Source organism: Schistocerca serialis, chromosome 5, assembly GCF_023864345.2.
Source record: "Schistocerca serialis cubense isolate TAMUIC-IGC-003099 chromosome 5, iqSchSeri2.2, whole genome shotgun sequence".
Taxonomy (NCBI): Eukaryota; Metazoa; Arthropoda; class Insecta; order Orthoptera; family Acrididae; genus Schistocerca; species Schistocerca serialis.
The window spans coordinates 474,938,886-475,212,011 of NC_064642.1; the positions used below are offsets into that span (position 1 = coordinate 474,938,886).

Here is a 273,126-nt window from a genome sequence, read left to right on the forward strand (position 1 = left end):
TTGCTCCAGTAAGATAGACCGAAAACAGCTTTTTCAACACTGTCAGCGTATAATGATGCCTTTTGGCCCTTTCCAAGGGCTGCTGGGCAGAGTTCTGAAGGGACTGAAAGTGTGTCAATGCCTCATGTATCTTGATGATACAATCACCTTTTCAAGGGATATGCAACAGCATAGGCAACGTCTGATGGAAGTTTTCAGAAGGTTACAAGCTGCCCATTTGACACTCAGAATGCTAAAATGTAGTTTTACGCTGGAAGATGCTTACTATCTGGTCCATATCATTGGTAAGGTTGGTGTGAGGACCAATCCGAGGTTAATACAGATACCGCAAGACTTTTCAGTACCACAAACAACGAAGGAATTACAAGCTTCTGTCAGTCTCACAAATTATTATAGAAAATTCATGAAGGGATTTGCAGTCATTGCCAGGCCACTTACGCAGTTGCTGAAGAAGGGAATTAAATTTTTATGGTTGGAAGAATGCCAGAAAGCATTTGCCGATGTGAAGAGAATATAAACATAGAGTCCGGTGTTAGTGTTTAAAGACTTCAGGAGTTCGTATTATCATATGATGCATCGAATCATGCTCTGGGGTGTAGCTTGAGCCAGGAGACTGATGGGCAAGAATATCCTGTTCCTTATGCATTAAATAAAATGTCATGTGGCTAGGGCCTCCTGTCAGGTAGACCGTTCACCGGGTGCAAGTCTTTCGAGCTGATGCCACTTTGGTGACTTGCGCGTCAATGGGGATGAAATAATGATGATTAGGACAACTCAACACCCAGTCCCTAAGGAGAGAAAATCTCTGGCCCAGCTGGGAACTGAACCCGGGCCCTTAGGATTGACATTCTGTTGTGCTGACCACTCGGCTACAGGGGACGGACATCAAAGCAGTTGAACACAGCAAAGAATAATTATTCTACAAGAAAAAAGGAAATGCCTAGCTTGATATATGGGGAACGTACTACTGGTGTTACTTGTATAGGAGGGAGTTCTACGTAGTGATGGATCATGCTGCTTTGAAGCAGTTACTTGGTTCGAAGGACCCACCCAGTAGATTGACAAGGTGAACATTGAAATTCAGTGAATTTTAGTATCAAGTAATCCACAAACCAGGAAAGAAACATGCCTATGCAGACAGGCTTAGTATAAAAAAGTAGGTGTAATACAGGCACAGGCGCTGACTCCACTGGGCCTGAGGGGCCTCAAAAATCCGTTTGGCAGGGCAGAGCCCCACAATAATTTAAGAAAATTATTAGTTATATTATGCTTTGAAAATCACAAAATTATGTTGGAATTTTTTTTTCCTTGTTTGACAATAGTTACCGTTTAAAATATATTCAGTAATAAGTTAAAACAAATAATTATTTCAGTAGTAAGAAGGTTAACTGAAAATGAGTGGTGTGAGTCATGATAGTGTTACGGTGCTGCAGGCACACTTAGAATTTGTCACGGTGCGTGAACCTTTGGGTAAAGTCTGGCGCTGGCGGGCCAGTGCTGAGGTCACGGTGACATCTAAAGGGCTGGAGCAGAAGTGCCTGGAACCCTCCGCCTCGCATCGCCTTGATGCTTCGAGACATTATGATGCCGCAGCTATATAAATCCCACCCTGCTGCTGCAGTCATTCAGCGTGGATATTTTCGTTGAGTGCATGCCACAGACATGTTTAGTGTTCCAACTTTAGTGTCTAGTGGACTATTTTATATGACTATATTTTACTCATTTATTTTAGTCTCTTAGTGTATTGTGAATTAAGTTTACAATGGATAAATTTGTTACCAAAAATGCGCGCTTGGAAGTTGACGATACTGCAAGTCAACCTCCAACAATTATTGTGTCGTCAATTGCTTTGTTGTCTTCAGATGAGAACCATTCACAGCCAAAACCTGGAAAACCTGGTAAGGGAAGATCATATCAAAAATGGTTCAAATGAAATGGTTCAAATGGCTCTGAGCACTATGGGACTCAACTGCTGAGGTCATTAGTCCCCTAGAACTTAGAACTAGTTAAACCTGACTAACCTAAGGACATCACGAACATCCATGCCCGAGGCAGGATTCGAACCTGCGACCATAGCGGTAGCGTGGTTCCAGACTGTAGCGCCTAGAACCGCTCGGCCACTCTGGCCAGCGAAGATCATTTCAGAAGTCTTGGTTGATCAAATATACATAGCTAGAATATGAAGCACCTACCAAAAAAGTTTTTTGTATAACCTGTAAAGAGGCAGATGCTACAAATCTATTACAATTTTCTTCAAAAAAAGAAAATGCATTTTCTTCCGTAAGGTTTTCTAACTGGACAAAGGCTATGGAAAAATTCCGTCTTCATGAAAATACATTTACGCATAAAGGAGGTTTTCTGAAACTAAATTCTATCACTAACCGAAGTGTGGCCTCCCAATTGAATGAACAGTTAGATGGTGATATGAAGAAAGGCCGTTTAGCTCTTGAGGCAATTTTTACTACCATGCAATTTTTATGCCATCAAGGACTAGCAATTAGAGGACATGAAGACGTAAACTCAAATTTTTTTCAATTGTTGAAACTCCAAAAGAATGACATACCTGAGTTTAAAGATTGGTTAGGGTTTCGGGGTATAAGCAGACGTCTCACAATATTCAAAATGAGATCATTGATCTACTAGGAAAGTCTGTGTTGAGAAAGGTACTGGCTTCAATAAAGAAGACTGAACATTTTTCTATTATGGTTGACGAAACAAGTGATTCTTTGATTCATGGACAAGTGTAATTTTGTATTCATATTGTCAATGATTCCTTAATTGTTAACAAAGACTTTATTGGCTTATATGAGACCCACAACACCAAATCACAAACTCTGTTTAGTATTTTAAAAGACAATTTTGTTCATCTTGATAATCAATGGATAACTTCAGAGGACAGTGCTATGATGGTGCCTCGAATATGAGAGGCAAGTTCAAAGGACTAAGAAAGTTAGTTTTGGATATACAACCAAAAGTGCACGTTATGTGCACTGCACTGCTCACAGTTTAGACTAGGCAGTTGTAGACAGTCTCTGCCATCTTACGTCTATGAGGGATATTATGGCTTTAGCCAAGGACTTAATAAACACCGTAAGGATGGGACTTTTCAGATGCATACATTGTGAGAGTGCCAATGACCAAGCTGGTTTACGACCCCTTTGCTCAACTCGATGGACTATGTGAGCTTCTTGTATCTTGAGAATATTGAAAAACTTTGAAGAACTTCTAGAGTTTTTTGAAACATTTTCTGCATAGGACAAAACAGAGGCAGGTTACAAATGTGCAGGCTACCTTGAGCCAATGTTACGATTCAAGACTTATTTATTTTTATGTCTTTATTCCCATGCAATGAATCCAGTAGAGGATGTCAATGAAAAAATTCAATGCCCTCATCTAAGTGTCGCTGATCTGGAAAAAATATATGAGGGCTTGATTTTGATATTGAATGGAAGGCGTGATAATTTTGAACACTTTTGGGAATTGTGTTTAAAAGAAAAACCTTCACAAGTTGATGATCCTTCACTTCCTCGGAATCTAAGTATACCAAAGAAGTATGAAAACAATGAAGCCAGTTCACTGCATACTTTAAAAACCCCAAAGGAATACTACAAAGCTATTTACTTAGAAATTTGTGAAATGGTGCAATCTTGCATTACTGAGTGGTTTGCTTCAACTGGACTCACACAGGTCATTGCAATTGAGCTTTTAGTAAACAAAAGTGAAACAAATTTGGAAAAATCAACAGAGTTTTTAAAAAATGACCTAAACAATGAGAGACTGCGCTTACACTTCAATATGTTAGATGATATCGCCAACGAAAACTACTGGTCTTAAAAAATATGCGTGATGTAAGAAAGTACATTACACAAGAGCCTGCAGTTGGAGAAATGTTATGTGAAGTATTGAAGTGCATTAAGCTTCTCAAGTAGTTCCTATCACGATAGCAGCAGCAGAATGGTCATTTAGTGCCCTTAGACATCTGAAGTCATACCTCCGATCAACAATGGGACAGAAGCGATTGAACAACTTCGCTGTTCTTCATTCCCACCGAGATGTTTTGGATGAATTGGATATCCAAGCAGTCATCAACGACTTCATATTCAGTATTCCAGTCAGATGGTCAACATTTGCACCTTCCTAAAGACACTCTAGCCCTAATAGACCATTTTTCTCATTACATCAAGTTGGTACTGGTGCTGGACCTACAGGTGATCACAGTCACACTCCAAGTGTTGGTGAAAAGGTGGGTATTGAAGTTCGGGATGGCAGAGACTACGTTACTGATCAGGGGACAAACTTCATGTCCGAACTGGTGAAAGAATTCTGTTGGTTACTGAAGGTGAAAAAATTGAGAACCAGTCCACTTACCCCACAAGTTAACAGTAAAATAGAATGAGTGCATTAGACAATTGGGAAGATGCTAAGTTATTACATGAACTGACACTGTTCATATTGGAATGTGTATCTGCATTTTGTGGTGAGAGCATACAACTACAAAGTACACACAAGTACAGGGTTGTCATCATTCAAGGTGGTTTGTGGGAAGATGATGCCACAGGTATTTGATGTATCCATAATTAACCAGTAGATGGCAAGGAAGGAGAGGGAGTTAAAGAGATTGCTAGAATGGTAAGACAAGATGAAGGAAGGTGCATCAAGGGAATCCTAAGGCGTTAGAGAAGCAGGAAAAGGCAATGAGATGAATTGGGTCATTACCTCAGTATAAAGTGTGCCAGTGGGTGAGGTTGTTAAGCCCTTATACCCCAAATGGAAAAATGAAGAAGTTATTAACTCAGTCCCAGGCCCCATACCAAGTAACTGAAACTACATAACCAGGAAATGTGAAACTACAGCTGCCGATAGAACAACAATTGTGCATATCAGGCTTCTAGGGCATGCTGGAGGCAATTCCATGAGAGGTATTGGTGAAAGCAAGGGGAGAGAGACAAAAGAAGTAGTAGAAAGATGCAAGACAAGAGAGAGAGGTCCAGAAATCTTAGGTCTGTTATGCATTAAGAAAAAGGAAGTAATTGATATGTGGTGTGACTTTTGCGATTACTGAATATTTTTCTTTTGTGCGTACACTGATGAGCCAAAACACTATGAAAACTGTGACCACTGTCCATCACAAGGTTGTGAGCTCCCTAGTGGCACTGGGAGCATGTGACACATTAAAAGAAGTATGTGAGTGGAGCAGAGACGATTGAGTAATCATTCTAGTGACAATATGTGGCACAAATGTGGAAATCCACCAACTTTGACAAAAAACAGATTGTTGTGGCCCATTGCCTGGGAGCAAGCATATAGGAAACAGTGAAGCTGGTCTGTTGTTCATGTGCTACTGTCATGAGAATGTATGGAAAGTGCTTGAATGCTGAAACCATGAGTGGTTGACAAGAAGTTGGACATCCATACCTCATCACAGAACATAGCGATCAGAGGCTTGGCCTCTTTATAAAGCAGGATAGGCAGTCATCTGTGGCAGATCTGATGACAGAGTACAGTGCTGGCCAGGCAAAGTTGTTCTGGAGCACACCAGTCAGTGCACAGTGTTGAATATTCTGCAGCAAATGACCCCTACAGGTTCCCATGTAGACCCAGCAATGTCAGTTATGATTACACTGAGCACAGGATCATTGAGATTGGACCTAAGATCAATGGAATCATGTCACCTGGTCAGATGAATCACATTTCTTGTTAAACCAGGTCGACAGTCATACTCAGATACATTGTAATCTAGGTGAACAGCTGCTCGAAACATGCCCCGCACCACAGATGCAGGTCGGTGAGAACAGTATAATGTTCTGAGAAACATTTATTGTGGTTCCATGGGATCTGCAGTAGTAATCAAAGGTACACTGACAGCTGTGGACTATGTGAATATTATTAGGAACCACCTGCAACTCCTTATGCTTGGTGTCTTCCTCGACATCAATGGCATCTTCCAGCATGATAACTGCCTGTCTGACAAGGTCAGAATCGTGCTGCAGTGGTTTGAGGAGCATGATAGTGAACTCAACATGATGTCTTGGCTATCGAATTCAGATTATCTTAATCCGATGAAACACAACTGGGATACTATTGGATGCCAGCCCCGTGTCCACAAACCACCCACCCATAAATTACAGGAACCATGTGATATGTGTGCACACACCGGGTGCCACAATCCTCTGGAAGCTTACCAAGTACATGTCGAAACCATGGTATGTAGAATCACTGCTGTATTGGTTCCAATGATTGACCAACACTTCTAAGCACATGGTCTTAATGTTTGGCTCATCAGTGTACTATAGAGTGTTACTTTGGTTTCTGATAAAATTATGTTTTGTGTAGGACAGGTGTTATCATAAGCATATTGAGATGTAGTTGTTGAGACACAGCAGGCTCCTGGGGGAGGGGAGGTGACATTAGACCCCGTCCTCAGGGTTCTGTATGGTAGAAAGGCTGAAGAAAAAGGTTGCTAGTTTTGGCGGTGCTGTACCCCTTCACCAGAGGTGGAATGGAGGTGCTGCGAGATCATCAACTGGACAGAGGAGTTGTGTTTTCCAGACAACTAGGTGTGGTGCTATCCAGTGACAAGTTATCATTAGGTTTACAGCTTAATGTGTGGGAGCTGCAAAATGAAATTAGGAGGCTGGAAGAAGTCTTCACTAGGATACAATAATTAGTGGTTAGTAGCAGGAAATTGAGAGAAGTCTCAAAGGAGCATGAAGCAAATGGAATATTAAAGGAGCAGGTGCACGAGGTGACTGGAGTGGTTCCTCATGAATGTAGGAGAGTAAAAAGGGGATGGACACACAGTGGAGGTACAATTTTAGGGCCATCTTCAGGACAGCATACTTGAATGACGTAAGTAAGTTAAACGAAATGGCAGAGACTGCAAGGAGATTAGCAGAGGAAAATGAAGTAACTGTGGAGTGGCATTCTACACAGGTCATAAACTTGCACGAACGCAAGCTAAACAACACATGCATGAACTGAAACTGACTAAGGAAGTTATGAATTATGCTAGGACCTGAGCTAGGAATCTGAACTGGGATTTGGAAGCAATAAAATCTCGAATGTGGATACGGGATACAAGACTAATGTTAACAAGGCTTCTGCATTCCCTGGAAGATAGGATCTAGGATGCCAGGGTGGAGTTAGTGAATCTGCAGGAAGCCATCCATCATGTGTTACATGGGAAGTTAAGTTCTGTCTTGCTGTCACCTGTACACTGAGCAGTGTTTGAGAGGACTGAAGAAAGTGCAAAGAGAATTGTACTGGAATTACAGCTAGTAGTGGGGCTGAGCAGCCATAGCTTGCCATTCTACCACCACAGTGCAACAGTGAGTGTAACACCAGATAGTGTATGACTGTATGTATCAGTGAAGGTACCATTAGTGGGCAAGCATGCAGTGTTCATGTGTTACACAATATATACTTATCCAGTGAAGTTAAGATGGGGATCAACAAGCAGTATGACCGAGGGTGCAGCTCCAGCAATGGCAGAGTGGGGTAGTCATCATATGCATGACTCGTGAAATTGTGACAAGTAGGAGTACATTTATCAAGGAGTTCCTCAGTGATAAAACATAGGGATGTCCTTGCCAGAAAGATGTGATGGAACTAGAACTGCATTATTGGAAGGCAGGTTTGTGTTGGATATACTAGTTGCTATGATTTGGGGAAACTAATGGAGTGAGATGTTTGGGATCACGAGGCAGTGGATTGTTGATGAATGACACTATGTGGATATTTTCGGACCCATGTTTCTTTGGCAGCTACTACGATGGGAGTTGCTGTACTAAATGTTAAACAGCCACAGCTGTACTGGTCAGATGTACCTTTAGAGGTGCTTTAAAAACAAACTCTTACCTTCCTTGGTAATACCTGGGAACCTATTCTCAACCAATCACTAAGCAGCCCAAGAGGAGTGGATCATTGAAAAGTTCTGTGGAACAGTATCAGGATAGTAGAAGTGAAGTAAATGTGACTTCAAGCGTAGTAATCATAGTGCTGGGGTTACTCTCATTTTGCCCTGCCTAGCTGTCACACATTTGAAACGATGAACCATGCATAAGGCCAACCAATGGCTAATCCAAGTTCCTGTAGACTGGATAAAAGGCGAGGGATGGAATATAATTTTATGGAGTCAGGGATGAACACAGTAATTTGCGTAGTGGTTAAGAACAGCAAATTCAGTGTTAGGTACTAGTTTTACACATTACGGACAGTAGTAATTACACTAAAGCTCCAGGGTGCAGTAAGACCCAAGGGATCAGGCTTTCTCCTTAGGGCAGGGCAATGTAGTATCACGACCCAGTATTTGGTCAGAAAATTATGAGTCTTTAACAAAATTACTATGGAAGCACCACAGAGTTTCATTAATAGTGGCAGGCCAGAAGCTGCAAGTGTGGTGACATGTGAGTTACAATAACAGAGATGCCAGTGGACTGCACAATGAGGACAGCACAGCTCAACATAAACAGTGTTGCACAGCTGTAACTGCGAAGCAAGTGGGGCGGTGTCATCACACTAGGGTCAGTCTCGTTTTGGCAACAAGACTAGGCACTGTGTTTTAACAAAACAAATTGGCGCCAGATGCATATAAATCAGTCTGAATTTTATGGAAGGAATCACCTGTCATTGCTGGAAGCCAGTACTACCACCACAATGCCTGATCAACGTCAGACAGTGAAATAACTGGGCTTCACCAGCTGCACCCATGGGTTCTAGACTATGCTATGCCTGCCATCTGCACTAAGTCCTTCACCCGACTTAATGTCACAGCCCTCCCAATCTGCCATCTGCACCTGCTGACTCTGAGCTGTGTTCCTAATGGGACTTAGTGCCACACCAGCTGCCAGGCAACTGCTGTCCCTGTGCAGTGATTCATTTCCTGCGTACAGCCACCTTTGTGTCCCATTGCAGTGATATGAGTATGATGAAAGGTCACCATGCCTACATGACGCCAAGGGAAGTAGTGCACATGCTGCCACTACGATCACATGTGGAGCTATCATCACAACCACAACTTGAAGCACCACTGACATGGTCTACAGAGGCTGCTGGCCTCAGCAACGAGAGGCAGCACCACATGGAAACTGCCGCCTGTTCATCAACCTAACTTGGGGTCAGCGAGGAGGGGCATTCCTAGAAGAGTCAACCAATATATTGCTTCCTCCCACTTATGTCTTGTGAAAAGAACACAAAGGTATAATCAGAGAGATTCATGCCCACACATAGGCTTACCAACAATCGTTCTTTCCATGAACCAGAGGCAACTCAAACGGGAAAATGGGTAAGTGACACTGGTACCTGAAGTACCCTCTGCCCCGCCCCACAAATTGGCTTACAGTGTGTAGATGTAGACACAGATAATATTCGGGAACTCCTTTATTTCATGATAATAAAGAACAGTTGTATTTGCCTTTTCCGTTTACATCAAGAACTCTACAGCATTGGAAGAGTGCCAGTAATCCTGTTACCCAAAATAATAATTAAAAAAAATCCTACATGCCACCACTACTTTGGGACATGAAGTTAAACAATTCAAGCAAAATTAAGCCTCCTCTGGGATTGGCAAATTGTGCCCCACTACCATTTTTTAATTTAATTAATGGTCACTTACCACTTCAAATCAGAAAGTAATAATAATAGCGTGACATGCTTGCATAATTGGCTCCAATAGATTACTGTGTACCATTACAGGAAGTATCTTGACTGTTTATGGACAATCCATACTGTATGACCAGTATTTGAGTTTAAATCCAAGAATGAATCAACAAATGCTTGGTCTCAGTACAGTCCTCTCAATGAAATATGTATTTTTATCATTCCACAAATTATTTAAGTCCACTCTTTGCACCAATACTTAGCCAGATCTCCCTCACTAGCAATTAAGTGATTAACCATGGGAACTGCTTAACAGTAATTCAGATGTAGAGACTCACAGAGCTAAACAAATCAACTATTTTGGGCCAGCACTTGCTCTGACCTATTAGTACCAAAACTCTATTACCACTGCAAGTTACACTATGACTATTCGACCCACAGCTTACTATAACTGTCAGCATGATACTTACACTGAGAACTCCCCAGTGTGAATTTGGCTGTCCAGTACGACTCCTTCACCGTAACTAATGACAAGACCCATGTTAAACCTTTATGGAACTACTTAACACAAATAAATGTATAGCAATAGCATTACTTGTAACTATTTAATAATTTTTTCAGATGGCCTTTGTAACCTCTCGTGGCCATCTTCCACTGTTTGTAGTATCTGTACCACTCAAACTGTCACTGCTATCACCCACTGATGCAGGTACTATCTTCGCTGCTCAAATCATTAACACAAGTCATCACTTTTGCATTGGTACTCTACAATGTTTTTTAAACAATCACATACAAGCAAAACTATAATAATAAACAATGAATGCTCAAGCCATATCATTATAAACCCAGCTGCTGCACCAGTAAGTTAAGATGATAAAACTACCATGATGGCAACTGGAATATATCAAATCTTTCTTCGGACCACCACAAGCTTTCGATGCTAGTTGTGCTTGTTGTGTTATGCTTCTGTTCTGAAGAGGTTGGCTTTTTGTTAATCACTTTGATTGTACTTGGATTCCATTAACCAGAAAGTAAGCCACATCAAATCTGTATTTGTGGAATATTTCTTTGATTCTTCTAATAGTTACAATTTGATGATAATCATAAGATGATGTATTTTGGTAACATTTGTACTCAGATTCAATTGTCTCAGACTGTGTTAGCAATCTCAAATTACGTGAAAAGCTGCAAAAATCTTATGCTGTACAAATAGAAATACATGTACATACAGAATTTGAACTGTTATATAATTTTCCTCTAAAAATAGACAAAGATGATGTGACTTACCAAATGAAAGTGCTGGCAGGTCGACAGACACACAAACATACACACAAAATTCAAGCTTTCGCAACAAACTGTTGCCTCATCAGGAAAGATGAGGCAACAGTTTGTTGCGAAAGCTTGAATTTTGTGTGTATGTTTGTGTTCGTTTGTGTGTCTGTCGACCTGCCAGCACTTTCATTTGGTAAGTCACATCATCTTTGTTGACTTTATTTGCAGGCAACAGCACATTTTGAGTCTCTCTATCTATTTTTATTTTTTAAACATAATAGGTTCAATTAATGCAAACTGAAAACCAGAGTTTTGTCACAACACCAGCAGGATATCCCTATCGCTGGCCATCACTTCAATTGTGGCAGTGAGTACAGCATACTGTATCACCCTTGGTTTGACAGGAAGCAAACGAAAAACATTCATGCAATAAAAAGTTGGAATAGGACACAAAGTATATAAGTTTAATTCAGTTGTTCTTGACGTGCATTAATTCTCACCTGTATTTTATAGGGTGGTAAGAACAGCAGTGTGACAGCTTCCAGTATTTTGTTACACATCTTGCACAAATCTACCTACCTACCTACCTAACTAACTACAGTAAATTTCTTTTCTCCCCAGTTTGACTGAGTATCTTCTCATAGTGATTATTCTGTAACACCACATTTCAAAAACTTCTATTCTCTTCTTGTTTGAATTGTTTATTGTCCATGTTTTACTTCCATTCAAAGGTACACTACAGACAAATGCCTCAAAAAGTTTTCAACAATTAAATTTATAGTCGATGTTAACTTTGTTTTTGAGAAACGATTTCTTGCTATTGTCAGTCTGCATTTCACATCCTCTCTGTCAACCATCATCAGTTACTTTGCTGCTCGAAGAGGAAAACTCATTTATTACTTTTAGTCTCATTTTTTAATCTAAGTCCTTCAGCATCTCCTGGTGAAATTCGACTGCATCTCATTACCTTTGTTTTCCAGTCGTCAATGTTTATCTTACCTTTTCAGGACTCTGTCCATTCTGTTCAGTTGATGTTCAGAGTGCTTTGCCATCTCTACCAGCATGACAATGTCATCAGCAAACCTCAAACTTTTCACTCTGTTTCCCTGAACCTTAATTCCAAATTTCACTTTGGTTCCTCCACAGCTTGCTCAATGCACAGACTAAATTACATAGAGGACAGGCTACACCCCTGTGTCAATCCCTTTCCAACTAACTTCTGTTTCATGTCCTTCGATTCCTATAACTGCTGTCTCGATTTCTTGCAAGTTGTAGGTAACCTTCCTATTCCTGTACTCTACCCCTGATACCTTCAAAACTTCAAAGAGTGGATTCCAGCCAACACTGTAAAAAACTTGTTCTAAATCAATAAATTCTATATACTTTGGTTTTCCTTTATTCAGTCTCTCTGCTAAGAGAAGTCTTAGGGTCAATACTGCCTTGCATGTTCCTAAATTTCTCTGGAACCCAAATTAGTCTCCCTCAAGGTCAACTTCCAACAGTTTTGCCATTCTTCTGAAAATTAGTGCCAGTATTTTGGAACAATGTCTTATTAAACTGATAATTTGGTAATATTTAAATGTCAGCACCATCCTCCTTTGGAACAGGAATTATTGCATTCTTCAAGTCTGAAGATATTTTGTCCATCTTACAAGAGTATATCTAACACGCCAAATGGAATTTTTTGTCATGTTATGTTCTCCCAAGGACCACAACTATTCTGAGGATATGTCATCTAATACAAATGCCTTTTTTTAAAATTAAGTCCTACAGAGTTCTGTCAAATTCTTACCGAAATTTCACATTTTCTCTGCTTTCCCTTCTTTGCTTACAAGGGAACCTCCCCCATTGCCCCCCCCCCCCCCCCTCAGATTTAGTTATAAGTTGGCACAGTGGATAGGCCTTGAAAAATTGAACACAGATCAATCGAGAAAACAGGAAGAAGTTGTGTGGAACTATGAAAAAATAAGCAAAATATACAAAGGGGGGTGCGATGGGGAGGTTCCATTGTTAATAGTGGCTTGCCACCTGAGCACTTGATATCAGATACAGCCATTTGTCTTTTTCTAAAAGGTCTCTAATATTTCTGTATGCAGAATACATCTTTCCCTTTGTCATGCATGTTTCTGCACCTTTGCACTTGTCCCCTAGGCCTTTCTGCTTAACAATTTTGCACTTTCTATCAATCTCTTTTTTTTTTCAGATGTGTTCCTTTTGCCTGCTCCATTTACAGAATTTCTATTTTTTTCTCCTTCCGTCAGTTAAATTCAATAATTACTTTTATTGCATCATATATTTTTTTTCCAATATTTAGAATGCTAGTAGGTGCATAAATGCTTAATACCTACAACTGTGATGGGTATTGAATTTTCATCTATATTGGCTCTGTTAAAGCATTTATTATGTGGTCCATATCTCACCAGCTTGTAGTATCAATTGTTAATAAATCTGCTAAATATTCCATTAATCTTTTATTTCAGGAATTACTAAATCACCTATTTACACAAAATGTGTATGTTCCTAATTAGTACAGGAACTGGTGGTTTGTATCAGGCAGCACAGCATAAAATACTGAATGGTTGTTGAGTCTTAGTTAAAAATAAAGCATTTCTTGAACTGTCAGATTCCTTAATGCCGTACGTTCTGTCTTGTTTTTCTTTAGTAGTTGGAGTTTCATCGTCAAGTTCTTTGCAGTGTTATTTTACAGTGAGCCTATTAACACACGGTTTTTCTAAAGTTTTTTTTTATTTTGAAAGGTACAGTCAATCCAAATTGCCAAATCACACACCATTGGGAAATCAGACTAACAAATTTATTTTGCATTTATACATAGTGAGGTGTCTGAACGTGATTGCTGAAATTAACGAATCATGCTTTAGCACTGTTACCTGTCTGCTACTGCGCAATAGGGCTGGAACATTTCTAAAATCTACTGACTGGCTTCTCGTCAGTACAACACTCGGAAGGTACGGCAACAAGATTTTGTTGCATCATGGCCATTGGAAGCGGTAAATGTAAATAGTCACTGGAATACATTGTCATGGTGTGCGTACTGCAATCTTGTAATGATGCTCAAAGATTTGAAATGAGAATCACTAAAACACTGATGATGTGTATAACATATGGACAGTTATTTGCCTTCTATGACTTGAAACACGTAAATGAGAGTCACTACCACCAACCTCAAGTGTGTCTGTTACAGACAGGAAGCACTACAGAACACTGTGAAAGGTGAACCTATTATTACAGTAGTGTAGTAGGACCTTGAGGTTGGTGGTAGTGACTCTCATTTACATGTTTCAAGTCATAGAAGGCAAATAACTGTCCACATGTCACACACATCATCAGTGTTTTAGTGATTCTCATTTCATATCTTTGAGCATCATTACAAGATTTTCACGTTGATTAAACTAGCGCTACAAATTCTAGCAGCACATCTCCGAATTCCTTCAAAAAAACATCTAAAGTCATTTGATGGGAATCTCAAACCTGCAAGTAGTATGGTACTTGGTATATGTCTTTTGTTGGAATCCTTTTACTACCAGTAACAGTAAGTCTTCCATCTTCTTCAAAATTGATTTCAAGTCTTCATTCCACAATCATTTCATAACATTACTTAATGATATTACCATTATTGAAGACAGAAACTTACTGCTGCAACCAAAAAGTAACACAGAACAACAAATATCTATTCTGTCAGTTGTGACATGGTTTTTTTAACTTTTTTATGAAACAGGTTTTCGACATCTCAGATATTTGTGAAAAGCAATGCAGTTCTGCATGGGTTTTTCTATAGTATCTACAATGTGCAACAGAATCAAAGGATTACTTTTTAAATTCGCTTAATTCCCACCCATTCTGACGTTAAGTTTGAATCATAGAAATCATAGAAGGACCCTTTCCTGTTTTATTCACAAATGTGTCCATGTTGCACTCCTATTTGATCACACCACAGGACAAGACAATAAAGTAAATATTATTTCAGCCTTAAGTAAGTTATTAATAGAAAATGTCTATGGACTTATTCAATTCTCATGCTCAATCAAATTTGTGAATTTTTTCCAGCACAAAATCACTGATATGTGAACTGAAACAACACTGATTTGAATTATTTAACTTACATTGTGTTATAATATGCATCAGATAATATGATGTATCAGCATGGAAAAAATTAACAAATTAATTAGAAATTATAATGCAGATTAATATACATGGTAGTCTTTTCATTCATTCTTTTCATAATCCGCACCCAGTTTTTCGACACGTTCACACCACTGCTTATACATTGGAGGAATAAACTTTTCCAACTTGATAATATCATCCAGTTTCTTCCGATTTACTGCCAATGGTGAACTGTATAGATTTGTAGCTAAAACTAAATTAATTTCATCAGCATGCATGCCTTTCTTCATAGCGACAAATTTCTGGTTTAAAAGTAAGCAGTGTGCTTCAGACACTGAAATACTATCTCCTGAATATACAACATTCTATACTTGGATAATGTGAATGGTTGTTTATCATTTTTGCTACACTTCTTAAAAATGGTGACAGGTGGGCTTTGAAATCCTTAATAAGATCTTGAGTCACGAGGACAACTTCAAATTTCTTTGAGGCACTCCTTACTAGAGAATACCAATCTTCTGGAATGAAGACATTGTCATGAAAGACTCCCCATCAGCTCTCATACACACTAGGTACTGGAGTGAATAAGCTTCACTGCCGTCCTTAGCCTTTCGTTCTTCCCATTGTGTGGCCAGGGAGGGGTACTATTTGGGGTCACACTTCTGTGCATTGAAGTGAGCCCTCGAATGCTTAGAGACTGCTGGCAGTTGGCCATCAGCAAGAGATGTACCGCGCTTCACTGCATGTCTTCCTTCCTGATGCCACCCACTCCGACCAAGGGCCCTCCCCATGAGCACCACCTAGCCTCAGCAAGGGCCACCTGGCAGGATGGCCATTGCCGGGAGTCCTGATGCCCCAGGGAGGTAGACATCTACTCCTTGGCATATGTGGTGAGTTAACAGCGCACAACAGGGTACATTGCAACCCCACCACAACGGACTGGGTACCATGTTGCATATCAGGTGCAAAGAAGTCGACGGTCATCGTTGTCGTCGTCATCGGTGCAGAAAGCGACACTGCATAGTGCACAGCGGAAACCACACCCAGGAATGTATCCTCACCAAAGAGATGGAGAATGACCGGGACTGTATTGCGACAACGAGAAAGGGGGGCTAACGATCTCAACACTATGGACATAATGCACCATGTAAGGCACCCTTCCCCTCTTACGACAGGCAGGAATACTGCGGGCCTATTCTAGCCCCCGGACCCACAGGGGGAGGGATCCATTAGAGATACCCGCAGAAATGGCCTGCGGTTTTGGCCCCGTCACGGAAATCCACTTGTGTGGCCAGCTATTTGCGTGTCACAGTCACCATGTTGATAATATGAGATCACAGTTATCAATCCATGCAACCGATAACTTGCACGAATACTCTGAGAATAAATGCTAATGAGGATACATGGCAATTAACCATAAAGATGATTGCTGAGCCACAGACAGGCACTTGGAAGAGACTATTACACTCTCAAGTTAAATTTTCAGCCATAGCCATTGTCAGGAAATGAGTACACTCAAATTCACTAAATTACTTTGACACAACTCACGCCGTCTCCGGCCACTGCGTCAACAGTCTCTGAAAATCAGATACAAATCAAATAAATGACTCCTCATGTCCCCCTGCCTCTCATTGGCAGCTGCTGGGCTAGCAGCAAGAAGCAATGGCAGCATTGGCTACAAGCTAAGGGGATTGATAGGAAGGGGGAGCAGCAGTAGGAATGAGGGAGTAGGAAAGTGATGAACGTACTCAGCTGCAACCAGCCAGCAACTATGCATGACATCTCAGTAAACAAAGCATTTCATCTACTGAGATAAAAAATGAGATTTTTGCAATGTTTTTTATTTTTTTCACTTTTCCCTGACGCGTTTGAAATTCCCTGATTTCCGGAATTTGTGGCAACGCAGGGTACAGTTGGTGTGGACCTTTCAATTTACAATGACATTTTCAGGCCTTCTGATATTATGATTGTTCTTTCAATATTCCAGAAGTGACTTGTTTTAGATTATTGTGTATCAGACCAACTCCTGTCAGAGAAGATTGTTTATGAATGTTACAATATATTTCATGTTCATTTTCTACCAGAGTATTTTCCTGCACAACTTTCGGTGGCCATATCATTGGCATATTGTGGGCATCAGTTTGTGGGCAAAAACAAAAGCAAGGCAGTTAACTTTCCGAAGCTTTGCAGCAAGTTATGGTTTGTTCTTGTGCTGGAAGTGTAAAAACAACATTGTAAGTAAAATAAAATCTTTTGTTACATTGAAAACATACCAGAATATAAACGACATCCAGAAAATGGTAGCAGCCTGGCAACATGTAACTCGTGCACTCTTAAGCCTACACAGTTGCAAATACCGACAATGCCGAGGAAAGTGGACTCAATAAGGAGATGACTGTGGGCTGCATTCTTGCAGCTTGAGAATCTGTATATATTGTAGGGGTTATAGAGTCCATTCACATGGCAACCCACATGTCCACATTTAGTCCACTGCTTTCACAGGCAGACAAATACTCCAGAGCTGTTTGTAGTCCTTCAAGGCCTCATTCTTTGACTGCTCATAGATGTCACTCCAATAAAGCACCAAATTTCATTCTCCACTCACCCTACTCTGGCAAAATGGAAAACGAACTATTCAGGACATGTTTATAAGAAACCGTAATGGAACAAACCCACGAAGAGAAAGTCCTAATACTTGATTCTCATGGGTCACAAAAAGACACCAGGGTTCTTTGTGAGCTGCACATACAAAATAACCTACCAGAAGACAAAATCACAATTCACATAATTCCAAGAAATACAAATTCCATTTGTTAACTGCTTGACCTTCATTTCTTCAGAATCTTCAAGTGAATGATTCATAAAATTGTCGATACTACTGGAGATTCCCTCCCCCCACGAATCATGGACCTTGCCGTTGGTGGGGAGGCTTGCGTGCCTCAGCGATACAGATGCAACCACAACGGAGGGGTATCTGTTGAGAGGCCAGACAAACATGTGGTTCCTGAAGAGGGGCAGCAGCCTTTTCAGTAGTTGCAGGGGCAACAGTCTAGATGATTGACTGATCTGGCCTTGTAACATTAACCAAAACGGCCTTGCTGTGCTGGTACTGCGAACGGCTGAAAGCAAGGGGAAACTACAGCCGTAATTTTTCCCGAGGACATTCAGCTTTACTGTATGATTAAATGATGATGGCGTTCTCTAGGGTAAAATATTCCGGAGGTAAAATAGTCCCCCATTCGGATCTCCGGGCGGGGACTACTCAAGAGGACGTCGTTATCAGGAGAAAGAAAACTGGCGTTCTACGGATCGGAGCATGGAATGTCAGATCCCTTAATCGGGCAGGTAGGTTAGAACATTTTAAAAAGGGAAATGGATAAGTTAAAGTTAGATATAGTGGGAATTAGTGAAGTTCGGTGGCAGGAGGAACAAGACTTTTGGTCAGGTGATTAGAGGGTTATAAATACAAAATCAAATAGGGGTAATGCAGGAGTAGGTTTAATAATGAATAAAAAAATAGGAGTGCAGGTTAGCTACTACAAACAGCATAGTGAACGCATTATTGTGGTCAAGATAGACACGAAGCCCATGCCTACTACAGTAGTACAAGTTTATATGCCAACTAGCTCTGCAAATGATGAAGAAATAGATGAAGTAGTAAAGTAGTAAAGGCAGCAGAGGATCAAATAGGATAAAAGACGAGGGCTAGTAGAAATCCTTGGGTAACAGAGTAAATATTGAATTTAAGTGATGAAAGGAGAAAATATAAAAATGCAGTAAATGAAGCAGGCAAAAAGGAATACAAACGTCTCAAAAATGAGATCGACAGGAAGTGCAAAATGGCTACGCTGGGATGGCTGGAGGACAAATGTAAGGATGTAGAGGCTTGTCTCACTAGGGGTAAGATAGATACTGCCTACAGGAAAATTAAAGAGACCTTTGGAGAGAAGAGAACCACTTGTATGAATATCAAGAGCTCAGATGGCAACCCAGTTCTAAGCAAAGAAGGGAAGGCAGAAAGGTGGAAGGAGTATATAGAGGGTTTATACAAGGGCGATGTACTTGAGGACAATATTATGGAAATGGAAGAGGATGTAGATGAAGACGAAATGGGAGATAAGATACTGCGTGAAGAGTTTGACAGAGCACTGAAAGACCTGAGTCGAAACAAGGCCCCGGGAGTAGACAACATCCCATTAGAACTACTGATGGCCTTGGGAGAGCCAGTCATGACAAAACTCTACCATCTGGCGAGCAAGATGTATGAGATAGGCGAAATACCCTCAGACTTCAAGAAGAATATAATAATTCCAATCCCAAAGAAAGCAGGTGTTGACAGATGTGAAAATTACCGAACTATCAGTTTAATAAGTCACAGCTGCAAAATACTAACACGAATTCTTTACAGACGAATGGAAAAACTGGTAGAAGCGGACCTCGGGGAAGATCAGTTTGGATTCCGTAGAAATGTTGGAACACGTGAGGCAATACTAACCTTACAACTTATCTTAGAAGAAAGATTGAGAAAAGGCAAACCTATGTTTCTAGCATTTGTAGACTTAGAGAAAGCTTTTGACAATGTTAACTGGAATACTCTCTTTCAAATTCTGAAGGTGGCAGGTATAAAATACAGGGAGCGAAAGGCTATTTACAATTTGTACAGAAATCGGATGGCAGTTATAAGAGTTAAGGGGCATGAAAGGGAAGCAGTGGTTGGGAAAGGAGTGAGACAGGGTTGTAGCCTCTCCCGATGTTATTCAATCTGTATATTGAGCAAGCAGTAAAGGAAACAAAAGAAAAATTCGGAGTAGGTATTAAAATTTATGGAGAAGAAGTAAAAACTTTGAGGTTCGCCGATGACATTGTAATTCTGTCAGAGACAGCAAAGGACTTGGAAGAGCAGTTGAACAGAATGGACAGTGTCTTGAAAGGAGGATATAAGATGAACATCAACAAAATCAAAACGAGGATAATGGAATGTAATCAAATTAAATCGGCTGATGCTGAGGCAATTAGATTAGGAAATGAGACACTTAAAGTAGTAAAGGAGTTTTGCTATTTAGGGAGTAGAATAACTGATGATGGTCGAAGTAGAGAGGATATAAAATGTAGACTGGCAATGGCAAGGAAATCGTTTCTGAAGAAGAGAAATTTGTTAACATCGAGTATAGATTTAAGTGTCAGGAAGTCGTTTCTGAAAGTATTTGTATGGAGTGTAGCCATGTATGGAAGTGAAACATGGACGATAACTGGTTTGGACAAGAAGAGAATAGAAGCTTTCGAAATGTGGTGCTACAGAAGAATGCTGAAGATAAGGTGGGTAGATCACGTAACTAATGAGGAGGTATTGAATAGGATTGGGGAGAAGAGAAGTTTGTGGCACAACGTGACTAGAAGAAGGGATCGGTTGGTAGGGCATGTTTTGAGGCATCAAGGGATCACAAATTTAGCATTGGAGGGCAGCATGGAGGGTAAAAATCTTAGAGGGAGACCAAGAGATGAATACACTAAGCAGATTCAGAAGGATGTAGGTTGCAGTAGGTACTGGGAGATGAAGAAGCTTGCACAGGATAGAGTAGCATGGAGAGCTGCATCAAACCAGTCTCAGGACTGAAGACCACAACAACAACAACTGGAGATTCAAGAGATTAATCTGCAAAAATGGAATAATCTTATTAATCTGCAGTCCCTCATATAAATCAAATGCGTTCTCGATGTTTCTATAATTCTCACTGGCACAGATGGATAATGATTAAACTCGTTCATCAACCCATATGCTTTGAAACTTCGACACACTTCTGTTTCACACAGAAGCTTCCATTCTGCCATCTACAGGAAGGATGTGCAAATATGGAAGTCATCAAATGTGTTTGGTGTATGAAGGTAATTTGCTTCAGACATTTCCTTGTACACAATCACTATTGTGAAACCTTTGTTCCTGAATGAACAACACTGTGCGTGTTTTGTCATGGTTATATTGATTCCAGGATGTTACATACCAATTATTATGTTAATTATTGGCACAACAACAACAACTACTACTACTACTACTTACACATGTGTGATGCAATTGTTTGTTTATGTTTTTCTGTGAATCTACTAATTTACTCTACAGGCTTGCGATGTTCATATAACTGAAGCAAAAGTGGACTGTCAATAGAACATTGCTATGAACACTTTACTTTTACATGCCAGGAACATCTCCCACGTAACAGTTTTACATGCACTGCAGTTCAAAAACTGGCACAACCAGGGCTTCAACCCATGAACCTTGGTACCACGAACTAATGATCTACTCCCGGGAACTCTACATGACAAATGCACACAATTATGCTTTTCCTGTGGTCTGTAGATCAGGTGTAACTTATTACTTCCCATTTACACATGTTCTCCTCGATGACAGCACATTGCACAAACTATATCCAAGTTTTCATCGATACTCTATTGATGACCGATCTGACTGACTGACATCTGGAGGTTTGGGTGTTAGTGATCAGTACTATAATACAGTTCTGTTCACTTGGATTGTGTCAGACAGGATAATACCTCACTCAATCAAGTCTAATGTGCAAAAGGCACTGTCATGCCTTACATGCAACAACAATCTTAATATTCAAGTTAGAAGTTCTGGCTGTATGAAGAGACAGAGTCTGCATCTGTACGCACAGAGGAAGTGTGATTGTGTGAGTAACATTTTGTAAAAACCACTCACAGGAATGCAAATAGTAAATTTGTGGTGATACTTCCTGTGAAAAAACAATCATACAGGACTGGGAGAATCCATAAATAACACTACATACAACTTGCAACACTTAAAGAGAAGCCTACAGTGACAGCCACAATTAAGGGCACAGCATGTCAGTTATGTGAGAGAAGATAAATAACTGAGTCACATGGAACTGAGAATCAGACATGGAAAAATGCGTGTGTTACATACCATACACCTCAGTGGTTCTATACTTCGAGAAGTAATTAATCTCTTAACAAACAAATCGCTGAACACTTCCATCAATGACATCTCGTTGGTTGGACCAACAGCACAGGACGACATTTTTTATGATCCTGTTGCTCTGAATACACAGACTTACACTGTTGACATTACAAAAATGCAGACAGACAGATTTAAGTCTGAAAGGCAGGTCAAGTCCTACAAAGGATTCTACACCAGGAGTGTCTCAACCAATCAGGGCCTGTTGATTGATAGTTAACTGTGGTACAGCAGCTGTACCATTTTCAGCAACAAGATCTCTGCTGCAACTAACAGAAGAACAGAGAATGACACATCCGAAGGCTACAAACACATTACCAAGAGTTTTATGTAAACAATGTTTTTAACAGAGCAATCACCACAGAGGGAGCATTCAGTCTGCAGCAAGATTTGATTCACTACCTTCAGAGTTGAGGATTCCCTGTTTGTAAGCAATGTGCCAGCGACTCTATATTATTGGAAAACATCCCACATGAACACCATGAAGTGCAAATAGCACAGATTCTGAACAATGAATAGCAAGGAACAAATAAGACTGGGTCTGTTGGGGTATCCTAATACTGATTTACTGATCACTGACAAACAGAGCAGTAATGCAAGCTGGACTAAATTATGTGCTTTTCTCTATCCAAATGATTGGAACTTTTGGGACCAGTGGTAGTGACTTACAAGACGTTCCTGCAACACCTTTCACAGAGAGAAACAGAATGGGATCAGCTGTGAAGAGATGACCTGAAGATTGTGGGAACAGGTGAATAATCATCGACTGATACTGAATAGCACTCATCAAACAGAAAGTAGTCTCCATCACTTTTTGAGTCAAGTTCAAAAGTCCACAGCCATACCAATTAAGCAAAAATCACTGCCAAAAACTTGAACTGTATGCACCTTTACTTCTGAATAGATTAATAGAGAAGATAAAAACTGGGCTATACTTAAGCATAACAAACTTACTTCTGGAGTTTTAACTATAGTTTGCATGGTTGGCAAAGAAACATCTTGGAAAAACCACCAATACTCCAGTGTAGAAAACTTGAATCACATGTCCTCTAGAATAACCCTTCTGACACTTCAAGAGTAACCTATGGTGGGCAGCTCCTTGCTTGCTCAATCATCCATCAGCATGGCCTGTTAGCAGCATGTTTTATACAGCTGAATCAGTTAACACATCGGAGAGACATAACCGACATGTTTATTTACTCACTTCTGTTGCATTATGAGTGAAACACTCCAACAGCATTGGTCAAAACAACAAAAGAGACAAATAACTGTGTTGTTAAGAACATGTGCTGAAGGATGTACGTGCTGCAATGTCCTGACCATTTCACATGACATCTGTTTAACAGGTTCTGTTTTGTCTGTTCTTATAATCTTTTATCTCACAATTTCTTCAGAATTTTTTTTGCTTATGCCAAAATGCTATTGCTCCATTCTTCTTGTGTCTACACTATTCCTTTAATGGCATGACTCTTACACATGTCAGCTGCCAGGTTTAATATTTTCACATGACTAAACTATATTCTTTGGGCATATTTAACTTTTCTCCAAATATTCAGGTTTAGTTATCGAGATACTGAAACTGTAATTTCCGAATAAATTATTTTTGCAGTTCCAACATTCTGTGCTTTTGCAGAGCTGCAGAATCACTGAACACTATCGGTAATCACGTCTTATTACGGTGACGGACATCAGGTATATGGAAATTAAGTTTTGTGGCATGTATTTGCACCACAGTATTAGTCCCAACAGCTTCCAGGACAAACAAAAATTTAATTTTCAGTAATTCATTTAATTATTGGGCAAATTTTTAAATGCTGTCTATTAATCATTAAGAGGTATTATCTTACATTAAAAGTTTAACAGAATAAGTCAAATATTCTGTTAGTATTCGAATTGTAGCTTTTTCTATGATTTTAACAAACACAACAGTTACAATTAAGGGGACTTGTATGTGAGTAACTGTCAAAAAATCGATTTTTTAATTTTTGTCTTAAAAAACATTCTCTGCAGTTTTGTGAATGAGAAAAAGTTTACTTCCATGAAAGTGGACCACAGAAAGTACCAAAATTAGAGGAATTTAAAAGTGGCTGCATGACCACGTTGTCCCCAAGGAATACAGTCAGCTCTCTTAAAAATAAAGTTTTGCTCTCATCTGCTTTGTTTTTATGACTTTTTAGTCCCCTAAGTTGACCAACATGTGAAAGCTTTACAGTTACTTATCTTTTGTTTATACACAGAGTTAGTAATTGTTTGCTTTTGTTTCAGTGTGAATATTTTGTTCAGAGAGGAGCAATTGTGCATGTGTCTTATTCCACTTGAAAGTCAATGAGAAGAATTAAGACGTTCAGTGTAAACAACATAAATTTTATGGAAATTGTTTTGCCAAATGGATTAACTCTGCTAATACTGAAATACAATGTGATACAACATTGAATAAGCTATTCCAAGTGCTTCGAAGCTAAAACTTAAATATTTGGACAATGGGCTTGGCAGTATTAATGCTGATAATATAAAAAACACCAACTACTGATTCAGGTTGTGTTACTGTTGAACACTCTGCTCTATCTCAACTAATAAATAAAGCTTTGCAGTGTAAGGAATGTGGAAATAGTGGTGTTAAGGTAGTTGAGCAGACATATGCTAGAAGAGGTTGTGCATCAAAATTAAAAATTGTTTGTTATATATAAAAACAAAGATGAGGTGACTTACCGAACAAAAGCGCTGGCAGGTCGATAGATACACAAACAAACACAAACACACACACAAAATTCAAGCTTTCGCAACAAACTGTTGCCTCATCAGGAAAGAGGGAAGGAGAGGGGAAGACGAAAGGAAGTGGGTTTTAAGGGAGAGGGTAAGGAGTCATTCCAATCCCGGGAGCGGAAAGACTTACCTTAGGGGGAAAAAAGGACAGGTATACACTCGCACACACGCACATATCCATCCACACATACAGACACAAGCAGACATATTTATTAAAAATTGTTTGTAATTTTAGTGATTTAAGTGAATGTTGTTATACTTGTAGCATAACTAAACAGAGACTGCATAATATATAGATTAAACTTGCTTATGTTATGAGGTGTATAGGCAAAGGGTACAGAAGTGCACAAATTTTCTGTGTTCTTATGGACTTACCTCCCCCTACAAGGTTTGACAGGTACAATAAAATTATTCTACAGACTTTAGAAGAAGTTGCAAACGATTGTATGAAAAATGCTGTTCAAGAAAAGTGTAGATATGAATGGCAGCAATGCATGTGTGTCTGCAGCCCTGAATGGATCGTGGCAACAGGGATGCCAAAGTTCCCTAAATGGTGTTGTGACAGCTACCTCTTTGGACAATGTCATTGATGTGGGATGTATTACTAAATACTGTCATGGTTGTACTAGTGGAACAAGAAAATCATGAATGTTTGATTAATTTTAGTTGTTATGGTGGAAGGATGGGATCTGTAGGTGTTGTGAAGAAATTTCACAGGTCAGTGGAGAAATCTGGTATAATGTATACATATCACCTAGGAGATGGAGACTCAAAAGGGTACCAAAAGCATTCAAAAACGGAATGTGTTGGACATGTCCTGAAAAGGTTAAGTACAAGATTGAGGAACTCTAAAAGGAATTTAAAGGGGAAGAAATTGGCTGATGGTAAGTGCATTAGTGGACATGGTTGGCTTACAGACAAAGAAATACACAGATTGGAATATTATTATGGACAAGCTACAAGACAAAATAAAAATGAACTTGAGGGAATGAAAAAGGCGTAAGGAGCTACCTTCTTTCATAAATACTCCACAGATGATAAACCATGTCATGCACTCTGCCCACATGGCAGTGATTCATGCTGTGGCTACCAGAGGGCTGTTAAAGTGAGACCTACAACCATAAACATTCTTTGCCATTTGCTATAATAAAATTATAAAACTTGTGTATAAGAATCCTAGTGACACAAGATTATTAGAGAAATGTTCACATGATAGGACTCAAAATCCAAATGAAAGTTTCAACAACTGTATGTGGAAACGGATATCAAAAACTGTTCCAGTAGGACTAAATACTTTAAAAATAGGTGTGCTAGATGCTGCTCTATGTTTCAGTGATGGTGCAGTGTCAAGGCTTAATGTTATGGAACTGATGGGAGTGCCTGGTGTGCTAAATAGGCACAGACCTCTAATAGCCACTGGCTGAAGGAGACTCTTCAAATCAGAAAAATCAAGTGTTGGAAGTCACGAAAGAAGCAAGAATACAAAGAAAAAGAAAAGGGAAGAAGAACAACACAGAAAACAAGGCGAATATGGACGTGGGATGCATTGGTGGCATGCAAGTGTAAAAGAAAAGGCAAGTTCTAGCTTTAACTTAAATTTGCAGAAAGTTAAATTATTTCATTTTCTGGTACACTTTGGCTAAAAACTATTAAAGATACAGAGCTGAAATTTTGTATATCATCTTAAAATATGTTTAACTAAAAGTAGACTACTCTTGTGAGTTAACTCTGAAAATAAAATGCTTTTTTGAAGAAAACCCCTGAATTAATTTCCAAAATTTTTGATAATCAACTCAAATTTTTTTGTACCACTATTTAGAACAGCAACATCTTTCCAATAATCTGCTTTAAAGATATTAGTGTAAAGAACTTATAGGAAAAAACTAAACCTTCTACATAAATAATTAGCATGGTTTGTTTCACTTGCAACAAAAAAAAAAAAAAAAAAAATACAGTTAAAAAAAGTGTGACAGCTAAAGCTGTGGTTCATACATAAAAATGTTCCTAAAAGATGCCTTAAAAGATCGTAAGCATTGTTGTTGTTGTTGTCTTCAGTCCTGAGAGTGGTTTGATGCAGCCCTCCATGCTACTCTATCCTGTGCAAGCTTCTTCATCTCCCAGTACCTACTGCAACCTACATCCTTCTGGATCTGCTTAGTGTATTCATCTCTTGGTCTCCCCCTACGATTTTTACCCTCAACGCTGCCCTCCAATACTAAATTTGTGATCCCTTGATGCCTCAGAATATGTCCTACCAACCGATCCCTTCTTCTTGTCAAGTTGTGCCAGAAACTCCTCCCCAATTCTATTCAATACCTCCTCATTAGTTATGTGATCTACCCATCTAATTTTCAGCATTCTTCTGTAGCACCACATTTTGAAAGCTTCTATTCTCTTCTTGTTCAAACTAGTTATCGTCCATGCCTCACTTCCATACATGGCTACACTCCATACAAATACTTTCAGAAAAGATTTCCCGACACTTAAATCTATTCTCGATGTTGACAAATTTCTCTTCTTCAGAAACGCTTTCCTTTCCACTGCCAGTCTACATTTTATATCCTGTCTACTTCGACCATCATCAGTTACGAGGGTCGGTCAAAAAGTAATGCCTCCCATTTTTTTTCTACTTAAAGAAATTAAGTTAAGTGAAAAATTTGAATTTGGCGCCATTCCTCAAGCCTTCTTCTGCAATCCACTGCAGTAGTAACTTTCTGTGTCAACAGGTGGCAGCACAGCAGAAGTTTGTAAGATGGCCGACATCGATGTTCGTTTGAGACAGCGTTGTGTGATTGAATTCTTGAATGCAGAAGGTGAAACGCCCATACGCATTCATGAAAGACTGAAGAAGGTGTATGGTGTTGTGACAGTGGATGTCAGCACTGTTAGACGATGGGTTCGTCGTCGTAAGGAAGCTGAAGGGCAAACACCGTTGACTGACGAAAAGCGGAGCGGCAGGCCGGTGAGTGCAGTGACTCCACACAACATTCAGCAAGTTGATGACATCATTCGTGGTGACCGTCGGGTGACTGCAGATGAAGTGTGTCGCATTATTTCTCTTAGTAAAGGCAGTGTGATCACGATTATTAAACAATTGGGGTACTCAAAAGTTTGTGCACGGTGGGTTCCAAGAATGTTAACCGATCAGAATAAAGAGGCAAGGAAAACAATAGCCTCCCAACACTTGCAGCGCTTCCGTTTGGAGGGAGATGAGTTTCTGAAAAAAATTGTGACCGGGGACGAAACATGGGTGCATTTTTTTGAACCCGAATCAAAGAGGCAGTCAATGGAGTGGCGTCACACAAGCTCGCCGAGGAAGAAAAAATTCAAAACTGTGCGATCGGCAGGGAAAGTTATGGCAACAGTTTTCTGGGATTCAGAGGGTGTGATTCTGGTTGATTTTTTGGAGCAGGGATGCACAATAAATTCTGTTCAATACGTCACAACCCTCAACAAACTTAAAGCACGTCTTCAGTGAGTTCGCCCAACAAAATCAATGGCAGATGTTCTTCTTTTGCATGACAATGCAAGACCACACACCAGTCGTCACACCTCTGACGAGATTGTCAAAATTGGATGGGAAGTTTTGCCTCATCCCCCATACAGCCCTGACCTGGCACCATCAGACTTCCATCTGTTCGGGCCACTAAAAGAAGCTCATCGTGGGATTCATTTTGAAGATGAGGAGGCCGTCAAAACATCCGTGCGTCAATGGCTTAGGAAGCAGAGCTGTGATTTTTACCGTGCTGGGATACATGCCCTTGTTCAAAGATGGACCAAAACTGTAGAGATGGGCGGAGATTACATTGAAAAATAACAAAATGATCCTCAATGTTGTGGTTTTCAACCTATGTAATTGCATTTAAATTTCCTGACAATTAAACGTAGAAAAAAAATAGGAGGCATTACTTTTTGACTGACCCTCGTATTTTGTCCCCAAACAGCAAAACTCCTTTACTACTTTAAGTGTCTCATTTCCTAATCTAATTCCCTCAGCATCACCCGAGTTAACTCAACTACATTCCATTATCCTCGTTTTGCTTTTGTTGATGTTCATCTTACATCCTCCTTTCAAGACACTGTCCATTCTGTTCAACTGCTCTTCCAGGTCCTTTGCTATCTCTGAAAGAATTACAATGTCATCGGCAAACCTCAAAGTTTTTATTTCTTCTCCATGGATTTTAACACCTACTACGAACTTTTCTTTTGTTTCCTTTACTGCTTGCTCAATATACAGATTGAATAGCATAGGGGAGAGGCTACATCCCTGTCTCACTCCCTTCCCAACCACTGCTTCCCTTTCATGCCCAACGACTCTTATAACTGCCATTTGGTTTCTGTACAACTTGTAAATAGCCTTTCGCTCCCTGTATTTTACCCCTGCCACCTTTAGAATTTGAAAGAGAGTATTCCAGTAAACATTATCAAAAGCTTTCTCTAAGTCTAAAAACGCTAGGAACGTAGGTTTGCCTTTCCTTGATCTATCTTCTAAGATAAGTCTTAAGGTCAGTATTGCCTTAGGTGTGCCAACATTTCTACAAAATCCAAACTGATCTTCCCCAAGGTCGGCTTCTACCAGTTTTTCCATTCATCTGTAAAGAATTCGTGTAAGTATTTTGCAGCTGTGACTTATTACATTGATTGTTCGGTAATTTTCACATTTGTCAGCACCTGCTTTCTTTGGGATTGGAATTATTATATTCTTCTTGAAGTCTGACGGTATTTCGCCTGTCTCATACATCTTGCTCACCAGATGGTAGAGTTTTGTCAGGACTGGCTCTCCCAAGGCCGTCAGTAGTTCTAATGGTATGTTGTCTACTCCCGGGGCCTTGTTTCGACTCAGGTCTTTCAGTGCTCTGTCAAACTCTTCACGCAGTATCATATCTCCCATTTCATCTTCATCTACATCCTCTTCCATTTCCATAATATTGTCCTCAAGTACACCGCCCTTGTATAGACCCTCTATATACTCCTTCCACCTTTCTGCTTTCCCTTCTTTGCTTAGAACTATGTTTCCATCTGAGCTCTTGATATTCATACAAGTGGTTCTCTTTTCTCCAAAGGTCTCTTTAATTTTCCTGTAGGCAGTATCTATCTCACCCCTTGTGAGAAGCCTCTAGATCCTTACATTTGTCCTCTAGCCATCCCTGCACTTCCTGTCGATCTCATTTTTGAGATGTTTGTATTCCTTTTTGTCTGCACCATTTACTGCATTCTTATATTTTCTCCTTTCATCAATTAAATTCAATATTTCTTCTGTTACCAAAGGATTTCTACTAGCCCTCGATTTTTTACCTACTTGATCCTCTGCTGCCTTCACTATTTCATCCCTCAAAGGTACCCATTCTTCATCTACTGTATTTTCCCCCCAATTCCTGTCAATTGTTCCCTTATGCCCTCTCCCTGAAACTCTGTACAACCTCTCGTTTAGTCAGTTTATCCAGGTCCCATCTCCTTAAATTGCCACCTTTTTGCAGTTTTTTCAGTTTTAATTTACAGTTCATAACCAATAGATTGTGGTCAGAGTCCACATCTGTCCTTGGAAATGTCTTACAATTTAAAACCTGGTACCTAAATCTCTGTCTTACCATTGTATAATGTATCCGATACCTTTTAGTATCTCCAAGATTCTTCCATGTATACAACCTTCTTTTATGCTTCTTGAACCAAGTGTTAGCTATGATTAAGTTATGCTCTGTGCAAAATTTTACAAGGCGGCTTCCTCTCTCATTCCTTCCCCCCAATCCATATTCACCTACTATGTTTCCTTCTCTCCCTTTTCCTACTGACGAATTCCAGTCACCCATTACTATTAAATTTTCGTCTCCCTTCACTACCTGAATAATTTCTTTTATCTCATCATACATTTCTTCAATTTCTTCGTCATCTGCAGAGCTAGTTGGCATATAAACTTGTACTACTGTAGTAGGCGTGGGCTTTGTGTTTTCCCCTTAACAGAGACTTTAGTCACCAATAATAGATTCTCCTTCAATATATACAACCACCTGCCCATGCTAGATTGGTTAGTTGGATTAAAAGAGGGGGAAAGGAGCCAAACTACGAGGTCATCAGTCCCTTTTTCCGAATAAAACAATGCCACAAGTGTGAGAATAAAATAAATGAGACTGACAACTCAAAATGGAAGGGAAGGAAAAATCACAACAAACGATAAAGGGCAACAAACATGTAAATGGACAGAAGGGGACAAGAAAACAACAGAAATGCAAGAAACAGGATGAAGAGATTAAAACAACAAAGCAGATTACCATGGCTGGCTGACCATGAGAATAAATAAGGAGAAGCCAACCACTCTGCAACACATTAAAACCTCCACCCTAGAAGCACTAGGTTGGAGGACACAGAGGGACAAAAGACATGTGCTAAAACTTAGATCAAATGATAAAACCCACCCTCATGAATAAAATGTAAAACTAAAGACGATGAGGCGTTGTCAGATAAAATTAGCAGCAACAAGTCCAGTAACCCAAGATTTCGCCGCTGGGCAGTCAAAACGGAACAGTGCACCAGAATATGGGCCACTGTCAATCGGGCGCTGCACCGACACTCAGGCGGGTCTTTGCATCACAGGAGGTAAATGTGGGTCGCCCAAGCGTGGTCAATGCGGAGCCAGCAGAGTACAACCCTGCGAGAGGCCCGCATGGAAATAGTCTCCTTAATGACATGCTGTTTTTTGTGTGTACTGTTATGCCATTCTGTCTCCCAAAGCTGAAAAACCCTAAGCCATAAGTCAGAACGCAGGTCAGATTCAGAGGCACCCATCTCCAGAAGCGGTTTCCGTGTAGCTTGTTTGGCCAGCCTGTCAGCAAGTTCGTTGCCTGGGATGCCGATGTGTTCTGGGGACCACACAAACACCACTGAATGACGGGCCTGGTCTAGGGCATAAATGGACTCCTGGATGGATGCTACCAAAGGATGGTGAGGGTAGCACTGGTCGATAGCTTGTATGCTGCTCAAGGAGTCAGAAACAATACCCCAAAACATGAACAGATATACTGAAGTGCATGAGAGATGACCACCAGCTCAGCTTTGCAGTGAATACACTGCAGCCATCGGGCAAGGAATGCTGTTCAAAATGGGCTCTGTGGATGTAGGCGAAGCCAACATGACCATCAGCCATCAAACCATCGGTGTAAACCACTTCATAGCCCCGGAACACGTCAAGAATCGAGAGGAAGTGACAGCGGAGAGCGGCAGAGTAACCGAGTCCTTCGGGTAATGCGAAAGGTCCAGACGGACCTGCGGCCTAGGTGTACACCATGGAGATGTATGCCAACGGACATGGATGGGAGGTGATAAAGATCGCAATCATTAGCACTAACCTGACGCAGGTGGAAAAAGGAGATGGTAATTCGGATGCTCAGGAGAACTACGAATATGTGCAACGTAATTGGCGAGCAGTTGTGCACGTCGAATCTGCAATGGAGGGACACCGGCCTCCACTAGGACACTGGTCACCTGACACGTTCCAAAAGCTCCCTTCGCTAGGCGAACGCCACAGTGGTGCACTGGGTCGAGTACAAGCAAAGCTGATGGCACCGCCAAACCTTAAACGAGACTCCCATAGTCGAGGAAGGATTAAACAAGGGCTTTGTAGAGCTGCAGCAGAGCAGAGCAATCTGCATCCCACTTGGTGTCGCTCAGGCAGCGGAAGGCAATGAGGTGCTGCCAGCACTTCCAGTTAAACTGACAAAGGTGAGGTAGCCAAGTCAATCGCGTGTCGAAAGCCAGTTCTAAGAATCAATGTCTCCACTACAGTTAATGGATCTTCATGAATGTAAAGTTCTGGTTCCAGATTAACTGTATGACGCTGACAGAAGTGCACGACACGACTTGCTGGCCAAAAACTGGAAGCCGTTAATGGCCGCTAAAAATAGTGAGAGACTCAATGCAGAGCCTTGTGGGACTCCATTCTCCTGGATATTGGGAGGAGGAGGGGGGGGGGGGGGGGCGGGAGGGACTTCAACTTGGACATGGAAAGTACAGAGCGACAGGAAATTCTGGATAAAAATCGGGAGCGGGCCTCAGAGTTCCCACTCGTATAATGTGCCAAGGATATGATGTTGCCAGGTGGTCTCATACACTTTTCGTAAATTAAAAAAATATTGATATCTGGAAAAGACAGTTCAGATGGCAGACTCGAGCAACACAAGGTTATCAGTGATAGAGCGACCCAAGCGGAAGCCAGTAGACCACATGACTCCAGGACTCAACCCAACCTTCGACATATCATACGTTCCAGGAGCTTACAAAGAACGTTGGTGGGCTGATGGGCTGATAGCTATCCACATCAAGAGTGTTTTTGCCTGGTTTGAGCACTGGTATGATGGTGCTCTCCTGCCAGTGCAATGGAAAGACGCCATCGCACCAGATCCGGTTGAAGATCATGAGGAGATGTCCCTTGTAGTCAGACAAGATAGTTTAATCATCTGACTGCGGATCCGATTGGGCCTTGGAGCTGTGTGGGGGCAATGTGCAAGGGCACTGAGGAGCTCCCACTCTGTAAATGGGACATTATAGGGTTCACTGTGACGTGTAGTGAACGAGAGGACTTTCTCTTCCATCCGCCGTTTGAGAGTGCGAAAGGCCGAGGGGTAATTCTCCAACACAGAGGCGCGAGCATAGTGCTCAGGAAAGTGCTCGGCAATCGTGTTTATGTCAGTAGATAACACGCCATTTATGTTAACACCAGGAACACCTGTTGGAGTCTGGTACCCAAAAACTCATTTGGTCTTTGCCCAGACTTGGGAAGGTGACATACGGCACCCAATGGTCAACATGTACCTCTCTCAACACTCCTGTTTCTGCCTTTAGATAAGCTGACAAATGCGGGCACGGGGCTGTTTAAAGGCTTTGAGGTGCTCCAGGGAAGGGTGCCACTTATGCTGCTGCAGAGCTCGCCAACGCTCCTTAATCACCTCGGCTACTTCCGGCGACCACTAAGTGATGTTACTGTATGGGGGAGATTCAATGGTGACAGCAGAGGTGAAAGTTTCCCAGTCTGCCTTGTTTAAAGCCCATCTGGGCAGGCATCTGTCGACCTGATGCCAGGGCAGTGACAGGAAGATGGGGGAGTGGTCACTACCACACAGGTCGTCATGTACTCTCCAGTGGATAGATGGGATAAGTCCTGGGCTGCAAACTGATAAATCAATGGCTGAGTAGCTACAATGAGCCACACTGAAATATGTGGCGGCCCCAGTATTTAAGAGGCAGATGTCGAACTGAGACAGTAAAGTTTCGATATCTCTGCCTCGGCCAGTAAGCACAGTGTCACACCACAAGGGGTTATGGGCATTAAAATCTCCTAAAAGTAGGAAAGGTTTAGGGAGTTGATCAATCAGTGCGTTCAGAGGTATTGCACCATCTGGAGGAAGATATACACTGCAGACAGTTATTTCCTGCCTGACAGCCACAGCTTCAAGAGGGGTTTGAAGGGGGCACAGGTTCACTGCATACCAAGTTCAGGACAGACACAAACTCCACCTGCCACTATTATAGTTGCTACGGTTCCTGTAATATCCCTTAGAGCAACGGAGGCCAGGAGGTCCGCATTGCCGGCAACCAGGTTTCCTGGAGGACAATGCAGAAAGCAGGTGTAAAGCTTAACAGTTGCTGTAGCTCGGCAAGGCGGTGGAAAAAACCGCCACAATTCCACTGGAGGATGACGTGACTGTGAGACTGGGAAGGCTTCAAACATTCAATGGTGCAGTTTATGCTTCAGGGTCTCCAGCTGCCACCGACTTTTTGCCTGAGCACTATACAGGGTGTTACAAAAAGGTACGGCCAAACAAAAACATTCCTCACACACAAATAAAGAAAAGATGTTATGTGGACATGTGTCCGGAAACGCTTAATTTCCATGTTAGAGCTCATTTTCGTTTCGTCCACCTACGCTCAATGGAGCACGTTATCATGATTTCATACGGGATACTCTACCTGCGCTGCTAGAACATGTGCCTTTACAAGTACGACACAACATGTGGTTCATGCACGATGGAGCTCCTGCACATTTCAGTCGAAGTGTTCGTACACTTCTCAACAACAGTTTCGGTGACTGATGGATTGGTAGAGGCGGACCAATTCCATGGCCTCCACGCTCTCCTGATCTCAACCCTCTTGACTTTCATTTATGGGGGCATTTGAAAACTCTTGTGTACGCAACCCCGGTACCAAATGTGGAGACTCTTCGTGCTCGTATTGTGGACGGCTGTGATACAATACGCCATTCTCCAGGGCTGCATCAGCGCGTCAGGGATTCCATGCGACGGAGGGTGGATGCATGTATCCTCGCTAACAGAGGACATTTTGAACATTTCCTGTAACAAAGTGTTTGAAGTCACACTGGTACGTTCTGTTGCTGTGTGTTTCCATTCCATGATTAATGTGATTTGAAGAGAAGTAATAAAATGAGCTCTAATATGGAAAGTAAGCATTTCCGGACAGATGTCCACATAACATATTTTCTTTCTTTGTGTGTGAGGAATGTTTCCTGAAAGTCTGGCCGTACCTTTTTGTAATACCCTGTATATCAATTGTGACTGAGGGTTTGGCGAGATCCAGATCCTCAGCGGATGCCAGAATATCCACCCCATCTTCAGGCTTTTAGGTAGCAGTGGTTTGGGTGCCACCGCAAGTTCCTTGTTCTTCGGGGTCTTCTTTTTTGATTTCTCACACTGTTCCTTGGGTTTCCCTGGCTGGGAGGAGTTCACTGAATCAGTCTCCGGGACTGAGAATGAGCGTGAAGCCCCACTACCAGCAACTTTTGGGCTCTTCAGCCACTGGCGGGGGAGTGACCCAAGGGATCCCTTCATAGTGAGAGGACCCGAAGAGGCCTTACACTTCTCTGGCTCAAAAGTGGAGACTGAAATCCCCGATGGTTGGGGGGGCCCGAAGTAGGTGGTGTGAGAGCAACAGGGAGGGAAGTGCCCTCCACCATCAGGGGGGCAGGTGTAGTCTCCCAGTTCTGAGAGGCGACAGGAATTCAAGGAACTGATGGGGCGACAACTGTTCTTGTAGTGGCGGCATATGAGGTGGTCATATGGGACAGGATGTAGGTGCTCAAATTTCCTCTTAGCCCCTGTGTAGGTTAGTCTGTCCAGGGTCTTATATTCCATGATTTTCCTCTCTTTCTGTAAAACCCTGCAGTCTGGCGAGCAAGGTGAAGGAAGCTCTCCGCAGTTGACACAGATGGGAGGCGGGGCATATGGATTATTGGAATGCGATGGATGTCCACAATCTCGACAGGCTGGAAGTACAGTGGGAAGACATATGGCTGAACTGCCAGCAGCACTTAAAGCATCGCATCAGGGGAGCGATAAATGGCGAACATCACAGCAGTAGACCATCACCTTGACATTCTTGAACAATGTGTCACCCTCGAAGCCCAAGATGAAGGCACCGGTGGCAACCTGGTTATCCCACGGGGACTGATGGATGTGTCGGACGAAATGACTACCTCGCCGCTCTAAACTGGCGCACAGCTTGTCTTAAGACTGCAAAAGAATTCCCTTTAGAATATAATACCCTGGACCATATTTCAGCTCTTATGGGGCATGATGGTAACAGAAACATCCCCCAACTTGCCACAAGCGAGTAATGCCTGTGACTGGGCAGAGGATGCTGTTTTTATCAAAACTGACCCAGAGCGCATTTTGGACAAGCCCTCCACCTCCCCAAACTTGTCCTCCAAATGCTCCACAAAAAACTGAGGCTTCATGGACATGAAAGATTCCCATCAACTTTTGCACATACGAGGTACCGGGGCGAATAAACTTCACTGCCACCTTTAGCCTGGCGTTCCTCTCATGGTGTGGCCAGGGAGGGGAATGACTTGGGGTCATATTTCTTAGCATTGTAGTTAGACTTTGCCAGTTAGAGACTGCTGGCGGCAGACCACAAGCAAGAGATGACATACTACTCTTTGTGGCGTGTCATCTGTGCTGATGCCATCAACTCCGACCAGAGGCCCTCTCCACGGGCGCCACCCAGCTGCAGCAACGACCACCTGGCAGGATGGCCCTTTTCGGGACTCTCAATGCCCCAGGATGACGGGCATCTACTCCTTGGCATACATGGGGAGTTAGCGGCGCAGGCATCAGCAGAGCGATCCCTGTGTTGTCGGGGGGCTACAATCAACAGGGTACATGGCGACCCCACCACAACATACTGGCTACCATGCTGGATATCAGGTGCAAACAAGTCCACGATCATCGTTGGCGCAGAAAGCGACACTGCATAGTGCATGGTGGAAAACGCACCCAGGTAGGTGTCCTCTCTCAAGAGATTGAGAATGTGCGGGACTGCAATGTGATGACGACAAAGGGGGCTACAGATCTCAAGGCACGATGGACACAATGCACCATGTAAGGCTTCCTTACCCAATTGGTTCACTATTCAGAAAAATTTTTAAGAATGGAGGTCAAACCTTACAGGGAACTATCACATAAAGGCCGAAACATGTGAGACTCTTTTTAGTCACCTGTTACGACAGGCAGGAATACCTCAGACCTACTCTTACCCCTAGACCTGCAGGGGGGTCCAATACTACAGTTACTTTCAATTCTGCTACTGTAGAAATCATGTGGTTTAGAGGTTTGAGGCAAAGAATTCAATGAGCCATGTGCAGAGTGCATTTTCATACAGAAAGGAAGATCCTTGAAGGTTTTCCAAAGAGCAGAAAAGGTGAAAATCTGAGGGCACAAGGTCAAGTGAATATGGTTGGTACAGAGTGACTTCCCAAAGCAATTCCTGTATACTGTTCTTTGTCAGTCTAGCAGAATGCGGGCAGGCGTTATCACAGAGTAGCAGAACTTCACGCAATCTTCCTGGCCATTGCTCTTTGACTGCATCTGGCAAAACATTTCAGTTGTGTCATAATTGATGGTTACACATCAGCGAAGTAATTCGTAGTACACCATACCATTGTTGTTCCACCAGATGCATACCACTATCTTCTGTGGATGCACACAGGTCTTTGTATGGGGAGCTGGCCTTCTATTAGCATGAAGACACCATTTCTTGTCACCTGTGACAATACAGGATAAGAATAGTCACTGTTGTTCCTGACCCAACTGATGACGAGCAAGCAGAGATACACATATGGCCATCTGTCAGTTCTGTGATTTTTGAACCTTCCCGTTTGCACGCAAATGTCTTACAATGGTGGAATGATCATGGTTCATCACATTTGCCAGTTCTCGAGTATACTGATGTGGCTCATTGTGGAAAAATGAGTTAAAAATATTTTCATCAAACCCTGGAGGTCTCCCAAACATGAGGACATACTAATGTCAAAATGATCCTCCTTAAAATGAGAAAACCTTTTCTTTTTTGCCTTGCTCTGTCCAATGGCATTATCCTTATACAAGGCGCAAATGTTTCTGGTTGCCTCCCTTGTTGTCACCCCACTACTGAACTCAAACAGAAGAATAGGTCAGAAACGTTCAGATTTGTCCACTTGTCATTCCACTTTCTAATGTCCATAGCTCCACTCACTATCTCTAAATGACAGTATGTAAAGTCAAAACATCAACAGCGAACAACAAATAAAAAATGAGAATCAATAAACAAACCCATAATAACTGGAATACCAACATGCAAAACAAAAATACTACAAACTTACACACCGATCTAATATTGAACATAGAATATTTGCTCTGAGGCAGTATAACTCATGCTGCACAAATTAATCAGTGTGTATTCCTCCAGTACCTGAGGATGAGAGCACTTTGCAGCTGCCAAATAACTTTACACATAATTTGAAACCTTTACAAAACTTTTTCTCACTGGTAAAAGTTTATCACTTGCTACATTTTCCCTGTTCATTCAGTAAAACTTCAGTGCCATGCATGATGTTTTAATTCATAACTTCTTTACTCCTATATTTGCAAGACATTTTGCAGACAGTATCCACATATATCACTGAATTTACCTGCAAAATCATACTATTCTATCACAAAAAGCACTGGAGATAAACACCGAGATGTGGGAGAAACAAACTTTCCTTAAAATTGAGCACAAATTGTTCAGACTAAACTCATTCAGTGTTTGATAATTTGATAACACTGGGGAGTTTACTGGTATATTCTGAAAGGCTTTATACTCCATTTTAAAATGTCAATGTAAGTAATTATGACCAACAGTCTAAACAGAAGCAGATTACTTTATCCCTGAGCAGTACTCTATCAAAGATAAACCATGCATGCATTTAATCAACTATTCCAATAATTAAAAAAAGTATTTTAATTAATGTACATAAAAGGAAGTGTTGCAACATATACAGTGATTCATATTTACTTTAAGAGCCACAGACCAATTGATAACTCAGTTTTCTTTCATATCAGGAACAATAAAGGGTAATATGTACATATCTATATAACTGAACAATAACTTAATTATCTTGGGAACATATGATTTACTTCACATAACTAATACATGCTAGTAGTTATGAGTAAAATCAGCCAACAACTAAGGTTCCTTCATCTTGAAACACATATGTTGGAACTTCTAAATTGAGAGGTGCTGGGCCTTTTCTGATACGACCTGATGCATCATAGTGAGAGCCGTGACAGGGACAGTAGTATCCACCAAAGTCACCTGAAAGAAAGTGGTGTAGTAATGAAAATACCTGAACTGTTCATTTGTTTAAAACATCACAGTTTTTACAGAGGCTGACACTTACTGAAAACCAGCACATACCAATATATTAAGTGAATGTAAGGGTATATACAGAAGCTTAACTTTGTAAACAAAATACATACTAACTTAAGGCATTTTAATGAACCTCTGACATTACGAAATGCAGAGCACAGCACATGTAACAAAATACAGGCCACAGAAGAATTAACATGTCACAGGATCACTTCATAATTTTGCAGAGCAACATATTTCAAACTAAACAATGAAAAAATATTTTATTTATAAAACCCATTACAGTGCAATTTTTGTCAATTACTTTCAAAAGTAACTTCACTGGACTGGCAGTCATCAAGGAGATACCATTCCTACAGACATTTGTGGATGCAGTCCACAACTTTGTGGAGCATTCATGTGACAATCCAATGACTTCTTGTTGAGGTTCTCTTCCTGTTCCTGAAGACAGGGAAGTTATAACTGGTCTTTAGAAGATGTGACATCTAATGCAAAAGAGCAGATTTGCAGGTCAAACTGAACATTGTTAGACATTGCAGAAAGCCTAGATTTGGAAAACAGCTATAGAAATCAGGTTAATGTTGCAAGGTCTGTAAGGGTCTTCTTCGGGGCTGACATTGGATTATGATATGTAAAGCTAAGGCATAGAATTATATCTTCTACAGCATATGCTTGTAACTGAGGTTCCAAGTGGAAAAGCTGTAAAATGGCAAATATTTGCCAGTGTAGCCTCTCCACTAGGACTTCATCAGTAGAAGCAGTGATCTGTTTCACAGAGGGTTAACAGCTATACTGTAAAATCAGATTTTCTTGAGAACACGCAAAAACAACTATTTCTTGTGTTACAAGCTTCAGTTCTGCCTATAAAATCTAAATCAATGTAAGTCACTGGTAAAGCTACATGAAATTAGCAAATAAACATTGAAATTTTAGCATTTTAAAATTTGAATTTAGCACTTATATTTTTTCTATTTCATTATTCAGTTTCCTTTAAAAAATAGAGAAAACATTCTTTCCGTAACACAACTCCACAGTGTTAGTTGTCATTCAAATTAACACACACTTAAGGCCTATATACAAATGTTTATCTATTGAATGCAATCACTGAAGTTGTTTCAATAATGTCGGGCTTCACTGACCTACTGCCACAACTAAATTGTACATTGAGAAGTACCTCTATGCATCCCCACTATTGACAGGTACCCAAACCGCAGATAAAGCACTTTTCACAGAGTAGAAGGTTCAATATATCAGGCTTCTCATCACATCTCAAATAGTCAATATGACGTTGATGGAATGGTTAGAAAAAATGTCAGGTGGAATACTTTCCATTTACGATTTTTTTCCCCAGCAGAATCGTTCAAATACAGCTTTGCACCACAAGCTTCGGAGCTGAAGAGCTCGCCAATGTTTCTGTAAAAACCCTTACCAGTTCCAAACTGAACAATCCACTGCCCTCACCCACCTAATCCTTCACCTACACATCAACTCAGCCAATGAACACACCCGTCAACTCCTATCCTTAATAAAGGTCCTCAGTCTTTCCTCTCCCACATCCACACCGGCTGTTCAGAGCATCCTCCTACAGGCCAACTGCAAATTAGAACAGCATGCCACCCTCCACCTCAAAAAACTATCCAATCTCCTGGTTTCCCACCTCCGGAAAGGCAATTCACTCACCCTTCACAACCTTTCCAGCAAACCTCAACCTCCTCTCATTGCACACAGACCCAGTCTCTCCCATCTACTCAATCTCCCACTTCCAGCTCCACTCCCCCCAAAACCCCAAAATTCTGATCAACACAATCTGGAACCACAACACCCTAATTCAGTAGTTCCTTTCCTCCAAACCTCTCTCCCAATCCGAAACCTCTGTCCTATCCAAAGGCCTCACCTTCAGCCATACTCCCAGATTCAACCAAACATCCCTCGTCAAAGATTTACTGTCCTACACTCGTACTCTCTACTGGAAATATGACTTTGCCACGAAGAAAAATGATCCTAATCCTACTCCTAATGATCCAACTCCCCAAGACACTATCCAAATTGAACCCTGCCTGGAACAGTTCCGTCCTCCGTCACAGCGGGACCCACCTCCTCTTCCTCAAAATCACCCTCTCCAAACCTTCCAGGAATTTCTCACTTCCAGCCTTGCCTCTCAATCCTTCTTAAAAAAACCTTAATCCTACTCCCAACATCACCACTGCTGAAGCCCAGGCTATCCATGATCTGAAGGCTGAACGATCCATCGTCATTCTTCCGGCGGACAAGGGTTCCACGACCGTGGTACTTGATCGTCGGGGAGTATGTGGCGGAGCGACTGTGTCAGCTTTCAGACAACACTACATACAAAGTTTGCCAAGGTAATCCCATTCCTGATGTCCAGGCAGAGCTTCAAGGAATCCTCAGAACCTTAGGCCCTCTAAACCTTTCACCTGGCTCCATCAACCTCCTGACCCCACCGACACCCCGCACCCCTACCTTCTACCTACTTCCTAAAATTCACAAACCCAATCATCTCAGCCGCCCCTTTGTAGTTGGTTACCAAGCCACCACAGAATGTATCTCTGCCTACGTAGATCAACACCTTCAACCCATTACATGGAGTCTCCCATCCTTCATCAAAGACACCAACCACTTTCTCGAATGCCTGGAATCCTTACCCAATCTGTTACCCCCAGAAACCATCCTTGTAACCGATGCCACTTCCTTATACACAAATATTCCACATGTCCAGGGCCTCGCTGCGATGGAGCACTTCCTTTCACGCCGATCACCTGCCACCCTACCTAAAACCTCTTTCCTCATTACCTTAGCCACCTTCATCCTGACACACAACTTCTTCACTTTCGAAGGCCAGACATACCAACAATTAAAGGGAACAACCATGGGTACCAGGATGGCCCCCCTCGTACGCCAACCTATTTATGAGTCGCTTAGAGGAAGCCTTCTTGGTTACCCAGGCCTGCCAACCCAAAGTTTGGTACCGATTTATTGATGACATCTTCATGATTTGGACTCTCAGTGAAGAAGAACTCCAGAATTTCCTCTCCAACCTCAACTCCTTTGGTTCCATCAGATTCACCTGGTCCTACTCCAAATCCCATGCCACTTTCCTTGACGCTGACCTCCATCTGTCCAATGGCCAGCTTCACACATCCGTCCACATCAAACCCACCAACAAGCAACAGTACCTCCATTATGACAACTGCCACCCATTCCACATCAAACGGTCCCTTCCCTACAGCCTAGGTCTTCGTGGCAAACGAATCTAATCCAGTCCGGAATCCCTGAACCATTACACCAACAACCTGAAAACAGCTTTCGCATCCCGCAACTACGCTCCCGACCTGGTACAGAAGCAAATAACCAGAGCCACTTCCTCATCCCCTCAAACCCAGAACCTCCCACAGAAGATCCACAAAAGTGCCCCACTTGCGACAGGATACTTTCCGGGAGTGGATCAGACTCTGAATGTGGCTCTCCAGCAGGGATACAACTTCCTCAAATCCTGTCCTGAAATGAGATCCATCCTTCATGAAATCCTCCCCACTCCACCAAGAGTGTCTTTCCGCCGTCCACCTAACCTTCGTAACCTCTTAGTTCATCCCTATGAAATCCCCAAACCACCTTCCCTACCCTCTGGCTCCCATGCTTGTAACAGCCCCGGGTGTAAAACCTGTCCCATGCATCCTCCCACCACCACCTACTCCAGTCCTGTAACCCGGAAGGTGTACACGATCAAATGCAGAGCCACGTGTGAAAGCACCCACGTGATTTACCAACTGACCTGCCTACTCTGTGAAGCTTTCTATGTGGGAATGACCAGAAACAAACTGTCCATTCGAATGAATGGACACAGGCAGACAGTGTTTGTTGGTAATGAGGATCACCCTGTGGCTAAACATGCCTTGGTGCACGGCCAGCACATCTTGGCACAGTGTTACACCGTCCGGGTTATCTGGATACTTCCCACTAACACCAACCTGTCAGAACTCCGGAGATGGGAACTTACCCTTCAGTATATCCTCTTTTCTCGTTATCCGCCAGGCCTCAATCTCCGCTAATTTCTAATTTCAATTTGCCGCCGCTCATACCTCACCTGTCTTTCAACAACATCTTCGCCTCTATACTTCCGCCTCGACTGACATCTCTGCCCAAACTCTTTGCCTTTACAAATGTCTGCTTGTGTCTTGTGTATGTATGTGTGTGTGTTTGTGTGTGTGTGTGTGTGTGTGTGTGTGTGTGTGTGTGTGTGCGTGCGCGTGCATGTCCGCGCGCGCGCAAGCGAGTGTATACCTGTCCTTTTCCCCCCGTAAGGTAAGTCTTTCCACTCCCGGGATTGGAATGACTCCTTACCCTCTCCCTTAAAACCCACATCCTTTCGTCTTTCCCTCTCCTTCCCTCTTTCCTGATGAAACAACTGTTTGTTGCGAAAGCTTGAATTTTGTATATATATATATATATAAAAAAATAAGCTGCTCGGGGGAACACAATGGTAAGCGCCATCGCCGTGTATGGCTAATGACACCACCTGTGGGATGCACAATGCAGTAAACTTACCAGTAGTTCCAAATTCACTGAACAGATGTCAGGGAGGATCTTAATGGTAAGCGCCACTGTCCGTCTGTTGCGGAAACATAATGGTAAGTGACAGAGAGAATGGCGGCAAGTAAAAACATCTCCGAGATTATGGCTACAGTGAACATGGCAGAAGACGAGGAGTATACTTCCAATGATACTAATATCTTCGAGAGGGATCCACAATACATTCCTAACGATTCGGATGACTCAGAGGTATGTTATTTTGTAAATATACTGTCTTTAGTACATTTCACGAACATAATGGTAAGTGCACGTACATACCATTATGTTCCTGAAGTACAACTGAAAATTACGTTCGCTGACAAGTACAAGATGTGTACAGTCCTGATCAGTGGTGCGAGATCATCACGAAGTCGGCTAAGGAGAATCCATTGCTTGTATATAATATGAAAAGAGAGGATTTCTATCAAATACGACACTCTAAAGAAGTGTGTCTTCAGAAAGAAGAAAGTTGATGGTTGAGGTGTCAACCTAAGGAAAGTATGTAGGTGGAAGGTGACCTCCGAATATCCATCATTTTTATTCATCAGCGAGACATTTTGTCATGACATTTGGCATGAAATAAACTTCAGGAAACGTGGAAGGCAAAGACCAGTTCCTACGCTTCGACTTAAATACAATGGGCCAAGGCTTATTGAAAAGAAGAAAGTTGCTGACGTCCTGTCGCTCCTAAATTACATACCTCCTGTTCACAATGGATTTTTCCTGTCACTAAAGCCAACAGTTTTAGATGAAAAAGACATTAGTAGTGAGAGTGATGAATGATTTTGCAGTTTCAGTAAAGTGTTGAAGACTTACTGTAAAATTTAATATGTAATATTCTATCACTATGTGTTGTTAATGGTGTATGGTAATGTAATAATTTTTGTATATTTCATTTGTTTTAGTCAGTTCTGAGTTCCATTTATGTCTGTATAGTAGAAGATAGATGTTAGAATCACTACAGAATAAAAGGACTCTTCAAAAAAAAAAAATAATAATTATTCAGATTTGCAGATCAGTTGAAACTTTAGATGCGCTGTATCTCAAAACTTTGATCTTGGCGCTTACCATTTTGTTCCCCCGAGCAGCTCATATATATAAGATGGGCTGTGTGTTGTGTGTTTATATAGCCTTTGTAAACTACTTATGGCAGCAGATTTGAGACAATACTTTGCAACTGCTTTCTGTGCCTCATTTTCAAATGTGTCTGAACAGTGCCTGTTGAAAAATAATCTTCAGAATTTTTCAGTAATAATTTGATACTATCATGTTTCCATAACAAATGTGCAAATGGGTAAGTAATGCCTTCTAGTGTCGTAATAGTGGTGTTAATGCTAGCACATCTGTCACTTACAAATTTGCTTTGTAAGAATATGCAGCTTCATTTTTTAAATGATCAAGAATGAGTTCAATGGCAGCATTTTCATTTTGCAATGATCTGAAAATTTTGATGATTGCTGGTGTGTGTGTCCAAGTATTGTACTGCATGAAACTAAAAATTCCATCTTGTGATTATTAGATAGGGGAAAAAGTATTTTTGGCAGGCGAGCAAATTTCTCTTGAAGGAACTGAAGGCGTGCACCTTTCATTTTGAGGGAGTGCACAAATGCCACTTTCACCACTTTAGCTCTCTTCGTTCTTTCACGAAAATGTCATCTAACTTCACTTTGCGATTCCAGCAAGTGAATGTATTCAGCTGTCTCCAATCAATATGTCACATGTGTAAGAAATGTTTGTAGCAGATTCTGATACTAAACCTACAGAGTTTTCACGTTTAATGCTGTAGGTTTTTAGGGTGTCTACTATGACCTGTGCAAAGTACTTCTGTTAGCAACTTCGAAAAAGTAAAAGAAGCCAGATACAGTTTCTGTTGTGATGTTCCAGTCATTGTCCGAAATAAAACTGCAAGTAAGTATCCTCCAATTCCGTCACAAGTTTCATCAGCATTAATCACAACAGTATTATCCTTCACATCACCTTTGGTTTCTCCTATCATTTCGTCACTGTACTGACTGACATTTTTGTCAAAGTCAGTCTGAATGGTCATAGACAGAGGGGGTATACAGGCAAAACACAATATCCTGTTATTGAGCATGCTCTACAATCTGACAGTCATGACCTCAGTGCCTGTTTCACCGCACGTTAGCTGGCTTTTCCTTCCTGACATGAGTTCTTCAGAACTCTGCTGGTGGAAACTGATATCACAACACATGCTTGGTTTTTGTCACCCACCTGGCCTAAATTTACGTTAACATTTGTGGTCTCAGCATTTCTTTTCTGTGAATATTCATTTCCTTCACTCCCTTTTATTTTACAACCTGCCTATTCTACCCCCCCCCCCCCCCCCCCCCACACACAGGCAGGACCTACTGACTCCAAGAACATTCTACAGAAACTGCGTTGAGCAGCTAGTCTGACAACCCACATGCAACATAGCTACAACTTTCACAGTGCCAATATAGGCAGGGATTAGTAACCATGATGTAATCACAGCAACAACAGTTACTGAAATAAATCTACCAAGAAACTGAGGAAAGTGTTTATGCTGGATACAACAGATAAACAGTAGTTAGCATCCTGTTTAAGCACTGAATGGACATAATTTTGTTCCAATATGACGGATGTACAGGAATTGTGGGCAAAGTTTAAACTGGTTGTAAATCAAACTCCAGAGAAGTAAGTGCCAAGTTAAGTGGACTAAGAACAGAAAAGATGAACTATGGTTCAATAACGAAATTCAAAAAGTTCTGTGGTGAGGGTGGGGAGCCTGTTTACAGGTACAAGCGAGTACAAACAATAGTAAAATTTGATGTTATTTACATGTAAAGTGCCTGATTAAACAGCAATTCAACATTTATTTATCCACCCCCCCTCCCCCCACAAAAAAGAAAAAAAAGGGATATTATGGTAAGCATAATTACTTTATAAGTGTTGTGTCTGTTTATTTGCACAAACACTAAAACGCACGCACACCCGCTCACTGTCAAAAGACCTCTGTTAAAGCACATTTACAAAAGCCATTTGAAATCAAATCACGACACCCAGCTAGAACTGCAGTTTTGCTCAAGGCACCATTCTTGGGATCAATTCTGCATTACCATATTTACCCAACAATAAGAGAGCTTATTATCTTGCTTTGTCTTTTGGGGGAAGGGAACATGGGTAATCATACATTTGCAGATAAAGCTTTCATTCTGGAGATCAACATTTTTACACTGAATTGAAGCTTGTTACTGGGGTTGTATTACATTTGCAGATGAAGCTTCGGTAATTGAGATCTCACACAGATGTAATTTGATGATTTTAGAAGGGTGGGATGGGGTGCATTGGCACCAGCACAGCAGTATGTCAGGAGGGTAGTGACGAGCATACCTTTCTTTTTGTGAACATCTACCATGTTTAAACTGCAGTTCACCAGAATATAAATGTGGTCAGAACTTAATTGACTTTACAAATGGACAAATACTCATACACTTCTACAGGAGAGACATTAATTCTAATACAGGATGTTTCAAAAATGACCGGTATATTTGAAACGGCAATAAAAACTAAACGAGCAGCGATAGAAATACACCGTTTGTTGCAATATGCTTGGGACAACAGTACATTTTCAGGCAGACAAACTTTCGAAATTACAGTAGTTACAATTTTCAACAACAGATGGCGCTGCAAGTGATGTGAAAGATATAGAAGACAACGCAGTCTGTGGGTGCGCCATTCAGTACGTCGTCTTTCTGCTGTAAGCGTGTGCTGTTCACAACGTGCAAGTGTGCTGTAGACAACATGGTTTATTCCTTATAACAGAGGATTTTTCTGGTGTTGGAATTCCACCGCCTAGAACACAGTGTTGTTGCAACAAGACGAAGTTTTCAACGGAGTTTTAATGTAACCAAAGGACCGAAAAGCGATACAATAAAGGATCTGTTTGAAAAATTTCAACGCACTGGGAACGTGACGGATGAACGTGCTGGAAAGGTAGGGCGACCGCGTACAGCAACCACAGAGGGCAACGCGCAGCTAGTGCAGCAAGTGATCCAACAGCGGCCTCGGGTTTCCGTTCACCGTGTTGCAGCTGCGGTCCAAATGACGCCAACGTCCACGTATCGTCTCATGCGCCAGAGTTTACACCTCTATCCATACACAATTCAAACGCGGCAACCCCTCAGCGCCGCTACCATTGCTGCACAAGAGACATTCGCTAACGATATAGCGCACAGGATTGATGACGGCGATATGCATGTGGGCAGCATTTGGTTTACTGACTAAGCTTATTTTTACCTGGACGGCTTCGTCAATAAACAGAACTGGCGCATATGGGGAACCGAAAAGCCCCATGTTGCAGTCCCATCGTCCCTGCATCCTCAAAAAGTACTGGTCTGGGCCGCCATTTCTTCCAAAGGAATCATTGGCCCATTTTTCAGATCCGAAACGATTACTGCATCACGCTATCTGGACATTCTTTGTGAATTTGTGGCGGTACAAACTGCTTCAGACGACACTGCGAACACCTCGTGGTTTATGCAAGATGGTGCCCGGCCACATCGCACAGCCGACGTCTTTAATTTCCTGAATGAATATTTGGATGATCGTGTGATTGCTTTGGGCTATCCGAAACATACAGGAGGCGGCGTGGATTGGCCTCCCTATTCGCCAGACAAAAGACCAGGTGTACCGCCAGAATCCAGAATCAATTGAACAGCTGAAGCAGTACATCTCATCTGCATGTGAAGCCATTCCGCCAGACACGTTGTCAAAGGTTTCGGGTAATTTCATTCAGAGACTACGCCATATTATTGCTACGCATGGTGGATGTGTGGAAAATATCGTACTATAGAGTTTCCCAGACCGCAGCGCCATCTGTTGTTGAAAATTGTAACTACTGTAATTTCGAAAGTTTGTCTGCCTGAAAATGTACTGTTGTCCCAAGCATATTGCAACAAACTGTGTATTTCTATCGCTGCTCGTTTAGTTTTTATTGCCGTTTCAAATATACTGGTCATTTTTGAAACACCCTGTATATGTTCACACAGAATGCCCAAAACACATGCGTAATAAATGAAATACAATGTTCAACAATGGCGCTACGGCAGCTACTGCTCAACAGCACTGCTGATTTTCAAGTTTGGCAACAAATAAAGAAGTGCACTGTTGCCTCTTAGTGCTCTTATTTTGACCAGTTCACCACCAAGGAGCCAAGATGATAACATATGAGGTGTATTCAGAAAGAAAGTTCTAATCACATCCAACGATGGCATGAGTTGTCGGATAGGAATGCACATGCACAGGAGTAGAGAGGAGGTATGTGAAAATAACACAGTGTAGTTTCAATCTTGTAATTGTTGTGGTCTCCCACCAACTGTAAGGTTCGTGCAGTTATCCGATTTTTGCACACTCAGAAGCAATCTCCAGCCGACATCTGTCACCAATTGTGCCAAGCGTAAAGGAACATCATTATAATCAGTACAGTCAGATAATGGTGCATGCCACATGCTGAAGGACAAATCTGTATTCACAGCAAAGATCATAGTGGCTAACCATCCCTGGTGACATGAGAACTGATGGAGTGTGGCAAGCAATTCCAGAACTCTCACATCAATTCTCTCAAATGTCTTGCTTGCCACTGAACAAAATTGTCTCCCGGTGGCTTTGTTTTCCTAAAATGTGTGCAAGTGCCTTCTGGAATTGATGTGGTAAGCTTTTGTGAGGGAACACCGTAAATGATGATTGGTATTGTACGACACTGAAAAATCTGAGCAGAGTGATCCAGGACTTAAAAAGAACAGAAACAGGTAGACAATTTGATGTTACAGAAGCAAATGTTCATAGGTAGCGTAAGATTAAGGCTATATTATAGATAACCAGTTCTGCATGCTGAACTTTCAGGGGGTCGAATTAGGAAAGGATTTGTGAATTGGAGCAGCAGTTTGTTTACTGCGCTTGAAAGAAACATGATTAAGGCTTCCCAAATATTCGAATGAAGCTGTTGGGGAGAAAGAGGAATTTTCAAACTGCATGTGCAGAATTTACAGCAAGCATGTGCTCATGTGTGACGATAAAGATGGTGAGTCTTAAAAGGATCTAGAACAGCACTAGCTTAGCAATTTTCCATGGCATTTAATGAAAAACAACTTGCATATAGTGTCAAACAATGTAACAATACACCACAGCTGAACAGTGTTAACTTTTTTAGGCCAGTCTTACGATACCTTACATCAAGAGAACAGTTTGTAAATGTGATCAGTCACAGTTTGATAAAAATAAAGATTTCCCAAGGAGCATCTTTAAAAAAGGGGATGTCTTATTGTCAGGTAAATATGGCCTGTACATTCCACAATATAGCAGTTATTGTGAATATGATCTATGAGACAAGTATTTAACTATACAACAGAGGAATGGAAGGGATTCTTAGTACACACATTCCAGTGACCCATTTTCAGGGCTGCAATTGGGCCACACATCTTGAATGGTAAATCAAGTGTGCAAACCATTTCTAAAAACTTAATTCCTCAGAGGCTTTGAGTGTTATTGAAGATATACTGGGTGAAACTGGATTAATCAGCAATGGTAGATTGTTTGCATTCTTGAAAAGGACCATCAATGGCAATTTGACAAATTCAGAGTTAATGTTCTTCATTCAGAGGAACCAACTGCTTCCTTTTTTTAAAAAGAATTTCTCAAAACTCTGAAATCTAAAGACACGCTAGCTGATCAAATCCTAAAGAAAAGGTGAGCCCACGATGTCTACTGGAAGACTCCACACTAGCCTTGGGTGAAATATCACCACCCTCACTCTCACTTTTTTTTAAGGGAAAGGTTTTGTACAAAATGGTTCAAATGGCTCTGAGCACTATGGGACTTAACATCTGTGGTCATCAGTCCCCTAGAACTTAGAACTACTTAAACCTAACTAACCTAAGGACATCACACACATCCATGCCCGAGGCAGGATTCGAACCCGCAACCGTAGCAGTCCCGCGGTTTCGGACTGCAGCGCTAGAACCACACGACCACCGCGGCCGGCATATCAAATTAATGCTAACACCAAAACTTTTACAATGACTTACAGTCAGCTTTCTGGCAGCAACAGGTCTGTAAGTTAAAAAACACCTTTGCATTATGCCACTATCATAAAAATAAGCAATCTCATTTCTTGAAACTTGCAAGGAGAAAAAGTGAATCAGCCATGTAGGGAACAAAATGGTAATGGGTCTTACTGACAAGGAAAGATTTTTGATGAAACGCTTTGTGGCAGAATGAAAAATTCACTCTGATACACAGTATGTACTGTTATGAAGCATCCTTGTAAATTAAAAGTACATGCTACACTGACTAAAATCCTTGCACTTCAAGTGTAATGCTCTCTCAATCTGAGCTATTGGGGTGAACCTTACCCACCTGAGATCCAGTCTGCCAGGAAGTTTCAGAACAGTGCAAACAACAATGCACAGCAACAGATTCATTCTAAAAGCAATATCTACACTGTGATTGTGCATTTCTTATCAACCCTGCTTCATGAGAAATCTAAGTTGAAGATTTTGGTGCAACTGAATTATCACCAGTCAGCAAGCCTATGTAATGAACAACCACATCTCTCAACAGTAACTTCAACTTTCCACTGTATATGTAATCCTGAGTAATTTCATCTCCAACTTCTGATACATTAATGGTTTTCTTATTAACAGACCTATTCACTTCAACAATCTATAACAATATGAGCACTCCAACCTCAGCAATATTCCAGAAACAGACCAACAGTCAAACTCTTCCATGGAATAAATATGTTAAAAAAGTTCTAATGAACAACTTGCACCCATTCACATGTAACAACAGTTTTTTTGGGGGAGGGGAGGGGGGGGGGGGGGGAGGACGGGAATAATACCTTAATGGTTTTTTAATGACAACAGCACTGTTTTAGTATTTACCTCTCATTAAAAAAAAATTACTATTGCTTGACAATTTTAAAATCAATATTAATTTTAGCTCTTTTTGTTAGGTCTAACCAACAGCTGGATCATATATAAAATTAAATCATTAACTATTTTATTGACAATAGTTTTGGTTATTCATTTAATTTAAAAATCTTAATCATAACAAAAACTGAACAAGGTTGTCCAGCAGTTAACACACTGGACTCCCATTTGGGAGGACAGCAGTGTAAACCCACATTAAAACCTCCTGATTTAGGTTTTCTGTGATTTCCCGAAAATTGCTTCACACAAATGCTGGGATGGTTCTTTAGAAAGGGCATGACACTTCTCCATCCTTCCCTAATCTGATGGGACTGATGACTTCGCTGTTTGGTCACCTCCCCCAAATTGAAAAAAAAAATGATGACGAAAACAGGAAATGAATCTAGATCATCAGATTAAAAATCAAGCATGCCACCAATGAGCTATTTTTACAGAAGTTCAGGTGTTCATTAAACTGGTGCATAAAATGCATTTAAAAATTTGAAATTTTTTTGGGGGGGTTGGCAAGCAAGGGTATTTTATTACTCCTACAGGATAGCATCCTTTAGGTAAACCACACGCCAACCAAGACTCATTCCAATCTGAATTCCCAAGTTGTGCCCTCCTTGTAAGTAAGAGCAATGAACCTGCTACAGTATCATTTCAGTCCCAAATGACAATAAAAACAACGTTAACAAAATATGTGCTAAAACCTTACCTGCATTGGCAATGGGTACACAGCCAAGGTGGGTGCACACTCCAAGTACAACCAGCCATTCTGGTTTCTGCACTCTTTCATTATCATGCTGAGGGTCTCTTAGTGTGCTTACATTTACACTCTGTTCTTGCTGAATTTCTTCTGCCGTTCTGGGAAAGACAAACACAAAACAGGTAGTTAAACGCATCATAAATATTGTGATAAATACTATGTCAATTTGACAAAATTTACACATAATTATAGGCAAATAGAGCAACTTATGTTACATATATACTGGACATTTAACAGTTTCTAACTGACTACTTCTAATCAAGAAACCTCTATTATGTAGGAGTCAGGCTGTGGTTAAGTGGAGTTGCATGGCATGACCAGAGCAGAGCAGCGAGGCATTGTGAGCAGAGCAGCACTGATGAAACAAACCAGTGCAGGTCATGTAGTGGGACGAAATTGAAGCGTCACCCATCCACCAGTGTCAGCCCAGTTTGCAGGTGAATATAAGTTTAATTTAGTTTTGTTTATGTATTTTTGTAATATTTGTAATGGTTGTGAAGTGTCTAAAGTTTTTGTATTTTTTTTATGTTTCATGTACAAAGAGGGTGGTGCAACGAACGGAGACAGCATCTTCGTTGCTGGGACCGGAGAGAAAATTGCTGGCCACTATACGTCGCGGGTCGACAGCCAAAGAGCAACAGAAGACCCTGAAACCGAGTTGTTGCGTCGTGCTTCTAAAAATTAAATAATTGAGAATTTGTAATGTTTTGTACAACAATGATATCATAGGAAGTTTAATCTAATTGAAAATGTTAGTTTTGTCTTGTCAAGGCTCAGGTTCACGTCTGTATGTAGGAAGATGATAAACTAGTGGATGCTACTAAAGTTGAAATACGTGTTCCGAGGATTTATTTATGAAGAATTATGTGAATGAATTAATAATATATTTGACAAGATTATTGGATTTTGACAGCGTTCATCGCGACTTTGAATCTCAAAAAGTTTATTCAATGTGGTTCTATTATCGATTAAATCAGATAACGTGTATCAATATAATTTCTGAGGAGAAACAAACGACATCTAAAATTGAAAAAGTTTACGCAAACCAGTTGGCCCGAGTGACTTAATTCTGTGCATACGACTCAAATGATGTTTTACAGTTTCGTTCAAGAACCATTCTGAGACAATTTAAAAAGAATATAAATAATTTTGAAGTGGGTTGTAACTAACGTAAGTGACGAAGTCTGCACATGGTCATATGTCGAAAGAAAATCATTTATAAGAAACTTACGTCGTTACACTACAGTCAGTGCACATGGTCATAGCGGTGCAGCAAGCAAGGCAAATCAGCAGAGCAGCGCAGAGCGGTGCTGAGGGAATCCAATGTGTTTGTTTCACAGAGCTGCGAGTAGAACATTCAAGTGACTCCGGGTGTGTTTGGACAACACCAGCAGCATTTGGCTGTTGCTGTGGGTAGCAGAGTCAATATTTCTGGAATTTGTCTTGCTATCATTGTACTACTGGGAAAATAGCACCAGCGGAAGCCTTGGTACAGTTGTTTTTACACAGTGCCCTTTATGGGACCAGTGAAACAACTAAGATCACAATTGATTTTAGACAAGTTATCTGATCAGGCAGCAACAGATGTACAAACAAGTACAGAAGAGATGTTTTTTTCTGAAGCCATAGTCACGTAAAATTTTTGGAAAGATATTTATGCCTTTTGACTGTATATACTGCATTCATTGCACAGAGCATAACGTAATCATAGCTAACACTTGGTTTAAGAGTCATGAAAGAAGGATGTATACCTGGAAGAACCCTAGATATACTAAAAGGTATCAGAGAGATTATATAATGGGAAGACAGAGATTTAGGAACCAGGTTTTAAAGTGTAAGACATTTCCAGGGGCAGATGTAGACTCTGACCACAATCTATTGGCTATGAACTGTAGATTAAACCTGAAGAAACTACAAAAAGGTGGCAATTTAAGGAGATGGGACCTGGATAAACTGACTAAACCAGAGGTTGGACAGAGTTTCAGGGAGAGCATAAGGGAACAAATGGCAGGAATGGGGGAAAGAAATACAGTAGAAGAAAAATAGGTAGCTTTGAGGGATGAAGTAGTGAAGGCAGCAGAGGATCAAGTAGGTAAAAAGATGTGGGCTAGTAGAAACCCTTGGGTAACAGAAGAGATCTTGAATTTAATTGATGGTAAGAGAAAATATAAAAATGCAGTAGGTGAAATAGTCAAAAAGGAGTGCAAACACCTCTAAAATGAGGAAGTGCAAAATGGCTAAGAAGGCATGGCTAGAGGACAAATGTAACGATGTAGAGGCATATATCACTAGGGATAAGATAGATACTGCCTACAGGAAAATTAATGAAACCTTTGGAGAAAAGAGAACCACTTGTATGAATATCAAGAGATCAGATGGAAACAGTTCTAAGCAAAGAAGGGAAAGCAGAAAGGTGGAAGGAGTATATAGAGGGTCTATACAAGGGCGATGTACTTGAGGACAATATTATGGAAATGGAAGAGGATGTAGATGAAGATGAAATGGGAGATATGATACTGTGTGAAGACTGACAGAGCACTGAAAAAACTAAGCAGAAACAAGGCCCCGGGAGTAGACAACATTCCATTAGAACTACTGACGGCCTTGGGAGAACCAGCCACGACAAAACCCTACCATCTGGTGATCAAGATGTACGAGACACGCAAAATATCCTCAAGACTTCAAGAAGAATATCATAATTCCAATCAAAAAAAAAAGCAGGTGTTGACATGTGTTAAAATTACCGAACTATCAATTTAACAAGTCACAGTTGCAAAATACTAACACGAATTCTTTATACACAAATGGAGAAACTGGTAGAAGATGACTTCAGGGAAGAGCAGTTCGGATCACTTAGAAATGTTGGAACATGTGAGGCAATACTGCCCCTACGACTTATCTTAGAAGATAGATTAAGGAAAGGCAAACCTACAATTTTAGCATTTGTAGACTTAGAGAAAGTTGACAATGTTGACTGGAATACTCTCTTTAAAATTCTGAAGGTGGCAGGGGTGAAATGCAGGGAGCGTAAGAATATTTACGGTTCGGTTAGGTTAGGTTAGGTTAGGTTAGGTTGTACAGAAAGCTGATGGCGGTTATAAGAGTTGAGGGGGATGAAAGGGAAGCAGTGGTTGGGGAGGGAGTGAGACAGGGTTGTAGCCTATCCCTGATGTTATTCAATCTGTATAATGAGCAAGAAGCAAAGGAAACAAAAGAAAAATTTGGAGTAGGAATTAAAATCCAAGGAAAGAAATAAAAACTTTGAGGTTTGCCGATGGAATTGTAATTCTGTCAGAGACAGCAAAGGACCTGGAAAAGCAGTTGAATGGAATGGACAGCATCTTGAAAGGAGGGTATAAGATGAATATCAACAAAAGCAAAACGAGGATAATGAAATGTAGTCGTATTTAAATCGGATGGTAATGTGGGAATTAGATTAGGAAATGAGACAAAGTAGTAGATGAGTTTTGCTATTTGGGGAGCAAAATAACTGATGATGGTCAAAGTAGAGAGGATATAAAATGTAGACTGGCAATGGCAAGGAAAGCGTTTAAGAAGAAGATAAATTTGTTAATATCGAGTGTAGATGTAAGTGTCAGGAAGCCTTTTCTGAAAGTATTTGTATGGAGTGTAGTCCTGTACGGAAGTGAGGCATGGACAATAAATAGTGTAGACAAGAAAAGAATAGAAGCTTTCGAAATGTGGTGCTACAAAACTATTCTGAAGGTTAGATGGATACATCACGTAACTAATGAGGTGGTACTGAATAGAATTGGGGAGAAGAGGAGTTTGTGGCACAACTTGACTCGAAGAAGGAATCCGTTAGTGGGATACATTCTGAGGCATCTAAGGATCACCTATTTAGTACTGGAGGGAAGTGTGGAGAGGAAATACCGTAGAGGGTGACAAAGAGATGCTTACATTAAGCAGATTCAGAAGGATGTACATTGCAGCAGTTACTCGGAGATGACAACGCTTGCACAGGATAGAGTAGCACGGAGAGCTGAAGTCAAGCCAGTCTCTGGGCTGAAGACCAGAACACAATGCACTCATTTCAGTATCTAGATTATGACCTTAGGCCATTTTCAAGTGTCACAACATAAAAAATCATCTGACTTGTGTGAAACACAAGTTATGGTTGAAAAATACGTATCAGGTTATATTAGTGTGTGAACATACCTGTGTTACATAAAAAGGCTGGAAACTTGCATAACCGACAAGTGTAGTGAAGCTGTGATGTACATTACATTCAAAGCATGGGTGTAAGCTTCATTTCATTATACGCAAACATCAATTCAAATGAAACGAAGTGTATACCCACTTTTAGGAAATGTCTAATTTACATCACAGCTTCACTATATTTGGCAGACATAGAAGTTTCCAGCCTTTTTGGGTGTCACAGACATTTTATCATACTGACTTACAATACGACTGGTTTATACATGTAACATGATATGCATTTTGAACAACACAAAACTGATGATGATTTTTGACACTGTGACACCTGAAAATGGCCTAAGGCCGAAATGTAGATCGTGAAATAAAGACTTTGTGTACTGTCGAATGGCAGAAATATCTTTTTAAAATGTGCAGAATACATTTCCTTAATCTCTGATATCTTTCATTGTCTTAAAACAAGAGGGTAACAAAATTAAAGTAGCACAGCTGATAACTACACAAAAACCATCTTTTACCATGTGAGAAAAAGTTTTTCAAAGTCTCAGTTAATAGCTTCATTTGAACCTCTCTTAATAGTTTCATCCTTTATGATAAGTGCCCTGCACAGAACACCCAGTTTATACCATATGTCGCTCACTGAAACTCGGGGATCCTTCTACGACAATGCCACTGTTGGGGAGAACATGTACATTTCACAATATCAGCAGCAAATTTGGGTGAAGTTTCTGTTAGCTTAAAAAATATGCTACACTTACTGCTCATTATTCAAAAAACACATCAATTGCCATGGTCTGGAAAAGCGTTTGTTGAAATATTTTTTCCCCGATTTAAAATCTGCCGACTGCAAGATTTGACAAAATGCCTCAACAATGGCTATGCCTCATCTTCAATGAACACAAAAGGCAATATAACTGATATCTTTGGTAATGGAGAGTCTGCTGATATATTAAGCACCCCTTCTTGCATCAAGCAAAATACACTAGAATAATTAAATCTACCGCAATCACTTTCCTTCCTATATTCTTCAACATACAGGGCTATTACAAATGATTCAAGCGATTTCATAAATTCACTGTAGCTCCATTCATTGACATATGGTCACGACACACTACAGATACGTAGAAAAACTCATAAAGTTTTGTTCGGCTGAAGCCGCACTTCAGGTTTCTGCCGCCAGAGCACTCGAGAGCGCAGTGAGACAAAATGGTGACAGGAGCCGAGAAAGCGTATGTCGTGCTTGAAATGCACTCACATCAGTCAGTCATAACAGTGCAACGACACTTCAGGACGAAGAGCAACAAAGATCCACCAACTGCTAACTCCATTCGGCGATGGTATGCACAGTTTAAAGCTTCTGGATGCCTCTGTATGGGGAAATCAACGTGTCGGCCTGCAGTGAGCGAAGAAACGGTTGAACGCATGCGGGCAAGTTTCACGCGTAGCCCGCGGAAGTTGACCATTTACAATTGCTACAAGCCCTGACACCCAATGACAAAGTAAAACGCTTTGAATTTTCGGCGCGGTTGCAACAGCTCATGGAAGAGGATGCGTTCAGTGCGAAACTTGTTTTCAGTGGTGAAGCAACATTTTTTCTTAATGGTGAAGTGAACAGACACAATGTGCGAATCTGGGCGGTAGAGAATCCTCACGCATTCATGCAGCAAATTCGCAATTCACCAAAAGTTAACATGATTTGTGCAATCTCACGGTTTAAAGTTTACGGCCCCTTTTTCTTCTGCGAAAAAAACTTTACAGGACACGTGTATCTGGACATGCTGGAAAATTGGCTCATGCCACAACTGGAGACCGACAGCGCCGACTTCATCTTTCAACAGGATGGTGTTCGGCATTTCTTAAACAGGAGATTGGAAAACCGATGGATCGGTCGTAGTGGAGATCATGATCAGCAATTCATGTCATGGCCTCCACGCTCTCCCGACTTAACCCCATGCGATTTCTTTCTGTGGGGTTATGTGAAAGATTCAGTGTTTAAACCTCCTCTACCAAGAAACGTGCCAGAACTGCGAGCTCTCATCAACGATGCTTTCGAACTCATTGATGGGGACATGCTGCGCCGAGTGTGGGAGGAACTTGATTATCGGCTTGATGTCTGCCGAATCACTTAAGGGGCACATATTGAACATTTGTGAATGTCTAAAAAAACTATTTGAGTTTTTGTATGTGTGTGCAAAGCATTGTGAAAATATCTCAAATAATAAAGTTATTGTAGAGCTGTGAAATCGCTTCAATCATTTGTAATAACCCTGTAGATTATGACGACTTTCCCCATGACTATTTGTAACCGCTTGTAGTACAATTGAATGAAAATGCCTATAACCATAAGACATCATACCAGAATTTTCTGTACTTTTAGACGAATGCGGTTTCTATGAACATCACCAATTCATTTGAATGTTTCTGTAAGTTCTATAAATATTTTATAGTATTTAGAAGCTCATCTGCAGAACACACACTCCATGTGGAGTGGCTGAAGGCAATCCCACAACACTTTGGTAGTTGACTCCACATTTCTTATAATGGTTGCGAATCCTATTGTGAATATAGAGCTATGTCTCAAAAAACTACTTCTGGTCTCCAGGAACTTTTAACAATTCTTGTTTCATTAACTGTTGATGACCTTTAAGAAGACACATTATTCTGTTGGAAAAAAAGTTAAATAAAAGAAAGCTGTACTTATTTGTACATCACGTAAGATAAGAGAGTTTTGTACAGCAACCAAATGGCAACATACTCCCATCTTTGAGCACTATTATTTGCCCAAATCTTGTTTTGTTAATTCATACTGTTTACGAGGTTCACAGGTGTTACGAATATTTGATTCTTGCTTTATGGATGCATCATATATGATCAATTTCCTCAAGAATGGAGTAAGTTATAGATGCCATTCCAAGATCAAACAATATTTCAATATGTCAACAACATTTGGTATGCAGCAACATGTGACTTAACAAGCACCAAATGCAAATTCATAGCAACATCTATGTGTCAATGCAAACTATTCAGCTTTCTCACAGTAGGCTACTAAATTTCGAAATATCACAATGATTAATGAAACAATAAACAGCTCTTCACGAAACTGTCTAATAAATCCTTAAGATGCATGAGAATTTTTTTTTACCTAGTAGTTTCTTTAAAATTGTTGGAGGAAGACTGCAGATCGGCCAGCTTGTGCTTTTGCTGATGAAGCAGTGAAGTGAGCCTACTTGCTACTGGGCTCATGCCCCACTATAACTAGACATGAAGCAGCATTGCAGCAGCTGCACGATGCACAGCTCTGCTCTGTCATGTCCCTCCACTATAATTCAGACTTATTAAGGAACAAAAACCTTAATTGTAATCTGGACACTACTGCTGCTGGTATACATTTTATTTCTACGGGTAGGTTATCAAAGAATTTTATAACTGTGGGTTTCACTTCTTTCTGTGGTGAAGTCAGCCCCACTAGTGCATATTGTAGATCCTTTCTCTCAGGATTACGAATCTGAGCAGCTAATTCCTACTGTGATTCAATAATATGAAAATGTGGTCAATATTCAAAATTGCTTAAAAACATCTCTGAAAGATGCACTGTGTGAATCCCACAAAATACCAATTAGCTTTGTGTACCTAAAGGTTGTTTACACTGACTTTGAAACAGGTTTTGCAACATCTCTATCTACATAGATACTCTGCAAATCACATGTAAGTGCTTGACAGAAGATTCGTTGAACAACCTTAATGATAATTCTCCATTATTCCAATCTCATACAGCACGTGGAAAAAACAAACACCTATATCTTTCCATGCAAGCTCTGATTTCCCAATTTTATTATCATGATCGTTTCTCCCTATGTAGGTCAGCATGAAAAAAACAAAGTAGTTTCGCATTAGGAGGAAAAAGTTGGTGATTGAAATTTTATGAGAAGATTTCGCCACAGCAAAAGCACTTTGTTTTAATAATGTCCGCACCTAACCCTGTACCATTTCAGCGATACTCCCTCTCCTACTTCACGTGCTGTCCTCCTGTGAACTTTCTCGATGTACTCTGTCAATCCTAACTGGTAAGGATCCCACTGTGCAGCAGTATTCTAAAAGAAGATGGATAAGCATACTGCAGGCAGTCTCATTAGCAGATCTCTTACACTTCTTAAGTGTCCTGCCAATGAAACACTGTCTTTGCTTAGTCTTCCTCACAAAATTTTGTGTGTGTTCCTTCCAATTTAAGTGTTTCACAATTGTAATTCTGGGTATTTAGTTGAATTTATGACCTTTAGATATGACGGATTTATCATGTAACCAAAGTTTAACAGATTCGTTTTAGCACTCATGTGGACGACCTCACACTTTTTGTTATTTAGGTTCAATTGTTAAATTTTTGCACCATAGAAATATTCTTGTAAATCATTTTGCAATTTGTTTTGATCTTCTGACGACTCTACTAGTCAATAAATGACACCATCTGCAAACAACCTAAGACGGTTGCTCAAATTGTCTCCTAACTCATTTACATACACAAGTTACAGCAAAGGGCCTACAATGCTATAGCTTGGGGAATGCAAGAAAGTGTTTAACACTTTCCATCAATTATGATGAACTGTGACATCTCTGACAGGAACTCATGAATCCAGTCACATATCTGAGATGGTATTCCATAAGCAAGCAATTTCACTACAAGCCACTTGTGTGGTGCAGTGTCAAAAGCCTTCTGGAAATATAGAAATATGGAATCAATTTGAAATCCCTTGCCAATAGCACTAACACTTCATGTAAGTAAAGATAAAACAATGGAAAATCCAGGATGGAATGTAACAATATTATGAGAAGGAAAGTTGCCACTCACGATACAGCGGAGATGCTGAGTCACAGACAGGCACAACAAAAGGACACTTGGCAGTGTGATTTCAGTTGCCTGAGACTGCAGGTGTGTGTGTGTGTGTGTGTGTGTGTGTGTGTGTACTGCTGACAAAGGCCTTAAATGGCCGAAAGCTATAATCATGTGAATCTTTTTGTTGTGCCTTTCGCAACTCAGCATGTTCACTGTATAGTGAGTAGCAACTTTCTCCTCGAGTTAATTCACAATGTTCGAACACAATATACACTCCTGGAAATGGAAAAAAGAAAACATTGACACCGGTGTGTCAGACCCACCATACTTGCTCCGGACACTGCGAGAGGGCTGTACAAGCAATGATCACACGCACGGCACAGCGGCCACACCAGGAACCGCGGTGTTGGCCGTCGAATGGCGCTAGCTGCGCAGCATTTGTGCACCGCCGCCGTCAGTGTCAGCCAGTTTGCCGTGGCATACGGAGCTCCATCGCAGTCTTTGACACTGGTAGCATGCCGCGACAGCGTCGACGTGAACCGTATGTGCAGTTGACGGACTTTGAGCGAGGGCGTATAGTGGGCATGCAGGAGGCCAGGTGGACGTACCGCCGAATTGCTCAACACGTGGGGCGTGAGGTCTCCACAGTACATCGATGTTGTCGCCAGTGGTCGGCGGAAGGTGCACGTGCCCGTCGACCTGAGACCGGACCGCAGCGACGCACGCCAAGACCGTAGGATCCTACGCAGTGCCGTAGGGGACCGCACCGCCACTTCCAGCAAATTAGGGACACTGTTGCTCCTGGGGTATCGGCGAGGACCATTCGCAACAGTCTCCATGAAGCTGGGCTACGGTCCCGCACGCCGTTAGGCCGTCTTCCGCTCACGCCCCAACATCGTGCAGCCCGCCTCCAGTGGTGTCGCGACAGGCGTGAATGGAGGGACGAATGGAGACGTGTCGTCTTCAGCGATGAGAGTCGCTTCTGCCTTGGTGCCAATGATGGTCGTATGCGTGTTTGGCGCCGTGCAGGTGAGCGCCACAATCAGGACTGCATACGACCGAGGCACACAGGGCCAACACCCGGCATCATGGTGTGGGGAGCGATCTCCTACACTGGCCGTACACCACTGGTGATCGTCGAGGGGACACTGAATAGTGCACGGTACATCCAAACCGTCATCGAACCCATCGTTCTACCATTCCTAGACCGGCAAGGGATTTTGCTGTTCCAACAGGACAATGCACATCCGCATGTATCCCGTGCCACCCAACGTGCTCCAGAAGGTGTAAGTCAACTACACTGGCCAGCAAGATCTCCGGATCTGTCCCCCATTGAGCATGTTTGGGACTGGATGAAGCGTCGTCTCACGCGGTCTGCACGTCCAGCACGAACGCTGGTCCAACTGAGGCGCCAGGTGGAAATGGCATGGGAAGCCGTTCCACAGGACTACATCCAGCATCTCTACGATCGTCTCCATGGGAGAATAGCAGCCTGCATTGCTGCGAAAGGTGGATATACACTGTACTAGTGCCGACATTGTGCATGCTCTGTTGCCTGTGTCTATGTGCCTGTGGTTCTGTCAGTGTGATCATGTGATGTATCTGACCCCAGGAATGTGTCAATAAAGTTTCCCCTTCCTGGGACAATGAATTCACGGTGTTCTTATTTCAATTTCCAGGAGTGTATGTTCCAAAATCCCACTGCATATTAACATTAACGATATGAGCCTGTAACTTAGTGGATTACTCCTACAGCCTTTCTTATATATTGATGTGACCTGCGCAACTTTCCCATCTTTGGGTACAGATCTTTGGTAACCAGCAGTTGTATATGATTGTTTGTAAGGAGGTATTGTATCAGTGCACTCTGGAAGAAACCTAACTGGTGTACAGTCTGGACTGGAAGACTTGCTTTTGTTAAGTGATTTAAGCTGCTTCACTACTCCAAGAATATCTACTTTTTTGTCACTCATGTTGGCAGCTGTTCTTGTTTTGAATTCTGTCACTAATTCTGGAATTTGCAACACATCACAAATAAAAAGTGTTCCACGTTTGTGTCAGTATAGATCAAAGGTAACAATGTTTCTCATTGGCTACACAGAACTAGTGTTTGTTTAAGCTCTGCCCTACTTTGTATAGTGCTGCGAGTTGTCGTATGTTGCACTGCACATTGTATCACATTTTGAAAATGAACTGTACAACTTCTTACATGCGAATAGAATGTATGTTGCGCCAGTTATAAAAATACAAAAGTGGGGCAGGGCTCTCTACGGAAAACCACTGTTGCTTACTATCAGCAGCAGTGATGTGGACAGGAAGCCAAGATCTCTTTTAGCTCCGAACAGACATGAGAAAAATAAAATTGGAGAACAAGAAATCTGGCAGTGGTACAGAATCTTTGTTTACATCAAAGTGATTTGGTTTCCATTATTTACAGGTTTTGGATGATTATTCAGGAACCAAACAAAGAACAGACAATAAAAAAGAGATAAACAAGGTTATGCTTGTTTATGTTTATTTGTATTCTGCACTGTACAACAATATTATTAATTATTTTATCGCAGTACAAATCCTTGTGTGTTTAAAAAGCACTCTGCAAATTCATCTCAAATTTCTGCCACCCTTCCTTCCACAATAACCTCCATTTGTTCCAATTCCACCAATCCTTACCTCTCACCAACATAATCCTGCAAAACCACATCAATCACACTCATACCTCCTTGCAATAACTTCTCTCCAACCATAAAATTATTCTGCTATGCAACCAAGTTCTGGATCCCAAACACACACACTGAACTCGTCATCCATGAACTAGAGCAACATGCACAATAACGCCTCAAAAAACTCTCCAGCCTGCTCACTTCCTACTCCCGCCTCGGAGTACCACTGTACACCTCTACAATAACCTGCAAAACCACCCACATCCCCTCATAGCTGACAAACCCTGTCTCACAAACCTACTAAATATACCCTACCCTCAAAAACTCCCTCCCAGAATCCAGAACTAAAACAGACCTGAAACACAGTAATGACCTTTCCCTCCAAAAGCCTTAGTCCCACAGAAATAGTCCTTTCCAAAGGCCTCACCTTTTGCCCGACTCAAATTCAATCATAAAGGACTTGTTAAAGACCTCCTCTCCTTCTCCCAGTCCCTACAGTGGAAACACTTTTCTGCCATCAACCCTACCAATCAGAGTCAACCAAAGACCAATACTGAACCCCACCTGACTCAGTCCACTTCTCCATACAACTGTGATACCCCCACTGCTCCCAAATCACCCCTGATAACTTAGCAGAATTTCTTAACCTCAAATCTTTCCTCAGCATCATTCCCCAAACACCTTAACATGCAAATTAACTTTACATCTACAGAAAGAACCGCAACCCAGCATCTAAAAACTGATCTCGGCCTTATAATCCTACCTGCTTACAAAGGCTCCACCAGTGCTATTTTGAACTGCAAGGATTACCTGGCAGAAGGACTCTGCCACCTGTCAGATGCATCCACCCACAAACCCTGCCACAGTGACCCCATTCCAAAAATCCAGTAGGAACTTCTGTCTCTCCTCAAATTCTTATGCCTATCCCAGAACCTCTCCCTGGAGTCTAATCTCTCCTCACCCCTACCACTCCCTGAACCCTTACCTTCTACATGCTTCCTAGATTAGACTTCTCAAGGTTAAATCTAACTTTGGCTCAGAAGAGGGTAAAAATTATGCTGCCACAAAAGTCTTTGGTCACTTACCTAATAGCATCAAAAGTCTGACAGATAGCCATACAGCATTTAAAAGGAAATTAAAAGAATTTCTGAATGGCAACTCCTAAAAAAATTGTCATGTAATATTTTGTGTAATGTAATATCTTGTATAGACACCTGTTATTATTATTATTATTACACGTTCCACATCATTATGAAGTGTCTTATTCATGATCTATGGAACAAGTAATAATCTAATCTTCCTGAAGTTCATAAACCCAACCAACCAGATGCCTCAATAAGGTCCTTTACTGGGTTCCCACAGTGACTTTCTGCTCTTGTTGACCAACACCTCCAGCCTGTTATCTGCAATCCACCCTCCTATACAAAAGACAACTGTTTCCTCCAGAGACACTACAGTTCCAGTTCCTTTACCACACGGTGTCCTGCTCATTACTATTGAACACTGTCTTTCCCAATGCCTGACAGATTCCAAATGCACAACCTCTTTCCTTGTCGCCATGATCAACTACACCCTCACCAACAATATTATCTCCTTTGAAGGCATTACTTGCAAACACATCTTGTGTGCAGCTATGGGCACCCATATGGCATCATCCTATGCCAACTTATTCATGGGCCATCTAAAGGAATCCTTTCTAAACACCCGAATCCCAAGCCCCTCAACTCGTTCAGATTCTTGACAACATCTTAGTGATCCGGATCAAGGGTGAGAACACCCTACTCACATTCCTCCACAAACTCAATAACTTCTCCCCCATTAATTTGACCTTGACCTGGTCCTACTCAAACCAACAAGCCACTTTCCTTGATGTTGACCTCCACCTCAAAGATGGTCACATCAATACCTCAGTCCATATAAAGCATGTCAACCACCAGCAATATCTCCACTTCAACAGCTTCCACCTAGTGCAGACCAAGAAGTCCCATCCATACAGTCTAGCCACTTGTGTACATCACACCTGCAGTGACGAGCTGTCCCTCTTGGAAGGTACCAAGCATCTCACTGAGGCCTTCATTTGCCCTCCCAACCTTGTACGAAAACACATCTCTTATCCTTCCAGTCACCCACTACCTCCCAAAATCCCACCCCATGTCTGGCCACAGAGGAGCATTCCCCTTGTGACTCAGTACCACCCAGGGCTGAAACAACTGAATTACAGGCTCTGCCAGGGTTTCTACAACCTCTCGTTGTACCCTGAAATGAGAAATCTCCTATCCACTACCCTTCCCACCCCTCGCAAAGTAGTATGCCACTGCCCACCAAACAACCTTCACAATACCCTTGTCCTTCCCTACACAATGCTCCCAACCCCTTGCCTTATGGCTCATATTTCTGTAATAGACCTAGCTATATGCAAGACCTGTCCCATACATCCTCCAACCATCACCTACTCCAGTCTGGTCTCAATCACCATCTAGCCAATCAAAGGCAGGGCTATCTGTGAAACTAGTCATGTTATCTACAAGCTAAGCTGCAACCACCATTCTGCATTCTAAATAAGCTTGACAACCAATAAGCAGTCAGTCTGTATGAGTGGCCACTGAAACTGTGGCCAAGAAACTACTGGACCACCTTGCTGCTGAGAATGCCGCCCAACATGTTCTTCATTTCAATTACTGCTTCACAACCTGTGCCATTTGGATGCTTCCCACCAAGACCAGCTTTTCTGAATTGCACAGGTGGGATCTCTGCCTGCAACATATCCTACATTCCCTTAGCTCTCCTGGCCTCAAACTTCTTTAGTCATTGTCCTTACCTATCTAGCCTATTCCCTGTTCCCATTCCAGCACTACACAGCCCTCTATTCCACCAATGCACCCAGTCTTTTTACTTCTCTCCCCCGCCCCCCATTCTTTCCCCTGCCCTTTGTCTAACATCCCAACTGCCACATTGTCCCTGCACACTTCCACTAGCAGTACTTTACCATCCCCCACCCCTACCCTGCTATCCCTCCTCCTCCCTGCAACAGCCTCCTCCTCACACCAACCCTGTTGCTTCTCCCATCATGTGCTAGTGTGAGTGTGTGTGTGTGTGTGTGTGTGTGTGTGTGTGTGTGTGTGTGTGTGTGTGTGGGGGGGGGGGGGGGGGGGGCGGGGCTTGCTGGCTGACAAGTATTTTTGCTGTGCCTATTGCAACTCAGCATCTCCGCTATACAGGGAGTCGCAACTATCCTTTTCTTAATATTGTAACATTCCATCCTGGATTTTCCATTTTTTTATGTCTTTGTCTCTGGTTGAAATTCTCCATGGTAAATTTGGGAGTGTAGTAATAGATGAGGCAGCAGCATCTCATCTGCATGTCCCTGACACGACTTTACCTGCCTGTAGGCAATAAGAGTTGAAATTTCCTCCTGGGCTATAACAGCTCCTTTGCTTAACATTTCTGCTTAAGAACTTGTGGAAAACAATTGTCATAGTATAGTTCGTGCCTTCTAGACTGCAACACTAGTTTACACTGAGGTCTAAACATTTGTAGTTAAAAATTCTTTCTTTCGAACATTGGTTGTGCTCTCCTAGAAATGACTTCATGAAGCTTTCTTGTAACAGGAAGCATCATCTGCCAGGAATACAGGTAGCAGCAGGTTTGTCCCTCCACATAAACATTCATTAGATGGCAAGTTCAGCTTGTTTTATAATTAAGTTCACACTGAGGAATTCTTAAAAACACTTCCATCAGAAATCCTTCCTTGACAGCCAACGTTATCATATAAAAAGTTGTTATTCTCAGCAAAAACAGCAAGCAGCACAACACTAAGTGACCTTGTAGTTGCAAAATTTGCTACCACTAGGAACAGGACACTGTAGGACAATATGCTTCCTATCAATTGCTCCCATATGATGGTTGAAGTGGACTACCTAGCTGAACACACTTTCCTTTTCATACTATCTTCATTCACCAGGATCTGAAACAAGTTAATTTGACTTCAGGTTCAGCAAGTTCTACCAGAGGAAGATACAAAATATTTTAGAGGCTACAGGTCCCGAAGAACTGGCAGGACCCATTAAATGTTGCAGAATGCTCTGCTGCAAAAAAGAACTTTGTTTGATCGTTAACTTTGGGAAGCACATTGTCAGCAAATTTCACAAGCTGTCTTTTTTTTTTTTTAAATAACATCCATCCATCTCTCTCTCTCTGAGGCAGAGGAGGAACTGTGCTTAACAGAGGAGTCAATAGTAAATGTGGCAGATTCCAATTGTAGATACGGTCACTGACACGGGGGTGGGAAGACGTTCTGTTTGTTGAAAATGGTTATTTGGAATAATTTAAATCTGTGTATAAAAATCTTAAATGTATGATATAGTGCTATTAACATAACTGAATTACCTATACATATTCCTTTAATTGTTCGACTGAAGCTTCATAAACTGCAACTACTTGAGATTTAGCTTGCTTTGAAATGAGAAAAAAAGGGTTAAGTCTTTGCTTCACAAAGATTCATTTTCTGAAATCATGTGTCTTCCTTTGTAACAGTTGGCACTATAATAGTCCGTAGAATTTCAAACCCAGATGGTGACATCATAGCAAAGCTACGAAACCAGAACTATCTTCGAGGTTCAGTTAGCACAGCATCTCTTTCATCCCACATCATCTAGAGTAAGTTTTTGTCCAGCAACAATGACTATACCTTTTGCTTTGCCTGATTCTTTTGTCAATTATTACTAATACATCTAATAAATCTACAAAATGCGAACTTACAGCTTTATGTTCATGAAGTTTTTTTGGGCAATATTCTTGTGAAAAAAGTAGCTGTAAGTAAATGTTGTAGCAGGTTAGTGTGTGGTTTTTCCAGCTTTAATTTTTCAACAATACAAACCGCCAAGCAGTGGAAATTTTCTGCACTGTTAAGTTATTTCTTCCTGGTACACAATTTGTCAACATTACTGTCCTTACACCTTTTTTTAAAAAAAAATTTGCATGATATGTTACAAACTGCAGTTAAAAACGATTTAAGACTTGTGCGTATCATGGAGGTTGCTCTGGCTATTTTACAGAAGTTAAATTTTTGAAAATATATCAGTTTTGGTTTTTTATATTGTGGAGTTTGTTCTAGCTATGTACGTGAAGTGAAGGTTTCAATACACATCTGGAACCATATGAAATTAAACCGTATCATGGACTTCGTTTGAGCTACGAAGCCCAGTGAAAATTTTGATGCCAGCTTTTATACTGATTGTGGTCTTCATATGAGATATATAGGCCAAATGAAACTTCCAACATCAATTTTTGTGGCTTACTGATGTTCTGAATTATTTATTGTTTGGGTAGGAATGAATTTTACATTGGGAATGTCATTTTGTTTCTTCCCATCTAAAACTCGAAAATTCCCATTAACTTCATGTCGTTCTTCTAATCATTTTAGTTACACTTTGTAATATGAGACTTTTTGTCTGTCTGCATCTTGAATGTGTAATTTCACGATAGCCATATTGCTAAGACTGAGATGGCAATAAGTACTTACTCTGAGCTATATGTAGTCACTTAGACGCAGATCACACATTATCAGAGAATCCTTGTGCAACTGCTCATTGTAGAACATTCCCTAACACATCACAACCATACTCTGAGCTTTAACTAGAGTCACACAGTTCTAGATACCTGTGCCTGATGAACAGTGGCTTCCCTCGCCATTTGAATGTAACACTCTTTCCTTCTGGGATGTCACTCAGTTTCACTTCAATTTTCGCCAAAGCTAGCACGTCTGCAGATGCACTCATACTTGAGACAAACTGGGTTACTATTGCCTTCGCAGCATATGCTCCTCCAATGGCACCAGCTGAAAGTAAAGATTTTTGATTAGTATCTTCTTCCCACGTATGCAAAGATACTTTATTCATACTAACAAAAGTTACCCACTAGTAATGGCATCAGCTGTTTTAGACATGAATAATGTGGTTAAGGAAAATCAGGTTTTAACTATTATTAATGTCTGCACAGCATCACAGAAAGTATCACTCCAGGATGGTAGGCGTTTGTAATAGAAGTACGACTGAGGTGTACAGAGTACACCATGGCGTAAGTCACTATTAAATCCATTCTCGTAAAATTACTTTCAGGAGACATATGTTATTGGACACACAACTGCTAAAATCTAGATGACTATCAACGCTCAAATTTAAATTCTTACTTCCCGCTACTAGGTACGTAAAAGATTTTCGGGCTTCCGGGTCCGTATTCTTCACTGTTGCATCTGCTACTGAATGTCTTCTGTATGCACTGAAATCTGGAACCTGAATATCCGTGTGTGCACATCTCACTTGAGTAGTAACTGTAAACCAAAGTCAGCACTCAACATTAACAGAGAATCAAGGTTTATTCTACATTGCAGCAAATATAATTTACGGTTTTACCTGTTGGGCCAGAACACACCCTCAAATTACCCTTGGGTAAAGTCTGGCTTAAAGAATAACTTGTATGTTGCTTCGGCAGACTTGGGGTCACAATCTTTTCAGATGAAATTGCAACCGGCGTTGCTGGTAGCTTTAATTGAGGTGCTACAACCTGCGATGTTGCTTTTAGGTACGGTGCTAAATTTCCCGCACGAGATACGATATTCATCATGCTTGTGTTAACTTAGTATTACGTCTTACACTCCTTCTACGCCAATCCCACCTTCACCTCCACTGCAAAAGAACTAACGTATAGAACTTTACTTCGCATTTTCGCCACTAGGGAGGTATGAGAAATTTCGATATCTGCCCAGTGCCAATAGTGTAAAGTGAGCTATTACGACAGTAATAACACATAGAAAGCTACCAAACAATTAATTTTTCATAATTCGTTCCCCTGGAAGTCAACAGGACTCATTGTAAGGCCACAGCAGTTACTTTCCTAGTCCAAAGACTTAAGCTGATGTACCGAAATTTTTCATAATTCGTACACAACTGTTTCCGGCTGTAGCCTACACCAACATTTCTTTTTATGCACGGGTTAGAGAAATTAAGTTATTTATAAATATTGAACGGACCTATCTCAGGTATTATTTGAAATAAATAGAAATTAAATGCAACGCCGTATATGTGTTATCGCGTAAGCGCAAATTATATGGACCTCATTATACAATATTGCAAATTGTGAATTTTGCGGGAGTCTCCTGCAGCGGACATGGAATCTTAGCATTGGTGTTGCATGAATCGTGTCAAGATGGTTGCATGTTTATGATTTGGCGCAAGGTTTACCTTGAACGATGTTGGATTTGTATAAAAACACCTGTTAAACATGTTTATGTAGAAAATCGGAACGTAGCACATATATACATTGACAGTAATTAGATTTGGCCTCGTTTATTGGGAACGCAGTTACGAACCAAAATTTATTTAGGCCTAAGTGCATTTACTGCACTATACTAATTTTAGAGCTAGGCTTCCCCATGTGAGTCTGAAGAACAGCAGGGAGGTGCGTATTTACATTCGTAGTTATTTACCATCACTTTATTGATCATTTTGCGTCTGTCAGTATCACGCTGTGTTCATAGTGCTGTTGTAAATCATATACGCGATGTCCGGAAAAGCTACTAGTTTTTAAATAGTATGCACTTTATACGACAACGTTAATGAGTTATATTGATTTGACAGTGAAGTTAATTTATTCTAATGCGTTGAAATTGGAAGTGTTGTGTTATGTCATTCTTCCATTCCAGCTGATACATTCCAAACAACATCTGGAATGGATTCACAGCAGCAGTTCTGTCTTAAGTGGAACAGTTTTGGCAGCAATCTAGCAACAACATTTGGAAACTTATTTCGATCCGAGAGCTTAACAGACGTTACATTGTTTTGTGAAGGTGAGATATTTATTTAGATGACTTGAGACTGATAGTATGTGTTGACAGTATGTGTTTTTAACTTGTCATGTCACCCAAGTAAATATAAAATTGTATTAACAACGAACGATATTTATTTGATCACCATTCATTATTAGTTCTGTCCTGCAAATGTGATTGATGTGCTGCTGCTCCTTTTCTTATTTTGACCTATACAACATACTTTTTGTAGTCTGAAAATACTGCCCATGTACACCAAGTTTCCACAGATAGCACTTGTACAATTAGGGAGAGGAAATATGCAGAGTAAACTTAAGTTTCTCCATTCTTAAATCACCAATAGCAATATTTTATCAAAACTTTAAACACAAACCCTAAGAATTTCAACAAAATTTTCACCATTTCATTGTAAGATACCGTGCACTTATTTCACACAATCGTGATTTGGCTTTGTAGCCATTTGCAAGTCCATGTTCAAATGTTAGGCTACAGTATATCTGAACTGTGTACACATCATATCTTCATTGACAGAGACATATTTCTGGACGACACACACACACACACACACACACACACACACAAAGAAAACAATACGTCATATAGGGAGGTGAGCACTTGAACATGCACTTGAGAATGGCTGTAAAGCTGAAACCGTGGTTGTGTGAAATAAATGAACTGTAGTTTATGGTCAGTTAGCAGAAATTTCTTTTGGAAAGTTCTAAATGAGTGTGACCCCCCCCCCCCCCCCATAAAAGGAAAATCGTAAGTAGTACTGTACTGAAATTCATCAGGGAGTCATGATTATAGTTATACAGTCCTAGATGGAGTCTTTCATGGTATATCAAGTGGTTAACAGTTTTTTTCAAACATCAGTTCATACAAGGAGAAAAAAGTCTCTGATGTATCTTAAATAACCAAGTAGGTCTACATGGGGCTAGCAACAAAGGGCACACTGCATGAGGTGTAGGACAGTATGGAGCCAAGTACTTCCCACTACCATATTTAGATGTGGGTTAATTTAGGTATGTATTAGCAAAATTTTCAATAAATTGTCTCGAAACAAACATCAATTGTCCTAGATTGTAAGAAGCAAAAGAATTTTAAAGTCATATCTAATAAAATTACAACTCATTGTTTCCGTTAATAAGTGAGTGGGGTGACTGTCTGAAATACATGGATGTCTTCAGTAGTAACTCAACAATGTTATTGGATCTAACTAGGCTACTACTTCTCATATTTCAGCAATTGCCATGACTGATTATTTCAAGTCACATGTTAATGTAGTTATTGATGTAGAGGTATCTGTAGGCTACATGTATTGTACCAAACAAATAAATCTGTATATTTGTTGCCTCCATAAAATTCCATTTTAGCAGATACAGATGCAGTAAAAGTAAAACTTTCTTGTATCAAAAAAGTGATTTTTTTTTTTTTTTTTTTTTTTTTTCTATGTGAGGAGCACCATTTCAAATTGTGTTATGTACACCAATGGACAAAATTAAGTTTGATGATTTTTTTTACATTGCTTCTGAATCATTCTTTCAAGCTCTAAAGTCAGATTGTAACAAATTGTATTCACTAACATTGTATCTGCTGAGAACTAGCTGTTTTTTCAAATCATATCCAGTCCTCTGCATTGTGTGTTTCAGATTGTATTGTGTCTATTGTAAACACTACGTGAAGCTTATTAGGGCCTCGTTACTTTGCTTAGCTGGTTATACTAACAACGAGCATGCTTTTCTTGACAATGCTATGTGTATAATAATGGCAGTATCTTTTACTTGTGAACTGTGTGTAGGGAAACAACTTTTCCTCTCATGGAGGAAGAAAGCACTGTGGGTGGTAATTCAGGAAGAAGCCGAAAGAGGTATAGAAAAACAAACTTGCCCATGAACTTAAATCAGTAGGCAGTAGAGCTAGAGAAGCAAAGGAGAGTGACATAAAAAATAATTTAGTATGTAGGCCTAAATGTTTGGTGGTTGATTGGAGGAGCAAAGGATATTCAGATTTCTGTGGTAACATCATTGAATCAGTTGCTTTGGTAACTGACAATGAGGAAGTTGATGTGTCAGCTTGTGGTTGCTTGGAAGGAGAAGCACTGAATCAAATTTGAAGAGAAACCAATAGAATGGCCATTCTGAACATTCTATAAATCAATACTTTTATCCATAAGATTTAGATTTTGGACTAACAATTTTGTTGAATAATAACACAAACAAGCATTTAAATAATGGCGCATATCATTAAATAATTATAGCAAAAAGAAATTGTGAATTATAAAAATGGTTAATGTAATATTTTTATTGTGTAGTAACATGGTTTTCAATAATAGCATATTAGTTTGATATAAAACTTATTAAAGTCAGTTGGCAACTAGAGGGGTGTTATGAGTTCACTGTGCATTAGAACTTTTGTTGTGGAAAGTTTGTATTTAAAGCTAGTGTTCTTCTATAATGAACTTCAGGAAAACTTCTAATGGCCAAGAACACTAGTATACTATTTATTTAAATGACTTGTTTCAGTAAGACTATTTTCCCATCTTCAGATCGTCTACTTCACAGCTCATGTAACCTCCGCCATCAGTGCGTTGTATCAAGGCAGAGATTACCTGAATTGTAAAGTTGGAGATCCGAAGATGATAACATATTTTACTCAAATCGGTCATCGAAATAATTACTTTACTAATAAAGATACAAATGAATTAAAGACATTGGCTGTGAGTAGAAAGGTTGAAAACTTGTGCTGGACCAGGATTCGAATTCGCACCATGTGGACACAGTGGTCATCGCAACTACAGGGACTACTCTTGCACACCTCCTGTCTGATCCAAATTCTCAATCTATCCACACACTACGAATATAGTGCCCCTTGCCCATTATCCCCACTACTCAAGGCATTTCACCGATTTCCCTAAGAGCTGAGGTCTGGTGTGCCTCCACACTGAAGAGCTCATTGACTGTCCTCGTCTTATGTTCTTTCAGACATAAGGCTATTTATATATAAGTGGTGTCTATTCTTTTGGACAAAAGGCTAGGATGGCCAATGATCTATTCAGTGCCATGTGATGACCACTGTGTCCTGATGGTGCAATGATTGGTGCATCTGCCTAGTAACCAGTGTCGACTCACAGCTAATGTCTGCAATTCCTTTGTGTCTAAATTCACGGTGGCTGCTGGATCAAAATGATGTTGGTTGTTTGGAGTTTTTCCAAAGTTCATTATATTACTGATTGTCCCCATTCTGGCAGTGTCAGGAACATTTTCTTCTATAATAATACCAAGAATAATTGTGTTTTCTTCTTTATATATTTTACAGATTATCGAACCAAAGCATATCAAGACCAACAAATTTTTCTTTCATTTCGAGAATAAAATTGCAAATTGATATCACTTTTTCGTGTTTCTAGAAGGATGCCTCAGACAGAATAACTTTGTATTGAACAGTTTTGGAAAAAATTACCAGGTTTATGAGTAATCAATTTCTTGCTTCACCTGCAAAATTTCGTTTTTCGGACATAATACAATTTGAAATTGTGCATATCTTATATCTTCTAGGGTTCTAGGGATTAACAATATTAAAGAACTGTTTTTTTTCTTTTTTTTTTTTCCTTCGTTTTTTATCACTACATACAACTGTTGATTCAAGTGATTCTGTTACATCACATGTAATTTTCTGAGCCTATTTCTTCATAATCCATGGACTTTTAATGAGTTACAACTGAAAAAATTATGATAATTTTTTAAATTTGTTTTAATTGTGTGACATCTTATTGTTATTTACCTTTGGATATGTTATTATTGTTATTATTATTATTACTACTACTACTACTACTACTACTACCCATTACATGCTGATAAGTAAAATAAGGTGAAAAAATATTTTCATAAGTAACTTCATATGAGCAAGGAACTTTGAATGGTTTCTATGAACTTCATTTTTTTCCAGTAAAAGTCTAGATTGGGGCCAGTGCTTACATGTTTCGTGCAGCATTGTTGTCAGCAATCACTGTGAGGTATGATGGGAATGAAAGAGGGGTTCCATGCAGCCAAAGAGAGAGCAGCAGATAGACGACATGTTCGAAGCAAGAGGCGAAGGAATAGTATGACATTCTCATGTCTGTATGTCACTGTCTCTGAAATCGTAATGCATTCAGCGAGAGGGAAAAAAAAGGTTGATTTTTTTTTTTTTAATTACAATCAAGACTATAAATTTAATTGCTGCTTGTTTCATGTGCAGCAATTCAAGCTGTGCTATTCGGTCTCAACCTAACCACCATCTCATAATTCATGACATATTTGGAAAAAATGCTCGGATATTTGTGAAAACAACAAAGAAGAGAATGATTTCAGTGGTGGGTCTAGAAATTCATTGCCTTCTTCCTCGTGTCTCACTGGCTACGTGAAAGTATCATCTCATTGCCTAAGTGAAATTGACGAGTTGCCAGCCTATGAACAGTAAGCAAACACTGCCCTGCCTGATGCTGGTCCAACTTGAAAATCTTGTTAAGATTTGACTGGATATTTTTGCAGATTTTTATCAAATAGTATTTCATTATATATAACTGCACCACTTTCATAAAGTCTGAATTACTCTGAATATTTTCTACCAGGTCATTAAAACATATAGCAAGAACAGCAAGGGTCCCAACACACTTCCCTGTGTACAGTTGAATTAACTTCTAGTTGTGTTGATGACTCTCCATGCTAGATAATATGTTGCATCCACCTCACCAAGAAATCCTCATCCAATCACAAATTTTATTTGATGCCCAATATTGTTGTACTTTTGGTGTGGTACCAAGTCAGATGCTTTTCAGAAGCCACCTGATTACCTTGATCATTGGCTTCCAGGGTGTCATCCAAGAAATACTCAAGTTGGGTTTTGCTTGATCAGTGTTTTCGGAATCCATTCTAGTTGCCATGTAGGAGATCATTCTGTTCAAAATACCTCATTAAGTTTGAGTTCAGAATATGTTTTAGGATTCCACAGAAGATGAATGTGAATGAGATTCAATAATAGTTTTGTGGATCACTTCTACTACTTTTTGTGTGGACTGTGTTTTATATGCTTTCTTCTATTTATTCAGAACATTTTTGTTCACTGAGATATCTACAATATGCTTTGGTTAAAATAAGAGCTATTTCAGCTGCAAATTCTGTTTGGAATCGCACAGGGATTCCATTGGGTTTGGGGTAATACCCTGCATTCACCCTACAAGAAATTCTCAATCCAGTCATATATTTTGTTCGATTTCACATACTTGGCATCTATATTCAAGCATCTGCCTGTAAGTTTTTTTACATCTTAGATACCTTTTGCTTTGGGTCAAGCAAAGCTGTGACAATTTGTGCTGCCCTTCTTTGTATACAACATCCTCTGTTAGAATTGATATTGGCTCCACACACTTCAGCACTAAATCTAAGGGATGAAAATGATTGATGAAGCGGGTCTGTAATATTTGAAAAATAATTATTGTGTTAGTTTCACATACAATCCTTCCCCTGCTACACACTCACAGCACTAATCATAGAAGTTCTGGAACACCTTTAGAAATTCTTCGACTGGAATGTTGTTCAGAATCACCACCATGTTCCATTGAAGCTATTAAGCATCTTCAGAATGCTTGTCCTTCAGAACAGATTTAAGTTCAGGGAAGAGCATGATGTCTCCTGAAGCCAAATCAGGTGAATATTGGGGAGAGGAGAGGGTTGCTTATCTCTCTTTGGACCAAACACACACTCAAGAATGCTATGAAGTGCAAGGAAGTAATGGCAAAAGAATATACATGTATGATCATATGTGGTGTACTTTAATCAGATTGTTGCCCACAACTCAGAAACAAGACAGAGAAATGTACCTGACTTTCTATGTGACATGTGAAAGACACCTTATGTTTCTTTTGAACAGCTAACATCATGTTTTTAATCTTTTAAAAAATTAGAGTGAGGGACACCATTACAAATTTTAAGCGTTTGATGTGATCCTACGCTTCAGTTTTCTTATGATACTTACTTAATTGCTACAACTGAGGTATCTGAGAGCCTGGTGCCTCGCAATGCTCAGTATTTTAAAATATTTACGCACACAACATGAACAGCAGGCTGACATATAAAAAGTTAGGACCAGTCTCCTCCACTACCTCTGCACTAAGGCTTGGAAGTCTCCAGTTTCCATCCGATGGCACTTACTCATGTTGAAAAATCATATCAGATTTATATTGTACCTTCAGACACATGTATGCCTTGCTGTTGCTAGCTAATTCATAGAACAGTATTTTAAAAACTGTTTGAAAACCAGTAGGGTCCTCAAAGACGTGTAGAAAGAGTGTTGATTTCTGTAACTCACTTGACACTCCAAGTGCCATCTAGCAGCATTTTGCAAATTGGACAGGTTGGTCTGTCTTAGCATAATCTGCTCCCTGTCAGGAAATATTGTAACTTTGTGTGTGCAGAACTGGACTTACCAGGTTTTGTGTTCAAGCAGGTACTGCTGAGCATCTATTGAGAGCAATGGCCTGAGGTAGCCTGGAGGCACTGCAGTGAGCAGACATATGTCTTGACCAGCCAAGGGCCGCAGCCTGTGGGCATCTTCTAAAGTATTACCGAATATCACTTTTAATGAGAAATAAAGTATTTTTCACATAAACATTGTGTTCTGCCTCATCATTGTGGACTGAAAATGAGGGGAGGACTGTGACTCCTCTCGTATGACACACTCCAAACTTAAATGTACCAGTCCAGGACCAGAGGTCCACGAGGGAACTGCATACAAAGAGCTCTCTCTTAGAAATGGATATGACAAATGACAGTGTCCTTTGCTGAGGTGACAGTGCATTACCACCTTGGTTCCTTAAGAGCTCCAGAGTTATTTCAGATATGTTACCTTTTAAGAGGGAAAGCACTCTCTACTAGTTCTTTAATACCATTTTACATATTTTAGATCAGTGTCAAGTGTTTGCTACAGTGAATATCAATGAGTCTCAGCAGACACTTTCTTTGCTGCTCAGTAATTTTCCTTCCCAATATGTTCATCAATCACCTATCATATATGTCCTCCGTTAGCGAGGATATATGCATCCAGTGTCGTACTGTATCCAAGATTGAAGCTGCTGGAGCAAATGAGATGTGATCAGCTGTGATTGTCTTAGTAATCTCAATATAATTTCACAGAAGCCCCATCAAATGATTTATTGTTCCCTTCTGTCAAATGATGATGTAATTGAGGAAGTTTGTCAGAAACCCATTGAACACTGGTTGATAGCTTTCGCACCCAGAGGCGCCAAGAGTTTGTGCCCCTGTAGAATAAGTATTTCACACTAACGGTGTGTATTTTACATTCTGCTGGTAGGGTAGCTCTACCTTTAAGAGGGAATTTGCCCTGTTTTGTAGTTGGTGATTTAGTACTTAAGTAAATTTTGTGTGAAACTGTGTGCTTACTTTTACCAAAGAGTTTTGTGTGTGTGGTGGGGGGGTCTCAGGGAGAGGGGTGCTTTAGTTGAAATGCATAAATTTTATCAGTGTTTTGTATTCTAGATGTCTTTCAACATTCATATAGTTGATTTTAATGAAAGTAAAAAGCAAATAGTCTTGTCTTTACATACTAATAAGAAATGTCATTTATCAAGTAAATTTTATCATTATAAACCACAATCATCTCTAAGAATATTGGTTTTCTTTCTAAAGAGTTTTATCAGTATCACAATTTGCTTGAGAGAGAAAATATCTCTGTAGTCCATATCTTTATTTGAGACACTAAGTTCCTCCAGCTTATATCTAGGGCTTGTACTCTCACTGTCTGATACAAACTGATCAGAAGAAGGTTTTGCACCACATGCCTACTTGCAAATGTATGATCGTATATTCAAGGGACCACAAAATTGGAGGTGACTTTACTCTGAAATAAAATAATCATGAAAATAAAAGCAGTTTGTTTGCAAATTTTTACACAGCTATGAAATCAAAATCTGCTGCTGAGTAACATTCAATACTGTGTTTCTCTGCCCCAAGCATTGTAACATACTTTGATCCTCCCCAGCATGCTGTCCACAATGTGATCGAGACATTGCTACTCAAGCCTATCCCACAGCTCGATGGCAGCCCTTCAGAGACACCCACAGTGCGAGGTGGTTTCCTGTAAATACACAGTGCAAGTTTTAGCTGATCCCAAGATTGCTGAATCAGTCTACTGGCAGCATATACTGCTGGCTATTTCATTCAGTTGATGTCTTCCTCCTGGAGGCTGGAGGAAGATGGTCAAAAAGTGAGTGAGATGTGCTGCATTATCATCTTGGAAGGCTAACCCATTGTCGAAATGCTGGCTGTATAGCAGGACGACAGGTTGGAGGATCTTGTTCCTATACTGTACAGGCCCCATATCACCCTCAAGAGTGATAAGGAGTGTCAGCTGTATACAGGATGTTACAAAAAGGTACCGCCAAACTTTCAGGAAACATTCCTCACACACAAAGAAAGAAAATGTATTATGTGGACATGTGTCTGGAAACGCTTACTTTCCATGTTAGAGCTCATTTTATTACTTTTCTTCAAATCACATTAATAATGGAATGGAAACACACAGCAACAGAACGTACCAGCGTGACTTCAAACACTTTGTTACAGGAAATGTTCAAAATGTCCTCCGTTAGCGAGGATATATGCATCCACCCTCCGTCGCATGGAATCGCTGATGCAGCCCTAGAGAATGGCGTATTGTATCACAGCTGTTCACAATACGAGCACGAAGAGTCTCTACATTTGGTACCGGGGCTACGTAGACAAGAGCTTTCAAATGCCCCCATAAATGAAAGTCAAGAGGGTTGAGGTCAGGAGAGTGTGGAGGCCATGGAATTGGTCCGCCTGTACCAATCCATCGGTCATCGAATCTGTTGTTGAGAAGCGTACGAACACTTTGACTGAAATGTGCAGGAGCTCCATCGTGCATGAACCACATGTTGTGTCGTACTTGTAAATGCACATGTTCTAGCAGCACAGGTGGAGTATCCCATATGAAATCATGATAACGTGCTCCATTGAGTATAGGTGGAAGAACATTGGGCCCAATCAAGACATCACCAACAATGCCTGCCCAAACGTTCACAGAAAATCTGTGTTGATGACGTGATTGCACAATTGCGTGCGGATTCTTGTCAGCCCACACATGTTGATTGTGAAAATTTACAATTTGATCATCAGAATCGAGGAAGTGCAGTACATACTGACGAAACTAAAATGAGCTCTAACATGGAAATCAAGCATTTCGGGACACATGTCCACATAACATCTTTTCTTTATTTGTGTGTGAGGAATGTTTCCTGAAAGTTTGGCCATACCTTTTTGTAACACCCTGTATACATGGGACCTCTGTGCTGCATCCGTGGAACTGCATGCCTGGGTTATGCATTAGTAAGAGCCAGTTCCACATGCACGATCAGCAGATGTCAAATTTTGCACTTAATTATGGGAATCCAATACAATTGGCCCAGGTTCTAATCCAGATGATCCCTCATTCACCCTGCGCGTTACAGTGCTGGTATATTTGTACAGTTGTTTGTGATCATTTTAATCTGATGAAGGCAGCTACTATGAGCCAGAGCTACAGTTTTTGTGTTTCACATTGGAGGTGGTTTAATATTTTAGTGGTGTTGACCAACTTGGTGGGGAACTTGCTGTGCTGTCTACTTCTCCCACCGTAAAGTTATAATGCATGAATAGTCTAAATTGAAAATGACTCTTAGGTCATGTTATCAGATTCAACAGTGTACACAAGATGGGTTGTCCCATTCGTAATTGGAGATGCAATACTCTTTACAAAACTACATTGAGAATTAAGGTTCATTTTTACCTTCATTACACATGTGGCTGTATGTATTGATGTTCTCTGCTTAAGACTATTGGGCGGAAGGGGTGTGGACATGGAGCTATGCAAATCATGAGGTTTGTGGAAAAACCTTTTTGAACAATTCAGGAGCTTATGCCTAATGTATACTTAGCAATTGGAAAATGTTCTTTTTAAAAAAATAGGTGTCTGCATAGAAAATCTCTTGTAACATCTGATACACAACTGAAGGAAGGATTACTACCGGTAATTACAAAATTAACTCTTCCTTGATGCATCAGAACATGTTCTGTCAACCTATTGCTTTTGGTTTTAGTCAAATGCCATATTTTTTTTTTTTTCTCAAATCCTATTTAGAACATCTTCAATAGTTACCGGAGGTACATTTGATTACATAGTTTGCCAGCAAATCTCTCTTCTCTGTTATGTTCTGCTGGAAATGTTTGCGAGTCCATGCCACAGCTGTGTATGGTTTTAGTGTACACATCATTTAAGGCAAGCTTTTGACAACACCCATAGTTATTTTTACCAGATATTTTATTTGTTGTTTCTTCTATTATTCATAAATCAGTGCATGTGTGTATATTGGCCCTGTCTGGCTATTCATTCTTCAGGTTGTGGAAGGTTGGAACAGTCCATAAAAATATCACTATGAAGTAGTGTGTGAGAGAAGGGAACTCTGATGTGATGCCTGATGTGAATAACATTTCTTAAATTACAACAGTGCGTGTGGTTTGTATGGAAAGAATATAAGTCAACATCATAAAATGTTTATGGAAATGATGTTCGTTTTTAAAAATATTGTTTTGATCTGTATCAGTTTATGGTAAACGATGAGAGAGGAGTGTAGGGGGAGGGGATTATAGGATAATACAGAACATTTTGTTTAATAACTTTGATGACTGAAAATAAAATGTCGCCAACTGAACTGGCAAAAAATTCTAAGAAGTTTTGGTTGTACGTAAAGTCAGTAAGTGGACAAAATCATTTGTTCAATCACTTGGTGACCACACTGGTACCATAAAGATATATGACTGACAGAAGACAAAAATACTGAATTCAGTCTTCTGTAATGCAATATGTGTCTCTCGAAAACACCACTATGAGAAAATACGAGAAATTAGAGTTTATGCAGGGGTCTATTGGGAGTTGTTCTTCCCACTCATAATTCTTGAGTGGAATAAGAAAGAAGGGAAGTGACAGTGGTTCCAGAAGTACCTCTACCAACACCGCAAGTTGGCTTGCGGAGTGAATAATTAACTGTAGACATTTGTCAGGCATTAAACTCTTTATCTTCCTACCAAAACAGGAACAACTGGGTGAAGCTGGAAGTAAATAAAAAATACTGCAGATTTCATAACTGTTTCGTAATTTTTGGCTTACTTGTGCCTAAAAGTTAAAGTGACCTTTCTTCAGTGGTGTGTTCTGTTTCGGGATTTATATAAATGTGTACAGTTGTTATATTTCAAGTAGTGTATAGAATGTCACTGTATACCCTTGGACTAAAATATGAATATCAACAGTAGAAAAATTTGAATTACTTTTGTATTAGTATGTTTAAAATTACAGTAATGAAATGTCATATTTTTGAAGTTCTGTATTTTATAAAGCAAGAAGTGTCACAGTAAGCAAGTAATATATTCGTCAATTTTTCTTTTGTTTTCTTACACAGGTGTCACATTTAAAGCACATAAATTGATCTTAGCAGCATGCAGCAAGCACTTTCAGGATCTCTTTGAAACAGCACCAGTATGTCCGAGTGTCCTTGTTATATTGGATGGCACATCATCTTCAAATATGTCAGCATTGCTAGAATTTATGTACAAAGGTGAAGTTCACGTTTCACAGGACAGCTTGTCAAGCTTTTTGAAAGCAGCTGAATGTTTGCAGGTATGATTCCAAGTATATCTGATGTAGTGTAAACACTTCTAAAAATTCTTATCTGATACATACTGAAGTTAAATAATTTGGACATGTTCAGATTAGTAGCCATTTCTAAGGTATTTTACACTACTATACTTTCATTTTGTTGTTACTGACTTAGTAATATCGCTTACAATACCTTTACCGGTATGTGAAATAGTGTAGGCTGTTCGTAACTTCCTTTTTTGTATCATGTGATTCCCAGGCACATTTTTCCATTACTCTTTTTGTTTTATTTTGCAACAAGAAAAAATACATGGGAATAGGAATATTGAATAGTGTGGGGGAACGTATGAAATAAAAAAATCCAAATATTAAGTAATGAAAATTAGAGATGTGACACATTTTGCTGGTGACAAAATGTGTCTGAAAAATCCACTTTCTGTAACAGTGACATTAATTAAACCAGAGAAGGAAAGTTGCTACTCACCATAGAGCGGAGATGCTGAATTGCGATAGGCACAACAAAAAGATTCACACAATTATAGCTTTCGGCCATTAAGGCCTTTGTCAGCAGCAGCAGCACACACACACACACACACACACACACACACACACACACACACACACAAATGCAACTTGCACACACATCTGCAGTCTGACATCTGAAACCACACTGCAACAGCAGCACCGGTGCATGATGGGAGTGGTGACTGGATGGGGATAAGGAGGAGGCTGCGCCGGGGAGAGGGAGGGAGATAGTATGGTGGGAATGGTGGACAGTGAAGTGTTGAAGTTTAGACGGAGGGCAGGAGAGAAGGTGCGAAGGGGGGGGGGGGGGTCGTTAAGTAGCGGAAAGGAGAGAAATAAAAAGAAAAGAAATTAAAGACTGGAATGAGAACAGGGAAGGGGGCTGGGTGGGTAAGGACAATGACTAACGAAGGTTGGGGCCAGGAGGGTTACGGGAATGTAGGATGTATTGCAGGGAAAGTTCCCACCTACGCAATTTAGAAAAGCTGGTGTTGGTGGGAAGGATCCATATGGCACAGGCTGTAAAGCAGTCATTGAGATGAGGGATATCATGTTTGGCAGCGTGTTCAGCAACAGGGTGGTCCACTTGTTTTTTGGCCACAGTTTGTCGATGGCCATTTATGTGGACAGGCAGCTTGTTGGTTGTCATGCATACATAGAATGCAGCACAATGGTTGCAGCTTCGCTTATAAATCACATGACTGGTTTCACAGTCTGCCTTTGATGGGACAGGTGGTGGTAGGAGGAGGTATGGGACAGGTCTTGCACCTAGGTCTATTACAGTAGTATGAGCCATGAGGTAAAGGATTGGGAGAAGGGGTTGTGTAAGGATGGACGAGTATATTGTGTAGGTTCGGTGGACGGCGGAATACCACTGTAGGAGGGGTGGGAAGGATAGCGGGGTGACTTTCTCATTTCAGGGCACGATGAGAGGTAATCGAAACCCTGGCGGAGAATGTAATTCAGTTGCTCCAGTCCCGGATGGTACTGAGTTACGAGGGGACTGCTCTTCTGTGGCTGCACTGTGGGACTTTGGGAGGTGGCGGGAGACTGGAAAGATAAGTCATGGGAGATTTGTTTTTGTACAAGGATGGGAGGATAATTATGGTCAGTGAAGGCTTGAGTGAGACCCTTGGTATGTTTTGAGAGGGGCTGCTCGTCACTGCAGATGCGACCACCTTCGGTGGCTAGGCTGTACGGAAAGGACTTCTTGGTATGGAATGGATGGCATCTGTCGACGTGGAGGTATTCCTGGTGGTTAGTAGGTCTGATGTGGACGGAGGTACTGATGTAGCCATCTCTGAGGTGGAGGTCAACATCTAGGAAGGTGGCTTGCTGGATTGAGTAGGACCAGGTGAAGCAAATGGGGGAGAAGTTGTTGAGGTTCTCGAGGAATGTGAATAAGGTGTCCTACCCTTCAATCCAGAATACAAAGATGTCATCAGTGAATCTGAACCAGGTGAGGGGTTTAGGATTCTGGGTTTTTAGGAAGGATTCCTCTAGATGACCCATGAATAGGTTAGCATAGTATAGTGCCATGCGGGTGCCCATAGCCGTACTGCGGATTTGTTTGTAGGTAATGCCTTCAAAGGAGAAGTAATTGTGGGTGAGCATGTAGTTGGTCATGGAGACTAGGAAGGAGTTTGTTGGTTTGGAATCCATAGGGCGTCTGGAAAGGTAGTGTTCGATAGCAGTAAGGCCATGGGCATTAGGAATGTTAGTGTACAGGGAGGTGGCATCAGTAGTGACGAGCAGGGCACCATGTGGTAAAGGCACAGGAACTTTGGAGAGTCGGTCAAGGAGATGGTTGGTATCTTTTATATAGGAGGATAGGTTCCGGGTAATAGGTTGAAGATGTTGGTCTACAACAGCAGAGATTCTCTCAGTGGGGGCACAGTAACGGGCCACAATGGGGCATCCTGGTTGGTTGGGTTTATGGACTTTAGGAAGCTTGTAGAAGGTGGGAGTGCGGGGAGTGGTAGGGGTATGTAGAGAGATGGACTCTGGGGAGAGGTTCTGGATTTGAGTAGTGACTGGAGATCCTACTGGATTACCGGAATGGGATCACTGTGGCATGTTTTGTAGGTGGAAGTATCTGACAGCTGGCGGAGTCTTTCTTCCACGTAATCCTTGCGGTTCAAAACAACGGTGGTGGAGCCTTTGTCTGCAGGTAGGATTATAAGGTCAGGATCAGTTTTTAGATGGTGGACTGTGGATTTTTCTGCGGATGTAAGGTTAATTTACATGTTGAGGGATTTGGGGAATGATGGTGAGGCAAGGTTTGAGGTTAAGAAATTCTGGAAAATTAATAGGGGGTGGTTTGGAGGCAGTGCGGGTGGACCACGGTTGGATGGAGGAGTGAAATGAGTTAGACAAGGCTCAATATTGGTCTTTGGTTGAGTCTGATTGGTCGGGTTGGTGCCGAAATGTGTTTCCACTGTAGGGACTAGGAGAAGGAGAGAAGGTCTTTAACTAGTCCTGCATGGTTGAATTTGGCAGTGGGGCAAAAGGGGAGGCCTTTGGAAAGGATATCTCTGTGGCACTAAGACTTCTGGAGGAAAGGTTCATAACTGTGTTGCAGGTCTGTTTAGGTTCTGGGTTCTGTGTGGTGGTGGGAGGGAGTTTTGGAGGGTGGGGCAATTGTAGTAGGTCTGCGAGACAGGGTTTGTCAGCTGTGAGGGGGCGTGGGGGAGGTTTGGAGGTTGTTGTAGGAGTGGTGGACAGTGGTACTCCGAGGCGGGAGTAGGTGGTGAGCAGGATGGAGAGCTTTTTGAAGTGGCATTGTGCATGTTGCTGAAGTTCCTGCAGGGCAAGAGTTCCAATGTGTATTACGGGTTTCAGGAATTTGGGATTACATAGCAGAAGAATTTTGCAGATGGAGAGAAGGTACTGCAAGTAGGACTGGGGTTGCTTGATATGGTTTTGCAGGACTATGTTGGTGAGGGTTAAGGACTGGCGGAACCTGAACTGGTAGAGGTCATTGTGGAAGGAGGGGTGGCAACCAGAGATGGGTAATTTGATGGTAAGGCCATTAGGAGGGATTTCATGAGCCAAGCAACAATGCAAGAACATTATGTGGGACTGGGATCCGCCAAGGGATAAGGAAACTTTTCTGTATGGACGCAGATGGAAGGAGCAAGGATCCAAGGTGGTGCAAAAATGCGAAAAATTGCATAAGAAAGTATAATTTCGTCTGAAAAATTACGCAAAAATACAACAAAATATTTTTGAAAAGTACGAAAAGAACGAAATGGATGCCCTCCATATAAAGTGAAACACTTCACTGTCTGCCACTCCCAACATAGTATCTCTCCCCCTCCCCAACCCAGACCCCCCCCCCCCCCCCCCCCCCCCCCCCCAGGGGCTCAGCATTCATTTGCTGAATACGGGCTTGGCGACCCTGGGGTCCTGAGCTGGGGACTGGTCAGCACCGCCAGTCTCCTGTCACCGTAACCCCCGGACATGCTTCAGCGACCACCGCATGGCGCGGCGGTGGAATGTTGTGTGCTGCGGGGAATGGTAATCTTGGCTTGACCGCCTGGATTGCGAGGAAGGTAAACCTCTATAAAAACCCCTCAATCTTACGGTGTGCTGCGCGCCTATAAGATGCATGGCTGTTGGGGTGGAACAGTCGCAAGCGGGCACCTTCTGGGGCACCTGCCGCACCCCAGTTGTATAATGCTTACCTAGGCACGTGGGGCTCTGTCTAGGTGGACTTCTAGTTCCCTAGCTGCTCGTGGAACCGAGATGGAAACCTCGAACTTTTATTCTTCTCCTGCCAACGGAAAGGGTGGACCGCTGGTGGGTTCTAACACCCAATCCAACAAGAGGGCTCGTGTAGCCAGTCCTCCTGATTCAGGTAGTAGTAACAGAACGCATGCTGCTTCGCAGAATGTGTTTTTCATAATTAAAGGAAAAGATGGGAGTTTTGAAAAAGTTTTGCCATTTTGTATACAGAAGGGCTTAGAAGGTATTGCTGGCACATTAAAATCTGTAGAGCGCTTGCGAAATGGCACCTTGTTGGTTGAAACATCTAGCTTCCAGCAAGTCCAGAACCTTCAGAAGGCACAATTTCTTGGGGAGTTTGCGATAGAGACTGAATTTCACAACACCTTGAACTACAGCAAGGGTGTTGTGACTTGCAGAGATCTCGTTGACATTCCCCAAGACGAACTGAAGGCTGAATGGTCCCGGGAAGGAATTGTCGACGTGCAACACATTATGAAACGGGTGGATGGTGCTCTCATAAAGTCTGACTCATTTATCCTTACATTTAACAGCACCAAATTGCCAGAGCATGTGAAGGCAGGTTTCCTACGTCTCAGTGTACGGCCTTATTACCCCAACCCCATGCGGTGTTTTAAATGCCAACACTTTGGACACACTACTCTCAGCTGTAGAGGGGAAGCCACTTGCGGGAATTGTGGTAAAGCCGCCCATGATGGAGTTGGTTGCCCTCTCCTCCCAAGTGTGTCAACTGCTCTGGGGATCACCCTGTGTGGAGTAGGGAACGCAGAGTTTTCCTTGAGGAATGGAAGATCCAGGAACTAAAAACTACAAAACGCATCCCGTATGGTGAGGCGAAGAAAATTTACAAGTCCATGCAGCCGCCCACGTTTGCTGCTTCCTTTTCTTCCGTTCTCAAACAACCAGTCTTGAAAACCGATGCCGCTACACAAACGGAGGTTGCTACTGTCAGCACTAGCACCTGCGCTTGGCAATGTACGTGTGCTGCTGCCGTTCCTGTGAAGCCTGCTGCTCCCCCCCGGCCTTCTGACCAGGCCGTGGTAGCTGACATCGTGGAACTTCCTGCCCCTTCCCGGGTCCAGTCTTGTGCACTGCCCAGTGCTGCTACACCCCCACTGCTTCTGAGGTTTTGGCTCCAATGCCACCTCAGGCCAGAACATCGAAGCCAAAGACAAATGTGAAGACTCGCCCACTAAAGGAGACTGCAGTTATACAGTCTCCTGATGTGGATGTCATTCTCTCTGACGTCTCTCTCGACTCCTCTTCTGAGGTGATGGAGGTTGATGTCAGACTAGGACAATCATCTCGCCCCAAAACTGAGCCTCCACCTGTTGTGGGCTCTCCTCCCCGACAGAAAGTGAGAATGAAGGTACTCCCACCCTGATGGATGGCTCCCATTATACAGTGGAACATGAATGGATTCCGGACACATGTGGAGAAACTGAACCTCCTAGCACGGCAACGCCCCCTGTGCTTGTGTTTACAGGAAACGCATTTAAAACCATCCGATGCTCCTGTACTAAGGGGCTATACGTTATATCGCAAAGATGACCTGACTGGAGAAAGGGCCAAAGGCGGAGTCGCTGTGTTTGTCAATAATGACCACCACTCCTCTGCTCTCCCCCTGGATACTGACCTGCAAGCAGTTGCAGTTGAAATTCATTCACTTCGGAGGCTTACCGTTTGCTCCCTTTATTTACCCCCTCTGGATGCAATGACCTTAGACGCTCTCACAGATCTTATCGACCAACTCCCCCGCCCATTTCTCCTCCTGGGAGACTTCAATGCCCATCATGTCCTGTGGGGCTCCACTTCTCTTTGCACTCGAGGTCGAATTTTGGAGAGCCTCCTAACATCTCAAGTGTTGTGCATCCTCAACACAGGTACTTCGACTCATTTCTCTACTGCTACAGGGTCATTCTCAGCCATTGACCTGTCTTTCTGCTCTCCAACCCTCACCGACTCTGTTCACTTGGGAGGTCATTGACGACCTTCATTCCAGCGATCACTTCCCTATCCGCATTCATCTCCTGGATGGTGTATTGCTGGAGCAGCGGCCACCATTGTGGATGATTGGCAGGGCTAACTGGCCACTGTTCACTCGGTTGGCTGTCTTTGACCGCCACAATAACGTACAGGAATGGGTGGATCACATCACGCTTGTGGTCCATCATGCTGCTGACCTGTCCATACCACAGTCTTCTGGCACTCTTAAGCAGCGCCTTGTGCCTTGGTGGACAGAAGAGTGCCGTTCAGCCATCCGGGACAGGCGTGTGGCTCTTCGCCGATTTAAATGCCGCCCAACAGCGGTCAATCTTACCGCCTTTTGAATCGTGAGAGCCAGGGCACGCCGTGTCATTAAAGAGAACAAGAAAAGGTCATGGCTGGAGTTCCTGGACTCCATCAACCGTTCCACTTGTTCCACAAGAGTATGGGAAGCCATCCGGAGGATTTCCAGTAAACATAGCCGTTTACCAATAGCTGCTGTCCTGAACCAGGGATGCCTCCAAACGACATCCAGAGCCATTGCTCAGACGCTGGCAGAGCATTTTGCACAAATTACTGCCACTGCAAATCAGGATCCAGCGTTTCGTCGCTACCGTGCGACGGTCGAAAGAGTGACCTTGGACTTTCGGTCGAACAGTTCTGAGGCCTACAATTCCCCTTTCTCCATGTGGGAACTTGAATCGGCACTTACTGAGACTTCTGACACTGCACCAGGTTACGACCGCATCCGGTACTCCATGCTTCGACATCTGCCAGCGGCGTCAAAGGAAATCCTCCTCGAATGTTTTAATCTCATATGGCAGATAGGAGTGTTCCCCACCTCGTGGAGGGAGGCAATCCTCATCCCTCTCCTCAAACCAGGAAAGGACCGCACATGTCCCGGTAGTTATCGTAGTATTGCCTTGACAAGCTGTGTCGGAAAGACCCTGGAACGGATGGTTAACCGGCGTCTGGTCTGGCTGTTAGAGATCAGACAGCTCCTTAGCCGCTTTCAGTGTGGATTCCGAAAATTTCGGTCCACGGTCGACAACCTGACCCTCCTAGAGGCGGCTATTCAGCAGGCTTTTCTCCGTCAGCATCACTGTATCGGTATCTTCTTTGATATCAGTAAGGCATATGATACTACTTGGAGACACTGTATTCTTGCACAAATGCATCAATGGGGCTTTCGTGGCCACCTCCCGATTTTCATTCGGTCTTTCCTGTCTCAGCATTTTTTTCGGACCCGCGTTGGTAACGCACTGTCTGATCGCTTTGAGCGAGAGAACGGTGTCCCCCAGGGCAGTGTTTTAAGCGTTACTCTCTTTGCCATAGCCATCAACAGTATAACGTCTACAGTGAGGAGTTCAGTACAGTGCTCCTTATTTGTGGACGACTTTGCTGTTTTCTGTTCCTCCTTCAGTGTTGCAACTGTGAGCCGTCAGTTGCAGCTAACAGTGTGGCGGTTAGAGGAGTGGGCTGCAAAGACGGGTTTTCGGTTTTCTACCGATAAGTGTGTTTGTGTTCATTTTAATCGTTCTCGTCATCTTTTTACTTTGCCTGCCTTGCATATGGGGGATACTGTCCCACATTTTAGAGACACAGTGCGGTTTCTGGGCCTAATTTTTGACTCCAGGTTGTCATGGCTGCCACACCTATGTGACTTGAAAGTCAGAATGCTGAAGGCACTGAACATCCTCAAGTGCCTCAGCCACAGGTCTTGGGGCGCGGACAGGGCGCGTCTCCTTCAGTTTTATGGAGCTTTTGTGCGTTCACGGATGGACCATGGGTGCACAGTATATGGGTCAGCGAGGCCATCTTATTTGCGGATCTTTGACGCTGTTCACCATGCTGGGATCCAACTGGCCACAGGTGCTTATCGGACCAGTCCCATACCCAGCCTCTGTGCTGAGTCTGGCGAACCGCCACTTACCATCCGGCGGCAGCTCCTGCTGGTGCGCCAGGCTTGTAAGTTTCTTGCAGCTCCCTGCTCGCCTGCTCACTGTCTTGTTGCCCATCCACCTCTGGACCGCCTTTTTTCCCGCCGTCCCCGGGCTACGTTGCCATTTGGGATCTGTGTGCAACGTGTACTTGAGTCCCTCGGTGTCGAGTCTTTACAACCCCAAATCCTGGGTTTTACCGCCTGCCACCGTGGTTACTGAAGAGGCCCGGAGTGATTTTAGATTTGTTGCAGTACAAGAGAGATTGCACTCCTGCCACCGTTTTTAATGCAGCATTTTCTGCCATTTTATCTGAGCACCACGACTATGTAGCTGTTTTTACGGATGGGTCGAAACAGGGGGATTCTGTTGGTTGCTCAGTTGTTTTTCCATATCGTGTCCTCAAGGTCCGACTGCCTCAGACTTTTACTGTCTTTGATGCAAAATTGTTTGCGATCTTGCGGGCACTGGAGCACATGAGACATTCTTCCTCTCCTAAATTTCTTGTCTGTTCCGTTTCACTCAGTGCCCTTTACACATTGCAACGTTTGTATCCGGCAGACAAAATCGTTCAGACCATCCAGGATGCCCTCCTCCGACTACAGCAACTGGGGAAGGTTGTAGCTTTCTGCTGGGTTCCAGGGCATGTTGACATTGCTGGGAATGAAAGGGCAGATCTCGCAGCCAAGGAGGCGTGTCTCGCCCCACAAGTATCTGTGTGCTATCCCCTTGCACGCACTCACCTCGCTGATGAGCTCACGGGTCATGCGTCGGTGGGAGGATGAGTGGCTGGAAGTGACTGACAATAAGCTCCGTATAGTCAAGCCCACAACGCGTGTGTGGTGTACTTCCTTTCAGCCCCATCGACGGGACGAGGTTCTCCTCACTCGGCTTCGAATAGGCCACAGCCCTATGACGCATGGCTTCCTGCTTCGGCGAGAGGACCCTCCAATGTGTGGTGCTTGCGGCGTCCAGGTCACTGTGCGCCACGTTTTATTGGATTGCATTTTATTTTCTGACCAGCGGGTCGCGGCTGACTTGCCAGCGGACCTGCCATCTCTTTTAGGCAACACTCGGACGAATGTGGTTAAAGTTTTAAAGTTCTGTGCCCTGTCAAATGTTTTTACAAAGATTTTAGGGAGAGGATTTTAATTTGCTCACTGTGTGACAAGCTCGCCCATATTTTATGTAAGTGGCCAGCCAATAACAATTTCCTGTGACATTCTTGTTGCTATGTTTCCCATTTCCTTAGGTTTTACTTTCTTATGTAGCATTTTCCTTCTTTTCCTGCTTTCTTTGAGTGTGTGCTTTAGTTTTCTTAGGTCTGTCCACATTCGTTCCTTTTAATGTGTGTCAGGGCGCTGATGACCTCGATGTTGAGCGCCCATAAGCTCCAACACACCACCACCACCACCACCACCACCAACACCACCACCCACCCCAGCCTCCACCTTAAACCCCACCCAGTCGCCACTCCCATCATGCACTGGTGCTGCTGCTTGCAGTGTGGTTTCAGTTCTCTGAGACTGCAGACGTGTGTGTGTGTGTGTGTGTGTGTGTGTGTGTGTGTGTGTGTGTGTGTGTGTACTGCTGACAAAGGCCTTAATGACCGAAAGCTATAATTGTGTGAATCTTTTTGTTGTGCTTATCGCGACTCAGCATGTTCACTGTATAGTGAGTAGCAACTTTCCTTCTCTGGTATTGTTACATTCCATCCTGGATTTTCCATTGTTTGATCACATGAATTAAATGTTGCTTTGATTAGCCAATGCTTCCAGCTGCATCCAGCAGTTGTGTCCAAACTTGATATTGTTTCCTGCAACTATTGAGAGCCATGCAAGTTAACTCTGTAAAACAAAATGCTCTGATTTTTCTCAGGAATGCAAATAATTCCAATAACATTCCTATAAGGGAAGTTCAGAACTTCAATTAGAAACAGCGAGGAGGCTCTCCACTCTTTTGTGAGTATGTGCTTGGCTGCCACGGGGCCCTAGCCTTTGCAGCACTACTTCCTCTTTCTGTGAAGCAAATCTACATGTCGACCATGTGTTACCTCCTCTGACTTTTTTGTCAGATGGTCCTTTCAGTGGAGACCATGCCTGGAATTGGGCCACGTTCTTGGTCTTGATTCATAGTTTTGCTGCTGGTGCTATCACCACCTTCCATTAATGATTATATGGTTTCCATTATTGGGTTTGACCTGCCATCTGTTCCAAATTTTACAGCAGTGTGTGTCGTGCAGGTTGTGTGGTGTATGCTGTGCCTCTGCGCCATTCCACACTGTCACCCTTCCTTCTTGTTGTTGTAGTATACCCAAAATCCTGCTTGGTAGCCACCCAATTTTTTTTTTGTGTGTGTGTGTGTGTGTGTGTGTGTGTGTGTGTGTGTGTGTGTGTGTGTGTGTTAGCCCCCCTGACTATGCAAGGATTGCACTTCCCACATATACCGTATAGTATATGCACATCATGACTGAGGCACAGGGACTCTCAGCAACAGATTACTGGCAAGGTTGCCATTACTGTGGCCGGGTGACGCCCATAGGGAGAGCCATCGTTCAAAGTGGGTAGCACTCTGGCAGATAATTCACACTTGAAGTGACTTGAACTTTCTCTCGCTGGTGGTCACATGGCCCCAGCAGTCTCTTTGACTGGAAAGGCCTCGTATGATGCAGCAAAATATGATCCCATTGTGTTTCCTCTCCCGGCCACGTTGTGGGAGGAATGCAGGACTAGATGACAATGAGCAAAACCCTCCCCCTAACACCTGGTCTGTACCAGAACTGAATGGAGCAGGCCACAAATCCTTTATTTTGTGTCAAACGCTTTCAAGATAAATGTGGGGATGTTGCAGCCATCTCTAAGATGAAGAGAGGTTCCCTCCTGATTAAAACATCATCTCCTAGCCAGCCACAGGCACTACTCTCTTGTGAAAATTTGGATGACATTTCCATGACTGTCACTCTCCACCCAAGTCCCAGTATGCTCCAGGACATTATCTTTCACTGTGATCTTCTTTTGCAATTTGATAATGAGCTGTGGGTGAACTTAAGAGTGACAGAGTGTGCAGCTGACCCTTAGTGTCCATAGGGAAAACAGAGTTGCTACGGTACCTTTCAGCCTGGCTTTCTAGAGTGGTATGTTGCCTGAGAAGGTCAAGATGATGGCCTACTGGGGTGATGTGAAACCATTTGTTCCTCCTCCTATGAGATGCTTCAGGTGTTCCTCCTTCTATGAGATGCTTCTGGTGCATGTAGTTCGAACACACATTTTCCCATTGCACCACCGTCCCTGTCTGGGATTGTGGACGTCCACTGCACGCAAATGTTCCTTGTTGACCCTCCCTCCATCTGTGTAAACTCCGATGAACTTCACTCTCCTGCTCATCAGATTTGTTCCATTTTTAAGTATGGGAAGAAAATAGAGGACTATAAGATGCTCGACAAGCTTACAGATCAAGAGACCAGAAAATAGTATGAGTGTCTTAATGCCATACAAATGACACAATCTTACACTACAGCCACAAAGTTGTTGCCTTCTCTGTCGACAGTGCCTTCCTTTGTTGCACCTCTTACTGTGGACTCGTAGACCCGCCCGCTATTACCTTGTCCCCCCAGGCAGTCGGGGACCCTTCTGGTGCTTCCACCACACCCACTTCAGGAGCATTGGCTCCCCACCTGCCGGGGACACTAGTCCCCAGTCCTCAGCTGGAGGCACCTCATCCTCCTCTGGCCGCTGTAGCTAGGAATAGGTCCCTTGTGACTCTTCCTTCCATGGTTACTGCTGGTTCACAGCCAGACACCAGCCAGTGGCTGAAGGAACTACAGGCTTCTGGCCACTGGACTTCTTGTTCTCCCTCTGTCCCAGAAACCAATTCAGGGATGCCTTCGCAGTCCTTGTCTTCTGAGGAGGAGGAGGACAAAAAAAAATCTCTAATATGAAGGAAACTTCCATGCCACTGGACTCTGTATGTACTCCTTCGGTGCTCGAGTTGGAGGTCCCAGTGGCCCCAGAGACACCAGATCTCCCTGACAATGTGCTGCAGAACCTGTGTCCGTGGATCCCCTGACATCTCAACCAGTGGCAGCACATCACATGACCCTGGGTCATATCCTGTCTCCCCCCCCCCCCCCCTCCCTCAAATCGCTTCATGCCCCCACAGTATTCAGACAGTTTGATACTCCAATAGTAGAGTTTTAATGGATTTTTCCACCATCTCTCTAAGCTCTGGCAGTGTTTAAGCTCCTAACCCTGCATTGTGTACGGCCATGCAGGAAACATTGTTTCCAGCAACTTGGACCCCTGCTCTTCGTGGCTGCCAAGGTTATTTTAAGAATCGTATCGATTATGAGAGGGTACTGGATGGAATTTATTATAGGTATGTGCGGGACTCTTGTATACTGTGACCTTGTCCCTCGTGATACACTTTTGGAGACTGTGGCTGTTTGGGTTAGGGTGCATCAGGATTTTGCCATCTGTAATGTTTATTTCTGTCCGAATGATGTCGTGTCCCAGGATTACTGTCTGCATTACTCTCTGAGCTCCCCTCATGTGTTTCCTAGTCATAACCCTTTGTAGGTTTGTACAGCGATCACTGGCTGTGGTAAAGACAATGAAACTTCATTGGCATGGCTTGACCTCTGCCTCTTGAACTCTTGGTGCCCTGACACTCTTCAGTCTGACACATGGAACTTATTTGGCCACTGATCTTTCCTTTTGCAGCTATAGTCTTCTACCATCTATCCGCTGGAGGGTCCACAATGACATGTTCAGTAGTGACCACTTCCTAATCTTCTTGTCTCTCACTCAGCATTGCTTCCTTGGATGCGTGCCCAGGTCGATTCTTTGTGATCCTGACTGGGATGGGTTCATGTCTGCTGTCATACTTAGCTCCCCATCCAAGGCATTATCGATGCAGCTGTTCAGCATGCTACGGCAGTCTTTGCTTTGGCAGCCAACCAAGCCATCTTCTTTTCCTCAGGATCCCCCCCTCCTCGGAAGATGGTACCCTTGTAGACCTCAGAGATTGCTGTGGCCATTAGAGGTGATAGGCGGTCTTTCCAGTGCCATAAGTGGCACCCTTCACTGGAGCGCCTCATTGCCTTTAAAGGGCTCCGTGCCTGTGTCTGCTACCTTGTGAATGATGGAAACAAGAATCCTTGGTACAGTATGTTTCCACCAGTGGATCACATTCCTCTCCATCACAGGTATGGGCAAAGATAAGACACCTTTACAGCTTCCAATCCCTTTCAGGTATACTATGTATTTCTTTAGATGGTGCCATTTATTCTGATCCATATGCTGTTGCTGAACATTTTGCTGAGCATTATGCTCATGCATCTGCGTCTGAGAAGTACCACCCTGGCTTTTGGTTCATAATAAAGTGGATGGAGTAAATGCACTTACCTTTTACTACCTTCCACATGGAGTCATATAATGCTCAATTCAGTGAATGGGAACTCTTGTGTGCCCTCTCCCATTGCCCTGATGTGGCCCCAGGGACATACCACATCCACAACCAAATGCTGAAACATCTCTGAGTGGCTTTTCAGCATCACATCCTTGCCCTCTTTAATTGGATCTGAAATGAGGGTGAGTTCCCATCTCAGCGGTGAGCTAGTTCCAGTACTGAACCCAGGAAATAACTTACTATAGATGGACAGTTACCATCCAAACATCCTTACCAACGCTTTCTGCAAACTGCTCGAATGCATGGTGAGCAAACTGCTGTGTTGGCTCCTTGAGTCTTTTGGCTGCATCTCAGGGCAGTTTTCGCAAAGGCTGCTCCAGTACTGATAATTTGGTTCAACTTGAGTCTACTATCTGGATGCCTTTGCACATCATCAGCACCTCATTGCTGTGTTTTTCAACCTAAAGAAGGCTTGTGACACAACATGGCATCACTACATCCTTGCTACATTACATGAGTGGTGTCTCCGGGGTCCACTCCTGATTTTTGTCAAGAACTTTCTGTCTCACCGTACGTTTGTTTTCAAGTGGGTGCTTCACTCAGTACTTCCCATATTCAAGAGAACGGGATCCCACTGGACTCTGTACTGAGTGTCCCTCTCTTTCTGGTGGCCTTCAATTATCTAGTGGTGGCAGGGAGTCTTTGGTATCACCCTCTTTACACATTGGTGATTTTTGCTTTTATTATTGCTCTTCTAGTAAAGGTGTTGCTGAGTGTTGCCTACGGTGTGCTATTCGATTCTCAGCCTCCAAGACTTGTGTCGTGGACACCTATCTCCATCGTACTCCCCACCCTCATGCAGAGCCTTATCTAGACAATCAGTTACTTCTTGTAGTTGAGATGCACCACATTTTTGTGACTAGTCTTCAATTCCTTGTTGACGTGGTTTCCCCACTAGTGCCAACTTAAGCAAAAGTGCTGGCAACATCTCATTACATTTCCCTGCCTCAGTAGCGCTAACTGGGGTGCAGATCGCTCTGCTCTTTTGTGTCTCTACAAAGCCCTGATTCTGGCCTGTCTCAACTATGGGTGTCTTTTGTATGGTTCAGTATCACCCTCAGCATTGCAGGCACTGGACCCCATTCATCATTATGGGGTCCAACTTGTGACAGGAGCCTTTAGAACTAGACTTTTGACAGCCTACTAATCAAGGCTGGAGTCCCTCCATTACCTATCAGGCGCCAACAACAGCTACTGAATTATGCTGTACATGTTCGTAGCTTCCCTAAACATCCCAACTACCATGTCCTTTTCACTAGAAGGGAGCTCCACCTCCCACAATAGCGACCCAGAACTGGGTATACAATTGCTGCACACATCCAGTGTCTCTGTTCAGAACTTTTGCCTCTGGTCAAGGAGACAAAGCATCTGCCCACGTGGCTTGTGCCCTGACCTGGAAGTCTCCTTTAGTCCAAAAGATTCCGTTGACCCTATGATTTTTTGCCGCCTGTTCTTGGTTGTCCTTGAGACGTATCTGGGTTCAGAAGTGGTATTCACTGATGGCTCAACAGTCACTGGACGAACAGGCTTTGCATACACACATGCATGGTGCAGTGAACTCCACTCTCTGCCAAACAGCTGCAGTGTCTTCACTACTGCATTGATGGCCATTAAACTAGCCCTTAGCCATGTTTGTTCTTGTTCTAATCTGTAGTAACTCCATCAGCAGCTATAGAACAGTGCTACTCTTCTCACCCACTGGTTACAGCTATCGAGTATCTTCTCTCTGACCTCCATCAAGCTGGATGGCCAGTCATTTTTGTTTGGACCTCAGGTCATGTTGGGATTTCAGGAAGTGAATGAGTTGGCCAAGCTGTCTGCCAGGATGCCGATTCTGAAAATAGGGGTCCCAGAACCAGACCTTTGGTTGTTTATATGCCATCAATTGCTGGAAGTCTGGAACTCAGAATGGTCTGCCCTGATCTCTCCAAATTGAGGACAGTTAAGGAGATGATGACCATCTGGCAGTCCTCCTTGCATGCTTCACACAGGGAATCCACTGTCCTGTATCGATTCTGCATTGGCCACACTTGGCTGACCCTTGGTCTCATTCTCCAATATGAGGATCCCCCTCACTGTCGATGCAGAGCCCAACTTATGATGGCCTAGTTACTCATTGACTCCCCAAATTTGGCTGCTTTGAGCTGGCACATTAATCGTCCAGACACGTTATCTCGAGTGCTAGCAGATGATGCCAAAGAGGTTGATCTGGTGTTACGTTTTGCCCGCGAAGATGGTTTCTATGCATCCCTGTAAGGAAAGTCTTTTTGGCCTCATTGGCCACTTGAAGGATTGGTGGGGCACCCATCTCCTGCCCCACCCCCCCGTCTTTTCTCCGGGCTTTTATCTCTGTTTTTTTAAGCCACGATCCCACTTTTCAAACCCACCACGCAGAAAATTCAACATAAGCAGCCTGAACAACAAAAACGTTCACTCACACTTCCAAGACATACTGCCTGAACAACTTAACAAAGTTCCAGCAACCACAGATGATGTCGTACAAGAATGGACCACATTAAAGAACATCATCAAAGAAACTGCTGAGAATGTCATTGGTTTTAGTGCACAGAAAAGAAGTGACTGGTTTGATGACAACCATGGAGAAATCCAATCCATCATCAGTGCAAAGCGGGATGCTTACCTATCCCCTGCTCAAGATCCGTCCTGCGCAGAAAAGAAAGCACACTTTCAAGAACTCAAGCAGAAATGTCAAAGTGAAATATGAGCAATCAAGAACAAATGGTGGTAACAGAAAGCCACAGAACTCCAAAATCTTTCCGATGCAAGGAACCTGCGTGGCTTCTACGCTGGTATTAAAGAGCTGTATGGACCTATCCGCTCCTCATCAGGAACACTGAAAGCCACTGACAACTTCACCATTCTTATTGAAAGTCAGGACACCTTAAATCGTTGGAAAGAGCACTTCAGCTCACTGTTAAACCGCCCTTCTACTGCCACTGGAGATTTTCTCAAAAATGTCCCACAGCACCCTCCACAACCCTGGATGGCTGATCATCCAACTTTTCAAGAATTTTGCAAGGCACCCAAGAGTGTGAAACCTGGGAAGGCTCCTGGACCTGACAGCATCCGGATGGAGCTTATTGAGGGTGGCAGCTTGCCTCTAAAAACTAGACTCTTCTCACTCATTCTATTAATGTGGGAAACCCGCAAGGTACCAGCTGACTTGAAGAGCTCCTCAATTGTCACCATCTTCAAGAAGGGCGACAGAAGCGTCTGTGGTAACTACCGGGGAATATCTCTACTCTCTGTCACTGGCAAAATTTTTGCAAGAATCCTTTTAAACCGCCTCCAGACACTTTGAGACTATACTACCTGAGTCTCAATGCGGGTTTCGACCTTCAAGAGGGACAATTGACATGATTTTCTGTGCACGACAACTACAGAAGTGCAGAGAACAGCAAAAGCCTTTACTACTTGTCTTCTACGATCTAGAAAAGGCCTTTGATACAGTTCACAGAGAAGCCATGTGGATGGTCTTAGGTGATGGCGCAGCCAACTCCTGGCTCCTCCGTTCCCGATTTCAGCATATCCATTTATGATACACCCTTGGAACAAGTGGACCATTTCCTCTACCTAGGAAGTATACTGTCATCTAACTCCTCATCTGGAAAAGATGTGGAGAATAGATTACGTGCTGCCCATGTATCATTTGGACATCTTACAAAGCGTGTCTTCCTGAATAAAGACCTAACACTGTTCACCAAACTGATGGTGTACAGAGCTGTAGTCATTTCCACCGTGCTATATGGTTGCGAAACCTGGACGTTATAGTGCTGTGATCTGAAGAAACTAGAACGCTTCAACCAACAGAAGCTAAGATATATCATGAACCTGAAATGGGATGACTTCATATCCAACACAGCTGTTCTTGAGAAAGAAAAAATGTATAGCATGGAAGCTCTTATCATTGGGCATCAACTCAGATGGGTCGGACATGTCCAGCGGATGAAAAATGACAGACTTCCACACCAAATGCTGTACAGTGAAGTGAGCACAGGGAAAAGGCCATGAGGTGCCCCTCTCAAACGTTATAAGGATCAGTACAAGAAAAATCTGAAAAACTTGAACATCGATCCGAGTAACTGGTCCACGATAGCAGAAGCTCGAAGTCGCTGGCGCTCAGTTACCTCAAATGCTCTTCAAAACTTTGAGCTGGAACGTCGAAGAATGGAGAATGATAAACGCCGGAGACGTAAACTCCTCCAGGCTCAGCCACGTCCTCCACCTTCCATCAGCTGTAATGTCTGTGGCCGCCTGTTCCATGCTAGGATTGGATTGCTAAGCCATCAACGACACTTCCACGCCTGAACCGTGACAAAGGAAATCTCAGGAGAGAAATGAAAACTCGAATACAAGTATCAGCCGACGACTAATTGTGTTAGTTACACTTAGGCTTTCCAGGATTTGCCTTTCTCTTCCTTCCTTTGAAAACTACTACTGGTTTGCTACTTAAAGGATAAAGGGACTGATGACCTAGAAGTTTAGTCCTTTTACTCCATCCAACCAACCAGTCAGTCAGAAATTGTGTGCATTCCCACATGCCACCTGGTCACTCTTTCACTTTTTCCTTACAAAATAAGTTTTGTAGTAAATAAATTCACATTTCAATCGCTAATGAATGGATGGATTTGGAAATTTCTTAATCTTTCATCCACTGACATCCTGTACTTCTTGTCCATTGATGAACAAGTAAGTTGGGCAGAAATTAATGTTCTTTAATTGTACCATAATGGTATTAATCAGTGTTTCAATGGTGTCTACAAAATGTGGACCTTTGCATTCTCCCACACCCTTCAGGAGGAACTGTAATTCTTGCAGTGGGAAGATATTTGGAAAAGTTTTTACCTTTTGAGGGAAAAATAGCCAGATGTTAGAACGAGGGGGTACCTACTGGTATGAATTATTTGTGAACATAGTGTGTTTGGTTAAACACCTCTTGGGATATCAATAACCAATCCAAGAAATGATGTTTCTGTTTTCACCAGGTTGCCTCTACAAGAGTCACTAGAACTCATTGGTCAGAAATTTTTCTCAAAAACCACTGACCTCTTCAGGCATGTCCTGACCTCTTATATTTTGGGTTTAATGGAAAATACTGTGAACAGATGGAGGGAGTTGTTATTAGCAGCCTGTGGTTACCAATCTGTATATGGAGCTCTTTGAGGAAGAACTCCTGAAGTCATCCAAATGAGAAACACCTTTCTTTTTCCACTATGTGGATCAAAAGTTTGTCATTTGACCTATGTAAGAGACGAACTCCATGGTTTCCTCACACACCTAAACTCCACACATCCCAACTTCAGATCAACTATAGAGTTCGAGGCAGAGGGAAGACTACCACTCCTAGATGTCATGGTCAGGAGAAGAGTGGATGGCTCCCTGGGTCACAGCGTGTATTGGAAGAAAACCCACACAGACCTGCACTAGAACGCAGACAGCTGCCACTGCACTGCACTACACAGAGGAATGGTGTGCTGAAAATGCTACTAGACAAGGTGTGCACCATCTCAAGTGCAGTAAGTCCCTCTGCAGTAACCGGAACAACTCGAAACAGACTCCTGGAAAAATGGACACTCAGATTGGCAGATTGCACCGCACTGTGATATGAAAGTCAATGGAGACAGTAAAAGTTAGGGATAATGAAGCAGCCTCTGCCTTTATAATGTACACCAGCGGGCTTTCGGGAAATGTCAGGCACATGCTGAAAAAGCACTCAGCAAGAACTGTCTTTTGCCCGCCTAGTGAGACACAGACATTATTGGGGAGTGTCAATGATGACCTTGGTTTACAGAAGGCTGATGTATACCAGATTCTGTGTCATTATAACAAGACACATGTTGGACAAATAGTGCACACCATCGAAGATTGATACCGACAGCACCAGCAGCACACTCAACTAATGTGTCCTAACGAGCAAGTTTTCACAGCACACTGTTTTAAACTGAGACTGTGGCTGTAGTCTCAGCAATGTTTGGCTATCTGCACTGAGTTTAATTAAGAAGACACTTGGCTAATACAACAAGCTTGTGGCCAGAATGGATGAAGTGCATACATCACTGCTAATGCAGCCAAACTGGTCTCTTTGGTGTCCAATGCATATTCTGGGGCACAGACTTCTGTATGGAGTGGCCTACTAGTAGTGGTATATAAGACAGCCATGCACCTGAGGAGATCAGTTTGTCAGTGCACCTGATGATGGTGATATATCTGTCTGCCAAAATATTGGGCCTATTGGATGCTATGAATTGACAGTACCCCCATGGACTGCTCAATAAACTGATACACCAAGAGAAGCTGAAGAATCAGTCCAAGAAATAGTTTGATTTAGGTTTATAAACACACTGTTTGTGGACTGATTGTTGTAATGTATGAGAATAAATTCTAAACAGTCAAAAAAGTACTTGGAAAATATATATCATCTGCTTCTTTTGAATGAATGAAGGGTGCTATCTGGATTTTAGGTCTAAGTCGCTTCATTGAACTAAATATGATACGTAAAGTTCTGGCTGAGTGTAATTAATGTTAGAGTAAAATTACCGATTGGTGTTTGACTCGTATCTTCGCTGATTGGTTTTTAAACTTACATGTTTTCAGAAGTGTGGAAGCTGCATTGAATTATGCTGGAAGTGTTTTCTTTCCATGGTACTCTGAACATATTGTAAGATGGTTCCTGTTGTGCTCTAGCTATTCCCGTAAAGTAAAGGCGAGATAAAAATATTAGTTGAATGTAATCAACAGTAGTTTAGAATAATAATTAATCTGCTGCCTTAAGATTTTTTTACTTGTAGATTTTGTGATGCACTGAAATGTGCAACCGCCTTACACATGTCGTGAAAAGCTCTGTTTTGGTGATACCATAATATTCATCAGTTTATTTCATGATGTAAGCTGTGATACATTTCAGATTTCCAAAAATGCTGTTTTTCTACAATTTCAGTTGCTATAATACACATGTGGTCTAGGGGTAGCATCTTTGATTAGTAATCAAACAGTCCTTGATCCCGGATTTGAAACCCGCTGCCACCTAAATTTTGATTAATAAGCAACATTGGCAGCCAAAGACTTCTGGCATAAGAAGTCACCCTCATTCTGCCAACGGTCTTGTCAAAGAGGATGGAGGAGCAGACATAGGTTCAGGGCACTCTCTTGTCCTTGGGGTGGGAAACTGCCCCTATAGGCAGAAGAATCAGTGATCAATGGCATGAGGATGCAGAAGGCAATGGAAACCACTGCATTAAAGACACATGATGTGTATCCATAGGAGACATGGCTAGGAATTGAAAAAGTGCCATGATGATCTCTGCACTGGCAAAAGATTATGGAAGAGTCCCCCCTTTGAATCTCCAGCCAGGGACTGCCAATGGGGAGGTGACCATGAGAAAAAGATGATAATGTTCTATGAGTTAGGGCGTGGAATGTCAGAAGCTTGAACATGGTAAGGAAGCTAGAAAATCTGTAAAGGGAAATGCAAAGGCTCAATCTAGGTTTAGTAGGGGCCAGTAAAGTTAAACGGAAAGAAGACAATGGTAATATCAGTGGCAACAGAAAATGTTATAACAGGAGTAGAATTCATTAGGAACAAGAATGTAGGGTATAGTGTGTGTTGTTCTGAACAAATCAATGATAGGGTTACTCATATCAGAACTGACAGCAAACTAACAGGGGAAGGAGTACAAGAAAAGGTTACAGGACAATATGGGCTATGGATAAGGAATAAGAGAGGGGAAAGAGTAATTGAGTTTGGTAATAAATTTCAGCTAGTAATAGCGAATACTCTGTTTAAGAATCACAGGAGGAGGATGAATACTTCGAAAAGGCCAGGTGATATGGGAAGATTTCAGTTAGATTACATCATGGTCAGACAGGGATTACCAAATCATATACTGAATTTTAAAACATGCAATGTAGTAGTGGTGATGAGTAGGCTGAAAGTTAACATTTTGAGTGCCAATCATGTCAATTAATGGGATGCGAGAATTTCTGTAGAGTGCCGATCATGTCATTTGACGTGATGTGCTTTCTCCTGCTTTTAAATACAAAATCACGTTTATTGACGGGCTCGATCAACCTTCATTGCCGTACTTGGTACATGTAGTGTCCAAAACAGCCGACAGATCGCGTTCATTTAGTTCCTCAAACGTCCGATAGATTGCATTCACTGTATGAACCCACGCAGTACAGAATATACCACACGAAAAAACATTATACTTTGTGAATATACTATGTAACAATTTATAATAATTATGGACTTAGGATACCAGTTTTCTGTTAATGAATGTAAAACCACAGATTATGAGGAATAAAATGTCAGTGAAACTTGTTTTTCATTTCTGTCAACTTTTGTGTATTTTGTAAAACCTTACAATCATTAAAAATATAAGGAAAAAAACTAAACAATCAAAGGAGCTGTATATACATTTTCTGGAAGAAGAAGATACCGGCTTTCATAAAAAGTTAGTACCACAACAAAATGTAGGCTAGTTTTCTGTAAAACGAATGCACAATATTAGCAAAAACCGCTGGGCTTCTAAGAAATGGCACAGTTTACATGGCCGGCAGCCAAAGTATTAAGAGATTAGTCAGGAAGAATCAATATGCAAAGAAGTGTAATGCGAAAGTACTAAGGAATGACAAAATACGCTTGAAGTTGTCTAAGGCTATCGATACAGCAATAAGGAATAGCTCAGTAGGCAGTTCTGTTGAAGAGGAATGGACATCAGTAAAAAGGGAAGTCACAGAAGCTGGAAAGGAAAACATAGATATGAAGAAGGTAACTGTGAAGAAATCATGGGTAACAGCAGAAATACTTCACTTGATCCATGAAAGGAGGAAATACAGAAATGTTCAGGGAAATTCAGGAATACAGAAATACAAGTCACTGAGGAATGAAATGAACAGGAAGTGCAGGGAAGCTAAGACGAAATGGCTGCATGAAAAATGTGAAGGAATCGAAAAGGAAATGACTGTTGGAAGGACTGACTGAGCATATAGGAAACTCAAAATAAACTTTGGTTAAATTAAAACCAAGGGTGGTAACATTAAGAGTGCAACTGTTAAATGCAGAGGAGAGAGCAGATAGGTGGAAAAGTACATTGAAGGCCTGTATTGGGGGGGGGGGGGGGGGGGGGGGGGAATTTGTCTGATGTGGTAGAAGAAGAAACAGGAGTCAATTCAGAAGAGATAGGGAATCCAGCATTAGAATCAAAATTTAAGAGAGCTTTGGAGAGCTTAAGATCAAATAAGGGAGAAGGGATGGATAACATTACATCAGAATTTCTAACATCGTTGGAGGAAGAGGCAGCTAAAAGACTTGTCACATTGATGTGTAGAATGTATGAGCCTCATGACATACCACCCAACTTTTGGAAAAAATATCATGCATGCAATTCTTAAGACTGGAAGAGCTGACAGGTGCGAGAATTATCGCACAATGAGATTAACAGCTCATGCATCCATGTTGCTGACAAGAATAATATACAGACTAATGGAAAAGAAAATTGAGGATATGTTAGACGACAATCGATTTGGCTTTAGGAACAGTAAAGGCACCAGAGAGGCAATTCTGACGTTGCAGTTGATAAGGGAAGCAAGACTAAAGAAAAATCAAGAAACGTTCATAGGATTTGTTGACCCGGACAAAGCGTTCAACAGTGTAAAATGGTGCAAGATGTTAGACATTATGAGAAAAATAGGGGTAAGCTATCGAAAGAAATGGGTAATATACATTATGTACAAGAACCAAGAAGAGTGGACGACCAAGGATGAAGTGCTTGGATAAAAAGGGTGTAAGACAGTGACGTAATCTTACGTCCCTACTGTTCAGTCTGTACATCAAAGAAACAACGACAGAGGAATTAAAATTCCCGGTGAAAGGCTATCAACAATACTATTCGCTGATGACATTGCTCTCCTGAGTGAAAGTGAAGAAGAATTGCAAGATGGACTGAGTGGTATAAACAGTCTAATGAATACAGAATACGGATTGAGAGTAAATTGAAGAAAGATGAAAGTAATGAGAAGTAGTGAAAAAGAGCAGTGAGAAACGTAACATCAGGATTGATGGTCATGAAGTAGATGAAGTTAAGGGATTCTACTACCTATGTAGCAAAATAATCAATGACAGACGGAGCAGGGAGGACATCAAAAGTAGACAAGCACTGTCAAAAAGGGCATTCCTGGCTAAGAGGAGTCTACTAGCAGCAAACGTGTATGGTAGTGAAACATGGACTGTGGGAAAACTGGAAAAGAAGAGAATCAAAGCATTTGAGATGTGGTGCTACATATGAATGTTGAAAAATAGATGGACTGATAACATAAGGAATGAGGAGGTTCTAAGCAGAATCAGAGAGGAAAGGAGTTTGTGGAAAACACTGACAAGGAGAAAGGACAGGATGATATGACATCTGTTAAGACGTGAGGGAATGACTTCCATGGGACTAGAGGGAGCTGTAGAGGGCAAAAACTGTAGAGGAAGAAAGAGATTGGAATACATCCAGCAAATAATTAAGGATGTAGTTTGCAAGTGCTACTCTGGGATGGAGAGGTTGGCACAGGAGAGGAATTCGTGGTGGGCCGCATCAAACCAGTCAGAAGACTAATGACTTAGAAAGAGGGTTGTCTGAGGACAATATAAATTTTTAAAGAATGAACCATTATCTTTAAGAAACAAAGGCTTACCATGGTAGATGGAGGGCACAGGGGAAGAATAATTTGCATCTCTCCCACTGCTGACATTTGCTCACGTATCTGTTCAGTGATGTTGATATTGGAAGCCTTACAAAGTGAAGTAATGTATTGTGTCCACTTTTGTGATTGTGGTGTATAACAAGGAAATATGCCTCCCACAGAAAGGCAGTAAGGGTATGAAGGCCGTTAAAGATGGTGCACATGGTTAATAATATGTGAAGTTTGAAGTGAAAGTCATTTGATGACATGCTCCTCTTTCCGTTTTTGAATAATGTGTGTGAAATACACTTTTTCATCTAAGGATGCTCATCAGGCAATGAGTAGGTTGTTTCTGTTGCAACCACATTGTCACCAATTGAATATCAGATGGAAACCATGGAAATTAATCTGCGCAGCATAAATCCTTAACTTTTTATCTGTCTGTTTGCTGAGGCTGCTCTGCGGAGAAGTTTGAAACCTAAATCCTGAGAGTACACCCCCCCACCCCTCCCCACCTCCCACTCTCCCTCTCTCCCACTTTTGTGTTCTTCCACAGATTGCACTTTAGTAACATATTACGTTTGAACGTTAGGACTTCTGTGTGTAATTTTGAGTCTTGACAGCATAGCTGGTGGCTTCACAGTCTATTTATTGTAGTGGTAGTGAAAGTTCATTGAACAAAATCTCCCATAACCATGCAGTAAATGACTTATATATTTGTATTCGTGTAGTGTTGACAAAAAGATACGAAAATGGTGCTTTCTTCAACTTCGTAAAGCTTGTTGGCTTGAGTTATGGATTATTGTCTCCCATTTAACACATTTGTGGTTCATCTGGCCTTTCATACTGATCATCTTAACCTTACAAAGTGTTTGACTGAAGATTAAACAGATGGGAGGAAACTGTCCTATACAATACAAGTTTCTGAAAAGACATCTGGTGTTTCATCCTATTGTCTGTTCAAAATTACTTCAGGATTGACACTGTGGCAGGAATGCCTGGAGACGCGGTATTGAGTTGTCTTGTCCCACATAGAATACATATGTAATCTTAGGCTTCATTCAACTCTCTCAGATTCACAAACCATTCTATGTACAAAGTTGTAACTGACATCATTGTCTTCTGAATGAGCTACGCTTAGTTTTATTCATTTTTAAGATGAAATACAGAAACTTTACAAAAATGCGTTTTCCGAGATCATTACCAAATTTTTGACATGTCAGAAATATTTTTGTTTTTTCAATTAGACGAACAGCTAAATATTAAGAAAACGTCATATTTTCATGTGCTCCTAACTGCAGCTTGAGTGGAGATTATCTTAACACGAGATAATTTTAGCTAAATGTGATGTGTTATGCTAAATTTGTGCTTCAAAGCCGTTTCAGTTTGCGCATTTGGTGTTTTTGAGAGGAATATATCACTAGGTTTATATTCAAAACTTTATTATATTTTCTAACTGAATAAATTATGGCTGTTAGTGGTGGTGAGGAAATTTATCAGTTTGAAAGAACAAAGATAGTGATAACAAAATGCACTACCTCAGTACTGCAGCAATTATAATACAAGCATTGAGCATTATTAACCTGAGTTCCTGAGATCAACTTAATTTGTACTTAGTTGCTCATAACAATCTTCTTATTAACAGTCAAAACTTATGAAAATATAATTTTGCTATGTAGATACTTAAATACCCGTACCAAAAATTCAACTAAATCCTCCTGTTCATATTTTTGTGATGACAATGGATAATTGAATTTACATCACACTTCTTGCATCTCGTGCTTGAAGGATAACAGTGTCACTGTTGTTATTTTGTGATGCATCATTTCCAACAAAGAATTTTTTAAATATATCAGCAACAATAATCACTGTTTGAAAATATAATATGGGTAGATCGAAAGTTTACTTATCAAATGGTGGCGGGAGAAAACACACAAAAGGTGTGGAAATACATGAGTTGTCTGAGCCAGTAGCCCCTTCTTCTGGTGGAAGGGTTTAATGGAAAATAAGGAGATGAAAGAAAAGGACTGGCGATGGGAAGAGTTATGGAAAAGTCTCCCAGAACCCTGGGTCAGGGTTGAGTAGGAAGGAAACACTGTTGGTGCATGCACTGTATTAGATTTTCTCAACTCTCACCTGGTGAAGGCCCCATCAATCATTCTTCCTTTCTCATCCCATCCAGCAAGTCTCCTCTGGGCCACTTATCTGCATGACTTTTTTGATACTCTTACCATTTCTTAAACCTCACCAGCCCTTTTCACCATTTCTTAAACCTCACCAGCCATTTTCTTCAATCCTTCCTTTCCGTTCAATCCTTCTTCCAGAAGAAGGGATCACTGGCTCCAGAAGCTCGCACGATACCACATGTTTTATGTGATTTCTCCTGCTGCCACCACTTGGTGATTAGAATTTTTGAAAATAGCTTCTTGTACTATGCTTTTTTCATGATGTACTGCCTAAGAGATGATTTTTCCTAACAGCTTCATTGTTGTGCCTAAACTGTAGGTAGCATATTTTATTATTATTATCATTGTTGTAAATGTATTCTTTAATTTGGCTCAATATCAATTCTGTTTTGTTGAAATGGCAGTGACAAAGTGACAACCTGATTGCGTGCCTGTATGTTTTTGCCGGATGATGGATTTTTGTATACGGGGAAACAGTCATTTATTTAGTGATTTAGACAGATGAAGTAGAGAAATTAACATAAGGTCTCTTATTAAATTTTGCAGTTTTTGTGTCAAGTTGTGAACTTTTTGAATGTCTCTCATAATGCTGTGTGTTCTCTATTCCAACTCTTGTGTGACGCAAACTCATCTGAACTTCGAAGTTCAAAAAACCATGAACTTTACTTTTCTGTTTCTTCTCTGACAGGGCCGCAACATGCGTCAATTCAATGAATCACAAAGTATTTATTTTTTCCAGTTTCTACTGCACAATGATCATCTAAATCATTATTTACACAATGTAAATGACAAGTTAATAGAACTAACAAAACAGCACAGAATTGCCTGTTTTTGACTAAGCATATGGGAATGCAGATACAGGCCTTCTTGGAGAGTTTTAGTGAGGAACACTGAGAATGCTGAAGACTGTTAGCATTGGTGTTAATAGGATTTAGCTTAACGTAATCAGCAGTTCAAAACCCTTAAGATGATGGACCAGCCTCCAGCTAAGTTGCACTCACAGTGATAACCAGCATGTGACATAACAGGAAAGGCTCATAAACGAAAAAAAGAGATCGACGAAACAGTGCAAAGTGGAAACACTGACCCATTTAAATGCCCAATAACAAATTTAGTTGGACAGTAAATGCAGCTCTTGTTCTGCTCCTGGTATTTACATTGACAGTAAGGTAAATAAAGATGATGAGCTACGACAGGTGACTCAATCAAGAATTGAAAATGACAGTTTATGGATATAGTTTTTTACCATGTTTGTGACCCAAAATCTTATTTTTAATACTCTATACCATAGGAAATCGCTGCTCACAGCCAGCGTATGGTGGGATAAAAGTAAACCTGCATTATCAGTGCAGTGCCGTTCAGTTCATTAAAATGTACTGTCTTTCCAATTGGGAACAGAGCAGCGCAGTTTGTGTCCATCAACATGACTCAAAGAGGCATTTCAGTTTTAAACTGTGGGTGCATTGTTACTTTATGACAGGAACGATAGCTAGCATAGGAAGTTGCTGCCAGATTGGTGTACACCACAGTGCCTTATTCAAACATTGGACTGCTATTGTGAAACAATAAAAATTATAGATCGGTCTTGTAGTGATTACCTCCAGTGAACAATGCCATCTGATGACAGCTGCCTATAGATTAGTGATTTTAGGTACCTCAAGGAGAATGCATTATTGTGCACTGTTCCCTTGGAAGAAACTGAAAAGGCTGTGTTGATTCGGACAGTACACAGCCACCTTTGCATAATCTGCGCAGCCTGTAAGCATCCATTATAAACAATATTACAATCTCTCAAACCATGGTACGTGAAGAAGGTGATAAAGTAGTCACTTGGTATGTAACCTTAATCGGTGGTATCTGGTTTTCTTCTCTGAAGAGTGCTGGATTTGTCTGACACCTAATGATAAACATGGGTACGAATTCAGCTCCACATTTTCAGCATGGGGTGGGCCAGCTGTGTTTTGGGCTGATATCATGTTACAATTTCTGTGACCCCTCTCATTCCTATCAAGGGGAGTTTGAGTATTGTGCAGTATCAAGAAATGATCCTCTAACCCTATTGCAAATATTTTGGTGATGGCTCCACCTTCCAAGATGATAATATAAAAGCATGCTGCACCAGCTTATTAAAACTTTCCTTCAGCAGATAAGAAGCCACTGAATGAGGTGTGTTGTGAATCTGCTGACACAAATGTGACTGGATGCACATGGGAACAAATGAGACTTGAAGTGCGTCTTTGCACAGACGTTCTGCACACTCTGAATGATTTCAGTATGGTAGAAATGTTTGAGCAGCAGTGCCTCAGTCACTTTGTGGACAGTATGCTGGGGACAATCGAATCATATTACAATGCATTGGATGAAGCCACTTGTTGTTGTTGTTGTTGTGGTCTTAAGTCCTGAGACTCGTTTGATGTAGCTCTCCATGCTACTCTATCCTGCGCAAGCTTCTTCATCTCCCAGTACCTACTGCAACCTACATCCTTCTGAATCTGCTTGGTGTATTCATCTCTTGGTCTCCGTCTACGATTTTTACCCTCCACGCTGCCCTCCAATACTAAATTGGTGATCCCTTGATGGCTCAGAACATGTCCTACCAACCGATCCCTTCTTTTAGTCAAGTTGTGCCACGAACTTCTCTTCTCCCCAATCCTATTCAACACCTCTTCATTAGTTATGTGATCTACCCATCTAATCTTCAGCATTCTTCTGTAGCACCACATTTCGAAAGCTTCTATTCTCTTGTTGTCTTAACTGTTTATCGTCCATGTTTCACTACCATACATGGCTAAACTTCATACAAATACTTTCAGAAATGACTTCCTGACACTTAAATCTATACTCGATGTTAACAAATTTCTCTTCTTCAAAAACGTTTTCCTTCCCATTGCCAGTCTACATTTTATATCCTCTCTACTTCGACCATCATCAGTAATTTTGCTCCCCAAATGGCAAAACTCCTTTACTGCTTTAAGTGTCTCATTTCCTAATCTAATACCCTCAACATCACCCGACTTAATTCGACTACATTCCATTATCCTCATTTTGCTTTTGTTGATGTTCATCTTATATCCTCCTTTCAAGACACTGTCCATTCCGTTCAACTGCTCTTCCAAGCCCTTTGCTGTCTCTGATGGAATTACAATGTCATCAGCGAATCTTAAAGTTTTTATTTCTTCTCCATGGATTTTAATACCTACTCCGAATTTTTTCTTTTGTTACCTACACTGCTTGCTCAGTATACAGATTGAATAACATCGGGGAGAGGCTACAACCCTGTCTCACTCCCTTCCCAACCACTGCTTCCCTTTCATGCCCCTCAACTCTTATAACTGCTATTTGGTTTCTATACAAATTGTAAATAGCCTTTCGCTCCCTGTATTTTACCCCTGCCACCTTCAGAATTTGAAAGAGAGTATTCCAGTCAACATTGTCAAAAGCTTTCTCTAAGTCTACAAATGCTAGAAACGTAGGTTTGCCTTTACTTAATCTAGCTTCTAAGATAATTTGTAGGGTCAGTATTGCCTCACATGTTCCAATATTTCTACGGAATCCAAACTGATCTTCCCCAAGTTCGGCTTCTACCAGTTTTTCCATTCGTCTGTAAAGAATTCGCGTTAGTATTTTGCAGCCGTGACTTATTAAACTAATAGTTTGGTAATTTTCACATCTGTCAACACCTGCTTTCTTTGGGATTGGAATTATTATATTCTTCTTGAAGTCTGAGGGTATTTCGCCTGTGTCATACATCTTGCTCACCAGATGATAGAGTTTTTTCAGTACTGGCTCTCCCAAGGCCATCAGTAGTTCTAATGGAATGTTGTCTACTCCCGGGGCCTTGTTTCGACCGAGGTCTGTCAGTGCTCTGTCAAACTCTTCACGCAGTATCATATCTCCCATTTCATCTTCATCTACATCCTCTTCCATTTCCATAATATTGTCCTCAAGTACATCGCCCTTGTATAGACCCTCTATATACTCCTTCGACCTTTCTGCTTTCCCTTCTTTACTTAGAACTGGGTTTCCATCTGAGCTCTTGATATTCATACAAGTGGCTCTCTTTTCTCCAAAGGTCTCTTTAAATTTCCTATAGGCAGTATCTATCTTACCCCTAGTGAGATAAGCCTCTACATCCTCACATTTGTCCTCTAGCCATGCCTGCTTAGCCATTTTGCACTTCCTGTCGATCTCATTTTTGAAACGTTTATATTCCTTTTTGCCTGCTTCATTTACTGCATTTTTATATTTTCTCCTTCCATCAATTAAATTCAATATTTCTCCTGTTACCCAAGGATTTCTACTAGCCCTCATCTTTTTACCTACTTGATCCTCTGCTGCCTTCACTACTTCATCCCTCAAAGCTACCCATTCTTCTTTTACTGTATTTCTTTCCCTCATTCCTGCCATTTGTTCCCTTATGCTCTCCCTGAAACTCTGTACAACCTCTGGTTTAGTCAGTTTATCCAGGTCCCATCTCCTTAAATTGCCACCTTTTTGCAGTTTCGTCAGTTTTAATCTACAGTTCATAACCAATAGATTGTGGTCAGAGTCCACATCTGCCCCTGGAAATGTCTTACAATTTAAAACCTGGTTCCTAAATCTCTGTCTTACCATTATATAATGTATCTGAAACCTGTCAGTATCTCCAGGCTTCTTCCATGTATACAACCTTCTTTTATGCTTCTTGAACCAAGTGTTACCTATGATTAAGTTGTGCTCTGTGCAGAATTCTACCAGGCGGCTTTCTTATTCATTTCTTAGCCCCAATCCATATTCACCTACTATGTTTCCTTCTCTTCCTTTTCCTACTGTCGAATTCCAGTCACCCATGACTATTAAATTTTCATCTCCCTTCACTACTTGAATAATTTCTTTTATCTCATCATACATTTCATCAATTTCTTCGTCATCTGCAGAGCTAGTTGTCGTATAAACTTGTGCTACTGTAGTAGGCGTGGGCTTCGTGTCTATCTTGGCCACAATAATGCGTTCGCTATGCTGTTTGTAGTAGCTTACCCGTACTCCTACTTTTTTATTCATTATTAAACCTTCTCCTGCATTACCCCTATTTGATTTTGTATTTATAACCCTGCATTCACCTGACCAGAAGTCTTGTTCCTGCTGCCACCGAACTTCACTAATTCCCACTATATCTAACTTTAAGCTATCCATTTCCCTTTTTAAATTTTCTAACCTACCTGACCGATTAAGGGATCTGACATTTCACGCTCCGATCCCTAGAACGCCAGTTTTCTTTCTCCTGATAACGACATCCTCTTGAGTAGTCCCCACCCGGAGATCCGAATGGGGGACTATTTTACCTCCGGAATATTTTACCCAAGAGGACGCCATAATCATTTGCCATACAGTAAAGTTGCATGCCCTTGGGAAAAATTACGGCTGTAGTTTCCCCTTGCTTTCAACCATTCGCAGTACCAGCACAGCAAGGCTGTTTTGGTTAATGTTGCAATGCCAGATCAGTCAATCATCCAGACTGTTGACCCTGCAACTACTGAAAAGGCTGCTGCCGCTCTTCAGGAACCACGCATTTGTCTGGCCTCTCAACAGATACCCCTTCGTTGTGGTTGCACCTACGGTACGGCTATCTGTATTGCTGAGGCTCGCAAGCCTCCCCACCAACGGCAAGGTCCATGGTTTACTTAGTAGTAAATTTTACTCAGCAGCAGATTTTGATTTACAGATAGTAATTTTCAAACAGACTGCCTTCTCTTGGTTATTGGTCTGTTATTACTATACAGTAAAGTTTTTTATCCTTTTTATTTTCATAGGTGTTATCCTCTTACTCTCTGCACCATTTGAATCTTAAACCTACGTGCAATCTAAGATAAGCAGAAGATGTGTGGGTGCACATGTCAGTGTAAAAGCAAAATTTTTACCTGTTGCAAATTAATCTGAGACTTATCGACTGGGTAAAATATGATGCAGTAAGGAAACTGTGTAAGCAGAGCTCAGACAAATGGAGAACCATTCTAACGACTATACGGGCCATGACTCGGGGAGGAGGGGGGGGTGGGGGGTGTCTGAGTATGCCCTGCTGCCAGGGAATGAGCATTTTGGGAATGCCAAAGCTTGCTACTGTTGTGAGCATCTATGGAAAGTAGTTGGAGGACAGTGCACCCATGAGTTTATGATGAGTTGTTGGACAGCATGCTTCATCACAGAACACAGGGGCTTGCCTGTCTTTAAAGTAGGACAGGCAATGATCTGTGGAAGATCTGATGTCAAAGTCTGGTGCTGGAGCAGACATAAGTGTTTTGGAGTATATTGTTCATTAAGCATTGCTAACTTGAGGCTAAGCAGCAGATAACCCCTACCTGTTTCCATGTTGACTCATTGACACCATCAATTATAGTTGCAGTGGGCACGGAATCATGAATGTTGAATTGTGGGTCCATAGGGTATGAAGAATGTTCCTTTTTACAACAGGTCAGTGGGTGTGTTGGGATAATCTGTCATCCAGGCAAACAGATGCTAGAAACATGCCCTGTACCATGGACAGAATGTTATGCTATGGGAGACTTTCGTCTGGGCTTCCAAGGGATCTATGGTATTAATCACAAGCACCATGACAGCTGTGGATTATGTGAAACTACTGTAAACAATTTGCGTCTCTTCATGCTTGATGTCTTCCCTAACCATGATGACATCTTCCACCAGCCCCCCCCCCCTCCCCCCCTCCGGGACTCAAGGTTTTGTTGGGGCACTGAGCTATGAGCTATTACATCTCTTTCTTCTTTCCCAATCTGCATTTTCTTCCCTGTGCCTCTCCCTCCTCATCCTTACCCCCTCCCCCTATTCCCCTCACTTTGTGTTCTTAAGACAGATGGGGACACATTTACTGCCACAAAGCTGTTGCTTTTTGTGGAGAATATCAAGGACAAGTTTGGCGAAGTGGAGTCTCCCAGTAAGATGTGATTGGGCTCCCTGTTGATCAAAGCTGCTTCTGCCACCCAGTCTGCGACTCTTCGTGCTTGTGATCATCTAGGTGTCTATTACCCTGAACCAGTCTCTGAATATGATCCAGAGAGTGATTTTTCATAGGGACCTCATCCTTCAAAGTGATGAGGGACTCCAGGCTAATCTGGAGTGCCGCAGCATTCATTTTGTTCTACGTGTGCAGAAGGGTTATGAAGAAAACAGTGCTGATACTGGTGCCTTTATTCTGGCATTTGAGGGAGATACCCTCCCAGAGAAGGTCAAGGTTATATGTTACCAATGTGACTTGTTGCCACATGTCCCACCACCCATGAGATGCTTTTGGTGCTTGCATTTTGGGCACATCTTCTCGCAGTACAGCAGACCCTCTGTGTGGTGACTGTGGACCCTCACTCCATGAAGGAGGCCCCTGTGTTCCACCACCTGTGTGTGTAAATTATCATGATTGCCAGATTGCACGGCTTAAAAGACAGAAAAGAAGATGCAAGAGTTATAAATCTCTGGATTGTCTATCTTACAGTGAGGCTCATTAAAAATATGCCTGACTTCTACTTTTGTCTCTGTTACATCCTTTCCCTCTTCTATGTCTGTCTTACCCTAGTCCCTTCCCCCCTTCCTCTTCCCCATCCCTGCGGTTCCCACACCCTCCCCTCTGTGTGGTGCTCCCCCTCCCTGGTCGAAGAAGTGCTTCCTTTCTTTGGCACCTGCCAGTGATGGGGCGCCCTCTCCAGGACCCCACCCGCAACTGCCTCTCAGACTGGAGGCCTGTCAGCCACGGGATGCATAGTCTGTGCACCCCGACGTTGCCCACTCTCTTTTGGTTCCAGATCTTGCAGGAGGCAGCTCTTCTCTGTGCCGTTACCTCCTCATCCTCCAAAAGAAGAAAAAGATACTTAAGTCCCAGGACAAGCGCCCCCCCCCCCCCTCCTCCCCCTCCCGGTGCCTCCCAGAGGTGCCATCTGACCCCTGGCATTTAAACATGACATCTTATTTATGAATGTCACCAGATCTTCGCTGGTGACACATGGTGACCCAGTGGTGGGATTGACTCCAAACTGTTCACTGTCCTTTTGGGTACCTGCTCCGTGATCACTAGGTGGAAATGTAATGGGTACTACCATCACTTCCCAGGGTTGCAACCCTTCATTGCCTGTTACTCAGGAGTTTGTGTCGTTCTCCAGGAATCTCATTGTACTGATGCTCATTCACCGTTCCGTCTTGGGTTCTGTGCTTTCTGTCAGAACCAACTTGGCCGTTTGAGGGCTCTGGTGATGTCAGCATGTGTTGGTCCGTATTATTGTTAGAATGTGGATCCCACTTTGTACCACATTGGAAGTGGTTGCTGTTTGGGTCCAGTTGGGCTCTGCCATCATGGTTTGCAATGTCTATCTCCCTCCTGATAGGCCACCTACATCTGCTATCCTAACTGCTCTCCTTCAGCAACTCCCACCTGCCTTTCTTGTCCTTGGGGATTTTAATGCCCATCACCCTTTATGGGGCAGTGCTTCTTCATCTCTTTGGGGGTTCCTTATTGACCCTTTTCTTGTGGACCATGAGCTGTGCCACCTTCGTGGTGGTTCCACTAGTCATTTTAGTGCTGCTTGTGTCACTTTCTCTGCCATTGATATTTCGCTCTCTTTGTCTCGCTTCTTCCTTCCTTACGCTGGTCATCACCTGATGACCTCTGTGATAGTTACCACTTCCCGTTGATTCTCTTGTTCCCTACCCACATCCCAATGGCCAAGTTACCCCACTGGGCCTTCTATCATACTGATTGGCCTCGATATACCTCCCAGGTCCTGTTTCCAGCTTCTCTGTCAGGTTGCATTGATGAAGTCATCCATGACATGTCCGATAGGATAATCAGTGCTGCTGGTATTGCCGTTCCCTGTTTTGACAAGCCCCATCCGCTGTTGGCCATTTCCGTGGTCGAGCACGGCTATTGCCACCGCTATCTGTGGTTATCGTCGCGCCTTGCAGCATCTTAAGTGGCACCTGTTTTCCACTGGTCTTATTACATTTAAACATCTATGCATCAAAGCCCATTACTTAATCAAACAGAGCAGATGGGTGTGTTGGGAACACGTTGTCTCCTCTCTAGGTTCTTCTGTCCATTCATCACAAGTGTGAGCTACTCTCTGCACCCTCAAAGATCGTCAGTGGCTATCTTCCATTCCAGGCCTTGCTCTTCCAGGTTTGTACAGATCCATCAGTTCTCTTGGAACTCCTCGTGACCCGTTTACAATGGCATTGGTGTCAGCCCCCCATCCAGCTGCCTTTCGCCTCTGGAAACAGTGGACTGAAGCTTCCTGCTTATGTTTTACCGATTGTCAGCGGAAACCTACAATGAAACTTTTACTGAATGGGAGCTTTTGCTGGCACTCTCTTCTTCCCACGCTTCAGCAACTGGTCCTGATTCCTTCCATAACCAATTGCTTCAACATTTCAAACCTCCACAACACCGATAGCTCCTCCAGATGTTTAACTATGTTGGGCTCCAAGGGATTTTCCCCTCTCAGTGGAGAGAAAGTACAAGGTTGGTTCGAAAAGTTCTCTGAATGGAATAGAAAAAAGTAATTACATGACTGAAACTTTTTTTGTTTTTCAATGCAGTCTCCTTGTAGATTGATGCACTTGGTCCAATGATGTTCCAGTGCCTTGATCCCATCTTGAAAATGAGTTTCCTCCAGCTCTGCAAAAGAGTTGTCAACTCCGGCTATCAGTTCTTCGTTTGAAGAAAAACTTTCAGTTTTGAGAAGAGATGGAAGTCTGAAGGAGCCATATCAGGTGAATAAGTTGGGTGTGGCAACATTTCATACCTTAGTTCGTGTAATTTTGCCATGGCGACAGCAAATGTGTGCGGATGCGCATTGTCTTGATGGAAGATGACTTTCTTCCTTGCTTAACCTGGCCTTTTTAGCATATCTTTTGTCCAGGAGGTTTACATAGTATTCTCCAGTAATTGCTTGGCCAGTGGGGGTGATAATCTACAAACAAAATCCCCTTTGCATCCCAGTACTTGGGAACTCCAACGTCAGGCACGTAATGGGGCCCCTTAGGTATATGGCTGCAAGGCAGGGGAAGAAAGCCAATGTGCACTCTGTGTGCATACCAGGGGGAGTCATTCCAGATGTGGAAATGGTCCTTCCGGATGCCATGAAGGGTACAGGGTGCACCCATCTGCAGGTGGTCGCTCATGTCAGCACCAATGATGTGTGTCGCTATAGATCGGAGGAAATCCTGTCTGGCTTCCGGCGGATATCTGATTTGGTGAAGACTGTCAGTCTCGCTAGCGGGATGAAAGCAGAGCTCACCAGCTTCAGCATCGTCAACAGGACTGACTCCAGACCTTTGGTACAGAGCCGAGTGGAGGGTCTGAATCAGAGCCTGAGACAGTTCTACGACCGTGTGGGCTGCAGATTCCTCGACTTGTGCCATAGGGTGGTGGGGTTTCGGGTTCCGCTGGATAGGTCAGGAGTCCACTACACTCAGCAATTGGCTACACGGGTAGCAGGGGCTGTGTGGCATGGACTGGGCGGTTTTTCAGGTTAGATGGCCTCGGGCAAGTACAGAAAGGTCAACCGCCTCAAAGGGTGCGGGGCAAAGTCAGGACATGCGGGGACCAAGCAGCAAGCGGTATTGTAATTGTAAACTGTTGAAGCTGCGTTGGTAAAGTACCGGAACTTCAAGAGCTGATAGAAAGCATCGAAGCTGAAACTGTTATAGGTACGGAAACCTGGCTGAAGCCAGAGATAAATTCTGCCGAAATTTTTACAAAGTCACAGACGGTGTTTAGAAAGGATAGATTGCATGCAACCGGTGGTGGCGTGTTTGTCGCTGTTAGTAGTAGTTTATCCTGTAGTTAAATAGAAGTGGATACTTCTTGTGAATTATTATGGGTGGAGGTTATACTCAACAACCGAGCTAGGTTAATAATTAGCTTCTTTTACCGACCTCCCAACTCAGCAACATTAGTGGCAGAACAACTGAGAGAAAATCTGGAATACATTTCACATAAATTTCCTCAGCATGTTATAGCCTTAGATGGAGATTTCGATTTACCAGATATAGACTGGGACACTCAGATGTTTAGGACGGGTGGTAGGGACAGAGCATAGAGGGACAGTAACTGAGTGCACTATCCGAAAATTACCTCAAGCAATTAAACAGTGAACCGACTCATGGAGATAACATCTTGGACCTACTGATAACAAACAGACCCAAACTTTTCGACTCTGTAAGCGCAGAACAGGGAATCAGTGATCATAAGGCCGTTGCAGCATCCTTGAATATAGAAGTAAATAGGAATATAAAAAAAGGGAGGAAGGTTTATCTGTTTCGCAAGAGTAATAGGAGGCAGAATTCAGACTACCTAACAGATCAAAACGAAAATTTCTGTTCCGACACTGACAATGTTGAATGTTTATGGAAAAAGTTCAAGGCAATAGTAAAATGCATTTTAGACAGATATGTGCCGAGTAAAACTGTGAGGAATGGCAAAAACCCACCATGGTTCAACAACAAAGTTAGGAAACTACTGTGAAAGCAAAGAGAGCTTCACTGCAAGTTTAAATGCAGCCAAAACCTCTCAGACAAACAGAAGCTTAACGATGTCAAAGTTAGCATGAGGAGGGCTATGCGTGAAGCGTTCAGTGAATTTGAAAGTAGAATTCTATGTACCGACTTGACAGAAAATCCTAGGAAGTTCTGGTCTTACGTTAAATCGGTAAGTGGATCGAAACAGCATATCCAGACACTCTGGGATGATGATGGCATTGAAACAGAGGATGACACGCGTAAAGCTGAAATACTAAACACCTTTTTCCAAAGCTGTTTCACAGAGGAAGACCGCACTGCAGTTTCTTCTCTAAATCCTCACACGAACGAAAAAATGGCTGACATCGAAATAAGTGTCCAAGGAATAGAAAAGCAACTGAAATGACTCAACAGAGGAAAGTCCACTGGACCTAACGGGATACCAATTCAATTCTACACAGAGTACGCGAAAGAACTTTCCCCTTTCTAACAGCCGTGTACCGTAAGTCTCTAGAGGAACGGAAGGTTCCAAATGATTGGAAAAGAGTACAGGTAGTCCCAGTTTTCAAGAAGGGTCATCGAGCAGATGCGCAAAACTATAGTCCTATATCTCTGACATCGATCTGTTGTAGAATTTTAGAACATGTTTTTTGCTTGCGTATCATGTCATTTCTGGAAACCCAGAATCTACTCTGTAGGAATTAACATGGATTCCAGAAACAGCGATCATGTGAGACCCAACTAGCTTTATTTGTTCATGAGACCCAGAAAATTTTAGATACAGGCTCCCAGGTAGATGCCATTTTCCTTGACTTCCGGAAGGCGTTCAATACAGTTCCGCATTGTCGCCTGATAAACAAAGTAAGAGCCTACGGAACATCAGAGCAGCTGTGTGGCTGGATTGAAGAATTTTTAGCTAACAGAACACAGCGTGTTGTTCTCAATGGAGAGACGTCTACAGACGTTAAAGTAACCTCTGGCGTACCACAGGGGAGTGTTATGGGACCATTGCCTTTCACAATATATGTAAATGACCTAGTAGATAGTGTCGAAAGAAGTTCCATGCGGCTTTTCGCAGATGATGATGTAGTATACAGAGAAGTTGCAGCATTAGAAAATTGCAGCGAAAAGTCAGGAAGATCTGCAGGGAGTGGCAATTAACCCTTAACATAGACAAATGTAATGTATTGCGAATACATAGAAAGAAGGATCCTTTATTGTATGATTGTATGATAGCGGAACAAACACTGGTAGCAGTTACTTCTGTAAAATATCTGGGAGTATGTGTACGGAACGATTTGAAGTGGAATGATCATATTAAATTAATTGTTGGTAAGGCGGATGCCAGGTTGAGATTCATTGGGAGAATCCTTAAAAAATGTAGTCCATCAACCAAGGAGGTGGCTTACAAAACACTCGTTCGGCCTATACTTGAGTATTTCTCATCAGTGTTGGATCCGTACCAGGTCGGGTTGACAGAGGAGATAGAGAAGATCCAAAGAAGGGCAGCGCGTTTCATCACACGGTTATTTGGTAAGTGTGATAGCGTTGCGGAGATGTTTAGCAAACTCAAGTGGCAGACTGTGCAAGAGAGGCGCTCTGCATCGCGGTGTAGCTTGCTGTCCAGGTTTCGAGAGGGTGCATTTCTGGATGAGGTATCGAATATATTGCTTCCCCCTACTTATACCTCCCGAGGAGATCATGAATGTAAAATTAGAGAGATCTGAGCACGCACGGAGGCTTTCCGGCAGTCGTTATTCTCGCGAACCATATGCGAGTGGAATAGGAAAGGGAGGTAATGACAGTGGCACGTAAAGTGCCCTCCGCCACACACCGCTGGGTGGCTTGCGGAGTGTAAATGTAGATGTAGATGTAGAACACCGATCCACGACCTTTCCCGCCGAAGGAATTGTCTTTGCTCTCTTTGGTGGAAGATAATCAGCATGTTTCCACTACTTTTACTGTTGTTTTGTCTCTGGGGTATAGTAGTGCACCCAAGTTTCATCTGTGGTCACAAACCGACACAAAAAATCTTATTTCTTTCTACTAAAACAGGCCAAACATTGTTCCGATATGTCCATTCTCACATGTTTTTGATCCAGTGTCAAAAGTCGCGGCACCTATCTTGCAGATAATTTTTTTTATTTCTAATTATTCAGTTAAAATGTGATGTGCCCTTTCAGATGACGTCTGGCAAGCTTGAGCAATTTCACACACTTTCAGTCGGCTATCCTCCGTGACCATTTTGTGCACTTTCGCAATGATCTCTGGAGTAATGACACTTCTTGGACAACCATTGCAGGGATCATCATCTAAGCTCTCCTGACCAAATTTAAATTCATTTGTCCACTTGGCAACAGTTGAATATGAAGGAGCAGGGTCCCCCAGTGTATTCTGGAAACCAGCACGAATGTCCTTTGCTTTCATACCTGTGTTTACGAAGTACTTAATCACTGCTCAAAGCTTTTTTTTTTTTTTTTCCCCCACAAATCACTATGTGGGAACAGGGAACAACAACAGAGTCATGTCACCGCCACAGCCGTCTTCCAAGAGCAGTGATGTGGCACGTATTGACAGGCAACCGTCCAATGAATATCACATGAACAACTCATTGTGCTAGCGCTGACCTCTCATGGTGATTCAGAGAACTTATCAAACCGTCCTCGTATTGTGGTTCATGTCCTACAGCCCTACAAGGATCCGTCGTCCCTTGATAGTTACCGGCCCATCAGTCTAACTAGTATTCCTTGTAAGTTATTAGAATGGATATTGGTTTGTCAGCTCAGTTAGGTTCTTGAATCTTGGAAACTTTTCTCTCTTTACCAGTGCGACTTTTGGGAGGGACAGTCTCTGATCATCTGCTTTGATTGGAAACCACAGTTCATCAGGCCTTTTTTCAGCACCACCATCTTGTCACAGTTGTAAGGCCTACAACACAGCTTGGTGCCATTACATCCTTCTTATGCCCCATGAGTGGGGTCTTCGGGGCCCTCTCCCGATTTGTGTTCACCAGTTCCTGTGCCACCGGTTGTTCAGAGTTCAGGTTGGCACTGTTCTCAGCTCTCCGTGGAGCCCAGGAGAGTGGTGTTCCACAGGGCTCAGTATTAAGTGTCCTTCCCTTTCTCATCGCAAGTAATGGAATTGTAGCCTGTGCCAGACCGTTGATTACCCCTGCTCTGTATGTGGATGGTTTCTGAATTTGGGCTAGCTCCCACTCGGTGGCCTTTGTTAACAAGTTGCCACTCACTGCACTTCCACGTGGACACACCAGCATGGTTTTCATTTCTCTCCCCTTAAGTTGAGGGTAGTGCATGAGGGTAGCGCGTTTCTGTCGCCGTACTACGGTCCACCCTGATCAAGAGCTTTCTCTTGATGCCCAATGCCTGACCATGGTCCCCCAGTTCTGTTTCTTGGGTCTTCTTTTTGACAACAAGCTTACTTGGTTGTCTGATATCCATCATCTGAAGGTTGGATATTTTCATAAACTCAGCGCCCTTTGCTTCCTTGCCTACACCTCTTGGGTCATAGATTGTTCGACCCTTCTCTGCCTTTACCGGGCACTAGTTCTGTCCCATGTTGACTATGGTTTTCAAGTTTAAGGATCAGCTGCCCCTTCTATGCTGCTGCTCATAGACCCAATTCACCTGTTTACCCTCAGGTGCTTTTCACACTAGCCCTGTCAATAGTCTTCTGGTTGATGCTGGGATCCCTCCCATTTTGATTCAGTGGTCACAGATCCTGGTTTCCTGTGCCATCACTATCTGATCTTCCACTGCTTGCACTTCCTACTCTTATTGTGGATTGGTACCATCTCTAGCCCGCTGTCCGCCCTCAGGTGGGTTTACTGATTGGGCTCCGCCTCACTTCCCACTGGCAAGACTTCCATCTCCCCTCCTTGTTGTCTTCCCGATGTTCTCTCCTGACACCTGCTCTTGGTAAGTTTCTCAGCGACAGATTCGACTAAATCATTTCCGTGGACAGAAAGCCTCCATTGCGTCAGTTGTGTTCCATTGTTTGTTCCAGACGCTCTTACAGGAGTTTCAGGATGCCATTGTTTTTTACACCGATGGCTCAAACTCTGTTGATCATGTGGGATATGCCTTCACATCATCTGTTGGCATGGAACACCATCTCTCACGTGCCATGTGGGGGGGGGGGGGGGGGGTGTTTACTGCAAAATATGGCCAGCTATCGGGCCCTTTGTTTTATTGAACAGTCCTTGCTCACCTGAGTTTTGTTCAGGCTATCACTTCGTATTTTACCTACGACCATTTGATCTCTGCCATCCACGACTTCTTTGCTGATCTTGGTGATGCTGCTTGTTCAGTTGATTTCCTTTGGGTTCCTGGCCATTTATGTATCCCAGGCAATGAACTCGCTGATCATCTTTCTTTGTGGAGGGGGACAGACCACCTACCCCCATTCTCTGTGACCCCTCTGAGGCCGATTCACCGCTCTACATCAAATCCCTTTTTTTACTTAGTCATGAGTTGACTCTTGGTAGGCTACCCCCCCCCCCCCCCCTGTCTAACAGACTTCAAGCCATCAAGGAGACTCCCACCATCTGTTGTTCTTACCTCTGCCTCTCTGAGCAGGAATCTACCTTCCTCTGCCATCTTCGTTTTGGCCCTACTTGGTTTTTTTTTTTTGCTCTGCAGTGAGCCCCCTCCCCCGGTAGTTGCAGGGCTCCACTCGCGGACTCACATGTCTGTTCTTAATTTTCTTCTGAAAGTAGTTTGTACTCCCAGGTGGGTATCAGGATGGATTAATGACAATGCTGGTGCCCCATTGTGCATAGTACCCCTGGGCCATCCCTGTTTCCACCCAAACTTCTCCTGTGCATTCCTCTTCCTGATGCCGTGACATTCCTTTTCCCTCTTTGCTTGCAGGTTATCCTTTCCCCTTGAGATGATGGAACCAGTGACCTCACTGTTTGGTCACCTCCCTCAAATCCACCAACCAACCAACCAACCAACCATCTTCCAGCAGGATAGCTGACCATGCCATAAGGTCAGAATCATGTCATAGTGGTTTCTTTTGTAGAGCGTGATAGCAAACTTGTGTAGATGTCTTGGCCACCAAATTCACCTTATCGGGACCTGACGGAACACATTTATGAGACTGTTGGATACCAGTTCCATGCCAACAAACCGCAAACCCACACTTTATCGGAATCATGTGATCTGTGCATAGGCATTTGGTGCCACGTGCCTGCTGAAACTGATGCAGAACTTATTGAATACTTGCTAGCAGAATCACTGCTGTATTGCATTCAAAAGGTGGATGAACACACTATTAAGCAGGTGGTCATAACGTTTTGGTACATTAGTGTATACAGAGTAGTCTTGTGGGTTCTGAAAGATATAATGCACAGGTTAACCTGTTATCTCTTATTATCTGATGACCATGTTTTATGTCTTACATTGAATAACAGCTGTAATTTAAATATATCAACATGATGAACACAGAATTCTAATGCATGACTTGATAATTGCTGTTCTAGGTGAAAGGTCTTTCAATAGAGCATGAAAAGCTGGCTGTAGTGCACAGCTCCCAGGCTGGCTCTGTGAATCATGACAGCCAACTTGACTCACCCACTAACAGGAAACAGTCAAAGCTTAATAGCTGTCTTTCGAAGGAATCCCATGAAGGAAACACCCCAGAACAGACACAGCAACAACAGCAGCAGCAGCAACAGCAGCAGCAGCAGCAACAACAACAACAGCAGCAGCAACAGCAACAACTTCAACAACCACCTCCACCACCTCAACAGCAGCAACAGCAACCACAGCAACACCATCATCATCAACCACAACCACAAACTCAACCACAGCAACAGCTGCACCAACAGCATCCATCTACCTCATCATATACAACAGCATTGTATATGCATCCATCACATTATCGCTACGAACAGAGGGTCCCATTATCTCCTTCCCATTACGATGCTCCTCCTCCACGTAAACGTCACCATCGCAGCTCGTCGGAGGTGATGCAAGATGCAGCTGCTGCTGCTGCAGTACGCGCATCCGTATTGCGTGATGGCAGTAAGCCATCAGGGAAGTTGTCGCCACTATCACTGGCTTACCGTCCATCAGGAAGTCAGCAACAGAACCAGCAACCACCTCCCCCTCCACCACCGCCACCTGAGCCTGAACTCAAATCTGAACCAGACAAAACTTATGTACAGAGTCCTCACCATATGCGATATGATTCTGCTGCTGATCCAAATCCTGCTGCCACACCTGTGACTTATGACAGAACTGCTGCTGTGGATGTCGACCCTTCAGATCCTATTGGCTCAGACAGCCGCCGATCTTCAGTGGATACTGGGAGCAGTTGTCCCGAAGGTAAGTTCATTCTGCTGAAGAATTAAGTTAGTTACACATTTCATATAGGATGTAAGATCTATTCTGTGTGCATGCGCACGCATGTGCGCAGGCGTGAATGTGCGCGCGCATGCCTGTGCAGCTTATTACTTCTTTCACTAGTGTGAGGGGTTGAAGTGTGAGCCACTTTGGCAGTAGTTTCTAGATGAGGCTGTTCCAGCAGTACTGTGGACATGGATGCCAACAAGCACCCAATAGCTCACTGCATATAGGCGGATGTAGTATAGGCTAACTGCTAGGTCCTGTTGCATGTGTTTTCCACGTATGCGAGCCACTAGGACACCTCTGTCTTCAGGCAGTACATTTGTGTGGGATGTGACTCAACTGTCTCATTGCCCATCTGTGCTCGCAGGTGGTCTTTCTGAGTGGAACCGCATGTTCTAGATCACAAATTTTGGTGCGAAGTATGGTATTATCCATGTGTAACATAGAGGTTTTACAACTACTGCAAAGAAATAAAAACTTATAGTATTCTAGTAGACTATTTAATCTCTTTTGTTTTTATGACTGTGAGGTTTAGTTGTAATTTTTCTGTTGAATGTTTGTTTAATGCGAGTAATTGTGTGGCATCATTTACCAGTTATGACAGTATAATGAAAAGAATAGATTGCTGCTCAACTTATATTGGATGTGTTGAGTCTCAGATAGGTGCAACAAAAAGACTGCTAAAGAAGTAAGTCCTTTCTCTCAATTAGACAACACACGTTCATGCAAACACAACTCACTCACAGATGGCCATTGTGTTTGGCTGCCAAGGCCAGACTGAGAGCAACAGAATATGATGGGAGTAGCAATGTGGGGGTGAGTGTTAGGGAGGAGGAAGGGGCGGGGAGGGGAGGGGGAGGTATAGCAGGGTAGTAAAGTACTGCTTTGTTGGGCCATACAGCGACATGGTGAGAACGGAGAAGGGTAGCTAGGTGCCATCAGGAGGTAAAATGCTGGGGGGGGGGGGGGGAGATGGAGTGGAAAAGAAGTAAAGACAGCCTGTGTGTGTTGCAGGAATAGGAGGCTGATGATGCTGAATCAAGGAAGGGGATTGGTGGTTGAAGGACAATGACTGGCGACGGTTGATGTCTGTGGGGCTTATGAGACATAGGATATATTGCAGGAAGAGTTCCCACCTGTGCAGTTCAGAAAAGCTGTTGGTAGGAAGGATCCAGATGGCACAGGCTGTGAAGCAGTCATTGAAATGAAGAGGATTGGGTTGGGCAACATGCTCAGGAACTGGGTGGTCCAGATGATTCTTAGCCACAGTTTGTCGGTGGTCGTTAATGTGGACAGACAACTTGTTGGTTGTTAAGCTGATATCAAATGCAGCACATTTGTTGCAGCTTAACCTGTAAATTGCATGACTTGTGTCTCAGGTAGACCTGCATTTGATGGAATAGGTGATGCCTGTGACCAGGCTGGAGTAGGAGGTGGTGGGAGGATGCATGGGACAAGTCCTACATCTGGGTCTATTACAGGGATATGAGCCATGAGACAAGGGTTTGGGAGAAGGGGCAGAGTAGGGATGGATGAGGATATTGTGTAGGTTTGGTTGGTGGTTGAATACCACTGTGGGATGCATGGAGAGGATAGTCCGTAGAACGTACCTCATTTCAGGGCATGACAGGAGATAGTTGGTACCCCAATACAGTTGCCCCAGTCCTGGGTGATACTGAGTCACAGTAGGACTTGAGGAGGTATGGGGGAGTGGAGAGATAAGGCACGGTTGATATATTTCTGTACTAAATCTGCCAGGAAGTTTCATATCAGCGCACACTCCGCTGCAGAGTGAAAATCTCATTCTATTTCTATACTAGATTGGGAGGGTAATTATGGTCTGTGAAGGCCGCAGAGAGACCCTTGGTATATTTTGAGAAGAGCTGCTTGTCACTACTGATTAAACGGCTTTGGCTGGCCAGTCTGTATGGAAGGGATTTCTTGGTATCAAGTGGGTGGCAGCTGTCAAAGTGGAGGTATTGCTTGTGGTTGGTGCATTTGATATGGATGGAGGTACTGATGTAACCATTTTGAGGTTGAGGTTAACATTGAGGAAAAGTGGCTTGTTGGATTGAGTAGGACCAAGCGAAGCAAATGGTGGAGAAGGTGTTAAGGTTCTGGAGGAATGTGGGTAGCTTGTCCTTACCCTTGATCCAGACCACGAAAATGTCATCAATGAATTTGAACCAGGTGAAGGGTTTGGCATTCAGTTTGGTTAGGAAGGATTACTGTGGATGGCCAATGAGTAGGTTGGCATAGGATGGTGTTATGTGGGTGCCCATTGCTGTATCCTGGATTTTGTTTGTAGGTGATGCCTTCAAAGGGGAAGTAATTGTGGGTGAGGGTATAGTTGGTCATGGCGACCAGCATGAAGGTCGTAGGTTTGGAATGCATCAGGCATTGGGAATGGCACTTCCCAATAACGGCGAGGCCATGGACATTGGAGATGTCAGTATGAAGGGGAGTGGCATCAGTAGTAATGAGCAGGGCACTGTGTGGTAAAGGAACAGCAACTGTGGAGAAAATGGTTGGTGTCTTTTATATAGGAGGGTAAGTTGGAGGTAATATGCTGAAGGTGTTGCCCTACGAGAGCAGAGATTCTCTCATTGGGGGCACAGTAACAGGCCACAATGGAGCATCTGGTTACTGTGCCCCCACTGAGAGAATCTCTGCTCTCGTAGACCACCCATTTTCAACCTGTTACGTGGAACCTACCGCCTTACATAAAAGGCACCAACCATTTCCTCCAAAGACTCTCCATGGTTCCATTTCCTTTACCACATGATGCCCTGCTTATCACTATTGATGCCACATTGCCTTACACTAACATCCCCAATGCCCATGGTCTTACCATTATTGAACACTACCATCCCCAACACCCGATAAATTCCAAACTTAAACTGCCTTTCTGGTCACCATGACCAACAATATCCTCACACACAATTATTTCTGCTTTGAAGGCATTACTTACAAACAAATCCGGGGTATCACTACGGCCACTTGCATGGCACCATCCTTGGCACCATCCTGTGCCAACCTGTTCACGGGAGGACAACCCATCCACATTTCTACAGAAACTCAACACCTTCTCCCCTATTCGCTTCATTTGCTCCTCCTCAACCCAGCAAACCACCTTCCTTGATGTTGACCTCCACCTCAAATATGACTGCAGTAGTACCTCCATCCTTATGTCCTTTCCGTACTGCGTACGGCCTACCAACCTGTGGCCATTGTATCTATTGTGACGAGCAGTTCCTCTTGAAATATACCAAGGATCTCACTGAGGCCATCACAGACCATTACCCTTCCACATTTGAACAGAAACAGATGTCTTGTGCCTTATCTCTCCAGTCACCCATCACTTCCCAAACTACTGCTGTCTGACAAGAGAGGAGCATTCGCCTCATGTCTCAGTACCACCCAGGACTGGAGCAACTAAATTGTTTCTCTGCCAGAGTTTTGACTACCTGCTGCCGTGCCCTGAAATGAAGAATGTTCTACTCATTATCCTTCCAACTCCTCCCACAGTGGTATTTCGCTGCCCACCAAACCCACACAATATCCTCGTCCATCCTTACTCAACCCCCACCCCCAGTGCCTTTCCTAATGACTCGTGTACATTTTATAAACCTAGATGCAAGACCTGTCCCACACACCCTTCCACCATTACCTACTGCAGTCCATTCATAAGCACCACCTATCCCGTAAAAGGCAGGGCTATCTGTGAAACAAGCCATGTAATCTACAAGCTAAACTGAAACCACTGTGCTTTATTCTATGCGCGCATAACAATGAACAGGCTGCTTGTCCACATGATTGACCACTGACAAATTCTCATGCTTTATCATCTAAGCTATGAGAAAAACTGACAGTAATCGTATCCAGCAGGTCACTTGAATATGCATGTGCAATGACCGGATTGACTAACTACAACGCTAATTAACTGAAATGGTGCAACATAGCAGATGCATTATTTGGAAGCAGAGAGAATGGCAGCCATTTGCCAAGTTTTCCCTGCTTTCTGGATACCTCTCATTCACTAATAATAGTTTCATCCTGAATGATATTTTCACTCTGCAGCAGTGTGTGCACTGATATGAAACTTCCTGACAGATTAAAACTGTGCGCCAGACCGAGGCTTGAACTCGGTCCCAAGTTCGAGTCTTGGTCCGGCACACAATTTTAATCTGTCAGGAAGTTTCATAGTTTCATCCTCTTTGAGAAATGGTGTACAGTCTGAAGACTGCCTTTGTTTTTCTCACGTTGGTTGTTGCAAACCAATTAGCTTGATTGGAGTGTGGCTAGTGTGTTGCCTTGTAGTAGGTGGCCTTGTTGCTCCACTATTATGGGGAAGGAACAGTAGACCTTAAAACTCTGATCTGATCTAGTAGTAGCACAAGTAGAATTGGAGCAGTTTGAGTAAGTTTAGAAATAGGATAGATTACTGGGGTGTGACCAAACCTGCAAACTCGACTGGCTTTACTCTACTTCCAACAGTGTCACTGCCTTGATGACTATAGGCAAAAGTATATAGTCAACCCAAGGCGGCCTGGAACAGTCTGATAAGACTGGAAAAAGTACAAGTTAAGGCAAGTAGTAGTCTGGGGCTTAAAAGGTGAAGAAGGTCCATCTGCTGGGTAATAGTCATAAAAGGGGATGTCTGAGATACTACAGAATTCCGTTGGTAAGAAATACTACGCAACTAGTATTTTTAAGCCAAGTGCAGGGCTAGGTGATATCACCTGTGATTTAGGCTTTATGGGGAAGACCTTGGTAAAGAAGTTCATATAGTCATTGTTCGTGGTGTTATGAATAACATTGGAACGTAATGTAAACTGTACGCTGGAATATGACATCAAGCACATCAATATGAATGTTTCTCACACTGATGTAAAGATTGTTACACTCTTTGAGAAAGATGGCAAATGTGTAAACACAAAGTTTTCAGAAGTCATTCAGCAGAATGGCCTGATCACACACATTGGTGTGATTGATGCGTCATACCACGCACATCATCCTGTGTGCTACATGCAGCATGGGACTACATCTGAATGTTTCTGGGGCTTAAAAGGTGAAGAAGGTCCATCTGCTGGGTAATAGTCATAAAAGGGGATGTCTGAGATACTACAGAACTCCGTGGGTAAGAAATACTACGCAACTAGTATTTTTAAGCCAAGTGCAGGGCTAGGTGATATCACCTGTGATTTAGGCTTTATGGGGAAGACCTTGGTAAAGAAGTTCATATAGTCATTGTTCGTGGTGTTATGAATAGCATTGGAACGTAATGTAAACTGTACGCTGGAATATGACATCAAGCACATCAATATGAATGTTTCTCACACTGATGTAAAGATTGTGACACTCTTTGAGAAAGATGGCAAATGTGTAAACACAAAGTTTTCAGAAGTCATTCAGCAGAATGGCCTGATCACACACATTGGTGTGATTGATGCGTCATACCACGCACATCATCCTGTGTGCTACATGCAGCACGGGACTACATCTGAATGTTTCCAGTAAGAGGTTATTCGCACAACTAATTTCCAGAAACCAGTGCAGTTCTTGTCCCCTCCCTATTATTTTGAATACTTTTGCTAGGCAATTTTGAGAGTAAATTTTTATTATAACAGAATTGCTGAAAAACTGCAGGTGTAGGTGTAACAGTCAGTGGCAAAAAATAGGGCAGCAGCTTGGAGAGTAGGAAGGGTGATACTCATAATACATTTGGACGTTACAATCAGAACATAATATGCTTATTAAGTAAGGAAGATGAGCTTTTCGTATTGGTTCAGGAAACTGAAATATTTAAAGAGACTTTAAAGATCTGCTATGCCTAAGCTTTTTAAGGGTGTTGCAGGGTAGGTTGTTCTGAGAAATAGTTAATAAGGAGAAGAAAAAAAAAATTATTACACTGTGCCATTTTCGATTTAATTAGCACTGAAGTCAACCAGTCAGGCCGATGTGCATGTAAATTTAAGTGGACTGCCAGAGATGGTGTTACCAGGCAGATTCTTCGTTTGGCTTCCTAAAATCGAGCAAGAGAGTGATGCAGAAATTGCACATGGGACAATAGTAAGATCAAACCTGAGCCAAAGGCAGAGCAATCTCATGCATTATCATCTAAGCTATGAGAAAAACTGACAGTAATTGTATCCAGCAGGTCACTTGAATATGCATGTGCAATGTCCGGATTGACTAACTACAAAGCTAATTAACTGAAACGGTGCAACATAGCAGATTTTTTTTCTTAACAGTTATTTCTCAGCACAACCTACCCTGTAACACCCTTACAAGCTTGTCAGACTGTTTCTGACCACCGTGTATATATATTAAAGTCAGGCTACAGATGTAAATGAGTACTGCACTGAAAAGCTGTTTGAATGCTGTACTTCAGCAGCAGACTTGTAAACATAGAAGATAGCACTTCTGACAGTGTACAAATATCCAACAGTAAATGTCTGGAACTCCATTAAGCTGTTGGAGAGGGTACTGAAACGATTTAGTAGAAGTAGTAGGGAAGTAATTAAAGCTCTCTTTCAGTATTGATTTCATCTTGGATAGTTCTGATTGAGGTCTTTTAGAGTTGCTTATTCATGCTTTGGTTTGGTACACCTAACAAGAATAGGATGACATAGTGCAACAGCACTTGATATTTATTTTTAAACCAAACTGTCTTTTATGAAGTAGTTTTGAGCTCCATAGTAAATGGTTTATCTATGACGTAATTTTAAACTTGATATGTCCATCCGTGTGAGAGAAAAATGGTTCTTGACAGACAGAAAGACATAAAGACAAACAATTACGCAGACAACAAATTGATCCTATAATGGTTCAGTTTTTACCAATTGAGATACGGAAACCTAAGAAAGATCTGGATTTCAATCAATGAGTCAGCTGATTCCACGGTCATTTCATTGCCAGTGTCATTGTTTGACCATTACATCCTTCAGAAGGCGAATAAATAAAAGCATTCCTGCTTGCAACAGACTGTCTGAAAAAGTTATTAGATCCTGCAGAAGGCAGATCAGTAAAAGCATTCCTGCCTACAACAGAAGGTCTGGAAAATTATCTATGTAAAAAGTTAACTGTTGCAATATAAAGACTTTAAGCTTGTAAGTCAATGCAACCAAAAGATCTGGCCATTTTTGTCACTTACTTTGGTATCTTGCCATTATCAATACCAGTGTTGTTGTTCTTGTTGTTGTTGTTTTTGCAGCTCTCCATGCTACTCTATCCTGTGCAAGCTTCTTCATCTCCCAGTAGCTACTGCAACCTACATCTTTCTGTATCTGTTTGTTGTATTCATCTCTTGGTCTCCCTCTACGATTTTTATCCTCCACGCTGCCCTCCAATACCAAATTGGTGATCCCTTGATGCCTCAGAACATGTCCTACCAACCGATCCCTTCTTCTAGTCAAGTTGTGCCACAAACTTCTCGTCTCCCCAGTCCTATTCAGTACTTCCTCATTAGTTATGTGATCTACCCATCTAATCTTCAGCATTCTTCTGTTGCACCACATTTTGAAAGCTTCTATTCTCTTCTTGTCCAAACTATTTATCATCCATGTTTCACTTCCATACATGGCTACACTCCATACAAATACTTTCAGAAACAACTTCCTGACACTTAAATCTATACTCGATGTTAACAAATTTCTCTTCTTCAGAAACACTTTCTATTCCACTGCCAGTCTACATTTTATATCCTCTCTACTTCGACCATCATCAGTTATTTTGCTCCCCAAATAGCAAAACTCCTTAACTACTTTAAGTGTCTCAATCCCTAATCTAATTCCCTCAGCATCACCTGACTTAATTCGACTACATTCCATTATCCTCATTTTGCTTTTGTTGATGTTCATCTTATACCCTCCTTTCAAGACACTGTCCATTCCGTTCAGCTGCTCTTCCAAGTCCTTTGCTGTCTCTGACAGAATTACAAGGTCATCGGCGAACCTCAAAGTTTTTATTTCTTCTCCATGGATTTTAATACCTACTCCGAATTTTTCTTTTGATTCCTTCACTGCTTGCTCAATGTAGAGATAGAATAACATCGGGGAGAGGCTACAACCCTGTCTCACTCCCTTCCCAACCACTGCTTCCCTTTGATGTCCCTCGACTCTTATAACTGCCATCTGGTTTCTGTACAAATTGTAAATAGCTTTTCACTCCCTGTATTTTACTCCTGCCACCTTCAGAATTTGGAGGAGAGTATTCCAGTCAACATTGTCAAAAGCTTTCTCTAAGTCTACAAATGCTAGAAACGTAGGTTTGCCTTTCCTTAATCTAGCTTCTAAGATAATTTGTAGGGTCAGTATTGCCTCACGTGTTCCAATATTTCTACGGAATCCAAACTGATCTTCGCCGAGGTCGGCTTCTACCAGTTTTTCCAATCGTCTGTAAAGAATTCGCATTAGTATTTTGCAGCCGTGACTTATTAAACTGATAGTTCGGTAATTTTCACATCTGTCAACACCTGCTTTCTTTGGGATTGGAATTATTATATTCTTCTTGAAGTCTGATGGTATTTCGCCTGTGTCATACATCTTGCTCACCAGAAGGTAGAGTTTTGTCAGGACTGACCCTCCAAGGCCGTCAGTCGTTCTAATGGAATGTTGTCTACTCCCAGGGCCTTGTTTCGACTCAGGTCTTTCAGTGCTCTGTCAAACTCTTCACGCAGTATCATATCTCCCATTTCATCTTCATCTACATCCTCTTCCATTTCCATAATATTGTCCTCAAGTACATCGCCCTTGTATAGACCCTCTATATACTCCTTCGACCTTTCTGCTTTCCCTTCTTTACTTAGAACTGGGTTTCCATCTGAGCTCTTGATATTCATACAAGTGGCTCTCTTTTCTCCAAAGATCTCGTTAATTTTCCTGTAGGCAGTATCTATCTTACCCCTAGTGAGATAAGCCTCTACATCCTTACATTTGTCCTCTAGCCGTGCCTGCTTAGCCATTTTGCACTTCCTGTCGATCTCATTTGTAAGACGTTTGTATTCCTTTTTGCCTGCTTCATTTACTGCATTTTTATATTTTCTCCTTTCATCAATTAAATTCAATATTTACTCTGTTACCCAAGGATTTCTACTAGCCCTCGTCTTTTTACCTACTTGATTCTCTGCTGCCTTCACTACTTCATCCCTCAAAGCTACCCATTCTTCTTCTACTGTATTTCTTTCCCCCATCCTTGTCAATTGTTCCCTTATGCTCTCCCTGAAACTCTGTACAACCTCTGGTCTAGTCAGTTTATCCAGGTCCCATCTCCTTAAATTGCCACCTTTTTGCAGTTTCGTCAGTTTTAATCTACAGTTCATAACCAATAGATTGTGGTCAGAGTCCACATCTACCCCTGGAAATGTCTTACAATTTAAAACCTGGTTCCTAAATCTCTGTCTTACCATTATATAATGTATCTGAAACCTGTCAGTATCTCCAGGCTTCTTCCATGTATACAACCTTCTTTTATGCTTCTTGAACCAAGTGTTAGCTATGATTAATTTGTGCTCTGTGCAAAATTCTACCCGGCAGCTTCCTCTTTCATTTCTTAGCCCCAATCCATATTCACCTAGTATGTTTCCTTCTCTCCCTTTTCCTACTGACGAATTCCAGTCACCCCATGACTATTAAATTTTCGTCTCCCTTCACTATCTGAATAATTTCTTTTATTTCATCATACATTTCTTCAATTTCTTCATCATCTGCAGAGCTAGTTGGCATATAAACTTGTACTACTGTCGTAGGCGTGGGCTTCGTATCAATCTTGGCCACAATAATGCGTTCTCTATGCTGTTCGTAGTAGCCTACCTGCATTCCTATTTTCCTATTCATTATTAAACCTACTCCTGGATTACCCCTATTTGATTTTGTGTTTATAACCCTGTAGTCACCTGACCAGAAGTCTTGTTCCTGCTGCCACTGAACTTCACTAATTCCCACTATATCTAACTTTAATCTATCCATTTCCCTTTTTAAATTTTCTAAACTACCTGCCCGATTAAGGGATCTGACATTCTACGCTCTGATCCGTAGAGCACCAGTTTTCTTTCTCCTGATAATGACATCCTCTTGAGTAGTCCCCGCCCGGAGATCCGAATGGGGGACTATTTTACCTCCGGAATATTTTACCCAAGAGGACGCCATCATCATTTAACCATACAGTAAAGGCCAAAACCATCAAACTTCTCAGTTCCCAGGATGGATGAGCTGTCTGTGTACATAATTGAGTTTATACAAACCCACATTGCGTGAATTCTATTCACACTTATGTGTATTTATGTATTTATTTTATTGATTTTCATTACCTCGTCATAACATTCACTTAATTGCCATCTTTTTGCAAACTTTAGTTACTGGTCACTTATTTGTCTGTATACTTCTTCAAAAACTGTCTTAATGTAGGATTCAGTAGTTTTCACATAGGGATTCTGACACCAGTAAAGGCATTATATAAATCAAATGCAAATTGTGACTTTCGACTGTATGCTGCCATTGCCATTCAGCAGGGTGTATGCGACCCGGGATAACCGGCAAAAACCAGGGAATTTTTTCATCTGGGAGAAAACCGGGAAAAGCCCGGGAATTTTTTAGAAATCCGAGAATTTTTTGGTAAGAAACAATGCTGCTAGATTCAGTGGGGGCAAACCGGGCTATCTGCTCTGGGTGGCAAGAATTCACGTTCTTGAGGAAAAAGCCTTGTTTCACAAAGCGCCCAGTATCCAGCGCACGTTGGTCTATCAATTATTCATATGATTTTGAAATGCATCCCTGTTGGTTTTTGAACATTTGTGAACATATTCTAAGTTTATTTCTGAATGGATCATAAGTTGATTTTTGAATGCGTGCATACTGTCGTGTCTCTGCCAGGGGAATCCACATCGCATCTAGAAATAAACTTTCCTGCAGACAGACGGGGAGGGGGCTATACGAGCTGAGCGGAATAAAGCCAAACGGGTGACTGACAATCGCTATTTGTTTATGTGATTGACTGGGTTTGCGAATGATCAGTGTTGTTATAATTAACAGGGTCTCGGTCTATCCAAGAAAATGAAATTTGATAGAAAATTTTTGGCGAGACCGCTACACTAGTAATGGCCAGTTGTACAGACCCCGGTAGCAGCCACCTAAGTTCTATTCTGGGAGTAGCATGGAAAACGTGTTGTATGAACACGTAATAACGCCTGACCAGAGAATAAAAGTAGTTGATCATGGCAGGGTTCGTGAAATTAACTAGAGAATAAGTTTTGTCACTGGCAGGAATAGTTACAGAATTAGCGATGACAAGATTGTTTGTTAGAACAAGGAAGGCAAAGAAACAGGGACATCACACAAATTATGGAAGAATATGACAATTCCAAATTTATATAAAAATTTCGTACTACTACTTTTCAATCTCATGCTTGAGAAGCTGGAGTGTATGAATGAAACGTGAAACTATTTCCGAACATAAAGCTTTTTGCTTGTAGTAGGCCTAATAGGCATTCAATATTCGTACTTCCTGAATTATATTCTGTCATGTTAAAAAAAAAAAGTGACTATTTGTGCCAAAACAGCCTGTTTCTATGGTGTGTGTTGCAGTTGCTGCAATATTAGACAGGCCTATTTCATTTTATCTAGCAGACAGTGACAAAATACACACAGTCAGATCGAGAAACCATACCAATCTTGGGTACTGTTTGTATTAACTGCTTTTTCAGCATTAGACATTGACATTTTGTTTTTTCATGTGGCAGAACGTTTGAGGAAGTTTGAGGTAATAGATCCTTTCCCAGAAAGGAAAGGACACCATGTAAAGCTGTAGCAAGGTTAGAGAGAAAAAAATGCTAGGACTTAAAGATTGAAGAAATGTGTACTGTCTTACTTGTCACTTGTCTTTATTGGTTTCATGTATCCTATATTTACTTATATGTTACACAAAAAAAGCAAGTAATCAGCTAATAGGCAATAAAGAGTGCAAATTTTCTGAAGAGTTCTTGTCCTCTGGTTTACAGGTAATCCCATCCAATATTAATTGAGAGTTTTTTAAGAGGGGCTGGATGTCAAACTGGGCGACTGGGAGCAGGAGAGACACCACAGGACATTTTAATTTCCACTGTCCTGAATATAGTTTGATGGCATCCATTACAAAATATTATACGTTTGAATTCCACAGAGCGAAAAACGATGACGTGTGATAGAAGAATGCTGTGTGAAGAGGCGTGGCACTGCCATTTGGCATACTAAAGACCAGATAACATGTCTTACATTTCCCCGAACACTTGTTTTATATATCAGACTCTTCAGAAAGTTGTGCACTACAAAATGAACGTATTTTTGAAAAGTCGTTTTTTTTTTTTTCCCCCAAATTTTTGGCGTCCTACCACAAACACTCAAGGGAGGAAGGTGGGCGGAGGGGGAGGGGAACCACTATCTTCTATTGCCGTGGTTCGGAAATATCGTTGATCCAATGCTGATGCACAGCGGGAAGATGGATAGTCTCTACGTGACCCGTGTTTACATTTAGTGATTTTGATGTTTCCTCTTTGTTTATTGCACTCATGTCAAGCGAAAACAAAATGGATTTCTGTGGTCAGGAGCTAGCAAGTGAATTAAAATACATTCACATAATTACGGAAGGCTAAAATATGTTAGTAGTTTCAGTTTTTATTCCCAGCTTTCTGACAGTCAAGCAGTAAGCGCCTTGCAGAACAATGAAGTTATTTTTGTTGGTTTGCTAAAGAAATTTGGCTTTAATCTTTTCCGCTAAGGCAGTCAATTTATTTGAAACAAAGTCTTTAATCCCACACTATTGGCTAGTTTCAACTGTTCACTCCATTTCAAAAGTACATCTTTTCATCTTCTAGCACGTATGGCATGATGCCATAATAAAGAACCAAACATGAGATAATACAGTACTGGTTCTCCAAGAAAATTTACATTCAAATCTGGACATACGAATGTGCACTGTAAGCTGAATTATGCATTTTAGTATGGTTCACGAAATTCCTACACTCTTGGAGTATCCTCTGATGTTTTGTTTCTTTTATGACATAATATAAGATCGTCTAATGTTTTACATGTACGAGCATACAGGCTTCCTGTGCCATCGTAGCTGCGCAAGCACGGTGATGCCTGTTACGTGGCTCTTTCCGGCAACTGCTGAAATGAACCTATTTCTAACAGGTCGCAGGAAAATATTGCGAATGGTTGTTTGAAAAACGTTACTTTCAAAGTAAATTTCCTTTTACGCAAGCTGAACCATGTGTGAGAATGTACAAGAAATCACAGAGTGTTTACCTCTCATTTAAAAATAATTCTTTGAGGACAACCATTTAGAAAAATTTCGAGCCCAGAAGATCAGACATTTATGTTGTTATTAAAAATTTTACTGTCACATTTGTGTGATGTAGCTTAAAGTGTAACATGCGCAAAAAAGATCAATATTATGTGTGAGAGCTTAGCTTCTCTTGCAGCTTATTAATCTTCGAGACCAATATTATATGTGAGAGCTTTTCTTTTCTTGTAGCAACACTATGTATATTAATTTAAACCATTAACTTTTCCCATTTGTGCATACATTAGCCCACAGCTCATCAAGCTACATGATGATGTCAAATGAAATGCTATTCACAGTATGAAGATATCAGCTTCTCTAGACCACTATATTACTACCCTTGATCATAAACTTCAGAGATGAAAACTTTTCATGCCAGAAACCAAGCTTGGAAAGACGATATTATTAAATGATGCTGCTTCTTTGAAGCTAAAAATAAGATTGTTTAATGTATGGTGTCCCTTGTGCTGATAGTAACCATGTAAGTTTCTGCATATTACATTCTGCTGGAATACGTCTACCTCGGTTATCAGTTTGTCATAACTTCATTTTTTATCTGGTGTTCCAGGCGAGAATAACATGCTGGCGATTCATAGAATGACATGCTGATGATTCGTCATTCTCATCTTCGTCCTTTTCTTTCTCCTTGCAGCGATAGAGAGTGCTTCCCACTGCTTATGTGATGTGGTTTTATTTTTCACAGCTGTCAAAAGTGTTTACGCACCATCCACCAAAGGCGCTGTGTAACAGCATCGACAAGTTCTGTTTATTCTTTGACCTCAAGAGTGCAACTTTCATTGACGTCAGTAGAATACATAGCTACACATTAATCTTCTAGAGAGATGGTTCTCTTCATATGTCAGTCTCTTAAACTGTTTTTCATAACAAGATATTTTCCTTCTTGTTGTATTAAATAGTATTTTGCCATGGTGCATGAGAGTTGTATTTTGTGTACCATCCTGGCTGAATATTATAGCACCCAAAGTGAACCTGTTTGGATGGCTTATACCGAGCCTCTACGAAACTGGCAACCCCGATGTGATCAGCCTGCATAAACAGCCCAGAAAAGGCAAGAACTTCTGGTAATACAATTTTGCAGAATGACAGTACTTCCAGTGTCCAGACTCATTGTGCGATTGTCCCTTTCATGGTTGCACAACCCTGCACTGTTGTTTATGCAAGTTGAGGCAAGCTTTCATTATACTAGAATATCTACTGATTCCATGAAGTTTGTCTTGGTGATTATCAAACTGGAATTGATTACGGCATCATCTCTGACAAATTTCTACGAAAAAAACTCAAGGCAGCACTGATCCACAGAGTATCTGCCTCACAAGAAGAGTGCATGTGCCAACTCTTGACACGGAAGACATTGGCATCTGGAAACCATTGTAATACCTGAGACATTTGAGAAACAAAATTGATACCAGCATTGTACCTGCAACCTGCTATGAGCCTTGTGGAGTAGCTGCCAACCACTGCAAGTCAGAGTTATGCAGTGTCACAAACTGAGATGCCTTTAGATGCAGTTGCAGACATGGCTGACAAAATACGAGATGCTATGACACCAACTTGTGTCAGTGCAGTGACAGTGCAGTGTTAACAGTGTATCAAAATCATTGGTTATGTGCTCTGAGTATGTTTCTCTCGCAGTCAATGTCAATGTGTTAACAAAACAGATCAGGAAATTTTTCTCGCGTGACGACTCTTAACAATGACAGGAGTCGCTACCGCAAGAGGTCAATAGCCGTCCGTAAACAAACTCTTCAACACCTGGACCAGGTGCGCAAGTGGACCTCTCCTTGAGCCTACTCAGACGCCAGTGGCAGTTTTATGTAGGCGCCTACTCATCACTGATCGAAAATCAAGTCAGAAATTCTTGGTGGACACCAGAACAGACTTGTGCAGAAATCCATGTACCTTGTTACGGCAGTTGACCAGCAACTTTTTTCCTGCTTGTCTGTGACAAACAAGTCTTTGATATTAGCATACAGTACTCAGTGGTTTGAATTAGATTTGGGACTGTGCTGTGCCTTCGAAAGGAACTTTGTAATTGATCTACCTGACAGGTACGGGTTTCCAATGTGGTGTAGCAGTGTGTACTGCCAGACTTGTCCAAGTGTCAAGTGGTGAGTATGCAGATCTATTGCAACAGTTTCCAGCCATGACAAGATCTCCAGAAGCTCCTAAAGAAATACATCATAGCACTGTTCGCCATCCTAAGACTAATAATGGCCCACCTGTCTCATGTAGAGCTGTACAAAAAGGTCTCAACTGTGTGGCCATTGTGATGGCAGAATTTGATTCCAAACTCAAAGAAGGCATTATTCCGCCGTCAAGTAGCCCATGGTTGCCTCTTCTCCACCTTGTGCCTGAAAAAGTGTGGTGCTTGGCACCAGTGCGGTGACCATCGAGCACTTAACGCTTCAACAGTGCTAAACTGGTATCTTGTACTCCTATTGTGGGATTACAGTTGTACTTTACATGGCACAGCCATGTTCATTGTGTATAATTGTGCTAAGGCCCTCACTCAAATTCCGGTGGTAGAATGGACAGCCCCAGGACAGCCATCATCACTCCATTTGGTTTATTTGAGGGTCTTTTTATGAAATTTGGTCCATGTAACACTGCACAGTCATGGTAATGGTTTGTCAAATAAGTGCTGCCCCACGATTCTGTTTTGCCTACCTGGATGACATTCTTGTCATTTAGACCTCTGGAGAACAGCACCAACAACACCTAATTGAAATCTTAAAATGCTTAGAATAGCATGGAATGGTTCTAAACACTGCTAAGTGTTTGTTTGACCAGTCACAAGTTAATTTTTTAGACCATCAGATTTCCTTCTCAGGCTCACAATCATTGCACAAAAAACTAGAAGCCATTCTGAAGATTACATGACCAGACACTGTTAAGCACTTATGCTACTTCTTGGTCATGTTGAATTTTTATCATTTCCATTTGCGACATTCAGCAGAGTAACAGGAACTGCTGACTTAAGCACTTGACCAATGTAAATACTCTGATTCATTGGTCAGACATGATGAGTTCGGCCTTCAAAGCAGCAAAACAGAGCATAGCGAATGCCACACTCCTGACACAGCCCGAACTTCATGTGCCCCTTGTGTTAGTGGTAGATGTGAGCCAGGCTGCTGTTTGTGCATTGTTGCAACAGTTACACAATGCCACATGGCGACCACTCAATTTCTATTTGTATAAGCCATCATCATCATCACAGCAAAAGTTGAGTACATGTGATCAACAACTTCTCACATTGTATGAGGCAATTGAGTACTTTCACCCACTGTTAGAAGCCAGTGTGTTCACTGTCCTCACGGATTATAAGCTGCTCATCTACACCATTTGACAAAACTTCAACAGTTGCTCAGCACATCAGTACAACCATTTGGAACTTATCACCCAGTTCAGTGCTGATATCAAGCATATTTTGGGCATTGACATTGTGGCAGTTCTTCATCTTTCTCACATTGATAGTGTTTCAAGCACCATTGATTTCACAAAACTCACCAAGGCACAACACACATACCTGGAGTTCCAGAATGATGTATCATCAATATTAGTGTTAGAACTAGCTGACATTCCTGGCACAGATTTTAAGTTATACTGCTATGTGTCAAGTGGATGCCTCATTGCATTTTACCAACTACATACCCAACAGCTTGTGTAACTTGGCCACCCTAACATCAGACCATCATTTCACATGGCCTTCAAAAGATTTGTTTAGCCTAGAATGCAAAAGGCTATCACGAATAGAATTGGGCATGTATCTAGTCTCAAAGCAGCAAGGTATCCCATCGTGTGTGTGTACTGGTGGAGACTTCCCTGGCACAACTTTGCGATTTGCCCATGTACGTATTGACATTGCTTGCCTGGTGTTTAGAGGACAGAATGACATGCTGATGATTCATCATTTTTCATCTTCTTTCTTTCCTTTTTCCTTTTAAATTAACAAAACTGTAGACCTTTGAATATTAATTGCAGCTGCTTTTCTGTCCACCACTCTTGAAGCTTCTAAAATTGGACCTCCATTATTCCAATCCTGTCCAAAGAATTCAAGAACAGAGCATAAAAGTTTAATGAGCCCTGTCTGTAGTTTGAAGTTCTCTTTTCAATTCTCAGTACCTTCGAAGCCTGCAAACAAGTTCTTACCTGAATTATTTGCTGCATATCTCATCTTGAGGCCTATCACACTACTACTAAAACAGTACTGATATGATAACATTAGTTCAGAGCAACAACTGACAAATGCAGAACACTCCAACACTGGAAATAACACTACACTTTTCAGCGAGAGGAAAGGAACACAGAAGCATAGATGCTCGCTAGTGTATGTTACTGTTTACTGGTGAAATGACAACTGTTTACTGGTGAAATGGCAAGGGATTATGCTATACCTATTGACTTGTTAGTGATGCAGGTGGGGAAACAGCTTTATAATTGGTGTTACGTAGGCAACAGTGTCATGTTACCACCACCAAACCAAAGTGATAAATATTGCAAGTTATTTTAATTGCACAGTAGTCATAATTTGTTGGTAACATAGTTTACATGAGCAACGTGCAGTGGCACATAGTTGCTCCATGTCATCGACCATCTAACACCCATTGCTAGCTGATAGCCTCCACTAGACTTACTCATGCTTTACAGTTGTCAGCTATATGCGTCCATGGTGCTCCAACTAACTTCTTTCCATTACGGCATTACTTTGATCTTATCGCTTGGCATTCATCAGAGAACTTTTGTGGTGCATTTAATAACCAGCTACCTAGTTGCATGTCCTGTCCATCTCAATTTCATTTTCATTACAAACATAATGCGAAAAATGCTCACCTCGGTTCACAGAGGTGCTGAAAACTTTTAACTGTTTCAAAGCTTTTTAGTACCAACATTAAAACTCCGATCTAGCCCCATGTGAGTTTCCTTTGTTTCCATAAGTAAGATCTCTGTTGAATTATAATTTTTTTACAGATGAAGAGGCATGATATCTTTGTAGTTTGCAAACATAAGATACATAAGAAAGAAAGAAGCTTTTTGGCCATTTAATGAGGGTAGAGATGAATTGCATGAAGAGAAAATTATACTGATGAACCAGAACATTAAGAGCACGTTTTTATATTGTGTTGGTCTGCCTTTGGAACACAGTACTACAGTGAACCTGAGTGGCAGTATTCAGCATGCCATTGATAGCTTTCCAGAGGCATTTGGCACCAGACCTCTACATATAGATTGTGCAGTTTTGTACATTACAAGTCAGTAGTTTGTGGAAGCATCTTAGATGTGTTCCATCAGGCTCAATTTAGACTAATTTGGTGGCCAAGACATCAATGTGAATTCACTGTCATGCTCCTCAAACCACTATAGCACATTTCTGGCCATGTGACACAGAGAGTTATCCTGTTGGGAGATGTTGCCATGCTTGGGGAAGAAATCAAACCTGAAGGGATACAGATGGTCTGCAATAATGTACACATTGTCCACAGTTGTTCACGGTATCTTCGGTTGCTACCACAGCCTCCATGAAAACCCTAATGAATGTCACCCCACAGCATTATTAATTGAAAGTGTTATTGGGTGAACATGGAACATGTAGGAGTTGTGTGCCTTGAACAGTGTGCTCCACAGTATTTGTGGAGCACTGGCATCATATGCTGTCATCAGATCTGCATATTCTGCTTTACAGAACAAGCAAGTCTTCAAACCTCCGTGTTCTGTGATGAGGTATTTACACCCAACTCTTGTCCCCTCCTTGTGCTTTTACCAAGTTTCAACCACTTTCTGTAGATGCTGATGACAGCTGCATGCAAACAACCGACCAGATTTGCTGTTCCGGAGACGCACTTTGTGTCAGGTTCCGGGCCATAACAATCTGACCTTTGTCCATGTTATTTATGCCATCAGATTTCCCCATTTGTAACTCATATAATCACTAGAATGAATCCCCATTTGTCTGCCCCACGTTTATTATTTTATTTTTGTTTATTTTTATTTTATATTTCTGGTTCTGTAGGACCAAATTGTGGAGCAAAACTCCATGGTCATGGAATAAGTCTGTACCTGAAATTAACATAAATGAATTAAAGTGTAGGAGAATCCTATGCAGGTGACAAGTTGCAAGTATATATTACTATAATCAACAATATAACACAGAATTAGCTTTATTTTTCCAGGAACTTCGTGAGGAAGTTCTTCAGTTTAGATTTGAAAGTGCGTGGATTACTGCTAAGATTTTTTAAATTTAAAATGGGTCTAGCACAATACTGCTTGCCTTTCTGCACAATACTCAAGGAGGTGCAATCCAAGTACAGTTTGGCTTTTTGCGTGGTACTATCTGAGTGAAAGCTGCTAATTTTTGGGAATAAGCTCATATTGTTTACATCAAATTACATTAAAGAAAGGCCAGTGTGAAAATTCCCTGACTGCTGGACAGGGCTGATTGGGGAGACCAATTTTTGTGTTGGACCCTCAATTATTGCAGCTAGTGTTGCAACAGTAAATACAGCAGTGTTCAGTTTTTAAACAAAATCTTGGATGTGAGCTTTCCATGACAGTTTACTTTCTTACCTGAACATGAAGAAATCTGAATTATTCAGACTCACTAATCATATGCGTATTCTTTCCAATGAAAATGCTAATTTTAGTTGAATCTTGTATTAGAACCTGTAAAAACTGAGTCTTACTATGATTTAGCATCAGTTTATTTTCTCAAGCCATGAATTTATGTATTGAGCTGCAGTATTTGATACATTGCCAGTATTGCACTCAACATTCTTCACTACCAAGTTGATGTCATCAGCAAACAGAAATATTTTAGGATCAACTGTCATATTGAAAGGATATCATTTACATGTATAAAAAAAAACAGTAGCGATCCCAGTACAGATCCCTGTGGCCCCCCCACTTAACCATGCCATAATCAGATGCCCCTCATAGTCATTCTCATCATGGTGGAGATTGACCTTTTGTTGTCTGTTCTTAAAGTAGGAGAGAAACCAGTTGTGAGCTACTTCTCATTCCATAAAGTACCAACTTCTACAGTAACATTTAGTGATCGACGCAAACACACATCTTAGGTAAATCAAAGCAGATGCCTAGTGTCCGCAACTTTTTGTTTAATACATCCAGTGCCTCACCGCGAAAAGAAAATATAGCGTTTTCAGTTGTTAAGCCTCTTCTGAAACCAAGCTGTACATTTGGCAGAAAATTATGTGTCCTGAAATGATCAGTTACCATTATATTCTTTCCTTAACTCATCACTTGCCTACAAAGCCATCATGCGGCATTCACCCTCACAGTGAGCAGTAGTCATAATGTTTTACTTCATCAGATTCTTTTGAAAAATCACAAATGTTGGAAAACTTTCCTGCTACCCTATATAATTAAAATGATCGTATTATGGCATTATTGGCTGGGAGATCATACCTGTGCAGCTTGTGATATAGCAGCAGCACTAACCTCTAGACAAGGAGCTGCCAGTGTATTTATAAGATTCCACATGACTTGCTTCAGTCAGTCACAAGTCCAGTCTCTAAATATCAGATATGTAACTGTCTAGTAGAAGTTGTGAAAGAGTGTGTGACTGTGTGTAATTTAGTACTACTGTTTTTATGAATGGGTATTCAGAATAAAGAAAAAGGGAGAGTAAATCCCTATGTGAGCACTTAGCGTACTACTCTCGTGAAGCACCACATGGGCAACTACCATTAATTAGCAGTATCTTAGTCATCTTGGAAACCCACTGTGAAGACATTTGGACTTTAATGAAATACCAGAACTGTCATCAGAAGTTACATTCCAGAAATTATATACCTTCCTGTAATCACCAGGATGATATGTTTTAGTTCAGCACGTCCCATTTAGTGTTATATAATGAGACGAATAAACTGAATTAAATGAGTCTTTGAAACATAGAAACATGATGTGCCATGTTTTATGTGAAGATTTATTCTGAATGTGGGCATTTCTATTCAGAGAGGAGCTCAAGTTTATCAACAAAGTGATTGATTTTAGTACCTATTTCACTATGCACTTTTTATTCCCCTTACATTTAAACAAGTTCCACTGATCTATTGTTCTTTTGGTTTTCCTTCTGAAATTATTGTTATGTAGTAGTAGTAGTAGTAGTAGTAGTAGTAGTAGTAAACACAATCATTTGTGGAATTGTGGGGGCTTTCATTTGGCTAAGACTTTCTACTCTGCTTTTGTAAATGATGAAAGTCTATGTGAATGCAGCTTGCCGCTAACTTGGTGTAATGTTTTGTCTGTACAGAAGTGTATCTGTCGCCTTTATCGCTCTTTCCCTCTCACACATAAATCGGTACAATAAAGTCAGGGCTTCGTGTTTTCTAGTTAGGCTGATCCGTGAAAAGACAGAGAAACAATTATGCTAATGGAGGATTCTCTCACTCTCTCTCTCTGTCCTTTATCTGTGTACAGTTTAAATATATTATTTACGTGAAATCAGCCTAGTGGAATCTCTGGTGGAGCCCTTCGTCTTAATATTCAGCGGCTGGCTTGCTAGAAAAGATCCTTACATTTGTTATTATTATTAAGCGCTGCATTCAGTTGGGAAAATCGATCGTTTGAACAATTAGTTCAGTTTACGACAGATCTAAAATTTCAGATGTGGACGAAGCCTTTTTGGACGATTTCAAAAAACTCAGAGATTGCAGGCTCTCTTCGTCACAGCTGAAACTTCCCAATTAATTACAGGGCCCAGACAATCATCAATGGTTCAGACAGAGAACTCATTCGTCATTCACTCTAGAATAAAATGGTCACAAACCTTATTTCAGAGGAAAATTGTATATTGAATCCATTTCCGTACATGTTCCGTTTTCTGTTGGTTCCAAGTCTCATGTAATTTTCTTTTACAGGTTTTTCTTCCTCTTTATCTATCACGCTAGCGGCACAAACTTTCCTAGCTCGCTTTAGCGCGAAGAAGAGTAAATAAATCTCCTTTAGCAATCCGACAATCTTCCAACCGATACTTCCGAAGCTCTCTCCCTCTCCCTATAATAACCATGGAGCATACATTTCTGTACCTCTGTTGTTCCAAAGAATAAACGTACTAGAAAAATACCTTGGCGTCGACGAGCTGTCGGCGCATATATTACTAGAAAATCTGATCAGATACTTTTCAAACGTAAATACATGTGGGTGATTTGGTTGACCATTATTAATTATTGCGTGGTAGAGGGTAATTTTCCGTGGGGAGATTACAATGCCCCTCGCAGCGAGCGAAGTTTGTGAGCTCAATTTTGATTCACCGAACACACTTCGCGAGCTATCTATTAGCGTGGATAACCCGGAAGTGATGATTGTCAATCCTCCGACTGAAAAAGAATATTATATTTGAGACAGACGAAGAAAAGAAATGTTGAAGACAGAAGAAATGAAGAGACCGGTACCGCGGCTGTATTGCTTTTACGTGCATCTAGGTGTTATATTTGCTGTGCACAACCAAGGAAGATGATCTTTCATGAACTGATGTCAGGGTCTACCCATTCGGGAACTTTCTTAAGCAGGGAAACCTTGGAAAACCTCTTAAGCCTAGACCCCCAGCCTACGGTACATAGAAGATAGGAAAGCCTATAGAAGAAAAAAAAAATATAATTTTGAAATAGATCTCTAAAGGAAAGACAGGGATCAATTTGTATCACGATTTGGAGAAGAGTGGTTTGTGCCTCTAGCAAAAAAACGTTTTACAATAAATAACGTGAATTCTCGTTTTACAATCTTGCTCCTGGTACAATATCTTGCGGTGCTAAACTCCCCCGGGTCTTGCATGTCCCCGACGTCCACATTTGTAGTTGGTCTTCTACGCGGCCCCCAATGGGAAGAGTAGAAGGAACAGGGATACTCGAATTCACATGCAACATTCATTCCAAAAGAATTAGCAATGACCAAAAGGAAAACTCTTCCTGTAAGAGAAATGATTAGGTTGCACCGTCCAAGATTCTCCTTTTTGAAAGCAAAATCCTTATGGCTTCATGGATCCTTTTTGTTACGACGTACTTCAAGGAATTCAACCATTAACTAATGATGTTGCCAAAAGCGTCATCCGATTTACTCCCTTTTGAATACTCCTTTTGACTTTGCCTCCCCACTTGTGCTTATAAGTCCAAAAGTTCTAACACATTTTCTATCACTGATTTGTTCTTCGTAATTTAAAGGATTCATGTAACTTACTATAGATTTTGGATTCAAATCATCGAATAATGGAAAGTGTAGTTCATTTTATACCAAGACATCATCCATATTTCCTTGATAAGTCATATAATTTAGCTATACTCAAAACTTTTTATTCTAAATACATATATTTCTTCGCTTGAGTGCTGAAATGTAAAAGTTATTAGCATTGAGGAATACGGTGTTCATCCATGCTCATATATGGAAATGGATTTTTCACACAAAATTCCCAAACGAACACGAACCATTAAATTGCTACTGAATCTATGAATATTACTTTCGTTAATCATTCATTAATAAATTAAAAACTCTTAACTTTTAATTGTAACACCTATTCCTTTTAGAGTTCAACATGAATCAGTTTATCCTCGCGTTTGGTGCGAGTCTCTTACAAAGCATATCTGTATCGTCTATATTGATTTTAATTCTCGCGCCGACGTCAACTGTTTTGCGCGGGAAATTATCTTTGCGGCGTTAACCGTCACTCACGATTCACTACCACAACACATCCCTTCACACGTTTACACATGTAAGCGTTCACATGAGATTATATATGAATATTCACTCGGAACCTCTTTTGATTATTCCGCGTCATTTGCGGGAACATTTCATTCTTCTTGAAAGTCAGTTAGATCCTTAATCATTCTTGATGACATTAGCAATGCTAAAGTTCTATGTTCACCCAAACCACAGGTGAAGCCTATCTCCACTATCTTCTTTACAACACTCGATAATAATAGTTAGTCACTATTTCTATACTCTATGTCACTGATTAACTATTTCAATTTAAAGGTTTCTATCACTATACACACAGTTTATTGTTATGTTTTTTACGAGTGTTCATTTCTGTCACTCGGAACACCATTCCTCCCTATCTTCTAATCTTCATTATACTTTTTTAAGTCGTTATGAGAAAATAACCCTTTCATTTTGTTCGATCCCGGGTATGCTAACAGATAAGCCCCCGGATTCGGAATTTGTAGGATAATGTATGGTCCAGTATATTTCTTTATACTTTTCTTTATTATGGATGATTTGGTATGTCGTTTAACTAGTACCTTCTCTCCGACATGGTATGTCTGTACCCTTTTGATTAATTTGTCATATCGTTGTTTTCTTTGATCAGCCTTTTTCGTCATATTTATGATAGCTTGTCTTATTTTTTCTTCCCAAGGCATCTCAGTTTCCTGAGTTTTGGGGATATGGTCAGTCCAGAAGTTTTCCTCTTTTGCTCCGAACATCAATTCACAAGGTGTATATCCAGTTGAGGAGTGGGGCATGTTATTGTATATCTGCTCAAACTCTTCCACATAATTTGCCCACGCAGTTTGCTTATTATGGCAATACGTCCTCATAAATCGATTGAATTCTCTAAAAATCCTCTCAACCAAATTGCCTTGTGGGTGGTAAAATGATGTTAGTATATGTTTCACACCGACTTGAGACAAAGTCTGCTTCTTAGTTCTGGGCCTAGAGCATAATCTAGAGCTGCTATAAAGATTCCAGCACTAATGTTGAGTCCGAAAGGAACTACAGTAAATTGGTAACTTCTTCCGGCATAAATGAAAGCTGTATATTTCCTTGATAACTCATCCAGCTTGACCTGCCAATACGAACTCCGCAAATCGATGCTCGTCAAATATTGGACATCCTGGAACCGTTGTATCAGTTCGTCTATGTTTTCCGGATGTGTTCTCACTGGAATTATGATTTTATTTATTTCCCTGGCGTCGAGTACCAGTCTCACAGTTCCATTTGCTTTTGGCACGACCAACAATGGGGAGCAGTATGGGCTTGTAGAGGGTTCGATCAAACCCCATTTCAACATGCGATCTATTTCTTTTTGAACTTGAGGCTTTAACCTCCAGGGAACAGGATAGAAAGTTCTACAATACGTTTCGTGTGGCTTAACGTAGAGATGGCATATGTATCCCTTAATAACTCCTGGCCTTTCGTCAAACACGTTTTCATACACTAATAATAATTCTTTGAGCTGCTTCTTCTGCTCTTCAATAATGCAGTCGGATTCATTTAACTTCTCATACACTAATTGACCGAAGTCTCCTTTGACTTGGAACTCATTATTTCCGTGCTGTTTAGAATTTTGTGCAGTCCTGATTACTTGCACGCTGATCCCACTATTATATTTTCTGGTAAGGCTTTCCTTTTTCAACAGGTCCAACTCAATTTCTTGTTTATTTACATTTAACCAAATTTTTTCTGTTTTAAAATCTATTCTGCATCCGTATTGACGTAGGCTGTCGACTCCTATAATGCAGTCTACCACCAAATTTTTTACAACAAGGAATGTGCTTAATATTGCTACATTTCCGACTTCTACACTAAGTAGTGACTGCACTTTTACATTAGCCGATCTAGCCCCAACGGCGCCTATTATTCTGCAATTTTGAACTGGAAAAATTGGTACTCGTCTTATATTTCTGATCTTGTTGAATAGAGCCTCCGAAATAACATTCGTGGTTGCAGCTGTGTCCAAAACCGCCACTATAGGTACAGTCTCCAAAATGACTTGCACTTCGGCTACTGCCACCTGTTGCTTATCCTCATCTTGGAGTTCTAAGTCCTCGGTCAATTCATCTGCCAGTAATCGTCCATCATTATACGTTAGCATGGGTACACATATCCTGTTGCCCCTCAACCAATTGTTGACCGCTCCTCCGGGGCACGAGTGGGTCCTTACAAGTTTGTTGGATTTTGATTCGCCTGGTGGTTGACATCGTCCGTCACTTCAGTAATTACCGGTTGATTCGTAGATGTCCGTCCCCACTGATGTTGGTTATTTGAATCTATTCCCCCCGGTTGATTCCACTTTCTATTACTGTTATTGTTCCAGGCTTGCGGTCTGAAATTTATTTCGTTCCCCCATACGGGATTGTATCATTTCCCATTCCTGTTGTTCCTTGGATAGCCCCTCGCAAGACTATTGCCGGTATTATTATTGAGATTTTGAGGGGTTTCTCCACTATTTATCGATCTCTGTGCGTTCCCTTGCCTACCATTTGGCAGAGGTTCCCTATATTGGAATCTGTTGTTACGGGCTTTCTGGTTGCTCTCTTCTATAATGTCTATATGATCTAACGTCGTGAGGAACGACTCCAAGTCTTTATCATTCCCGTAAATTAATTGATTCCGGATGTTAGTTGGTAATCTTGCCTTAAGTATGTTTATTATGTCTGGCAAAGGCATAGGTCTGTCCCAATATCTAGTTTTGTTTATATATTTTTCAAAATACTTCCTAAGGCTTCCTTTTGAAAAAGAGAAAGGCTCTGGGTAGAGCACCTCCTGCCTTAGGCGTTCCTGTACCCCTTCTGACCAGAATTTTGCTAAAAACGCTTTCTCAAAATCGTCATATGTCGAGCAAACAGAAGTCATGTCCGAGGCCCAGATCGCCCCCGAACCTTGTATATACCCAGTCACGAAACTGATTTTCTGCCACTATGACCAATTTCTGGGTAGCACTCCTCTAAAACTTCGGATAAAAACAATCGGATGGACCCCCCTTTTGTCAGTGTTAAAAATCTGGAATTGCCGATGCTTTATCATTTTTTCTTCGGCATGGCAAAGGCTTTCGTAATCTCCGTCAGATAAAACTTCACGCGAACAACTAGCTCGTGGCAATTTAATATTCGAGTTACTCACACAAGTCGGTATCGTGTGCGAATGTGCAGTAACTGGCTCTACAGACGCTGCCAACTTCTGCTGCTGGCCGGTATTCATTTGTTCTGAGCCTTGTTGTGAAACGCGTATCGACTCTTCTATCGTTTGTTTCCAATGCTCGAAATCAGCACCTAACTGCTGTCGCACGTCCTCAAGTCCTTTCGCAAACAAATTCTCTTCCTGTTTGCCGCATAGACTCTGGAATGCTGCTTTAACATTTTGCTCAACGTTTTCACACATTAGCCTTTTGTTTTCTAATGTGATTTCGGATAATTTACCCGTTAATACATTAATTTGGTGGTCTATAACGTCTTGACGTTCGGTCAGATGTTCAACACTTTCCTTTAGGTTCGTCTGCGTACGTGCCAATTCAGGAAGTTGCGCAATTGCACATGACATGGCATTTTGCTTTTGTACTAATTGCGGAACCATTTCCACCTGTTCCCGTACGGTATCTATCTTAATAGCCACATACTCCTTCATTTCTACACGTACGCGTTAAGTAGATTCCTCACATTGAGCTTTAACCAATTCTATTTGTGCAGTTAATTTTCGTTCCGTCTCTTCGGCCTGATCTTTAAGTTCCTTTGTCTTCGCCTCTATCCGCTGCTCTAATTCGGAAAAACTGTCATGTAACTTCTGCTTAATCTCAGCTTTCAGATTTTCCTGCCCCTCAGTAACTGAGGCTAATTTCGCATTCAAATCATTTTGCCCCTCGGTAACTGAGGCTAACTTCGCATTAATGTCGGTTTTCATATTATTCATGCTCTCGGTTATCATCTGCATCTGTCTCATGATAATTACTAATGGATCTAATCCATGTTGCATACTTGCTGTTACATCTCCAGCCGTGTCTACCGGGCGTTCTATTGCACTATCTGTAGCGATCGGTTCTACAACACTTCTTACTACATCACTATTATCCGTGCTCACAGCTGAAGGCTGTTGCGTGTTGCTCTGCTCTGCTTGACTCATCTTAAACATTGCCCTAGTTAAAACCATATAAATGTTCTACAGTCAATATGTATATATCTCCCTTCACACAAGAATACTTCTGTGGCTACTTTCTTATAGTACTTATACAGGTAAATGCAACTAGGGCAGGTCAATCAAACTACGTCTGGCATGAACACAATTAGTAAATGTTCAAATCTACGTCTACTTCCTCAATACTAGCAAGCTTTAATAAAAAATTATAGATCTGGCCTTTTTTCTGCGCCCAGCGTGCTGCTTTTATTTGTAGATCCACTTAATTTGCCTGCGAGTATTTCTTCTCTTTTCCAAGTTAAGTTGTCTCGTCGTAGTTCACATGAAACAGAGAACAAAATTATTTTAACAACGTCCAAAAACGTGTCCTGTCACGGATTGGCCATTATAATGAATTCTACTCTGCTTTTGTAAATGATGAAAGTCTATGTGAATGCAGCTTGCCGCTAACTTGGTGTAATGTTTTGTCTGTACAGAAGTGTATCTGTCGCCTTTATCGCTCTTTCCCTCTCACACATAAATCGGTACAATAAAGTCAGGGCTTCGTGTTTTCTAGTTAGGCTGATCCGTGAAAAGACAGAGAAACAATTATGCTAATGGAGGATTCTCTCTCTCTCTCTCTCTCTCTCTCTCTCTCTCTCTCTCTGTCCTTTATCTGTGTACAGTTTAAATATATTATTTACGTGAAATCAGCCTAGTGGAATCTCTGGTGGAGCCCTTCGTCTTAATATTCAGCGGCTGGCTTGCTAGAAAAGATCCTTACATTTGTTATTATTATTAAGCGCTGCATTCAGTTGGGAAAATCGATCGTTTGAACAATTAGTTCAGTTTACGACAGATCTAAAATTTCAGATGTGGACGAAGCCTTTTTGGACGATTTCAAAAAACTCAGAGATTGCAGGCTCTCTTCTTCACAGCTGAAACTTCCCAATTAATTACAGGGCCCAGACAATCATCAATGGTTCAGACAGAGAACTCATTCGTCATTCACTCTAGAATAAAATGGTCACAAACCTTATTTCAGAGGAAAATTGTATATTGAATCCATTTCCGTACATGTTCCGTTTTCTGTTGGTTCCAAGTCTCATGTAATTTTCTTTTACAGGTTTTTCTTCCTCTTTACCTATCACGCTAGCGGCACAAACTTTCCTAGCTCGCTTTAGCGCGAAGAAGAGTAAATAAATCTCCTTTAGCAATCCGACAATCTTCCAACCGATACTTCCGAAGCTGTTCCTCTCTCTCCCTATAATAACCATGGAGCATACATTTCTGTACCTCTGTTGTTCCAAAGAATAAACGTACTAGAAAAATACCTTGGCGTCGACGAGCTGTCGGCGCATATATTACTAGAAAATCTGATCAGATACTTTTCAAACGTAAATACATGTGGGTGATTTGGTTGACCATTATTAATTATTGCGTGGTAGAGGGTAATTTTCCATGGGGAGATTACAACTTCTCTTTGAAATTACTCTGTGATTCCATATTTGTATGAACAACCTAAATGTTTAATGACTTCCTCTTTGAACCAAAGTTTTGTTCTGTGTCTTTGCTTTTAGAACTTTTCTTGTGATTTTATTGCCTCATGTTGAAGGTTTATTGTAATTTCCTTTTTACTTCAGGTATATTTTTAGATTCTCTGATGTGTACCAAGTGTCACCTGCAGGTGATTCTTAAATTTAATCACACTTTATGAATATCCCTGAGTTATTACTTTAACTTTTTCAACCTTTATCACTTCGACACCACTAAGTTATGTTATAACTATTTATTAATTGTGCAAAGAGTTGTGCAGGTCAAGGACAAACCACTCAGTACCAGCTGTCAGATTATTGTTCATGTCATTTTACAGAGAATAATGTGTGTCATCATGAGAAATACTTATTGTTTCTTGGTCTAAAAGAAAAGTCACAGTGAACTGTTTTTACCTTTCCTTTTGTAGATTCTTTGAAGTTAAAAGAGTTGAAAATGCAATGTTATATTAGGGAACTAAAAAGAAATTTATTAAATGAATTCTCTGTTCGTGTTTGGCTGAACACAAGAAGAATCGACAAAAAGAACACATTCCTGGTGCTTCGCAATAAATTTTATTTGTTCATCAAGCAGTTTTGACTTGTTATGCTATCATCAATTGATGAAAACTAGTTAGTGAATAAGTTAACAGTGTTGCAGAACTGTATTGCCTTCAGGTGGGAAAAAAGGGAGAGGGTATTCTAAAATTCCCCTACAAACTTATATGATTTGTAGAGGGAACTGAGACACGAGTAGATAATATTTTGAATTTGAACCTATGTCCAGGAACATAGTTTCCATGCTATAACCATTTGAAAACATTCTGGTAACAAACCACTTTTACAGGTAATTTATTCGGCATGACCCAGTGTATCACTTACAGGGTTGCCCCAAGTTCTGGAAATCAGGGAAATATAAGGGAATTTCAAATGTGTCAGGGAAATTTGGAAAAAAAAAACATGAAAAAATCGTGTTTTTGCCACAGTAGATAAAATGCTTTGTTTACTGAGATGTCATGCATCGTCATTGGCTGGGCACAGTTGAGTACATGTGCCGCTTCCTAATCTCTCATTATCACTGCTTCTCCCCTTCCTGTCACTCACCTCAGCTTGCAGTCAGTGCTGGCACCCTTTCTTGCTACTAGCCTAGCAACTGTAGATCAGAAGCAGGGAGGTGTGAGGAATGGTTTGTTTGGATATGATTCTCAGAGGTCATCGACGCAGCAGCCAGAGACAGCGGTTGTGACTCTGTGTGTGTGTGTGTGTGTGTGTGTGTGTGTGTGTGTGTGTGTGTGTGTGTGGCGCGTGTGTGCGTGCGCGCGTGCGCTCTTGTTTTCTGGCAAAAGCTGTGGAAATTTGATTCTCGGAATGTTTGTGCAAGTTATCTGCTGTGTGGATTGATCATTTCATCAACATTGTGTCTGTGACATGTGAATAGCTGGCCACATGAGTGGACTTCCATGATGGGCCAAAACTGCAGGCCATTTCTGTGGGTATCTCTAACGGATTGGGTCTGCCAATCTGAAGCCCATCATTTCCCACTAATGTGTAAGCCCTTCCCATCGGATCTAGTCTCGGTCGATCTGCTCGCAGGCTGGGCATAATGCGGCGGATTTTTGTGGTTTATCCAAGGTCCCAGGACTGCGGTGCTTCTCAGCAGGCCAGAGGCCATGGGCGATGGATTTCAGAAATTGCGACTTTCTCACCACAAGTACAGTGCGGTGTTGTATAGGCATTTTATTTATTCTAGTACATTTTGGCACTTGAAAAATAATTTCTGGATGATACAAAGAAGAAAATTGTGGTAGTCGCTAGCGGTTTGTATGCTATGTACTCATACACAATATCTGTAAACTAATAACCATAACACAGTGGGTAATAACCAACAATAACAAACATAGTAGAACAAACATTTTATTGGTGGTCACCTATAATGTTGGTTTATACAATTCTCCCCTGCATTCAAGAGGCTTACTTTTTTTTTTTTTTTAAATCAGTGAAGGCATTTTAAATCTGTCTTGCAACTCCAAGGAAATGCATATTTTTGTCATCAAATTTGCTTCATTTTATTGAAATAAAATAACAACAGTGGTCTTAATGAAACACGTATACCCTCTGTCTTGCTTTCTCCATCTAAAAACAGTTCATTACAAAATATGTTTATGTTAATACTTAAGATTTTTGATCACATGGGGGAGAAATACGGAAGTCCTTGCATTTTTTCAACTTATGTCTTTTCTTACTGTTGAGATCTCAAAACTTGTCAGGGAAAAATGCTAAAATTTGTCTTGAAATCAGGGAAATATCAGGGAATTTCACTACTGAAAACTTGTGGCAACCCTGCACTTGGTTCACAATTTCACTCGTTAATAACCAAAGAAACAAAAAGGAAACTTAATCAGTTTTAAAAAATGCATTTGCCTACAGTTAAACTGTTTTTGTCCCTTTCAATGGAGGCTTAACATTCTTATCCACTACAAGTGGAAACCACCAAGTTCGGTGCACGTGTTGTATCTATGAATGATAATGTGGTACACATGCTGTATGACACCTGGTATTTCTGCAATCTGTCCGGCAGCAGCAACAACAACTCATGCCACCAGATCTTCTTCTGTCTCTACAGGAGTCTCATAAACAAAACTCTTCATTCGACCCGCGGAGGAAAAAGTCAAATAGTGTCAAATATGGTGGTAGTGGAGGTCATGTGATTGGACCACCTCACCCTAGTCGTCTTATGTTCGAATAATTGGTGCAAGCGTTACCAAATGTGACATGAAAAGTGAGTGGATGTGCTGTCATGCTGAAACCACATGTCTTGATGGATGTTCAGTGTCACAGCATCCAACAACACACCCAATACTTGGTGTAAGAAGGTCAAATAGATGAGGCACATGAGTGTGAGTGGAAGGATGTATTGTCCAATCACATGTTCATCCAGAATACCTGCCCACACATTGACACCAAGTCTGTATTGGAATCCCTGGACATGTATCGCATGTGGGTTTTAGTCTGCTCAGAAATGGCTGTTTCGAGAATTGAGAACACAGCCCTGAAGTGAACATGCCATGGAAACACTAGGGGCATGTTGATGCAGTGGCACAGGAACTGTGTACAAAAGTCAACATGTGGTACGAAAATCGGCTGGCATTAGTGACTATATCCTCTGGAGGTGGTACGGATGTAGTTGTTTGTCATGCAGAACATTCTGAGCAGTGCTGTGACCAACATCCATTGCACACACATTTGCTCTTGTACTCATTGATGGTTTCTCATCAACTTGATATAGTATGTCTCTTCCAAATCAGGCATGCGGCATTTCCTTGGTGCGTCACAGTCATGCCTGCTGACGAAGGTATCCCTTTCTCGAAGCCATTGTGTAATTGTGGCAAAAAGGGCATGCATTGGAGCCAGACATTATGGGTAACGGCCACCGTAAAGGCGAGAAGTAGCTCTTCCATTACAGTTAGCTTCATCATATGGAAGGATCATGTTGGGGTATTCTGCAGATGTTTACTCAGTCAAGTTTCTCTAACACTCACAGGCATGTGAATGAGGCTCAAACTAGGTCAAAGAGATAGGATGGACATCAAATGACATCAGCCTATCTGATGTAAGCAACACCCACCATGACTGTCTGGTTGCATACCTGTCTAGCAGATATGTTTTCAGATGCCTAGCTCAGAAATGGTGCGTTTCCAGCATAGGTTGCAATTCAAAATATTGTCTACTCAGTCCTCTCTACAAGTTCTGCAGGTGATTTTAGCCCTTCTCTGGCAGTTGCATCTTAAATGTGGTTGTAACTTGAAGCACGTCTTAAGTTCATAAATGCAAAAACTAGAGAGCAACGTTCTGCAATCAGGTTTTGCATTCTGATGAAGACTGCTTCAAAAATGCTTAAAGATCTCCATAGGGCACTGAGTCTACAGTGTCATGTGCTGCACATGTTTCCATTGGAATAAAGCTTTCAAAAATAGAAGAGGGAGTTATGAGCTGAAAGGAGGGGGGGGGGGGGGGGGGGGGGAGGCAATGTGCCCAGGATGAATAGTGGAAAACCATCAATCCTTGGAGATGAATTTTGACCCTGAAATGAAAAGATAAAGAGTGGATTCAAAATGGACAGTCATGCTCAACATAAGTGTGAATCCAGAAATCAGCCAATAAGTTCCCAGCGATTATTGCGTCACGGTGTACATGGAAGTTCCTATTGGTCAGACAGTAAATGCAGAGTACTAAAAGTATAATGTCCTGCGACAACTGATAAAAGATTATATCCCAAAGAAATTGTGAAAACTCCACGGAAAGTGGAAACTGCCCCAGGGCAATGTGCAGCCTCATGTTGCAGCAGCAGCTTCATTTTTAGCGAAGAAGGGTCTTTGTACAGTCCCCCTCCGTTGCCCTCCCCCTACCTGCACCCTCCCCATATTGCTCTGACCTTGCCCCATGTGACTTTCTTTGCATTTTCTGACTGAAGAAAAGATCTCAAATAATTTCAGTTTGACATTGAAAATGACACACTGAAGGTTTTAGAGCTGATTTTGAAGCAATCATAAAGAAATAGATTTGAGGAAAGCTTCCAAAAGTGTGTGAAAAGATGAGACAAGTACATCATTCTTAATGGCAACTATATTTGCACAGAAAATGTACTGATTTCAATTAATTATCTGGTAATAAAGTTTTTTGAGCATCAGTCTCAATCTTTGCTAAACGATCCTCATAGACCATTTAACTATCCGACCACCCCACCATGTAAAGATTTCAAGTGCTTGGCAGACTACATGATTGCGTGTAGAAAGTGATTTTGGATGAACACCACAGATTATTATTAATGTCACTCTTATAAGGTGAATAGACTCATTTTTTGCCCAAAATATTTTGAAATAATATAATTGTCGGATATGTTAACTTTTTAATTTGTTGTCATGGTGATGTGTATAGTGCCAACGAGTTCAAATATTACCATTTTAATTGTTAAAGCAGCTCATAAATGTGTTTTCTTCTAATTTAAATGTGCTGCTGTGTGAACAGTCGAAATTCTTCAAAAGTTTATAATAGTGTATGCGTGTATCACTGGTGTATCCATTGCAGTGCATAGCTGTTTCCTTTCTTTCTGTTACATTTGTGCTAATTATGGAAGAGAATATAAGCAGCAAAACACTTATTTATTTTTTTCCATCTCCCCTTTTAATGAATGTTTTAATGACTTTTTCTCAGACAGCGCAAGTATTATTATAAATTGTGTTGAAAGTATGGTAAATTGATGATATGTGTTGTAGATAGGGATTATATCCCAGAGAAACTGCAATGTGCAGTGTGCATTTTTGAATACTGTTAATGACTTCACCCCAGTCTGAGAACTTTTTTATAGTGCTATTAACCATAGAATTATTACATTTGTTTTGTTAAGTGTGATGTGAACTAGCTGTTCACCACATCATTAGTCGGCAAAACTGTGCAGATATCTATGTGTGGAAACGGAACATTATCTGCCCTCGAGTCTTTTGCTGCGACATGTCTGAATAACATCTTCTCAAATTTCAAGCCACATCAGTTTGAATAAAATCTTGAGCTTTCGATGGGTATCTCCGCAGTCATCATCAGGAGTAAAAACCACCAACTGCCAGTGCTGGCAGGGTTTTTTGCTTATATAGGCACGGTTGCAGCCTCTGCCACCAATCAGGGAGAGCTGAAATGGTGTGCATGGTAGGTGACTTGTGCAGCTCATAGCAGCTTCAGCCTGCCACAAGGGGCTGGCACCATGTTTCAAACTAACGCCCCTGCCTCCCTTCAAGTGTCAAGCATCTGTCTTTACTTCCTTTCAATTCCCAAAGCCTGCCCCCATGTTCCACTAAGTGTGTGGTGCTGATCATTGTTAAACTTGTTGCTGTTCATTATAATCTCAGCCACCCCCTTTATACGGAATGCCAATATGTTGATGCTTGAGCCAAGATGCTCGCATTTTCAAACTTTGTTTTGTGTCCATTTTCTAGGCAGGGCTCAGCTGTGGCCAACTTGTCGAGCTCCTTTTGTTGAATATGTCGCTTGTGCTCGGTACACTGCTCTGCAGCTGTACAAATTGCCTGACCATATGGATGCTGCTGCAATCTATAGTGACACCATATACACTGGGCATGCCAAGAGCTATGTTGTCTTTAACAGATCACAGCATGTCTCGTATCTGGGGATGGCCAGACCACTGGTCTCTGTTCAGGTCTCAGCACCATTCGTCCTAACTTGCTACACATTGCTCGAAAGTATGGCAGAAAAGCAGCCAGCTTGACTTTTCCTACCAATTCACAAGCTATCCTTCTTTGGTGGCACCTGTAGGCATTTCATTGTCTCTCTTGGCTATAACCATTCTGTCTGAACATGTCTCAAATGAATGCAAATCAGACTGTAGGTGGTTGTCATCAGAAATAACTTTTGCTCTATGTACTAATGTGCTCAGGACCACTGTGTTGTGTACGAGATAGTGAAAACTATCAGTGTTAGGATATCAATCAGTGTGTGGTGGTTTCCTGTACACTGAATGACCAAGCCAGCCTCCTGCTCAACAGAAACATCCAAGAACAGTAACTTTCCACCCTTCTCCCTCTCTATGGCAAATTTAATATTGCGATGGACACCATTCATGTGATCGATCAACTACTGCAGTGTATTTTCAACATGAGGCCATATCAGGAAGGTGTCATCAATGTGCTGTGGGAAGCAAGAATGAAGCAATGTGTTCAGAGCCTACTCCATGAAGAAATTCATGACTGCCAGAGACAGTGGTGATCCCATTGCTGAGCCACCTGTCATTTGATAATGTTCGTCGTGATACAAGAAGTATGTCATAGTTCTAAATTGATGGAAGAACTTGATGAATCCAGGAAGAAACTTTTGGGACAAAATCCAGCATGTCTTGTATGGCACCCTCGTAAAAAGAAACACAATGTCCAGACCATTAGATTGTTACAGCCTATTTTCATTTTCTTGAGTTTGAGAATTCTATTTGAATTGCTTGGAAACTATGAAGATTTTATTCAGAAAACTATCTGTTGAACAAATTTTCTTGATTTGTGTGAAATGTCTTCGTTTAGCACTTACAGTTTTTGTTCGGTGTCACCATTGATATGCTCTTAAGTTTTCTTTCAGTGCAATTCTGGAACAGATATTGAAAATGTGTTAGTTGCATTTTATGCACTAAGCATCACTCATATGACTACTAAAATGAAAGAGATCCTGTGCAGAGAAATGGAGGAAATGACTTTTTTTTGCCAAGGGTACTAGAGTCATCAGGTCTGCTAGAAAATGTTTGTATAATTTCAGAAATACAGGGGTGGCTCAGAAAAGGTTTATTCAGGAAATCAGAGAGGTAAACAAAGTTACTGAGGCACTGATGTGTGTTACTTTCCTACACTCACCATGATCATCTAAACATTTGTTTAACACAGTCTGTTGTAACTGGAATAAAAGCAATCAGGATCCAGGTTTAGGAACCATTTAACAAAAGTGTCCTGAAAGTTGGCTTTGATTTTGAAGTGAAGACAACCAGGTGCTTTTTTAAATGTTGTAAGATATGAAAATCGTGTATTGTGAGAGCTAGGCCGCATGCGAGTTGTTCCAATATGCTCCATCAGAAACGCTGAACTAAATCGTCCAGAACAGAGACCGTGTGCTGTCGGGTGTTGTTGTACAACAACACAAGACCTACCAAAGCGATCTCGGTCATTTACTCCTAGTTACCTTTTGCAACTGCTTTAGCAGGTTGCAATAAATGGCACCATTCATGGTCTCTCGATGGGTTAGGAAATCAATGAGCAGTGCTCCCTTCATGTCCCAAAAGAATGTGACTGCAAATTTTGTGATAACTACTTTTGTTTTGATGTCCTTATGAGAGGGGAAGATTGCCTCCATGGTATAGATGCTTTTTTTTGTCTCGGATGTCATACGATGCAGCTGCATTTTGTCAGCTGTAACAGTACGATGCACAATACGTGTTACATGATGGAGAAACAACCATATTCAGTTGGTTTTATTCTCATCTGAGAGTTGCCACATCTTCTGGTAAACCAACACATTGTGTACTATATTGACTATACTGTCAGTGGAGGTGTTGAGTTCATGTGCAATCTTTGTCATGTATATGCAACTATTAGCTTAAATCAGTTCTTCAAACGGCACATATTGCCCGCTTAGGTGAACATGGTTGATAGCCGAGACTTTTGCTTATCTCACAAATGTGCTCTGCTGTTATCAGTTATACCTGTTTTTGTGATACTACACTTGTTCTGTAAACTTGTGCTAGTTGGTGAAGAATTGTAACTGGAGGCATTTTATTTAAATGAAAAACCTGATTACGTTTTGCACTTCAGTGTGTGTGTGTGTGTGTGTGTGTGTGTGTGTGTGTGTGTGTCTCAACACTCAAACTTGCAACTGTTTTTCAAAGTGCAATGACACGGCTACTTCCACCTGCTGGTGCCATTAGAATTCTTAATGAGCCACCATTTTAATAGAGCTATGTCTGTGTAAGGCAATGTTGTAAGTTCCATATGTTAGGATTTTTTAAGGACTGGGTACTCACTACTTGTTTTCCAGACAAGTCTCTTTTGTTGTTGTTATGTGTTGTCTTAGTATATAATTATCACATTATTATAGTCTTTAGTATGAAGTAACTTGTTCATTATAGTGGAACCAAATTTTCAATTTATAGATTTGCGAGTGAAGTTGGAGATATCAGGCTCTCATTCAGAAGACCAGCATACTTCATCTACTGCTATGTATGCAGATACAAGTGCAGAACAAACACCAGAAATGATTCCAATCAATGTATGGAACTCTGGTGCAAATATGAAGGTTTCACCGCAGAAGGGCAGCTCAATTGCCACAGCAGATGGTGAGATCAGTTACTTTAATCAGCACCTGATTTTCTTTTTAGAATAGCCTAAACTCTATACCTTTTGAGAATTTGTATAAATATATGTGTATTTATATCTCCAAACAAGCCTGTAGGAGCAAAATGTTGCTTAGGTTACATTACAAAACTTTCCTTATATATGAATTTTTAAAAAATAGCAACTCCTCTACTACTCTTTACTTGCTTTGGAAGGACTGTTATGAGAAAGATAACTTCATCTTTTGTTTATTTACTTAAATGGGGAATATACTTAAATGGGGAATATACTTAGCTAAAACAGTTTTACCAAGGTAGCCACTTGGATGATGCTTCTCATAAAACTCTCTGACAAACTAAACCGGGGTTCCAGTCTAGCACACGATTAAAATCTTTAAGGAAGCTTCAGGAAAGCACATACTCTGTTACAGAGTTCGTTCTGTGAACATTTTCATTGTTATCCATCATGTGGGAGGCACATCTAAAAACACTGTTACCTTTTTATATGAGTAAAGCATTGGAGGGCCTCTCTCATCAAGAGGCTGAACAGTGGCACACTTCTAGCGAAGATGAAGGAGGGGGGGTAAATCTACCCAAGTAATCAAACTGTTACATGCCATTTTGATTGGAGAATTTGCCGTAAGAAGTAAGCTGAAAAGTATGTTAAGTATCAATACAGGTGTTTTCAGTTGCTAGGAAATTATAAACAGACACAAAAGAACTGCAATAGAAATGGGAAGGTGGGGATGTCAGAGAAATAAACAACACAGTGAAAAGAGAGTGGTTGGCTCAAAAACTAGCCCTTTACTTATTTTGAATGTTACAAAGGTGCACAATTACACTGTCGGAAATTTTTGGCTGTCTGTAAATTAGGCCTTGTATATCACTCCCTATGCACTGTTTTAAGTGTCAATATTTTGGTAACACCACCAGTCACCATAAAGGAGCAGTCCAGCTGCCTACAAACAGTATATTCAGTGGACTTCCCCACCAATGTGTCTTGAGTGCTACCAGCACCCACTATGGAATAAAGAATGCCCTCAAAAAAGAGAATAATAATATAAAGTATATGAATTTTATAAACACATGGTGTCTATTCTTTCGGACATGTTCGAAAGAACAGACACTGCATGGAATCCACAGCTGTGATACATATTATGTAAACTGTAGGTGGAGGGAGGAGAAAGGAAGAAAACGGAAGGAATTATTTATGTTGGCAGCATTGAGACTTTATGTGGATTCAGTAATGATGAGTGAAAATGTGTGCCAGACTGGGACTTGAACCTGGAATCTGGAATCTCCCTCTTATTAGGCAGTTGTGTTAACCTCTGCACCACCCAGACACAGTGTTCATTGCAATTGTGCGGACTATCTTGGTACGCTTCCCAGCTGACCCACACTTCCCTTATCCGCAGTCCCTGTCCGTGCCCTCCATGCTCAGCACTTTGAGATTCCAGTAGGAGGTCGAACATAATTATGCGTCCACACTGCAGGTTGTTAAGTCATGGCCCATTGAGGGGAATCAGTTATATGAATGCATGGTATCTGTTTTTTCGGAACATTATCCAAAAAACAGACACCACACATTCCTATTACTGATTTGCCTTAGTGGGCCATGCATCTACTAAATTCAGTTTGGATGAACATTCAACCTACTGAGGGAATTTCAAAGTAGCCAACATGGAAGACATGGACATAGACATGGACAGGGACTGCAGATAGGTAGCGCTTGGTGGGAGTGGGAGTCTGCTGGGAGACATACTGAGATATTCCGCCCAATTGGGGTAAACACTGTGTCCAGATGGCACAGTGGTTGATGCAGCTGCCTAGTAGGTGGGAAAGCCTTGACACACATTTTCATTTGTCGCTGCCGATTCTGCATACCATCCCGATGCAGCTGACATTAATAATTCCTTCCCTTTCCTTTCTTTTTCTTTCTTCCTCTTCCATCTTAAGTTTACGTATGAAGATAAAGGTTGTGCCATTTCTCAAACACTTCAGGTGAAGAAAAGGATGAAAAGCAATGCATTGTAGGCCATGCAGCTATCTGTGTTTATTAAATCTGTTGTTCCAGCAACCAAAAAACCTCTATCAAAGGCTATTATTGGCACCTGGACTATTACAACTGATGAAAGCACAGCAGACTTCACCTGTAAATGTGATTAAACCTACAAGTACGTCTAGAACAGAAACAGTAGTGGCAGTAGAACAGATTATTGTGGAAGAACAATACGCATTCATGGCGGGCAGACAAAGAGCAACGAAGCAAAGTTGTAGTAAAACAGCTCCACCAAAATACAGACAAGGGTTTTTAAACAAAAAAGGGAAAAAAAAATTGTTACAAAACCATCCAATCGTGATCTCTTGGTCCTGTCTGCAGATCAGAAGATGGGCATTTTTATGACCATATGGACATCATTGTAGGTGTCAGGGGATAAGCAAGTTCCTCAATTAACTCCTCCTCTGCTGCAAACTTAGCACTTTGGTGGAAGAAAGAGGAAATAATGAGGAAAACCTCACTGCTGTGATGATTTTCATACCACATTGGAACATCGGTAGTATAGGAACTAAGATTCCTAGCAGAGGAAAGACTGATGTGTATGTGTGTCCAAGAAAAATTTTTAAATGAGAACAGTACTAATTCCATTTGGTACTCAGTGAACGTTTTACAGAAAAAAGGTATGGATATTTTCTGAAAGATGCTGCTGCAGTGCAAACACTGTATGTGATCTTTTTGGTGATCAGATAACCATTCAAGGTTTATGGTCCCAATGGCTGTGACCTATGGTGTAGTGACTTTTTTCATTTGAGGAGGTTTAAAAGAGTAAACGTTGGTGAAATAATCCCCATTTTGGAGAAGAATTGAGGGCTGTGGTGATGGACAACACTGATTTTGTTACTTTAGCAGAAAGTGTCAGAAAATTTGTTTAATGTGAGAGATTGTTCAGAGAACATATTTATCAGTTTTTTTAGTGGAAGGTTAGTACCAAAAATTCATTTCTAATATCAAGTAGCATCAATAAAATGCATTTACAGTCACTGGACTTATAACAGGCCTGAGGCAGCAGCCAGCACTGGCTGGTAAATTTTTCAATCACTGAAAGGAATTGCCAGGTGTATTTGTAATGCACTGTACATTTGATTTTTAGTATATGGAATTATTATATATACTAGTTACAATGGAAGAAGCAGTTGTAAGACAAATAGGAACTTTCATCAATAGTATATTAGGAACTGTAGTTTGTTAACCCACAGAGATTTTTATAAAATATTTGTTTGATCTATGTTAGGATACTGTACAATTGTGTAGGATCCAGATCAGAATTTTGTAACAAGGTATATAAAATTGTGAATAATAATAATAATGTGTGTTCATACAAAAATTTTGCAACATCAGTAGAATGTTCGTTATACTCCTGACCGTCCAGGATAAGTATGGTGGTCAGAATATAATGATATGGCCTTACACAGATGTTTAAAGTAGCACATTACCAGTAAAAACATATCTTGGGGAGGAAACCGTTATAAACGAGTATGACATTCAGGCGTAACAGAAGGTGTTGGAGATACAATCTTATATCGCTTGAGGTGTCCACTGTGAGCTGGGAGTTCTTTCATAATGGCTCCATGTAATCACCTTGGATGGTGCCAAGGTAGTGCATGTAGTATTGAAGTGGTGATGGTTGGTGATCTAATTCATACACTTGAGTATGATCACATAAGAGAGTTAGTGCCAGTAGTTGCTGATCCCCTCACTTTCCAGTGCCTTTCAATAACTTTGTGGTTTTACGTAGGCAACAGTTTGTGTACATTAAAAAGAAGGCTAGTTACGGCATACTTTGGCATCCACACTAAACTGTAGGTACTACAATAAGTATGTGGATAAGTTAGTTCAAAGGCAGGAGGGAGGAAGGGCACATTACCTACGATAAGACCACTCTGGTAAAGCACAATCTTCAAATTGAGTATCACTTTACTTTTTACCTTATTTTGGAGGATATGTTTGTATATTTTCCCCAAAGAAAAATAATAAGCTTATGTAACGATGTAGTTTGGTAAGTGTAGGAGTTGGGGTGGTGGGTTTAGAGTTGGAAGGACATTAATAGACATAGTGTTACATAGCAGCAACGACATGGGCATGGGGGATATTGGTGTTATCCGTAATCCTTCCTCCACTCCCAGAGTGGTATTTGTCTGCCCGCCCACTCTGTGCAACATCTTGATCCATCCTTTTGCCACATGTAGTCCCAGCCTTGTGCCGCATGGGCTGTACCGCTGTGAAAGACCAAGTGCATTAGCTGTCTGATACACCTACCCAGCGTATCCTATTCCAGTCCCATCGCAGGCAGCTCCTATCCTAAATGTTAATAAAAACCATCACAGCTCTATTTCAGGTATGTTTATTATGCCACAGTTGGTTTTGTTCTAAATGAACATTCAAAGTTCACCACAGTCTTCATAACTAACTATCAAGATGTGGGAGAAATGTACCAGTGTCATGATTCACTTACGTCTAATTGCCATACATAATGCAAAAAGGCACGATATGAAACACAGTGATTGCCCTGAAACAATTCTCTGACTGTTGGCACAGTCACAGTCATCAGTACATGCATAGAATAACAAAACATGCTGCATAATACGGGACAGTCCAGCATAGCATGACATTTGGAGGGGAGTGCTGCAATGTTCAGAAAGTGTAAATGATCTTAGAATATTCATGTTAACTTTGCTTTATTGAATTTTGCACATTTATTCTAATCAGTTTTGGTTGTCAACCATCGTCCAGGGAAAAGCAAAAAACAATACTACTTTTAGATTTCATAAATCATGTGACAAACAAATATGATACTACAGGGCATATTATGATGCACATCAATAGCTATCAGAAAATATTCTGCCTCATTTGACTGAGACACATTAACAGCTATAAGTGAAATTTTGTAACTTGTTCAACTGCGATACAGTTTTTGTATCTTAGTTGAATGAGTGACAATATTTCTCTGATAGCTGTTGATTTGTACCAAAATGTGCCCTGTAGTGTGGCATTCATCTGTAGCATACTATATGAAATGTAAAAGTCGGATTGTTTTTTGCTTTTTCCCAGGATGGTGGTTGACAACTGAAACTGGTCAGGTTAAATGCATAAAATTCAATACACCAAAGTCAGCTGCATTTTCTAAAATTTATTCATGCTGTAGACCAGTGGTTCCCAACCTTTCTTAGACCATTACCCCTGAGTGCAATAACATATTAACTAGCTCCTCCACCACATTATACCAACTTTAGCACGTAGCTAACTCGAGAATGAAAGACTTTCCTTGGAACACTCAGCTCTCCATGCTACTATCCTGTGCAAGCCTCTTCATCACCGAAAAACTACTGCAACCTACATCCTTATGAATCTGCTTAGTGTATTCATCTCTTGGTCTCCCTCTACAATTTTTACACTCCACACTTCCCTCCAATACTAAACTGGTGATACCTTGATGCTTCAGAATGTGTCTTACAACCAATCCCTTCTTCTTGTAAAGTTGTGCCACAAATTTCTCTTCACCCCAGTTCTATTCAATACCACCTCATTAGTTACCTGACCTACTCATCTAATCTTCAGCATTCTTCTGTGGCACTACATTTCAAAATCTATCTAACTTTAACCTATCCATTTCGCTTTCTAAATTTTATGACCTACCTACCCGATTAAGGAATCTGACATTCCACACTCTGAACCTTAGGATGCCAGTTTCTTTTATGTTGATAATTATGTCATCCTGAGTAGTCCCTGCCTAGAGATCCGGACAATTTTACCCAAGAGAATGCCATCACCATTTAACCATACAGTAAAGCTGCATGTCCTCAGGAAAAATTAGGGCTGTAGTTTCCCCTTGCTTTCAGCCGTTCGCAGTACCAGCACAGCAAGGCCGTTTTGGTTGATATTACAAGGTCAGATCAGTCAATCATCCAGACTGTTCCCCCTGAAACTACTGAAGAGGCTGCTGCCCCTCTTTAGGAACCACACGTGTGTGTGGCTTCTCAACACGTACCCCTCCGTTGTGGTTCCACCTACGGTACGGCTGTTTGTATTGCTGAGGCATGCAAGCCTCCCCACCAACGACAAGGTCCATGGTTCATGGTTCAAGCACTATACTGACTGTGTGTAAATCACTTCATTGCCGCACTCCTTACTTCTGAACAGCAGAAATTGGATGACTTCAGGCTGTTTATGCTGTGTCTAATCACTGTAATAGCAATAATAATAATAATAATAAGGAAAGAATAGGCCTCCGGTATGTTCTGCCAGTTGTAAAAGGCGACGAAAAGAACAAACCACTAATAGGGCTAACCCCCCTTTTAGTGTGATTAGCTGGTTCAGGACAGAACTAATGAAGTCTCGGACAAGTGCTGTCATGGTCGGGGACGACACTTGAACCCTACGCCCGTCCACAATGGTAACGACACTGCTAGCCACACAGAAAATGATTTAAATCCAAATAGAGGTGTTTTACAGGATATGCTTCCTGCAACCACTCTAGAAGGAAAACAAAGACAGAGGATGAGATGGTCAGATGAAGTTAACGGACACCTCATGTTCTGTTATTACCAAGCAACAAACTTAGGAACCAACACAACTGGATACAGATCACAAGTATACACAAAATTTATTACCAGATACCCAGAATTAAAATTTTTAACAGAACAGCGACTAGCTGATCAGATCCGTGTAATAATAAAAAATAACAGGATACCCCAGTCAGAATTAGAAAACATCAAACAACAAATACAACAAATACTGGAACAAAATAATGTACAATCAGAAGAAGAAGAAAATACAGTAATGGACTCAAACATCCCAGAGAAAACAAACAAAGAACAAAACGCATCAATTAAACAATCAGAGGAAAACGAAATCTTAAGACAGCCACCAGCACAAGCACAAATAGAACATGAAGTGACACACATGTTAGATATGGAAGAAAAATTTCAGTTGACATATATAGAATACAAAGACACAAATACAGACATTAGACCATTCTTGCATAGACCACCAAATAACCCACAAGTTGAAACAGCAATAAAAACTATCAACACAATCATACACAACAAAATAAATGAATACACAACTATGGAAGAGTTACAACTACTGGTTTATGTAGGAGCACTCACTACACTAAATATACACACTAGGCAGAGATGAAAACAAACCAACACACAGAAGAAATCCACAAAATCAGCATGGCAACACAGGCTACAGATCAGAATAGAAAAACTGAGAAAAGACATCGGACAGCTAACACAATTTATAAGAAATGAAATCTCAGACAAAAAACGAAAAAGATTAGGTAAAATCTCACAACAAGAAGCGATAGAGCAATTAGATGAAAAGAAGCAGAAATTACAAGCATTGACCAAACGACTTAGAAGATACAAAAAAAGTAAAAATAGAAGGAAACAAAACCGAACATTCAACACAAACCAAAAGAAATTTTATCAGACAATAGATAACACACACATTAAAATAGACAACCCACCAAACATAACAGACATGGAACACTTCTGGAGCAACATATGGTCAAACCCGGTACAACATAACAGACATGCACGGTGGATACAAGCAGAAACAGACACATACAAGATGACACCACAAATGCCTGAAGTGATAATTTTGCAACATGAAGTCACCCGAGCAATTAATTCTACGTATAATTGGAAAGCCCCTGGAGAAGATAAAATAGCAAATTTCTGGCTAAAGAAGTTCACCTCAACACATTTACATCTAACTAAATTATTTAACAGTTACATTGCAGACCCGTACACATTCCCTGATACACTTACACATGGAATAACTTATCTGAAACCTAAAGATCAAGCAGACACAGCAAACCCAGCAAAATATCACCCCATAACATGCCTACCAACAATATACAAAATATTAACTTCAGTCATTACACAGAAATTAATGACACATACAACACAGAACAAAACTATAAATTAAGAACAAAAAGGCTTTTGCAAAGGAGCACGAGGATGTAAAGAGCAACTGATAATAGATGCAGAGGTGACATATCAAGCTAAAACTAAACAAAGGTCGCTACACTACGCATACATTGATTACCAAAAAGCTTTTGATAGTGTACCCCGCTCATGGTTACTACAAATATTGGAAATATACAAAGTAGATCCTAAATTGATACAGTTCCTAAACATAGTAATGAAAAATTGCAAAACCACACTTAATATCCAAACAAATTCAAATAATATCACACCACAGCCAATACAGATTAAGCATGGAATATACCAAGGAGACTCATTAAGTCCTTTCTGGTTCTGCCTTGCTCTGAACCCACTATCCAACATGCTAAATAATACAAATTATGGATACATTATATATAAAAACAAAGATGAGGTGACTTACCGAACAAAAGCGCTGGCAGGTCGATAGACACACAAACAAACACAAACATACACACAAAATTCAAGCTTTCGCAACAAACTGTTGCCTCATCAGGAAAGAGGGAAGGAGAGGGGAAGACGAAAGGAAGTGGGTTTTAAGGGAGAGGGTAAAGAGTCATTCCAATCCCGGGAGCGGAAAGACTTACCTTAGGGGGAAAAAAGGACAGGTATACACTCGCACACACGCACATATCCATCCACACATACAGACACAAGCAGACATATATTGAAATATGTCTGCTTGTGTCTGTATGTGTGGATGGATATGTGCGTGTGTGCGAGTGTATACCTGTCCTTTTTTCCCCCTAAGGTAAGTCTTTGGAATGACTCTTTACCCTCTCCCTTAAAACCCACTTCCTTTCGTCTTCCCCTCTCCTTCCCTCTTTCCTGATGAGGCAACAGTTTGTTGCGAAAGCTTGAATTTTGTGTGTATGTTTGTGTTTGTTTGTGTGTCTATCGACCTGCCAGCGCTTTTGTTCGGTAAGTCACTTCATCTTTGTTTTTATATATAATTTTTCCCATGTGGAATGTTTCCTTCCATTATATTGAAATTATGGATACAATATTACTGAAACATACCAACACAAAGTCACACATTTGCTATACATGGATGATCTAAAACTACCGGCAGCAACAAATCATCAACTCAACCAATTACTAAAGATAACAGAAGTATTCAGCAATGATATAAATATGGCTTTCGGAACAGACAAATGTAAGAAAAATAGCATAGTAAAGGGAAAACACACTAAACAAGATGATTACATATTGGATAACCACAGCAACTGCATAGAAGCGATGGAAAAAAAAGATGCCTATAAATATCTAGGATACAGACAAAAAATAGGAATAGATAATACAAATATTAAAGAAGAACTAAAAGAAAAATATAGACAAAGACTAACAAAAATACTGAAAAAAGAATTGACAGCAAGAAACAAGACAAAAGCTATAAATACCTATGCTATACCAATATTGACGTACTCATTTGGAGTAGTGAAATGGAGTAACACAGACCTAGAAGCACTCATTACACTTACACGATCACAATGCCACAAATATAGAATACATCACATTCATTCAGCAACAGAAAGATTCACATTAAGCAGAAAGGAAGGAGGAAGGGGATTTATCGACATAAAAAGCCTACAATATGGGCAGGTAGACAATTTAAGAAAATTCTTTGTAGAACAAGCAGAAACTAGCAAAATACACAAAGCATATAAATACATTGGCAACACCATTGCAATTTCATAACCACTTCTACAACCCTTTAGATCACATAACATCAACAGATATGAAGAAAGTAAATTGGAAAAAGAAAACACTACATGGCAAGCACCCGTATCATCTAACACAGCCACATATCGATCAAGACGCATCCAACACATGGCTAAGAAAAGGCAATATATACAGTGAGACGGAAGGATTCATGATTGCAATACAGGATCAAACAATAAACACCAGATATTACAGCAAGCATATTATTAAAGATCCCAATACCACAACAGATAAATGCAGACTTTGCAAACAACAAATAGAAACAGTAGATCACATCACAATCGGATGTACAATACTAGCAAATACAGAATACCCCAGAAGACGTGACAATGTAGCAAAAATAATACATCAACAGCTTGCCTTACAACATAAACTTATAAAACAACACGTTCCCACATACAAGTATGCACCACAAAATGTACTGGAGAATGATGAATACAAATTATACTGGAACAGAACCATTATAACAGATAAAACAACACCACATAACAAACCTGACATCATACTCACCAATAAAAAGAAGAAATTAACACAACTAATCGAAATATCCATACCCAATACAACAAATATACAAAAGAAAACAGGAGAAAAAATTGAAAAATACATCCAGCTGGCTGAGGAAGTCAAGGACATGTGGCATCAGGATAAAGTTGACATTATACCAATTATACTATCAACTTTTAAAATAGTAATGATCTTTTGAAAATAATTTAGTTTTGTGACTGAAACAGAATTGAATCCTTTAGTTCTCACCCCTCAAAGGGTAGTTCCCCCAGGTTGAGATCCACTGCTGTAGGCTATATTAGAAAATGTTATAAATGGTAATTAGTTGCAAAGAACAACTCTATAGCACTACTGAAGTGTGTGTTCTGTCTCTTATTCAAATAATTTTTTATCAAAAACATAGTTGGCACACAAGAGGATTGTGAAAAGTAGATCCTTGGACGCATTTAATATTTTACAACGTCTTGTAGATGGCTCTTATAATGTGCAGTTTTATAATGTCTTTTTAAGGCCCTGATTATGAGTGCATAATATGAAGATCTGACAGAGCATTGTAACTGAAGGTCTTTGATGCAGTCTGCCAAGAGGAAATGAAGCCAGTCATAGGGATTTTTGGAACATAAAGATAGAAATGCTTCACTGTCTATGTAGTGCAGTGATGTGTACTCACTTGCTTTTTGGGTGCAAAAAATTAATGCATACCTGTGCCTCAGAAGATAGTGAATTGTTTAATATTTTTCTGCTACCCCACATTACTGTAGCACACATTTCAGAGCAATTAGCCACCAATTGGTGCCAAACCACCTCTTGAAAAGTACTGGTCTACAAAGTTAAATGTTTTTTATCAAATTTTTTCTCTTGTTACTTCGAAGGACAAGTGCAGTGCTTTAACTAATGAGCTATTACAGAAGCTCTCAGCATTCTGTGTCTACCTGGGTAAATGTTTGACTGAAAGAATATGTTTTATAAATAGTGGTTAGTACACTGCTAGTACACACCATTGCTGCCCTACTTGATATCTCACCTGTACTGTTCACTTATGTCATATTTGCTTCAATTCCTTTGCTTGTAAAAGGTGCATGTTTGCTGGAGTTCCTATGTTCATTACACTTTATTGCAGCAGGTGTCGTCTAGGTCCACTTGGACTCTGTAGTCATGGTTTTGCGATCTCTCTCTCTCTCTCTCTCTCTCTCTCTCTCTCTCTCTCTCTCTCTCCCTCTCCCTCCCTCACTCCCTCCCTCACTCCCTCTCTCCCTCCCTCACTCCCTCTCTCCCTCCCCCTCCCTTTCCTGACAGGCCACCTACACCTGCTGATCTAACTGCCCTTCTTCAGCAACACCCCCCTCCCTTCTTCCTCCTCAGGAATTTTAATGCCCATCACCTCGTATGGGGTACTTGGGGTCTCCTCATAGGCCAGTTTCTTGTGGGCCACAAATTGTGCCTTATTAACGATGGTTCTCATACCCATTTTAGTGCCACTAAGGCACTTTCTTTGCCATTTTTCTGTCACTCACATCTCCTCTCCTTCTCCCTTCATTATACAGGTCGATGCAGGATGACCTCTGTGATAGTGACCACTTTCCATTGATTCTCTCATCCCTTTCCCACCTCCAGGCGGCCAGGTTACTCTGATGGGCTTTCCATCGCACTTTTTGGTCCCCATATGTACCTCCCAGGTCATGTTTATGTACCCCCTCTTTGTCAGGCTGTATTGATGAAGTCATCCATAACATGTCCGATATGATGATTCACACCACTGGCATTGCCATCCCCACTCGATGGGCCCCTTTTGCCACCAGCCCGTCCCACGGTGGAGCAAGACCATTGTCATCACCATCTTTGAAATCCGTCGAACCTTGCAGTGCCTTAAGTGGCACTCATCGTCCACTGGCCATAACACCTTTAAATGCTTTTGTGCCAAAGCCTGTTATTTAATCAAACAGAGCAAGCAGGTGAGTTGGGAACACTTTGTCTCCTTCTGGGTTCTTCTGTTCCTCTGTCACGTGTGCAGGCTACATTCAGCACCCTCCAAGGTTGCCAACACCCTTCCATCCTGGGCCTTGCCCTCCTGTGTGTCCTGTGTATGGATCCATCAGTGTTTGCCCTTGTGACCCATTTTGCAACAGCATCAGAGACAGCCTCCTATCTGGCTGCCTTCCTCCTCCGGAAACAGTGGACTGAACCTTCCCACTTCTGTTTTACCCCTTGTCAGGCAAAATCCTACAATGAACCTTTTACTGAATGGAACTTCTTCTGGCCCTCTCCTTTTCCCACAATTGATCCCGTGGCCCTGATCACATCCAAAACTAATTCTTGAACACCTCTATCCTCCACCTGTCCACCTCCAAAGCTGAGATATCAGTGCGACAGAATGCCATGCAAGGGGTCCAGGTTCAATCCCAGCCGAATCAGAGATTGTCTCTGCTCGAGGCCTGAGTTTTGCTGGGAAAACAGTCTGACCAATGTCCCACGCAAGTTATTTGAATGGATGGTGGCTTGTGTGGTCTGTTGGGTCCTGGAATCTTGAGATCTTTTCTCTCTTTACCAGTGTGGCTTTCTGGAGGGATGGTCTCCGGTCAGTCATCTGCTTCAGTTGGAAACCACAGTTTAACAGGCCTTTTCTCAGAATCACCATGTTGCCACAGTTTCCTATTATCTGTATAAGGCCTGTGACATGACTTGGCTCCATCAGAACATAATTACACTCAAAGAGTGAGGTCTTTGGGGCCCACTCCCAATTTTATTGGCCTGTTCCTCTGTTAGGCAGGTCATTCAGAGTTCGGGCTGCTTTGCAGTCCCAGGAGAACGTTGTTTCACAAGGTTCTTGTTATAACCTTTAATCACTAATAAATTGCGTGCATACACAAAGTAGGAACAATAGCGGGTTACATGCTATTCATTCCGTATCTGTCATTAGACTGCCGTGCCGTGACATGCGGCCGGCGCCGTTGATAGCCAGGTGGCGCTCCCGCGCTCGGCCGGGCTGCGGAGCGCCTCTATCGCCGTGTTCGCGTACTGACGTAGCGGCACTTCTAAATCTCGTGACAATGTCACAACAGTTCTATACTAAGTGTGCTTGTTTTTCACATCACTGTTAAAGAACTCGTGGCCTCCGTTGGACCATTGGTCACCCGTGCCCTGTAAGCGAATGGCAACAAGCTTAATTGGCTGAAGATTGGCTGTTTCTGTAAACTCAATGTCTTGTGCTTCTGTGCCCATACCTCTTGGGGCACAAATCATTTGACTCTTCTCCATGTTCATTGGGCCTCAATTCTGTCCATTTTGGACTATGGTTGCAATGTTTATGGGTCTGCTGCCCTTTCTGCAGTGCTGTTCTTGCACCTGGTCCACCATCATAATAAACATTTGGCCACTGGTGCTTTTCGCACTAGCTTGTCAATAGTCTTCTGGTTGATGCTGGGATTGGTTCCTTTCCCTTTCTGTTTTGTGGTTCCACCTCTTGATTTACAGTGCCACTGCTATCCACTCTTTGCTTGTTCACCCCTTCTATACTATTCCTTTCGTTGCTTTGAGGTGTCGCTCAGCCACAGCCTGCCCTCCCTTGGGTGGGTTTACTGGTTGGGTTCTGCCTCGCTTCCCTCCACTGGGAAATCAATCTTCCCTCTTTGTCCTGTTCCCCACATTATCTCCTGAACACCTCACCCCACCCCCTTGGTAGTTTCTCGCCTCAAGATTTGAATGGATCACTTCTGGGGTCGGAAGGCTTTGTCACTTCGATGGTGTTTTGTTGTTTGTTCTGCAATCTGTTAAAAGAGTCATGGTATACTATCGCTCTAAATCTTCTGATCACATGGGATAATGCCTCATGCTCACTATTGGCAGGGAATACCATCTCTCGTGTGCCATGTGTAGGATGTTTATTGTGGTACTGATGGGCATTTACTGGGCCTTCCACTTTTCTAAGTTTTGTTGTGCATGGACATGATGAGTGGCCTTCACAACATTGCCCGATGTTTTTCCCACCAGCACATGGCCTCTTGCCATCCATGACCTTCTTGTCGATCTGTCCATGCTGCTTTTTTGGCTGATTTCTTTTGTGTCCCTAGCTATGTGGGTACCAAGGGTATTGAGCTTGCCAATCATCTGGCTGATGGGGGTTGGGAGGGGGGGGGGGGGGTGGAAAGCTGCTCTTCAAGACCCCTCCAGGAGTGGATTTGTGGCTTTTTGTCAAATTCCTTTTCACCAGTCATGGGCTGCCTCTTTGTGCAATTACTGAGACTCCTGCCATGTGGTGTTCTCCCCTCCCCATTCACCTTGAACAGTATTTTTCTGGGCTACCCCTGCCTTTTAACCCTTGTGCTAGATATAGCTTCCCATTCTCCCTCGTGCAGGTCTTAGAGGATGACCCTCACATGGTTATTCCATCCTCTGTTTTCTTCGTGAAAGTAGGTTCTCTTCCCAGATTTAAGTACCTGAATTTCATTTCCACCCAGAATTATGGTCCCTCAGTGTTGGCATTGATTTGGGAGGCCTTCTAGTCTTTTGTGCCACTTTTTCCCCCTTTTCTTGTGTCTTCTTCCCATGGTGTTGTCTCCATTGTGTTGCAATCATGGTATGGTGTGGACATAAGGATGGGTCACTGCTGGTGCTAGTGCCCCATTGCACATAGCACCTTTGATGCACCCCTGCTCTCACCCCTGCCCACCTCGTCCCCCTCTTCCTCCCATCCTTTTCGTTAATTTTCCTGTTGCCCCGATGCTCCTTCTGTCCCTTTGTTTGCCTGTTTTCGTTTCCCATCAATTGGACTGTGCTTTTGATGTTTTTCCTTCCTTTTTTTTTTTTTGTCATCAGTCTACTGACTGGTTTGATGCAGCCCACCACGAATTCCTTCCCTGTGCTAACCTCTTCATCTCAGAGTAGCATTTGCAACCTACGTCCTCAATTATTTGCTTGGCGTATTCCAATCTGTGTCTTCCTCTACAGTTTTTGCTCTCTACAGCTCCCTCGAGTACTGTGGAAGTCATTCCCTCATGTCTTAGCAGATGTCCTATCATCCTGTCCCTTCTCCTTATCAGTGTTTTCCACATATTCCTTTCCTCTCCGATTCTGCGTAGAGCCTCCTCATTCCTTACCTTATCAGTCCACCTAATTTTCAACATTCGTCTATAGCACCACATCTCAAATGCTTCGATTCTCTTCTCTTCCGATTTTTCCACAGTCCATGTTTCACTACCATACAATGCTGTACTCCAGACGTACATCCTCAGAAATTTCTTCCTCAAATTAAGGCCGGTATTTGATATTAGTAGACTTCTCTTGACCAGAAATGCCTTTTTTGCCATAGCGAGTCTGCTTTTGATGTCCTCCTTGCTCCGTCCGTCATTGGTTATTTTACTGCCTAGGTAGCAGAATTCCTTAACTTCATTGACTTCGTGACCATCAATCCTGATGTTAAGTTTCTCGCTGTTCTCATTTCTACTACTTCTCATTACCTTCGTCTTTCTCCGATTTACTCTCAAACCATACTGTGTACTCATTAGACTGTTCATTCCGTTAAGCAGATCATTTGATTCTTCTTCACTTTCACTCAGGATAGCAATGTCATCAGCGAATCGTATCATTGATATCCTTTCACCTTGTATTTTAATTCCACTCCTGAACCTTTCTTTTATTTCCATCATTGCTTCCTCGATGTACAGATTGAAGAGTAGGGGCGAAAGGCTACAGCCTTGTCTTACACCCTTCTTAATACGAGCACTTCGTTCTTGATCTTCCACTCTTATTATTCCCTCTTGGTTGTTGTACATATTGTATATGACCCCTCTCTCCTTATAGCTTACCCCTACTTTTTTCAGAATCTCGAACAGCTTGCACCATTTTATATTGTCGAACGCTTTTTCCAGGTCGACAAATCCTATGAACGTGTCTTGATTTTTCTTTAACCTAGCTTCCATTATTAGCCGTAACGTCAGAATTGCCTCTCTCGTCCCTTTACTTTTCCTAAAGCCAAACTGATCGTCACCTAGCGCATTCTCAATTTTCTTTTCCATTCGCTCTCTCCTCTGCATTTAACAGTGGAATTCCCGTTGCACTCTTAATGTTACCACCGTTGCTTTTAATGCACCAAAGGTTGTTTTGACTTTCCTGTATGCTGAGCCTGTCCTTCCGACAATCATATCTTTTTCAATGTCTTCACATTTTTCCTGCAGCCATTTCGTCTTAGCTTCCCTGCACTTCCTATTTATTTCATTCCTCAGCGACTTGTATTTCTGTATTCCTGATTTTCCCGGAACATGTTTGTACTTCCTCCTTTCATCAATCAACTGAAGTATTTCTTCTGTTACCCATGGTTTCTTCGCAGCTACCTTCTTTGTACCTATGTTTTCCTTCCCAACTTCTGTGATGGCCCTTTTTAGAGATGATATGGGAGTGTGGGGTTAATGACTCTGTTGTTCGGCCCCCCTCAAGCTATTACCAACCAACCATACGTTTTACAGCAAATGTATATATTTTGTTATATGAGAGAGGTACTGTTTAGCTATAACCAACAAGGAATAATTATTGAATGTAATGCATTTTTCTGAAATTATACTGATCCTTTTATTTTTCCATTTCGTTGAATTGATGGTAAGACCTATGATTTTGTATAAAACCTATTCTTTTATTAACTGCATCAGAAGAAAATTCTGTTCAAACTTTCGCTTGTTCATGAAGAGCTAGACAGGTTGTTCCTCACTTAACCACTTGATCGTGCTCTCCAAACTAAGTTTGGGCCACCTGGTGGCACCATGCTCCGTACTCTATGAACTGCGCTCGGGCCTAGTGTGGACATCATCTGGGAGGTTGTTGGAACGTATTTACACTTGGGTATCAGCACTACCTAGAGTAAGCATCATCCAGTATATGTTGCTAGTGATTCTGTTGTTTGAAGAAGATGATGATGATGAGGATTTTAATGACAGTGATACAGAAACATCAAGTGATGAAGACTGCGTAACAGAAATGCTGAATGCTGACAATGGTTCTACAAGGACGTTGTCTGTTAATTGTTGTGCAGATGGGCGTCTGTCTGCATTTACAAGGACACTACATGTAAACACTCAAATAATGATCTCGTGGTCACACATGGGTATCAAGCATCAGTTGGAAATTGTATTTTTTGTTCACTGTGTTATTCCTACAAGGTGTAGTTCAGAAATACAATTTTGAAATGTGTTATTCAAGAGAAGAAGTTCTTGAAACACAAGTTTGTTAAAAAGTAATATGTATGCATTCATTCTTCAATAAAATCCTCCATGAAACTATCAAAACCAATCAAATATTATGTGGTTATTTTAATAAGTACATGTTGCTGTTGCCAAAAGCTTCGAATTGTTGGCAACCTACAATTATAACAGTGACATGATATAAGAAAAACGTACCAAAACATGTCAGATTGTAGCATGAATGGTACATCCAAGTTTTATTTGGTCATAAACCAGCCACTTGTCAGTTACACTTACTAAGTACCTAAATGAGTTGGCCTTACTTTTCCAGACTTATTCATTATTTTTAATTCTCAAGGCTTTGACAAAAATTAAAATCCATATAAAACCTTTAAATAATCTAGTGCAAAGGCAAACAAACATCAGTGGTGCTTGGTAGGAAATACATACCTAGAATAAGTTCAGCATACAATGAATCGGCGTTGTTTAGGATTGTCTTCTTTTGCCATATCACCATTATCATAAAACTTCTGGTGTTATAAAGTGTGCATCTTCCTTTCCTATGCATCATTATTTCCATTAGCAGTGCTGTGGTTTTCTTTTTTCTTTCTTCTTTTTTGAAAGTGGCAATTGGTTATTGAAATGGTGATAATTATGGCCTCTTAATTCAGCCAGGAAGGAAAACTGGTAAGGATTAAACCAGTGGTTATTGTACACTCTTCATTCACTGGTATAACACAAATTTATTTTACACATTTTTAGTCACATAGCAGCCAATTAAACTTTTATTTTTATGAGTTAATTAAAATGCCAAGCAATGAGAAATTCATTTAAAATTCAGTGCTGCTTTAAATAATTTACAATATATTTAAAATTAAATTCAACCCAATAAGATGTAACATTCTTTAAGGCAAGACATGCCCCATATAAGGCACAGAATGTATAAGGCTAAACCCTTACTAAAGGCAGACATCAGTCCAAACAACAGTACGAGAACAGACCAGAACAGCCTCAATTACAAAATGGTGAGCATAAAACATAATTTAAACTTAACTGATTAAAAAAAAACTTAAAACCATATATAAAACAAAGAACAACAATTTAACACCAATATCTGGGCAAGGTAATTTTAAACTCAGGAAAACAAATCATTTTCCAGAAACGCTGGATTATTAAGTTACAACAGATGAAGGTATAAGTTGGGTCCCAACAGACGTGAAAATTTGCTTAAGGTGTAGGCAATAAGCTAACAGATACAAATTCAGAATTATTCCAAATATAAACTTAACTTGAACAGGAACATTAAGTAGCGCAGCCACAGTTGGAGGAAACAGTGCAAAAGACATACAGTGGCGAGAGCTACTGAGCGTACGCACTCCAAATGATGTAAGCAGGCTGATGAGGTGTGACTAACTGAGGTCCAATTCTAGATAACAAGTATCAGCAATGGAGTACAAGAGATTGTTAATGACAGTTTCCTGTGGCACACATAATTTTAGTTAGACAGAATTCCAGCACACAGCCATACACCAAATGAATAACTCTTACAGTGCAGCATTAATTATTTGAACTCTTACCAAAAACCACGATTCCTTAACTACCTTTTCACAAGTTAATCAAAATATTTAAGAAACCAGCTACAAGTATTTTAAATAAATTATTTCAGCAATAAGATAGTAATATCAGAGAAATTTTCCTTTCCAGCAAACCATTAAAGCAGCCGCAAGGACACTCATAGCAGTTCGGAGAAAACAATTGCATCTTGGTACAGACTAAAATTTATCTGAACCACTTAAATAGAACAGACACGCTATACAGGGTGAAGCGAAATTCACACACTCAGGCTTCACAGTGCGCCTCCTCACAGGCCAATAATAAAAAAATGTCTCTCACAAAATCAAAGTAATGTTGTGCAGCGTCTTGACGTGTCCCGTGTTCCGTTGAATTAGAAGATGTGTTATGTTGGATATCTTGGGCTTGTTGACTACTACTGGAAGCATTTTCATACTGGCTTCTTCTGAATCCCAGAGCGGTACGCAAGTGGTACGCCATCCTGAAATGTCCAACACATAATACAACCTTGCCAATGCTTGCCACCTAAAATGTAAACAATAATCATACTGACAGGTACACTGCCAACGCTCTTTTTCCTTCGACAACTTGTGAACAAGCCTATATTTTGTTCTACCCTGATTGGGAGACCTCACTGCCCATGAGGCCATTTTCTAGGATGGCCTTCGGCTGTGCGTCTGAGGAGGACTTTGAGGTTTGTATTCTCTGTGATTCTAATAATTATACCATAAAGGCCTGTAACGTCCCTGTCGAAAATCGTAATATCTATGAGCACACCTTATTCCATTTGGCATAAAAACAAATTCTCTGTATGCTTCCCTGAATTGGCATATTAAATCGTCCAGGTTTGGCTTATAATACCACAGTTCTTCCAGTACAATTACAGCAGCTGAATAATTAATCTTGTTTCCATAAAATGTAATTGCTAACTCGTCAATTCTTTCTTGACTGGTAGGAACAAGGAAGGCCAGGCGTAGGTCATCCAGGTAATTTCTTATATGGTCCCAGTTGCCATAAAAAAACGCCAACGCAGACATTAGCTGTAAACAACACTCTTTATTCAGAATGTTACTGTTCCCTTGCGTTTACAAAAGGTCATATACACTCTATTTCTAATAACAAACATTAAATATTTCACTTCACTTTGTACTACATCATTCTTAGCCGGTTCATCTCCAGCAATTTGCAAACCAATATAAAACGGACGTTAAAGAGTGGCAATCTGGCAACACTGTAACCAACACTGTCGTCATATAGTAGTTGTGCTGTACAGTTGGTACATTGGACAGAGTTGTGTGTTAGCATGCAGGAGGTCGAGGGTTCGATCCCGCGTTGGGGCACATTTTTTATTTAATTCTGACATTTCCTGCTGTAATATACACCATTTGTTAGGTCACATGTATCCTAAATTTATGACTTTTGTGCTGCTGAACGTAACAAACACGTGGTTAGTCAAATAAGAAATAGACAATTGAAACAAATATCCTGTCATACAACAGAATAACTACAAAATCAATATCAGTTTCAAGGTGTTAAAGATGATAGCACACTACGGTAACACAACATCTACTTGTCATTTATACTATATGTAATATGAGCGCTCAGATGACATACTTTAGCAACCAGTGACAATAATAATCGCCATATTAATGACCGCATGACCTTCACAATAGAATACCTTGTCCTCAGAACAACAGATGCTCAAAGCAACCTCCCTGCACGTCCAAACATTTCGCAACCCACCGGCTCATACAGCTCTGGACCCTTTGCAGCAAAGCTGTGTCCACGGTGACAAGAGCATCATGAACATGCCCTACCAATTCTTCCACATTTGTAGGTAGAGTAGAGTAGACGTGCTCATTCAGGTGTCCCCACAGGAAGAAACCCAGGGGATTTAGGTCACGTGTATATGGTGGGCATACAACTCCATGTCTGAGCCATTTCCCTGGAAATGTTCTGTCCAAATAGTGTCGCACATTAATTCCAGAGTGTGGAGGTGCACCATCATGTTGGAACCATATCCTCTGCCGAACATGTAGTGTAACATCTTCCAGTGCCTCAGATAGATAGTTTGAGACGAATTCATGATACCTTCATGCAGTCAAACGGTCAAGCAACATGTAGGGACCCAAACACCTATTGCCCAATATTCCGGCCCAGGTGTTGATACCAAATCGAACTTGATATACACGTTCGCGGGTAACATGCAGGTTAACCTCACACCAGTGGTGGGCATTGTGCATATTGAAGACACCCTCACAAGTGAATGCTGCTTCATCCGACCATATTACGTTGTTCACAAAGTCATCATTGGCTTCCTGTTGTTGTAGGAACCATTCCCTAAACTACATCCGCTGATGGCGATCTGCAGGATGCAGGTGTTGTGTGAAAGCATAATAATAGGGGTGCAGCCCATGCCTGTGCAGCACGTTAATGATCATGCATTGCGAGAGAGACAGCTGCCTTGCTGTGCTACGTGTACTTTACTGAAGTTCTTGGTGTATGACGTCCAGAATAGCTCCCTCAGTAGCTGGGGTATGGCGAGTCCGTGGATGACCTCTGTCACACGATGGTGGAAGGAGAGAACCTGGGACCCAAAGGCACAGCTCTAGATGACGAAACACATTTTTATCTGGATGGCATCGACGAGGATATCTAGCAGCATATTCACGAGTGGCAACACCAGCCCAGTTATTAGATGCACCAAGAACCAGAAGCATATCCACATATTCATTGTTTATGTATGCCATATATCTGCCACACTGGTTAGAGTTTTACAATGAGAAAATTTGATACATGTACGCATGTACGTTGCAATGTCATGTGTGCGTCACTTCGCTCGCAACTAGTCCCTGTCTGGTGGACAGCACATACAGTATAAACACGCCATTGTCTTGCACGTTGTTCCATCTAACAGCGTTACTTCTCTGGCAGACATTGTTCTGTATGATACATCCTGACACCACTAATTGTGAAATAATCAGTTTCGAATTACCCTGTTTTCCTAATGGTAATAGACATGATGTTTCCAAAACCCCATCGATAGAATAATAATAATAATAATAAAAACCACTAATAGGGCTAACCCCCCTTTTAGTGTGATTACTTGGTTCAGGACAGAACTAAAGAAGCCTCGGACAAGCACCGTCATGGTCGGGGACGACGCTTGAACCCTATGCCCGCCCACAATGGTAACGACACTGCTAGCCACACAGAAAATGATTTAAATCCAAATAGAGGTGTTTTACAGGATATGCTTCCTGCAACCACCCTAGAAGGAAAACAAAGACAGAGGATGAGATGGTCAGATGAAGTCAATCGACACCTCATGTTCTGTTATTACCAAGCAACAAACCTAGGAACCAACACAACTGGATACAGATCACAAGTATACACAACATTTATTACCAGATACCCGGAATTAAAATTTTTAACAGAACAGCGACTAGCTGATCAGATCCGTGTAATAATAAAAAATAACAGGATACCCCAGTCAGAATTAGAAAATATCAAACAACAAGTACAACAAATACTGGAACAAAATAATGTACAGTCAGAAGAAGAAGAAAATACAGTAATGGACTCAAACATCCCAGAGAAAACAAACAAAGAACAAAACGCATCAATTAAACAATCAGAGGAAAACGAAATCTTAAGACAGCCACCAGCACAAGCACAAATAGAACATGAAGTGACACACATGTTAGATATAGAAGAAAAATTTCAGTTGACATATATAGAATACAAAGACACAAACACAGACATTAGACCATTCTTGCATAGACCACCAAATAACCCACAAGTTGAAACAACAATAAAAACTATCAACACAATCATACACAACAAAATAAATGAATACACAACTATGGAAGAGTTACAACTACTGGTTTATGTAGGAGCACTCACTACACTAAATATACACACTAGGCAGAGATCAGAACCAACCAAGACACAGAAGAAACCCACAAAACCAGCATGGCAACACAGGCTACAGATCAGAATAGAAAAACTGAGAAAAGACATCGGACAGCTAACACAATTTATAAGAAATGAAATCTCAGACAAAAAACGAAAAAGATTAGGTAAAATCTCACAACAAGAAGCAATAGAGCAATTAGATGAAAAGAAGCAGAAATTACAAGCATTGGCCAAACGACTTAGAAGATACAAAAAAAGTAAAAATAGAAGGAAACAAAACCAAACATTCAACATAAACCAAAAGAAATTTTACCAAACAATAGATAACACACACATTAAAATAGACAATCCACCAAACATAACAGACATGGAACACTTCTGGAGCAACATATGGTCAAACCCGGTACAACATAACAGACATGCACAGTGGATACAAGCAGAAACAGACACATACAAGATGACACCACAAATGCCTGAAGTGATAATTTTGCAACATGAAGTCACCCGAGCAATTAATTCTACGTATAATTGGAAAGCCCCTGGAGAAGATAAAATAGCAAATTTCTGGCTAAAGAAGTTCACCTCAACACATTCACATCTAACTAAATTATTTAACAGTTACATTGCAGACCCATACATATTCCCTGATACACTTACACATGGAATAACTTATCTGAAACCTAAAGATCAAGCAGACACAGCAAACCCAGCAAAATATCGCCCCATAACATGCCTACCAACAATATACAAAATATTAACTTCAGTCATTACACAGAAATTAATGACACATACATCACAGAACAAAATTATAAATGAAGAACAAAAAGGCTGCTGCAGAGGAGCACGAGGATGTAAAGAGCAACTGATAATAGATGCAGAGGTGACATATCAAGCTAAAACTAAACAAAGGTCGCTACACTACGCATACATTGATTACCAAAAAGCTTTTGATAGTGTACCCCACTCATGGTTACTACAGATATTTCCAATATACAAAGTAGATCCTAAATTGATACAGTTTCTAAACATAGTAATGAAAAACTGGAAAACCACACTTAATATCCAAACAAATTCAGATAATATCACATCACAGCCAATACAGATTAAGCGTGGAATATACCAAGGAGACTCAGCAAGTCCTTTCTGGTACTGTCTTGCTCTGAACCCACTATCCAACATGCTAAATAATACAAATTATGGATATAATATTACTGGAACAAATCCACACAAAATCACACATTTGCTATACATGGATGATCTAAAACTACTGGCAGCAACCAATCAACAACTCAACCAATTACTAAAGATAACAGAAGTATTCAGCAATGATATAAATATGGCTTTTGGAACAGACAAATGTAAGAAAAATAGCATAGTCAAGGGAAAACACACTAAACAAGATGATTACATATTGGATAACCACAGCAACTGCATAGAAGCGATGGAAAAAAAAGATGCCTATAAATATCTAGGATACAGACAAAAAATAGGAATAGATAATACAAATATTAAAGAAGAACTAAAAGAAAAATATAGACAAAGACTAACAAAAATACTGAAAAAAGAATTGACAGCAAGAAACAAGACAAAAGCTATAAATACCTATGCTATACCAATATTGACGTACTCATTTGGAGTAGTGAAATGGAGTAACACAGACCTAGAAGCACTCATTACACTTACACGATCACAATGCCACAAATATAGAATACATCACATTCATTCAGCAACAGAAAGATTCACATTAAGCAGAAAGGAAGGAGGAAGGGGATTTATCGACATAAAAAGCCTACAATATGGGCAGGTAGACAATTTAAGAAAATTCTTTGTAGAACAAGCAGAAACTAGCAAAATACACAAAGCATATAAATACATTGGCAACACCATTGCAATTTCATAACCACTTCTACAACCCTTTAGATCACATAACATCAACAGATATGAAGAAAGTAAATTGGAAAAAGAAAACACTACATGGCAAGCACCCGTATCATCTAACACAGCCACACATCGATCAAGACGCATCCAACACATGGCTAAGAAAAGGCAATATATACAGTGAGACGGAAGGATTCATGATTGCAATACAGGATCAAACAATAAACACCAGATATTACAGCAAGCATATTATTAAAGATCCCAATACCACAACAGATAAATGCAGACTTTGCAAACAACAAATAGAAACAGTAGATCACATCACAATCGGATGTACAATACTAGCAAATACAGAATACCCCAGAAGACGTGACAATGTAGCAAAAATAATACATCAACAGCTTGCCTTACAACATAAACTTATAAAACAACACGTTCCCACATACAAGTATGCACCACAAAATGTACTGGAGAATGATGAATACAAATTATACTGGAACAGAACCATTATAACAGATAAAACAACACCACATAACAAACCTGACATCATACTCACCAATAAAAAGAAGAAATTAACACAACTAATCGAAATATCCATACCCAATACAACAAATATACAAAAGAAAACAGGAGAAAAAATTGAAAAATACATCCAGCTGGCTGAGGAAGTCAAGGACATGTGGCATCAGGATAAAGTTGACATTATACCAATTATACTATCAACTACTGGAGTCATACCACACAATATCCACCAGTACATCAATGCAATACAGCTACATCCAAACTTATATATACAACTACAGAAATTTGTAATTATTGATACATGTTCAATTACCCGAAAGTTCCTAAATGCAATATAACATATACCGTACAGTTAAAAGGAAGTGACGCTTGATCAAGGTCCACGTCACTTTCCATTTTTAACCAGACTTAACGGCTGAGAAAGTAAAGAAATAATAATAATAATAATAATGCATTGAGAAACATACTAAACAGCATGTGGTTACCAGACTCAGTGTTGAAAGGCATAATTAGTGGGACGATGGTGATAACGCATACAAATAGTAACTGAGTTTGGACATTATTAGCAAAGCACGTAGCTAGTCCTACTGGTAATGTAAGGCCCTAACCAAACGTAATGTATCTGAACAAGGCAAGAATAATAGTTGGTACTAATCTGTGGGACCACTGAAGGAGGGTACAAAGGGAAACAGGTTTCGCATCTAGTAGATGAAGTGGTGTGAGTAAATTCACACCCGTGACATGGAAAGAGCTTCTTTCAAAGCAGACCATTCTTCCATTTCTACGATTTTAGTATGTAAGTACAAATGTGTTCTAGAGGACCCGCCGCAACCGCTGTTGACGATTAAGATGCCAGATACCATATCACCTGGACTACATTTACCAAATAAAAAACACATGCCTCGACCCAGGATCAAACCATTGACATCCTGCATGCTAACCCAATACTCTATCCCCTGCACCAACTGTAGTGCACAACTAAAACTTGCTGTCAGAGGTAGTTACCATACATGTGGTTGCAGTGTTGCCAGATTTCCACTCTTTAATGTCCTTTTTCTGCCGGATGTACTCGCCAGACGAAATTTTTACTTTAAAAATCAGAAGAATTAAGTGGAGGTGAACAAGAAGAGATAACAGATATATTAATGCACACCACCGACATTCAAAATAAGATTTGTTCTGGAACACAGCACTTTACACTGGCTAATGGTTCATAAGCACCATGGACACCTAAGGTTAACACATAAAACAAATTATAATGAGATATCACCCAGTGAATCAATTTAAAATATCTGACAGATCTTGCAATCACATTGCTCTTCGAATACCATGGGGAGACACAGGCATCCATACCCAACAAACAGAAGGAAGATAGACCAAAATGACAATGAACACTGCGCTGACAACTTGACACTATTCTCATAAATCACAACATAAGCCACATTGGTACTCAGTAACTTGCATGGGATAACATGACCCCAATATTGGTTGGCCGTGCAGAGTTAACACCACAACAAAGAGGCCTATGGGAAGCTCATTACAGTTTTGTTCCTCAGCCCGTGCTGCTCACCAAAGCAGCCACCATTCCCGGAGCCACAGCAGCAGAGGGCGCTGTGCTCCAACAGCAACATGTTGTTCAAACATAACATGAATAGTGATATTGATACATTGCGAGAAAGTCGCCACTGGTCAGTTCTGATAACAAATCTAGTGACCTAGTGTATTCAACATGCAGTGTGAAGGATGTGTCAGTAGAACAATCCATGATATAAGTAACAGGAATTCAAGTCGTTTTTAATTGGATCAAGGAAAGATATTAAACCCCATTTACAAATGATGAATGAAAAAATGTCCATCACCAATGGAAGATGAAGAATGTGCATTTAAAACACTTGTTAAGATTCTTCTGTAAATTAAAGAATAATTACACCAGTACCTAAGGAAAGTACAGTACCACAAGTGATAACCATCTAAGGCAAATTTGCGTAGGTCGGGGTCCAATTTTGCATATAAAATCATACAGATTATGTTCAGTTGGGACTAGAGACTAAAGAAGGTAATGTATTAGGAAGAAAAATGTTTAATAAAATATTCAAAAGTACAAAAAATTAAATTACAGTGCGGTATTATGCGTTGATACAATGTAAACTGAACTTATTGTAACACGGGAGGGGTAATGAAATCTAACAATGTTGTCTGACTAGTCAAATTTTATTTCTTCTCATGTAAAATTTGCTCATAGCATGCCAATAGATTTTTTTATTCGCTGTTTCGCAACAGAGATGCACAGTTCATTGGGAACTACATTTTCTAAAATTTGTAACCTTTTTTCAGTTAACTGAAGCCTGCTGTGAAGTTTGTAACTGTCGTTTGATCTTCTGATTGAACTGGTTCTGAAGAACCAGGTTGTTCAGTTTTTGCTCTTGCTCATGCATTTCTATAAGCTCATCAGTTGTCAGCTCCTGACTGTCCATCCACCTCTAAATATTTTGGCAAGATAGCCGTTTCATCATTCATGTTATTCAGTAGATCAGAATCTGGTGACGATTCCACCTCGGTTTCAGTGGTGAAAAGAAAAAACGGGGGGCAGCTTTTTCTAGATGTCATTTACAATTCTGTTAGTGAAATTTTATTCTGAAATTCTCATGGCATCCAAAACATTGAATTGCTTCCAAAGGTATTTCACAGGGAGTTTGTAATTTTGTCTCATAGCTTCATGCAGGTGCGCAAACAATTGTCTCATGTTGTAAGTTTTAAATTTTTAATTACTTCCTGATCAATCAGTTGAAGCAAGCTGGGTGTATTTTGTGTGAAAAATACAATTTTCACACGTAGCTCGAAATCAATTAGACCCTGTGTGTTGCAAATTAATAGCATCACTTCAAATAGGATTTGTTTTTATTGGCATTAACATTTGACTTCAGATATGAAGTGATGACTAAGGGAAGCTGTTACCTATGCTTAAGCATTTGACTTCCAAATCAAGGGCAACCCAGCTTAAGGTTATTTTTTTAAAGTTCTTGGATTTTCTGAGGTATAAAGTAAGTGAGGTTTTAATTTGCAATCACCAGCTCCATTCGTACCAACTATCACTGTCAGTCAATCTTTGGTGGCATGAAAGATGGAAAGGTTTCCTTATAATGTGTCGTAGCAGGTGGAGAGGTGATACTCCGACGTGGCGCGTCCCAGGTGGCGGATAGGGGGGTCCTCACCAGTTTACTGGCGGACTTGAGCGAAATAAAATAGCTCTCGCGGACCAAACACTAAACAACCTCTACGGCTAACAACCGTAGTTGTAACTCGGAGCTTGCTCCATACAAAGTTGACTACCTTTGAAAGTCAAACATGGAAGGAAATCTTTCAAGGAATAATCCACCGCTTGGCAATAACCAAGGAAGACTGCACTCGGATACGGTGGGCAGTCACCTGAAAGATAACTTGGATGAGTCGGAGCATCTGAAAATACCCAAAACGGACAGATGAGCAAAACTCAAGACAGGACAAATAAACTACATTGCGACACACAATATAAATTCCCTCATACAACCAGGCAAACTCAAAATTCTGACGGATGAAATGGATCGCAAGGGGATTCTCATAACCGGACTTCAAGAAATGAGAAATACTGATCAGGAGCCGATAGAGTCACAAGGATATAGGATTTATAAGGGAATACCAGGGAAAAGAGTCATGAAACAGTGTCCACAATTTGGAACAGGATTCGTGGTGAGTCTGAAAATAATAGAGTCCATAATAGAATTTAAAGCACAATCTCCCAGGCTCTCAACATTAACTCTAAAAGCTGCAAATAAAATGTACACAATAATAAATGCCCATGCCCCGACAAATGATAAAAATAATAAAAAAGAACACAGAGAAGAGGTAGAAAAATTTTGGGAGCTCTTAGATCAAACGACGAATAACATTAATAAAAATCACATCAAAATTTTAATTGGAGACTTCAATGCCCAGCTAGGAAGGGAAAAGAGATATAGAGACATAATAGGGAAATGGACAGCACAAAGAACAACAAACAAAAATGGCATAAGACTAGTGGAATTTTGCAGAAACCATGACATGATCTCAAAGTCGACGTATTTTAAGAGAAGACCAAGTAAACTAAAAACTTGGAAACATCCAGACTGGAAAAAAGGAGAATGGCAACTGGACCATGTCTGCATGGATAAGAATTACCACAAGGAAATTTACAATGTGAAAGTACTGAGAGGGACAGATACCGGATCAGATCATTACATGATAAAAATTAAAATTAAATTAACCCCATTAGCAAAGAAAAAATCCCACCAAAAGAAGAAGAGAACCTATGACCCTCATAAACTGATACAAAATGAGGATTATGAAGCACAAACCAGGGATATAAAAATAACAGATGATCTGGAAGAAATAATTCCCAAATTGAAACAAATAGCTGAACAAGTTGCCCCTATAAATCCAAGGAAAAAACACCAGTGGTGGAACGATGAATGTGATGAAGCAGTGTTGGGTCGACACCAAGCCTGGTTAAGGCATCAAAATGAAAAAACAGAAAAATCATATTTGGAACTCACAAAACAAAGGAAGACAACACAAAAAAATAATAAGGAGAGTTAAACGTCAGTACCAAAAAGATATACTTCTAATGATAGAAACAAATAGTGAAAAAACAAACTCAAGAGACTATTACAAAATATTTGGCAGACAATTACAAAGATATGATCCTCCAACATTAATGTTAAAAGATAAAGATAATAACCTAGCCCATAGCAATAGTAAAAATACAGAAATTCTAGCAGAAACATTTAACAAGTTACTAAATTGTGAAGATCCCCCAGAACTTCTTCAGATAAACACAGAAACCCAATTAAAACACCAGCAGAAAATATAAATCCACCTACAATTAATGAGGTCTACAGAGCTTTGAAAGAACTCAAAAACTACAAAGCAAGTGGAGAAGATCAAACGTTTGCTGAACTTTGGAAATATGCAGCAGAACCAGTAAAGATAGCATTACACCAATGCATAGTAAAAATCTGGAATGAAGAGAAATTACCAGAAAATTGGACTACTGCTATAATACATCCATTACATAAGAAAGGAGAAAAATCAAATCCAGACAACTATAGAGGAATTTCCCTTTTGGACTGCACGTATAAGATCATGTCAAGAATACTATACAACCGCTGTAAAGATCAACTAGAACTGGAACTGGGAGAATATCAAGGAGGATTTAGATCCTGGAGAAGCTGCCCAGAACAGATAATCACCTTGAAATTAGTTATGGATGTCTACAAAAGAAGGCAAAAACAACTAGTCATAACCTTTGTAGATTTCAAAAAGGCGTATGATTGCATCCATAGATCTTCAATGATGAAAATATTAAGGAATTTTGGACTTCATCCTAAATTAATAAAAATGATACAGTTAACCTTAACAAACACCAAATCCAAAGTAAAATTTAGAGGAGAAATATCTGAACCATTTACGATTAAAACAGGGTTGAGACAGGGAGATTGTTTATCACCATTGCTATTCAATTGTGCTCTTGAATATGTAATGAGAGAATGGTACAAGGAAAATCCTATGAATATTAAAATTGGAACTAAGAAAGATAAAATAAACCTAAATTGCTTGGGATTTGCTGATGACCTAGCATTACTAGCTAATAATATTCAGGAAGCCACGAAACAAATAACAAGCTTACAAAATATAGCACAAAAATTAGGACTCCAGATATCATTTGAAAAGACTGAAATAATGGTAACGGATCCACTTGTAATAGATCACATCACAGTGAACAATAGGGAAATTAAAATAGTGAAACAATTTAAATACCTGGGTGAAATTATAACACACAAATTGGACGAGAAACCTGCATGGCGAGCAAGAACTAATAAAATGATAAAAGCTCAAAAACTAACATGGTCTACGTACAATAAAAAATGTCTATCAATTAAAACAAAATTAAAACATTACAAGACGGTGGTTCAACCAGAGGTTACATACGGAAGTGAAACTCTTTTTAAAGTCACCCAGAAAAACAGAATTGACAAAATTTTAAAAGTAGAGAGAAGAATTGCTAGAACATGCATAAATAAGAAATATCAAAAAGCTGGGCAATGGCGGATAGTTCCAAATGAAGTGGTATACAGAGAACTGGAGCCCATCACTGATACTATACGAAAGAAAAGGATCTCTTTTTGTGGTCACATTCTGAGGACACCAGAAACCAGATTATCAAGGAAAATTATTGAGAAACTCTGGAATTTGAAACAACAAGGAGGATGGCTTAAGGAAATAAGAGAGGATATGGAAGAACTGGAAATAACTCTGGATGATTTGCAGAACAAAACGCCAAATTTAAAGAAGTTGAGGGACACAGAAATAAGATTTAAACCAAAAATTGACAAACGACATACAATGAAAAGGGTATTTACAGATGAGGAACGACGAAAAGCATCGGAACGAATGAAGAGATACTGGGCCACTCGGAAGGGGAAAATACCAAAGAAGAGGACCAGAAATGATTGACTGAAGTGGTCCAATGAGGCCGTAAAAGCAGAAGAAGAAGAAGAATGTGTGATAAAAGTTCTTTTGGGCATCTTCCAGAACAGACCAGTTTCAGCTACATTGAAAATGGTTTGGCTTGTATAGCCACCTTCTCCTATCGTTACCCCAAATTTCTCTAAATAGTGTGACACAGTCTCTTTATCAGCAATTGCTGTCTCTCCACTTCTGCGATCCTTTGCTGATTACAACTTTTGAACTAGTGCATCAAAGTCTTTGACAGATGTTAAGTTTATATTCCAGAAATATGTTTTTCTTTTCTTGGTTGACACAAATGAAACAGTTCTGTTTCATATGGATGACATGGTTAGAACCTATCAGTCAAGCTAGCCCCATGGATCAAACGATTCCCCATGAAATGCATCTGAACCTGTCATAAACTAAACATAGTGTTGTCGGAATGAGGGAATAGAGGTGCACATTGCTCAGACAGACAAATCACATAACTCAGGATTTGTGCAAAATGAGGTAACAGAAGTCAGGGGATATTATGGTATAGAAAAGCAATAAATTACAAGGTAACAAAACAACATGATCTCATCACTTAAGTTTAATTATGCATGATTTTAATTTCTACGTTGTCCAGTCAATATGTAAAGATATAAATTAATGGCATCTCCTCTGTGTGGATGACAGTGATCCAGGAATGGTTGAAAGGTTTTGTATTACAATGTATCATTTGTTGTAAAATACATTATGACTGGTTTGCTTGGACAGTCCATGGGTGTACTGCTGGTCCACATTGTCCAACGGGCACAATATTTTGGCCATCAGACATGTCGTCATCTTTTAATGCACCGACGAACTTGGCTCCTGAGGGTAGAACACCCGTGGACTGTTGGAGCAAGAAATACGCCCGGAGAAACTGAAGACTCACATCATATACTCCTACGGAGAGGAGATGTATCGCAGCATGAAGAAATACGACAAGCTGTGACACCAAACGAGCCGTTTGCCAAGTGCTCCTGCTTTTCTAAAGAGATCTTGTGCTGATCAGGTTTTGCCAAACTTTGCTGAGGTACCGCATCACATCGATTCTGCAGCAACTAAGAGACTTATGAAGCATGCTAGCCTCTCCTTGGTTCGGGAGAGGGTACACTTTACCAGACGCAGCCTTGAGTACAACTCCCAGGAACAACTGGAACTACATCTACAACTAGCCAATCATTTTAATTCTGGTACCTGGGACTGGATTGATGGTGTTACCTGGGTGACCGACGATTCTGCACATAAGAAGGCCTCGGGATGTCAGATATCTAAATTCTCTTGTTTCTCTGACAAACCATCGCTGGAGGCCCTACACAAGACGGTCATCAATCTCACGGATATTGAACTGACTGGGGATGCTGTCTCTGTTCTGGAGAAGGGACTTAATTTTGCCCCCACACTGAGCTTTAAGCCGGTAGCGGACACTGTCAGTATTTTTAGATTATATTAGATTTACTTCAGTTGAACTGGTTACTGCGCAACTACCAATAGAAGCAGCTGAAGTACGTCGGGAAACCTACTGTGCTCTGACGAGAACTAAACCGATCAAGTCGAATATTACCAGCATTGAGAGGGCAGCCATTTGAGACCTGAGACAGAGTCCTGAGATTGTGTGTCTCACCGGCTGACATAGGCAATGCTACGGTTGTTCTTTCCCACAAGGACTACATTGAGAGGATGCAGAGCCTGCTAAGTGACGAATCTTACAGGAAGATCAACACTGACCCCACAAAGAAGGTAGAGAACAGGACTAGGGCTCTTCTCAAGGATGCAGATTTATCGGAGGATGTCGCCAAGAAATTGACACCTTAAGGACCTGTACTGCCAAGACTTTATGGACTCCCTAAAGTCCACAGAGAAGGGGTGGCATTACGCCTAATTGTCAGCAACATTAGGTCACGTACATATTTGCGGGCCAAATACCTGGCAGAATTACTAAGCCCTTATGTGGGTAAATGCCCTCATCACATTCGTAATTATGTGGATTTCATAAAATGTCTAGACAACCAAATAGAGGCTGGGACACCACCATGCACGACAAGGAGGCATATGGGCAGTTCTGATTTTATTGGGTAGGATCCAGATGTTATGCATAGACGTAGTGCTATTGGATGTAATATATCTCTTCAATTTTGTTGCTTAACAAAGTTAAGATTTGGAGCCATTCTGTTATTATTCTTGTTTAGACTCTTTGTGGCAGCCTATATAGGCAACTGTATTGTTATTTCATGTCTTCTGGGGTAGGGAAGTTTCCAGAACTCCTGAGCATATGCAAATAGTGTCCAGTGGCGGTGGCCCTGTGAAGGTTTTTGATGGTGTTGGCTCCAGGACCAGCCATGGCTGGCCTCTAATAATTCCTCTGGTGGTGACAACATTGGAATCCCCAATGAGAACTGCAGATGACACCACATATGTGACTGGTGTGATGTATACTTTTCTTGGGTATACTGCTGATAAAAAGCTCCGGTTTACAGCAGGCTGGCTGTATTCAATTACTGTAATGTTTCAGTGATTGCCATACTCTTCTTCTATCATAATGTCAAGATATTGCTCCTTTATTCACATTCGAGGGCCACTGCATCTTCTATGGTTGGCAGGCAAGTTGGGGGAGGTAGAGAGGAGAGATTAGACCTGGGCTGGAGGCTGCATTTGAATCTTTGCATGGATACACACCTGCTGGGATTGCAACTCGACAAGTGGACAAAGGTGGGGTGGGGAGAGGAAGAGAGAAGTGGGATGCAGGAAGAGGATTTGGGGAAGGATAACTAACAGCTTGGAGGAAGGCAGCAGATTTGCTGGCTAGAATTGTAGGAAGTAAGCATGGCAGGTGTATGGGCTAGGCATGTGAATCACAGGTTCTGGAACCAGTGATGTGCGGCACACGGCGAAGGAGAGTTGTAGGTATCAATTAGACAGGGGTGACAGCACAGTTGAAGAGGAAACTATTTGATAGAGAGTGTGTGGCCAGATAGTGGAGATTGGGGCTAGAAGGGTTATGGGAGTGAAGGATGTGTTGCAAGAATAACTGCTGTCTGCATAGTTCAGAAAATCTGGTGGTGGAGGGAACGATCCAGATGACATGGGTTGTAAAGCAGCCATTTAACTCGAGCATGTTGTGCTTAGCTGTATGTTGTACCAACTGGGTGTTAGCTTTGTACTTGGCCACAGTTTAGTGGTGGCAATTCATTCTGGTGGATAGCTCATTGGTTGGTGTGCTGAAATAAAAAGCTGTTTAGTGTTTGCAGTGGAGTTGTTATATGCTTTCAAAGGTGAGATAGGATAAGCCTATGGCAGTACTGCAGTAGGAAGTGCTGGATGGGTGGATCATGCAGGTCTTGCTCCTTGGTATTCTGCAACATGTGACCCATGTGGCAAGGAGTTGGGAACAGGAGTGGCATAAGGATGGATCAGGGTGTTGTATAAGTTGAGTGGACAACAGAATAAAGGATCTTTGGGTAGGATATCCCTCATTTCTGGGCATGTTGATAGATAATCAAAGACGTGTGGAAGGAAATGATCCAGTTGCTACTGTCCATAGCGATATTTGATGATGAGGAGGGTGCTTCTTTGTAGCTGAATCTTGTGTGTGTGTGTATGTGGGGGGGAGAGGATTTGGGATGTGTGAGGATTTTACATGGTAACTTGGTGGACTAGGTTTGGGAGGTAATGTCTGTCTGTGAAGGCCTTTGTGGGACCTTCAGGATACTGCAGATACGTCATCCACAGGTGGCTAGACTATACGATAGTGAATTTTTGATGTGGAAGGAGTGACAGCTATCAGAATGCAAGTACTGGTGGTGGTTAGTGTGTTTAATATGGACAGAGGTGTGGATGGGGCCATCAGAGAAGTGGTGGTCAATGCCCAGGAAAATGACATGTTGGATTGAGGAGGACCACGTGAAGCAACTGGGAGAGAAGGTGTTGAGATTGTGGGAAAATTAGGATAGTGGTGTCTTGGCCCTGAGCTCAGATCATGAAGGTATGACGAATGAACATGAACCAGACATGGGTTTTGGGTTTTGGGAGGCTCAGAAACATTCATTGAGATGGCCCATAAAAAAAGGTGACATAGGAGGGACGCACGGCTGTGCTGAAGATTTATTTATATGCCTTCCCATCCAAGGAGGAGTCGTTAGTGTGAGGTTATAGTTGGTAAGGTACATGAGAAATGAGGTAGCAGGTTTCTATAAGGCCATGGGCATGAGGGATGCTGGTTTATAAGGAGCTGGCATCAACAGTGATAAGGTATCCTGGTGATAAATGGGTGAGGATGGTGGAGAGTTGTTGAAGAGCATGGCTACTATCTTTGATGTGAGAGACTAGGCTTTGAGCAGTTGGTTGGTGGTGTTGGTCAACAAGAGTGAAAATTCTTTTAGTAGGAACTAGGATTGTTGGATTTATAGATTTTGGGGAATTCATAGAAGGTGGGTATGCAGGGTGTCATTGGAGTGAAGAGAAAGGTGTACTGGAAGCAAGGTTCTGGGATGGGCCTAAGGAGTTCAGTAGTGATTGGAGGTTATATTTTATGTATGGGGTGGGATTCCTATGGCAGCACTAGTTAGTGGAGGAGCCAGACAGTTGGCAGAAGTGTTCTGTCAGATTGTCACTGTGATTCATCACAACAGTGGTGGAACATTTGTTTACAGGGAGGATGATTAGGGCAGGATCAGTTATGAGGTTGTGAATGGCTGTCTTTTCTTCTGTTAGAGATTCGTGTTCTTGGAGAGGTACATTGGGGGAAGAATGATCAGGCCACGTGGAAGGCAAGGAAAGGGTTGGTTAAGTAGGAGGGGGGAGGGCCTTGGTTGGTTGGTGGTATAAACTGGAAGAGGCAAAGTTTAGTGTTGGAATTAGGTATGTTTTGGTTGGAGGGATTGGTAGCAAAGATGTGTTTCAACTTTAAGGGATTGGGAGAAGAGAGAGTAGAGCTTTGTAGATCTTTTTCAAGTCCAACATGGTTAAACTTGTGTGTGTGTTGGGTGGGGGGAGGGCAGAGGGGGGGGGGGGGGGGGGGAAGCTGCAAGTGAGGAGCTTTTATAGGATTGAAACTTCTGTAGGATTGGAGATTTTGGAATGGTCAACAATGTTTTGTTTTTGTTTGGGTTCTGGATTTTGTACAGTGTCGGAGGAAGTTTTGGAGCATGGGGTAAATTGAAGAGGTCAGCTAGGCAGTGCCTGGGTGCTATGAAGGATTGCGGGGGGATTCTTGTGGTTAGCATAGGTGTTGATGGGTAGTGTTGCTCCAAGGTGGGAGAAGTATGTCAGAAGGTTGTATAGTTTACAGAGCTAGTGTCCGCAATGCTCTTCAAGATATTGGAGGGCAAGAGTTTCAATTTTGGAGATGTTTATGTTGTTAGGCTTGCAAAGTAACAATATCTTGTGGAGAGAGCATAGACAGTTCTGGGAGAGATGTTTCTCTGCAGTATCAAATTTGTGAGGGATAGGGACTAGTGGAATGTGAAAAGATTAAGGTGGTTGTGAAAGGAGGGGTGGGATGTAGAAAATGGATTTTTGAGAAATGAAAAGTCTGGAAGAATTTATGATGAGGGCAGTAGGATAGTTCTGGGTTGTGGGGCTATTTAACTGCATGTAAGTTATCGTCACGCACAACAAATAAAACACACACAATTCCAGTGAGAGCAATGTGTGAATAGGGATGGGTCAATTTGGAGATAAAATGTAGAGTTTTGTTGTGAGGATAGTGTTTTATCTGTGATTTGATTGATGTGTGGTTCATAGAATAGCACGTGATGTAGTCGAAATGGATGTTACCGGTGCCACAAGCTGTCACAAAAGTCATGTGTGACCACATTTTTCAGGGCCAGTGATGCATGTGTGTAATAAAGGTGAGAAGAAAACCGTAGGAAAACATGTGAACATTTAGGAACACATGCGAACACAGTATGGGAGAGACAAAGTAGACATAAATTACGAGGACATACTGAGGGGAGGACAGTATGAGGTTTATAATGGAAGGGAGCCACTAAACAGTATAAATATAGTAATAAAAGTTCTGACCGAATGTAAGTAATTTATGACTAGGGGAGACCACAGACAAAAACATGAAATATTGAGTCTTTAACAGCTGCACACAAAGAGAAAAAAAACTCTCTCTCTCTCTCTCTCTCTCTCTCTCTCTCTCTCTCTCTCTCTAACACACACACAACACAACACAACACAACACACACTTGTGCCCCTACATTGTGTTGGCTGGAAACAGAGTGCCAGGTGGTCTAGGATGTATGGGGATAGTGGTAGCAGAGGGGGAGGCTAATGGACAGGCACTACCCCCCTCCACCCAAAAATAGCCCAAAATCTGATTTCCTGTATCGTTTCATCACATAGCATTGTGCTGGAGCAGAACAGTGAACCATATTCTTCTCCTGAGCTTTGATTATCCATTCTCATGGCTGGAAATGAGGGACATCCTACCCAAGATCCTTTCCACCCTCCTAAAGTGGTATTTCAACACCCACACAATATATAAATCATCTTGGTTCATCGCTATGCCACTCTCGTCCCCAATCCCTAGCCAAATATTTGTATCCTGGCGAAGGACCTGGTGCCAGATGTGGCCAATCCATCAACACAGCCCCTTCTTCTCCAGTCCTGTCGTGTGTGTGTGTGTGTGTGTGTGTGTTGTGTGTTGTGTGTTTGTGTGTTTGTGTTAGTACTGTAGGTTGTCAACAGAGTTATCCAGAAAGCTAGCAAGTTTCCTTTCTCTTTTGTGTGTGGTTTTCGACAACTCAACACTTCTGCTCTTTGGCAAGTGGTCTCCTTTACTCCTAAATTATAGAAATATAAGCATTGTACTGAAGCTCATAGCAAATTCTGTTTCTATGATAAATATTGCCTTCCTAGTTTGTATCCAGTTTTATACTGTTCTGATATCAGTATATATTCTGCATCATAGTTATTCCTTGTTCACATTTTTCACATATTGTAGTAATCTGTGGGAGACAGTTACATTCTGCATTTGTTTTATTTGTGTGGTTCTGTCATAGCCATTGTAGGTTGACATTTACGTTCTTTGTGACATTTGAATGGATTATTGCTGTCGTAATGCAAGCTGAAGCATAAAACATTTGAAGAAAACAAGATTGTCCACCACACATCTATAACACACTAAAAACACACAGTCATAAAAGCATGTAGTCATACAAGAAGGCTTAACTAACTATCAAATATCAGTTATTAGCTACTGAAATACTTTTTGGAGGTAATCCAACATCGAGAGGAAGTGCTACAATTCCAACAGTAATACGTTAGTGGGATATTACATAGATGTCTGAGTATATAATCCAATGATATATGTGGAAAATATGTTAAATAAGGGAAAGGTAACCACTTGCCAACAGGCTGTTTGTGTGTGGCACACAGAAACATGTAATAGAAAACAGTTAACATTAGCTTTCAAGCTCTTGCCCTTTTTCTAGTAAGAATACACACATACATCCATATAGTTTCTTTGTGTGTTTGTGTGGTATGTTTGTGGTTGCCTTTCCTTTATTTCACACATTTTTCCACCCAGGAATTTCTATCCTTGTGACACTGTGTTTCATGTATTTATATTTTGCCATTAGTAGTGACTGTTTTTCTCTTCTTGTATACTTCTCAAAAAATTATTATGTACAAAAAGAAAATATTTATTTACTTTCAGGCAAAAAACTGAAGTGCCCATTTTGTGAGCGTCTGTATGGCTATGAAACGAACTTGCGGGCACACATTCGGCAGCGTCACCAGGGTATACGGGTTCCATGTCCATTCTGCAGCCGCACCTTCACCCGCAACAATACAGTTCGTCGTCACATTGCCCGTGAGCACAAAACAGAATATAGCTTGAAAGTGTTCCAGCAAGCTCAAGTCCATAATCACAACAACCAGTAAACTCAAGCCAATCAACAGTAACAGAAATACCTCAAACGATCTTATACATAAATATATTATTGATATATACAAATCTATATATATAGATATATATATATTATTAAATGAAAAATGTTATATTGTTTAAGGAAATGTAAAACAGTGTACTGTTAACTGTTAACAGATCTTTCTTTTTTTTTCTTTTTTTTTTTCTCTTTATTTCTTCAGAATTCTTTCTTCTCACTGACATATATCTGATGACTAATTGGCTCTCTTTGACACAAGAACACAAAATTTTGTTATTGCAAATGACTTTTGGTTGCAACTGCAAACATATTTGACAGAAAGGGCTTTATGAACTTCATTGCTGTCCTCATCTCGTTGCCCAAAGGCAGCAGTTTATCTACAATGGTGCCTCACTGATAAGCTACAAAATGAGAATTTTTGAATTGCAGTTGGTGGTAAATTGTGTTCTGCTTTGAAGTGTGCATTTGAACTTCAAATAATAGTTTGATTTTGTATTTGTACATTTAATACAGTTAAAATCTTATCAAACCTCTTCTAGGGGTGATGATAAAACTGTTGCCCTCCATAACTTGTGGTTTGCAATTTTATTACCAACTTGCATTGCTTGTACATACTAAAAACTTGTTCAGTTGCATCCTGAACATCTTGCTTCCAGTGGGCTTAAAGACCACAAGAGAGTTATGTTTAAGATACACTGAGCAATTTAAAGTTGTACACATTATTTTGTTATGATATTCCGTCATTTAAAACAGAAATTATTGCCATTTTCCTGTTAGATAACTAGTCATTGAAATGTGCAACCTCACATCTTTTACATCTCAGGAATCAGTAGTAAATGAAGATATTTTTATTTATCAGGCCCCATTCAGATGGGTTATCAGGGACAGTAAAATATCTAGTGCCAAATCACCGCTATACACAATGTATAAAGTATTTTATTTTTTAAAGAATCTTTAGGAATTTTGAATATGAGCTTATTATTGGAGTACACCCAGTAGAAGGAAGTCAGCTTACGTTGCAGTTGTAGCTTAGTTCACACAGCACTTCAGCAATGCTAAATTATTATGTCTTTCTGTCCTCACACCAGTCTATTTCTTAATGATTATTTGACCTCTTCTCATCCTGTTTCTTTAAGATATTCTATATACACACAATATTTATATTCATGTTTACTGTTCGCTCCTAGTCAATGTTTTCCTGTAGTGTATAGATGTTTGTCAGTAATTTGGTCATAACATTATTTGTACACAGTTTATAGATTCCAGTTTACATACAAGAATAATGTGCATATTCATATATATCCATTGTTATTAATCTGTACAGTGTTTGACAGATCTGAAATGATACATTTCATGACAGTTTTTACAGAACTCAGGATCAAGCATCACAAGAATGCAAAAACTGTTATTTTATACAGCTATTTTAAATACTGCATTTTCTAGGAGGTACTTTTTACCGATGTCCTTATATTTTTCCTATTTGAGGAGAAAGCCATTGCTTGATTTACAGTCATGTTCTTGTTTGATAGGTTTTCCCTATGCAATCTCAGGTAGTTGGCATTTTAAATGTCACAAGTGTAGGATCGTAGCAACTTTTTATTTGTTCTTTTTTGTGAATGTGTAAATTTTGAACTTGTAGAAACTATAAGACGTAGTTTTATTTCTTGGTGATTTTTGTTGTTTGTAATGAAACTATGTTGTTACAGTTGGAAAGTGCAAGAAAAGTGATTTCAGAGTTGTACAAGTGAAAGTAATGTGTGTACCGATCATCATAACACAGCAGTCAAGATAGCACCTAAGCAGATGTTATAGCTGCAAACAGTGTGAGAGATATGGGAGTGAATGCTTGGAGATGTGTGAAATAGTCTATCTCGATTTTTGTGTTTATGTAATATAAGATCTATATTATTACATTGTTGAAATAGAGTGTTAACAGTACAGAGACCAGTAGTCTGTGGTCTTCCTCATTAAAGTGTATTTTGCGTGCACCTTGTCATCTGTGGTGCAAAGGAGTGTACAATAGAAATCACATTGTTATTTACACCATATCCAAACCTCTGTTGAGCAGAGAAAAATCAGGCATAGTGTCATATTCTTTACTGCATAGTTTTGTGCATGTGGGGATGGAAATTGGCTTGTGGGCTCTTTCTCACTTGTTTTTCATTGTTGATAAATTTTTATGTTTGAAGCAATTGACAATGCCTTTTAGATTTTATGTGTTTTGGTGCTTTTAATCATGGGCTATGGTTATTGGTTTAAGTAACAGAATTTAGATTTTAATGTTGATTGTTTTTATGGAAGTCTTATTTCTGTATTTATTTACTAACATTTTACAGAAAAATTTATTATTGGCCCTTTTTTTATATGTAAGAAATTTGTTTGATGCACTATGTGCTTTGTGATGAAACGGGTAAATCAAATTACTGGCAACTCTTCTTTACTAAGCAGGAGTAATAACTTGCATTTGTATTACAGCAGTGTATTACATTTGCAGTGTTGCAAGTATTAATGCTAACCTTTCTGACGGGTATCTGTGAGTTGAATTGTGGTGAAATATTGTTTCCTTGGATTGACCTAGAAGATGAATTGGAATACAAGGTTTCAAATTACTAAGTATTTCATCTTTAAACTGGATGTAACATTACTGTACACCCAGTTCCATGCTCACATGCCCACAGTTTTCTAAATAGTCATGTATATAATAAATGGTCCTTTCTCCTTATTTATGGGAAGTGGGAAATTGTTATGACCATTCCGTCTCATTTAATAGCTGCAATCCACAGTAAAGTAGATATGTTTTGTGATGCTGGGTTCAAGTTCTTTCATCCTTGAACTGTCACTACATTTTTAAGCAGGGTCAGCAGAGAACTGAAGATAGTGAATGATTGGTTGAGGCTTTGTCGGTTACTTACCCAAATTCTATGGGAAAAGGACACTGTTACAGAATTCATGATTAGATGTGCTTTGATTCGTTAACTGTAGAATAACACAACAGAAAACAATCTCAGGAATTCATTTCAGGGATTTAATGTTTCACATAATTGTGTATTTTATGTGTTTTAATAATATTTTATATGAATGTCACTGCTGTCTGTGCAAGTGAACTTGTTGCAGTTGCAGTACACATTTCATTTGAAGTACAAATTTTTAGAAACAAATTTGGTATTGTGTTAAACAAATGTTCAATGTGCTTTGTAGTAAATGCACAGATTTTATTATTTTGGCAATTGTCATAATGTAGTTTTGTAGGCAGTAATACACAAAGTGATATAAAATATTTAGTTGTGTAATGCTAGTGTACGAAAAGTATTTCGCAGCTTTCTCAATTAATGTATTCATTTTTAGAGCCAATAGTTTAAATAATGCATCACTTTTTTGAATTTAAGATGATTCCACAAACACTTGGTCTTACTAGTTTACTTTACCTAATATAATCTCAGGGCACAGCTGAACTAGATGCAATAGCACAAAGCTACCTACCTCACTTTAATACATATTCTTGGGTATTGCATCTGGTTCTCTGTCAAGAGCTCCATTAATGACAGAAAATTTCTACATGCCATGCATTATTGCATTAAAACAATTGTACTAATCACAATCCTCCTTGTACTGTTGATATTCCTTTGAAATGTTCTGTATCATTCTGAATCTCCAGTTATTATGAACACTCATCATATATGTGTACATTTCTTTCTTGAGACTGTCACAACTGGAACTCAGGTAATTTTCAGGCATTATATATTTGTACATGTGTGAGAAGTTACTGTCTCAGACATACCATGCTACCTCAATTTACATTTAATATAGTATTACACATTACCTCAGACTAGTATTTATAATGACATTTTGATATCCTCAGATGGTTTAATGCAGATGTTTTGTAGCACAGAAACTTAACGTCCATTGGGTCCAATGAACAGGAGTTTGTGGAATCTCTGTATTTTTTTAACTTGTATTCTTTTTATCTTCTAGATTGTGGTTGTTGCTCCACATTTGTTAGATACGTACATTACTGGCTGGGTTTTGTTCCTTGAAAGTACAAATTCCTTTTGAAAACTATCCAGCTCATTACAGAGTAACTATTGCTAACACGGTATCACATTTTGCAGTTTTCACCACAATTTGACAATGTTCCGGTGCTATTGTTACTGCCAGAGTTTGGAAAGGTTACATTGCAGGTTGCATCTAATGCACTCTGGTTTCATATCTCCAAACTTTCTCATATATTGCTTACTTCCTATATCACCCCGTTTCTCGAGCTGCCTGGCAGGTAATTGTCTTATTTATTGCAAAAGAAAATATACACAGAATACAAAAGAAATGTAAACTATATATAATATTAAGGCAGATATTAATGTCTGTGAACAAGTACAAGATAACTGCTGTACAAATTAAGCAAACATTTAATGTAATATGTGTGTGTGTGTGTGTGTGTGTGTGTGTGTGTGTGTTTACAGCACACACTCATGCTTAGCATGTGTGTGTCTGTGTCTGTCTGTCTGTCTGTGTGTGTGTGTGTGTGTGTGTGTGTGTGTGTGTGTGTAGAGAGAGAGAGAGAAAATTTGATTTTTTAATAGAGGTGTGGCTGCTGATATTTTACTGGTGGGCTACAAATTGCATATTTGTTTATAAATTTCATTTGTTCTCCATGTGTGTTGATATAAATTTACACTTTGGATTTTTATATGAAAATTCTTTTGAAAAGTACATACTAAAATAACCTTGTCATAGTCCTGGAAAACAAAAAACTAAACGGGTAAGTAGTCCTCACCAGTTGCTGTAAATCCACATTTATGAATATATATATATATAAATAATGTAGTTTTTCACACTTGGCACCAATGTTGATGGTTGATAGTGAGTGTTCAGCTGTGGAAGGCCACTAGGAATTATCTGCAGTATTCATGACATGGATATTATTGTAGGTGGCCACTAGGTCATATGTACAGTAATGGCTTCAAAGGAGTCGTTAGCTTTGTAAATAAGAGTCTTTTTCCCGAAGAGATTTTTTAAATCGCTCAAAAAAAGTGGTGTTGCTGCACCTTAATTTGTGGCGTGGTATGTGGAAAAACGATGCTGGTCCTGTGATTGTGGGGGACTTGCATGTCTGTCCCATCCACCTTGTTGTGTGCTATTAAATAATATGTGGTAAGAAGTGTGTGTGTGTGTGTGTGTGTGTGTGTGTGTGTGTGTGTGCGCGCGTACACCCATGCCAGTATGAAAAACAGATGATTTTTTTATAGGCAATGATAACTCTCTCTTCTGTGTGTGTGTGTGTGTGTGTGTGTGTGTGTGTGTGTGTGTGTGTGTGTGTGTGTGCGTGCGTGCATTTGCATATTTGCAACAGACACAGGTAATGAATGAAAATAAAATAAAAAAAAAAAACTATATGTGGGGAGTGAAACCCAGTCATCATTGTCAATGTATCTTCAGTGATTTTTTTATACCAGTGACCTTAGTTTCAGATGTAATATATGTAATTGTTTTTATTATTATTTGATGTTTATTTTATTGGGTAATATCTGTTGTACAGTCATAAATATAGAGCTGTGCATAGTTGTAAGAAAATTAAAAAAAATATGTGTGTACATGTATAGTTAAACAAATTATCAGTAATGGAATGTGAATTATATTAACTGGATCTATGTGATTGTTGATTTTAAGCCTATTGAAACCAAAATTTGTTATGTATGGAAATGCTTGTATTACCCAGTCTTTTTTTTTATATACAAAAAAAGAAACAGGAAATTATTTCAGGGGGTGTGATACACACTCCTTCTCATCAGTGTTGCATCTTATTACTTGCTCTTAGGTTCAATCCAGTGTTCAGAAATTTTGTACATTGCTTTCAGATTTGAAATATAGTGAAATTTGTAACAGCTATAAAATTAAGTGCATTGTATAATCTATGTGAAAATAGGTGTAAAAAATAAGCATTTTCTTTGATATGTTACAACTTCAAAAAACTTCTATGCTCGGGTTGTTTGTGTCTTTCATGTTGGATATGTTAAAAAAATATTTGCCATGTATATTGAACATTTTAAATGTCGTCATGTTTCGATGTCTTGTCTTTGCTAATGAAGAAAAATCAAATGAATTATTAATATGGACAAAGTATATTACAATAGTCTTGAGAGTTGCACAACTTCACACACTTGTAATTATCTGCTGCACCAAATTTTTAGTTTTGAAAGTGATTGTGACACCATAAAACATATAGTTTGTTTATCCAACAAAATTACTGTAGATATTTACTTGTTCATTGTGGATTAGATACAGAACTTTGCATGAAAAATTAAAAGTATTGTGAAGTGTTCTAGGTGTACACACAGCAGACAACATGCTGTTGCCAAATATTGTTTGTAATCACATCATCCACAGTGCTGATTAGTGCACGTGTGTGTGTATGTGTATGTGTTTTAATTTTTGGTACCATATTCCAAACAAATATTTTGTATTTGTAAACATTGTGATGTTGCTCCTTCTCATGTTTTCATTCTTGCTGTCATTTAAATGAGATTGAACAATCATCATTCTGCTATATTACCTTCAGTAACCAAGAATGTCACACAAAAATAATGCTCAGAAAAGAATTTCCTGCAAGGAATTTCATCAGTGTGTGAATGGGTGCCATTGGTAATGTTTTGCTTCATTAGCAATGCAACTGAATTTGCCTGTTAGACACTTGATGTTTTATGTTACTCAATAGTGTGTCATCCTACTTTATTAATGCAAGTTCATGTACACCTTAGCAGGCACATCAGATGAAATAAAAAAAAAAAAATTTGGTATGTGTTTGGCAGAAAAGTTGTCATCGCCTAACATTGATTCTGATGGGTGCCTTATAGGTATGATTGGCACATTAATTTACCTATAAAAACTGGTGCCATGTACAAATTTACATTACAGTTTCTCCTGTAATGTACCACTTATTTTTTGGATCTCCCTACTAGAAATTAAATATTAACTTGCAGGTGACATAAAATTGCATTATTATGTGGAATGTGGATAGTTATTGTTTTTGTCTGTAATGTGTATTGGATATTTACAAAAAATTGCATTAATGTTTGATGGTATTCAAATATGTGTATTGAGAAACTTTATTATAATATATGTGAACACAAATAAATAAAGAACATGGATTTTTCGGTATATGTATCCATAGTTTAAATGAGTATGCACCTGTACATGAAATAATTTCTTGTACCAAATTTAACCATTTTTAACATTTAACAAACATACCATTTTTCTCAGGGTGTAGGTGTGAATAAAAGTCTGTGAAATATTTGTGACTACAACAAAAATAAAGCACAGTTCGGTTTGCTATGTGACTAAATGAATCCTTTGTCATGTTATGATAAGATATTTTTTCTTTAATTTTAAAAGTTCCTTAAAAATCACTGGACGGTTGACTAGTTTCAGTTCTTGTGTCCTTTGCAAATTATGCTGCAGTATCAAACTAAATTACATATTCCAATGATACAACAGGACATAATGAAGCCTTTCATTCACACCTCTGTCTTAATACATTTTAAGCTTCTGAGAGCAGTTTTCCTGACTGCAGTCCACAGAGAGTAATTTTTTATGATTATCATGACATGAGTTATCATTATGACTATGTAAATAATGATAAAGTTATATGTTTATTTGATGTATGTATTAAATCAACACTAAAATGTTCTACTGTTGTTAAAATTGTATGTTAAATTTTGTTTATTTGTACTAAGTTGTTCATTGTTCTGTGTGGTATTAGAGTACCTGTTGCTGTATTATCTTGCTACAATGTGTGAAATGGTACAGCAACATTACTTTTTTTCTTTATTTGTCATCATGATGTATTGATTATTAATCACAGGAAAATTATATTCATCTTGGTGCCTGAAGCTAGTAAAATTATAGTGTAAATTTGATCATTTTCAGTCAAACTAAGTTTGATAAAAAACTGGTACTGCCACATAACTATTAAAAAATGTTACATTGTAGTTATGGAAGCTCTTGAATGTTTCTGCTAGTAGGCATGATACTGCACGCTTTCAGGTGTTCTCATTGTGTAGTCGTAATAGGAGAACATTGTAAGTGTGTTGTATTCTTGAGGAACAGTAGTTCACAGGTCTGTAATTGAAGGCACAGTTCAATTGCTGACATTAAAGGCTTTACATGAACCTCAGAAACTGAATCGATTTATATTTGAAATGGATATGTTAGTTTGGTTTTGCCACACCTTTTGCCCCACAGCATTATTAAATCAAACATTAATTTTTACCTTTGCAGTTAACAACTTGCATTTTAACCAATGAAATCGTCTCTGTATAGGGGATGTCTATTTCCTACAATTTAACGCTATTTCCATTCACATAGCAGGTTTGTTTACGTATTTATTTATTGAATCCAACTCTCCCCCCCCCCCCCCCCCCCCCCCCCGCCCAACCCTCCCTCCCCCACTTGTAATGGAATTATAAATGATGAGACATAATGCATTATAATTAACATTAACTGTATCACATTTGGTATCAGTGTGAGAATGAGTTACAGTCCATTTCCCCTAGAAGACAAATTTGATTAAGTTTTTGACCTGCACAGTCTGCATATCTAGCAATTGACTTGTACCTTTTCAAGTACTCCCTTATGCTCTGAATGTGCTCAAAAAGTGGACTGCTTAGTTGTCAGAACCAAGCTTGGTAATGACCTACAAAATACTGAACAAATATTTCAATGTTGATATGAAATTTATTTTTAAAAATAAAGCAATTATTCTTAAAGTGTGTTTGGATGTAAAAGTTTTTGAAATTTTGATGTACCATAAATGGGCTCATTATCCATTAACCAGAATATTTTAATACAAAGTTTCCTGAAGATTAGTGATGGACTAGAACTGCCAAAGCTACTTTTTGTAACTTCTAGTTACTTTACCTTGTATTGAGGTGAATGTTTCTGGTAAAGAAACTGAAGTATTCTAGGCGTAAGCCATAGTTGAGCTGAATATTCTTCTTGGAGAAGGTGGATAATGAAGTCCCATTCTACATATGTGACTTAATTACTTTAAAATTAGTGTTATTGGCAAGTAGGTGTTAGTTTTCGGTATATTCTAAAATTCATTCATGTTGAAATTCCACAAATTAATTGTTCAAAAAAAAAAAAAAAAAAAAAAGAAGAAGAAACAGAAAATTGAGCCATACATTTATACTGCATCTCACAACATATTATTTTTCTTTTACACTTCTTTGTTTTGCAATTTTCTTGCAGCACTTTAATTTCTTGATGACTGACCACATTTAAATGTTTCAAAGGGCTGCTTGCTCCTCAAAATACCTGAACTGCATGTGCAACATAAAATGTGATCCAGTAGCTGAAGTGGCTTGTGCATAGTGGGTGGAAATTATTCTAATTTTCTGTGATCTTCCGTTACATATACATCTTATGTTGTATATTTGCAATCACACACCCTCCCTGTCAGAAAGGTCTGCTGTCTCCCAACACATCTTTACACATGCATTAATGTCAAATTAACTGTGACTCACAAAAGTATACCTGCACACATTCAATCATTAGTTACATGATGCATCTTAAGTTCCATTATAAAATTGTATAAGTGGTGCGCTGTGAAATGTGTATTCTTTTTAATTGTCTTAATTATCAGAAGAAATATGTTTCAGTTGTTGAAACTTACTCTTGTACAGCAGGTTGTTTTCTCACTTTTGGGACATTTATCCTCAGTAAATGTGCAATAATTTTTGCACATGACAAATACTCCTTTTTAAAGTCTTTGAGAGGGCTGCAGTGAAGTCTACTTACTATCTGTATCCTACTGGAATTATTATATCAGGTTCTTGTCATATTGCGCACTTCCTCACTTTTGAAAACAAAATATGAGGAAGATGCATTGTTCCCAAAACTCGTAATTGTGTAAGACTTCAGATATTGCGCTCCTCATTAATATCAGCCAGCCTCAAACTTATTCTGTACATTGAAAATTCTCAAATTGAGAGAGTGGTGGTGATATTCCTTTTCAGTAAAAGAGGGGAGTGCAATATAGCCTTCTGGGAGCTTAATTTTAACTATTGAGGCATTAAATGTGGTCAGTGTTGTTAATGTTTGATGACAGCTATACACAATTGTTATTTGTGTAAAAGGGGAAGGAAGCAAAAACAGATATGCATGTTCATTGAAAGAGTTTTTTGCTGAGATTTGGTACTGAGTTTTCGACGATTGTTTCAGGTTTGCAATGATCATGCCTTGAATCATTTAATGGTATGTAATTTGCACGAGATGTAATAATAATTACTGTAAAATGAAAAAATGAGTGTTTTAGTTAATTTGAAAGTATTTACAGATTACTAATAAACGTCTGTTGCTAATTGTATAAATATTTCCTTTTGTTTCCATGCTACACACTGCCATTTATTTTAAATCTACCTCAGTCCATCAGACATTGTCAAACAGAGTCATTTATCAAATTATTATGTAACACAAATAAATATTTTCTGCCACTTTGGTTTTTATTTTTATTTATGGTTATTAACCTACTCAAAAGGAAATCATGAAAACAATTCAATAGATATTTCCTTAATTTAATTGTGTTATGTATTTATTCACCACTGTAGTTAAACTAATTAGTTTCTGAACTGTGTATTTTTAATTTTCTGTGTGAAGGCAACTGATTTTTTATAAAAATGCAGAAAGCAGTGTCAAGAACCAACTTCTTGTTTTCTCTTAAAGAAGACGGAAACTGATTATACAGCAAGTGGGTTGGCAAACAGAATTAAAGAAAGGCACAAATAATGAATGAAAAATTTATAAGATGTAAAGTGCATATAAGGTAAAATCATCTTCTTTCTTAATTACTGACAATGCTTGAAATATTAAACTATTACCTTTGCTTGTTCATAAGTTACTTCAGTTAATTATTGATGCATAAGTTTACAAAAAATTGTAGAAATAAGACTATTACTAATATTTGCAAATGCACCGAGTTCTGTGTGCTGTTAGATGTGGGGAGTGGGAGATAGGGTAATTTTTGTAAGATTAAATTTTCTGAAATGAATGGAGGAGGGAGGGGAGGTGAACACAAAGACATTGTTTGAAGAAGTGGTATAGAAGCAACAAATTAGGGATATTTTTGCTAAACAGTCTAGGTTAGATGTTCTTGCGGGTGATAGTGTTTCACAAAACTGACAACTCTCGTGTTCAAATTGAACTATGTTTTTGATCAATAATGGATGAATAAAAATTGTCAGACGTAGGAAATGAGTTTTTGCCAGCAATGATGTCAGTGCACTTGTATCACTCCATGACATTTTTGAAGTAGCATGTCTTCCTCATCGCTGAAAAAAAGGAAAAATCTGTCTATTGCTGTCTACATTAGCTGTAATCGAGCGAAACATATCAGAGTGAACAGAATGCATGTTTGTACTGCACAGTTTTATTATGCCAGGGAGTTTCACATCCTCAAACACTCACATAGGTGAAGAAATATCTATTTTTAGTTGAAAGTGTAGAGGAGACAATGCAAACAAGACAATAGGGCTAAAGATGGATCATTCCAAAAGCCATCAATATAGCCAACAGTTACCAGAGGCTACATTTAAAACTGAATTATTTAGATGCACAAATCTGGAGAAACAATTTTCAAAGTGACTAAACTGCAGACGTCATTCTAAGCAAAAATGCTTTGTGGATTTCACCAAACATTTCCTTTCTTCAAAATCCAAAGATCTTTATGCAATGGATAAAAACATTGAATTCTCAATACTTTGTTGTGCCGACTAAAAAAAGGAAATGGAGTGAAAGTTCATTAATATGAATCCTCAAAGATATCTATCTTGCTGTGGTAATGGGAAGTTGTATGCAATAAATAATGGAAGGAGTATAGGTAACAACACGCCTTATTAATAGGTTACAAGAGTGATGAGACAGCGATATGGATGTACGAGACTCACTCCAAAAGAAATGCACACTATTTTTTTAAAAGATCCATCTTTTATTCTACATGTTTGAAAGTTTTACAGTGTGTAGATTCATCCTTTAGGAACAATATTTTCATTTCTCCACATACTTTCCATCCCTCTCAACTGCCTTACGCCATCTTGGAACCAGTGCCTGTATACCCGCACCGTAAAATTTTGTACCAACCTGTTGGAGCCACTGTTTGGCAGCGTGCACAAGGGAGTCATCATCTTCAAACCTTATTCCACGAAGAGAGTCTTTCAGTTTCCCAAAGGTCAGGACTGTAAGGCAGGTGTTTCAGTGTTGTCCATCCGAGTTTTATGATCACTTCCATGGTTTTTTGACTGACATGTGGCTGTGCATTGTCGTGCAACAGCAAAATATCCTGCTTTTGCCGATGTGGTTGAACGCAACTCAGTCGAGCTTGAAGTTTCTTCAGTGTCATCACATATGCATCAGAATTTATGGTGGTTCCACTTGGCATGATGTCCACAAGCAAGAGTCCTTCAGAATCGAAAAACACCACAGCCTTAACTATTCCAGCAGAAGGTGTGGTTTTGAATTTTTTTTCTTGGGTGAATTTGCATGATGCCACTCCATTGATTGCCTCTTCGTCTCTGGTGAAAAATGATGGAGCCACGTTTCTTCACCTGTCACAATTCTTCCGAGAAATTCATCTCCACCATTCTCGTACTGTTCCAAAAGTACGCTGCATACCATTTTTCTTGTTTCTTTGTGAGCCACTGTCAACATCCTGGGAACCCACCTGGCACAAACCTTTTTTAACGCCAACACTTTCAGTATTCTGCAAACACTTCCTTCCCCCTATCCCAATGTAGTGTGACAATTCGTTCACTGTGATACGTCTGTCAGCAGTCACCAATTCATTAACACTCTGCACATTGTCTGGAGTGTGTGCCATATGAAGCCTGCCACTGAGAGGACAATCCTCAATATTGCCATGCCCGCTTTCATCACGTAACTTGCTTGCCCACCGACTAACTGTACTGCGATCGACACCAGCATCTCCATACAGCTTTTTCAACCTCTTGTGGATGTTCCCCACTGTCTCGTTTTCACAGCACAGGAATTCTATGACAGCATGTTGCTTCTGATGAACGTCAAGTGTAGCAGCCATCTTGAAGACATGCTGTTACGGCACCACTCACGGGAACTGGTTGAACTAAGTTTGAAAACAAGCGGGATGAATGTATCTACACACTGTAAAACTTTCACACATGCAGAATGAAAACTGTATTTTTACAAAAATAGTGTGCATTTCTTTTGGAGTGACCCTCGTATACAGATGGTGGTAGAATCGCATACACAAGGTATAAGATGGCAGTGCATTGGTGGACTAGTCATTTGCACTTGGGTGATTCATGTGGAAAGGTTTCTGACGTGATTGAGGGCACACGATGGAAATTAATATACTTTGAATGCAGAATGGTGGTAGGTGCTAGATGCATGGGACGTTCGATTTTGGAAATCGTTGTTGTTGTGGTCTTCAGTCCTGGGACTGGTTTGATACAGCTGTCCATGCTACTCTATCCTGTGCAAGCTTCTTCATCTCCCAGTACTTACTGCAACCTACATCCCTCTGAATCTGCTTAGTGTATTCATCTCTTGGTCTCCCTCTACGATTTTTACCCTCCACACTGACCTCCAATGCTAAATTTATGATCCCCTGATGCCTCAGAACGTGTCTTACCAACCGGTCCCTTCTTCTTGTCAAGTTGTGTCACAAACTCCTCTTCTCCCCTATTCTATTCAATACCTCCTAATTAGTTATGTGAACTACCCATCTAATCTTCAGCATTCTTCTGTAGCACCACATTTTGAAAGCTTCTATTCTCTTCTTGTCCAAACTATTTATCGTCCATGTTTCACTTCCATACATGGCTACACTCCATACAAATACTTTCAGAAACGACTTCCTGACACTTAAATCTATACTCGATGTTAACAAATTTCTCTTCTTCAGAAACGCTTTTCTTGCCATTGCCAGTCTACATTTTATATCCTCTCTACTTCGACCGTCATCAGTTATTTTGCTTCCCAAATTTGCTACTTTAAGTGTCTCATTTCCTAATCTAATTCCCTCAGCATCACCTGACTTAATGTGATTGCATTCCATTATCCTTGTTTTGCTTTTGTTGATGTTCATCTTATATCCTCCTTTCAACACACTGTCCATTCCGTTCAACTGCTCTTCCAAGTCCTTTGCTGTCTCTGACAGAATTACAATGTCATCGGCAAAGCTCAAAGTTTTTATTTCTTCTCCATGGGTTTTAATACCTACACCAATTTTTGTTTTGTTTCCTTTACTGGTTGCTAAATATACAGATTGAATAACATCGGGGAGAGGCTACAACCCTGTCTCACTCCCTTCCCAACCACTGCTTTCCTTTCATGCCCCTCGACTCTTTTAACTGCCATCCGGTTTCTGTACAAATTGTAAACAGCCCTTTGCTCCCTGTATTTTACCCCTGCCACCTTTAGAATTTGAAAGAGAGTATTCCAGTCAACATTGTCAAAAGCTTTCTCTAAGTCTACAAATGCTAGAAACGTAGGTTTGCCTTTCCTTACTCTTTCTTCTAAGATAAGTCGTAAGGTCAGTATTGCCTCACGTGTTCCAACATTTCTACGGAATCCAAACTGATCTTCCCCGAGGTCGGCTTCTACCAGTTTTTCCATTCGTCTGTAAAGAATTCGCGTTAGTATTTTGCAGCTGTGACTTTTTAAACTGGTAGTTCGGTAATTTTCAAATCTGTCAACACCTGCTTTCTTTGGGATTGGAATTATTACATTCTTCTTGAAGTCTTAGGGTATTTCGCCTATCTCATACATCTTGTTCACCAGATGGTAGAGTTTTGTCATGACTGGCTCTCCCAAGGCCATCAGTAGTTCTAATGGAATGTTGTCTACTCCCGGGGCCTTGTTTCGACTCAGGTCTTTCAGTGCTCTGTCAAACTCTTCACGCAGTATCGTATCTCCCATTTCATCTTCATCTACATCCTCTTCCATTTCCATAATATTGTCCTCAAGTACATCGCCTTTGTGTAGACCCTCTATATACTCCTTTCACCTTTCTGCTTTCCCTTCTTTGCTTAGAACTGGGTTCCCATCTGAGCTCTTGATATTCATACAAGTGGCTCTCTTTTCTCCAAAGGTCTCTTTAATTTTCCTGTAGGCAGTATCTGTCTTGTCCCTAGTGAGATAAGCCTCTACATCCTTACATTTGTCCTCTAGCCATGCCTGCTTAGCCATTTTGCACTTCCTGTCGATCTCATTTTTGAGATGTTTGTATTCCTTTTTGCCTGTTTCATTTACTGCATTTTTATATTTTCTCCTTTCATCAATTAAATTCAGTATTTCTCCTGTTATCCAAGGATTTCTACTAGCCCTCTTCTTTCTACCTACTTGATCCTCTGCTGCCTTCACTACTTGATCCCTCAGAGCTACCCATTCTTCTTCTACTGTATTTCTTTCCCCCATTCCTGTCAGTTGTTCCCTTATGCTCTCCCGGAAACTCTGTACAACCTCTCGTTTAGCCAGTTTATCCAGGTCCCATCTCCTTAAATTGCCACCTTTTTGCAGTTTCTTCAGTTTTAATCTACAGTTCATAACCAATAGAGTGTGGTTAGAGTCCACATCTGCCCCTGGAAATGTCTTACAATTTAAAACCTGGTTCCTAAATCTCTGTCTTACCATTATATAATCTATCTGATACCTACTAGTATCTCCAGGATTCTTCCATGTATACAACCTTCTTTCATGATGCTTGAACCAAGTGTTAGCTATGATTAATTTGTGCTCTGTGCAAAATTCTACCAGGCAGCTTCCTCTTTCATTTCTTAACCCCAATCCATATTCACCTACTATGTTTCCTTCTCTCCCTTTTCCTACTCTCGAATTCCAGTCACCCATGTTTATTAAATTTTCGTCTCCCTTCACTGCCTGAATAATTTCTTTTATCTCATCATACATTTCATCAATTTCTTCATCTTATGCAGAGCTAGTTGGCATATAAACTTGTACTACTGTAGTAGGCATGGGCTTCGTGTCTATCTTAGCCACAATAATGCATTCACTATGCTGTTTGTAGTAGCTTACCCACACTCCTATTTTTTTTATTCATTATTAAACCTACTTCTGCATTACCTCTATTTGATTTTGTATTTATAACCCTGTATTCACCTGACCAAAAGTCTTGTTCCTCCTGCCACCGAACTTCACTAATCCCCACTATATCTAACTTTAAGCTATCCATTTCCCTTTTTAAATTTTCTAATCTACCTGCCCGATTAAGGGATCTGACATTCCATGCTCCGATCCGTAGAACGCCAGTTTTCTTTCCCCTGATAACGACATCCTCCTGAGTAGTCCCCGCCCGGAGATCCAAATGGGGGACTATTTTACCTCCTGAATATTTTACCCAAGAGGACGCCATCATTTAATCATACAGTAAAGCTGCATGCCCTCGGGAAAAATTACGGCTGTAGTTTCCCCTTGTTTCAGCCATTCGCAGTACCAGCACAGCAAGGCCGTTTTGGTTAGTGTTGCAATGCCAGATCAGTCAATCATCCAGACTGTTGCCCCTGCAACTACTGAAAAGGCTGCTGCCGCTCTTCAGGAACCACACGTTTGTTTGGCCTCTCAACAGATACCCCTCCGTTGTGGTTGCACCTACGGTACGCCCATCTGTATTGCTGAGGCACGCAAGCCTCCCCACCAACGGTAAGGTCCATGGTTCATGGGGGGGGGGGGGTTGGAAATCATTAAGGGAATTTAATATTTTGAGATCCACAGTATCAAGAATGTGCTGATAATAGTAAATATAATGCATTATCTCTCACCACAGGCAGTGCAATGCAGTGGCCGAAGGCGTTCACCCAATGACTGCGAGCAGTTCTGTTCGTGTATAGCTGTCAGTGGTAACAGAGAAGCAACACTGCATGAAATAACCACAGGAATCAATGTGAGATGTATGACAAACTTAGCATTAGAACAGTATGGTGAAATCTGGTGTTAATGGGCCATGGCAGCAGACCACCATTGCAAGTGCCTGCAGGGCCATCCTGGGCTCATGAGTATATCAGCTGGATCCTAGACAACTGGCAAACCATAGCCTGGCCTGATGAGTTCCAATTTCAGCTATTAAGTGCTGATGGTGTGGTGCAGACCGCACAAAGCCATAGACCCAAGTTGTCAACAAGGTTCTGTGTAAGCTATTGGTGGCTCCCCTAATGGTGTGGGCTGTGTTTGCATGGAATGGATCGTCTGGTCCAACTGAACCAATCATTGACTGCAAATTGTTATGTTCAGCTACTTGGAGTCATTTGCAGTCATTCATATTTCCAAATAATGATGGAATTTTTATGAATGACAATGCACCAATCACCAGTCTAGAACTGTTCATGACTGGTCTGGAGAACATTCTGGATGATTCGAGTGAATGATTTGACCATCCAGATAGCGAGTCCCATTGAACATTTATGGGACATAATCACACTGAGGCAGTAATCTGTGCTCTAGGGCTAGCATCCTTTAACTGGAAATTAAAATGTCCTTGGTCCTGGGTTCAAACCACGCCACTGCTTAAATCTCGAATAAAAATAATCAGCAATGGTGGCCATATACTTCCAGCATAAGAAGTCGCCCTCATTTGGCTGATTGCCTTATCAAAGAGGGTAGAGAGGTAGACAGAGGTTGAGGACACACTCTTCCCATTAGTGTGAGGAACTGCCTTCAAAAGGCAGAAGAATCAGCAATGATCAGTGGCATGAGGATGCAGAAGTCAGTGGAAACCATTGCGTTAAAGACACACAATGTGTATCCTGAGGACACGTCTGTAATTAAAAAAGTGTCATGATGATCTCTCCATTGGGAAAAGACTCTGGACTAGCCCCCATTCAGATCTCTGGAGGGGACTGCCAAGGGGGAGGTGACCATGAGAAACAGATTAAATAAACAACAAAAGAGTAAGTTTCTGAGTCGGGGCATTGGATGTCAGAAGTCTGGACTTGGTAGAGATGCTAGAAAATCTGGAACTGGGAATGCTAAGGCTCAATCTTTATACAGTGGGGATCATTGAAATGAAATGGAAAGAAGACAAGGATTTCTGGCCAGAGAAGTATAGGGTACTGTCTGCAGCAGCAGAAAATGGTATAAATGAGTAGGATTTGTTACATATAGAAAGATAGGCAAGAGTGTTACTGTGAACAGTTAAGTGATAGGGTTGCTCTCATCAGAATCCACAGCAATCCAGCACTGACAACAATAGTTCAGGTAGACATACCAACATCACAAGCAGGTGATGATAAGAGAGAGAAAGTATATGAGAATACTGACCGGGTAATTCAGTACTTTAAGGAAGACAAAAGTGAAGTAATCGTGGGGAATGGAATGTGATTGTAGGGGAAGGAGTAGAAGAAAGGATTACTGGATAATATGGGTTTGGTACTAGGAATGAGAGAGGGGAAAGACTGAGTTTTGCAATAAATTTCAGCTAGTAGTAGCAAATATTCTGTTCAAGAATCACAAGAGGGGGAAGTGTACTTAGTAAAGGTCAGGAGATATGGGAAGATTTCAGTTAGATTACATCACGGTCAGGCAGAGATTCTGAAATCAGGTACTGGATTTCAAGGCAGGAGCAGATATAGATTCAGATCATAATTTGGTACTGATAAAGCATAGGCTGAAGTTTAAGAGATCAGTCAAGAATAATCAGTACACAAAGAGGTGGGACACAGAAGTACTAAGGAATGAAGAGCTGCGCTTCAAATTCTCTGAAGCTATAGACACTGTGGTAATGAATAGCCTATTAGCCAGTTCAGTTGAAGGGGAATGGAAATCTCTAGAAAGGGCAGTCACATTAGATGAATGAAAAATATAGGTACAAAGAAGGTAACTGTGAGGAAACCATGGGTAACAGAAGAAATACTTCAGCTGTTCGACGAAAGAAGGAAGTACAAAAATGTTCAGGAATACAGAGATACAAGTCACTTAGGAAAGAAATAAACAGGAAGTGCAGTGAAGCTAAGATGAAATGTCTGCATGAAAAATGCGAAGATATTGACGAAGAATTGATTGGCAGAAGGAATGACTCAGCATGTAGGAAAGTCAAAACAATCTTCAGTGAAATTAAAAGCAAGGGTGGTAACATTAAGAATGAAATGAGAACTCCTCTTAATTGCAGAGGAGAGAGCAGATTGTTGAAAAGAGTACACTGAATGGCTCTATGAGGGGGAGGACTTACCTGATGACATGACAGAAGAAGAAACAGTAGTTGACAGGAAAGAGTTAGGGTTCTCAGTATTAGAGCCTGAATTTAAAAAAGAACTATAGGACTTAAAGATGAAGTAATGCAGGAGGAGGTGGGGACGAGGATGGTTTGAAAAGTTCTCGGAACGGAATAGAAAAAAAATACTTATGTCCATGAACCTTTTTTATTTTTCAATGTAGTCTCCTTGTAGATTAATGCACTTGGTCCGATGATGTTCCAGTGCCTTGATCCCATCTCGAAAATGAGTTTTCTCCAGGCCTGCAAAATAGTTGTCAACTACGGCTATCAGTTCTTCATTTGAAGTGAAAGTTCGTCCACCAAGAAAAATTTTCTGTTTTGGGAAGAGATGGAAGTCTGACGGAGCCATATCAAGTGAATAAGGTGGGTGTGGCAACAGTTCATACCTTCGTTCGTGTAATTTTTCCGCAACAGCACATGTTTTTGATCCATCGTCAAGAGTCGTGGTACCCATCGTGCACACTTTTTTTTTTTTTTTTTTTTTTTTCATTTCTAATTGTTCAGTTAAAATGTGTTATACCCTCACAGATGACATCTGTAAAACATGAGCAATTTCATGCAGTTTCGATGGGCGATCCTCCGTGACCATTTTGTGCACTTTTGCAATGATTTTTGGAGTAATGACACATCTTGGCCAACCACTGCGCGGATCATCATCTAAGCTCTCCCGACCAAGTTTAAATACATTTGTCCACTTGGCAGCAGTTGAATATGAAGGAGCGGAGTCCCCCATCTATTCTGGAAATCATCATGAATGTCCTTTGCTTTCGTACCTTTCTTTATGAAGTACTTAATCACTGCTCAAAACTCGATTTTTTTCCTTCTTCGCAATTCATATGCGGGAAAAACAACACGGCCACATCACTGCCACACCGAGAGCACTGACTTGGCATGTGTTTACAGGCAACAGTCCAAAGAATATCATGTGAACAACTTGTTGCGCTAGCGCTGACCTCTCATGGTGATTCCGAGAACTTTTCAAACCACCCTCGTAACATTCCGTCGGAATTTCTAAAATTACTGGAAGCAGTGGCTACAAAATTACTATTGATGTTGATGTGTACCATGTATGAGACTGGCAATACACACTCAGACAGTCAGAGAAACATCATCCACCCGGTTACAAAGACAGCAAGAGCCAACAAATGTGAGAATTATTGCGCAGTTAACTTAATATCTCATTTATCCAAGTTGCCATCAAAAATAATATATAAAAGAATGGAAAAGAACATAGAGGATCTGTCAAATGATGGTCAGTTTGGCTGTAGGAGAGGTAAAGGTACCAAAGTTCTGATGTTACGACTGATAATGGGCGCAAGACTGAAGAAAAATCAAGACCAGTTCAAAGGGTTTGTTGACCTGGAAAAAGTGTTCGACAATGTAAAATGGTGCAAAAAGTTTGGAATTCTGAGAAAACTAGGGGTAAACTGTATGGGAAGATGGGTAATATATAATATCTACAAGAACCAAGAGGGAACAATAAGACTGGGAGACCAAGAACAAAATGCCTGGATAAAAAAGGGGGTAAAATGAACCCCTACTGTTCCATCTATACACCAAAGAAGCTATTATGGAAATAAAAGATAGATTCAAGTGTGGGATCAAAATTCAAAATAAAAGGATATAAGCTTATAAGCTTTGCTGGTGAACCAGAAGTGGGGATCACGAAGTAGATGAAGCCAAGGCATTCTGCTATCTAGGCAGCAAAATAACCCATTACAGGTGGAGCAAGGATATGAAAAACAGACTAACACTGACAAAAAGGGTATTCAGGTCCAAGAGAAGTCTACTAGTATCAAACATAGTCCTTGATGTGAGATGAAATTTCTGAGAATGTACGTTTTGAGCACATTGTTGTATGGTAGTGAAACTTGGACTGTGGGAAAACTGGAAAGGAAGAGACTTGAAGCATTTGAGATGTGGTGCTATAGAAGAATATTGACTGATAAGGTAAGGAATAAGGTGGTTCTCTGCAGAATTGGTGGGGAAAGGAATACATGGAAAATGCTGACAAGAAGAAGGGATGGGATGATAGATTTTCCAAATCTATTAAAAACTGTGTTAAAAATTGAGATAATTAACTATGAAATTTGAGTTTTTTCTAAACATGAAGCTTAAAATGTAACAGCTCATTTATTTTTTTCATAAATCAAATAAATTCTAGAGTTTATATCTAAAAACAAAGATGATGTAACTTACCAAACGAAAGCGCTGGCATGTTAGTAGACACACAAACATTCACACAAAATTCAAGCTTTCGCAACCAATGGTTGCTTCATCAGGAAAGAGGGAAGGAGAGGGAAAGACGAAAGGATGTGGGTTTTAAGGGAGAGGGTAAGGAGGCATTCCAATCTTGGGAGCGGAAAGACTTACCTTAGGGGGAAAAAAGGACAGGTATACACTCGTGTGTGCGCGCGCACACACACACACACACACACACACACACACACACACACACACACACACACATCCGCACTTACACAGACACAAGCAGACATTTGTAAAGGCAAAGAGTTTGGGCTGAGATGTCAGTCGAGGCGGAAGTACAGAGGCAAAGATGTTGTTGAATGATAGGTGAGGTATGAGGGGTGGCAACTTGAAATTAGCGTAGGTTGAGGCCTGGTGGGTAACGGGAAGAGAGGATATACTGAAGGGCAAGTTCCCATCTCCGGAGTTCTGACAGGTTGGTGTTAGTGGGAAGTATCCAGATAACTCGGATGGTGTAACACTGTGCCAAGATGTGCTGGCCGTGCACCAAGGCATGTTTAGCCACAGGGTGATCCTCATTACCAACAAACACTGTCTGCCTGTGTCCATTCATGCGAATGGACAGTTTGTTGCTGGTCATTCCCACATAGAAAGCTTCACAGTGTAGGCAGGTCAGTTGGTAAATCACGTGGGTGCTTTCACACGTGGCTCTGCCTTTGATCGTGTACACCTTCCGGGTTACAGGACTGGAGGGGGGTGGTGGTGGGAGGGTGCATGGGACAGGTTTTACACCGGGGGGCGGTTACAAGGATAGGAGCCAGAGGGTAGGGAATGTGGTTTGGGGATTTCATAGGGATGAACCAAGAGGTTACAAAGGTTAGGTTGATGGCGGAAAGAGTTTCGTACACCTGTAAGTATGATTTGTATGCTGTGCGAAATTCATCGAAGAATCCCTCTTACTTATGAAGAAAAGTGTACCTATAGCAACAAATGTAGCCAATAGTAAGTGAAAAAATGATGAAATTTCACTTGCGAAAAAAATTATTTTCTTATGTTTTTGAACGTCCACTGCTGTGAGTGTGAATGCTGAATCCTTTCCTGGTCATGCTGACAAAGTTTTATAAATTTATTTGTAAAAGTATAGACAGTGAAAATTAAAATGTCCTGTGGTGCCTCTCCTGCTTCAAGTCGGCCCATCTGACGTCCTACCCTCCTTAAAACATCAGGTAATAACTTACATGGCACTAGAGGGAAAAACCTGTAGGCAAAGACAGAGATTGGAATATATCCAGCAAATAATCAAGGACATAAGTTGTACGTACTACTCCAAGGTGGAGAGGTTGAAACAGGAGAAGAATTCATGATGGGCTGCGTCAAACCAGTCGGAAGATGTACGACAAAAAAACTGAGAGGTCAGTTCACGCACAAACTCCTACACTGGCAACCTTCACAATTATGGATGGCTGTAGAGGCAACATGGCTCAATATTCTGCAGGGGATTTCCAATTACTTTTTGAGTCCATGCCACATCATGTTGCTGCACTGTGATGGCCAAAAGGAAGTCATACATGAGGTATCCCGTTATTTTTGTCACCTCAATAAAATCAAGTCATTGACAGGTACGTAAACAATATTGAGAACATTGCTAGCTTTCAGATGTTTCCTTCAGAGCTAGTAGAATACACATATATCTTCATGGCTGCATAATCTTGCTGAATAATGATAAGGGGCAATGTAGCCATCTCCATGTATTCTGTTACCTCTGAAAAAGCAACATGCTCAGTCTTGTGATGTTCCAAGTGATAGTTTAATGGTTTGTTTTGTAACGTACACTTGAGTTGTCGATTCCATTTTTCTACATGATATTTCAATGACTGACCCAGTAATCTATTTAAGGTGGTTTTTGTGTACTCAGCACTTGAACCAGATGGCTGGGCTGGTTGTTGCAGTATTATGGGGAAAAAATGTATAAAAACTCTACTTAACACCTGAAAGCAGGCCATTAGTAGTCAGACTTGTTTATCTGCTTATCTATGTCTTAACTTTTTGATGAGTCATTACCTTCATACCTCCCATTATTTATATGAATGTTCATTACAACTGACTCATTACCACTCATGCAAAACATAATGGTATAGTTTAGTAATGCTCTGATCAAGGCATTATTTTTATATTGATCTAACAATTATCAGTATAATACAAGGAAAATCTGTACGTTATGTATGCACACACATAAATATACACAGGTGAATATAATAAGGCCAGGACAGATGGCTCACCATAGCCTTGTTGAAGCATTTGCTTGAAATGATTTAGGGGAACATAAACTAGGATGATTGTACAGAGCATGAATGTCCATCTTCCAAAATCTGAGATTAGTGTTGTAACAAATGCACTACCTCATGTGGTTTGTAACTAGTGTACAATTTTCTGTTGTTTGTAGATTCAATTCAATTCAATTTATCATCATTCATTTTATCATATACATGATATAGGAAAGAGAGAGAGCATGATTTATATTTTTGCACTCAGCAAGATATCCTGGTAACATGAAAAGTAGTTATATTCTCTTCATTGCCATTGTTGCTTACCTGCACATTCAATTAAAGTTTAAAGATGATTATAAAAATTTTCAGTATGTTGTGTATTTCATCTGAACAAGGTCAACAGAATATATTGTAAAAGCACAATTATACTGGCATAAATCTGCAAGTAGTGCACAAGAACTTAATTCATATATTTGAATTTTAATACTGGTTAAATACCAGTTGTGATGGTCTTTTTCTATTCTATTTATTAATGAATTTTGCTTATAGGATTGGACTCAGCCTATCTGGAATACATACCAATAGAAACATATCCATGTTTGTTTCTTTGTCAGTGTGTCCTCTGAAATGAAACATCAATTAAAATGGAATGGAAAGCTGCCACCAAAATGAACAGTATTCAAAGCTCAAAGATTTTGATACAGAAAGACAGTTACTTAAACAGAATAGCTTCATGCACTTGAAACTATGATATAGTAGTTGGCAGATTATGGAATAAAAGAGGGGGCGAGGAAAAAAATCTCAGATACCATCAGCAAATCATGACTGTAATTTTGTGGTTACTAACAATAGAACTAATAGGAAGAGACCTACAAGGAAAATTCTAATCACTGAATAATTGATGAAAAATGATAATTAGCTAACAGTTAACAAGTCACTGAAGTAGAACATAAAAGTATGGGATAAAATTTCAGAATTTGCATAGAGATTACTTTGCCCATTTTGTGATAATCTCTGGCACAACTGTAAAAAGTTTAAACATAAGAATGTCCAAACAATTATATGTCTCATCTGACAGTGAGGCCAGAATTACGTACGTAAACAGGAAGTGTGAGCAAGATTACATATAGTATGCACTGCATTATGTGCGAGGAAAGGTGCTGCAATTCGTGTTTCCCATATGTTATCAGCAATACAAGGAGTTGTTACCAAATAACTTGGAACAGATCTAAACCCCAAAATCTAAGTACACTAAACTCTTGCTAATCCGGCCCTCATTAGTTCGGCCTCTCTGTAATATGGCGTACATCGAAAAACACGTGCACAATGAATTATCGTGCACAACAAAGCGTAGTTAAACAATGCTTTATATACTGTATTTGAAATTGTAGCTTTCTTTACAGTTCGGAATCATGTTTTCTAAAAGGAAACACGTTACGCTAGACCTCAAGCAGAAACCTTGAAATTTTAGATAAGTTAAATTGAGATTCTTCGCAGAAAGCCATTGATGCTGTGATGCTGAGTTCAGTGTTGGACAAGCAACTATTTATGACATCAAAAAGAAAGAAGGTATTTCACAGTACTCAAGGCAAATGGAAAGTGAGTTGGGAAAATGGAAGATTATGCGAAAGAGTGAGAATGAAGAATTGGATGTAGCTATTTATAGATGGTTCAGACAACAATGCAGTAAAGGAATTCCAGTCAGTGGCCCGATTATACAGGAAAAAACAGCTGCATTTAACAAACAACTTGGTGGTAGTAACTTGTTTGCAGCAAGCAAAGGTTGGCTATCAAACTGGAAAAAAACGATATGACATTCGGCAGCTGACAGTCACCGCTGAAAGTCGCTCAGCTAACGATAAGGATGCTGATGAGTTTGTAAGCAAGTTACAGAAGATAATAGAGGAAGAAGATTTAACTGCTGATGCCTTGTATAATGCTGATGAAACAGCATTAGCTGCCAAGAATGAGAAGGAAGCACGTGGTTACAAGCAACAGAAACAGCATGTAACATTAATTGTGTAGTGTAATGCAAATGAGAGTCATGAACTACCACTTATTGTGATTGGAAAATCCCAACATCCACATAGTTTTCAACACACTGACAAAAATACTCTACCAGTGCAGTATTGATGGACAGACAAATACTCTCTTGATGGTTCCATGGAACGTTTGTACCAGCAGTGAGAAAAGAGCTAGAGAAGAAAAAGCTTCCACTGAAAGCTATCCTTATAATTGACAATGCTCCCAGTCATCCTTCAGATGTTTCTCTAAAGTCTGTTGGTATACAAGCACACGTTCTCCCACCCAATGTGGCACCCCTAATTCAGCCCATGGGCCAGGGAATTTTGGAATCAATTAAATGTCATTATCGACATTCACTTCTTGTCTCCTTGCTGAACGAAAGTGAAAATGACTCTATTGAGACTATGCTGAAGGTGTGGAAAGCTATTAACATACGTGATGTTGGTTTTCCAAGCAGCTGAGGCATAGGATAAAGTGGAGAGTGCTACCAAAGTGAAGAGCTGGAGAAAATTATGGTCATCCATTGATGCCGAGTTGGATCCAGTTGTGAGTGACAGCAATGAGCCAGTCAATTCAGAATTATCAATTTCTTTGTACACTGACATGTTCCACAACCTTCCAGGAGGAGAAGAAATTGATGCTGAAGATGTTACTAAGTGGCTGAATGAGGAAAACTGTGATATGAACCAAACTTTAATTGATGAAGAAATAATCAAAAACGTGCAAGAAAGTAATGATGAAAGTGATGAAGAAGAGGACACAGGAGGAGAGAGCATGAAGATTTCTCACACTGCTGGTGCTGAAATTGCCGAGGTCTTCCTGGAGTACATTATGCAAAAACCAGATACATGCAGTACCGATGTAATGCTTGTAAAGCGGCTGCGTGATAAAGCATGCCACCATTGCATATCATTATTGCAACAGTTAGAAATTAGGGACGTGTTTCATAGTGAATGATATGACTGTATAATTATGTAGAGTATACACTCAAGGATTAAGTTTTCTTTGAAAATTAATGTATTTTTGGATTTAATAGAGTATATACTCTATGTTTTAAAATTGTATCCTTTGGTTTAATAAAGTACAGTACTCTATATCCCCTATGTTGTCAAAATAAATAAAAAGTAAAATAAAATGAATAAAATAAATTTCAGACACTTAATAATCTGGCACTTCCGCTAATCTGGCACCCATATGTGCCAGGAATGTCCAGATTAATGAGAGTCTAGTGAACTTTCTACTCTGGAAATATGGTTTCTAAAATTGATAGACGAGCAATTCTAATGTAAGAAAGAGGAAAAATAGAAAAAAGATAAAGTGAACTATATCCATCCAGATATCCAGTGAGAGACTAAATTCTCCCCACCCCTGACCAGTGAGCTTGCATTTGCACACTTTCACCCACTGCCTATAACCATGTCTCAAAACTCCAAGCAAACCATCCCCAACAACATGAGTGGAAAGGAGGCAATGGTGGCTGTAGAGAAAGAGAGCAGACAGTAAGTGAGAAAGAAAGAGACAGTACCAGTAGGAGAGAGAAAGAATTGGACGAAGACAATGACAGCAGAACAGAGATGCAGTGAAAGTGGCAGAGAAGGAGACAGTAGTAAGGAAGAGAGAGAGGAAAGGAAGAAGACAATGATAGTGGGAAAGACAGACAGGAGAAAGTGCCAATGGGAGAAAAAGGAGACAGTGAGGGGAGACATGTATAGACAGTGGCAATGAAAGGGAGGTGCTGAATATGAAGGCTTCACTACAGATGGAGAGTGGGTAAAAGGATGTAGAACACTGTGTCTTAAAAGAGTGTGAACATGTTTGCATGCCAAAATTTATGGTGACGAAGGTGGAATGAGGGCTGAGGCAGCTGGTTCTCCACTTTGCTGTCAGAGTCTTTTAAGGAAGAGCATATTCACTTTTTTTTGGTGCTCTAATAGGAGCATTTTTAGCTAGTAGTAACAATCATAATAATAATAATAGAAAAGAATGCGATGAGAGCAACAGGTTGTAATGAGAATGTAGCAAATGTGTGATGAAGACATAGTGACAGTAAGAACCAATGTAATAGTGGGAAAAAAACCTATTCACTAAATATATAGTTTTAGTGAGAGTACATGATCCATACTTGATTGTTTGGAGGTTGCTGCCATTATGGAAATAAACTGAAAACTTATTTTAAAATTAGACGATTGTGCCAAGTCAGTAATTTGGCAAAGCTGGAGAACTCTCAGTCATTGATAATTCTCTATATGCATGATCATGAAGAAATACTGTTAGGGCCATGGAATGAATGAAACTGCACATTAGTGAACTGAGAAAAAGGGCTTAGCTGATTGATATTGTAGTGCAACTGGATCTCCACACGTTAAGAAAGATGGATCAGACAAGAAGATATTACAGATGTGAAGGAGCAAAAATAGACAAAGCCCAGTAAATGACCACAATACTACTACCTTCAACATAAAGGGAGTAAGCAGTAGAAAAAGCAGCAGAAATCTTCTGCAGAACTTTTTGCAGGATGGAGTTGATTACTGCTGAGGATACAGATACTTAAAGGTTTAAAATAAAAAGACTTTTAAAATACTACATGTGTTAGAGAACAAAAACAGGAAAAACTGTTCTTCATAAAATTTATTATTCCACATAAAATTAGTCACCTAATTAGAATTCTCATTACAAAAGGGTGAAGTCTCCCAGTGGAAGCTGGAAGCAAGGAAATATATCACCCAAGATTAATTTTGTGGTACGAAGAGAGAGGTCTGTTTTATTAGAAGGCATGTTGCAAGTAAGAATAATTCATACTTTATTGTAAAATTCTCCAATCTAATGTCAAGAAAATAAAACATTTGTACCGTGCAAGATCTGGAACTTCGTGTCACAAAATAGGAATTCTCTTCACCCATGATGGCTCTGTAAAAATGACAACACATTATGTTTGTTCTTCATCAAATGTGATGAAAACTTCCATGCATTGGAAAAAAAGTATATAGCTTGGTAATGAAAAGGTTAATACACCTCAGGAAAATATTAATGTCAAATATACATTTGCTAAAGTGGCTTCAAAAAGGCAGCTGTTCTTCTGACTACATTGTATTTTAATAGAGACTCAAAATCTTGTGCTGAGTACTATCAAACCCTTGAGTTACCTCTACAATCATTTAATGATTCAAAGTACATCCAAGAAAGCCTAAACCTTGAAACAGTACTGTGTATCCATCAAAAAGAACTAAACAACCTACCTTTAATTACTCTGTTAACTGTCTTTATACCCAGTGGTAGCTAGCACTTAAAATGACTGGGATTGACTACTGTAACTACATTACATGATTTATGTTTCCAAATAATTTAATTTTCTAAATTGCTTAAAATGTTTTTGTTGCTCTAAAATTATCTTAAAATGAGCCTCAGAGTTTACTTGTGAGTAATTTCATGTAGAGGTATATTTATAGAAAAAAATACATTCTCCTTTCCTTTTTCATGGCAAATCTGTCTATGATTCAATCATTGAAATCTGAAAGCAAGTGCATCCTTCCCTTTTCAGAATACAGAATAGCTACAACAGACAGTCTATCTTCATCCATAGCAGTACCATGAAACATTTCGATCTGCAACAAAGTGAAAAAACACTTCCTGCTTCAAATGTTGTCATTGGAACAGTAGCTACTAATTTCAACAATTTCATAATGCCACCAAAATGCTATTCCAGGATTTTTCAATTAAAAACTTCAGCACAGCTGTTACACTTTTCATTTCTTGAAAATCATTCTGAGAATAAATGACATGTAGTTCTGTTTTTAACTTAAAATAAATGTTCAAATGTGTGTCAAATCTTATGGGACTTAACTGCTAAGGTCATCAGTCCCTAAGCTTACACACTACTTAACCTAAATTATCCTAAGGACAAACACACACACCCATGCCCGAGGGAGGACTCAAACCTCCGCCGGGATCAGCCGCACAGTCCACGACTGCAGTGCCTTAGACCGCTCGGCTAACCCCACACGGTGTTTTTAACTTAGATTTATTTAAAAATGGATGGGACTGCACAACAGTAGAAACAATTTTTTCAAGAAATTTTATTTTACAATGAAGAGAGGAAGTTCTGGTCAAGTACTTGTAAATTACAAGACAGTAAGTGCCTGGGAATTCAGACCACTGGCAATTCAGCTGAATTATTATGTCACATATGTCCATTGCTGTGACATTCCTTGTTATATAAATATCTTCACATCTTGTTTTTGCTAATTTTGTTCTTTCTCAATTATGATACTATCGACATTGTTTATAATTTTCAAAATTTCATTTTTGAATGATGCTATTGCTTGCTTTACTGAGACAGATTCAGTGGTGCACTTTTGTAATTGTGTGTACAAGAGATCCACGAGGGACTTTATTTTATAACATACTTGTAACAAAACAGAAAATTTGGGTCGTTGCAGTTTCAACCTTGGACCATATGCTTGATTCACAGTTGTCAACTGATTGTTAGTATCTTCAATGTGTTGAAGACATTCTAGAATGGCCTCTTTATTCTCACGAACTGTAAGGAGTGGTCTCAATCTACATCTACATCTACATTGATACTCTGAAAATCACATTTAAGTGCCTGGCAGAGGGTTCATCAAACCACCTTCACAATTCTCTATTATTCCAATTTCGTATAGCACGCATAAAGAATGAACACCTATATCTTTCTGTATGAGCTCTGATTTCCCTTATTTTATCGTGGTGATCATTACTCCCTATGTAGGTCAGTGTCAACAAAATATTTTCTCATTCGGAGAAGAAAGATGGTGATTGGAAATTTGTGAGAAGGTTACTTCACAACGAAAAATGCCTTTCTCTTAATGATGTCCAGCCCAAATCCTGTATCATTTCAGTGACACACTCTTCCATATTTTGTGATAATTCAAAACATGCTACCCTTCTTTGAACTCTTTTGATGTACTCTGTCAGTCCTATCTGGTAAGGATCCCACACCATGCAGCAGTATTCTAAAAGAGGCCAGACAAAGCGTAGTGTAGGCAGTCTCCTTAGTAGATCTGTTACATTTTCTAAGTGCCCTGTCAATAAAATGCAGTCTTTGGTTAGCCTTCCCCACAACATTTTCTACGTGTTCCTTACAATTTAAGTTGTTTGCAACTGTAATTCCTAAGTATTTAGTTGAATTTATGGCCTTTATATTTGACTGATTTATCGTGTAACCGAAGTTTAATGGATTCCTGTTAGCGCTCATGTGGATGACCTCACACTTTTTGTTATTTAGTGTCAACTGCCAATTTTTGCACCATTCAGATATCTTTTCTAAATCATTTTGCAGTTTGTTTTGATCTTCTGATGACTTTATTAGTTGATAAACAACAGCATCATCTGCAAACAACCTAAGAAGGTGGCTCAGATTGTTTCCCAAATCATTTATGTAGATAAGGAACAGAAAAGGGCTTATAACACTACCTCGGGGAATGCCAGGAATCACTTATGTTTTACTCGATGACTTTCCATCAGTTACTATGAACTGTGACCTCTCTGACAGGAAGTCACAAATCCAGTCACATAACTGAGATGATATTCCCTAAGTACGCAACTTCACTATAAGCCACTTGTGTGATACATATTTTTCGTTTATTTTTGGAGGATTTGGTGGGGTGACAATATTCAATCTTGCTATGACAACCCTATGCCCACTAATCCCTGTATGTTTTGATGCTCATTATTAACTCAGGATTATTTGTTTCTAAGAGGTCAAGTGTGTTTTCACAACCATTTACTATTTGCGTGAGCTCGTGAACTAACTGCTCGAAATAATTTTCAGAGAATGCATTTAGCACAATTTTGGATGATGTTTTATGCATACCTCCAGAATTAAACATGTATTTTCGCCCACATATGAAGGGTAAATTAAAGTCACCACAACTATAATCGTATGAGTCGGGTACGTGTTTGAAATCAAACTCAAGTTTTCTTTGAACCTTTCAGCAAATGTATCATCTGAATTGGGAGATTGGTAAAAGGATCCAAATATTATTTTATTCTGGTTGCCACACTAACTCACAGGAACTATCTACTTCAATTTTGCGACAAGATAAACTACTTCTAACAGCAACAAACACGCCACCACCAACTGTGTTTAGCCTATCCTTTCGGAACACCACTAGGTTCTTCGCAAAAATTTTGGCTGAGCTTATCTCTGGCTGTAGCCAGCTTTCAGTGCCTATAACAATTTGAGCATCAGTGCTTTCTATTAGTGTTTGGAGCTCTGGTACTTTCCCAACACAGCTACTACAATTTACAACTGTTATACTGATGGTTCCTGTATCTACGTTCTTCCTGTGTTCAGTCTGCACCCTATGTGGCTGAAGCACTTCTTGTTTTTTCCCAAGGTGCTCTAACCTATAAAACTGCCCAATCCACACCCCACGGCCCCTGCTACCCATGTAACCAGCTGCTGGACATAGTGGACATCTGATCTATTCAGCAGAACCCGAAACCCAACCACCCTTTGGCACAAGTCGAGGAATCTGCAGCCTACATGGTCACAGAACCATCTGAGGCTCTGATTCAGACCCTCCACTTGGCTCTGTGCCAGAGGTCCACAATTGGTCCTGTCGACTATACTGCAAATGGTCAGTTCTGCTTTCATCTTGCAAAAAGGGAATCTCTTCTGATCCAAAGCAACACACATCATTGGTGCTGACATGAGCAACCACCTGCAGTTGTTTGCACCCTGTGCTCTTCATGACATCCAGGAGGACCCGTTCCACATCTGGAATGACTCCACCCGGTATGCGTATGGAGTGCACATTGGTTTTCTTTCCCTTCTTGGCAGCCATGTCCCTAAGGGGCCCCATAATGCGCCTAACATTGGAGCTCCCAACTATCAATCATCCCACCCTCTGTGATTGTTCGGTCTTGCAGGCTGAAAGCTTTCCTCTGAAACAGGACAGGCGACAGCATCTGGCTCAGCATTAGCGTCAGACATTGCCTGGAACCTGTTCGTCAGACAAACCAGGGAGGCCTTATGTGCTGCTGCCTGGGAAGTCTTCTGCTGCCTGCAATGCCCTGGGGTGACCTCCCACTGGACCGCAGATGAGGGGTCAACCTCAGTGCGAGCCCTAACTGCTCTGTCCACCGGTGAGGACCGATCGGAGGACTCGGCCTTGCTGAACATCCGTTGGATCCCCCTGGCCAGCCCAGAACAGTGGTGCCCATCCACTGCAGTCTCAAGTTGAGTAATTGAAGCCATCACAGCTTGAAGCTGAGACCAAAGTGTCACCAACTTGGCTCACATGCGCACACAACAATCACAGTCCCTGTCCATACTAAAGACCATGGGAAACTAAACTGCAGATAAACGGACAATCGGCACTTGCTGCACAACTCTTCTGTAGACCCTGATGAAAACACAGGAACTGTGTCTTATAAATTAGATTAACATGCAGAGATTAGATTAACACTGAAGCACTCAGCTGAAACTAAATATTTCGCCCCTGATTAGGAACTTGTAATATGTCACAAAATCGATTTACTTTCTGACATGAACAAAAATGTGAGAACTGTGGCTATTAGATATTAAGTAAAAATGCAGAAACACAAGAAACTAAACTATTAAAGCATGCAGATGATATTATAAAATTCGCTCCTGGTTAGGAACTCGTAAAAGTCACAATATCGGTTACTTCCCTATTGTTGCTTGTGTCGTGGCTGGTTACTGCTGCCTGACTGACAATTTAATGTTCCATCTTGGCGTTGATCCATGAGGGACTATTCATTACACAATTGTATCTGGATATCCAAGATTTGAGATGAATGAGAAGAGAATACTACAGACTCTGCAATATAATTAAAAAACAGTTTTATTTGTTTATTTCAAAGTGTAGCTTTGGCAAGAACTTAGTTCAGTTGGTTGCATAACAATGTACATAATATGTAAAATGATACTGTTCTCTTACAGTTGCTAGGGGCCGAGCTTGTTGCCCACACACAACACATGCACCATCATAAGTTTGAGATGTTAGTTTTTCTTTCTGTTCTTGGACTACTTCAGTGAGAGCATTTTTAATGCAAGGTACTGAGGAGGAGGCACTGTTATCCATGGATTTAAAAATGTCCAAAATCTTTTAGCAGGCTCACCAGTAGATAACACATGGTGAAATACTACAACCAATTGAAATTTGAAAGATACATTAGAAGTTTCACCTACCATCACAACACAAAATCTGCCTTAGCTATTTCTACATTAATTTCCTCATGAAGCACATTTAACATACACTCTGGTAAATCATTTAGTTTGTACTTGTATGTACCCTTAAAGACGGTAGAATTGTTAATGTGCTCTTCTACGGCTTCATCTAAAGCTGAAGTGAATTTTATCAGCCCTCAATATTCCAGGGTTGTTAAGATTCTGCTGTGTCATCAAGTCCCAATTATTTTGGAAATAACACAGCAATTTTTCCTTGTGTTGTCTCTGTGTATTTCTGTATTCTGTCTGAAAACTGAACTAAGCTGTTGCCTAATTTCGTCTTTTTCAAAAAGTGATTAATATAAATAAGCATTCTTATGTGTAACAGATTCCTCATACATCTCAACCGTCTGTGCTAAATGACTTAGATTTGACATGGCAGTGCATGTCTGGTTGTATTTTTACACTTAACAAAGAGCAAGCTCAGAAAACAAAATAGTTTATTTGTAGAAATGGGCTGCAAATCTAACTATTTCTTTTATATATATTTCCATTTAAAAAGATCTGAAAAATTTCGGACTTTGGCTTATTTGTTCTTGTTTTAATTTGAGCTAAAGCATCAACCTAACAAGCTTCTTTATTTCATATTTCTCTTCCAAGAAAAGAGCTATGAAATTTGTTTCTAAAAGGTATTGAACATTGTTCATTCTTTTTGGAAACATACCCCAAGAACAGATAAATGTGCATATAAAAAAGCATAATAAATAACTTAATACACTATCTTTACAATTACAGTTACAGGTATCATGAAGACAAATGTGCTAACTGCTACAGTTGTGGGCTGCAGTCTTTCAGTTCAGGTGTACTTCCTTCAAGGTCCAATTTGCATTTGTGCTGGTTCTTCCACTGGCGCAAATGCGCATATTACTAGCTTCATTTCCTCTTGTCCCTTCCTGCTAAAGGGACACCCATAAGCTTAGTCATGGATCTTCAGAAGAGAAATTCAAACTGTGCAGTGATGGGCAATGCTTTGACGTGTGTGTCTGCTATTTGAACAGCTTAAAAGTTGTCGTATGATAAAAAAAAAATGCTTTAAAAATGCAGATAAAATGATCTAACGTGAGAAATAAATGAAGAATGATTGCGCAAATTATCATTGTATGTATTTAAACAATCGGCTTTTTTCCAGGGGTTTACAGAACCACTGAACACCCAAGATGTGGTGCTGCTGATTATACTGTTGTATACTGTTTGTTGATACCATTTACTACCACATCTTAATACTGAGCAGCTTATGTCAAAATAAAGGAATACATACATTAGGAATACACAAACAATAGAACAGAAATATGTTAACAAAACACATCAAGTTAATATATAGCTTGGTGATCAAAAATGCAGGTAATGCTTTGATTAGTTTAAAATGGTACCTTCTTAGATTATTATTAAATTTATTATGCAATATCAGTCTCAACAAATTCATGAAATCACTACAAACATCACTGTCTCAGAGTGTTCTGCATTTTTGTTTTGGACCTTTCCAGTGAATATAATGCATTAAACAATATCAGTGCCACTAATGGATAACTGCCAAATATTTAATGTAATTGACAGCTTGAGTTGTCTACAACTATATCGACATCTAAATCTACTTAGATATTCTGCAAGCCACCATACGACATGTGGCAGAGGGTACTATGTTCCACTACTAGTCATTCCTTCGCACATTCCACTTGCAAACAGAATGAGGGAAAAATGACTGTGTGTGCGCCTCTACAAGAGTGATAATTTCTCTTATCTTCTCAGTCCTTACACACAATGTATGTTGGTGGCAGTAAAATTGTTTGACAGTCACTTTCAAATGCTGGTTGTCTAAATTTTCTCAGTAGTGTTCCTCAAGAAGGATGTCACCTTCTCTCCAGTGATTCCCATTTGAGTTCCCAAAGCATCTCTGTTGTTTGAACCAGGTGGTAACAAATCTAGCAGCCCACCTCTGAATTGCTTGAATGTCCTCCTGTAATCCAACCTGGTTCGGATCCCTGGAATATTCAGAGGGCTAATAAATTTCATTTCAACTTTAGATGAAACTGTAAAAGAGCACATGAACAATGCTACGGTCTTTAAGGGTATACTTGAACAGTTATCAAGAATAGGTCACACCAGCATCCTGTGTGTGATTTCCTTTACGTGTGGACCACACTTTCCTAAAATACTCCCAATAAACTGAAGTCGACCATCTGCCTTACCTACCACAGTTCTCACTAGCTTCTTCCATTTCATATCGCTTTGCAACACTATGCCCAGATATGTAAATGACTTTACTTGTCAAGCTGGACACTACAAATATTGCATCCAAATATTACAGGTTTGTTTCTTCTACTCATTCACATTAACTTACATTTTTCCACATTTAGAGCTACTTTTTCTAAGTCATGTAACAGTGGATTTCTGCCTCATACTAAACGTTTTCTTGTTTTCCTTTACATGACTGAGGTGACTGAGGGCTTACAAATCAAAGACTGTCATTACCCCTAGCTGGATTAAAGGGACACCACACACTCAATATTTATTCCACAATAATATTGTGTCAATATGTTACACAAAATTGTGAGACCACAATGGCACAATGTTATTGCATGATGCAATGCCACAGACACATCAGTTAAAAAAACACATTGCCTGAAAAATTGGCTTGGAAGCTCTTCTTCACACAACCATGCTAATGTTACAAGAGAACTGCAGCAGAGCCAGAGACATGCTGTAATTTTTTAAGAATGAACAAAGAATCATTCAAGAAACTGATAAACCTCATTACACCTTATGCACACAGAAATGTTACTGTTATGAGGGCAGCAATCAGCCCCAGAAAGTTTGTCCATTGTACTACTTTACCAGTCAACGGGAAACACTTATGATGACTTCAGATTTTCAACATTCCCCACACCCAATACTGTCAGCTGTATTGTAATGGAAACCTGTGAAGCTATTTGGACCTGCCTGAAAAAAATACATCAAAAGGTGTGAAGTGCACACACTAACAAACTTCTGTATCCAAGATGAAAAGTACACTATGTCACAGAAGTGATTTTTATGGGAAGAGTAAAATAATGAATTTATTTGAAGTTACACACATTACATGGAAGTTTATTGGAATTATTTAATGGTTGCTTTATCCAACATGATAAAAACCTGAAACTAATAAAATATGAATACTGGAGGACATTAGAAAAACTAATGATACAAATTTGCAAAATATAGAGTAGCACTGTTTTGTACAGTGTGTGAATTGCTTGAAGCACTGGCAGCATGTGACAAATTTATTATTTTTAGTTCATGGTTATCTTTCTTGATAGACTTTCAGGAGGACACCGTAGGCCTCATTTTTCAAGTTTCTGTTCATATACTCATATACTCTTCAGATTTCACTTTCCATAGCCCTGTAAGTGACTTATAACCCTTAAAAGATTAAGATACATTACTTCAGATGAAAAGTAGGGAGGTAGTGCTGTTATATATTTCCATAACAAATAATAAAAAACATTTTTTGAATGTTTCTGCAGCTAATTACTGAATAAATGTTAAATATGTAATCAAATTACTCACCCGAGTGCACACCGGTAGGCAATTCCTTTCACCTGTCTTTCCTAATGTATTCATATTCATTTGACATTGCTGGATCAATTGTTCTTGTCAGAAAATTACAATTTATTAACAGGAACTGCCATGTATTGCACGATATCACCATTATACTTTCCAATATATTTCACAATTCTTGGTATAAGAGAACACAACATTTACAATGAACATTTATACATTTGATCTCATGTTATGCAAACTCAATTTGAGAGTACTTTATGACAGGTATATGCCAGTCTCAGTGACAGAATGAATCTACTTTTTACTCCTCTGACATAAACATGATTGTCATGGCATGCTGATTATCTCAATGGCACATCCCACTTATCAATATGTCATAGCATGGAATAACTACTCAACCAGTAAGTACCATAATGCATAGGAAAATTGTCATCCATCTGCAGGAGACCTTCTGTGAAGTTTGGAACGTAGGAGATGAGGTACTGACAGAATTAAAGCCGTGAGGATGGGCTGTGAGTCGTGCTTGGTTAGCTCAGTTTGTAGAGCACTTGCCCACAAAAGACAAAGGTCTTGAGTTCAAGTCTCAATCTGGCACACAGTTATACTCTGCCATGATTTTTCATATCAGTGCACTGCAGTGTGAAAATTTCATTCTGGAACTGTCATCCTCATTCTGCCTTGTAGGTGTGCAGCACCCATAAGTGCCAGTGTACATGCACAAATGATACAACTTCCCAACAATATACAGTTCTAAACGAATTAAATAATAACAAACACTTTCTTTGTGGTGATTATCCTTTGTTGGCCAAGTAGACAGATAACTCATTATTTTACCAAAAGTGATACATTACACCACATGTTGCACCCACTCTGGTGCGGATGCATGCATTAATTCAGTTGAGAAGATTGTTGTAAAGCTATTGCATTCTCTCCTGAGGTCAGCTGGCTTCATAACTGTTGTAAGTAGTACTTTCCATCCTAAACACTGGTAGTGAGATGGACTTGACATCCAAGCTGAAATTACACATGTTCTATCAGGGACAGAGCTGTGGATCCTGCTGGCCAGAGTAGTACCTCAACATCATGCAGACAGTTCATAGAGACACATGTCATGTGTGGATGACAATTGTCTTGTTGAAAATTGATATTATGATATGCTTACATGAGAAGGGACTCATGAGGATGCAGGATGTCCCTGAAATACCGTTCTCAGTTAATACATAATACAATTAAAATGTAAAAACTTCAGAAAAGTCTTTAAATCTTGTTTCAGTTGAGTGAACTTTTTAAGCAGTGACAATGCTAGTGTAGTGCAGTCAAAATGTCTGAGAAAAAGGTCACTCATCTCTTTCTTGCGGCTCTCCAATGAAAACATGGCCCATTTGCATGTAGATAGTATGATCCAGATTTTGCTTCTTGTATAAGAACACTGTGTGATTAAGACACATTTATTTTTGGTTTATTGCCTTCTTTTCATATATAGTAGTTTTCATGCTGTATCAGATTTAGAACTTCTTCATTATAGACAGTCATAATGGTTCCACGAATCAAAAATTATGCGTTCTCTTCAGAAAAGGTATATGTAAGTAAAACAATACATCAATGCACACTTAGACTCACAATTTTCATCATACAGAATCATTTGAATTAACTTCCATTCAACACGGCAGTATGCACCAGCAAATGCAGCTAACTCCTGCCAGCATACAAGTTCCTGCTACTGACTTGATGTTCCATTGATACTCATCTGTTTTGACGTTGTTCTCCACGATGATCTGGGTGTCTTATCTGCTGTTCACTGCCTGGAATAATCCTATGCGTGAACAGGTTCTTGAAATAATGTAGCCAACACCAGGCTTGCAATTAATGTTTTCTGGCATTTATTACAGAGACTTCTTGGCATAGTATTATACCTAATGAAGGTACACAAAGTCTTCAAAAAGACGCAATAAAAATATGGATATTAGTGACATGGAATCTAACCAACTTTTGACATACGTACAACACTCAACTGATTGAGCAACTGGTGGGCACTTCCACCATCCATATATAAATGACATTTGCTAATTTTCATTAGATTCCAGAATGAGATTTTCACTCTGCAGCAGAGTGTGCGCTGATATGAAACTTCCTGGCAGATTAAAACTGTGTGCCCGACCGAGACTCGAACTCGGGACCGTGAAAGGCAAAGGTCCCGAGTTCGAGTCTCAGTGGGGCACACAGTTTTAATCTGCCAGAAAGTTTTCATTAGATTGTTTGAATATGGTCAAAATTGAAATTACAATCAACATTTGTGTAATTTTGGTAAACATTTTTTGAAATATTATGTATCATAACAATTAATAAGTTCAGGATTGCAGGGTGCATATTACAGACTACCTGTCAAAGACAATATTGACAAAGATTACAAGAAAAAATTAAGGTCTACAGCCAAGGAATGTATGATCTATTTTAGAGGCTTTCAGAAGCACATTTTACATGCTAACTTTGAAAGACGGTACTGTCAATGATTACAAGGACATATAGCAGAGATGCTGAGTCACGGATAGGTACAAAAAACACACGCACACACACACACACACACACACAAATGCAAATGCAACTCACACACGCAACTGAAACCACACTCAGTTTGGTTCAGTTGCCTGAGACTGCATTGCAGTTGTGTGTGTGTGTGTGTGTGTGTGTGTGTGTGTGTGTGTGTGAGAGAGAGAGAGAGATCTATTGTTGACGAAGGCCTTGTGGCCAAAAGCTTTAATTGTGAGAGTTTTTTTGTTGTGCCTATCTGGAACTCAGCATCTCTGCTATATGGTGAGTAGCAACTTTCCTTTTCATAATATTGTTACATTCCATGGATTTTCCATTGTTTGATTATAAGAACATATGATGATTTATAACCACAGAATTTATGAGCTGTGTACAGAAGTTTGTTAGTGTGTGCACTTCACACATTTTGATGTATTTTTTTTTCAGGCAGGTCCAAATAGCCACACAGATTTCCATTACAATACAGTATTGGGTGTGGGGAATGTTGAAAATCTGAAGTCTTCAAAAGTGTTTCCAGTTGACTGGTAAAGTAGTACAATGGACAAACTTTCTGGGGCTGATTGCTGCACTCGTCACAGTATCTTTTCTCTGTGCATAAGGTGTAATGAGGTTCATCAGTTTCTTGGCAGTAATCATCAATACTGTCAACTAATGGTATCTACAACGATGATATGTTACAGAAGACTATAGTGAAATTTTGTCTAATCAAAATAAAAAATTAAAACAATTATGATTATTGTGGAATAAATATTGAGTATGTGAGGACCCCTTTAATCCAGTCATGTTTTTGTGTTGGACAGTTTTAGAACAATAATAAAAATGACACTTCACTGTTATCACTTCTTTTATGGAAAACAACATGTAAAAGTTGTGCATGTGGTATAGTAGGAAATTAGGTTCACAAAATAGGTAATAGTAATCAAAACCATGAACCACTTAGGTTCAGTCTACCTAAATCTGGGTTGCTGTTGCAGTCTTCAGTCCAAAGACTGGTTTGATGCAGCTCTCCATGCTGCTCTATCCTGTGCAAGCCTCTTCATCTCTGAATAACTACTGCAACTTACATTCTTCTGAAACTGCTTACTGTATTCATCTCTTGGTCTCCCTCTATGGTTTTTACCTCCTATATTTCCTCCAACCTGGTGATTCCTTGATGTCTCAGAACGTGTCCTGTCAAATGGTTCCTTCTTCTAATTGTGTTGCGCCACAGATACTTTTTCTCTCCAGTTCCATTCAGCACCTCCTCATTAGTTATGTGGTCTACCAATCCAATCTTCAGCATTCCTCTGTAGCATCACATCTCTGAAGCTTCTATTCTCTTCTTGTCTAAACTGTTTATTGTTCATGTTTCACTTCTTTACAAACTCTGTACAAATATTTCAACAGAAGACTTCCTAATATTTGAATCTATATTTGATGTTAATAAATTTCTCTTCTTCAGAAATGCTTTTCATGCCATTGCCAGTCTACATTTTATATCCTCTCTACTTCGGCCATAACCTGTTATTTTACTTCTCAAGCAGCAAAACTTGATTACTACTTTCAGAGTCTCATTTCCTAATCTAATTCTCTCAACATCACCTGGTTTAAATCAACTACATTCCTTTATCTTTGTTTTGCTTTCATTGGTGTTCATCTTATATCCACCCCATTCAACTGCTCTTCCAAGTCATCTGGTGTCTCTTGAAGCAAACCAAGTGCTGTATAGTGTGTGAGATACAGAGGCAAGTGAGTGTGCCGTGGCTTACCCCAGTTCACTGCTAGTAGCACCACATCACCTTAACGCATCTGCGTGAAGCGTGCAAGTATTGCACCATAATTAAGTGTGAAATTAAAAATCAAAGTTTATGTTTAAAACTCTGTTAAAATATAGTTTAGTGTTATAATGTTCCAAATACAAAGTCTTTATGTTCTAGACTTAACAGTTTATGTAAAAATGCCATTTTAAGAGAAAAATAAGTGGCACTAAATAATGGACTTAGAAACATGAAAATTTGTTTTATGCTTCACTTCACCCCAGAAATAATAACTGAAAGACGACTTTATAGTTTTTGAGTAATTAAGTAAAAAACCAATTTTGTAGCTAAAATGTACCCAATTGTAGCAGATTAAGTACCTGTGATTTTAATGATAGAGAATTTTGGTTAAATTGGATGATAAAATATACCAAGTGATAGAGCTATACTGAATTTGAGAGTTGTAGTATTAATAACTGCCGACAAAAGGTCTAGTAAATGTATAGTTCAGAGGTAACGATCTACCGTTAATTCCACTATAAAAATTCTAGAAGGCAAAGTTTTCAGTCTAGCAAGCTGAAACTTTTTCTGTGATTTAAAACAGCTTAACTATATACAAGTAAAAATTAAGTACTTTCTGAAGTAATTTGTGATTATGTGATTAGAGATTATGTGCCCCAGATAGTGGTCATTCAGAGGCTGCTGCAGTATGCAGATAGCCATAGACAACAGATGTTCTCTCGGCCGTCCACTCCGACACATATATAAATGCAGCCCAAGAGGCAATAGTAAGGTTCACTTTGCATTCAGTCACTGTAAGATCCATGGGTGTTAAACATCAGAGTGAGCTCTGCCTCGGATGATGTCAGGGTCAAACTGTGTATTTTGCACTAAAAATGGATAGTGAACTTGCGAGGACTGTACACTGTCCTGGATTGCTTAGAATTTGCCAGAGTAATTGTTAGTGTGCCATTGATGTGAATTACAATTCTGTGTGGCAAGTGGTGACTTTCTTTCCACTTTTATGGCGAGCATTAATTTTGAACATTTGTTGTAAACTTTCATTGAGTAATTTTAGTCAGGACGAAAGACAGTCTGGTAGGAACGTACTGTAGAGGTCGCCTCTGAACTGCTAAATGTGCTGTTAGAATAGAAAGACTAGCTTTCAGTTGAAAATAGTGAATTTCTAAGTGTGGTATGGGAGAAACTTTATGCAATGTAATTTTGATTGGAACTTTATACCTTTATTTAAAATCAAAGTCCTGATCCCACAAAGAAATAGGAGGATAGAAACTTTTCTTTCAAAGGGCTGTACGAGAATGTGGCCATGCAGACTGGAAACTAAGGTCAGTATATGTCCCCTTCGCTTTCTGGCTGACCACTAAATTAGTTGCCAGGCCCACATGAGAAAAACAGCAAACAAACAAATGATTAACTTTTACCTGTCGCCCCACATATGGTGCATCAGCTAGGAAACTGAAAGCAGATCAGTGTGATTGAACAGTGAAAGTGATTGGTAGAAATCAGCAAACTCGGTAGGCACTAACAGGATACCGAAGTGACAGGCAGAAACTAGTGCGGGAACAGTGTTATAATTTACTTGCAAGTGTGGTGAATAAACAGTGTAGGCTGACCATAGGAACTTGGATCATGACGGGAGGAAGAAGGAAGCCGACACTGGATCATGGCTGCCTCCAGCACTGAAGGTAGAAGAAGACGGTGCATTATCACAGAGCTGCATGGGTCTGCATGACACCCGCAAGCTGTGGCAAGCACTCACCAGTGGTTAGAACCAACCCCCCTGCCCCTGGAGCTACTGCAATAAGCGATACCCACAGCCATCTTTGCCGCCACAGCTGCTGCTGCTGCATGCAATATGTCATGACGCTTTGCTTCATGATTACTGGTACACTGTGCTGACAACATTCATCAAAGTCTTGCAATTAAGTTAAGTCAAGAATATTTAAAGTATTTGTTAATTGCTGCTAACAGGCTACTAAAAATGGATACCTATGTGAATATCAAGAAGGAACCAGTCTCTGACCATGAATCCTCAGAATCAGAAACTGAATTTAATGAGGATGGTTCCATTGAGCCAACAAATATTGAATTAGAGGGTGATTTGTCAAAGGTAGAATCTGATATGAATTTAAATGATACTGCCAGGTTAGAACCAGTTTCTGTTGAAGAAGTAAGTGAAGTCAAAAAGGAGAAAATACGAGGGTTATTCCAAAAGTAAGGTCCGATTCGCCGTAACTATTGAAATTTGGCGCCAATGACAAAACACGCATGCGCGCCGACTCCCGGCAAGCCTTGCGCGTCAAACGCCGCCATTCGCTTTGTTACTGTTGCTGAGTGTAGTTCACAGTGTCACTTTACAATGTTTAAGACAATTGATCAGCCCGCCGATTGTGAAGTAAGGGCAGTGATACGGTTTTTGTCTGCAAGAAACAATTCAGCGGCGGAAATCCATCGGCAGATTACTGAAGTGTACGGTCCTAACATAATGAGCGACAGTAAAGTGCGCAAGTGGGTGCGAGCTTTTAATGAAGGACGGGATAATGTGCACGATGAACCACGGTGTGGCCGACCATCAGTGATTTCAGACGATTTGGTCAATGCGGTTGACAAAAAAATTCGTGAAGATCGCCGATTCACTATTACAGACGTAGACATGCATTTTCCGAATGTGAGTAGAACAACTTTGTACAGAATTGTGTCTGAACATTTGAAGTTTCACAAATTGTGTGCCCGTTGGGTTCCCAGGCTGCTTACTGAGCCCCAACGAATGAAAAGAATGGCTTTTGCTTTTGATTTTTTGGAGCGATATCATAAGGAAGGTGACAGTCTTTTAGACAATGTTGTCACAGGGGATGAGACATGGGTTTCTCACATCACTCCAGAGTCTAAACGTCAGTCAATGCAATGGCGTCACACGTCATCGCCAGTCAAGGTCAAGGCAAAGCAGACAATCTCAACACGTAAGGTTATGGCGACTGTGTTCTGGGACAGACGTGGAGTATTGTTAGTCGACTTTATGGAGAGAGGAACAACGATTAATAAAGCCGCCTACTGCGCTACCCTGACTAAACTTCGACGTGCAATCCAGAATAAGCGACGTGGTCTTTTGTCGTCTGGAATCTTGTTGTTGCATGACAATGCCAGACCCCACACTGCAAATGAAACGCAAGCTCTGATCAAGAAATTTGGATGGGAACAGATGGACCATCCTCCTTACAGTCCGGACCTGGCGCCAAGTGATTTCCACCTGTTCCGTTACTTAAAGGAGTTTCTCGGCGGCAAGCACTTCGACACAGATGATGAAGTGAAAGAAGCAGTTAAGGACTGGTTATCGTCACAGGCGGCCGATTTCTATAACATGGGCATTCAAAAGCTTGTTGAACGATGTGACAAATGTTTAAATAAGTATGGAAGTTACGTAGAAAAATAGATAAAGATGTAAGGAATGTAAATAAAACAATTGTTTTGAAAAAACATTTTAGTTTTGATTTTTTTTTTATAACCGGACCTTACTTTTGGAATAACCCTCGTAGAAATAATAACATCATCAGATAATGGAACTAAGCTCAATATGCCCCAAATTTAGCCAGGGCAGGGAATTCCAAGTGGCAATGTAGAGGCTCCAAACTGGATGCAATTGCTGTTTGCCAAACTCAAATCACATCATAAAGAGTTGAACAACAAAACTGAAACTAGTAGTAAAGAGCTCAGGGATAGTACTAAAGTGTTAAAGAATAGTAATAAATAACTGAGGGACAGTAATAAAAAACTGGAAAATAAGGTTGAGGCTAGTAATAAGGAAATGAGGGATAGTAACAAAAAGTTGGAAAATAAAACTGACGATGGTAACAAAGAACTGAAGCATGAAATGAAATAAAAAATGAACAGTTTAAATTACAAGGTGGATGCTCTCCGTCATAATATTCAAGTCAAAGTAGGGCAACAGTTAACTAAAATGCATAATACTTTTAAATGCGAAATTGACAAGGTTCCCAAAGACTTCCAAGATGCAGATGAACTCTTGGAAGGGAGGTTGTCAGAAAGAATAGGCAATGAATCTAAACTTTGCTCTGTCAGAAAAATATTGAGGAAGTAAAAGAAACTTGTAAGGAATTTTGTGGAGAGGTGGACAAAAGATGTTCTGACAGGATAGAAGCAGAAGAGTTACAAGTAGAGGAACTGATTACTAACTTTGCTAACCTAGAAAATAGAGCAACCTCTGTTAGTTCTAGTAGTACTACTGCACAGTATATGGCTTCAGTTGACGCAGCTTTTATTGGGTGTCGATAATTCTTACCTTTTGATCTAGATAAATAGATCCACCCTATTGATTTTTGGAATAACTTTGAAGACGTTTTGCCTAATGCCTGGTCAGAAAGATGTTTTGCCTTTATAAGAAGTCATTTGTCAGGAGAGGCTTTGTGATGGTCAGCTGATGTAATTATAAAATGTAAAACTTTGTCTGAATTTAAATCTGCATTTCTTAATGAATACTGGTCACACAATAAACAAAATAGTGTTTTAAGAGAATTTTGGAGTGGTGAAAAGTTTTCACCAGGATGTGAATCAGTAAAAGATTTCTCTAGGAAGTGGGTGTCATGGCAATCGCATTTGACAGAAAAGGTGAAACCAGATATAGTTATTCTGGGTTTAGAAGGTAAGCTGCCTTGGTACTGTCAGAAAATAATCATTTCCACCCCTAGAGATAGTGTAGATAAATTCATTGAATATCTAAAGTGGGTGGAAAGAATAGCTGCTGCGGAAGAGCAGATGCAGCATAATAACATATCATCTAACAATCACGTACCAAACAGAAATCAAGGCAGTGGGAATGTGAATGTTAAAAGTATGGAAGTTAGAAATACAGGGGCAAATCATCAAAATCAGGGCCGTGGTAGAGGAGGAGGGGATAGACATTCACCACACTTTTGTAACAATTATTATGACAAAAGCAAAAATGTAAACACAATGCCATTAAGACCAAAGGAGGGTGGAGATTTTAATTTACCAGATATAGACTGGGATACTCAAATGTTTATAATGGGAGGCAGGGACAAAGAATCCAGTGAAATTTTGTTAAGTGTGTTATCTGGAAACTACCTTGAGCAGTTAAACAGAGAACCAACTCATGGCGATAACATATTAGACCTTCTGGTGACAAACAGACCTGAACTATTTGAAACAGTTAATGCAGAACAGGGAATCAGTGATCATAAAGCAGTTACAGCATCAAAGATTTTAACCATAAATAGAAATATTAAAAAAGGTAGGAAGATTTTTCTGTTTAGCAAAAGTGACAACAAGCAGATTTCAGAGTACTAGACAGCTCAACACAAAAGTTTTATCTCAAGTAGAGATAGTGTTGAGGATCAGTGGACAAAGTTCAACACGATCGTACAATATGCATTAGATGAGTATGTGCCAACCAAGATTGTAAGAGATGGAAAAGAGCCACCATGGTACAACAACTGAGTAATAAAACTGCTACAGAAGCAAAGGGAACTTCACAGCAAATATAGACATAGCCAAAGCCTTGCAGAAAAACAAAAATTACACGAACTGAAATGTAGTGTGAGGAGGGCTATGCGAGAGGTGTTCAATGAATTTTAAAGTAAAGTTCTATGTACTGACTTAGCAGAAAATCCTAAGAAATTTTGGTCTTATGTCAAAGAGGTAGCTGGATCAAAACAAAATGTCCAGACACTCTATGACCAAAATGGTACTGAAACAGAGGATGACAGACTAAAGGCCGAAATACTAAATGTATTTTTCCAAAACTGTTTCACAGATGAAAACTGCACTGTAGTTCCTTCTCTAGATTGTTGCACAGATGACAAAATAGTAGATATTGAAATAGATGACAGAGGGATAGAAAAACAATTAAAATCACTCAAAAGAGGAAAGGCCGCTGGACCTGATGGGATACCAGTTCGATTTTACACAGCGTACACGAAGGAACTTGCCCCCCTTCTTGCAGCAGTGTACTGTAGGTCTCTAATGAACAAAGTAAGAGCATATGGACTATCAGACCAATTGTGTGATTGGATTGAGGAGTTCCTAGATAACAGAATGCAGCGTGTCATTCTCAATGGAAAGCAGTCTTCCGAAGTAAGAGTGATTTCAGGTGTGGCGCAGGGGAGTGTGGTAGGACCATTGCTATTCACATTATACATAAATGACCTTGTGGATGACATCAGAAGTTCACTGAGGCTTTTTGCGGATGATGCTGTGGTATATCGAGAGGTTGTAACAATGGAAAATTGTACTGAAATGCAGGAGGATCTGCAGCGAATTGACGCATAGTGCAGGGAATAGCAATTGAATCTCAATGTAGACAAGTGTAATGTGCTGCAAATACATAGAAAGAAAAATCCCTTATCATTTAGCTACAATATAGCAGGTCAGCAACTGGAAGCAGTTAATTCCATAAATTATCTGGGAGTATGCATTAGGAGTGATTTAGAATGGAATGATCATATAAAGTTGGTCGTCGGTAAAGCAGATGCCACACTGAGATTAGTTGGAAGAATCCTAAGGAAATGCAATCTGAAAACAAAGGAAGTAGGTTACAGTACACTTGTTCGCCCACTGCTTGAATACTGCTCAGCAGTGTGGGATCCGTACCAGATGGGTTGATAGAAGAGATAGAGAAGATCCAACGGAGAGCAGCGCGCTTCATTACAGGATCATTTAGTAATTGCGAAAGCGTTACGGAGATGATAGATAAACTCCAGTGGAAGACTCTGCAGGAGAGACGATCAGTAGCTCGGTACGTGCTTTTGTTGAAGTTTTGAGAACATACCTTCACCGAGGAGTCAAGCAGTATATTGCTCCCTCGTACGTGTATCTCGTGAAGGGACCATGGGGATAAAATCAGAGAGATTAGAGCCCACACACAGGCATACCGACAATCTTTCTTTCAGTGAACAATACGAGACTGGAATACAAGGGAGAAACGATAGAGGTGCTCAAGGTACCCTCCGCCACACACCGTCAGGTGGCTTGCGGAGTATGGATGTAGATGTAGAAGCAGGCAAAAAGCAATACATCGTCTCAAAAATGAGATCGACAGGAAGTGGCTAAGCAGGGATGGCTAGAGGACAAATGTAAGGATGTAGAGGCTTATCTCACTAGGGGTAAGGTAGATACTGCCTACAGGAAAATTAAAGAGACCTTTGGAGAAAAGAGTACCACTTGTATGAATATCCAGAGCTCAGATGGAAACCCAGTTCTAAGCAAAGAAGGGAAAGCAGAAAAGTGGAAGGAGTATATAGAGGATCTACACAGGGGCAATGTACTTGAGGGCAATATTATGGAAATGGAAGAGGATGTAGATGAAAATGTAATGGGAGATATGATACTGTGTTAAGAGTTTGACAGAGCACTGAAAGACCTAAGTCGAAACAGGGCCCCAGGAGTAGACAACATTCCATTAGAACTACTGTCAGCCTTGAGAGAGCCAGTCCTGACGAAACTCTACCATGTGGTGAGCAAGATGCATGAGACAGGTGAAATACCATCAGACTTCAAGAAGAATATAATAATTCCAATCCCAAAGAAAGCAGGTGTTGAGAGACGTGAAAATTACTGAACTATCAGTTTAATAAGTCACGGCTGCAAAATACTAATGCAAATTCTTTACAGATGAATGGAAAAACTGGTAGAAGCCGACCTCAGGGAAGATCAGTTTGGATTCCCTAGAAATATTGGAACATATGAGGCAATACTGACCCTACTGCTTATCTTAGAAGCTAGATGAAGAAAAGGCAAACCTATGTTTCTAGCATTTGTGGACTTAGAGAAAGCTTTTGATAATGTTGACTGGAATACTCTCTTTCAAATTCTAAAGGTGGCAGGGGTAAAATACAGGGAGCGAAAGGCTATTTACAATTTGTACAGAAACCAGATGGCAGTTATAAGAGTCGAGGGACATCAAAGGGAAGCAGTGGTTGGGAAGGGAGTGAGACAGGTTTGTAGCCTCTCCCTGATGTTATTCAACCTGTATATTGAGCAAGCAGTAAAGGAAACAAAAGAAAAATTCGGAGTAGGTATTAAAATCCATGGAGAAGAAATAAAAACTTTAAGATTCGCTGATGACATTGTAATTCCGTCAGAGACAGCAAAGGGCTTGGAAGAGCAGTTGAACGGAATGGACAGTGTGTTGAAAGGAGGATATAAGATGAACATCAACAAAAGCAAAATGAGGATAATGGAATTTAGTCGAGTTAACTCGGGTGATGCGAGGGAATTGGATTAGGAAATGAGACACTTAAAGTAGTAAAGCAGTTTTGCTATTTGGAGAGCAAAATAACTGATGATGGTCGAAGTAGAGAGGATATAAAATGTAGACTGGCAATGGCAAGGAAAGTGTTTCCGAAGAAGAGAAATTTGTTAACATAGTGTATAGATTTAAGAGTAAGGAAGTCATTTCTGAAAGTATTTGTATGGAGTGTAGCCATGTATGGAAGTGAAACATGGACAATAAATAGTTTGGACAAGACGAGAATAGAAGCTTTTGAAATGTGGTGCTACAGAAGAATGCTGAAGATTAGATGGGTAGATCACATAACTAAGGAAGAGGTATTGAATAGAATTGGGGATAAGAGGAGTTTGTGACACAACTTGACTAGAAGAAGGGATCAGTTGGTAGGACATGTTCTGAGGCATCAAGGGATCACCAGTTTAGTATTGGAGGTCAGCCTGGAGGGTAAAAATTGTAGAGGGAGACCAAGAGATGAATACACTAAGCAGATTCTGAATGATGTAGGCTCCAGTATGTACTGGGAGATTAAGCAGCTAGCACAAGATAGAGTAGCATGGAGAGCTGCATCAAACCAGTCTTAGGACTGAAGACCACAACAACAACAACAATGGCTGACGAACACTGGTAAAAGGTAGGTTTTTTAAATGAAAATGCAGAACATAGGTACGTTTGAACATTTTATTTTTGTTGTTCCAATGTGATACATGTACCTTTGTGAACTTATCATTTCTGAGAATACATGCTGTTACAGTGTGATTACCTCTAAATACCACATTAATGCAATAAATGCTCAAAATGATGTCTGTCAACCTCAATGCATTTGGCAATATATATGTAATGACGTTCCTCTCAACAGTGAGTAGTTCACTTCCATAAAGTTCGCACTTGCATTGACAATGCACTGATGCATGTTGTTAGGCATTGTCGGTGGATCACAATAGCAAATATCCTTCAACTTTCCCCACAGAAAGAAATCTGGGGACGTCAGATCTGGTGAATGTGCGGACCATGGTATGGTGCTTCGATGACTAATCCACCTGTCATGAAATATGATATTCAACACTGCTTCAACCGCATGCAAGTTATGTGCCAGACATCCATCATGTTGGAAGTACATCGCCATTCTGTCATGCAGTGAAACATCTTGTAGTAACATCAGTAGAACATTATGTAGGAAATCAGCGTACATTGCACCATTCAGATTGCTATCGATAAAATGGGGGCCAATTATCCTTTGTCTCATAATGCCGCACCATGCATTAACCCGCCAAGGTTGCTGATGTTCCAATTGTTGCAGCCATCATGAATTTTCTGTTGTCCAGTAGTGTATATTATGCCGGTTTATGTTACCGCTGTTGGTGAATGACGCTTGATCGCTAAATAGAACGCGTGCAAAAAATCTGTCACCATGCCGTAATTTCTATTATGCCCAGTGGCAGAACTGTACATGATGTTCAAAGTCATCACCATGCAATTCCTGGTGCATAGAAATATGGTACGTGTGCAATCAATGTTGATGTAGCATTCTCAACACCGACGTTTTTGAGATTCCCGATTCTCACGCAGTTTGTCTGCTATTGATGTGCAGATTAGCCGCGACATCAGCTAAAACATCTGCTTGGGCAGCATCATTTGTTGCAGGTCATGGTTGACATTTCACATGTGGCTGAACACTTCCTGTTTCCTTAAATAACATAACTATCCAGCGAATGGTCCGTACACTTGGATGATGCCATCCAGGATACCAAGCAGCATACATAGCACACACCCGTTTGGCATTTTGATCACAATAGTCATACATCAACACAATATTGACCTTTTCCGCAATTGGTAATCGGTCCATTTCAACATGGGTAATGTATCACGAAGCAAATACCTCCCACACTGGCGGAATGTTACATGATACCTTGTACTTATATGTTTGTGACTCTTACAGCACCACCTATCACAAAGCGAAAAAAGTGGTCCAACTAAAACATTCATATTTCTTTATATACTACTCGAATATGTAATAAAAAATGGGGGTTCCTGTTTAAAAAAATGCAGTTCATATCTGTTTGACCTATGGCAGCGCCATCTAGCGGGCCAACCATAGCGCCATCTGGTTTCCCCCTTCAAGCTAGACGAGTTTCGTTCTTTGTATATTTTTGATTTGATGCTTATTTTGTGGGATATTTGGCCCGGTCACTATCAATGGACCACCCTGTTTATGTATGGTTATTTTGTATGTGCAGTAATAAGGAATTTTCTAAAAATCCATTTTATTTAAAAGAGTATACTAAATTATTACATTACTTGTTTGTTTCTTTCTGGATATTTAGTTTTGTTCAAAAGTATATTTTTTCACAAAAATTAAAAAGGGGGCGGTGAAGCAAGCCAAGCATTGTATCGTGTGTGAAATTCAGAGGTGAGCGAGTGTGCCGGGACTTACCCCAGTTCACTGCTAGTAGCACCACAGCATCTTAACACATCTGTGCACAGCGGCAAGTATTGTGCCACAATTAAGTATGAAATTAAAAATCAGAATTTATGTTTAAAACTCTCTTAAAATATAGGTTAGTGTTATAATGTTCCAATACAAAGTCTTTACGTTCTAGACTTAACAGTTTTCATAAAAATGCCATTTTAAGAGGTAATAAGTGGCGCTAAATAATGGACTTAGAAACATGAAAATTTGTTTTATGCTTCACTTCACCCCAGAAATAATAACTGAAAGACGACTTTATAGTTTTTGATTAATTAAGTAAAAAACCAATTTTGTAGCTAAAATGTACCCAATTGTTGCAGATTAAGTACCTGTGATTTTAATGATAGAGAATTTTGGTTAAATTGGATGATAAAATATACCAAGTGATAGAGCTATACTGAATTTGAGAGTTGTAGTATTAATAACTGCCGACAAAAGGTCTAGTAAATATATGGTTCAGAGGTAACGATCTACCGTTAGTTCCACTATAAAAATTCTAGAAGGCAAAGTTTTCAGTCTAGCAAGCTGAAATGTTTTCTGTGATTTAAAACAGCTTAACTATATACAAGTAAAAATTAAGAACTTTCTGAAGTAATTTGTGACTATGTTATTTGAGATTATGTGCGTGAGATAGCGGTCGTTCGGAGGCTGCTGCATTATGCTGATATCTGTAGATAACATATGTTCCCTCGGCTGTCTGCTCTGGCACCTATATAAATGCAGCTCAAGAGGCAATAGTAAGGTTCACTTTGCATTCAGCTACTGTAAGATCCACATGTGTTAAACGTTGGGTCACGATGTGCCTCGGATGAAGTCAGAGCCGAACTGTGCCAAAGTGCATATTTTGCGGTAAAAATGGATAGTGAACTCAAGAGGATTGTACACTGTCCTGGATTGCTTAGAAATTGCCAGAGTAATTGTTAGTGTGCCATTGATGTGAATTACAATTCTGTGTGGCAAGTGGTGACTTTCTTTCCATTTTTATGGCGAGCATTAATTTTGAACATTTATTGCAAACTTTCATTGAGTAATTTTAGTCAGGACGAAAGACAGTCTGGTAGGAACGTACTGTAGAGGTCGCCTCTGAACTGCTAAATCTGCTGTTAGAATAGAAAGACTTGCTTTCAGTTGAAAATAGTGAATTTCCAAGTGTGGTATGGGAGAAACTTTATTAATATAATTTTGATTGGAACTTCACACTTTTATTTAAAATCAAAGTCCTGATCCCACAAAGAAATAGGAGAATAGAAACTTTCAATTCAGTGGGCTGGATGAGAATGTGGCCGTGCAGACTGGAAACTAAGGTCAGTAAGTTACCCTTCACTTTCTGGCTGACCACTAAATTAGTTGCCAGGCTCGTGTGAGAAAAATGGCGAAAAAACAAATGATTAACTCTTACCTGCCACCCTACACTCTGATAGAATTATGTTGTCATTGGTAAACATCAAAATTTTTATTTCTGCTCCGTGGATTTTAATTCCTTCTCCAAAATTTTGTTTGGTCCTTTACCAATGTACGTGCTGAATAACTCTATGATAGACTATCACCCTGTCTCACTGCCTTCTCAATAGTTGCTTCCTTTTCATGTCCCTCATCTCTTATAATTGCCATCTGCTTCCTGAACAAGTTGTAAATAGTCTTTCACTCCCTGTATTTTACCCCTGCTACCCTCATAATTTGAAAGAGAGCATTCCAGTCAACATTGTCAAAAGCTTTCTCAAAGTCTGTGAATGATATAAAGGTAAAGTCTTTCATTAACCTAAGTTCTAAAATAAGTCATAGTGTCAGTAATGCATCACAGAATGTAAACTGATCTTCTCCAAAGTCAGCTTCTACCAGTTTTTCCATTAGTGTTGGTAGTTTGCAACCATGACTTATTAAACTGATAGTTCAGTAATATTCACATCTGTCAACACCAGCTTTCTTTGGGATAAAAATGATTATATTCAACTTGAAGTCTGAGGATATTTCTCCTGTCTCATACATCTTGCAGACCAGGTGGAAGAGTATTGTCACAGCTGGCTCTCCCAAGGCCGTCAGTAGGTCTGATGGAATGTCATCTACCCCTAAGGCCTTATTTCAACTTCTGAGTATAATGTCTGTCATCTCATCTTAATCTGTGTGCTCCACCATTTCTGTAATACTTCCTGCAAGTTCATCTTCATTGTATAGACTCTCTACATACTCCTTCCACCTTTCAGCTCTCCCTTCTTTGCTTAGGGTTAGTTTTCCATCTGAGCTCTTAATATTGGTTGTTTGGGGAAGAAGACCAGACAGCGAGGTCATCGGTCTCATTGGATTAGGGAAGGATGGGGAAGGAAGTCAGCCGTGCCCTTTCAAAGGAACCATCCCGGCATTTGCCTGGAATGATTTAGGGAAATCATGGAAAACCTAAATCAGGATGACCGGATGCGGGATTGAACTGTCGTCCTCCCGAATGCGAGTCCAGTGTCTAACCACTGTGCCACCTTGCTCGGTCTCTTGATATTCATACCACTGCTTCTGTTTTCTCCAAAGGCCTCTTTAATTTTCCTGCAGGCAGTATTTATCTTTCCACTAGTGATCCATGCTTCTAAATCCGTACAGTTGTCCTCTATCCATTCCTTCTTAGCCATTTTGTGCTTCCTGTAAAACTCATCTTTTAGATATTTTTATTTTCTTTCATCTGTTTCATTTGCCAGGTTTTTATACTTTCTCCTTTCATCAGCTGATTTCATTATGTTCTGAGTCACCCAAGAGTTTCTACTAGACCTAGTCTTTTTAGCTATTTGATACTCAATTGCCTTCAATGTTTCATTTCGCAAAACTAGCCATTCATCTTCTACAGTATTCCTTTCCCCTGGTCTAGTCAATCACTCCCTAATGCTCCCTCAGTAACTCTCTGCAACCTCTGGATCTTTCAAATTATCCAGGTCCTATCTCCTTAAATTCCCAACTTTTGCAATTTCTTTAGTTTTAATCTACATTTCATAACCAATAAATTATGGTCAAAGTCCACACCCCTGGAAATGTCTTGCAATTTAAAATCTGCTTCCAGGATCTCTGTCTTACCCTTATATAATCAACCTGAAACCTTCTGGTGCCTCCAAGACTCTTCCACATATACAACCTTCTTTCATGATTCTTAAACAAAATGTTAGCTACGATTAAGTTATGTTCTGTGCAGAATTCTACCGAGCAGCTTCCTCTTTCATTCATTTCCCCCAGTACATATTCACCTACCATTTTTCCTTCTCTTCCTTTACCTACTATCAAATTCCAGTCCCTCGTTACAATTAAATTTGTGTCTCCCTTAACTATCTGAATAATTTCTTTTATCTCATTATACATTTCTTCAATCTCTTCATCATTTGCGGAGCTAGTTGGCATATGAACTTGTACTATTGTGGTGGGTGTGGCTTAGTGTCTACCTTCGCTATGATCAGGGGTTCATTATGCTTAGACGCATCGTCTAGGGCACCAGCACAGTAGCTCAGTGTGTTCAGTCACTGAATTAGCTGCCCTCTGTAATAAAAAAACTGAGTTGAACGGATCAACCAACAACCTGAATGGGTGTCATTGGACATCTGCCCCAAACAAATTCAGCAAACAATATAGATCAAAATGAGATAAAAAAAGTGGGGTTGCATCTTTGATTACTAATCAAAATGTCCTCGGTCCCAGGTTCCAAACCCATCACCACTTAAATTTTGATTAATAATCAGCACTGGGACCTGAAGGTTTCCAGCATAAGAAGTCACCCTCATTCTGCCAACAGTCTTGTCAAAGAGGAGAGTGGAGAGAGGTTCAGGACACTATCTTGTGCTTGGGGTGGGAAACTGTTCCTAAAGGCAGAAGAATGATCAACAGCATGAGGATGCAGAAGGCAATAGAAACCACTGCATTCAAGACACATAACATGTATCTACAGGACACGTGGCCTGTAATTGAAAAAATGTCATGATGATCTCTCTATTGGCAAAACATTCTGGAATAATGGAATAATCCCCCTTTTGTATCTTCGGGGGGGGGGGGGGGGGGGGGGAGGAGACTGTCAAATGGGAGATGACCATGAGAAAAAGACTGAATAATCAGCAGAAGGGTAACATTCTATGAGTCACAGTGTGGATGGTTAACACGTGAATGAACATTTACAGAAAGCATATTACGTTAAATTTATTCCTTGGTGATGTAAAAAAATAAAATATGAAGGCTTGTCTTTCAAGGGGTGACTTTGAACAGCGCCTTCCCTATTCTTCGACACATCAGATCTATGGGCAACATGTTTTAGTGAAGTTTCCTTCAAAGAAAAGTGTAAAATAGTGTTGGACATGTTATCACTGATGATGAAATTACACTTCTGAGGAAGTGGCATTCCAAGATGGAATCAGATGAAGTTTCTTGTGTGGCCTAATGTTCCCAATGTGTCAGATTTTGAGAAAGGTGACCTGATTCTAAGGCAGATAGAAGGGGAAGGCTTCATTTTGAGTTTAATTTTGATGTCTATGATATCTGCTAAAGTGGACACACTTTTGTGGCAACTTCCTTTCCTGCAGAGTGTTTACAGATGTAATTCTTTAAAATATGATAACTTTTTTTTCATTTCTTTTATTAAAGTCATTCAGACTGTTTTGAAAAGATGTGGTTTTAAATAATTTTCTTATTTCATGACTAGCTCAGCACCCATTTCCATATTAGCAAAATTAAGCTGTAATCATACAAACAGTTTCAGGTGATTAAAGAAAACTCATAAAAAATTCTCAAATTTTTCTGAAAAAGTGACTTTCAAAACTATATTTACATACAAAATATCATGCTGTTTCATATGATAGGGGTGTCATTTAAAAATAATTGACATGACTCCCACAGCATAGGCAAATGTTTCCATGTTCAAAGTGACCCCGACATATGGGGTTAAATTGAACAGCGAAAAAAAAAAAATAAATAATAAAAAAAAAAAAAACACTAGGCATGGGGGATAAGAATGTATAATCTGCTTTATCATATTCAACAACACCTCTTGCAACTTCCCAAAAAGTTTCATGTCAATATCTTAAGAAGTTTCTGTTTAATTTACAAAAATGAATTTAAAATGTTCAAAGTCACCCCACTTTACGGTACTATTTCTTCTTCGCTGTTGTTTCGAAGGGAATCTGTTCCCACATGGATAAAAACGCGCTTTTGGATTTCTGTTAGTCTTATATGTCGCCCTCTCTCTTGAGTTTAAGTCGTCGTTTGGATGTTTATGCAATTAATGCATCCTGATTCCTGTTCGAACGTCGATTTTGGAGTTTGGAATGACTATGTTTTTCAACAATGAGTCATCTATAATAAAGAATTCACTTTCTGCCTTACTATAGCTCTTCTTTTTTTATTTTATTTTTTGCATCATAAACTGGGGTGAATAGGGATAGGGGGTGGATAGGAACAAAACCTGGGAAAATCGAATTAAATGTAACCTCTCACTTGTGTTTTCGTCTAAGGTGTCTACAAGATGTTTTGGCACCAAAATCTGTTTTTATTTTTATCATGTTGGTAGACATTTTAATCTGCTGGTAATCTGAATAAAATTTTTATACCTCTTAAACTGTTGTTTGTTGCTTGCTGATGTCTGGATTAACGTGTTATTGGAGTTATATTTTCAGTGCAGTATATTTTGGTGAGTATTTAGACATAATAAATGTTGAGTTACCTCCACTCTGAAAGTAACCATTTAATTTGTTTATTTGAAGTAGCATTTGTGTAGCTATATTGGGGTGAATAGGGACAAGACGAAAAATAACGAAAGTAGTTCTGGTGACATATTTAACTTAAATATATTTAATTTGAAAACAGACAAAATTTACTTTTAACAACTTAAGTTATTTATTGGTTTACCCAACCTCAATGTTAACCTCATTCCAGTGTTTCACGATGCTTAGGAGATACAAAAGAGACCCTTGATTGAACATACATCGTCCTGTTGATAAGAAGATGATAATGCAGACTGTTCAGGCAATTGCTCGTGGAATGTCCATAAGAAAAGCAGAAAAAAACTGAAGTTTCTAAATCAGCCATAAAGCATTATGTGAAGTAATCAAGAGACATTCTTGCTGGGAATATTGAGTTCAGGAAGAAAGGTGGCCAGACTTGTCTTCCTAATCATCTTGAACAATAACTTGTTGAATGCCTTCCAATTTGTGCAGATTGGGGCTATCCTTTAAGTGCCTATGACTTGTGTTGCTTAGTAAAATACCACTTGGGCATAGAGGGCAAGAATGTAGCCAAATTTAAAGACAACATGTCTGGATATGAGTGTGCATTAGACTTCCTGACTAGACACAAAACTAATATCACCCAGTGCATGTGTCGCAATATTTAAAGGAGTCAAGCACAACTATTCCCAGCAATTATCAACACTTACTTTGATGAGTTGACAGCATCAATGAAGGTACTGGAGGCAGTGTACCATCACATCTGATAATTAACTATGGCGAGACTGCTCTCTCTGACAACCCAGAATGACGAAAACTTATTTTTAAAAGAGGGTGCAAATACCCAGAGAGGGTATCTGTCATTTTTGCAGCATTTGCTTCTGGGATGATGCTGTCCCCTCCCTATGTAATCTACAAAGCAACATTTATGTATGACTTGTGGACTGAAGGTGCCCCTCCAGGTGTCATTTATGACTGCAGTAAGTCTGGCTGGGTGGCTGGATGGAAATTGCTTCCTTGACTGGTTCCAGAGAGTTATAATACCATTATCGCCGACTTGAGGGGAGGAAGCTTTTGATAGGTGACAGTTTAAGTTCTCACTTATCACCAGCTGATGTTAGGCTATGCAAGGACCATAATATCTCATTTGTAGTCCTTCCTGCAAATTCGACGCATTTGACACAACCATTAGATGTTGCCCTTTTCCAACCACTCAAGATACAGTGGAGAAAAATTCTTGAAAACAGTAAATCCAAAGCAAATGTCAGACATAGAGCATTTGATAAAAAGTGTATTCCTTCTGTTCTGAAGAAATCATTGAATTGAGTTGAATTGAATTGAATGAAAGAATGTTGGAAGATAATATCCAATCTCGTATTCAAAAGGCAGGTATATTTCCTCGTAACCAGAAGAAAGTACTTGACAACTTGCCAATTGAAGAAAGTGCAGGAACTGCTGCCACCAGACAGTCTGACAGAATTTTTAAAAGTAATGCATTACAGGAATGATGACACAGAGCAGACAAGGGGCCAGAAAAAGAGACTGAATGTCCCAGCTAGTTGCAGTGTTACTTTAGTGGACCTTCAGAAAACTGATGAAGATGATCACAAACAATTACCAGATGAAGAGGAAGAAATCATTCTAGATGACCTAGACTCTTCTGTAGAAGATGCACAAAATGGAGATGCAGCCACTGTAGATGTTGAGATAAATAATTTAAAGGAAGGAGACTGGGTTAAGGTCAAGTTTTCTTATGATAAGTGTATGAAGGTGTTCATTGGAATGATTCTTCAAATTGATAAAGAAAATGGGCAATACAAGGGAACGTTTCCTCGCCAGTCGAACAAGTGTTCCGATTTGTTTGTTTTTCCTGATGTGCGCGATGAGTGTATTTTCTCAAAAGCTGATATTCTTGGTATTTTGAAGACACCAACTGTATGAAGAGGACATTACACCTTCAAACCAAACCCATTTGTGTAATGACTGATTTGTTTGGATAATCAATTTGTTCATTTTTTTTACCTGTGGTTTGTATAATTGTAAATTGTATTGTAAAAATAATAGTTGTGGGTTTAAAGTAAATAAAAGTTCCTTTATACTGCCACACCTGTGTAATAAATATCATCAAGCCAGTCTTAAAAAGATAAATTATGTCCCTATACAGCCCACAAGATATTTGGATAGGGAACACAATGATAAATAAATACATGTCCGTTTTCACCCCGACATTGACAGGAGTAGGGACACAAACAAAAGAAATATATACATGTTGAAGGAAAAGGAGAACAGATTTCCATTACTTGGCATGGATTGTGTGAGCAATGTTACACAATATAAAAACATTAACATCAGTACAGAAGTTATTTAATGTTCAGGAGTCACAAAAGAAACACAAAACTGCCCCTATTCTCCCCAGTTTACGGTACGTTACTCTGTTCCACTTATATTTATTAAGTTCTTCCGTATCTTCAGTTCCTTTTTGTTTCATTATGGTGGCTGAATTTTTTCATTGTTTGTCAGTTGTATCACTATGTGTATTTGCCGATGTAGGTCAGTCTAATACTGGAGTTTTTTCACATACACAACGTTTTTTTACGTTCCAATGCAATATTTTCCTGCTTTAGCAACATCAGTTCTGCTTTCAGGGCATCAATGTCACTTTGAAGAACACGAATAATTTCATCTTTAGAACTTAATGCGGATGTTAATCACGCATTTTTGTCACTTGTAAGTCGAGGCATGTCCACTGAATATAATCATAAATTTCAGGTATACGTTCACACACTTCTTGTGTAACCAAAAGTTGTACTTAATGCACTGAATTCCTTTGATAACACGTTTTTATACTTTCTGCATGAAGAACCATTTCATTTTAATTGATTTTGGAGCATCCTTTCACCATGCAGTTCTACCGGCGACATCTTGACCATTGCTGACATTCGTGAAATAGTCTCTGCTGATGTTGAAAATAATATTTTCACTTGATACCTTCTTGAGTATATATAAATATTATAAATATGGAAAACAAATCAACCATCACAAGTGTATGCCAAAAAACCCCTATCAATTTTGGCAATGCTACATACAAATCTGCAGCAATGAGTCCAGCTGTTCTTTAGGAAAAATATTCTGCATATTCCCCTACCTGTCTGGTACTGAATTTCACCCTTTGACACCTATTGCTGGTTGCTAATTGTTTTCTAAGTCTCCTTGAGATATTATAACAATAAAAGTTTTCTTGAATTTTCTGAATGCATTTTGTGTCCCAAAATGCCTGAAACTTTCAGGTACAAGTTTTATTAACACCTCAGTGCACTGTTCAGGTGCACTTAACATCCAGTTCTAATTGTCAACACTTGTCCTTCTAAATATTAGCTCTTATATCTTATATAATATTGTCACACCTTTTCATTCCCCATTTTCCACAAATAACTCATTACCAATCTCCAAGATTTATAACTATTCTGGTTTCTCCTGGTATCATTGCATAGGCCTATGCTTCTTATCTCCTTTTTATCTTCCATCCCATTAAAATCTATTAATTTAATCTACTCAAATTCCCCACTGCTGTTTTCAAATTCAGTCTCCACTGTAAGTCTTGACAGTGCTTTGGCACTCAGGTTGTCCTTACTTTTTATATATTTGATGGTACACTCAAACTGTGCCCACATAGTTATTCTGCTGTGGTACAGCTTACATTCTTGTAATTAAATTAAAAATTATGATCAGTATATACTACAGTCTTGTTTCCCAATAACTAAATTTTAAATTTACTGTGTGTAATGAATTGTAAACAATTCCTTCTCTGTAAAGGTGTATGGCTCTTCATGTTTCTGTAGTGTCCTACTTGCAAAAGTTATTGGCATGTATTCTATCTTTCCATCTAAGTCTTTTCCTTGAGCAGAGAACCCCAACCCACTGTCACTGCTGTCTGTCATGATACAGAATGGCAGAGCAAGTAAAAAAAATTTTTTTTTCTCGCATCTAATTGTGTTTTAACTTTATTATATGCTTCCTGGCAACCTTTATCCCAAATCCACATGGAATTTTTCTTGAGAAGGTTGTTTAAACTAGGTGCATTTAAAAATTGTACACTGACAGAGTTTTGATAGTATCTACAGAATCCACAAAATGATTTCAACAATTTCTTTGTTTTTGGAACAGGGAGTTTTGTGATAACTTCAGTTTTATCTTCATCATGCAAAACTCCTTGTTTGGTAATGATGTGGCCTAAAAGTCTGAGATTTTCGCAGCAAATCTGCACTTTCCTAACATCAGTGACACCCCTCTCCCCCTCCCTGCCTCAATTTATTACCAACTTCCCTCAATAAGACAAAATCTTACTCCCAATTTTTCCCAGTGATTAAGATATCATCTACATAAATGTTTAACTTACCCAGAAGTTCCCTCCAAAAGACAAAATCTGAAGTTATTAAGTTACATGTTCCATAGATCATTTTACACAATAAATCATAATGAGCTGGAATAAGTCATTTTACATTCAAATTTCAAATAAATGTGTATACATGGTTATATATAAAAAACAAAGATGCTTTAACTTACCAAACAAGAAAGCGCTGGTATGTTGATAGACACAATAAAATAAAAAACACACACACAAATATTCAAGCTTTCACAACCCATGGTTGCTTCATCAGGAAAGATGAAGGAGAGGGAAAAACGAAAGGAAATGGGTTTTAAGGGAGAGGGTAAGGAGTCATTCCAATCCCTTAGGGGGGAAAAAGGACAGCTATACACTCGCACACACACACATCCATCTGCACATACAGGGTGTTACAAAAAGGTATGGCCAAACTTTCAGGAAACATTCCTCACACACAAAGAAAGAAAATATGGTATGTGGACATGTGTCCGGAAACACTTACTTTCCATGTTAGAGTTCATTTTATTATTTCCTTCAAATCACATTAATCATGGAATGGAAACACACAGCAACAGAATGTACCAGCATGACTTCAAACACTTTGTTACAGGACATGTTCAAAATGTCCTCCGTTAGCGAGGATACATGCATCCACCCTCCATCGCATGGAATCCCTGATGCGCTGATGCAGCCCTAGAGAATGGCATATTGTATCGCAGCCGTCCACAATACAAGCACAGAGTCTCTACATTTGGTACCGGTGTTGCGTAGATAAGAGCTTTCACATGCCCCCATAAATGAAAGTCAAGAGGGTTGAGGTCAGGAGATAGTGGAGGCCATGGAATTGGTCCGCCTCTAACAATCCGTCGGTCACCGAATCTGTTGTTGAGAAGCGTACGAACACTTCGACTGAAATGTGCAGGAGCTCCATCACACATGAACCACTTGTTGTGTCATACTTGTAAAGGCACATGTTCTAGCAGCACAGGTAGAGTATCCCGTATGAAATCGTGATAATGTGCTCCATTGAGCGTAGGTGGACGAAACTAAAATGAGTTCTAACATGGAAATTAAGCATTTCCGGACACATGTCCACATAACATCTTTTCTTTATTTGTGTGTGAGGAATGTTTCCTGAAAGTTTGGCCATATCCTTTTGTAACACCCTGTATACAGACACAGGCAGACATATGTAAATGCAAAGAGGTTGGGCAGAGATGTCAGTCAAGGCGGAAGTACAGAGGCAAAGATGTTGTTGAATGATACAGGTGAGGTACGAGGGGCAGCAACTTGAAATTAGCAGAGGTTGAGGCCTGGTGGGTAATGGGAAGTGAGAATATATTGAAGGTAAGTTCCCATCCCCAGAGTTCCGATAGGTTGGTGTCAGTGGGAAGTATCCAGATAACCCTGACGGTGTAACACTGTGCCAAGATGTGCTGGCTGTGCACCAAGGCATGTTTAGCCACAGGGTGATCCTCATTACCAACAAACACTGTCTGCCTGTGTCTGTTCATGCGAATGGACAGTTTGTTGCTGGTCATTCCCACATAGTAGGCTTCACAGTGTAGGCATGTCATTTGGTAAATCACGTGGGTGCTTTCACACATGGCTCTGCCTTTGATCATGTAGCAAACTATCCATTTGCATGAACGGACACAGGCAGACAGTGTGTGTTGGTAATGAGGATCACCCTGTGGCTAAACATGCCTTGGTGCACAGCCTGCACATATTGGCACAGTGTTACACCGTCCGGGTTACCTGGATACTTCCCACTGACACCAACCTATCAGAAATCCGGAGATGGGAACTTGCCCTTCAATATATTCTTTCTACCCGTTACCCATCAGGCCTCAACCTCCGCTAATTTCAAGTTGCCACCGCTCATACCTCACCTGTCATTCAACAACATCTTTGCCTCTGTACTTCCACCTTGACTGACATCTCTGCCCAACCTCTTTGCATTTACATATGTCTGCCTGTGTCTGTATATGTGCGGATGGATGTGTGTGTGTGAGTGTATACCTGTCCTTTTTTCCCTCTAAGGTAAGTGTTTCCGCTCCCGGGATTGGAATGACTTCTTACCCTCTCCCTTAAAACCCACATCTTTTCGTCTTTCCCTATCCTTCCCTCTTTCCTGATGAAGCAACCATGGGTTGCAAAAGCTTGAATATTTGTGTGTGTGTTTGTGTGTTTTTTATTTTATTGTGTCTACCAACATACCAGCGCTTTCTCGTTTGGTACGTTAAAGAATCTTTGTTTTTTATATATATTTTTTCCACGTGGAATGTTTCCCTCTATTATGTACATATGGTTACATTCTCAACATTTCTATTTTTTTTTGTTCTATTTGATATACAGAAGTGATCTGGTAATTTGTACCCTCCACCTTTTACACATTACAGCAATAGAAATTTTTCTATGGAGTAGAAGGAGTTGTAAAGGAGAAACTTTCTCATTTTGTTCTCAAACTGTACTTTTCTGTCTTTCAGAAATTTTATATTGCTAGCTAAGTCATCATAACTTTTTGTTGCAACATTGTGTGCCCCTTTTTTGTGTTAAAGACAACGTTAATGTGGACATCAATATCTTGTGGATGATCTGTCTCTTTTTCCGCAGATTTATTTGTCTTGAAATCCAATACCATTCTTACACCCCCGTCTCTCTCTCTCTCTCTCTCTCTCTCTCCTTTCTGTTCTTCTTCTTCTTCTTCTCTCTCTCTCTCTCTCTCTCTCTCTCTCTCTTTCTCTCTCTCTCTCTCTCTCTCCCTCTCATATATATTACAAAAGCCATCTTTTGCAATTCCCTTGCTACTGCTTTTAATGAAAATTAGTTCATGTGGTTTCAGTTTTAACGTACATTTATATTTTTCTATTTTCTCATCAAAAGTACTGTACTATTCCAATGATAGTCCCCTTAATTGTATCTTCTAGTCAGGACTTAATTTTTCTTCCTCCTCTAATGTAGCTTCTGGTAAGTTGTATAACACTCATCAGTAAACTCTTATCCATTATAATAACAATCATCATCAAAGTATTCTCTAGCATCAGCTGAAGTTACCCCCCCTAATATGGTCTAAATAGCCAGTCTTGTTTCTAAAGTGATTTTGCTTTTTGGATAAGTAAATACTATTTTTATTATTAAATTGGAAAATCCTACCTCTACATTTGTAATCCAGTCCATCCCAAAGATGACATTTTCACTACAATCAGGAATTACAAGTCAACCTTGTGTAAACTTGATATCCCTGACAGAAAAATGTGGAAATACCTGTCTGCTCACAATTTTACTATAACTACCATTTGCTCCCCTCATTTTGCCCCTACAGCAGGAATTTCAGTTAAATCAGAATTTTGTCTGCATTTGTTTTTTATTTTTCAGAAACCTTACAGATTGGACTACCAGTATTGTTTAAATAATTATCCTCCTACCTTCTTTTGTTTAAGTAAATGTATGGGCTCCCATGTAGTGTTATACAGGGTGTTACAAAAAGGTACGGCCAATCTTTCAGGAAACATTCCTCACACACAAATAAAGAAAAGATGTTATGTGGACATGTGTCTTTAAATGCTTGATTTCCATATTAGAGCTCATTTTAGTTTTGTCCGTATGTACTGTACTTCCTTGATTCACCGTCAGTTGGCCCAATTGAAGGAAGGTAATGTTGACTTCGGTGCTTGTGTTGACGTGCGACTCATTGCTCTACAGTACTAGCATCAAGCACATCAGTACATAGCATCAATAGGTTTGTGTTCATCATGCACGTGGTTTTGCAGTCAGTGCTATGTTTACAAATGCGGAGTTGGCAGATGCCCATTTGATGTATGGGTTAGCATGGGGCAGTAGCCGTGGAGCGGTATGTTTATATTGAGACAGATTTCCAGAATGAAGGTGTCCT

General features: G+C 40.4%; 2 protein-coding genes across 4 annotated transcripts; one reads left to right on the forward strand and one right to left on the reverse strand.

The window, feature by feature from the left end:
• Window positions 1-39,156: 39,156 nt before the first annotated feature.
• On the reverse strand, window positions 39,157-71,087 carry LOC126480731 (cytochrome b-c1 complex subunit Rieske, mitochondrial). The gene is made up of 5 exons (XM_050104001.1): window positions 70,792-71,087; window positions 70,569-70,709; window positions 70,040-70,217; window positions 52,667-52,815; window positions 39,157-39,358 (listed from the first exon to the last, which is right to left on the reverse strand). Exons 1-5 carry the CDS (start codon window positions 71,000-71,002, stop codon window positions 39,219-39,221), a joined length of 819 nt encoding a protein of 272 aa, XP_049959958.1. The 5' UTR covers window positions 71,003-71,087; the 3' UTR covers window positions 39,157-39,218.
• Window positions 71,088-71,340: 253 nt separating this feature from the next.
• LOC126480730 (zinc finger protein chinmo) lies at window positions 71,341-206,769 on the forward strand. 3 transcript variants are annotated; one of them, XM_050103999.1, is made up of 6 exons: window positions 71,341-71,417; window positions 72,081-72,224; window positions 83,710-83,927; window positions 127,439-128,285; window positions 166,704-166,886; window positions 206,388-206,769. In XM_050103999.1, the coding sequence occupies exons 2-6, from the start codon at window positions 72,107-72,109 to the stop codon at window positions 206,612-206,614; spliced, it is 1,593 nt and encodes a 530-aa protein (XP_049959956.1). In that variant the 5' UTR covers window positions 71,341-71,417; window positions 72,081-72,106; the 3' UTR covers window positions 206,615-206,769. The 3 variants fall into 3 exon arrangements, with proteins under 3 accessions (XP_049959956.1, XP_049959957.1, XP_049959955.1); XM_050104000.1 differs by having other exon boundaries at window positions 71,348-71,370; XM_050103998.1 differs by lacking the exon at window positions 71,341-71,417 and adding an exon at window positions 71,469-71,836.
• The last annotated feature ends 66,357 nt before the right edge of the window (window positions 206,770-273,126 follow it).

What these genes read in the sequence shown, in the direction of transcription:
- LOC126480730 (XM_050103999.1), top strand. Translation starts at nt 72,107, where the DNA reads ATGGATTCACAGCAGCAGTTCTGTCTTAAGTGGAACAGTTTTGGCAGC. An exon ending in TGGGAGCAGTTGTCCCGAAG is followed by an intron (nt 128,286 to 166,703) that starts GTAAGTTCATTC and finishes TTCAATTTATAG; the next exon opens with ATTTGCGAGTGAAGTTGGAG. An exon ending in CTCAATTGCCACAGCAGATG is followed by an intron (nt 166,887 to 206,387) that starts GTGAGATCAGTT and finishes ATTTACTTTCAG; the next exon opens with GCAAAAAACTGAAGTGCCCA.
- LOC126480731 (XM_050104001.1), bottom strand. Translation starts at nt 71,002, where the DNA reads ATGATGAATATCGTATCTCGTGCGGGAAATTTAGCACCGTACCTAAAA. An exon ending in GGTGTGTTCTGGCCCAACAG is followed by an intron (nt 70,710 to 70,791) that starts GTAAAACCGTAA and finishes TTTGGTTTACAG; the next exon opens with TTACTACTCAAGTGAGATGT. An exon ending in TACGTACCTAGTAGCGGGAA is followed by an intron (nt 70,218 to 70,568) that starts GTAAGAATTTAA and finishes CTTTACTTTCAG; the next exon opens with CTGGTGCCATTGGAGGAGCA.